The sequence below is a fragment of the Pempheris klunzingeri genome, chromosome 2, assembly GCF_042242105.1.
Source record: "Pempheris klunzingeri isolate RE-2024b chromosome 2, fPemKlu1.hap1, whole genome shotgun sequence".
NCBI classification, from domain to species: Eukaryota; Metazoa; Chordata; class Actinopteri; order Acropomatiformes; family Pempheridae; genus Pempheris; species Pempheris klunzingeri.
Genome location: NC_092013.1, coordinates 14,129,409 through 14,408,876, shown reverse-complemented (window position 1 = coordinate 14,408,876; position 279,468 = coordinate 14,129,409). Strand labels below are relative to the sequence as shown.

General features: G+C 41.2%; 19 protein-coding genes and 1 non-coding gene across 27 annotated transcripts; 15 read left to right on the top strand and 5 right to left on the bottom strand.

Annotated features, from left to right (window-relative positions):
* The first annotated feature begins 36,870 nt into the window (after window positions 1-36,870).
* On the top strand, window positions 36,871-100,670 carry kaznb (kazrin, periplakin interacting protein b). 3 transcript variants are annotated; one of them, XM_070850296.1, is made up of 15 exons: window positions 36,871-37,202; window positions 72,837-72,944; window positions 87,519-87,710; window positions 90,405-90,541; window positions 91,404-91,574; window positions 92,990-93,170; window positions 93,345-93,478; window positions 94,166-94,289; window positions 96,804-96,994; window positions 97,115-97,233; window positions 97,680-97,911; window positions 98,175-98,276; window positions 98,627-98,793; window positions 98,998-99,094; window positions 99,888-100,670. In XM_070850296.1, exons 1-15 carry the CDS (start codon window positions 37,013-37,015, stop codon window positions 100,047-100,049), a joined length of 2,307 nt encoding a protein of 768 aa, XP_070706397.1. In that variant the 5' UTR covers window positions 36,871-37,012; the 3' UTR covers window positions 100,050-100,670. The 3 variants fall into 3 exon arrangements, with proteins under 3 accessions (XP_070706397.1, XP_070706405.1, XP_070706414.1); XM_070850304.1 differs by lacking the exons at window positions 96,804-96,994; window positions 97,115-97,233; window positions 97,680-97,911; ... (2 more) ...; window positions 98,998-99,094; window positions 99,888-100,670 and having other exon boundaries at window positions 94,166-95,066; XM_070850313.1 differs by lacking the exons at window positions 96,804-96,994; window positions 97,115-97,233; window positions 97,680-97,911; ... (2 more) ...; window positions 98,998-99,094; window positions 99,888-100,670 and having other exon boundaries at window positions 93,345-93,506; window positions 94,166-94,326.
* Window positions 100,671-102,811: 2,141 nt separating this feature from the next.
* Window positions 102,812-109,561, top strand: tmem51b (transmembrane protein 51b). The gene is made up of 3 exons (XM_070844079.1): window positions 102,812-102,938; window positions 106,692-107,130; window positions 108,308-109,561. The coding sequence occupies exons 2-3, from the start codon at window positions 106,706-106,708 to the stop codon at window positions 108,756-108,758; spliced, it is 876 nt and encodes a 291-aa protein (XP_070700180.1). The 5' UTR covers window positions 102,812-102,938; window positions 106,692-106,705; the 3' UTR covers window positions 108,759-109,561.
* Window positions 109,562-111,560: 1,999 nt separating this feature from the next.
* Window positions 111,561-142,373, top strand: skib (v-ski avian sarcoma viral oncogene homolog b). The gene is made up of 7 exons (XM_070843493.1): window positions 111,561-112,787; window positions 138,368-138,481; window positions 138,728-138,831; window positions 138,936-139,180; window positions 139,975-140,249; window positions 140,347-140,577; window positions 140,704-142,373. The coding sequence occupies exons 1-7, from the start codon at window positions 111,894-111,896 to the stop codon at window positions 140,923-140,925; spliced, it is 2,085 nt and encodes a 694-aa protein (XP_070699594.1). The 5' UTR covers window positions 111,561-111,893; the 3' UTR covers window positions 140,926-142,373.
* A 3,723-nt stretch (window positions 142,374-146,096) lies between these two features.
* plch2b (phospholipase C, eta 2b) lies at window positions 146,097-155,337 on the top strand. Its single transcript, XM_070837195.1, has 22 exons — window positions 146,097-146,448; window positions 147,420-147,566; window positions 147,958-148,201; window positions 148,324-148,453; window positions 149,699-149,869; window positions 150,405-150,498; window positions 150,634-150,837; window positions 150,951-151,071; window positions 151,184-151,355; window positions 151,442-151,558; window positions 151,645-151,728; window positions 151,851-151,951; window positions 152,051-152,139; window positions 152,254-152,439; window positions 152,559-152,666; window positions 152,752-152,876; window positions 152,971-153,055; window positions 153,171-153,317; window positions 153,758-153,837; window positions 153,923-154,527; window positions 154,744-155,222; window positions 155,333-155,337. Exons 1-22 carry the CDS (start codon window positions 146,097-146,099, stop codon window positions 155,335-155,337), a joined length of 3,846 nt encoding a protein of 1,281 aa, XP_070693296.1.
* Window positions 155,338-156,028: 691 nt separating this feature from the next.
* On the bottom strand, window positions 156,029-160,960 carry LOC139207457 (glutamate receptor U1). The gene is given in 12 exon segments (XM_070837185.1): window positions 156,029-156,133; window positions 156,531-156,775; window positions 156,857-157,076; window positions 157,150-157,367; window positions 157,508-157,605; window positions 157,801-158,024; window positions 158,231-158,410; window positions 158,493-158,524; window positions 159,728-159,813; window positions 159,982-160,115; window positions 160,118-160,189; window positions 160,913-160,960. Coding segments are annotated over 12 exon segments (1,662 nt in total).
* Window positions 160,961-163,441: 2,481 nt separating this feature from the next.
* Window positions 163,442-174,328, top strand: brpf3a (bromodomain and PHD finger containing, 3a). Of its 2 annotated transcripts, none has more exons than XM_070838093.1 (13): window positions 163,442-163,697; window positions 164,992-166,509; window positions 166,752-166,908; window positions 168,318-168,449; window positions 168,624-168,752; window positions 168,865-169,177; window positions 169,287-169,634; window positions 170,063-170,617; window positions 170,702-170,759; window positions 171,526-171,614; window positions 171,830-171,903; window positions 172,035-172,189; window positions 172,274-174,328. In XM_070838093.1, the coding sequence occupies exons 2-13, from the start codon at window positions 165,011-165,013 to the stop codon at window positions 172,455-172,457; spliced, it is 3,693 nt and encodes a 1,230-aa protein (XP_070694194.1). In that variant the 5' UTR covers window positions 163,442-163,697; window positions 164,992-165,010; the 3' UTR covers window positions 172,458-174,328. The 2 variants fall into 2 exon arrangements, with proteins under 2 accessions (XP_070694194.1, XP_070694186.1); XM_070838085.1 differs by having other exon boundaries at window positions 171,806-171,903.
* An 827-nt stretch (window positions 174,329-175,155) lies between these two features.
* mon1bb (MON1 secretory trafficking family member Bb) lies at window positions 175,156-181,043 on the bottom strand. Of its 2 annotated transcripts, none has more exons than XM_070838106.1 (6): window positions 180,958-181,043; window positions 180,277-180,371; window positions 179,581-180,177; window positions 178,329-179,121; window positions 177,386-177,533; window positions 175,156-176,912 (listed from the first exon to the last, which is right to left on the bottom strand). In XM_070838106.1, exons 2-6 carry the CDS (start codon window positions 180,353-180,355, stop codon window positions 176,685-176,687), a joined length of 1,845 nt encoding a protein of 614 aa, XP_070694207.1. In that variant the 5' UTR covers window positions 180,356-180,371; window positions 180,958-181,043; the 3' UTR covers window positions 175,156-176,684. The 2 variants fall into 2 exon arrangements, with proteins under 2 accessions (XP_070694207.1, XP_070694215.1); XM_070838114.1 differs by having other exon boundaries at window positions 180,968-181,035.
* Window positions 181,044-182,003: 960 nt separating this feature from the next.
* On the top strand, window positions 182,004-184,426 carry tcta (T cell leukemia translocation altered). Its single transcript, XM_070844488.1, has 3 exons — window positions 182,004-182,330; window positions 182,419-182,470; window positions 182,857-184,426. Exons 1-3 carry the CDS (start codon window positions 182,120-182,122, stop codon window positions 182,897-182,899), a joined length of 306 nt encoding a protein of 101 aa, XP_070700589.1. The 5' UTR covers window positions 182,004-182,119; the 3' UTR covers window positions 182,900-184,426.
* A 1,807-nt stretch (window positions 184,427-186,233) lies between these two features.
* On the bottom strand, window positions 186,234-190,437 carry glyctk (glycerate kinase). Of its 2 annotated transcripts, XM_070843236.1 has the most exons (6): window positions 190,354-190,437; window positions 190,111-190,200; window positions 187,782-188,168; window positions 187,538-187,689; window positions 187,278-187,453; window positions 186,234-187,182 (listed from the first exon to the last, which is right to left on the bottom strand). In XM_070843236.1, the coding sequence occupies exons 3-6, from the start codon at window positions 188,135-188,137 to the stop codon at window positions 186,292-186,294; spliced, it is 1,575 nt and encodes a 524-aa protein (XP_070699337.1). In that variant the 5' UTR covers window positions 188,138-188,168; window positions 190,111-190,200; window positions 190,354-190,437; the 3' UTR covers window positions 186,234-186,291. The 2 variants fall into 2 exon arrangements, with proteins under 2 accessions (XP_070699337.1, XP_070699346.1); XM_070843245.1 differs by lacking the exons at window positions 190,111-190,200; window positions 190,354-190,437 and adding an exon at window positions 188,924-189,480.
* Window positions 190,438-190,534: 97 nt separating this feature from the next.
* Window positions 190,535-194,787, top strand: wdr82 (WD repeat domain 82). Its single transcript, XM_070840716.1, has 9 exons — window positions 190,535-190,900; window positions 191,846-191,943; window positions 192,585-192,651; window positions 192,755-192,854; window positions 192,938-193,054; window positions 193,154-193,309; window positions 193,603-193,672; window positions 193,896-194,038; window positions 194,544-194,787. The coding sequence occupies exons 1-9, from the start codon at window positions 190,740-190,742 to the stop codon at window positions 194,571-194,573; spliced, it is 942 nt and encodes a 313-aa protein (XP_070696817.1). The 5' UTR covers window positions 190,535-190,739; the 3' UTR covers window positions 194,574-194,787.
* A 1,000-nt stretch (window positions 194,788-195,787) lies between these two features.
* On the top strand, window positions 195,788-203,594 carry twf2 (twinfilin-2). Of its 2 annotated transcripts, XM_070840695.1 has the most exons (9): window positions 195,788-196,152; window positions 199,277-199,455; window positions 200,535-200,630; window positions 200,769-200,873; window positions 201,184-201,198; window positions 201,429-201,554; window positions 201,722-201,872; window positions 202,313-202,434; window positions 202,878-203,594. In XM_070840695.1, the coding sequence occupies exons 1-9, from the start codon at window positions 196,056-196,058 to the stop codon at window positions 203,043-203,045; spliced, it is 1,059 nt and encodes a 352-aa protein (XP_070696796.1). In that variant the 5' UTR covers window positions 195,788-196,055; the 3' UTR covers window positions 203,046-203,594. The 2 variants fall into 2 exon arrangements, with proteins under 2 accessions (XP_070696796.1, XP_070696805.1); XM_070840704.1 differs by lacking the exon at window positions 201,184-201,198.
* A 5,497-nt stretch (window positions 203,595-209,091) lies between these two features.
* On the top strand, window positions 209,092-211,712 carry cisha (cytokine inducible SH2-containing protein a). Its single transcript, XM_070843291.1, has 3 exons — window positions 209,092-209,779; window positions 210,370-210,533; window positions 210,740-211,712. The coding sequence occupies exons 1-3, from the start codon at window positions 209,760-209,762 to the stop codon at window positions 211,234-211,236; spliced, it is 681 nt and encodes a 226-aa protein (XP_070699392.1). The 5' UTR covers window positions 209,092-209,759; the 3' UTR covers window positions 211,237-211,712.
* On the bottom strand, window positions 211,647-219,497 carry hemk1 (HemK methyltransferase family member 1). Of its 2 annotated transcripts, none has more exons than XM_070843270.1 (11): window positions 219,249-219,497; window positions 218,245-218,418; window positions 218,063-218,154; window positions 217,858-217,951; window positions 217,626-217,763; window positions 214,614-214,678; window positions 214,419-214,468; window positions 214,215-214,320; window positions 213,152-213,247; window positions 212,754-212,864; window positions 211,647-212,509 (listed from the first exon to the last, which is right to left on the bottom strand). In XM_070843270.1, exons 1-11 carry the CDS (start codon window positions 219,321-219,323, stop codon window positions 212,446-212,448), a joined length of 1,065 nt encoding a protein of 354 aa, XP_070699371.1. In that variant the 5' UTR covers window positions 219,324-219,497; the 3' UTR covers window positions 211,647-212,445. The 2 variants fall into 2 exon arrangements, with proteins under 2 accessions (XP_070699371.1, XP_070699379.1); XM_070843278.1 differs by having other exon boundaries at window positions 214,215-214,314.
* Window positions 219,498-219,940: 443 nt separating this feature from the next.
* On the top strand, window positions 219,941-224,891 carry nprl2 (NPR2 like, GATOR1 complex subunit). The gene is made up of 11 exons (XM_070844693.1): window positions 219,941-220,340; window positions 221,366-221,457; window positions 221,580-221,748; window positions 221,854-221,962; window positions 222,512-222,648; window positions 223,190-223,287; window positions 223,497-223,533; window positions 223,928-224,021; window positions 224,103-224,220; window positions 224,320-224,462; window positions 224,556-224,891. The coding sequence occupies exons 1-11, from the start codon at window positions 220,260-220,262 to the stop codon at window positions 224,621-224,623; spliced, it is 1,146 nt and encodes a 381-aa protein (XP_070700794.1). The 5' UTR covers window positions 219,941-220,259; the 3' UTR covers window positions 224,624-224,891.
* Window positions 224,892-225,627: 736 nt separating this feature from the next.
* On the top strand, window positions 225,628-232,148 carry zmynd10 (zinc finger, MYND-type containing 10). Its single transcript, XM_070837143.1, has 12 exons — window positions 225,628-225,716; window positions 227,898-228,006; window positions 228,159-228,275; window positions 228,366-228,419; window positions 228,776-228,928; window positions 229,045-229,133; window positions 229,490-229,584; window positions 229,707-229,879; window positions 230,311-230,436; window positions 230,518-230,639; window positions 230,749-230,874; window positions 231,796-232,148. Exons 1-12 carry the CDS (start codon window positions 225,628-225,630, stop codon window positions 231,896-231,898), a joined length of 1,356 nt encoding a protein of 451 aa, XP_070693244.1. The 3' UTR covers window positions 231,899-232,148.
* trnan-guu (transfer RNA asparagine (anticodon GUU)) lies at window positions 226,689-226,762 on the bottom strand. Its single transcript has one exon. It is a non-coding gene; the product is annotated as a tRNA-Asn (tRNA).
* Window positions 232,149-232,673: 525 nt separating the features above from the next.
* LOC139217722 (ras association domain-containing protein 1-like) lies at window positions 232,674-242,725 on the top strand. The gene is made up of 7 exons (XM_070849135.1): window positions 232,674-232,934; window positions 233,925-234,277; window positions 235,053-235,177; window positions 241,359-241,463; window positions 241,551-241,836; window positions 241,964-242,079; window positions 242,186-242,725. Exons 2-7 carry the CDS (start codon window positions 233,959-233,961, stop codon window positions 242,330-242,332), a joined length of 1,098 nt encoding a protein of 365 aa, XP_070705236.1. The 5' UTR covers window positions 232,674-232,934; window positions 233,925-233,958; the 3' UTR covers window positions 242,333-242,725.
* A 770-nt stretch (window positions 242,726-243,495) lies between these two features.
* Window positions 243,496-247,818, top strand: tusc2a (tumor suppressor 2, mitochondrial calcium regulator a). The gene is made up of 4 exons (XM_070842918.1): window positions 243,496-243,809; window positions 244,434-244,659; window positions 246,595-246,715; window positions 246,806-247,818. The coding sequence occupies exons 2-4, from the start codon at window positions 244,511-244,513 to the stop codon at window positions 246,869-246,871; spliced, it is 336 nt and encodes a 111-aa protein (XP_070699019.1). The 5' UTR covers window positions 243,496-243,809; window positions 244,434-244,510; the 3' UTR covers window positions 246,872-247,818.
* A 4,205-nt stretch (window positions 247,819-252,023) lies between these two features.
* On the top strand, window positions 252,024-256,790 carry hyal2a (hyaluronidase 2a). Its single transcript, XM_070843606.1, has 4 exons — window positions 252,024-252,090; window positions 252,722-253,700; window positions 254,283-254,372; window positions 255,665-256,790. The coding sequence occupies exons 2-4, from the start codon at window positions 252,765-252,767 to the stop codon at window positions 256,055-256,057; spliced, it is 1,419 nt and encodes a 472-aa protein (XP_070699707.1). The 5' UTR covers window positions 252,024-252,090; window positions 252,722-252,764; the 3' UTR covers window positions 256,058-256,790.
* Window positions 256,791-257,453: 663 nt separating this feature from the next.
* hyal1 (hyaluronidase 1) lies at window positions 257,454-262,015 on the top strand. Its single transcript, XM_070842480.1, has 4 exons — window positions 257,454-257,547; window positions 257,873-258,777; window positions 259,314-259,403; window positions 260,079-262,015. Exons 2-4 carry the CDS (start codon window positions 257,875-257,877, stop codon window positions 260,403-260,405), a joined length of 1,320 nt encoding a protein of 439 aa, XP_070698581.1. The 5' UTR covers window positions 257,454-257,547; window positions 257,873-257,874; the 3' UTR covers window positions 260,406-262,015.
* Window positions 262,016-279,468: the final 17,453 nt, after the last annotated feature.

The following is a 279,468-nucleotide window of genomic DNA, read 5'->3' as shown; positions in this document are numbered from 1 at the left end:
TTTGTTATACAGCTCAGCATGACTGTAAACACTACCCCACTCCATCTTACATCCTATTTCTTATCTGCACTATAGCACTGTGATGCAAAAAGCAGTCCTAAGGAGAATCTGGTGTGCTCCGAGTCTGTATAAATTTGCATCAGTACTTAGTGCAGACGCTCCTGTGGTGATGAAATACAGCCTTTTCTCCCGGGTGCTTCTCTTTAACATGCAGGGCACGGATGGGAGTGACAGTGCACACTGCATGTACGTCAGTGTTACAATGAGAGAACGAGAGTTTCAGTTGGATTGACTCACTGTATGTGACCAGAAAATGTTAACAACTATTGAAGCTGCTATTTTTAGCTCAAAAGATGCCATTTGTTTCCATCAATAACGTCAGTTTTAAGAAATATAGACGTTGCATATGTGGATTTTAATGGTTATCTCTAAAAGTTATTGCTAAGAAAGAGCAGGAGCTCACTTTTTTTTTTTGCCAAAGTACATAAAGTTCAGTGATGTTTTGACAGTGTAAAAACTAATGAGCAGAGCTATGTTTGAGCCTACGCACTGTAAATCAGATACGCTTGCAAGTTGAGAACTTTGACTGTTCGTGCGCTTTGCTACCAATTTACAGGGAAGAATAAAAGGAAGGAACTTAATGCCAAGAGTTTCATAAGATGTACACAGAGTGGGGATGTCAGAGAGGAGATGAAATTAATTTAAGTCTCTAGATCACAAGAAAAATGAATTGACCAGAGCTCATGATAAACCACTCTTCATTAGAAAAGACTCATTGTGGAGCACACTGAAAAGACTCCATCACTCTGTAGGAGCTTACAAGGAGGTTGTGAAATGAGTGTGTGTATGTCCATATGCGTGTTCCCACCATACTGATACCAAGCTCATTGCCCGCTTTGTCCTCATACCCCTTGGTAACATGTCTTAAAGAGCACATGCACATAGAGTCCCTAGTTTATCATATAACATTACATTTGCTCCACACATGTCACTGAGGTCCCATCTCAAACACTTAATGACAGACTGATGCAAAGCTTTCAGAATCACTGGTGTGAAAGATGGACCGTACTCATTATGATTATGAATCCCCTCCTAATGCATTAAAGCAACTGTTGGGCACAGCATCACTGCTCCTCTGTTTTCACTTTTACCCTTTTAGTAACCAGAATGTAATACCAGGCTAAAAGCATCCTCCACTCACCAACTTAAACACACCTAAATGCAAAAAGGGATGTCTCCCTCATTACTGGGAATATGCAGTGCAGTAAAACAGAAGGGCAGGATAATTTGACTTTGTTTTTAAAATATATTCTAAATATTGTGCTAACAAAGCCAGTCTACACAAACCACATTGCAGAAATAAAGCAAAATATTTCCAGTGGAGCGAGGCTTAATATAGTAGCTGGAAAAAATAAGGTAAACATTTCATGTAAAAGGACTTTAATAGTGAAATAATTAGAATTACCATCTTAATAACTGAGATTTCAGAAGCTGCATAAGATAACCAGCTGAGCATCATCTGGCCCCAAATTGCTGGAGCATCATTCCCAAAAAATAAAGCTTAGCATAAGTTCACGCATAATCTTTCACATCGGCTGACTGAGGGCATTCACACCTTTTACTTCCGCCAGTTAGATTTTGTCACGACCTCTTTGAGCCAATCATCTTGTTGTCATCAAACTAATTCTGTCCAATCACAATGTGACCCACCCCACACCTCCACCTCAAGACAACATACAACAATGTGATCTGACAAATTGGCAAACAAGAACTGTTCACTTTTCCTGTTGTCATCAGAAGTTGCCCCCCCCTCCCCAGTCTGAGACCTTGAACATAGACTGTGGATCAGAGTTACAGGTTCCGTCACGGTTCACAGCCACATCAGTCCGGCAATTATGTCAAGTGGGTTTTGCATCACAACTCTGATGTCATCTGGGTGGGAGTTGTCCCCCACAGACGTGCTCGGCATCATTAAACAGCGCTCAGCTCTCTCCTCTCCAGCACAGTCTGGCGTGTTTGATGTGAGAGGGAAGTGAAAAAATCCAAACGAAATATGGTGGTAATAGTTTTCTCTGCACAGGACTGTCCAACTTGCTAATATGTTAAGTTGATGTGCCTTTGAACTCACAGAGTTGTTTACCTGCACAGAAATGTGTTAATGAATGATAGTGGTAATACTGAACTCAGAGTTGCTCATCTGCTATTTGAAACCTGCTCTGAAATTGAATTTTGAGCATCAAAGTGGCTGATAATGATAATGGATTCAGAACCGTCACCCCATATTAGAGCAAATTTGAAGTTCAGCTATTTAATCCCCATCTCTCATTTCAAGTTTGTGAGTTGTGTGCTACCTGCCATTGTGCTCTGATACAAAGATCTGCTGTGGCTCTGACCCACTTTCATCCACTGTGAAAGACAGGCACAGACACTTGCTCACAAACAGTCCTAATTGGCTGCAGCCTTGTCACCGGTGCTGCCTGTAGCCTTGGCTCTCGAAAGACACTCCAGCGTGCAGCCTCTGGGTTTTGAAATGTCATGTTTGAGCTCACACAGGTCTGCCCTAACAAGCAGTGTTTACCCCGGCTTTGTGAAAAGACGAGAAGGATCCTCATTTCCCCTCCTTATCTCGGCTGATGCAGAGAGATTTCGTCTCCTCTGTCTGCCTGTTGAATCTTCAAAGTTTATCCTTAAGCTCATTTTCATGCTTTGTGGTTGACGCTGAAAACAGCTCCTAGCGATGCACCTTGCCTTCCTGGGTCCATTTTGTGCTGAATATTTCACATTGCCTTGGTTAACCAGCCAAATGGTGACATTGTGTTGAGATATTTGCAGCACAGCTACAACACAGCCACTGGTAACTTTTTTTTTTTTTTTTTTAGCTATCTGCTAGCAGTGAGGTTTAGATTGAGAATTATTGTACAAGAGGAAAAAGTATCAGTTGCCCAAACAATAGTCTTGAACACAATGCAAATGCAGAGACATGTTTTGTTTAAAGTAAGCTTTTGTCTCTGCTGCTGTCGCTGACGCTGTCACTAATGCTACTTTTCTGCACCTACACATATTACCCACAGCTCAATGCGATATGCTCACACCCATTCTTATCAAAAATGATTTGATTTGAAGTTACTGATGTAGGAGTAGATGAGGTAGTTTGCAGTTCAGTGGGTACACCAGTGAAACAAATTAAAAACACAGTCACTCCTAGAGTGCACCGAACAACAACAACAAAGGATTGTTATGCAAGACGACCCGAAGGGAGATTTTTTCCGTTAACTTATACACAGCTGTTACAGGATTTCAATGCTCTCTGTGCTTCCTTTTCCAGCTCCTGCTCTGTAATTGAATTAAGCTGTTATAAAAGACTTATCATGGATGCTAGCATTAATTAACCTCCAACCCTGACAATCAATTTAAGTCATTCAAACAGTACATCTCCTGACCCCTGACCTTTTGTAAAAGCAGACAGCCACTTGCTCTTTATGCCATTACGCGCACCATTACTCCTGATATAAGCGAAAGCTGCTCCTTATCTGTAATTTAATTACCTGTGTGCCAACCTGCCTGTGTGTGTCTTGTCTGAGTGGAGGAATTTTAGCGATAGTCACAATCCCCCTCCAAGTGGTTTCATTAGGTGTTGAAGAGGATGCCTCAGGCAGATTATCAAAGGGCCATCGGAGGCTTTTATGTTCAGCCGATGGTTCAGCTCTCCCCCTGAGAGTTGGTTTTTTAAAGTCTTTGACTCAAAGGAAGACAGAGAAACCTGGATCGCTCTCTGCTGATCTCTTGTACTTCTCACTAGGTGGCACACTGATCAAAGATATGCAAAATCAGTGGAGGGCACATTACCCTACCTTTCTCTGGACTGTTAGGCTCCATATTTTAATTCCACATCACTAACAGGTTTCGGTGAGATCGGAAATGACCTTTTCCTTGTGATTAATCCTGCTATTCTTTGGAGATAATTACATTTTTATTGTTGAAAGTGCAATTTGTGGAGTTGTTATACAAATGAAAGGTTAATATGAATGAAATTCATTTATTCACAGGCTGGAATCAATTGTTTTTAGCACAACTTGACTGTTAAATGTGTGATGTTTTGGATTTATTTCTCTGTAATAGCTTACTAATGTTACTCAGTGGAGGCAGTGACAGATGTTTTGACGAGTCAAACATGTTTATGTAGGTATGTCTTTGTCGCTTGCAGCTGTTCAGGCCACTGTCAGTGAGACGGCTACAGTACGAGAGCTACATTTTCCATTTCATGCGATTGCAGCATGTGTCAAAGCTACCAGGTGGTGGCAATGTTGCTGTGGGCAAAATTAAATCCCTCCTGCAGTTTCTGCCTCCACAGTGGATCTTCAAGCTCTAATGCAGAGCTGGTTTACACAGAGAGAGGCAGCTTTCTCTATCTTGGAGGGTGGTAAAGAGTTTGACCCCAGCTGAATGTTTATGTTTTCTTGAACAGGTCAGGTGCTAATTGTAGGTGTTAGGTGTTAATTGTAAATTTGTACATGAAAGATACACAAAGATATCTTGAGAGATATTGTGGCAGACTATTGAGGGAGAAACCTTCAGAATTAATGTCCTGGGTTGAGAGAAGTGTTTGATCTGTTATTAGCCAGTAGCTGGTATTTTCAGATGTGCAAATCACAAATTGCATCACAATATGAAAATGTTATGTTCATATGAAAGAGAGCCTGTGCTGATATGGCCTTAAGCATGTGACTGCATGCTTAAATCTTTTTGGTCAGTTTGTTTTTCTTGGTTTAGGGTAGGCCCTCTACTTCCTGATAATGGGAATATTAAAGGGGCACTCTTTTACACAAGGAGATCAGATTACTTGTCATGATTAGTACTACTCAGTCTGTGAAAACCGTTGTGTAATGTCCTCTCTGACTCTGGAAAAGCTCTCTGCAGGCAGAGAAAATAACCCTAAGTATGTCTTCTCAGTTTTGGCTTGAGGACTTGCGCTGCTTGCAGGGCAGAAAGGGTCTAATAAATATGCTGAATATGTTGAATTATGGGAAATGCGGGGTTCAGTGTTTTCAGAGCTTGACCCACACCCGGGATGAAAAGTCAGTATGGCCCTGACCCCATCCAGTACCTCTGGGATGAAATGAGCCAGACCTCATTGCCCAACACCAGTGACTGACCTCATGAATGCTCCTGTGGCTGAATGGGAGGAGAATCCCTGCAGGAAGCTTTCACAGAGGAGTGATGGCTGTTATAACAGCAGATCAATGCCCATGTTTTGAAAGAAGATATTCAACAGCTACATAGGGGTGTAATTTGAGGTGTCCTTATACTTGTGATCATATAGTCCTTCCTAACATTTTAGAGAAGAGACTTATCATCTGTCATCACATCACACAGTCACACAGTTTCCTGTAGGAGCAACCTTTTGCACTTAAATGGTCAGTGCTGTTCCTATTAGATGTTCCAATTCACATTTAGGTCTGTGTTGGATTTAATTAATATAGCCAATTGCAATCATTGTATGTTGATATGTGAACAGTTGTGAAACAGCAAAGTTAACTGAATTCTTCAGTTGGCCAACAATAACAGAGTGTGAGAGAAAACTCTTATAAAAATGTGAATTACCAGGAGGAAGGATTTATCCCTCTTGTTCTATAATAAATTTTGATTTGGTGCTTTCTGATGAAAGTGCAGTGAAGAGAATCTGCGGGGAAAGCTGAAAACTTTCCCTGCCCTGCAGGCCTCTTTGTGAAGATGTTTGCCTCCAGGCTGCCCTTAAGGTCTTTACTGTCTTACCTTTAACAGCTTTCATGGGTTAAATAAACTGAATAGCAGACAGAAAATTAAGATCATTTAGCTAGCAGCTGTATCCCGAATCAAGTCCTCACACTCGTCCAAATACCCCAGTATTAACTTCCTCATGGCTTGAATTAGGCTGATTAAGAGTTGTTTGATTAATGCTCATTAATCAAAAATGCATATATCACACAATAACTGTTTAATATTATCATGGGAACCACCATAGAAATGCTGTAATATTACACAGGGAATATAGATTATGTTTTATCAATTGTTGACATGAATTTTAAGAAGCTAAACATATTCCAGTGTTTTCACTTTGCAGTTGCAGATATGCTCATTTCCCACTTAGTAATAGATATTTTCTTGTACAACATCTGGATGGAGGTGTAACATGTACAAAAACATGGCAATATGCAAATATAGGTGCAGCTGTATATGCGCAGTTAAAACATCTGTACAGATAATGATTCATGCACAGTAGTGAAGTGCAGGGTATGCACAAGTATATCACAGAAGTACCCAAACAATTCTAAACAATTATAAGCCAAGAATTTATAACCACAGATGCTAACCAAGATGGACCTCAACTACAAGTAAATTTGAAGAAAAACTAAACTCAGCTCCTCACATGATATGGCAGAGTTGGCTCCAGGATTTAAGAGTCCTCAGCCCTCAGCTCCTCCTTTTGCTCCAAAAGGAAGCTCCCCCAACAACCATGATAACTCAAAGACAAAGACACAAATCATTAATGTAGCAAAAACTGGCGATATAAACCCTACAGTGTAAAAACACGTGCACTTCATGTAAAAACAATGCAAGTCTAAAAGCAAATAAACAATCAAACAAACAAAATGTGTGATGTTAAGTGTTTGGGGCATGGTTGACAGCAAATGAAATAAACCTGTTTAACTAGCAAACTAAAGAGGTGAGAGAGCATTAGAGAAATATTACCATGTGTTGCTGAGGCCATCTCAATAACAAAAATGCAACCAAACGTCTGATTTACGTAAATCATTATTTCACATATATTACTCATCAAAGTAAAGCAGGATATAAAGTGTAAACACATGTTGTATTTCTTTGTGGTACTGGCTGAATCGAGTTAAGTATCTGGATGCACATCAGATCAGATTCAGTTTAGTGTCTAAACAAGCTAAACCATGCCTGTTGCATTGTGGGAACTGTGAAAATGAGAATGCAATACGGACTCGAGGGATCCTCTCGCTCGCTGTGGACAGAGAGGAGACGCCTGGCAGTCTGCCTCAACACTCGTCTGTCGGATTGTTTTGGACAGATGTTTGGGGCTTTCGTTCTGGGGTAGCACAACCACATAAAGAAACCCAGAGCCCATGCGTAGTAGTTTGCCTGCCATGGAGGTCAATTTCTCAAATCCACTGTCACAGTTATTCCCTCCATGTTCACATGCTCCCAGCTTTGCCCATGAAGGTAGACAAAGCTCTGCACATAGAAAAAGCCTCCATCTGCTCCGCATCATGAGTGGACATTAGCCAGAGGGATAGGATCAGGATCAGAAGTGTTGAAGCTTGACATAGAAGTGAAGTGTAAAGTGTCGGCCATTTATAGAATGACCATGTGTACCAGATCATAGAGCATGCTGTAACATGTTAGCAGTAGACTGAGGTTTTAGACAATTCCTTAAGATGAATGCTGTTCTGATCGGCCTATGTTTCAGAGGCACTGTATCCTGACATGAGGTGTTTTCAGAGTATAGCTTTGGGTAAAAAGTGTCCAATCTCTCTGAGTAATTGCAAACCCAAACTATCAGTGGGTGCACAATCCTGCAGATATTGATGCAGAACAATGAGGCAGACAATAAAATTACAGGTTTGTGTTGCTGTCAGTTACAGGGGTGTGGGGGTGTGGGGGGGTTCAGTTATTTCTATGCAAAGCAAGCTTTACTGAGCTACAACTGCTCTGCCCAAATCCCTTCATTTGAACTGACTTGCAGTTAGCTTTACAGTGGCATGTTTTCCAAAACCTCAAAGTAAACATCCGCTAGCTTCCACTCTGAATGTGTGAGATGGTGTTATACCCCCAGTTTAGGTTCACTGCAGGTTTTTGTCTCCCAACAAGATTGTGTTTTGTATTTATCTGGCATTGGTGTAATTGAAATGAAGCCGAGCTCTTTCTCTTGGGATTGCCTCACATTCTCACAGACTCTCCCATCCTTTCATCCGACTCTGGGTCTTTTGGGCTCAGAGAGTGGAGTTCTTGGAGCTTCCTCAAATTGCCTTGGCAGAGGCTGATTGGCTACTGTGGCTGCAACCATTGCCCCCCCCCCCAAAAAAAAATTTGAGCAGAAGCAAAAGAGTCATTTTAATATTTTTCTCATTACACTTCCTGGTGGGACAGCTGAGTGAACTCATCTGAATATGTTTTACTGTATTACACACATCTGCATTAAACCTTTCCCTTGAGCATATATGATATATGATTTCACAAATTAACAGCGATCATATACAGAAACTGGAAGTGACATTTTTCCTGGAGGAGAAATTACATTTTATGTCTGAACATTTGCTTTTTTTTCTCTTTTTTTTCATCATGCACATTTATATTCTCCTTCCACAAGGAGATGTACGGGCTGACAAAACACCAGCATGCCTCATTAGAGTTCATTGTTGATGTTGTTTTGCTCCTGTGGGTGGCTACAAAGATTGTAATGAGCTGTCCAAATCTTGCAGTCACCGGCAGCACTAGGGCACCTGTGTGTGGGAGGGGGGCCTCACAAAAGATACAATATACCCTTTGATTGAAATAATTGTACATATTATATTTTACATAAAAAATGCAGATGTGAAGAATATACCAACCTGATGGGGCACCCTTGTAAGCACACATTTAAAAATGCTGCAGATTAAATTAAAACTAGTCAAAAGTTTGGACACACCTTCTCATTCAATGTTTTGTCTTTATTTTTTTATTATTTTCTACTTTATAGATTCATATTAAAACTATGAAGGAACACATATGGAATTATGTAGTAAACAAAAAAGTGTTTAACAAACCAGAATATATTTTATATTTTTGATTCTTCTAAGTAGCCTCCTTTTGCTTTGATGACAGCTTTGCACACTCTTGCCATTCAGTCAGCTTCACGAGGTCGTCACCTGGATGGTTTCTAATCAACACGTGCCTTGTCAAGAGTTAATTTGTGGAATTTCTTGCCTTCTTGATGTGTTTGAGACCATCAGTTATGTTATGCAGAGGTAGAGTTGGTACACAGTTCTATACAGTGAACAGCCCTATTCAACTACTGTACTGATCCATATTATGACAAGAACCACTCAACTAAGTAAAGAGAAACGACAGTCCATCATTACTGTTTGTGATTTATTCATCATTCAAGGCAAACTGAACCAGCACGGCTACCACAGTATTCTGCAGCAACATGCCATCCCATCTGGTTTGTGCTTAGTGGGACCATCATTTGCATTTCAACAGGACAATGAGCCCAAACACACCTCCAGGTTACGTAAGGGCTTATCACCTGACCTAAACCCAATGAGATGGTTTGGGATGAGTTGGACCACAGAGTGAAGGAAAAGCAGCAAACAAGTGCTCAGCACCTCTGGGAACTCCTTCAAGACTGTTGGAAAACCAAGAGTGTGCAAAGCTGTCATCAAAGCAAAAGGTGCTACTTTGAGGAGTCTAAAATAGAAAACATCTTCTGGTTTAACACTTTTTTGTTTACTACTGAGTTTTGATGTCTTCAATATGAATCTACAATGGAGAGAATAATAAAAATAAAGAAAAAACATTGAATGAGAAGGTGTATACAAACCTTTGATTGGTACTGTGCATTAATCTGTCTATAGGTGTATGAATACACTGAGCATGTACTTATCTAAAGTAACATCACTTTTTAATACACCATGTAGAGTAGAGATGAGCTAATAAAGTTTCACACTTTTAAAATGTTGAATTATTAATATTTCCAGTAATTTAAAGGCATACATAGACTTGACGTTGACGAAAAAGGCACAAAAACAAGTTGATAATATCACTTTACATGTAAATGTACTGTATTTGTCTGTAGAGATTGCAAAACAATATGTTTTCAACCTTGAACTGTTCTACAATAACATTTTGAGTCTTTATCACAAAAAATGTGTAAACTTTTATAGGTGCTTGTGTAACTGCTTTCAGTTGCTGGCAGCTTTATACTTTATTAGATTGACAAAATGATGAGGCAGACTTAGTTTGTGCTGAAAAAAATGATAAAAAACAGATACCATACATGTGGGGTGAGGACACTTAAAAAGGTACCAAAGACAAAAATGAGTGCGTAGAAAGTCGTCAGAAACTAACCAAAATGTACCTAGATGATATTTTCTCATCAAGAAAAAATTTTCTCATCTCTTCTGACTTCTCTGTATTAGTAAAATGCTCCAGTTCACAATCGGTCAGCTTCACCAAGCCATCCTGAATTATTACACTCGCTATTGTATCTGATCAGCGATGTGAAAACATGGTTTGACATTTCCTCACTTACATATTCTCAGCAGAGAACGGGCATGTGCGATCATCCCCATACTGCTGCCTCGACTGGTTTGCTCCCACCAAAAGAATATTAAATGTGGTGGAGATGTCAGCAGCCCGGAGAAGAGATTCAACATTTGTTGTAATTTCACGAGCGAGAAGAAATCAGTCATCACAACCAATTCAAAATTCAGCATCATCAGTTTCTGTCATCCCTTTCTGATGCCTTTTGGCTTTGGCCAGGAGCTGTGACATGTTGATTGTGGTGTGGTATGTTGATGAATTCAGGGTGGTCAAAGTAATATTGCTTTTATAGAACGCCACCTGTCTTCTCCATCCTGTATCACAATGTGTGACAGTATGAATGAAGACTGAAAGTGGAGCAGAGAGAAGAAGGTGTGTCTGCTCTCAGAGTTTGACAGCGTGTCATTTTCAGCAGCAGTGTGCCATTACAAGGCGTGTATGGCCGTCTTTGGGCCAGAGAGGTACACCTTGTAAATGTTGAATGTGAAATTAGAATCCAATCGTCAGCCTCTGTCATAAACATTTTATTCCCACACCCTGCACTGATTTGATGTATGCCGTGCTGCTTGCAGGGCTGCTGTGTGCTCGTAAACATGCCTGTTTTTGCCACACTACTGCAGTTCAAGAGAGGGCTGAAAGGTGTGGCCGTAAATCTTTGATCATTCTGCTGAAAAGCCGACCTTGGCTGTCGCCAGTGAGTCACACGTTGCCACAGTCACTCTGTCACTCTCTCCCCAAACTGACCTCCTAGCTCCTTTGTGGGTGTGTGTGTGTGTATGTGTGTGTGTGAGAAAGTGATGCTTGACTTGGAGCAAGTGTCCTGACCTTCTTCAAACTGCTCTCTCTGTGATGACTAATGTTGCAATTGGTTGATGGACAGAATATGAATCAACAATTTGCTCAGTTTGTATTTGTCTTGTTATTTATCTCTGCTTTTTTTTTTTTTTTTTTTACAATAGGTAGATCCCAAGAGTTTTTTTTTTTACAATAGGTAGATCCCAAGAGTTTTTTTTTTTATCAGAAATATAGTTCGTTCTTTTGGCTGTTGGTCAGAGTAAGAAGGTATTTGAACGCGTCATCTCTCTCTATAAAGTTGTGATGGGTATTTTCACTCTTCTCTGACATTTCATAGCCTAAACAATTAAAACTTAACATACAGTCAGTAGTTTTAATGTTGGAAAAATGTTCAAATCTGGGACTTCTAGAAATATTCTAGATGTCATTTTATACACATCCCCCCAAAAATTCAACTTGCCATATTTGTTGTCTCTGGAAACTTGGCACACTCATAAAGTGTCTCACAGTTTGCCTCAATCATCGACAGTTGAATGTGAATGTTTTAGTTAATATCTTTGTCCTTGTTATCATTTTTTTTAACCCTTAAAGCTATTTTTGTTTTTATTTCTAACTCGTAGTAATGATGTGTTTTATCATGTAACTGCTTGCAACTACGACTCTTCACACTTGTTATGTGTCTAATTTGTGAGCATGCTCTTGGCAAATTCTCACTGTTTAGATAAAGAGTCATATCAATCATACAAACATGCAATTGTTGATCTCAAGATAGAAGTCTGTGGGTTTGAAGAAGTGTTAGACTCCATGTGTTGAGTATTTTAATTCATGAGCATCGCAGCATGAATGCTCTTCAATCTTCCTGCTGTCTTGGTTTGAATCTCGAATACTTCAGTAAAGTGTTTCAATATTGATTAGACGTTTCTACACGGCCTACCACAGACTCTGACCCATGGAGCTTAATGGAGACCTCTGAGAAAACCTTGGACAAGCTCTAAGAAACAAAGAAATTTCTGAACTCCATAATTGTGTTGGTGTAGCCTCTCACTGAATTGAATAGACATTATTACTGGGACCGTCTCCATAAAAAAATGGATTATATAAATGGTTGAATGTGTGTCTCTGTGTCTTGGTAATGGATTTAGCCTAATGATGCCCCTCTTGTCCAAAAGAAGGATTATTCTGAAGAGCAGAACAATGGAAACTGCTCGATTATGGCCGTGGATGAAGGAAGTCACACAAGTCTGATCCAGAAAAAAAGAGGAAACAAACTTTGGAGCTCCTTGGCCTACATGGCAGCAGAAGAGAGCATAAATCAGTAATGCTTGTGTTTCTGTGTCTAAGCGTGTGTTTTCCTGTGGTTCTACTTTTCACTGAGTCTCTTTTGGCCCTTTTGCAGCGGTCCAGTCTCTCAACAGCCTGAATGACCAGATTGCTCAGTTCATGGTGACCAGACCTTGTAGCATGGCCAACGAGGATGCGTCCTTCATCCCGGGAGAGAGGGACACCTTGAGGAAGTCCATGACCCTGATGAGACACCTGCTCATGGATGCTCAGGTACGACCTCTTACAAGGGTCAGAGGTCACTCAGCGCGTGCTTGTCGCTGTGCGCAAGATCATTTTTAGAGAAAAACTACACAGCAGGACAAATCAGTATTACAAGAGGAATTTCCCCCAATTATCTCTACCTCAGACTTAAACATTTAGCTTACAGAAGAAAGATGGTGTCACACAGATAGCTCAGTGTGGTCTGTCTGAGGCTTAAGAGGGACTGACTGGTTTACGTTCATAGGTTACTATGTTAACCTTTAGACAACAGACAGATGAATGAAGGAATGAATCAATTAATTAATTAATTAAATTTTTATTATGTCACGCAGGCCTACAAGACACCATAAATTCTAGTTGAATATTAGTAATAGATATTTTCCCTGTTTTCTTGCCTTTGAGACAAAGCTAGTAAATTTTTTCGAGCTATTTGATTGAACTTTCTGAAATGATCATAATTTGTAAAATACAAAAGAAAGTGGGACTAACCCTAGAAACATCCATTTAATGTGAACAGTCGTTCCAGAAATAATCCATGTAATTTCCAACAAGGTTTAATTTTACGTGGTTTGGAAGTTGATATATAAGTGATTGTTTAAGCCAGTCCTCAATCCTTTTCTTTTCTTTTCGTTTTGTTTCTGTCCAATGATCTTGGCTGTGGTTTCTTTAGAGTTACCCACAGAGCACTCTTTTATTCCTTAGGGTAAAACAGAAAAACATGGGTTTTAGCAGGCTTTTCCTCTCTCTTCGGCATCAAATGAGGTGATAATTCGTTATCGTTATAGTGTTGCTGCTATTTGTCCTTTTATTTATATCCCTTCTACATTTTGATGAATGTCTGATGAATCTTGACACAGTGATGCATTTGGGTCATCCATTAGCGCCATCGCAGACTTGCATGATGGATAAGGAGTCCCCCCGCCATTCTCCTGGAGATATTTTCTCTGACACAGTGTCATTGATTAAAAGGAAGGTAATTCAGCAAAAGGCCATTGCCTTCACCTCATCTCAGTGGTATGCAAGCTAGGAGTGAAAGATTGTTAGCCCGCGGTCAGTTTTTTTTTTTTTTTTTGTTAGTCAGGTCTATAGCATTGGTACGTGATGGATGAGTGGGAACCTCAGCTTCGGATGGAGTGCCGATTATCTCCCCAAGAAGTTGTACTTGACAAAAAAGTTTGCTGGTAGTTCAATGTTAAGTGAAGCTCTCAGACAGCAGTCAGCATGACAGATTTCTCTGCCTGTTGGCCTTGTTTGTGTCAGACTTTAGTCCCACAACCTTTACATGTTCTGCAGTTTTTTCTTTGAGGCAGTGTCAGATGGAGGCCTCTGTCAGTTGGAGGATTGTTCTTCTGAACTGTCAGAGGATATATGATACAATACTATATGTTTGTTTACTCTGAAGCTTTAGCCAATTCCAAAAGAGAGATTTTCTGCCCCAAAATGGGAGTCTCTGTCCGGGTCGGGTTCTGATTGTCTGCTTCTGTGTGGATCTGGTTTGTGTTGAAGTCCTTTCCCACCTTGAATGCTGTTTCCCAGTACCAGAAAACGCTTCTATGTGTTGTTCCAGAGGGCGCGAGAAAACAACATATTTTATCATTTAATATGGAATACTTGTTGTTCCTGGTATCTCACAACAAAAGCTGATACTCTTATCAGCTTTTGTTGGTTTAGTTATTCATTAATGTTGAAAGCTAAACCTACTTAGACTCAATAAGGGACTTGTAAGGATCCCGATTCAAGGATCGGATTAGACACTGGATTCAGATTCGGTACTCTACCCTAGACTCTGTAATTCACCTTATCTGAGCAGCTGGATTGAACTTTCAGGCTTCCTATCATCACTCAGGCTAAAATAGACAGCTAAAATAATTGTGGCCAGATGATGCATCAGATCAAGTCAAGTGTGATCTCATTCCACACAGAGGAGCTCAGCTCATCCAGTGGCTTTTACATTCATGGAGAGTAGTGTTTCCTCTATCAGATGGAATATGAAATTAGTCCAGCCCTCCTTCTCTTCTACTCTTTTAATGTCGGGTCTCCTATTTCAAAGTGCCTCCTATTCTCTGTGCAGTTCAGGCAAGGCAACATACTGACGCTCTGATGTCCAGTATTTAGTGCTGCCAGTGGTGAGACTTTTACTGCTGATCTGGAAGAATAAAAAGCTCTCCAGTGCCTACTGTCGCTCAGAAACCCTTTTGTTTTGTATATTATCTATACAGTATTTGTGATGCCAAATGTTTTAGTTTGTAGAAGTCCAGATAAAAGCATCATGCGATGATTTCAGCATTAAAATTTCAAGTCCACGGCTACTAAAAGGCAGAAAATTAATTTAGAGGGTATTTGAATAGTTTCTCTTTGAATGCTGTCCCAGAATTGATTGCCTCATTTGTCACTTGCACAGATGAATTATGTATGTTGCCGTTGCTGTGCTGGGGTGACTAATCAAATGCATTTCAGTGGGTGTGGAAGCTGTGAATTGATGTAGTGGAACGTTGCACTGCATTAGCCACTTTGGTCGAGGAGTCAGCAGGGCTACAACAGCGGCCTGATGATGGTGTGACAGACAAGACATTGTCCACCATATTTCTCTAAAAATGCCCAGAAATAACTGTCTATTTATCTGACTCACCCTGGAAAAATGTATTAGTGCAGAGCAAATAGTCCGCTTTTCACGTCAGTAACCACAAACTAAACTCAGAAACTTAATCTAAGCCTGTATAAACAGAGGTGCTTTTCCTGAGCGCCTACTGGAGATTTCCTTAGCAGAGAATAACTGATTGGTTCATTGTGTGCCTTAGATATCATTGTATTACCTTAGATCCAACAACATTAAATTACAGTCTCCACTTAAGAGTTGGTAATGAATCTGCAGATCCTGTTAACCTCTGTTCCTCATGTTTTTATCAGCTTTTACTCTTTTTTTTTATCCTTCTAGCAGCATGGCTTGAAGGAAGGCAGTAGCGGTCTGTTGCAGACTAAACTATCTCAACAGCTATTGGATGAATGCCCTTAAATTTGAATACAGACATTTATGGTACCCAGAGGATGTATCTTACTGACTTGGTGATCCCTTGGCATTGTCTCTAGTGCCACCATTAGGTGGACTTTTCTGTTTTTTTCAGCAAAATATCTTTTGCTGATCTGCATGGTGATGTTTAGCATTCAGTACAAGGCACCGTTGTGTCTAACTTCAGCCTTACAGAGCTGCTAGCACGGCTGGAGACTTGTTATCATCTTATACCAGAAACCTCTGTTCTCACAGTTTAAGTCAAGTGAAAACCAAGGCCTACCTTGTTTTTATATTACAACAATTATAATTCATACAGCACGCTTCATAGTCAGCATTACAATGTTCATTTCAACTAGTTTATCTTTTTTGCAGCCTCACTGTCTGAAAGAGGCATCTTTGCACAGAGTTGCTGGTTTCAAAGGAAAGTTTAGCAACTTATGAGGGAATGAAACTAAAAAGTTTTATATGAGCCAGGAATCATAGCAGACCAGTAAGATGCCAGTTTAATCATTTCAATTACAATGTTGGAAGATCTACCTAATTTGTTATTGACCACAGAAGAATTAAAGGAGCAATATGAGCCTATGCCCAAAATAAATTAGATCGAGATGCTAGATTAATGGTCTAGTGAGGTTTGGGGTTTCCTGCAGTTATTAGTGAGAATATGGATCAGTTCAGATCTGGTACATAATGAACAAACTAACTATCTGACACAGACAAAGAGATATAGCCAGGAAAAAAATATAGGTGGTCTAGGGATTGAGGCAAAAATGTTGCTCCATCCATCCATCCATCCATCCATCCATCCATCCATCCATCCATCCGGTGCCACCGTTAACAGGTTGCCAGTCAATCACAGGCCTGACGCATAGAGACAGATGAAATCAGTCCATGATTTCTGTTATGCAGTTTTGAGTCTCAATGCCTGCAGGAAAGTTATGTTATGTTTAATGAGATCTTCTTTACGTGCAGCTGCCTTTGTTCTGTAAGTATGTTTGGATGTTTGAACACAAAGGATCTGCTATTACCTGAATGTGTTGGAGGAAACCACACCTTTCATCTCATGCCTCATTTTGAGACATTTTTCATCTTACACTATTGTATGGAAATCAGTCCACCGCTAATCCTTTGCATCTATTCCAGTGTTACATCCTTTGTGTTACACTGTGAGCTGAAGTGGGCTGGACTTCAAAGAGCTGGGGTTGCTCTTTTTTAACAACTGCAGTTTCAGCCAGTAGTGGTCTCTCACCAGTTTCCACATTTCTCCCCACTCAGAAACACCAGGGGAACAAAAAAGATTAATGAGTACACATAAAAATTACAATATTGGAGCTGACTGCAGAGAAGATTTTAAAACGCGTCCGTCACAGTTGATGATTAGGCAAACCTGAGTGCAGGGATAAAATGACAGTGTAGATTTATATTTCCTGAAATGGCTTGACAGATGAGATTGTTTTTCAAATACCACGAGGCAGACACATTCATTTTTGTGTTGTTCCCGGACCCCGTCACATTATTATACACCGGCAGTAATCTCTCATCCAATCAAACAAATGCTATTCTTGTACATAAAGGATGTAACTTTCACGCTGGATATTTTTAAGATGACAATATGGCCTCCGTCAGATTAAATGATGCATGCCAGATTGTGAGATTTCATCATCCTTCAGCCTCTCCAGGAACCATCTGTTGATGCGGTTCAGGATGTTTAAGTCTGGTGTGTTCAGCATGTTTCTATGGAAACCACGAGCACTGTCACAAAGCTGATCTGGATCAGTACACGCATCTCTCTGCAGATCAAAGGTGTTCACCTCAATTTCAGTGAGAGTTTGGGTGATATGAAAGGGCCCCTCTCCCTGTCAAACTGCTCTTGAGTGACAGACAGTGTTTGTACTCTTTGCAGCCCTTTTGTTGTGGGGTTGTTTGTGTCTGGCTGATGTGGATAAGTGTCTTGGATGCTTGCAGGAATCGGCACAGGGGTGGCCACGCGTCCTCCTGTGACTTTCTCTGTCAACCACAGAAAGCATAAAGTTACTGGAAAGATTTCCACAGAAGCTATGTGAGCCCTCCTTCGAGCTTATTCTGTTTTGACTCATTAGGAGAAAAGAATGCGCAAACTGATCTATTAGTTCATTATTTAGTATTCAGCCTTAGGTGAGCTTCCATGTGGTGCTGCTGCTGGAGTCGCCTCCACAAGACTAAAGCCTGAATAATTCATGAGAAAACATCAGCTTCTGTGTACAGAGCAGACTGGAGTGGGGACACTAATGTGACGTGGAGCGACATTGGTTATGCCTTTTGTTTCCCTTATCTCGACTTTTGCCACATGTCAGCTCTGCCTCTTAAACACAGTTATTCACCGTTGTCCACCTCGTGTTATTTACTTTAAAACCTTCTTTCACAAGCCCTCATCAGAGTCAGAATTTCTGCAAAGACGAGAAGAGTATGGAATCAAAGATGGGATACTTGTTATCAAAGCCATTGAGTTCCCTGTTGACCTTAGACGAGATTTAAATGCTCCCTGCCTCCACAGCTTGTGGGGTGGTGCAGGAAATATAAATGACTCTCCCTTCTATCTGATTCCCTGCCAGAAGCAATCGCTCTGAGGAGTCAGGCCAGGCGGGCATCTGGCCCAGAGCTGCTTCACACACCTTGTTTTTTTTTTTAACCAACACACACACTTCCAGGTTTTTTTATTTGACTGCTGCACGTTCAGTCGGCCTCTGATGATTTGACTGTTTTGGATGTCTGTTAGTTCTCATATTTCTTTGAAAATTTCCCCTTTTACTCCTGTGAAATACTTTTCACTCATCCTAGTGCGATGCCCCTTAATACAGATAGTAGAATTTGTAGTTGACTGTTTTGTGATTAAGTGGATTCAGTGTTAAAGTCTTTATGTTCATTCAGTTCAGTCTTTCAAAAAAAATTCAACAGGAATTGCAAACAAAACTTGAAAATGAAGGAAGAATGTAAAAATATCACATTGTTTTGAATTCAAATCATGTGAGTGATCCATTGTTAGGTTACAGTTCTGTAACATCATATGGATCACAAGGCTTGTTCCCTCTGATAGTAAATCATACGGTGCTCATGGTCTCCCGCCAACCAATCTTATAATCTGGTTATGTAATCTGGAGTAATGCAATTAAACAAAGAGGCAATCTGGTTGTAATCCCACCATGTAAATCAGGCTCAGGAGGTGCAGGGTGTTATAGACGACCAGACTTCAGCACTAGTGCTCAGAATTAGCCCCTTTTACCCATCATTACCCCCATCTCATGGGTTCAGACACAGTGATTCACCGCTCTGCTGCCCTGTGAAGACTACGCCACCAGGTGGTCATTACAAAAACACACTCAGTCTTCCCTCAGGTTCGAACAAACTATGAAATCTACCAGACAGGACCAAGTTTTATTTTGGTTTGTTATAATTATTCAATATATTTCCTTTTTTCTGGGGTTCCTGTCTGCTGCTTTTCCTACTTGCTCCACTAATTCTCAGCAGTCAACAGTCCCATATTCTGATGCTTGTCTTTCTTTTTTTGAAACAATATTTTTATTGAATTTTACATACATTACAAAAAATAAATAGACAATAGCAACAATAACAATGACTATTAAACAATAAATTATGTAATAGTGGATTTTACTATCAAAAGGAAAATAAACAAAATATTTTGCACTGACATCACACACATACAAAAATAACAGAAGCACTCAGTAACCCAGAAAGGTTTCCACACTTCTTCAAATTCTCCTGCCCTTCCTCTGGTTATGTTGGTCAGTCTCTCCAACACAGTACAAGATGCTGTGTCCTTTTCCCATATATGTACCAGGGGTACCAGGGGTACATCCATTTTTCACCAAGATAAGGCGATCATTGTCCTGCAGGAGTACAAAGTCACTTATAGCTGACTGTTTTGAACTAACAACAGAGATGTGTACCTAGTACACACAATTTTGCTTGGTGAGGCACCTGTACTCTAACAATCTCAGATAGAGTCTGAACAACTGTTTTCCAGTTGTATTTTGATTATATGAAAGGTCTCGGTTGCATTAAAAAAATGCATTTAGAAATATAGTATTATTGACACATCTAAGCAAATATAAGAAGTTTGCCACTCCTATAAATGTCCTCTATTTTCTGCACACCTTTATTTGCCCAAATTCTGAAACCACCATCTGCACTTCCTGTCTTAAAATATGTATTGCCCCATATGGGGGAGAAACAAGAAGTGAGAGGAGTATCCTGAATATGTTTGTGTGCTTTATACCAAATGTCAATAGTATTTTTGACAAATGCGTCCTCTGTTGTTTTTCTCAGATGTTTTGGTGTCTGCTGAGTATACAAAAAGTTTTTATGAGAGGTTTGGTAATGATGTCTGTTCAAAAGCCGCCCAGGCTGGAAGAACCTCCACTGAGAAATAAGTCACTGCATAATGTAACTGAGCAGACTTGTAACATCATTTCAGGTTTTGTAACTGTAGCCCTCCCCTTTCATAGAGCAACAGCTTAAGTCTCAGTCTAGATTTTTTGTTCTAAATTAATTCACTAAAAAAAATCTATTAATCTCATCAAAAATGATTTTGGTAAAAGCAGAGGGAGTGATTAAAAGAGATATAGATATTTTGGTAATATATTCATTTTGTTCATGTTTACATGGCCAGTCACTGATATGGGCATTGCCATGCATTGACCCATGTCTTGTTTACTTTTATGAAAAACAGTATTGATGATTTTGATGTATTAATGTTATAACTAGAGAACTGCCCAAACAGTTCAACCTGCTGCATTAAATCTGGGATACTGACGGATAAATTTGTCAAAAAGGGAATCACGTCATCTGCATGTATGGATATTCTGTGTTACTGTTCCGTTTGTGTTCTTATTGCCATAGCCGGCTGGGAACTATCCTATTGCCCTTGCTATTGGATTTGTATATAAAATCTGAATCCTTTGAGGAATTAAGTCCAAATCTTGGGAAGACATTATATGGCCAAAGACAAAATATGTGAAGACAAAATATAGCCATTCTAATCCAGCAAACACCTCATCATACATATTTAAGATTGGAACTAGTAATTTTTCTTTAAATGTTTTATAAAACTCAATTGGTTGGTACTTTTGACATTTTGGATAGCCTGTGATATCTCTTCAATTGTTAGACCATTATTCAGCTCCTTTTTTACATTCCATGTCAGTGTCTAAAATTGAAACTGATCATCCTTCTGAGGCTTGGGGGCACTCCGATTTACAAAGATTTTCATAAAATTCAATAATATAACATTTTTCCAGCTGTTTCGGCTTGATTGTAATAGGATTACATCAGCCACATTATGCGTTTTGCAGCTTTATCAAAAGATAATTTGTTATATTTTGTATAACTTTCATTCAGCCTCATCTCTAAAAATTTTATATTTTTTTTCCCAAAGATTCCATCTGTAGTTTTTGCTGTTTGTAGCTCGTATAACAGATGATTTTTTTTATCTAATGAATGCTTTAAATGACTCCCATTTCACGCTGGCACTAGTTTGATCTGTATTCAACTCAAAGTAACTATCTATTCTAGTTTCCATATATAAAATCTGGTTTTGTCACCATCTCACCAGAAATTGCCGGTGAATAAATTTGTTTTGATGGTAGATGGTAGCTGAAGGGCAGGATAGATCAGAATTCAAGATAAACAATTTCACTGGGTATAAATGCCATTTTTAACATTAAAAATACAGGAAAGTTTTGTACAAGTTTTGTAATTTTGTTGTGACTTATGAATTGATGAGCTAACTGATTAACAAAATAAGATTTTCATCTCACTGTGAATTTAACTTTACTGTCCCTATGGAAATGCAGACAGCACTCAGACCAGCATGTGCACTACATCTTAAGCCTGATCTATTTCCTAATTGTGTGAAAGCGTCATGATTGACTGATTGATTGATAACGTGGACCACAGCATGGCTTTAGTGCCCCTTTTTCAAAATTGTACATGGGCATTAATGCAGACACAACAAGAAGGATGAATGCGTTTGCTTGAGATGATTGATTTGCTTGTATTTTCTTGTATGTGTTTCCAGTGCTGATATTGGATATTGATGTTTGCTGATTGTGAAGACAACAGTCATCTTAATAAGACATTTAGTCTAGGAGTTTTATGGTAATGAGTGTAAGTCTTGTGAAACAAGACAGTAGGACAGACTGACTATGACAGAATTAGGAGAATCTTTACATTGATTCAAGAAAGATGTTGGGCTACAATATCAGATTAACATTATTGGTTAACATGCAGATGTTTTGCATTGAAGGAATGTGGGTATTATTTTCCTCTTAAATGCAAGACAAATCAGCCTCATCTACCAAACTATAATATAATTTAATTGTATCATTTATTTTTACTCTGCATCACAGAGTGAACATAACAGCGGGACATAAGTGTAGATAAAGATGTTACTTTGGGTACACAATGAATTCAGCAGTCAGCTGGCAAAGCTGACACATAATTGGAAATGATTCCCTCTGTGTGGAGACCTTACAGTAACACCTTAAACTATAAATGCAGACTTTAAAGCTTGAATCTGCGGGGATTCTCCTTCAGGGTCTCATATTTAGTTCATTTAAATTTGTTTACTTTGTACTGAGGATGAATGGTACTGTATCATGCTAAGCCATAATCCTCATGGTTCTCACTCAGTTCATCATATTGCTCATATATTAACACTCCCCTCCTTCATCTCATCACTTCTTGGGTATAAGAGGGAATGCTAAATGTATAAAGAGGCCACAAATATTAAAACAGAAATGCAATAAATAGGATCAGAAATGTCAAACACTAATGCTAACAATGAAAACCCATTTTCAGTATGTTTGTATAAGCCTATTATTAAAAATGGAAGCAGTTGGTTTGATTGTGCTGTGTACGTCTTCTTGTGTAATAAATCATGTTCTGTGATATTCTGCTCTTTCCCAGCCTTGTTAGTATTCATGAGTATGATTTCGATTGCTGTCCTCGACTCCTACTCTGAATCCTCTTACGCTCTCCTGTGGTTCTTCATGTATGAATTTGTTAGTGTGTGGTGACGTCTGGTTGCAGCGCTTTGCACTGCCTGGATGCTCCACTTATTGCAGTTTGACTGCTTCAGTGAGGACGTGTTCCCAGAGATCTCAGCTGAAAACCTATCAGCATGCATAATCATGCATCACCTAATACCACTGTTGCCAGATTACTGAATCTTAATTCTTTTTTACAATTCCCTGAAGAGCAGTTCTGCTCTGTCATGAATCTTTGTAATTTTTTTGGTGAACAGATGGTATTTTAATGAACTCCACAGAAGATATTTTAATGTGATGCTTGTCCTCTTGCAACCCTGATATAAACTGCCAGGCAGGTGCTTTTGAAGAGAGCTGTAATTGTTATTCGTTGGAGGCAAAATGAGGCTTAATATTTCTGATATGCCTGTAAGTCACCCACTGAGTCACATTTGAGGTCCATTTTATCGTTTGAAGATGAATGAAAATGTAACAAACAACTTCAGGATCTACATTGTGAGAAATGTTTCCATGTCTGTGTTGCAGCAATCAATGATAGTCATAAAACATAAATGCATATTTCTTTATTTTGAGCTCCCAGGATGCTACTTGATGTACTGTGTAAGACACGACTATTTCTATTTTACATCAAAGGTTTAATATATTCTACTCTTTGATTCAGTGTTGTCATCTTTAAGTCTACATAGTCAAATATTTCTTTTCAAAAACCTTCCCTCGATCCTGCAAAATGAGGCTCAGCAGGTTTCCAGTGAAACCAGTCAAATGCTACCTGTTTACCATGCAAGATAGCACACTAAAGCCATGGTTGATCTGCAGCAGAACTATTTTAAAAATGGACCTCCAGCAGAACAATTTGAGAAGTTGCTCCGAATGGCTAAAATCCCTCCAACCTGCTGCTGGATTTTAATGATTTTGTCACTTTAACCTATTTACAATAATATTTTAGCTTTGTAAGTTCAGGGGTCATAACAGGGCTGCAACTAAGGATCATTTTCATTATCATTTCATCAGCCAATTATTTTCTTGATTAATCATTTTGTCTCTGCTATGACAGTTATAAATACCAGCAGTCCAAAGTGATGCTTTCACATGCCTTTTTTTTCTCCAAAATTCAAGAATATTATCAAATATGTTTGGCATCATTGTTTAAAATTTAACTAAAACGATTAATTTTCTGATGATCAACTGAATGGATAACTGTTGCAGCTCTAGTCCAGAGCGCAGTTTCAACCCTGTCCCCTAAAAAATACGTTTATAATTCGACTATGGCTCTGGCTGTCAGTCAGCCTACCACTTGAGTTTAGACAGAAAATCTCAACAATTATGGATGCCTTGACATTCTCCACAGACCTCTGAGGATGAATCCAAATGACTTTGGTGATACCCTGATGTGTCCTTTAGTGCCGCAGTGACGTTGATGTTTCATTTGGTAAAAAACTGTTTCATGACCGAATACCTGCAAAACTAATGAAGTGCCTACACGCCTCAGCTACACCTTGATTTTAGTGCTAATTAACAATTGTCAGCATGCTAAAATGCTGAATTATGATGGTGAAAATTGTAAACATTATACTTGTATGTACGTTACAAGATGTTTTGTTATTTGTTTTTCTGCAATATTCGCTTCTCATAATGTTAGCATGATTGTTTTATGTATGCTTTTTCAATATTTAAGCAAAACCAGGATTATTTCAGAACTTGAACCCAATCTCAATCTTTTGCTGACCTAATGATTGTATTAGTTGCTGTCCCAGTGTTTCAGTAGCCTAAACCCGACAACATACGAGACTCCAGATGCTGAACCAACCGACTGTGTCCCCTCTGTGCAGTACTAGAAGGTAACACTTGGACTGGAAAAATATTTGTGCTGAACATAAACCATGTAACAATAACATTTCTTTCAAAACACATTTGGCAAAATAATTTAGTAGTATAGTTTGAGAAGTATAATGCAGAGGGATTAGGCAAGGTAGAAGATATCACTCACAGTGGGGCAGATCTTTATGGAAATAACAGGGAACAACAACCTAAACCTGAACAACAACTCAGCAATTTTCTGATTATAATGCAAGTTTTTACCATTAAATATACTTTAACGCATGTTCCATCACATTGTTTAGGTAATCAGTGAGATTAGAATGAGAGTTTACACATTTCAGCAGGGTATGGGGTGGAGAACATTTTGTATATTTATCTAAAGTGGTGTAATTTCAAACAGCATGTACCAACTGTGCAGCTGTGTATTTAAGTGTAAAAGCTCTTCACTGTGTTCTCCAGCCTCTCCACCTCATCTGTGGTTTATGTTTAGGCATGGGATGTCTCTTCAGGGAGTAGCAGTGCGGCCATTAAGCCTTCAGTGGCTTGTGTAGTGAAAGGTGATTTTTAGATCTTGAAGAATTGCAGTCCAATGTGATTGTTATCCTCTGTAAACAAATTCCCGTTGATTGTGGCCTTAAGCTGCAGCATGGTGATCAGCCACACTCTTTTTGTCCTCCTTCCTCACTCACTCCCTCTTTACATCATCTGACTGTGTGTTTATCTCCCTGACAGTCACTCATACAAACAGCAAGACAGCAGATGTATTTACCCAAGCACACGTGCGCACGAAACACACTCAAACCAAGTCGTATTAGATGCACAAACAAATTACAAATAGAAACACTTAGAACACCAAGGACAATAAACACTCAGGGACATGTCTGTAAGGAAACTGCTTGGGTACATACAGGGAACACATTTTATCTATTCAGCATGGCTGTAAAATGATACTATGGTAATTAGTTTGCCCACATGCAAAATTTTTAGAAACAGAAAATAGCATTGCATTGTTTTGCTTTCCATGGATCTTAGTATTAATACCCTGTTATAATCCCTTACAAGAGCTCAACTCCCTGAGCCAGACAAGTTTTGGATTCAGACAAACTAATTTAGCATGCAGATTAATGCAATTCCCAGCTCCTGCAGGAGCCAGCTTATTAAACACATTTAAATCACATACATTTACAATTAGAATAAGTTGGACCTATTAAATAAAAGACATAATACAAAAGTATCTCATCAGCACAGTTTGTCTCTCTAAACACATTTGCATAAGAGCTTTGCCCTTTTGCACTAAAGCATATGTAAAGCAGTCGCACCCTCTAAGTGAAGGCACAGTCTAAAACAGGTTTTCAGTCTGGAAAATGATCCTCCTTTTCCCTCAATTATATTCATGGATGAGTCAGCCATATTGCTCTAATTAAAATAATCAAAGTCCTACTGTCAGGTTGGCACTTCTTCAGCTCTGTTGTGGCTTGCGTTTAATTGCTTTTGCATTTTAATGTTTGAGCTATCTCTGTGTGAGCATATGCATGTGAGCCCAGGTGTGTGTGTGTGTGTGTGAGTGTAGTGCATATATGTGCATGAAAGACTTACCATGCAGAACAGTATGCTAAGCCTGGAATACTGAGAGAGTTTGTGCCGGTCTGGTCGTCAGTGTTCCTTTTACTGACTCTCTACTGCACGCTTGAATGTCTTTCAATTTAGTCCCTCAGATAACTCGGCTCTCTCTCGCAGAGATAAATGTTGAAATATAATAAACGACTTCGCAACTTCACATGTTTTGGCTGCAACCTTGTCTCTCTCACAATGTCTCCACTCCCTTCCATTTCCCTGTCTTATTTATCTTTCTCTCCGCTTCCCTTGTTGCTCATTTTTCAACTTGTTCCAACAAGTTTCATATCTTGTAGTATTAGCTTTAACAAATGAAGAAAGTAATTCCCAGTACGAACCGACTTGTGGGTCTTGGGACCAATTTCGAATTTTCTCTGAGCCACAGGACTCATATTGTAACTTTAACAATGAAACAAGAACTTCACTCTATTATGTTATCATTTTTTAGGATATTTTGATGCTTTTCTTGAGCAAAAATGTAGACCTTAAAGACATGGCTGAGACAGTAATTGGACAGGAAAAGCATTTTTCTGCTTGCGGTATGAATCTTTGATACAAAATGGCCTGAGAATGTCACTTGAACCTGAAGAAATTGGGAAAAAATGTGCAGTGTATTGGCATGCATACAAAGTAGCTGCATGAGGACAGCGATAAAGAGGTGATGGAGTGATTATTGTCTCTAGCGTTACTATTCATTGGAACTGTCCTCTAGAGTGGGAACACATGATAGCGAGATGAGTCTCTTAATCAATAGGCTCTGCAGATGTGCCTTTACACACAGCGACAAGGGGATAAGCTCCTTATCAATACACTGTGCCGAAACAGCTCTTCGTCAGATATGGATTAATCTGTCCTCAGTACTGCACAGCTTTTCTCCCCCTAAACCTGTCAGTTATTTGCCTGCAGTGCTACAGTATACCTGGGAGTGGTCTACTTTGGTGCAGAAAATTCCTGTTTGGTATCAGCTGAAATGCAGAGTGTTTCCACTGCAGACTGCAGTATACATGACCTGTATGGGATCTGTTACTGTATTCTCTTCACCAGCTTTTGTCACTTATTGCAAGATATTAAGTGTTTATTTGTTAGTGTTAGAGGTGCTGGCATTGGATTTTGGACAGAGCTGTTTCCCCATGTTTCTAGCCTTTGTGCTAAGCTATGCTAACAGGCTGCTGGCTGTACCTTCTGTACAGACTTGAATAGTCTTCTTACCTAACTTTTAGAAAGGGAGCAAATAAACGTATCTCCCAAAATGTTCTACTATTTCTTCAAATTATCTTCCTTTTTCCCATTAATTTGAGATGAATTATATAGCCTCAAAAACAAGCAACTCCCAAACTCTCCTTTATTCTCAGGAAATGCTCAACAGCAGCCCTGCTCCTTCATCGCTTTATTCGAGGTTGTCTTGGGAGTGTACTCTAACCTGCTCTCAGCAGCCCGCCATGATTAGCCAATAAATAACTAAACGTATATCATAAATCAACAGGGAGAGCTCTGTCAGGGTGATTTCCACTGCAGTTTCCCTCTGAAATTCACTCTGTTGCTCTGAGAAAAGAAAGAGAGATAGATGGATGGAGAAAGTGTTGGCAGTGACTAAGGTTCTCCGTGGGTTGCAGAAAATGTTTTACCTTGAGAGACATTCTCTTGTACCATTACCCAGACACAGCTCCCTTGCTCACCAGAACAGCTCATCAATAGTTATAACCTGTAGTTGTGTTTTTTCCTTCTAGGATCAGTTCTAGGATCTGTGATGAAGCTGCCAATAGCTACTCCAATGATTACATGTTTCTTGGATTCATTCCAATGACACTTTAATTATGTTGATGATTATAACACTGTCAGCTATCTTTCTTATCTCCCCCATAAGCTAAAGGCACATCTCTCATTCTCTCAACATCACTGTGTAATTGTGCCTTCTGCAGAAGAGAGCGGAGTACAATGACAGGGTTGAAGAACTCAATTAGACGGCAGCAAAGTAGCTGAGTGTGTAACGCTACATGCAAAACATACACCTTTTGTATCAATGTTGGCTCCACTTGTAATCTCACCATCATCTACATATCATCAGAGATGACTGCAACATGCAGCTCTGCATGTCTACATGTTCAAATCTGAAGCCAAAAGCATGCCTGGGGCTGAGTGGGAATGAGCAGACGTGATGGGCTGAGGCCTGGCACAGGGATTCTGGGGACCACAGGGAGAAGAAGCAATGACAGAAAACAGCCAGCAGGGAGCACATGTGAGATCGAGGGGAAATGAGTCAAGAAGCAAAATGGGTCTCGGTGGAGGGAAAGTATGCAAAACACTGGAGCAATGCTACTTTTTCAGTTTTATTCTCATTCATCAGACATATACTTCCCATCCCGCAGGTCTTGAAGTTCATCATAGCCAACTCCCCCTCCGCATCCCTGCAACCTCTCCCCCCCTCCCTCCTCCATTCCCCCAGAGTCCTGCAGACAAGCCTTTATCTTGATGCTCATCAAGGCCTCTGGCACCGCATTTCATCCGCAACCCTGTCGACCGTTATCTCCAAGAGGAGAGGCTGTCAAGCTGTTTATTATTACTAGACTATCAGTCTTGAGAGTTCAGAGAAGGACATGGTAGCAAGGCATTGAAGTGGAACTTGGGGAGGACTTTTGGTGACAGACATGCTGAGTTTGACAACAGATAATAGTTGCGTCTCTCCAGGTCTTATCTCAGCCTCTACTGGCCAGCCTAAGTTTATTCCTCTGTCAGAGGTCAAGACACAAAGTGGAGCTGCTGCTTTTCACTGTTCAGCAACCTGTTGATAACACGCTGCTGAAGGTTTGAATGAGCATTGAGTGATTAAAGACCACAGTGCATACAACGATGTCTGAAGCTGACTGGACTGTAGACACGTGGATTTGATAGCTCTGCTTAAAAGGACAATCATTATCATCAAGTGTCTTATTTCAGATGTTATGACTTAACACCTGTTAAAGTCAGTTTCTTCTGTAAAATTTTAGGGAAGCCCTAAATGCAGCTAAGAGAGAATGAATTAAATACAAAGACCAAAGCTATTCATATTATTGATGATCATTTGCACTCATTGCACCCTGAGCTTTTACTTTCAGGGGGCGTTATAGACAAATGAGAGCCAGCAAATCTTTTGTGTCTCTTCCTTCCATCAACAAAATTTTGCAACCATCAATCCCAGTGCATTTTTTAAATTACTTTTTTAAAACTACATCTTCTGAACGTCTTTCAGATTAATGCTTTTTTGTTGATATTTTGTTCTTTATAACTATCATCAGTTAATTATCTTGTTTTGTTTATTAAAACAAGGGGCGGCAAAAACAAGTAGTGAATACAGCATTGACATATGATCAATCTGACCTTATTATTAGATTCCTATTTACTAGTTTCGAATTTACATAACCAACAAACAATTAGCATTCATTTAGGGTCTTTCAAGTGAGCAATATTCACTCCCCTTTTAGCTCTGCTTTGGTCTCTACCGACTTCTAAAAAAAGTTGCAAATTGTTCTGCTATATTCATACATTTTTTGTCTGTTGTTTGGTGCTGGGCAGGTTTTTACTGTAACCAGCTGCATGCTGTGGCTGAAAACAAAACCCATGAGAGCAGTGAAAGTGAACCAAAAGAGAGAATTGTAGACAATAAAACCACATAATGAGTTGCTCAGTTGAGCTGAGGGGAACTGCAGAGTCAGGTGATAATTCTCTGTGGGTTCACCAACACTGTTCACAATGCAAGCAATCATATGATCTATTGTTAATAAGATATACTGAGTATAGATAATTTATGCTTTGTGGTGAAACCAAATGGGTTAAAATGCTGATTTTTAAAGCTGGAAACCCACATGAAGTAAATAACTACAGACCAATAAGTATTTTACTGGTTGTAATGAGGCAACTAACTGCACATCTAAATACTAGCTATCCTTCATCCTATGCAGTTTGACTTTAAACCAACGACTTAACAGAGACCCTTGCTGCTACCTCTTAGAAACCATAAAGTCCAAGGTAGACCAAGGGAGGATTTTGGGTACAGTCTTTCTTTCTTTGATCTTCTTGAAGCATTTGACATTGTCAATCATAATTTTATACTCTACAAACTTTCTTACATTCTGCTTCAAAAGCCTCTAAGTGGACAGAGTCATACTTAGAGGCCAATTTAATAATGTTCTGGGTGATGGGTGTGCGGGAGGCATCAATCTTTACATCAGTGACCTAACCTCTGTGTGTCATACTGTAAATACAAATGTAAAACAATACAAATGTATGCTGACGACACTATTATTTACATTCATGGAAAACGTGAAGAGGAGGTGACAAATGAAGTTACATCAGCAATAGAGAAAGTAGCAGAAGGGCTTAATCACTCCTGCCTCACCCTCACGTTTCCATATTTTTTCCCTATCTAGATGTCTACAATTAAGGCAAACATTTGAAATCATCAATATATTCAAATACTTGGGGGTTACTTTAGATCCAACTTAACGTATTATCTTCTCTCATTTAGTGTTTTGCACCACAAGCTGGTCCCAGACCCTCTCTTACTTATATTTTCGGACAAGAAAACACAACACCACCACATCTGTAATATGCTTGCCACATTCAATCCCTTGAGCCTCAAAGATTTCATATTTTTCTCTGACGTAAGGTTAGTTCATAAAATCACCCACAGCTCTTTGTGCCACCACCTTTAAAGCACTTCATTAAGCTCTGCTTTGAGACCAATTGCAGAATTACTAGAACCTCAACTAGGGGCAACTGTGTCATCCCCTTAAGAGCTACAGTCAGTGATGCTATCAAGAAAATCAAGAATGAATGAATTAATTTTAATCTCATGAATTGTTATCAACTAATTAAACAATCAAAACTATTCTGTAAACACCACATGCATCCTCTGACTATGTATATAGTAGTAAGTTTTTTATAATTCTTGTTGTATGTAATGTGCATGCTGTATGTACTTTTGTTCACCTACACAAGCTCTGGGGATGATAATTAGGGTCTACCTATATCTCTGTATAATTAATCAGATTTCGAGAACTAAAAATTCTATTTATTATGAATAGTTCCTGTCAAGTAACTTATAAATAAATGAGATACATTTCCAGATCATCTAATTTCCTAACTAACAAATTAACTAAAGAAGCCATTGGACTAGAGAGTTAGGAAGAGATAGAACAGAGAAGGAGAGAGAGAAGCGCACAGACAAAGAGACAGAGTAGAGTTTCCGCTCTCTGCTATTCAGTTTACTCCATCAATGAGCCTCTGTCTCTGTATCTCACCACTCGGGGCAAAAGGCTTTCTTTCCCCGTCAGTTGCACAGACATAAATACCCATTTTTTCCCCTCCAACTGTGACATTTGCATTTGATAAATCTGCATTCTTTGTGAACATTAAAAGCAGTGAAGTGTATGTGACAGAAGCTTTCTATACTTTTTAAGTGTCTTTTCTTCTGTTAACTCACTGACAAGTAATTCATGCTAGACGATCTTTTTTGCATTGCATCAGCACATATTCTTTCCACCATGTTTGCACATTCACAAATGTGCCAGTGCTGCCTTATTGCTGTGGCAAAGTGGTGCTATATTCGATTCGACTAACAAAGGCCAATTTTGTCTGAAGTGTCTTGTTTGTCACGAATATTGGCAAAAGAAAGCAAGCGGTGGTGTAGTAGCCGACAAAACACTTGTTGTAATTTGTACTTTGATAAGGACACTCTCACTCAAACTCTCACTGTCATCTGTTTCATGCGGCACTTTTCTTCTGTTCTTTACTCTGTTTCCCACACACAAACACTCGCTGCATTGATGGCGCACAGACAAAAGTAAAAACCAATTGCTGTGCCAATTAACCTGCGTACAAGTAAAGTATCAAAACTCTAGTGCTCTTTGATGTTAGCAGACAGTTGGCTGTGTACCCAGACAGCCTTTAGACAGCCTTTATTTCCAGAAAAAACATCCTGAAACCATCTTTTTTGTTTTAGTCCCCAGCAGACTGAATACTTTCACACACCTAGATTTAGAGATTCAGAACTGCACTCTGTGAAGGTTTAGATTCAGAACAGCTCTTCTGTACATAGAGGTACATACTCTCTAAAGTAACTATCTGGAATATATAAACAGCCATATTGTTAGCAGTTAGCTGTTATAAAGCCCTTTTTATCAGCTAAAGGGGCAGCATTCCTAGTGGAAACATTTCTGTCATTGCCCGTGCAAAGACACATGATATAACTTTACTATGAAATTAAACCCCAAATAGTTCAATTTCAGATCTGCCCTGATTACAAAAAGGTGGTTTAATGTAGAAATCAAAAGTATTTATTGTACAAGAGCTTTTGCAGGAAAAAAAAATGCTGTTTTTGTGACATCCAAGGCTTCATGAAGTAATTGTCACGGTTTGCTAACATTTTAACTTTTGAAGAAAAGTAATACAGCCATGTTTTGTTTACAGCTTTTTGGACTGCCCCCAAGCATCCAAAAAAAAATAATAATACAGGTTATAGGGATTGCTACATCTGTATGAACAGTATGCAAAGCATTTAAGCACACTGTAATGTAGTGGCATCAGATATGAGGACATTTTAAGTGTTTGCCAACAATTATTACTTCTTCAATGAAGACACACTTTATGTTATTACAACTGCCTTTTATTATTTTGTCAATCATTATCTGTTAAGACAAAGGAGGACTTACAGTTGTTGACAAATATATTACCCATCAACCTGTTTATAATGACATTATAGTGTATAATTAATTGTTTATATACTGCCTGTAAATGCTAAATAGAGGTTGAGAAAATCTTGGAGTGCAGTAATGGCATGGTGGCATGTTGTGTCAGCTACAGCCACAACGTGAGATGTTACTGTGACCTTGCTGTATGGGCTCAATGAGTACTCATGAGACTTTGCCCTCAGTCCAGTTACAAAAACCTTGCGATTGTACCACAAGTCTTGTTTTCAAGCAATTTATTTTCTTCTCACTCCTCACCGAATGTCCTCGTCTGGATGTGAAAGCCTTAATCCTGCAACTGTGTGCCACCAGGCAGCTGCGTAGAAAGGGTCCTCGACCAACACATTGCTGAGGTCTGAAAGCTATGTGTTCCCTCACACTCTAATGGATCTCCCTGCTCTCACATCATCACCCAGATGGAAATTATTCAGTGACACATGGTTTCTGTGTCAGAAAAGTGCGGCATGAAAAGGATTTCTTTGCGACTCACAAGCAATAAATACGTCATTCAGATGACATGACACACCTCCCAAAACACCTTTAAAAAAAGATTTCCTCTAGTTTTGCATTTTATGCCTTTCCTGGTGAAGTATGGTAAAGTACCCATACTCATACACCCTGACAGCTACTATAGTTTTCTTTTTCTAGTAGTATTTGATGGACACGGGTAAATGTAGTAGAGTGGATATTTTCCCCAGGTCCCCTGATAAGACATGTATAAATAGTTGAGCAGGGCATTATATCACTTTGCAATTGAAAAAAAAGGAAAGCATTCTAGTGTGCGGAGAATTAGTCGATATTCAATTAACCCAGGCAGACAGTCGTGGTGACTGTTTATCAATACCTCGTTTTAACTGCGCACCCTCGGCACACTTAATTAAACTTCCCATTAATAGCATCAAACAAGTGAGCAAACTAACACCACAAACACTGAGCCAAGTTTGGAAAAGTGAACCATATCCATAGAAGCACTAGTGGGAGATATGGCTCTTTAAGGGAGTCAGCCAAATTCCTGCACTAGTCTAAGGTCTCTGCCATGGACATACTGTACATGCTTTCAGTTCGCTGTTGGAGACAGAAGGGGACTTTGTGTGTTTTGGTCATGCCATAATTATGTATCTTCAAAGAACTTGTTTGGCTATTGATGTGTATCTGGGACATGTCCCGACACTTGACCCCAAAATCATTCATTTCCTCGCATTCCACAGTGGAGCGAATGAAAGCCTTGCCTCCAAGCCGACTGTGGTTTCATATGAGCGAAGACTTAGCTGTCATGCTGTTTAAGAAAGCCGGGTCTGTTGAAATAACTGGACTCTTTCTTTGTAAAGCAAGAACTGGAGATGACCCTCACGCCTGCCCTGTGCTACAGACCGTGCTACATTTGTCCCGTGCTAATCAGCTACAAATCAGGGCCAGTGCACTAATCGGGGACAGTGATGTGACTGTCTAGACGATGATAATGATCTGCTAACATGTGATGTGATCAAACATGCCAGTGCTGGTGTAAGTCTTCTCTAGTAACTGTAGTAATTGTCCTGTTTGTGTATCATTGGTTGAACTGTAGACACTCCGGTAGATGTTATAGAATGATTATACTGTATGATAAAGTGGGACTAAAGATGGAAAGATGACAGATGGAAAAAGCAGGAGACACAAACATAGGCATGCAACAAGAGAAGCACTGTTAAAGTACTGTATTAGTGTATCGGTGGTGCAGAAATCTTTCCTGCTGCATCGAAGGATTTTCAGCCATGGTAACTGTGTGGCTTTTAGAGCTGCAATGTCACTCAGTCGGTCGGTCCACCACTTTGGTCCAGTCTGAAATATCGGTCCAACTAATGAATAGATTGCTATGACATTTTATACAATTATGTTCTCCAGAAGATGAATTCTACATACTTTAGTGATCCCCTTACTTTTCATGTTGCATCAGGTAAAAAATTCAGTTTGTCCAATACTAATGGCACTGCCCAAAATCCAAAGGTATTTAATTTGCTCAGTGTTATGTGTTATTGTACCTGGTCGACAATGGGAACACAGCTTCACTTTCATTCCTTCAACCATGTTCTTGAAAAGGTTGCTGTTGCAATATTTGCTTATTTCCAAGAAACTGTTGTTGCATTACATTTATACTGTGTGTGCATTCAGAATAAAGCCTAATTTGCAATATTCAAACAGAATGTGCTGTTTACATGACCTGTATCAAATTCAAAATATTGTCACATTCAGAGTAAAAGTGTTGTGTTAGTGAGTATGTATGCATTGTCACTGTGCTTTAGTAAATGAAATGATTGAAATAGGATGCCAGAAAAATCAAGGTCCTTCATCTCAATAAGAAAAAAATCCTGTGGAATCAAAAATCGCCGTAAAGTAGTCCTGCTCATACACGTACCTGCAATGGTCTTTGGTCTAATTTAATACAACCAGCAATTTTAAAGTTATAGATACCTCAGTATAAATCTCTATCAGTACAAAAATCTCTTAATTCTTGCTGCAAACGCTTTTATATTGCTGTACTGTACAGAGTACAGGAGCTGATAGGTAGCACCAATGGGTGCCTGTCTGATATAGACGCGTCATAGACGTGATCTGACCTGTAACACTGTAACTGCATCATAAAGCTGCGCACAATGGACAAACTACCTGTCTAGCCCCGCAACTTGTGTGTCTCATTCGGTCGTCAGTCTTGCACGCTTACAGTCTCATCTTTGTTTGTCTCTCTGTCATTGTGTGAATACCAATGAGCATTGAGCCGTTATCACCAGAGCCTCGGATGACAGCAGCTGAGTGATGTATCACTCATCTGCCTCAGTTTCTTGCCAGAGACAGGATGTTTTCTTACTTGGGAAATGAAATGTCAAATGCAGATTCAAAGTTGTGATGGCTCAGCAACATCCGGGATTGTTTTAAGTTAAGATGAACGGTCTATGCCACCCCCCCTCCCCAATTTCTAACCTTTTGTGTGTGTGTGGTGGAATTTTACGGCTGTACAGATAAAAATTGATGGTGGTGGTGTTTGTTTGCTGGCCCATGGATAAGCTGAAAAATAATCTTTCCAACTGTTTTTGATCAAAGAGGTAAAGCTCCAGTATGTTCTTGCCACAGCTCAATTGTAATTCTCTGGGCCTCTCCTCTTGTTGTGTTTAGCCCATTAGAGGGCTGTGCCTCTGTCCTCTGCTAAGTTTGCTCTCAGAGTTGAAATGTTTTCCCCTTGGGCGACTTGAGCCAGCCCCCTTCCCCTTCCACCAATGTGGGGGTGAGCTTTCCCAGGACAAAGAGATGAATATATAATGGAATGAAAAAAGAGGGGGTGGGAGAGACAAAAAGACAGCGGGTGTGTGAGAGAGACGGAGGAAGGGAACGTGGGAGCAGGAGTGAAAAGATATAGAGGGCTTGACAAGTGCTTGTCAGAGACTTCAATACTGCTGCCAAGCTGTAAATGCAGGGACACGGAGAGAGGAAGAAGTAAAGAGAAAAAATCTGTTTATTTTCCCCTATTACAGACCCGATTGCCAACTCATTACAGACTCCATAGGGTGTGGGTCACACAACACACTCTGTAGTTGGAGAGTAGCTGGAGAGCAGCTCAGTCCAACTGCGTCCCCCCTCTCCCCTGGTCCTGCAGCACATGGTACAATCCATTTAAAAGACTGCATGTCATCTCAGAGTGTGCTGGGTCCTCTCTGAGAGCAGCTGCTCACAGCACATTCTCCTCGGCGGGAGCACTCACTTTCCCCTCCGCCTGCTGAGCTGCATCTCTTTTTCTCTTCTGTCTATTTTCTCTCTCTCTTCTCTCTTTGCATTCTCTCTCAGTCTGTCTCACTTTCTCTTTCACCGGCGCTCACTCTCTTTCTCCTTTGCCCTGCACACACACACGTTTTCCCTGAGTGTGTAGTGCTTGGCCACACAGACGTTATTCTTTATGCGGTAACAGGTAGACATTGCTCAGCGGAGAACAGAAGAGTGACCGGTGTTTTGGCTTCTTTCTTTTTTTTATGTGCGAAGTAAACTGTAAGAGAAGAAGCACAGGTGGAGGAGGAGAAAGAGAAGAGGGAGATAAGACAAGGAGGAGGAAAGGGGTCTTAGCTTCACCCCTCTAATGCTCCACTTGACAACATGCTGCTCTGTGTGGATTTGGTCCTCAGGGGAAAATCCTTAAAATGATGGAGGACAACAAACAGCTGGCACAGAGGATTGATGGAGCCATCCAGTCTGCCAGTCAGGAAGTGACCAACCTCCGCTCTGAGCTCTCTGCCACCAGCCGCAGACTGGCAGAACTGGGTGCCAGCAGCCCCCCTGCTTTGGAGAACCACCACCAGCACAACCACGATGACAGCCTCCACTACCGGGGTGAGTGTCACAGCATGTGCATGTATGTGAACGTGTGTGAGTGTTTTGAAATCAACAGTGTGAAGTATTCTGGGAATGTGCAGTGGGGTAACTATTCCATCGTTCTTCCGCTGACTTATTTTTCCCTAAAGTCCACACCAGAATGACAGTGGAAAAGGCAGCAGATTGAAAAGAACGAGAACAAGAGACAGACGGAGTGTTGTTATTAGACGGGAGGGGTTGGGGTTAGAGAGCGTGGGCCAGAGCCGGTCCGGGTTTGGTTTCCCAGGCAGCAGCTGGGCTCCTCTGGGGCTACACTCCCTCCAGCTCTGGCTCCTTCCCTGTTCTCTCCCCGAGTCTGGCAAGGAGTCTCAAACTTAGCTTTAGGCCCAGAAACTGTATGCCAGCATCTCTGACGGGTGCTGGCGACACCAAGGCACCGTCACTTAGCTGGGAAAGAGATTTGATGAATGAGGAATGAGTTTTAAACTCATGTTTTAATGGGACTGCTCATTCTGGCTTCATTAGCTTAAAATGTTGAGTAGTGTGTATGTAGTCTTGGCTTCATGTCATCAAATAACATTTTTTCTGTAAGTAATAACCGAATGACTATTACTAATGAATACCATTTTATATTTAGTTGTTTTATGCCTACATACCCTACCTTGCAATTTTTATCTCTATAGCTCCTTTGTGTTTGCTTCAGCTTGTTTAAGATGATGGCCTGTGTCTAATTAAACCTTCTTACTGATTCTGTTAAGTTACTTTTATATAGCTGACATCTTGGATTCATTAATGATAAGATCTTTTTTATATTAATTGGAACAACAGTGGTAGGGGGGTCCCTGTGATCAGGTTTTCCTGTTGCCCTGATGTGTGAATTGAACATTAAATACCACTGTTCATCTTTGTTCAAATCCATTTATTGAGCTACTAATCATCCACAACAAACTTAAATCTTACAAGAGAATATAGGATGGCATGACAGATTCATGTTTTCATCGCTCGCATGTATAGAAAGTTTAGCTTGCTGAAACTGTGAAAACGCCACTGCAAAAAAGACCTTACATTGCAGGTCTTTGGCCCTGGGGAGTCTGTGCTCTGCATATGCATGACTTGAATACGTTTAGAAGCCTGGGGTTATTGAGATCATCAAGCAGCTCACTGTCAGTGCCCATTAAATGGCTGCCTGTGTTGAGCATATGTGGTTCAGCAGCAGGTGATTCCTCAAATCCGCTGGTGGGCTGCAAGGCTAACGGCTGATCTGTGTGAAATGTAGTTTTTATAGCACGATTGTACTTGTTTTAAACTATGTCTTAGCATGTGAATCAATGCAATGCGTCCTCAAGAGGCATTCACTGATTTTACAGACAATATTCAGTTGTTTAGGGTCTGCATAAACCGCACTGATGTCATAGTGATGTCATGTTGGAGACACATTTTGCGGTCAAATTTCATTATGGGAGATGTAGTTTTTGTTGCTTTGGTTTTGGATACTCTTTTTTAAATTGTGTCATCCAAGTTTAAAGTGAAATACTAAATAGCTGTAATACCCCATGAACAGTGGGGGGCAGTTAATCAGGATGTGATGTAAGGTCAACAGCACACAGTGAAGAAATCACAACAGCAAAGGCTGAAAGTTGTTTTGATTGTTGCTGCTGCTTCTTCTACTGTGATCTCATTAAAAATAAAGTCACCTCCACGAATGTTTAGTTGTGCTTATGTCGTTCCCAAAGAAGACATTCAAGTATCGACCAGGGCCGATTGGCCCTCATCTGCTGCCCAGTGGAGATACTTAGTCCCTCATGTACACACAAAGTACGTAGAGAAGGCAGCTTACATGACAGTCACTTGTGTCACTGCTTGTGTGCTGTTAAAAGTATGTCACAAAGCAGCTTTTCTTGGCTTGTGAGACAGGTGAAGTAACAGCAGCATTTTAACAGGTACAGTATGGCAGATGTGTCACATTCTTTGCTCTTGGTGGCATCCAGTAGCTGAAAATATTGCTGTTTTCAGGAGTTTATGATATTATGAGGAGGGATGTCATATCGGCAGTTATTCAATCTTTTGTTGTGGGGTCAATTCATCGCCCTGCATTGAGCTGCGGCAAAATTTGAGCCAGGGCAAACTAATTTGCTGGATAACACTGCGTCAAGGGATTGGCCTCATTCAGATGAGGGGTAACGTTTTTCCCCTCACAGGGCTGGAGTTGGTCTAAAAACGGCCTTAGCGCTTAGTTTTTGGGGTTAGACTAGCCCAGCTGCACTGACTTATCTGCTGTGTCCATCTTGCTTGCTCTCTGTCTCAGTTTCGTTCCAGTGGTGTGAACAGGCAGCCTGACATTCCCACATTCCTGAATGTCAGAGCGGTGATGTCATACTTCCTGTTCCCAGAGGCCAGGCCAGCAGTCAGGTGACTGATCAAACCAAACACAGCCACACAGTCCTCCACCACCCTCTTTTCCTTTAAAAGTTACACAGCAGAGCCCTCACCTCGCCCGCATAAAGAGGGATGAGCCCGAGAACCGCTTAGCTTAAGAATGTTTTTTTTAAGATTTTAAGTTTAAGATGATTCCTCTGAGAGATCCCTTGGGTTAGGCAGTTTGGTGTGTGATGAGCCGCGTCAGCGTCCAGTGGCTTAGAGAGATTAAATGTTCTTTAGGTGTGTATCCCTCTCAAGGCCAGGCTGTTTGTTAGTGCATTTGTTGGTTCTGCCCTGTGCAGGATGAAAGCAGCCGCACAGAAAAGGTTTTTTAATATGCATGAACTGACTTCATGTAAATATATTACACAGTGCGAGAATGTCAGAAATTTTGTAGTTTCCCCGTGGAACTTCAATAACATCTCTGACAGATGTCCAATAAGGCCATAAACACAGCACTTCGTCCTGCTGTTCCTGTCAGCCTTGGAGTGCGTCACTTTCGCAGAACTAATCATGAGGAGCAAGAGATTAAATCACCCGAAACTTTCAGTCTCTACAGCCTGCATCAGGGTTAACTTCATTTTGCACATTTTATGTAATTTTTCTCAGCATATCTCTGTTTACAAGAGATTGCTTTTGTTTGTCTAATCTTCATTTTGGAGTACAGTGGAGTCGGTGGAAAGGTCTTGGGTTGTTACAAACAGGCTGCCTCCTCTTATTCAAGCCATTGACAGTAACGTATTCATTGGCAGGGTGATGACACCCCTTTGCTATTGGCTCTCCATCACATTGAGGCTAAGGCCTTGTTTAACATTCCTAAATGATGCTGATGTTTCAGCACCAATCAACTGCATTGCAGCCATACTTAATGTCCATCTGACTTGTGAAAAAAAAAACGCATGTCCATCTTGCACTCAATTTGTCTGAGAGAACAGAGGCTGTATGAAAATATTTTGTCCTCTAAAATCAATGTGAGCTAACCTTATGGGATATTACATTATTTAAAGTCTTGGTAGATCAGTGCCCTGCTGTCAGTCTGTGAGAAAGTGCTCATCACAGGCTCATGGGAGTCTGCCAATACTAATCCATAACCTTCTCTAAAACACAACCATAAGGCAGCTGTTGGTGACTCATACAGCAGTGGGAGTGGGGATAACACAAGGGAACAATGTGCCAAACACAAAGGGAGAAAGCAGTGGTGTATATATGTATTGTCAATTTCACTTGTTCCAGCGCATCATAGTAAGTCACAGTCAAGGTAGAATAACAGGCTCAAAGTTAGGACCATTACTTTTACATAGTGAGAGGAGTTGTTTCCTCCCCTTCAAGGTTATAGAAGTAAAAGTATTTTTTTGTGTGGACGACATTTGGTGACTTGCAGTTGGAGCTCTTATAGGAATTGGATGAGGATGAAATTCTCCAGACTGAGCAAAAGATGAACAACTGTGTTGTAAAATAACTGGTTCAATGATAGGAAGCTAAAGGTAAAAGACATAAATCCTACAACTCTCAAAGAGAATTTTCGAAAGACAATTCAGAACTTCACAGTTCTGCCAGAAGGATGAGTGGAGCGTTTGTGGTGTAAAAGCGTGAAGAAACATTCAGCAGTTTAAATCACTCACTTTCAGATTTGGGATCAATTTTGTGTGAAAATGTGCACGTGTAGCTGTGTTTGGCTCCTTCTTGCTTTGACAAAGTGTTCTGACTTTGCTACAGATCTGCTTGTTACCTGTAAATGGCTTCTTCTCCGCAGTGAATGTGACAGAGGGTCATTTTATTTTAGTACCAACAACACCCACCATACCACAGAAAAAAACACGGTTTCTGATAAACAGACTTAAACAATTGACACTGATGAGGAGTACAGTGAAACTCCAGTGTTTCTATAACATCAAGCTTTAGTGTCAGCCAGTGAATATTAAAGGCTTTTTTCATTATACTCAGGACTAAGAGTGCCTTAGACTTTATCTTCTTCCTTCTTGCAATAGTCATGGTCCTTGACTCCAAATAGCATTGTTTTATTGATTGTAACGAAAAAAACTTGTACGTTTTGTTTACATAGCTTAAATGTTTCTTCACTATGTCGAGGAACATTGAAAATATCTTTTACAATAAACTTTGAAATGGATTTGTAAGAAACACTTCCAGAACAATTGGCTCTCCCAACCTTGCAACTATTCCATTGAGAAATGGCTACGTACTCGGACACTGTATTCAGACATAGAAGAATATAACACGGGTGAAACCTTTAAGAACATCCTCCAAACTGTGCAGTGTTGATTAAGTATTTTCCTGAAAGTCCCAATGATTATCTTTTCTCTGTAGAGCAGAAGCTGCACTGGCTCTAATGCTCTCTGCTGCAGAGTAATTGTGGAGAAGAATCCTCTCCCCATCTGGCCTGAGTTTGTCAGAGGCCCCGGGTCTCTCATTACTTCATCGAGCACATGAACAGGGCTGGGAACAGAGCGCCAAACTACAGGAGCAAAATCCCACTCTCTCCAGGTCTTTCTCTCTCTGTAACGCTCTCGAGGGACCACCCGCCATCCTGTTCGCTGTCCACGTGCAGAGAAAGTATGCAATGTGCTCTAACCTTCCCCCTGTATCCATCACCACCCGAATACCACCACCCCCTCCCTCGCTCCCCTCCTATTGCCTCCCTGGCCTCCCTCAGCCACGCCTTGTCTGTGGTCAATGCAGCGTGAGAGGAACTGTGTCCAAACAATGGCTAGAGAGAGGCAGCCCCTCACTCCTCTAACATTTCTCAATCTCTCTTCCTCTTCCTCACTAGACTTCCTCCAGTAAAAGGACTAATCATGGCATAGCAAGGACTCCTGGGCTTCCAAAACCAGATGAAAAAAGTGGCTCCGGGGTGGGAGGATTTGCTCTTACATTCAGAGAGGATGCATACTACAGGGATGAGAGACAGGGATCTAACAGTTCCTCATTATTGTATCAAATGATGGTAAACTAATGAACTATGGTGCTCATTTTCAAAGATTTTTATTTCATTACTTTCTTGGAGCACAGTTAAGATTAAATGTAGATTAATTCAGAACAATTAAACATGATATTGAGAGCACAACTAGATTAATAAATCAAGGAAAGTGATAAAGCATATGCAAATTACTGCCACAACAACAAACGAAATCTAAGACCAAACCAAAAGAGATAAAAAAAAGAGATATGATATGCATACTGTATAAGGAGCAAACAAATCCTGCTAATTGGCGTGCAACCTTAAGTAATATGACCTATCTTTATTGCAGTGTTTGCAGTTTAGTTACTTCATAGTTTAAGTGCCTTTTCGGTGTTTAATTTATTCTGCCTTCTGTATTTTTTCAATTTTAGTTGAGTGTCTCTGCATTTAATAGCTTAACACAGCTTAGAAGTACTTACTAGCACACTGGCAGCCTTTGTTCTACAATGGTTGGTAATGGCCTTAAATAAATAATGATTCTGTGGTTATTTGTTTTGCTTTGTAATGGAATGCAAGCCTCTGTAATGAACTGACAGAGCCGCAGAGGCTGTCAGTGGGATCAGGATCCCCGTAGACTTTGACTTGTGAAAAAGTTTCCACTCCTGAATCTGGCTGATGAGAGTGCTGGGAGGACAGCTGGGCAGCACACATCCACTTTCATGTCCATACAGGGGCAGAGGAAGCTGGCCTGTATTGTTTAAATCACTGTGAAATCTTTCCAAGTTTGTGGTTCACCAGGAGGGCATTGTGCGTGCTACTGATTTCATGTTGCAGCATTCATTAAGGGTCAGAGCTGACAGATGACAGCTGACCCCTGTGTGTCTTAGGTCTATTAGCAGAGGTGACAGAAGTACTGCCATGGATGGCAGCTGGTGATGATATTCCTTTGGTTTGGGTGGCAGATGGCTGCAGTGGCATCACAATGCAGCCTCCAATGTAAACTGCCACCTAAGAGAGAATGACCGGCAAAAAGGCAGGCAGACAAGCAGGTCTATGGGCAGACAGGCAGTGGAGCAGAACCAGAGAAGAGAGCAGCAAGAAAGATGCCAACTCTGAGACAGGATACATTTCAAACAGACGTTCCTCTGCACTTAGATTTTTCAGGCGAGCTTTATCTGAATGAAACTTCACAGAGCAAGTCAGTGAAAGCCAATTCAAGGAGAACTGAGGAGTACTTTAACTGTGACACTAAGTATTGAATTGCTTTCCGGCGTGACACTCTGCCTCCGAGATAATATTATTCCTATCAGAGAGACTGATATGTCTCCATATGCTAATTAGACTCACCAGAACCAAAGTGATCATTTAACTATTTCCCTCCCACTGGCTCGGTGTTTGGTTCCCAGATGATTTTTGATGAAGGCTGTCTTCATCATTCGCTTAATGTGGATTTCCTGTGTCTCAGTCATGGCTTGGGTTAAGAGCACATTATGAGAATGACTTTTATTGGCTTGGGAGTAGAGAGAGGAATTGACTAATGAGGATATTTCTCACCATTATTACTCCCTCTTATAGTCTTTTTCTCCCCTATTTCCCTCACATTGGCCTCTCATCATAACTTTGCATTCAGCAAACTACTCTATTGTTTTTTTTCATCGGAAAAGGAAATGGACTATGAAGGAAATAAGACCTTAAGAACTTGGTGGGAATCTTGTATTTATCACCACCATATGTCAGAGTAGAGAGTTCATGTTATGGATTGAGTGAAGTATTGCTTCCTGGTTGTGTGTTATGAACCATCTGCATCATGTGCATCTGGAGAGGATCAGACTATAGGTTCAGAATTGAGAAACTTGCAACAAGCACCACTTCAGAGGATTTCCTTGACTCTGGATAAGGTAGTAAAAGACACAGTGAGCTGGAATGGAGTTATGTTGATGTCTGGTGATAGCACAGTATGTCTGACTACAGTCTGACACAGCAGACTCTCATGTGATGAAGGATATATGTCTCCATTAATGAGACACACTGGACTAATAACTGAGGGATCCAGTGTATGCCTGCGATGAGACAAAAAAAGACATCTGACAGTGTTTAGTATAATTCTCCCAAGTGGGGTGTTTCAAGGCTGCTGCCTAGGTGTTATTGTGCTCGCTTCGCAACAGGAGGCGCAGATAATGATCACACTTTTAAGAACCCAGTTCCCCCATCTCCCCCATGCCTACACATTTTACACATCTAACCCTTCATTTCCACCTAAAATCATTCAAATCCCTGTTGAGTCCAAACTTCAAACAATTGCAACTCTCAGAAAGAGAGGAAGAGGCAGACAGTGAGGGAGAGGAAGCCCAGTTGCCTTCTCAACAGTCGCAACTCATCCTATTAAAATGCCTCATTGCTTTAGCAGTGGTGACTTTTTATTGCTGCTGGTACATATTGTTGCCTTGGCTGCAGTATAAATCCATTCTTAGAAGAGAATGGAGTAGGCCTGGAGGAAAATGAGTTTTGAGGAAGTGCAGAACACCCCCCTGTATCTAGAGGACGCAAAGCTTGACATTCCAGCTGAGCGGAGGATAAGCAGAGCACTTCTCTGAATCATCTGGTTCACACGGGCCTCTTATGAGGTTGATGGGCTGGAGACATCCTGAACATCGGGACAATGCAGTGCACTTTTAAACACCCACACACTCCATAAAAGGAAACTACTTTGCATTGCCCTTTGATGTTATGGCTCCACACACCATTGAACTACTGCATCTATCATTTAACTAAAGATGAAGTCATTTCTCAGACTATTCTGGATGACTTATGATCAGACATATTCCATATACATAGTATGTCAACTCAGGATGTTATCTGGTCTGACGGCTGATTTATCTGCAGCTGTTGAGTCATCACACAAAGATCTGTCAGAATTAGAGCTGCAATTATGAAGTGATTCATTGATCAGCAACTGAAAATTAATGAGCAACGGTTTTGATAACTAGTGAACTGATTTAGTCTTTTTTTTTCTGTTCTAGCTTTTAACATTTACTTTTATGTTTTTTTGGTCTTTTATGACAGCTAACTGTGGACTGAGTTCAAAATACGAACGAGTAATTAATCAAAAAAATTATTATGTGATATTGAAAATGATTGTGAAATGCAACACAAGTTAATTAACATTCATTAACTTTATAACTATTGTAATAATCAGATATGTACCTTGTCAAACAAAACATTCTCTAATTTTCAGCCTCTTACATGTAAAAAGTTGGTAAATGTGATACACATATTTCACTATTCACTACATATGTTGTTGAGTAAACAACTACAGATCGTAATAACAGCAACACAAAAAAACGTACATTAATCAATAGTAAAAAACAATCATTAGTTGCTACCTTAGAATATATATCTGCATGTAGTAGTTGACTTTCCTTATATCTTTGGTATATCTCCACAATGCTTCTCCTATATGATGACAGATGGCTCTAACTGCGACACTCATCCCTGTTTACTTTCTAGAGGCATTGCACTGAGCCTCGCTGCTCAGGTTATTTCCAATTACCAGTAAAATGAATCAGTTCAGTGTTTAAATTCATCATTAGGGAGAACATGGCTTTCACAAATGAGATGACACCTGACAAAGCACATCATTAAAGTTTGAGAGGATGTGACTAAATTTTGTCTCGTTGTGATGGATTAAAGCTACTTATTATGAATCCACTGTCAACTCAAACCAGCGATATCACCAGAATCACTTTTTATCTTGACTCTACTATTGTTTTCATTTCATTTCTTTTTAGTAAATCTCTCTCTTTTAGTTATGTGATTTATTTCATCATTTTTAGGTAAAAAACCATAGCCAGTTATTACACAAGAGCACAACATTACATTTTAATGTTTCTGTTGAAGCATCATCATCATCATCATCTCCCCAGGCCTCCTGAAATGTTGACATGAAGCATGTAAGTGGGCTCCATCCCTGAATTATTTTTGGTCTGCAGCCTGAAGGCATTAGTGTTGAAAGCATGCCTTTCTGTTTTCTCCTGCTGAGGAGGTTCTACACAAATATTTATCAGGTCGCCAATTACTGTGCCCTGTGTGCTCAGGCATATCACAAACACACTGTGGCTCTGTCGTGTATATGCATTCCAGTAAATTTGTTTATTGTTTGCAATAAGTGTCTAGCTAAATTTTACCTCAAACCATGCATGCTCCACCAATATTACAGAAGAGAGGGCGGTGTTTGTCAAAGCTTATGGGTATTGTTGAAAGCGTGTTTGTGCATTCCTGCTTTAGAGGAGGCGATTTAAAAAGGCATCTTTATCATCAGGCCCCTTAAAATTGCTCACTGCTAGCGGGCAGTTAGATCAATGGCCAGAGAGATTGCTTTCTTTTTCTAAAAAGCATCTATTTTCAACCCCAATTTTCCACATAAAAGGATCTGATTACCAACCACATGTTAATCTCCAGTATGCATGGATTAATTGCATTGATTGTTCCTATTTAAAATTAGGATACATTTGTATCCTCAATAAAAACAAACACACCAAAAATAAACCTGCTAATCTATATAAGCTGATTGAACTATTGCATAATACCAAAATTACTATACATCTATGCATAGGCTGCTCAATGAAACTGCTACGGGCCATTTGATCCAGAATTATGCAAAGTACAATGAAAATAAGAGTGAAGCAATCAGCACTTTCTGTTCTATTCAGCATTTCTTTTTTTTCAGTATCTGGCCCCCATTATGACTAATAGGGTAAACCAAGAATTTAGAAAGCTGTGTTAATATTCCCAGCAGGCTACTGCTGAGTTAGACGCATCATTTGTATCAACATTATTTCAGTTTTCATGCATATCAATAAGACAAATTAATCTGTATGGCTTCACGCTGCAGTGATTCACTGTATTGATTGAACGGTATGTAATTTTCTGATGGGTCACTTTCAAATTGGATGTTTCGATTAAAAATTTTATGTAGTCTTTCTTTCATTATTTAAAAATACTGGTTCAATGTGTGTCATCAGAGTATCAACTGTATGTCTTTGGTGAATCTGCAGTGACAGCAGACGTCACTAATAGCTCTTTGTGTGACACATGAGTATTTTACTGTATATGTTTTGGTCAAGAAAGTTTAGTCATCAATACCAGCTTGCCTTGTACATTGATTGCAATCCCTCCCTCTTGTTACAACTGCTTTATATCTCAGACTGAGTTACTATTTTTCTCCACTCAAAACATCTTATCTTCTGACTTGACATGCTGTGTGATGACTAATATGTGTACTGTACAGTCAAAACTTCAAATCCATGTCGAGGCTTAAACAGGTTTTTAAATATTTTCATTCATGTTTGGAAAAATGGCTCAGTATTGCTTGATTCAACAGAGGCTGAAATATGTGGACCCATAATACAACTTGATTGCATTATGGACCCGACCCTCCCTGCCCGGTAAACACATATGCAAAGCTGGTTTATAATGGCGCTGTCTTATTGAGGTGCGTGTACATTTGATCAGTGCATGTTACATCCAAAATGTAATCTATTACATACTAGTTATCTTCATTTGAAAGTAATAAGTTGCTTTACGTTGTTACTGTGTTGATTAATAAGTTACTGATTTGATTACTGTTGTGTTACTTTCACCAATTGAGCCCAGCACTGAATCCCCATCCGATAGGCAGGTTTGGGAGAGTACAGTTCAGCTAAACTAATTTAGTCTAATAAAACTGCCCTGCAATAAATCCCTCCTTCAAGAGGGTTATATATAGATGTCTTGTATCACGTACGGGCATTTTGGAGGCTGCAGTTTTTGTATTGGGTTCTACTAAGAGGTGTTTCTATTATTCAGTCTTCCATTATTGACATAAATGTGTTTGACAAACTATTAGAAACACTTACCAATAGGGTCCCACAGCTCTTTCTTGCCTTTAGCGTCTTTTGGCATGTTAATCCAGCCCTGCACCCATCTCTTTCAAACTTGTGCCCACTGTTTTATAATGCAGTCTTTCCATAAGAAAATCTGTAGTCTCCAAAAACAAGCCGAGATAATCCTACTGATGCATCATCGTTGTTTTCTCAGACTTGTGATGAAGCTAAAGAAGACACGTGTGTGACCACTTTGATGTATAAAATTGGTGGATTGCCCCTTTAACCTCTATCACCCTTCTATTTTTCCCTCCTCTGTCGTCTTGTATTATCACTGCAGCCACCCTCTGGTTTTGGCCCTCTCATAGTTAGCATGACAGCTCATACGACTGGACGTAAGAGATGGAATCTTCCCTTCTGGCCACAGAACAATGAGTTCCATTCAACATGGCTGCCATCACTTGAAGTGGTGTGGTTTTTTTGGAAGGGGGTTTCAGATTCAGGGGTTTCCCACAGACTCCCCTAATTAACCACGGCAAGAGACTCAGCTACTCTCTCTGTCCAGGAATGTGCTCCCAAACCCCCAAGTATGCCTCTGTTCCATCCCTCCCACAAACCCTCCTGACGTCCACATCATGTGCACTAGAGACCGCAATGAAAGCAAAACTAAAGTAGTTTGTTTCATGGTATGACATTGTTGCACTATCAAATGTATCTGATGTGGAGGGATAGACGTCACCTGCCATACCTGTGTATTTTACTGGGTTGAGTTTACCTGTGGGTGTAGTGTAAGGGAGGTACAGGCGTCGTGATACATTTTTTCATGGCCATTGTGTGTCAGCTGAGACAGGCTCTATTACTTTTCCTTCATGAGGTTAATGTGTGCCACAGGGCTGCAGAGCGTCAGCTGCTTTGTCAATGTACTGGTCTGAATGAGAAGAGCTGGGTGTGTGCAATTTACTGTCCATGGTAAGGTCCTGAAGCAAAAACTAGAAAGGTATGAGGGGGGGGGGGGGGGGGGGGGGGGGGAGAGGAGAGGAGAGGAGAGGAGAGGAGAGGAGAGGAGAGGAGAGGAGGAGTTTCAGATCTAGCTCCATTAATAGACCCTGTGTGCTGCTGAATTGATTTTGAGGTCAGTCCGTAAAGCACACTGCCTCAGCACTGTACTAACAGTGGCATCATTATGGTGTTATTAGTACAGAGGGGGAAGATCTGCAGAAAGGGGAGGCTGGCAGAGCCATGGGAGTAATTCACAGGTGCGTTAAACACGACTGCTGCTCTAGATAGAGAGAAAAGAGCTGAGATGGTGTCATGCTCCTGTTAGCCAATTAGCTGCAGGGAGTACCTGAATAGTGTGCCTCTTTGTTGTCTCTTATATGTCTTTTTACTGCATCCATATGCTCCTTTTGCTGTTATATGAGCCCAAATGAGAGAGTCATGAATGTGAAACTATACTTGTAATTGACTGCATAATTTAAAACTAAATATTCAGACAAATTACTGTGGTTTTTAGTAACAGCAGCAATTTCGCAATATGAAAACACAGAAGAAAGCACAGAAATATTGGCAACATGTGCTTACAGTAGCGAAAGTTAAAGTACTCATTATGCACAACGGTTATTTTCAGTGTTATTACATTGTTGGATAATTTTTATGGGCATCAACATGTAATAAGTGTTATTAGTTGGATGAGATGACATGTTAAGGGATTATTATACTTTGGGGTATTTTAATCTATAACAGGATTATGTTTTATATGTAAACTGAAGGATAACTAATATATATATAGCTTTGGAATAACTGCCATTGAGTAAAAAGTAGTAGAGTAGAAGACGGGAGTAAGATTATACATTAGGACTAAAGCACATGTGTACTCAGGTACTTAAGTACTCATCAGTAAATGTGCTTGGTTTTTTCCACCACTGTTCACCAGGTCTGACAGATTCGCACAGACTTCACATCATCCTTGTGAAGGAGAAGCAAGCAGACAAAAGAGGTTTTATCTGTCACTGGCTCACATCTCATGGGTACAATATGGCGCTAGTAGTTCAGCAAAGTAAACGAAACAAGTACAAATTCAATTCAATGAAAATAAGATACAAATGCAAGTAATTCTCAACACCTCCGCCAGCAGGACCTATGAGGCCCTCTACAGGTTTTGCTGAGTGATCAGTGGCTGCTCCATCTGGACTCAATTAGAGGTCCTAGTATTCACCGTTGAGCTATAGTAACCATTAATTCCTGTTAATCAATGCAACTTGTCCTCATTAGTCGTGTTTTGACCTTTCAACAAGTTAACACAAACCCAGTTGGGATTTAAACTGGCACTACTCACACTGCGCTGCCTTTATGAATAAATTAAAAGGTATGTGAATACCTGAAGCACGAGCTGTACAGTAATTATTAGAGTTGGTTTCATGTCATAGATCTACAGCAGAATGTAGGTGATTATGAGACATATTCTGAAACGGAAATGATCATAAGTTCCTCTTGTGAAAGTTGTGAAACTGTTTTTTGTTGCACACTCGCCTGTTCTTACGCTGTCGTCGTGGAATAATGTCTCTTTCTTCGCTTATTTCCAGCACAGCTACAGTCATGGGGGGAATTCCAACCATCTCAGTGCTGAGTCAAAATGTGCTCTGAAATTACAGCTCATTTCTGAGAGGTTTATGGTTTGCAGCATGTTTTGCAAGAGGGAATGTGGGAATTTGAATCGTTCCAGATATGTCATCCATCTCGCACGAATAAACTGTTTGGAGAGCTTGAGCAAGCCCATGTCCACACCCCGCCTGTGACATGAGTCCAGCCCTTTGTACCCCAACATCTGAGTGTTTTGTTTTATGGTTTTGTGTGCCAACAGAAAAGGGAAATGTTGAAAAGCAGGCCTTTTGTCAGTGCCTGTGCATTTATGAATGTTTTGATGTCTCTGTGTTGTTTTCTTTTTGTGCTGTAGGGCAATTTCATATTTTTGATATTCAGTTCACAAACACGCTTTTTTCTCTTGCGTTTGTTCATACTATATCTTAAACTGTAACATATGTCCAAATTGATTTTTATAACTCACAGGCAAGAATGTTTTTCTCTGTAGGTCTGTTGAGGAGAATATTTTGTCAGTTTCCTGTATTTCCATCACTAACAGAGGGAGAAAAAAAAGAGACAAATAGATAGAGGAAGGCACGCAGAGCACAACTGAGAAAACTAGAAAGAGAGATGACATGGAGACTTTCAGCAGACCAATGAGCTGTGATGTGAAGAGCACCAGAGCACTGTGGGAGACAGGTAATGAGTGTGTGGTAATACACCTCCAGACCTTAATTGGTTTGAATGAGCAAGCTGGAGAGGCTCTTCCATCAAGCTGTGGATGAGCAGACTGTCAGGTGACAAGCCGTGGAGAGAGGACTAATTGGCTCTCTGCTCCAGACACGGCTCCTGTCTCTCCTCGTGTAGCTAACAGAAACCTTGGCTACGTGGTTGCCTGAATGGGCTGCTACAAACCTAAAGCCTCGTTGCTTAGATCTCTACCTGCCTGTTTAGCAAATATGCCTCCATTCATAAACCAGGCCTAACTGAGCTCTATGTATGCTCAAAATGCTGCTTCTTTTTCTTATTTGAACCCATGTCTGTATCAGCTACAAAAGGCTACATTTACAAGTGCTCACTGCTAAAAATACACAATTGACATGTTATTGAAGTACTGAATAAGGTTAACGTTGAAGTGGCAGTTGAATACAGTTGCTGAAAGAAAGCAGTTAAAATAGAAGTTTCAATTTGAGTGATAGCACTGAATGGAGTTCAAGTGGCAATTCTAGTGTGATTCCTGGATGAAGTAGAAGCAACAAACCCTCCAAGTTAAATGACAAAATACGTTGTTTGTCCGTGCCCTCTAGGACGACACAAAGAAGTGTCTTCTGATATGACGACCCCCTCAGCAGAACAACATTAATAATCTGTGATTTCCAAAACTAGAATAAATTACTACTGAATAATAAGTTGTTGATCACTATTAGGGTTAAAGTTGGGGACTTTTGTAGTCATAATTACAGTCACAGATAGACTTAGACAGTCTCAAGTATCACTTGAACTGAATTTGCTGAAAGGAGTTGAAGTGTTTGTTGAAGTATAGATAACCTGTGTTGGACGTTTCTGGTGAAGTGCCTGGTGGAGTGCCTGGTGGAGTGCCAGCCCAAATGTATAAACTAATAAGAGGTGTCAGTGGAAGATCTAAAAGCAGTTGAAATAAATTGTGCATGAACAGTGGAAGTTGGGGGCTAAAGATTCTTTGTTGTTGTTTTCAAGTGAAGGCACTGAAAGGAGATGAAATGTCAGATCAAAAGAAAAATAAACACGAATACAGCTGAAATGTCAGTAAAAGTCTAAGTGGCGAAAGAAGTTGAATTGTCATTTTCAAAATTGTCAACAGGAGTTGAAGCTTTTCCAGAAAAAATGTCCAGAAGAATAATGAAGACATAGATATGAAAACATGGCAATCTTTTTTTTTTTTATCACTGCGTGCCTGTACTGTTAACACAGAGATAGCATCTCTCACGGTCCTTCACAGTATTTCAGCTCACATTATGTTGACTTATCTGATTGCTGCACCTGTACAACACCAGTTAAGTGCTCCTGGGGGAGACAGAATATTGACGTCATTTAATTTCTCGGGCAGGGGTGTAAAATACGGAAGTGGCTGCTGAATGCTACAAGAGTGTCTCACTTTCATGTTCACATGTGCCGCTGGTGTTAGAGGCAGTGAAGACATTGTTGCTGCCATGCTGTATGTTCCAAGTGGATGCAATCCTTTAATACTGCCGATATCAAAGGATTACACCAAGATTGTCTCAGGCCTTACATATGGCTCTGTGTCACTATCAGGTATTAGCTTTCTAATACAGTCTACTTCAGCTGTCTGATTACACAGCTGGAGGGTGAGGGTCTCGGTTTAGGAATGACTGTAAGCCAGCAGTGTATCACTGTCTGTGGCCTTTTACGGGGATGTCCCATCTGCCATGCTGGGATTGCTGGTAGTAGTGTGATCAGGGGCTGGGCAAGACCATCGCATAGACCATAGCTGCTAAGGCGAATAGGTGGGGGATGGAAATAATGGGAGGGCGTAGGCTGATCCCCATGTTAATCTGTGTCCCATCCCTCATCTGGGATCCTCAGAGCAGTAAGCTGATGCTGCAGCAATAAGGAGAAGGCTGAGAGCGAAACAGAGGAAGCAAAGGGAGAAGGACAGATATGGATCTTTCCGTCATGCTGAGAGCTGAGAAGGTGTTGCGGCCAAGCTGTATACCATGGGAACTGCGTGGACCTGAGATGAATGAAGGTACAGCAGCAATGCATTATGTTTCATACCAGGGTCAGAAATGCAGCGGTGCCCATCATGCACCAGCTGCTATCTACCTCTGACCTATGAGTGTCATGCAGCTGCAGTGCAGTAACTTTTGATTTAGGAGGTTGTGTTTCTACAGGCATGTAATGAGATAGGTATGGATATGCACATAGCGTGCTATCATTTAACCTTGTCATCAGCAATATGTGGACATCTAATACTGAAAGCCTCTTTTCCAATGCCTGGATGTGCATGTGTGTGTTTGTGCATGGGCGAATGCACATGATTCATTTAAGATTAATTAAGTTTGTGTCGCAGAGGGTAAAGGCACATCATGAAACAGGAAGTTGCTGAGTGTGAGTCATTATGGCGTTCTGCTCAGTGTACTGATACAGCAGTCTGACATAATAAATGAGGAGTCTTCTGAGGCTTTGGTTCCTTTTTTGTCCGTCTAATATCTGTGAATCCAACAGCTTGATAATGATAATGCAATCCAGCAATTAACTTACAGGATGTTACACTATGAATTATTTTGATCCTGTCAGCTCTATTGAGCTGTTATAATGAACTTGTTAAATCTGTTTAAATATTTCTTTATGTGTTCAGTAGCTTTGCCATTTCCTGACACTCTTAAGCATTAAATTAGCCTGTTTAGCTCGAGTCCTGCTGATCAAGCCAGCTGCGGTGACATTTCTAGGCCAGGATCAGGTATGGAGATGAAGGATGGTTAATTTAAGAAAGGCCAACCACCCACTGACTTCGTCATTTCAGAGCACTTAGGTGTTGGAGGGACTCATTTGAGGGGCTTAAGCAGCATCAGTTTTATCTTTTTTTAAATTACTTTTTCAAATTGACTGTAGATTTGGCTATGTGTATGTCTTTTCCCCTTTTATCTAGTTCTTCTATTGTAAAGCAAGAGCAGCTTGACTACACAGTCTACAGGACTCATCTGAGAGGCTTAATCAGTTCCATTTAAACACTTACAACACGCTATTTTGCTTACATTTTTGTGCGGGCTTCCTCTTAACCAAACTCTCAGACAATTCACTAAGTCTACTAGCAAAGTCAGGACTGTTTACTTTTGTTTTAGCGTACCCAAGAGAAAATAGTTTAGCTGAGATGGTAAGCCACCTGGACCTTGACACATCTTATATAGTGATCGATGGGGTTAGTTTATCATGGCCTAAACAATAGTCACATAAATATAAGGCATTTACTATGTGAAATAACACCTTTGTTCTTATTCCCTGAGGGTTATATATTGGTGAGGTCCTTGTTTCAAGCAAGCTGGCCCACATCCACTATGAAAAACTGCTGTGATCCATTAAATATGCTTCATATTCTATAAAACATTCTGTACAATAACATAAAAGTGTTGTCTCTTGGCCAGCTGGTTATGAAACCTCGTTTTTGGACATGAAAGCAGATCAACTGATGCAGAGAATGTTGCAAAAATGCAATATTCAGTGAGTGAGCCTTTACCACAGAGTGGCACTACATGACATATGAAAACATCTTTTAAATATGCTTGAAAATGTATCAACTGTCTCTGGTAAAGTTAAAAGAGTAAATGTGTAATCTTAGCGGGCTAGTTTTGAAAGCTTCAGTTTAGAAATGAGGCAGCAGTTGAGAGCTTGTGTTGTTTAATGAGAGCTGGGAGTCGTGTGTGGTGACCGTGAGGTTTCTGAGCCACACTTATCAAGACTTTTTGACTTTTAATGCTTCACTTCAATCGTTTGGTGGCTTCCCATCACATCCGGCTCATCAGCTGGGTTAATCGTGATATATTATTCAGAGACTTTACTTTCTCTGACGTTCCTCAACATTTTCTTTGCAGGCAGAATTAAAGTTTAAGCCAAAGATTGCCGGCACAACTGTTACTTAGCAACCCTGGTAGGACGAAATGCCGAAAAACAGCAATGGATGCTAGTCAAGTTTTCTCTGCTTGTTTTGAAGTTTCCGGTTGCTTTGAATCTAACAGAACAAATGTCAGCGTTTTGTTTGGTTCACGGCTCACACTAAAGTGTTGACCTGAGATAAACTCTGACTTAAACTTGACATAAAAGAGCTCCAGGCATCCACAGAGCCATATGTTGGGCTTCTGCCCACTACAGCTGAAACTATTAATCACGTGAAAGAAAATGAACAGTTTTATCACCAATTAATCAGTTGTGAAAATGCAAAGTTTTCACTCTACACTGAATATTTTTGGTTTCTCAACTATCAAAAGACATTTAAAATTGACTTGTGATGTCAACTGGGCAATTCTTAGACTAAATTAATCAACTGGCATTCCTGGCTAATTTGTTGACTTGCTCAGATTTTATTGAATTATTAGATTACATTCCTCCTGTATGAATGATGTGTGAATGGGTGAATGAGGATGTCATGTAAAGCGCTTTGAGTAGTTGAAATAACTAGAAAGGCGCTAAACAAATACAGACCATTTACCATTTATCATTTACCATTGATTTGGTCATTTTACTGTGATTTATGTGCTTCTAGTGTGTCCAAACAAGCTACGCTGTGTAGTTTGTTTGTTTCAAATGTGTTTCTTGCGTGTATTTACTGCTTTGCTGTGTTGTAGCCTACAAACAGCTGCTTAAGTGAAAGTGATTGGTTAATGTCTGGCCTGGTGCCACCGAGCTTCATTTGCTCTGTGCTGCTTGACGCGGTTAGGCTGCGGCGAACGTTGGATATATAACAGGCACGTGTCTTCAGCAGAGCGGAGCACCAAACAGCTTCTGGGACACTGGGTGGAGCAATCAGGTGCCCCCAGTGGGTTTTAGCCTTTAGTAAGGTTTGTTTTTAGGCTAATATTATAATGTTATAATATGTTTTTTTCTATGTAATGTCGAAGTAAAGCAGTTGTTTATCACTTGTGGTCCCTACTGGCCAGTTAAGAGGAGTGAGGAGCAGCAGTCACAGAGGTAATAAAACAATCAATAAAATGTTTCTTTAAACAAATCACAGCAACCATGACAGGTGGTTCAGCACACAGACATAAATGTGAACAGAAAATGTTAGGTCCAGTCTTTTCTGTGATTAGCCGTGGACAAACACACACACACACACGCACACGTGCACACACAACTAAACACATGATCCCCTCCAGGTTTATGCCTCGCAGACATAATAATAATTGTTAGTTGCAGCTCCAATACATGCATACAACTGCACACTGCCAAATGTGTGCTGACCCTCTATCTACATAGATCTTGTTTATTGACAAAGGTCTTCCAAAGAAACTACCTTTGTATTTATCTTTACCTCTCACAAGGCGATTTAGAGCTGATTTAAGTCGTTCTGCAGACTGACTTCAGCTACAGGTCTCAACGGTAAACATTGTCAGGTTTGCTTTCAGATTTGCTGTTCCATCCACCTGGAATAATTTGCAGCCAGGGTCAGAGCTATGATTGTGGGCACCAGGGACCAATACCCTCGGTATCGTCTCTGGCAATTTACAGGCTTTGATGACCTGAGAAGTTTACATTAAACAATTACACATAAATTGATGATTTTTAAGGCAGATCTGGTACTTTTTTAGAGTCAATATTCTTGAATGTCACAACATTAAAACCAAACAATATGTTTAAAATAAAGGGATTTTGAATATTTCTCATAAACTGAATTTCGTCCTGGCATCGAAACAGAATTTAGATCATTTTGTGGAGATCAATTTAGAGAAAATAGAATCTAACACTTTCGTGAATGAGAAAAGAAAAGATGACAACGATGATGTTGATGATGATGATGATGATGATGACGATGATTATGATTATGCTTCTCTTTCCTCACATCCTTGTGCTTTGATGCACTCGTTTATTTTTTCATCTTTCACTTCGATTTTTCTCTTTTTGTGTGAATGCGAGTTTTTGCAGTGGCTTTTTTTAAAATTCTAAACTCGGTACACTTGTAATAGAGGGCTCTTGTTTCTCAGTGTTTCTTACTGAGGGTAAATAAGGGCTGAAATGAATCTGGGAATACTTATGAAGTTGGTGAGTATTTTATCATAACCAATAGGATTAATGGCCAAAACTGCAAAATACAACCCACACATTGTAACAAAATGTGTCCTTAAACAGAGATACATTTAACTTGCAGTGAGACAGCGCCAGCACTGACCCATAAAATTACATGTAATATTTTTCAGTGGGATATAAGTTACACTATTTCCTTTAAGCAGTTCAGACACACTTTCCTGTCTGTGAATTCTAAAGTAATCTCCAGCTCCACACAAGAGTAAGCATACTTTCCCCCAGACGAATCTCACACACTAACTTTCATGGTAAATTGATCTCCGGTGTTGAAATAGCAGCTTTCTCTGGCTTTTCAAAATGAAAAAATTGTTATTTTACGAGGTTGGCCAGATGCTCAGGAGTGTCTTGGGAGAATTGTGGTGCAAATAGGAAACAAAATGGTGCCTCAAGTGTCGGAGCTGACTATTCGTTAATTAACCAGACAACACTGTGGAGGAAGAGGGAACCGGTGAAGGTCTTCAGTCAATCCAACTCTGTCCCTTGAGAGTGCACTGCCTCAGGGAAACACAAGGACAGAGCACTCCTGTTGTTTCAGTGTTTCTGATCTGATGTCGATGACTCTGCCATACTGATACTCTGCAGTGATCTCACTCAGCAACTGCTGGTGTCATAATAATTTGTGGAATGAATGGTTATGGATCTAGTTGTTTATTGCTATTCTTGTTGACTTTCTCATTTTCTTTCTGCTCTTCAACTTTGTTTAAGTGTTCCTGACTCTGTTCCTGACATGGCTCTCTGTTACAGGCAGCCCTGCAGGGCGCCTGCAGTATACATCCCAGAGCCTCTCTGCTCTTATTACTGCAGTTACTCTCCTGGGAAGAAGCCTCAGTGGATCGAACGAATGGTGATCAGTGACGCAGAACCAACCGGGGGGAAGTAGCAGAGGGAAATTAAAGACCAAGGGAGAAACAGTGGCAGACATACAGAGAGAGAAAGGGAGAATATCTTTCACTGCAGCAGTTACAGTACGCGGACAGGAGAGGAATCTTAATAATCATGAGGAACAAAATCCTAAGAGAGAAAGAACTAGATGAGTTGAGGGATTTGGGGTTTTAAAACTTCAAGAAGAGGTTGATTGATGAAGGAAGAGAGGGCAGAGGGAGGGAGAGGAGAGGCTGTTGGACTCTCTGCACAATTGCAGCGTTGGCGGTGACATACGAAAGGGCAGGGAGGAAGAGTGTACACAATGACATACGGAGAAAGAGTGCTTGCATTGCTCTCAGCAGTTTCAGCTCCTATTGTTAATGAGGTGACATCAATCACTCAGTGGACCACTAAGGCAGTGGGCTATTGTCTGCACTTTTGATCTACAGTATCATACAAAAGGTCAGATTTCTGGACAGATGGAGGATCTTTTTGGACCACTGCCTACCTATCTTGCTTTCCATGAATAATTATCATTACAGCCTGCAGCAGGGGTGCATGGAAACAAACAGTATGTAAACTAGCATACTACTATGAAAGTCATCAGGGTACTGTTCAACAACACACACTATATTTTCCATGTCTTATAGATGTTAAATAATGAAATTCTTTAGCATTTTTCCCCCCTAAAAATTGATTTATCTGGAGTTTGAACAGAAATCTTCAACACCAGCTTGCATCAGACCGTTGTCCTGACAGCTGCCGGGGTAGTTGTGCTGTCTCCCACTGAGACATAGTTTCATCAGGCAAGAGTACTTTCAACTTGGACATAAAAGTTTCACATTAGACTATTTCAGTTTTCTCTCACAAAATACCTGTGCTGTGCTGTGCTGTGTTTAAATTGCTTTCCTCCATGCAATCCTCTAAATTTGGCGAAATGTAGCTTCATTTCCCAGGATGGTCTTTTCACAGTGTTTTTCGATAAATTATATTAGCTAATATGAAACTGGTTTTTCCTCCCTTGTAGAGGACATTCAATCCCATTGATGATGTGATAAATCCTTTACAACAAGACACAAATTATAGTATAGTTTAAACTAATGAATGTGTGAGGAAGAAGTCAGGAACTAATGGATAGTTTATTTACTTATTTCCAGTGATGCAAGGATATGGTTTTGATTAAGTGAAAGTAGCAACACCACAGTGTATATATAGCCAAGTGGAACCTCTGTATTAAAAATGTTATTTAAGAAAAGCTTAAGTATTAAGTAAGTAAGAGAATGGCCCTTTTCAGAGCAGTTATATGTTATATTATTGGATCAAAATTTTTGTGCATTTAAGTTTTCATCACTTTAATGTTGCGGCTGGTAAATGTGGGGCTAATTTTATTTAGAACAAATTACTATACAACTAATTAGATACAACAAACTACAACTCAATTACAGTAAATATCAAGATGACATTTAGACAACAGATTTAAAGGCAACAAAAGCAAAGCAGGGAGCTAATCATGCACAGACTGCTACAATCACTAATTTATAGACGTGAAACAATTTTTTAAAAATGCATTTGGATAATCTGCGTTTGGATAACAGATGAAAAAAATGTTTAGATTTTTTCCCCCTCACATTTGCAGAAATCTCTGTGTGACTGAATAACAAATGTAAAACAAAAATGCATGTACTCTCTCTACATCCTTGGTTCAGTCAGGTATGTTTATAGAAGTGTAAATTAGTCAGGAGTATTCAGCACCAAATTTCACAAGGTCTTGTTCTAACTTGTAACTATGCACAGATAGCCAAATACTGGCAAACATGTTAACAGCTGAGCAGAACATTTAGCATTAAACTAAATCCACATTGGGCAACTTCTCTAAAGCCAAGGGTTTAAGTGAGTGAAGGGCAAGCAGGAAGAGGGAGTTGACAACTGAGCTAACTTGCCGAGTTAATGTTGACTTGACTTGATAAAGGCAGACCATTGATGTTTAAAGACAACTGGATACAGCGTTGGAGGCGGGGCTCTGTCCATTTCTATGAAAGGTGCTCAGTGTCGCATGAAGTCTAAAAAAATCTGACTTCATGGGTATAAAAGTACTTCTGCATTGTTGGGCCAATGGAGCATGCGCACCTGCGTCTCAGGTCTGCCAAGCTGGCTAACTTCCTGTTAGCTTTCCGCTATAATTAATGAGAATGAAATCATCTAATCATGCGTCTCTTCTACACTTCCCAAATGTTATTGGGCCGGATGGATTAAATTCTGAAGCGTGAAGCGAGTCATTTAGTGGGCATTGTGAAAATGTATCCACTGATTTACAGGCGTCTCAAAAAAAGTGTTTTTTTTGTGACATCATGTGACGGACGCCATTGTTGTAATTAAAAATGCTGCACTTCCTGGGGGCTTGAGGCAGACATAGTCAATACTCGATTGTTCCCTCTAAATCTCCACTGTCACTGGTCACTGTCATTTTAGTCATCAGCTCCCCATACTCTGTTTTCATCCAGCCTGGCATCTCTGTGCTGTTTTCTTTTCACCAAAACTCCCGATATCAGCCTTCCTTTGCTGCTTGCTAAGTCTTTCTAACACATGGTAGCTAATGACACAAGTTAGCTTGCTGGAGAATGAGCTAGCTAACTTAGCTGTGATATGTGGGATGACTGTCCTGCCAGTAGCTAGCTGAGTGATTTACAGGTATTCAGGGTAAATTAAAGTTATTTAATGGAGGGAGAATACAAACCCACATGAGGACAGGTGAACTTTGTGGCAACACTTTGCATAGAACTCACAGCTAACATAACAAAAAAGACAAATGTGGTGTGTATAAATACCATATAATATCTTCCTTGATCACCAGTTCCAGCATTGCTCTGCTGTATTGAGCTCAGTGCCGCCAATAGTGGTTGGAAACTATGCTGCAATAATAGGGATGTATTGCATCTAGTCCTTGGTTAAGAGCCGTTTTGGAAGCACTTAGCTGTTCATCAGTGAGCACATACTCTGATCTAAAAGCATATGGTGTATTGTTAATGAGAAAAAGCTCCCAATCTGAAATCCTCTCTTATCAGCCACTAATGTCTAATACGCTCACTTCAGCCATAGCGGTAAAAGATATAAAAGGTATAGATGCCTGAGAACAGTCGTTGTGCAATAACAAAGCATTACCATTTCACATTTTGTTCCACACATTAGTTGCAGCCATCATTATGAATAAGCTGCTTCAGTCTGTGTTTTTTTAAAAGTTAGGATAATTGCATCAAGCAGGACCTCTGCCATATTAACTTTTATCTAAAATGAAGGGGGAGATGTTAGTAGAGAAAATTATTTCTTTCAGCAAACTCTACGACCCTGAATAGAGGTCACCATTCAAAATAACTACATGTCAAATCTGTAGCTGCAGGTAGGACAGTATGTGTAATCTTCAGTAATTGGTAGATTTGTGAAGTGCACTTAGAGGAGACCTAGTTTGTGGTGTGTGTATGACATGTGCATGAAGCACTGTGGTTAAGTTAAAACTTAGCTGAGATGCTAATTAGCACTTCCACTGCCATCCCACTAATTACAGTCTCATGTAGGCTGAAGCATTGACAGAGAGGATGATTAGATTTTAAATATGGATCCTCTGCTACACAGGAACCCGTCTCTTTGGTGCTCTCTGATGCAGTAGGAAAGGAGTAAGCGGTCAACTCCTTTCACGAGATTGGGCCTGCGCTGAGACATTAGTCATTCTGAACGGTGCACACTGCTGAGCGAAAAGCTGATTCAGGTTCTTATAGAATTGTAAGGTATTGCGAGAGGAAGGCAATGACCTTAAAAACGTTAGCATCTATTGTAACAGTAGCTGCAAGTCGGAGTCATGGCGTGGATAGCTTACTGGGTCATTTTTCATTTGCAGAATTTTTCACCATTACTGTAAAACTCACCACCACAATGGGTAATTCATCACCTCACTAGAGGGATGTAATTCTATGTGATATATTTCTCCCTCCAAGGATAACACAGTGACTTTACTACCTGTATTCCTTACACTCATATGTCCCCTCTCTATCAAAGCTTATTATGTATATCAATTGTAGTAATATGAGTGATGACCTGTGGTGTGAAGGACTCCTGGAATAAACTCAGTGTTTTTAAAGCATACTCCTTTCTCTCGCCAGGTTCAATACACTGCAGTGCTAAATTGGTTGCCAACGCTACTGACATAGTGTGTAGAAATACAAGTAATTTATTATGATTATTATTGTGGATATACAGTATGTATATTATTTTTGTGTATCAGCAAGTGTGGCAATCAGATGCTTTAACCTTTTTGACGCGTAAACCAGCTCATGCTCTTTACCATGGTTTCAGACCAAGAATGCAAGAGTTAATAGTTTGAAGGAGGTGGTGCACAGAATGAAGCAACACAAACCGGATGAACTGGGATGCTACAGAATAATTCTCCTCTTAGTTGTTGTCATGGCCACAATCTCATTGATGGATATTGTTCAATTCAATTGAACTTTGGCTTTGTGTGGACAGCTATGGCTCGTGCAGCTGCCTGAAATAGCACAGCAGCACTCCATAGGAAATATTTGGCATTTCTCTGCACAATGTTGATTTTGCACTTTTTGTCTGAAAGCCCTGTTTCGCTAGCCTTTATACCATCATGTGGAAGACTTAAGGTTCTGCGTGTCGGCAAAATGGCTATAAACATTAAATTATTCCCATAGCAGTCAGGGTACTTAACATGGAGATAACACGTCATTGCCCGCGTTGTGCAAGGTGTCTTCAATGCCACTTGAGAAAGCACTTGAGTGCTAAGAGTTTAATGATAAGATTTCTTTCTTGTCTGTTTGTGTGTGTGTGTGTTATGCATCAGCTTATGTACTTAATAATTTATTATGTATGTGGTTTCCTTGTGCTATGTATTTATTGATATGACTTTTTACAATTGGGGATAATCTACAGTGAATTAAAGCCAGAGACAAGTTTTCCCTCAGGGAAAATCAGACATTCATGTATTCATTACCCCTGCTGGTATAAAAATACAAGCTGGGGAGTTTTAATACCAAATAAGCTCATTTAATTAATTGTATGTATTTAATTTAAAGTGGTTAAGTTGAAAAAATGTTATCTCACAAGATAATTGTGTCACCAAGACTGCAGACCTACTAGTAAATGTGTTTATTATAAATGCATTTTTTCACACTCCTCAGACTCCCAGATTCGTGGTGTGCCTGCCAGTTTGCAGATCATTATGGCAAGAGAACAAATTTTGACTAATAGCTCTAGACTTTGTTGTTGGTTCCAAGACAGCAGAGGAGCACTTGTGGCTTTTTTTTGTTATTATACTTGATGCCAGCAGCACAGCATGGCTTTTGTGTTGTCTCCGTTTTTCTCCTGCAATTAGCAACTGTAATAGACAGTCATGGCAACTCGAGCAGGCAAGTGCTATTTATAACAAAAGCCAGATATGTCACACCACAATAGCATCTTTTAAAATCAATAAAACATGTTGCTGTCTGATTTGGCTGCTCATTTTGCTCCAGCAGGAATATAGCTCGCTGGGTTTGAGTTCAGCTTTGCTGTATTGAGTTGTTGTACATTGCAAATGATATTCAATTCTGTTTGAAGACAGTATGTTAGCTGGTAAAGCTGACAGTGCGGGTTCCTGCGTGGGTGCCTCCCATCCTTCCATCAGTAGCTGGCTTGTCAAGGTCCAGTGAATATGGTAGTCTTAGTTCTATTATTCACACCTTTACCCGACTTCTCTATTGGTCAGCATTTGAAACTATGCCTCACATACTACTATAGCCATTATACTGTGGCTGGTTTGTTACGCCCACCACTGACTCCAAGGGATGCATTACTGTGTTGTATTATTCAGCTTGATGAGTAGTGACGGTTTCCCCTGGAGAAGAGCCTCTGCTTACCCACTGGAGCCCTTCAATTTCATTTCATTACAGCAGTGTTTTTTAAGCTGTTATTTCTCTTCCCTTACAAACTCTTCTTTACCTCACAAACTATTAATGCACCTTTTGGCTGTGAAGTGGAAGTGAGTGGGAAAAGATCTGCCAGTTTTAAAAGAATAGCTAAGTCTATTCAACCTTTTGCAACCAAGCCTCTCCCTCTAGCTGTCTTTTAGAGCAGATGATGTCCAGCTCGTCCTCTGTCCCAGTCCTGCTGTCCAGAGAGAAGGGAGTCCCTTTTGGATCCTGCAGAGGCAGCTGGGATGGGTGTGGCAGGGCTGACATGTGTGAAAAGACCGTTTATCAATTCCCAGGCCGAAGGAGATAGAGGTCAGCAAAACATCTCACATTTTCCAAATGTTCCAAATATTAAAGAGCAGAGCCGATCCTTGCAATTCTTACCAAAGGCAGGAATGGCAATGGCACAAGGAGCTGGATAAATTTTTTTTAGTTGTGTCAGTGTTGGATTTCTTCCAGGCTGATTTTTCTGCTTAATCTTCACTTTAAATCCGCCCTCATCTGGCCTTCCTGGTCCGGCAAAGCCTTTGGGTCCTGGCAGGGCAGATGATGCCCTGCAATGACCAGCTGTGACCCACAGTATCAACCAGATGAGCCACAAAGTCTGTGTGTACAGTATGTGAGCGTGTGTGTGTGAGTAAGAGAGGGATTTTTGTGTGTAGCTTTGTGTCCATTTGGCATAAATTGTAATTGTGAGGATATTGCAGCATTCATGACATTTTAGAGATGGTATAGAAATACTTTCATCATCACCTTTAAATTATTTCCTTTAATGCATTTTAAGGTTAGTACCATGGCAACACTGTAGTGCAGTCTTCTTTGCTTATTCATTTATATATCTGTATGTGTCTGCTATAGTATGAAAACATTTCTTGTATTTGCTTTAAGAGCTTTTCTGCCTGGTGTCCCTGTTGGACTGTGTCAAATCTAACTTGAAGTTATGAATTTGTTGTCCACCCCTGTGGCAGAGGGCAGGTGCATGGCTACTCCAACTGAACCTTGAGCTCACCATGGTGCTCTTCGATGAGACTGTGTCAGATTAACCAGTGTACCACTGACAGGAGCTAATCCTCCAGGGTTACAGAAACATTTATTATCTAGGTCATAATGGATTCCACATTTTTCACTGGTTGATCCACGAAGATAATGATTAAAAATGCTTCATGGACTGTCCTACATCAGTCATATGCCTACATGTATAGTATGTAGCCAGCATGAAGGATGATGTGATGTTTTTGTATTTATAGTTGTACACACATTTCTTATCTTCTAACTCTAGTCCCTTCCTATTCCAGTTTGACACTGTGATCATTCATCAGCCAACATAGATCATAGTAGCAGCCATATGGGATGATGCATGACTACATCTCCCTAAAGTGACTCCAAGGTTAGGTATCATCTCAAAACCTTGTTTTCCTGATGTTATTGTTATGAATAACCACCTGAGGTAGTTTCTGCTCTCTTGAGCCCTTCAGCTGTTTTGGTTGAAGCATAACAACATAACACAGTTTAATCACAGGGCTGAGCACTGCAGTGCTGGTATTGCTATGAGCAGGTGTGGCATGTGACACTGAATTAGTGATTCAAGGGATACTTATTCAAAAATACCTCAGCCTACTTAAACTGAATACTGAACAAAAATGATACGCCTAGTAAAATGTAGCATCGTTCACAAATTTCTCTTTTCAGTTAATTAGCAGTTTAATTGCACTGACCTGTTAGAAGCATCTCATATAAACAAAAGCCTCTATTGTCATGTGCATAGTTTTATATCAATGTGAATTGTGACATTTTCTGCAAAATCAATTATTTTTAGAATTTTCTATAAAAATGACTGGAGAAAGAGCGTCACAAAAGGGGGAGGATGTGTAGGGTATTTCATGTTTTTTTTTTTCTCCTCATCCTAAATTTATGTTTCATTTCAGCCATCCTTTGCCATATTGTTAATAGTTATATTATTTTTTCTAACCCATTGAATTAAAAAACGGTCAAATCACTAAATTCTAGCATCTTGATGCAAAAATATACAATTGCCATAAATCTGTGCCACTCAGTACATAACAGAATAGAAAAATTCATGTTCTCACAGACTGTATTTTCCTATCGCCCACCACCAAGTGATGTAGTGAAAATATTGCATTTACAGACTTCCTAAGGTGTGCGCGGCCCTACTCCACCTCTCTACGTGTGTCTTTTTAAAATCCCTCCTTCAATTTGTCCTTTCACACAGAAATCATTAGAGCGAGAGAGATGCAGCGGTTGCTGTGGTTCTCGCAGATTGCTGTGCTGAACAACACCAACCATAACCATAACACTGGTAACCCTGGACGCTCGTCTTCCTCAAGCAATTTCTCCTCATTGATGTAATGAATGTGTCCCTGAAGGGGCTTTTTTTTTGCACATGTCCTCAGGGCAGGCCACTGTTGTGCTCTTAATGGGAGCACACAGCCTCCAGAGGCCATGGATCACAGCAGCCTTCGAGCAGCCTTTCAGGTCTAATGTTCTGTGAGCACTGGGAGTATTGATTCACTGTGTCACGTATGATTATAAACACAGATTAATAGACAGTAAGTTTTCAGCTCCAGGCAAAGTAAAATGCTAGAGGAATGACATTTTGCTGCAGTGTTTTGGCTCCATGTTTGGGTTGTATAATAGAGATGTGACAGCTCAACCTTCGATATATAGCATATAGTTTCACTTTCAATCTGTCCCAGTGGAGAAATTTATCTGCTGCCTCTCTTATGGTGTAAAGAGTGTGTTGAATACCAAGTCGGCTCTCCCTCGAAGTATTTCACTGCTGTTGTCAATAATTACTTGACATGTTTACAGCCTGTGTTTATGGAGGCTTCAATTTGTCATTTTCTGGTTTTACACAATATTTTTGTTGGAGTTTCTGATTTCATATCTGTCTCCATCGTGGAGGAGATTTATTTCTAATTCATCATTTCCATCTGTGTCAGAGGCTGTTAATGATACCTACCAGTGGAGAGGCAAAGTGCTGTGGGACTGCCGTGTCAGCATTCACGTTCGCTGTGATTTGAAGAGCCCCATGTGTCTGAGCCTGATAATACCAGAAGCGACCTTTGAGTGTTGGGGTCAGGGATGAGCAGTCTCCCTTGTGAAATATTCAAACACTAAATATCTCAACTGAACTCAATCCCATTGTCTTATATAACCAGATGAGGTTTTCTGGCTCAGTCTTGTGCCAAAGGTTAGAAACCCAATAGGCATTACATCATTTAGCTTTGTTAATTTATTCACTGTCTGCATGGCTGTGAAATTCCATTTAGATAGTGTTTCAAATTCCTCTCACATTATGTTGTGTCAATTCAAATGCATGAGAGGAAATAATAGAAATTTGAACACTATGGTTATTGTCATACCAATGGGGAGCAATTACTGTGCACCACAGAAAATGGTTAAATTCTTCAGGGCTTTACATTTCAGGATTATAACATTTTTCTCTGTAAGACATCTTAGCTCCTATTCTTTTGTCCCAGTGTTACTTAAGCTTATCACCTGCTTTTGTTCTAATGCTGTTTTTTATCATCTCTCTCTCTCTGCTAAATAAAGTACATAAAATAAGCAGTTAACAAAAAAAATTCCCTTAGTATCCATTGCTGAAGCTTTGAATAGCTGTATTTTAATCTGCACCACAAGCCCCAATCAACACAATAGCCTTCCTCCCCAAACAAAGACCAAAAGCGTTTCAGGGGTGGAGAATATGTAGAAATGATGAACACAGTGACCTTTTGTTCTCTAAAGATTACTCTGATAGCCAATCACCTCTTAAAGCTAGCCTGCTAGTTTACACACACTTCATGCCCTGGTAGGTCTAATTACAGCATGTTTCCAGCCCTTGTGAATTACTGTGAGTGGTACCCATACAGGTTTGTCTCAGTCGCTTGGAATGATAAAACCCATGTTATTGCACTCAGCAGGACTGTGTTTCAGGGCGGCGTGACTCCACAGTAGCACGGTGATGATGGCTTCCTTTCTGGTGCAATGACTGATACAGGAATGAATGCAGCTGCTGCCTGCATGATGGACTGAATGCCAGTGTAATTAAAGGTTGGCTGAGGGTGGGCAATGATGAGCTGTCTGCACACCAATGATAGTTGAATCTTTTTTCTTGAATAAACACTGTGACTTCTACTGAGTGTTTGTCTCCCCTTTCCATCATGTCCTGTACATGCAGTCTGCGTCCCTCAGCTGGATGTCAGGAGGGGAAGCTGTGTCAGATGTTTGAGATGTCTCTCTGACTTCCTCCCAGACCTGGGCGTATTTCTGCACTCAAATACTCTCAGCAGATTCTCATTACTAACTAGTGGGTGTTTTCCCTTGTGATGCTGTCAGAGCTGTGTTTTTCCACTGTTGCTTGCAAGGAAGTCACTTTAATTTCCCAAAGATTTATAATAGCAGTTCCGGTCCGAATGAAATAAAAATGCACATTTCTTTGTGTTTTCTTTGGCAGAAAATAACAATAACCAAAGAGGAGAAATTTACATTTAATAATTTTCATCTTACCAAGGTCCCCCCTGTGTGTGCACTTGAAGGTGCATCATTGAGAATCCATCTCTGTAGATGATCTATTTAGATGGAGGCGTCATTTGCATACAGCAATTTAAAAAAAAAAATTTTAAATCGTATTTGAATCACACGGTGCTGTCACTGTCCTTTCATCAGCTTGACGGTGACACTGAGTGATAGCCAGGCTCACAAGCTACAGTTACAAGTAACAAGTTTGCTCTCACACAGTCTCTCTAACAAATGTGCAGAAAAATCACATAGATCACTTTGTCACATGAGGTGGATTATTCTGCCTGGAGCACTCGTTGACTTTACAGCCCATACTGTCAGGTAGAAAAAGTGGTGGTCACATCACAGTGACATTCGCTCCTCCAAACTGGTGGGGGAAGAAATTTGGTGACTCGAGGGGCTTGTGGTGAACTGAATTTGGCAAAACAACCGTTAACCCACCAACCATCTCAGTCAGGCTAGTACTGGTCAGTGACTTTAGCTCTGGGCCTCTTTCTATTTTCTGTCTATGGCTCTGTTTACTTTGCCCTGGAATTTTGTTCATCATTGCACCATTTTGTTTTGAGGATTAAATATAAAGCTGTTTGAGCTAATAAGCTTCCTGACAGTCACTTAGAAACCCAATCACCAACAGGACAATATGTTCATAGTTTATTCAAAAGATGTATTTGTACCATTGACCCCTGTCTCATCACTGTATGTAAACCTTTCCTAGAGAAGTTTTTTACCCCAACAGAGGAAGTTAAATCAAAGTGAATGCTGCAGCACAGATGATAAGCCAACAATACCTTCCTCTATTTCGGATTCTCCGGCTCTTTGTCCCTTCATGTGTGAGCACTGTACTCACTGTACTTACTATTGGTCAATGGATTCAAATTCTACGTTGAACTCTATGTGAAACCTTCTTGAGTGAATCCTCTGATAGTAGCAATTCCATCGTAATTAAATGATTTTACCAAGAAATTTTCAAATTCTAGCCTCAGGATTACTGAATAACCAACCAGGTAGTGGGAGAAGCATCCGATCCCCGTGACCACACAGACTCCTTTGGAGCATGCACATAAATCGGGCAGGAGTCTGCGGCAGTCATAACAATCATTCTTATTGGTTACTTAAGTTTGAAGACCTCATGTCATTTCATTACAGCTCCAGCCAAGTGAAAACACCTGTTTAGTGTCCGGGGTTTTAAACAGACCTTAAATAGGAAGGCACAGGTGGAATTAATAATGTTAATGACAGATCGTTTCCATTAAGTGTTTTAGTAAGTTTTTCCAGTGAAGCAGCATGCGCAATACCAGAACCTCGCCAAAGTGAAACGCAGGCCTCATTAATGTTATTCAATAAACCGCTGCTATTCCTGCTGTGATGTGTCAAAATGTCTGCTGCAAAAAATATTTGTTAAAGTAAGTCTTTATCTTTGATGGAGTTAAACATCAGAAGAGACAACATACTGTAAATTTAGAAAACCAAGGTGGTCCACCTCCCGTTTAGGGTCGTCCACTTTGATAGATATATCCGTCTGACAGGTTGGGACACTTCAATTTAAAAGGCACCTATTTCACTCGTAGCTCATCCTCAGAGAGCAGCTCACAATATCAGACCACCGGCTCATCTGTCAGTCACACACGCCTAAAAGCACGTCCCTCCAGAGGCTTCTGGGATAAAGTGGCACTTCAGGATAATTGCAAACAATATATTTTTTTCATGTGAACTTGGCTTTTGATTGTGAAAGGGTAAGATGATAATGATAAGATATGAAATAACTGTGAAAGGGATTTTCTATCCTGGAGATTGTTCTGGCATTGGTTTAGGCATTAGCCTGTTGTTTGTGTTCCGGTCCTGCCTGGTTTGTTTAGGTAGTCAAAGCGGCACAGCTTGGCCTCATCATTTCCATAACATTCAACCCCTCACAGCAGTGGTTCAAGCAGGTAGAGGTGGCAGACATACCGCCCACTCCTCAGGATATACCTCTCCAGAGTACATTCACATACGTTACAGCTCTGACATACATAAAATGAAGGGGAGTCTCTCCCTTTGAATACAATGGGCACTGGCTAATCAAAAACCTCTTGGGAATGGAAGGTCAATTAAACCAATGAAAAGTTCAGATGCCTGAAATAAGTTGAAGTACCAAGGTGAGGCGTGTTTGTTTTATGAAGCACATGCACGGAGAAAGCACAATTATCTAAATACATCGTAATAATTTAGATACTTTTCTCATTTGACAGGCTGCTCATTAAAGACATTGTCAAACAATGGCTCCCTAAACCACTGTGTTACGGCAGTGGATTTATATACTGTCATCTTTATTTTTATTAAGAGTACAAAGCGCAGACACCTTCAACTAAGTGCAGGAATACATTGTCTGTGAATTTGTCTCCCTGCCAGGAGCTTCATCCTCTCTCTCTCTCATTATTGTTGGTGCTAAGTAAAGCAACCTTGGAGCGGACGAGCATGAGCCTGCCCGCTGTCCAATCTCCATATTAGACAGAGGAAAAGGTCAGTTTAGCAACTCCTAACCAGATATCGACAGGTCAGGAGGACAGAGGAGGGGAGAAGGGAGGGGAAGGTCAGTGATCTAGATAAATACCATACGGTCATGAAATTAAAACTGTCAAAATATGCAGATTAGGAAGGAAGCTGAGATCATTGTTGAGGAAGAGTGGTTGTGCAGATGGTACTACTCAGAAGGCTCCTGAGGGTAGATGCCAGTTGCTGTACTCATGAACGAGGTTCATGCTGAAACTACAAAACAAGTTTGATTTAAACACTGCATTTGTACGTACACAGGAAGTACGGTCACGCCTTTATCTGCCATGAAATCCATAAATTTTTGCTTCTGAAGAATGTATAAGATCAGAAGAATTTCTTTCAGTTTGAAGATTTTCAGATCAATAGCGGGATCTGAAGCCCTCTTCTAGAGGAAATCGTTTCTGTTGTAAAGCTTTGGTTGGAGCTTTGGTGCTCTACAAAACCACTCTGCTACAGAGAGTATATTGCCACCTCGAACAATCAATGCCATTTTTTCATGCTTTACACATTGTTGTGAACTATTTAGAAGAGGAGGTGGAGGAAAAGCAGTAGACAGGGGGTGGGCTTAATGATTTTAAAGGAGATGTATGAGCCCGTACTCAAATTTATTCTCCAACTCCAACGAGAAAATGTGGAGCAGATGAGCCTCAGTCACTGCAGCTCACAGAAGTCCTTGATCAGTGTCATTAGCTGAATGTATGGAGGAGAAAAGTAGGTCAGTGGAATATAGTGGAATCACATAAATGGATGGATTTTAATTGGAGATGGAAGAAAAAGGGAAAATGTGTGAAAGATGAAAAACAATTGATCTAAAATAATGATAATATGAGGTTAAACAAGAACTATAAAATAATGGAAGGAGCGTGCATTATTACTAATACAATGTGCATTGTTATTGCTTTGAAAATTATTTGTAGTACAGATTCATATTTGCAATATGTCTGTGTCTGCTGATTTGACAGCCTGATTTAACAGGCCTACTATAGCTACCCTTATGAGCCCATATCTGTGTATATATATATATATGTGTGTGTGTGTGTGTATATATATATATATATATATATATATATATATATATATATACGATGTTTTGATGAGAGAATAAATGTTTGATTCATGGGATGCTGTTTTGTGATTTATTTTGTTATTTCTTTATTCATTTATTGTTAATGTTTTTCTGCCATAGATCCATCGGTGCATCACAGACAGAAGACGGTGGTGACAGACATGTGCTACCCCACAGAGATATCCAGCCTGATGGACTTTGGCACTCCAGACTGCTCGCTAGGCAAAGGTACAATGTTGCTCGAAAATACAAGGTGTTGCCTTGGTGACAGCAGGAAGTGTGCACAGTGATTTATCCTGGCAGTTAAAAGACACAGAGCTGTCAGCTTGACTGGGAGGTTAACACTGGAGCAAAGGCCTGCACAGGCTAAGAGTGTGAGAACAATCAGATAACAGCTCTTGGTACCAGTCCACAAAGGCCTTATAGTTCACTGCAGGCTTTAATTCATTGCAGCTAAATATCATGTTTTGTCACCCAATACGGATCACAGAGGCCCTGGACTGAGACTTGATTCACTTCTTGCCAGAGAAAAGCATTTTACTTTGCAAACTGCGTTAATCTGAATGGGCTTTATTGCACTAGTGTTGTATTGTAATTATTGCATCAAGCAAGCCACTTATTTTCTCCAATCACTGTCATCAGTTTGAGAAATTAAATGTTTTACAGAGAGGCCTGTGTGGCTCAGATAATAGTCTCTCTCAATCTTTAGTGTGTGTTAATTAACTGTCCAGTCTGTAATAATACTTACCACAAAAGGTATTGATCATAAAATCCATTGACTGCATGTGTATTGTTGCTTTATCTATAATCCCTGTGTCCATTTCTTTTTCTCATAATAATGACTGCTATTTTTCTCTATTCTTCTCATACTGATACCAAACTATGGAGTCTGTTCTGTGATTGTAGTTCCAATCTTTTCACCCAATCTAGCCTCTTAAAGCTGGTAGAGCGTGCTCAGCGGCTATTAGACAAGCCTCATGTCATTTCCATCAACAATGGGCAGCGACAGTGGTGACCTCAGTCAGTCATTCTCCTTCTTCTCCCAGTGCCCATCACTGCGTTCTCTTTTTTTTTCACCTCCTCTTCTCTCTCAAGGCTAGCTAATATTTTAATGCTGCTCCGTCGCGGCTCTCTATCAACGCTCTCCAGCACTGATAATGCAGACTGACAGGTCAACCGAGTGCAGCTGAGAGAAGGGAGAGCAATACAGTGGAGGAGAGCGGAGGGTAGAAAAAGAAGGCTTTTAGGATTTCTTCTGGCTTTAATGTGAGCAAAGCAAATGAATGACATAGTGAAACAGGGAGTTAAGCCAAAGAATAAGGACACTGAGGGGTGGAAAATTTCAAACTGAAGAACTGTCATGATAAAAGCAATGCCGTGAATAAGATTCAGTGTAGCTGAGAGGCAGGCTACAGCATGACCTTGGAATTATGAAGTGCGACATTATGTCAAAATTTTCTTATTCATAAAAGTAAAAAGCAGCTAGACAGGTTTAAATTTGAATCTAAGTGGGTAAAATTAGCATATGTAAAAGTTCTAAGACTTTGGCTCAATGAGATTGTAGAGCTGTAATATTACATGTGAATAAAACCATGCACTTCCAATAAACACATTACCTTCTAATGAGGTTAATTATAGCCACTATAGAAGAGTCATCATTTCAATCTTTTTTCTCGGCTCTAATCTGTCAGAGAGAAATGAGCCTGGCAGTAATCCCTGAGGTGTCAGTGTGTGATTGACAGATCCATTGCCTCATGTGACAAGTATCTGGTTAGAGCACATCTGATCTTTGGACAGAGCTAAAGCTCTGAGTGTCAACCTCTGACTGGCAGGATAAATGGCATGCTTGCTCTGAACTGCTGTCACATCTTAAAATGCAAAAAGTTTTAGCTCCTCTTTCTTTTGGCACACACGCTCACACAGAACATGCTGTCATATGCTTGTTAAGTTACTCAAGTGCTCATTAAACCAAAAAGTCCATTTTAAGTTTATATCCAGTCAGGATCTGCTGTCTGAATTAATTCACCATCTTATTTTCCTCATACTACCTGTGCCTGCCTTGGGGTTTCAGGCTTAAAGAGCTCTGCCAGACAAACTGGACCAACCTTAAACTTATTTACATCCGAGTTCCCATCTGACATGACACAGACTGTCCTTATTCATCACCAGGCAGAGAAGAAGTTGATGGACAAATCCCTAGAGGGTTAAAGATAACACGGGAGGGCTCGTATTAATAATCCAATCTCAGTATGCAGAGCTAAGGCGGTTTGGTTAGAAGCATGAACTTCATATCACTTCACCGCTGTCATGATTCATTTTTTGAGGCATTTATATTGAAGTTTACACTCGCAGCATTTTCATTCAGAGTTTACATTCCTACCTCTTCTGGCCATAACTTTCACATCACATTCACATTCAGGAAGTGAGTTATGTAAACTTGTGTAGACTACAAAGGCACTGTGGGCTCAGATGGAGTGTATAGCTTTCATACAGAGGGGTGTATTGTTCTCTGTTCAGTGTAATTGCATACCCCAGTCCTCTGCTAGCTCTCGGCCATCAGGTGGAGTGAGAGCTCCACTGACTCACCTGGCTCATTACCTGAGGCCTGAGGTGCAGTTTGTATTCCCCTCCCCCCTCCTCCTCGTCTGTACACAAGGGGGGAAAAGATGAAAAGCAGGAGTGGGCGTGGGGTGAAAGTTGTCCGAACTGCCACAGGGCGTGCCACTAAACAGGTACACACAGTAGAAGGTGGGAGAGAAAGAGGCACATACAGGGGAAAGACAGAAAGACTGAAAGACAGAAAGAAAAGGAGCAGGAAATGCAGCTGAGTGGCTCTCAGGGGATGACTTCCCAGTAACCTGTCTGGGTGGAGCCTCAGCGAGCAGGGCTGGGAGCGGCCGGCTGTATGCTGCATTGTGTGTGTTGGTTTGAACGGTGTGCTCACTGGTCTGTAGGTATACGTGTGTGTGTTTTCTTTTTTTTTTCACCTGCTATGAGAGCTCACACCACAGTTGACAGTGGAGTCGAGTGGAGCCTGTGCCAAGGAGGACAGGAGGTCCGAGAGGGAGGAGGGGAAGGCCGGTGAGTGACAGATAGGAAAGGAGATTAAAGGAGAGGAAAGAGATTGCTTGTGTGTGTGCTTGAAGATTAGCGTAGGCCATAGAAGTGGCTTGAGTCAGTATGCGAGTGGTTTCGAGTCCTTGTGCACATGTGTGTGTGCCTGTAAATGCCTGACTGTATGAGAGGAATTTGTGAGTGTTGTGACTAAAATGCTATTGAAGCTCTCTATGTTTGTCCCAATCATTTGTGACATGTTTGCAGTGGTAGAAAGTACATTTATTTATTTCACTTTACATACAAAGCCCACGCTGATATCTTTAAACTGTCCTGTTTTCTCAGACAAACAGCCCAAAACCCAAATACATTAAATTTACTATCTTAGCTGACTAAGACAGAAATTATTACAAACATTTGAAAAGCTAGAAACCTATAACTTTTGCCATTTGACTTAAACAGTCACATAAAGATACCACTTTCCAATTTCAAAATAGCTCCCAATTAGGTTTCTGAAAATAAGCTAATATATTCAACTCTAATGTGAAATAGTCCAAATAAACCCAATCACCACCAGCTGTATCACTATAATGCTGCTTTCTGTACATGATGATACATCACTAACAACAATAATAATATGGTGTAATATAGATACAGCATGAATAATCTTAATAATAATTTTTACTTTTGATGCTTAAATTCTATGTTGAGGAAAATACTGTGGCTGTACTTAAGTTAAATAATGACCACAGGACTTTTAATGTAGTATTATTACATTATGTTATCATTACATCACCGTGACATAGTAAGGGCCACGTTTACAACAATATACTGTGGTCTTACACAGGGTTATTACCTCCACCAATGAGGTTGTGGTTTCGCTGCCATTTGTTTGTTTGTTTGTCTATTTGACAGCAGGATTATGGAAAAAGCAGAAGCAGATCCAGATCTGACTCAAGAAGAAGCATTGATATTGATTGTAACAGCTGTGTTCATGGCAAAGTGAATGGTGTGGTGCGAATAAACCAAAAAAAAAAAGACGGATAAGCGGTATAGACGATGGGTGGATGGATGATTCTTTGGTACAGCCCTTTAAGTGCTGATTTCCATATTCCAGTCTTAGCCCACATACGACCAACTTATGTGGCTGTATGTACCATTCAAAGATCGCTCCTCACAGTAATCAGAAATGCCAACGTAGACGCAAACATTAGTATACAAATACTCAGAGACACAATTTCATATCCCAGTCTTATTTATTGTTTTACTTGAGATAAGAATTGAACGCTGACCTAGATATGTTCATAATGATAATCTGTTAATCTTCTCTGAGCATTGTACATGGATGGATGGTATTTGGTCAGACTGTTCAGTATTACAGACTTTAGTGGCTCAGTAGACATACTAAAGCTTGCATAATCTGAGAGAAAATAGCACTGAGGGACAATAATATCGACATTAGCTCTTGTGTTTGGACTAATGTGGGAACCAGTCACATTATCCAGTATGTGGAGAAGCATTATGGTTGGCAGAAGATGTTTTCAGAAGCTGTATTTGAAGTCTATTCAATCCCATGGGAGGGGCCTCCATCTTTGAGAAGTTATCTTTATTTTTCACCTGGGTGTCACAAACACATTTACTGACGTTTGGCTGAGTCCGTGTGTGTGTGTGTATCTACACATTCATATGCACTCGTGTATGTCGAGGAGTTTTATGAATAAATAGTGGTGGGTTTGATCCCACTAGGCTGCATGACTCCTACTGCAGCTGATGCTCCCTGAGGTCGCCACTCAAAATTGCAGGAGATAATGAGTTTGACAAATTGCACTGCAACAGACAGACGGTAGCATCACGAGAACACAGTCACGGTTCTGTTGTAAAGTCCTTCGCCAAGACCATAAGAAACAGCACGTTGCACATCATCTTTGTTTTCTTTTGTTTTCTAGTATCATTTCTCCTCGGCCTCTGCAGCTATAGTTACTGCGAGCTAATCAAGGACCATTATTACTTTCATTATCTCCACAAGTGTAAGACTAAGAATATTAATTAGCTAAGAACAGGCATTTATTGCCATATTTCTTATGATTTAAACTCCTCAGTAAGGCTTCCTTCAGTAGCTGCTCCAGATGCAGACCAGGTGCCTCATGCAGCTCATGGGATTGTTCTACCTTGTCCCGGGACATGAGGGAGGTCGTGTATCAAATCATGTAGATTTGCAGTTCTCCTTAGACCAGATCCTGCTGTTTTTGACAGATGTGTAGTCAGATTCAAAACAGGGACAATAGGCCCGGTAGCATTTTCTAGTCTATTCAAGCACTCCAGTTCATTAAAGGAATAGTTCAACATTGTTGGAAATGTGCTTATGCAGTTTCTTGCTGAGAGTTAGATGAGAACATTGATACCACTCTCCTGCCTGTGTGGGAAATATGAATCTACAGACAGCAGGTTAGCTTGGCATAAAGACAACTGATTAAAATGTTACATCTCTAAATTTGTGTAATCAAAGTGTTAAGCAGAGACTCTTGACCAAGACATAATCCAGCACATAACCCCCATATCACCATAACTTCACATTTCTACTCAGTTATGGTTGGATTAAACAAATTAATTAATTAATGAGCTATAGATGTGCTTGTCAGTTTTTTATTTCCTTTCCTCAAAAAATACAATTACTGTCCAAAATCACCTAATTATCATGTATTTGCTGACATAATTCAAAGCATTTTTTGTTTCCTGTTCAGCTCCACCATGTCAGCCAGGTTAATTTGCTTTAATTCACTTCATTTAAACCAAACTCATGCACAGTGAATGATGTTGGTGTCAAGTGACAGTGAGGGTATGTTTTTCAAATGCAGCTCCTGACAGCTGTATTTGAAATCTAAATAGCCTTTTCCAAGTTGTCAGAGCTCCTCCAGTGGCACATCCTTGGCAGCAAGCCTAATCTCCACATAATAAACGTGTGAATCAATTACAGCTATCTGCACTTGGCATCCTTGCTCTGACCTCTGTTGTAATGTAAACCCACAGGCAATTAATTAATGGGAGCTGCTCCCAATAGATACTGTATACTCACACAGAAATGCGGTGCACAAGTACATTTGCAAACATGCATAGGTACTGTATGCAGACACATCAATAACAATACAGACTATGTGCAGGACACTTATGTTTAGCTTTTTTTTTTCATTTATTAGAATATTATATTATATATGAGAATGTTATAGATGTACTGCACTAGAGAGTGATGTTTTGTCTGCAGACCACGATGAATTACCATTAAGTGGTGAATACTCTGGTCAGGTAGGTTTGAGAGCCAGCAACATGCATTATTGATGCCCATATGCATTATAGAGAGGTAGTGTAAAACCCAGAGTAGGAAATGGACCTGACCCTTACATGCAGGGGCTTTTCAGGATGCAGGGAATACAGTGCTTGGAGTCTCAGCATGTCGAGGCATCAGGGATTCGGTGTTTGCTCCATGTTCTTTTCGATCTCCTGGAATACGAGACGGAGGCTTCTCACTGCTTTTATGCTATTTGTAGCTTAAGCGTGTCGAATCCAAAACTGTACGACCCACACAGGTCTATACAACCACTGCACAACCGTTATCATACAAGTTCCTCCTGTGACTATAGTACAAATTTACAATAAAGATGCTAAATATAGTCGTGCTGATGATTGAAAAAAAGCCCCCTGTTGCTGCAGCCTACTACCTCTGCCACCCACCCACCTGACCACCTTGTGATTTGAGACTCGGCAGGGAGTCGCTGACAGAATGATCGTGCTTCTTTGTGAAGTCTCTCAGTCTCTGTCCTCCTTTCTCTCTCTTTCCATCCTTTCTGTCTTTCTGTCAGATTTGGGTTTTGCGCTGATTTGATGCTATTCTTTCACAAATCCTTAAAGACTGTTTGTGCTGTTCTTTTGTCTCGAGTTGTAAACAGGAGCGCTCCAGAATCGCAGGATGTTTCTGTTAGCGCCATCTCCAAACAAATATATTCTGAATATGAGGACTTGTAAGAAAACTTATCAGTTTCACAAAATTTGACCTAGTTGGACAGTTGTGACAGTTCTGATTTTGTAACAAGGCCACATTCACACTGTTGTAGTTCTTAATTCAAATTTATTGGTCAGATTCAATTTAGGCTGTTTGCATTATGTTTTTAATTTGGCCAATATCAGATTCCAGTGTGAACTGACCTGCATGAGCAGTCATGCAGAAAACACGGAGGCCAGTGAAGTCAGAGTTTAGAGTTACATTTATAGGTTTCTGTGCAGTGGAAACCAGTAAATTTGTGAGTGGATGATAATGAAGATGAGCATGTGTGTGGATGTGGAGTTGGAGCCAGGTGTGATGGGATCGTGACATGAATTACTTCACACAAACAGATTTCATCCACATTTTTAGGATGTAAATGGAAACTTTTAACTACATCTGTCAGCACCTCTCCACAAGACTGTCGCATTAAGACACTCAGGTCAGGTAATTGTATTGTCTTGCAAAAGAGGTGACGTAAAAGTTGCATTAAATTCCGATGTGACTCTGATGTAGGACCAGCCAAATCAGAATTTCACCACCTGTGATTTGTGCTGTTCACACTGTCATGAACAAACAGATCTGAGTGATATATGTGCTAAATAATCTGATTTGGGCCACTTATACCAGCAGTCTGAACAGAGCGTAACAGACTACAGCCATGCCAGCAGGCCTGTACAAGGCACAGCTCTGCTTTAAGCTAAATGCTAACTCTAACATGGCAATGGCTGGTTCAGGTTCTTACTTTGACGATGCTAACATGCTGATGTCCAGCAGGTGTAATGTTGTTCATCATCTAAGGTCAGTGTGTTAGCATGTTAAAATGTCCTTATTAGCACTGAAGACAAAGTGCAGCTGAGACTGATGGGAAAGTCTGTTACTGTCATCAACCAAATTCTGACCTGATAGCGGCCTGGTTCTTGAATGTCACATGAGTGTCTATACCAAATTTCATGACAATACATCCAACAGTTATTGAGACATTTCAAATAAAACTGCACTGTGGTGGTTCTGGAAAAGTTAGGTCATCGTCAGAGTCAGGATTTATTCTCAAGGCACCATGAATGTCTGCGCTAAAGTTTATGCAAATCCTTCAGTGATGAGATAATTAAATCACACCCAGTGTGGAGCCGTGTAGATTGTGTAGCTCAAAACAAAATATAAAATGGGAGACATAAGGGCATACCTTGAAATAGATGGTTTGTGTTGACAAGTGCCATCCATACTACGGTAAACATATTCACTCCTGCACAGCGTAATTCTCTTGAGACAGACGAAGTGTCGTGTAAGAAAGTGCTCTAAAGCAACACAGATTATTAATAAGATGAGGCTTATCGCAGACTTGACGTTGATACATGAGTTTCAGGGTTTATTTCAGTCCATCCATGCTCCATTTTTCCCGCCTGTCAAGGCTACGGTGTTACCTGTGTGATGACTTTAATCACGAGCTGAAGCAGACTGCTGTCTTCTCCCACAGTAATTTCAACTGATCTTTATACTGTAATTAGTGGAGGCCAGAGCTCAGCAGACATATGCTACTCTCATAATACAGTGCAGAAACAGCAAGCTGTGAGCAGATGCGCACATGCACGTACACACACACACTCACAAACACACACACACATACACATGCACACGCACGCCTATACAAGCACAAAGTAGTCCAACATCAACAGGGGATGACACTTCAGTGCACAGACTATAATATAATGATGAGTACATGTTTAGAACTGATTAGATAATGTTACATATATGATGCCAAAGCTGCTATTTGCCTTCTGGTGTTCATTATCTAAACTGCACAGTCGTGTACTGTAGTAGCGGCTTTTCATCATCTGCTCAATTTTATCAAGCCTTGTCTTTATTTGATGAATTAGAAAATGTTTAACCTTAACCTTGATTAGTTTTTATCACTTAATTAGCTGATAGACGTTTAACCCAACGGCTAATAGAGTGAAAGACCTGCAGCTGTAAGAGTAATTAACTATGCAATATACAGTGTGGATTAAACATGGAGATAGAAGATCTTTTTTGTCTGTTGATCCACTGTTGCTTACAGTCATTCAACCAAATTGAGTGAATTTTATTTGCAAATGTTATAAAGGAATTTAGAGATTAAACTTTTATGTGCTTTTATTGCATTTTTATAGGGTTGTTTTGTCCAGCCATAATCTTTAATTCCTCTGCAAGACTCAACTTTAAAAAAAGGCTTACATTAATGTAGTATCCCAGGAATGATTAAAAAAAAATACTGGTCACGACTTGATAATTCATTTTACTATAGAGAAGGAATTTCATGAACAACCATTTTCAAGAAGAAATTAGTCAGCGAGATGTGAACATTAGAAAGATGTGACTATTATGTAATTTAGGTAAACATAAGCAGGAGCAAATTTTCTCCGGTGGTCATCATATCGTTTAGCTCATTAGCTCACGTCATTACACAGACGTGGTGTTAGCTCACTTCACCTCAGGGAGGCTGACAGTTTGACTCAACACAATCAGCTGCATTGCAGGTACACACTTATGTAATGTTTCCCCATTTCAGAGAAGCCTCTGATCAGGGCGCTTTCCTGGGAACTGAATTTTTGTTGTTTTGTTTTTATTGGCTCATTCTGGTGAACGTTTATCTATAAGGAGAGCTTGTGAAAGAATAGTTTATTAGGAGGCTTTGATGAAGCATTTTGAAGATTTTCCTTGTTGTTTTAACCAGCTCTGCTCATATCAGCTAGTTACAGAAAAGCTTTTGTTGTACTGCTGTTTTATACATCCTCAGAGAAGATTTGTCATAATGCTTGTAATTTTGTTTAAAGAAAACTTTAATATAGGTGTTGTAGTGTTTACTGATTTAATTATTTGCTGCATCGTAATTTGTGTGAGAAAAGCACCATTACATGGCGTTGCTTTGATGTCCTGCTGTATTAGCTGCAATGCTACAGCAGAAAATCTCTTAGCATTTCTGCAGAGAGCCATTACTGTTTTCATCCTTTAGCTCCACTGAACAACTTCCACACATACACACAACTCCTCTGCACCTTATAGATAGCAATATTATAGCAGTGCAGCAACACCACAGGAGGCAGCAGGGAAGAAGAAAACAGTGGAAATTCTGCATGATCAAACAACACTTTTCCAGGCTCTATTTCCATAATATTTGTGGAAACTAGCAATTAAAGACCAGTCCCAATACTGCAGTATATTCAAACATGTTTACTGGTTGTGATTACGTCCAGCACTAATCTTCCAGAAGGAAGTCTTTCTGTGTTTTGCTGTTTTTATGGTGCGCGGCACATGTGATATGGTTTAATGGGAGCTTGTGGAGATCGTACAGGATCGAACATAATGAAGCTTTTATGTCTTCTGCACAAGGCAGCAGACTGACAGCAGTTTTCACCGCATCGTATCTTGACAGCACCTTTGTTCTACAGAAGGTAAAGCTGTGAAACCAGCCCGAGCAGCCTTCCTGACCCACCTTGACCTCTCTGTCACACAGCTGCATGTGTATGTTGATGAGAATGTGTGTGTATGAGTTTGTATGTAGTTGCTCGCAAGGTCAGTGCTGCTGCAGTAAAAATGAGACCTGTTATGAAACAACAATGACAGGAATGAGTTAAAACACCTGTAAAAAGGCCATGATTTGATCATTTGTTAAAGTTTTATGAAGGTTCAGCCGGTATTTCTGTGTGTCTTTTTTATGCCCTTGACTCCATCAGTGTCCAACAAGACAGCATTAGTGTCATGGCGTTGTTCACGGGAGTCTTCTATTAAAGATATTGTTTTGAGAGGACAGTGATGACAGTGTTGTGAGTGTACAGGCAGTGGTAAAGTTGTAAAACTGTGTATGACCTTGTTATCCTACTATCGCACACTGTACCTGGGATTAGAGGGAAAAGCAGTATGATCGCCTCTGGCTTTGTCTTGGACAGGAATAGCTGAGCAGAACCACTGTACTAACTAAATTTACACAGATTTGAATTGTCAGGGAGACTGAGGTGGAGAAGTGACAGCCTTGCACATCGTACATCATAACTCCTCAGGGCAGAACAGTTGGCTGCTGTCACTGCTGAGATTTTGACACCCTTCTCATTTGTCCCATATTATTGTTGTGATTTTGCTTTCAAATAGACTGATGTCCATTGAACCAATGTTTTTGGTTTATGTATACAGTAAAGCGCAGTAATGGTAGATAAACTGTACTTGTAAAGCGCTATAGCACTGCATTCACATTCAACGATTCACATACCGTTATACATTGATGGTAAGGGCTACTATGCAAGGTGCCAACTTGCTCATCAGGGGGAGACTAAGGATCAAACCGCCAATCTTTATTAGCTCTGGGCCACAGCTGCCCAGTAAGAAAATATATTACTTGAACACATTTTTTTTATTTGGGTGAACTGACCCTTTAAGCTTTTCAACGCTGAATTAATGTGAGGCTGATGGCGTCACAGTTATAAAAGCTTACTATAATCTAAATGTAGGAAGCACTGTAACTGGTTCAGATCAGGCAAACCTACTTAGCAATGCTTTCCAAGAGATTGTCAATTCACTCTCTGTAAAATTGCCTTGTTGGAAAGTTATTGTTTAACGATGAGAACCAGTCAAAACCAAGTCCAATTTGAATGCCCTGAGAATATTTATTCTGATAGTACTTTTGAAATCGAATGGGTTTTTACAACGAGAGCAGTAACTTTTAATTCAACGTCCCATCCAAACTCAATATTCCAACACAGCTCACTTAAAGCATCTTTGATCATGCATGAATATAAATGGGACCACTTTAATCCTGCATACGGTTCACAGGAGACTAATTCAGGTCTTTGACCACCAAACCAAACATTTCCAGCCCCGACTACACCTTTCCAAGCAGGGAAAGATGCCTCTGCTTCCTCTAAAGCCTAAAGAGCCAGCAGCCACTACACGCCGTGCATGTGTGTGTGAGCGTGTGTGTGTGTGTGCGTGTGTGTGTGCGTGTGTGTGCGCGTGCGTGTGTGTGTGTGTGTGTGTGTGTGTGTGCGCGTGTGTGTGTGTGCGTGTGTGTGTGTGTGTGTGTGTGTGTGTGTGAGGAAAAAGGTACAGGAAGTGATGGCCTGGTCCTGACTGGCTTTGATGGACACTCTAATGGGAGGCTTGGATGAAAAGTTAATTGAATGGGCCACTGCTGAATACGAAGAAGAAGAGTGGGCTTCTCGTTTCTGTGGGAGGACTAATAGCTTGGCCAAGCTCACTGCACAGCCACTCAAGGGTCAGAGCTGAGAGAGCCCAGATGATAACAGCATATGGACTGCACTATGTGGTTCTTATGACTCTTGTCCATTTAAATTGCTTTTTAGATCACATGAAACAGTGTATGTGGAGGTAAATTATTTGTAGGTGGATGGTTTGTGTCAATGCCATTAATGCAGCTTTAACCAAAGCCAGTGTGCAGCAAAGCAGCCTCTCTGCGTATTGGGTGAGGGGATGATGCTGGGAATTAATGCAAAATTGGATTTTGGAGAATTATGTCACTGGTTTCTCTGTAAATTATACAGCCTGTTTAGAGATGAAGATTAAGCCGAATACAACAAAGAACCTAAAAAAAAATGCACATTTCTGTCCAGTGGCATCAAAAGCAGCAGCTGGGCACTCCGCGACAAATATAGGAATGCCTGTAGGTAAACAGATGAATAAGCGGATTTATGCTGCAAGAAGGCCGTGAAAGATTGCTCTCTCAGGGAAACAAACTCTTTTTGTCACATGCAGCACAGAGCTGCCCGGTGTGTTTCTGCAGTCCTGAGTTGACAGAGACCGATGTACTGTCCCTTCCTCTCTTATCGGAGCTTCTGCAGCCCCACAACGTCTGGCTGCAGGCCTGCTGAGACCTTCTCTGTTTTTTTTCGAAGTCACACGAACATGCGCGCAAACACACACACATACATACTTCATTGCACACACAGTTGCTCTTGAATTTTACATAGTTTTACATGAAGTCTTATAGGGATCTGCATGAAATTAAAGGCACACTCTACTTTTTTATTCATTATATTTTTCAGCCAAGCCAGCAGCCTGAAGCCTGACTCAAGGGATGGCAATGCCTGTCAGTCGTTCGGTCCACCTCTTTGGTGTAGATGGAAATATCTCAGTAACTATTGGATGGATTGATTGCCATAAAATAAAGAATGGATATGTCTTTGTAGACTTCCTCAAGACAAGAAGTACGCAGACCTTTATGTGCCACTTTAAAATTCTGACACTACCCTCTGGACAGTTCTCAAATTTAATTCGCCACAACTGCTGAAGATCAAAAACAAATCTCAACTTTGATCAATCTGATATTTTTTTTGTAAAATCCCAAACCCCAAAATATTGCATTTGAGAAGAAAATCCACATCTTGTTGGGAAATGACATCATTGTTTATATAATCAATTATATATGGTGTAGTTGTCCATTCATTTTCCACTGATCCACGTCTTGGTTCATTAATTAGCTGATCTTCTCTGTATTTTCCAAGATCCTACCTTTCTTTGCTGAACTCCTCCATCTTGTGTGATATTGAGGTAACAAATTTGTCATATGGGGCTGCAGATTTTACACTGCTGTTAAATGTTTTGGCTTCTTGTGTGTGTCATTTGTCTCTGTTCTTATGAAAAGTGAGCATCCCTCTGTAACAGACCTACCCTTATGTGTACAGTATAAATCATTATGGCACATTGCTCCTCACTTAGTAGTACATATTTCCCTCACTGGACTAAAATTCAGCCCATGAATGACCTCTTCATTTCATCTTTCCTGTCCTCTTGCTTGTCCACCAGGTCCTGTCCATTTGTTCACCCCTCAGTCTGTTGTATCCTCTCCTTAGTTTCCTGCTCCTGTTTGCTTGTCTGTTTTCCCCGAGGGTTGGGAGGCACTTCACAGCGGATGGAAAACACAACGTTGATGAGCACAGCTCATGCGTGTGTCGCTGATATTTTATTAAGTCTTATAAGACCGCTGTCTCTCACTTACCCACTACCCTCACCGGAGTCTGTCACTCAGCATTTATCTGAATTTCTTGAACACCTCCGGCCACAGCTGAGGATGAGTCGTGTGTCTGGAGAGGGTTTTATGTGTAGATTGGAGCCTACATTTTATCATTTGCTGCATAATCACAACCTCTCTGTTTAGGTACAGAAGTTTTATGTTACTTCCATTTCTTTGTGCTTGTACATTTAGCTTCTTTTTTAATGTCTCTTGTGTCTTTTTCTCCTCCATTTCCCCCCCTTTTTGTTTTTCTACACTGCCTCAGTCGTCAGTCTGCTTCTTCCTTCTCTCATCTACTTATCCATCATCACTCTTCTGATTTCATATTCCTCATATACAAACTGTCTGTAATGCTGTAATTCTGATTGTACATACTGGAATTTTATGATGTTGGTCTATTCTGTACACACATCTCTTGCATGTGTGTTCACCCTGAGAAAGAGATCCCTCCTCAGTTGCTCTTCCTGAGGCATTTTTTCCCGTAAAAGGGAAAGAGTTTTTCCTTATCCGAATTGAGGGTTTGAGGATAGAGGGTGTCTTATACTGTGAAGATTGTGAAGCCCCTTGAGGTGAATTTGTGATTTGTGACATTGGACTATATAGATAAAACTGCCTTGACTTGACTATTCTCCCTCAGTCCTGCATGCTCAGGTACCCTCATTTCTTTTCTGCATACTCCAAATTCTCATACTCTCTCTCTCCCTTTCTCCCTCAGTGTTGTTGCGTGAGGAGGTGGCCCAGCTTCAAGAGGAGGTCCACCTGCTCAGGCAAATGAAGGACATGTTGAGTAAGGACCTGGAGGAGACCCAGGGAGGCTGTTCTGCCAATCTGCTCTCAGCCACCGAGGTCCGTGTGCAGCTGGGTGACAAGGAACAGGAGCTGGACCGTGCCAAGGAGGCCTTACAAGGTTAGGGGCTTCTTGTCATCTCACCTAACCCACCAGAGTCCCTGCTTTCCAACAACTGCCTTGAATATACAGCAAATACAGCTGTCCAGCTGCGTGTAGCCTATTAGTGAAAGTTTCACCCTTTCAAGTTAGATCAAGCACAAGTATGTTGTAACTACATGAAATCCACTTCATCTCACCAAAGAAAATAATGCATTAGTCAAGATCAGTCAGGATTTCTGTCTGTGCCATACTAAACATTTTCCACATGGGACTGCAAGACACAGCCAAATATAAAACATCAAAACAAGACTACTTCTGGTAACACATAATAAGTACAAACTGTACATTGTCAAATCTCATATGTTTACACACAGACTTTCAAATAAATTCTGAACAGTAAAGAAAAGAAAATCCCCTCAACTCCCAGGCTCTTCAAAAGCAACTGCCTAATCTAAATGTTATTATGTATTGAATTCTTACAACAATATATTCATTAGTTGCCTTATTCATTACTTTTTTTAAACCAATATATTGCCATTGCGATTTTTTTTTTCAAAGTTGTTTGTCAGCCTACTTGGCACAGTGGTAGTCAGGTTTTCAGCCATACAATCATCATACTCAGCCTAGTGATACTTTTGTTAATGAAACCAATTGTAATGTTGCCACATGTTGCTGCAGTAACAAGTCGCGTCATGCACAGTACCGACCATCTTCCTGTCTAAACCCAAAACAGGTCTAGCTAACTCTAGTTCCTCTTTGAATAACCTCTTGCTCTTTAGTATTCATCTCAGTTAAGACACAGTGGCACGGACAACATCAAAGCATCAAATTTAATCACAGCTTTTGCAATTCAAAAATTGCGTTTTGTTACATTGCAATGCTGGTTTTAATTTGATTAATCATTCAGCCCTACTTCAAATGTCCAGTCCCATTTCTAGCTATTCCTTCCTTGGTTTTTCTGCATTCAGCGAGCGTAGTGCATCTCCAAAAGCTAATAATGGCAGATCCTCGGTATCGAAATTGGACCAGCATATGTTTGTTTGGTACATCAGAATGTTCTTTGATTGATGTACAACAAACAAGAATGAATCATTTAATGAACATAAACGCAGCAAACAGAACAAATTTGATACTAACATACTGTGTTTCTGTTTCGCAAATCAGGGTGTGTGTGAGCAGCCAACTGAGTTTTTGGCAAAAAAAAATAAATCTTTTTTAGTTTGTTTATTATTCAAAACACTAATACATGGTTTCCAGTAAAAAGCACAGCAGAAAACAGAATTAGATCCATTTTCAAATTTGTTGTAATACTTTACTATACTAAAACCTGCTTTTCCTCTTTCAACTTCAACTGTCAATAGTGATTGAAATGGCTTATGTAGGCACATATATATCTTTGCTTCTAAGATAGCATACTTCTCTATAACTTATCCATAATTCATCGCCCTAAATTTATGTAGTTGTGGTTTAGTCCATATGACATCAGCGCTATAGACTGTGCTTTACTGTCAGCAAGCATTAAGAAAAGTTGTGCCAATAAAAACATACTGTGGGTTTCATCTCTTACCAGCAGATTTAACCCAGTTTTGTTTTGTATGTGCAAAGATGAGACATGTGTGCACAGCGTACATTTTTCAGAGAAACCTGATGTTATAAGTTTAGATCTTGTTCTTGTGTGGGTAAACATGCAATACTGTATATGTGCGTGTGTGTGTGTCAACATTGTTCAGTCAGGGAACTGGGTGCCGCCCCTGATGAGCAGCCAAGTAGACTCCAGGTTCAGCTCATTTTAATTAACATCCATCAATCATGGCATAAAAGTTTTACTCTGAAATATTAATGTGGTATTGATGTAGACTGGAATATGGTGCTAATTATGTACTATTGGATTGTTTTTTTTTCTTGTATGAAAACAAATCCAGCCATTATACAACCCAACAGTTCCCATCTTTGGGAGAGGGGTAAAAATAAGTCAGTCTGGCCATCTAGACATTAAGGATAATTGCATGCAACAAAAAATAGGCGGGAACACTGAAAAAGCAATAGTGGATTTAGTTTAGTTAAACATGAATGCATGGTTCTCCGCTCTGAGAGTCACAGGTGCTAAACTGCAAGCTTGTAAACTGTGTTGTGTAACTGCTGCAAAACAGGTTTTAATGTTGAGTGTAAAATACCAAGAGGCTGAGCGTTGACAGGAGGAATGCTTCCTGAGTGATACGTGTGTGCAGTTATGAAAAGTGCAAGTTCCAGTCTTGCCTCTGGTGTGCAGAGACTCTTGGGAGAGAATTATTATTAGTTTTGCGAGCAAAGAGCTCTACCAGTTGCATCATGGCTGTTAAGTTGTCTCTGTAAGAGAATGAAGTTGAAAGAAATTTGATCCAAATGGACTTCTCGGGGATGAGCCAACGCGGTCTCTATATGCCAGTCAAAACAGTGCCATGTATGAATGAATAAGTGCCACTGTGCCTCCCAACTTTTGAGGTGATTACATCATTTTCTCTGAAAAACACAAGCAGCAGCCCCTCATAGGCAGACGACGGAGTGCCACCTAGTGGCTTTATGCTGCCACTGCAGAGCTTTGTTTCTAATTTGGAGGCAGCCAAATCTCACTGACATGTTGTATTTGTTTTGTTCTTGACAGTAGAACTGGCTCTTTGTTTTACACATGTGTGTGATGCTCAGTGTGTGAATGTGTTTGTCTGTGTGTTGCAGCCATGAAAGCTGACCGTAAGCGTCTAAAAGTGGAGAAGGCAGACTTGGTGAGTCAGATGCAGCAGCTGTACACAACACTGGAGAGCAGAGAAGAGCAGCTGCGAGAATTCATACGCAACTACGACCAGCACCGAAAGGTAACACCAGCCCAGATGATTTATCAGTGTTAGCTTATTGCTGATATAGCTTTATTAGTGTATATGTCAGCCGATATGAAATGTCAGTGCAGATAAGTATCTTGCCACCAGAGACACAGACAAATTTATTTTTCAACTAAAAAATGTCACCCAGTGAGGTAGCACTTTAAGTCCCCCTTTATAAGCAGTATATAACCATTAAATAAATAGTTTATAATACAGTGTAATGTAGATGTAAGTAGATGTACATGTAATGTGTTAGTCAATAACTGTAATTCCTCCTGTAACTCAAGGGTGCTGTATAAACAGTTAATGACTGACAATGTAGTAAATCACCAGTTGTCATGCTAGAAAACATGTGTTCATATGATAATGGGAGATTCGTTAATAAATGCTTTAAAATGCCCTGATGTTCGTGCACAAACACATATAGTGTGCTATCAACCCAAATGTTTATATGCTGCACATAAATGCAAAGTAGCTGGATTTAAAGTAGAACATGGGTATATTTCTTGGTCAGGATAAAAACAAAAATGTGAGGGACACCTGTCACAAGTGTTTATTTATGTGATGTCGGTAAAGGACTGTCTGATAAGACGATACAACGTTATTGGATTTTTAGAATATCGACATCGGTGTCTGCTTCAAAAACCCTCTATTACTCAGACTGTACCATCAAATTTACACCTAACACTGCCGTAACAGTTTGTTTCCTCCATCACTTAAATCGCATCTCATAGTGACTCCATCTATGCACCCTTTTAAGAGATAAAGGTTTTGAAATCGATAATAACACAGAATGTAGCTGTGAAAATACCTCTTGACTCTTGTCTAACCAGGTGTTTGTGTGTACGTTCTTCAGGAGAGTGAGGATGCAGTGAAAGCCCTGGCAAAAGAAAAAGACATGCTGGAGAGGGAGAAGTGGGACCTGAGGAGGCAGACCAAAGAAGCCACTGAACAGGCCAACATCCTGCGATCACAGATGGACATGAAGGAGAACAGAGTCAAAGAACTGGAGGCCGAGCTCACCATGGTGAGTCACCAACTTTGTTGTCTTAGCTCAGCCACCACGGTGTCACCTCAGCATCATTATCTGGCACGTACGGCATAAATGCAAACAAGGTGTGGGTGTACAATCCTTCCACCGTATTGATATCAGTTCAAATGCATGCAGTAAACAGCTCTGCAATATATCCTCATCCCTTCCCTCTCTCAAAGCATTAATTCTTTCTCTGGGCTGAGGAAGACATTCATGGCTTTTTTCTGTGTTGCTGTGTTGGTCCCTTGGAGGTACAGTTGTCAGTCTATGTGTCATTAATCTCTCTCCTCCCTCGGCAAGTCACAGCCACCCACAGATCCTCACATCAAGCTGCATCACAGATCAGATTTGTTGGTACATCAGTGCCAGAGCTGCATCTCTGTCAGGCAACCAAGCCACACAAAATATTATTCTACCTTCTTTTTCTTCTGTTCTCTCCTGTTCTGTTGTTTTCTCTTTCCTCCTCTTCTCAGTTTAAATCTAAATCTTTCTGACTCTTTTCTCTTCCTCTAAACGAATGTCTACTGAAAGCTCTTTCAAATGCCCCCAATAAAACAAACCTGTGGAAAACATTGAATATGTATAGGTTTGGCACAGAAACAGACAATTTTTTAAGATGCTGTGTAAAAATAGTGTCTGTTGGCTAGCTTCAAAAGGCAAAAGGTAAAGCTGTTGTTATTTAGTATATATTTCTGTTGTCAACAATCCGACGAAAAGACCAAAACCAATAATGTGCTTATTCATCTATGAATACTCTCTGAATCCCCTACCTTTACCCACCCCTATCTATGGCAGGCAGGGTAAAATACATATTTGTTGTTTCTTAAAGGCTGAATAGTTTCATGAAACAACTCGTGGCACTGTAGTTTATAGCAAACATTTCTCATCCAGGAGTAAATACTGTATTTGTAGGGAACTATTTTCAGTGGCAGATTAATACACATGTGACACGTACACGTAAGTATTTATAGCAACAGGACAGTTTATGTGTGACTGACTCAAAATGAACTACGGTGTCCATAATAAGGGGACATGTCACCGAGTACAACTTTGTGAATCTGTGATGTCTTCTTAATAGTTCTTTGGACAATAATGGAGGTTTATGGCACAGAGGGGAAGATATATCGACTTTTGGCCACACAGACAGGACTGATAAAGTTGATGTTAGTTTTAGTCTTTTCATTGGTTAACTATACGTTTAGTGTATATCCATGCATTCATACATTGCTTATGTTAGTTTATGAAAGACAAGATACATTTATTTAGTGTTTCACAGAAAGCAGACATTAGGACATGCATAATAGTTATTCAAATCAATTAGAAATATAAAAATCATATGCGCATCTGTGTGAGTGTGTGTGTTTTACTTTGGGCTTGTGCTCAGTTTCTATTCCCTGTGTGATTCCCAGGCGAAGCAGTCTCTGGCCACCCTGACAAAAGACGTACCGAAGCGGCACTCCTTGGCCATGCCTACTGAGCCTGTGGTGAACGGCAGTCAGGAGTGGGTGATGCAGGCCGACCTGCCGCTCACCGCCGCCATCCGTCAGAGCCAACAGACCCTGTACCACGGACACACCACGGACAGACAGGGTAGGTGGTCTTATCTGCTCCGCGTCTCAGTCTCTGCGCTGCTTGGTGTTGCTTTCACAGGCTCAACATACTAACAGAGGGTTTCCTGAAAGTTTCTCATACTAACTTTGGGAATTTTTCAACGTGTGTGAATATATGTGTGTGTGTGCGTATGGTTGTGTGTGGCACATCCAGCTGTGGTCAGGATCAGCCCCTGCCACTCTCGCCAGCCCTCTGTTATCTCAGATGCCTCGGCGGCCGACGGGGACCGCTCGTCCACTCCCAGTGACATCAACTCGCCTCGTCACCGGACCCACTCCCTCTGCAATGTAAGAGCTGCCTGGCCCCCTCGACCAAGTAATCACACCTCCACACTTTTCTATATATAAGTACCTCCCTCCTCTTTGTCTTCTGCTGTTTGTGTCTGTCCCTCTGTTCTGTCGGCCTGCTGGGTGTCAGCCTGCCTGCTTGATGGTGGTTGTGATGTTATTTTGTATTTAACTCACTCTAAAGCAATAGTTGCACATTTTGGAAAATAGAAAAATAGATTACAACAGAAATAGAGAAAGGGTAACAAAATCTGCATACCAGCACCTCTGATGCTCATTAACACGTTGAATCTTGGTTGTTAAAGGAAAATCAGACGTGTAAAAACTTCAAGTTTCAGTGTTACACAGTTGTACGTGCTGGAGTAATTCTTCACAAGCAGTAAATTCCTGAAATCTTGTTCTCACCATGAGATTGCCAGGCAGCCAACTGTGTCACCAGGAAGTTGCTGTGCCAGACCAGGAAGTAGTTTTTTTACATTTTGAATAAATGAGTTATAACATGTAAATTAAGGGCGGAGCTGGAGAGGTGGCACTGGCCCCCCTTGGTCATATTAACTGTACAGACATGAGAGTATAAATCTGATGAACTCTTTAAGCAAATAAGCGTATTTCCCAGAATGACTATTGCTTTAACTGATCTGTATGAGAGGACAAACCCAAGCATCCCATGTCCTCTGCCCTGTTCAGTCTATGGAGGACCTGGAGGACCAGAAGCGTAAAAAGAAGAAGGAGAAGATGACGCTGGGGTCCCTGTCAAGGGTGTTCGCTCGGGGCAAGCAGCGCAAGTCAATGGACCCCGGCCTGTTTGATGGTACAGCCACCCCTGATTATTACATAGAGGAGGATGCCGACTGGTGATGCTGAGAGTGTGAGCGTGTGTGTGTGTGTGTGTGTGTGTGTTGAATTTGTGTGGATATCCACCACCTGGCTTTAAGTGTGTATAAAGAGTGTTTTGTGAGTGGGTTTGTCTGGAGCGGGGAGGGGGTGGATATTAAAAGAAAAGCCTAAAAGAGACTGCTATTCCCATAAATGTACAGTATATTACCCTTAAATTGTATGTTTGTAAATTAGATATATATTTATAGATGTACATGTATGCATATGTATATATGTTTACATGCATATAAATATATACATGGGGTTATTATTCTGTGTAGACATGTTTATGCTGTATTATCTTCCAAATGTCTTAATGTTTTATGTTTTTTTTATAACTGGAGACTTGAAGGACTGCTGTTCATATGTAAATAGGAGTTATTGTGAAACTAGTGTTTTTATTGTAAATGTCATTCGGCTTTTGTTACTTTGCAGTTGATTTTATCATGCTTTGCAACATTGATTTCAAGTTTCTTATTCCCAATCTTACTTGACCCATTTCTTATTATGAAAGAGGAGATATTACCTGATTGGCTTAAAAAATCTCTTTGAGTTGGTTCAAATGGCTTTTGTTTGAGAGGCATTGTTGTTGGTCACACGATTATCGTCGTGCTCATTTTATAAATGCTCACAGTATCAGCTGAAAACATATCACAATGTGAGTAGCAGGGAATTGGGCAGTCGAGGCTTCCTCATCCATTTTATGCTAAAAGATATTCTCAGTGACAATAACAAACAAGTGGCCAACAAGGGTTTTATAGTCAGTCTTTGGTCAAGAATGTTATTGCACAGACCTGAATACACAAGCAAAAAATTCAGGCACACCTCTCACCTGCTGCCGAAACTATGTGCAAGTGCCAAAGGTTAAACACTCATCTTTAGAAAACCTGCGTATCATTCTGTCGCTGTTCGCACTAGCCTCGTAACATTGTTTATGTCTGACTCATTTCTTACTGAGAGCTAACGTGCCAATATGTGACGAAGGAATGTGCATTAAACACATGCATGATCCCTCTGTGTTGCTTTGATTAGATGTCCATTCATTGCCAATCAAATTAATAATCTCCACAATCCCGTGTTGCTCCCGTGTTTCCTTTTCCCTTTACCAAGTTATCTTTCCTTGCATTATGAATGCACGGCCCCTTTTTATTTTTAATTTCTTGCTGTTTCTGTTTTGCTTTGTGTAGAATCCCTCCTCATTTCTCACAAATGTGGCTCTAATAATTCTATGTTAAATGCTTTGTAATTAAGGAGATGTTCCATAAAAGATTAAATCTATCAAAGTATTTTATTTAAGCAAAAAAAAGTCAAACAAGAGGTAACTTCAAATATTTATCTGCTGCAGCTGTTGCAGCCAGATGTTGAGGAGGTTTTAGCATTTTCAAAATGAAATGAAATCTTATTTTAAAAATAAAACTAGTCACTGAATACATCCTATGTGGCAGTTTTCTGTTCCATGAGTAATCTTGTTCTTGTGTCCCAGTCTAACGTGTCTCTCCCTCTCCTCCTGCCATTTCTAATGGCAACTCTCCTGCCAGTGAGTAACTCCTCATCTGTGATTACCAACTGTCTGTTTCTGCTCTCTGGGGATTATTCATATCACTCAGGTCCATTGGAGAAATTCAAGTTTTGTCTGTTTTTGTTTTTTTGAAAACTCTTTTCAAAGATATGGTGGACTTGGTGCATGTAGCATTTTTGTCAGCATGTGGAGACGAATCAGGTAAACACACAGAGTTCATCCTGGATTCGTTGGTTCAGTATGAATCAGTGTTTCCCTGTTGATGAGATGGACGTTTAATGGGCAGGAGCATGATGTTTTATGAATAATCCCTGTGTCTCTAATACATTAACCAAATGGACTTAAGTCCCTCATAATCATTAGATAGTTACTGAAGTATTTCAATAACTTTACTAATCACGGTCCTGGACAACTACACGTTCATGAAAGAGATAAAAAAGTTGTGTTTCTTCTGAACACCATTTCAGGTTTAGATGCACTCAAACAAGTTGGGTTTTCTTTATAAATGTGGTTAGCTTTCTCCGTGTACAGTACAGTTCATCCAAAGCACAGGGAGTGTAGCGCCAGGGAATTATTCTGGCTCCATCCAGTGGCCATATGGTGCAATTTAAAAATATTTTACATCAATGTTGGACAAAAGAAAGGGCTGAAACTATTTTCATCCAGTCGACTCATAACTCTGTCTTAGTAAACACAAGTAGAAGCCAAAATGGTTTATTTCCTGTCGGTGATCCAAGAAGAAATTCAGATATTTTAGTGTGGCATCCAATGTGTTGCTACATATTGTTGCACACCGGGAATTTTTGGATGCAAATACCCTCTGATTCTGATGTTAATCTGTCTCCAGATAAGTCACTTTTTCATTTCCATATCCCTCTGACCCTGAACCCCTCCTGTATGCCACACCATAACCTCTCCTGACCAATCCAGACTCTGACAGCCTCACACAACAGAGCCTGTCTGACGGAGAGGAGCAGCTGGACCGCCTCCAGCAGGCGGAGCTCACTCGAAACACATGCATGTCCCTGTGGAGGGCAGGTGCAGTCCAGGCCTGGCTGGAAGTTGTCATGGGAATGCCCATGTACATCCGAGCCTGCGCTGAAAACATCAAAAGTGGCAAGGTACACTTTTGGTACAAGTGGTTCTACTACTGTTTGTTTGATAGTTGGGTATGATTCAAGCAGATGGGCATATTTATATGCTGTCCTTGTTTGATAAAGAGCTGGATTTCTGTTCTTTAGGTGCTGCTAGGCCTGACGGATGAGGATTTAGAGCTGGGACTGGGTGTCAGTAACCCCATTCATCGCAGGAAACTAAGACTGGCCATTGAGGATTACAGGAGAGCTGAAGGAGACCAAGGGTGAGCAGTGGCTACCAAAACACTGAAGACTTGTTGGTTTTTTAATATAAAGTTAATCGTTTTCAAAGTAAGTTCAAATGACACTCTACTATAAAAAAATATTCTACTTTTCACTCCACTACAGTTATTTTCTAACCAGTAGCATCTAAAACTTAAATAGAAAACAGAAAATAAGATGTATTGTTACACATTAAACTACGTAACACTATATAACAATTAAGTGCAACAGAAACATTTTAAGCATTATGAGTCATTTTACATTTTACACTGCAAAAATATTGTGCTGATAACACTTAAGAACTTGCATTGATAAAATGTATTTTTCAGAAATAAAAGAAGTCATATTTTTAATGCAGGATTTCAACTTGTAGTGCTGTGATTTTGCTGCTTTTACTTAAGTACAAGATCTGAAACCTTTTTCTGTCTGGTGTCTGATCATCTCCTAGACTGTCAAAAGCATCTGAGATGGACCATCACTGGGTTGCCACATCATGGCTGAGTGACGTTGGGTTGCCTCAGTACTCTCAAACCTTCCAGACTCATTTAGTGGACGGGCGAGTGCTGAACTCTCTGAGCCGCAGAGACCTGGAAAGATTCCTCAACATCACCGACCAGTACCACCAGACCAGTCTGCTCCTGGCAATCCAGCTCTTACAGATGCTCAGTTTTGATAAAGAGGTCAGATTATAGATGAACAGTTACGTTAAATTAAGAGAACAGGTACTGATAGTGAGTGAGGTCTATTCAGCTGTCGCTTTTGCATAAAGTTTTACTCGATCTGCCACTTTACTGTTATTACCCACCGTATCTTGAGGCACACAGAGGCCCTCACTGCTGCATTATCTCAGCAGGCCTCATCCTTCCTTGACCTATCTCTGTGCTTCCATCGGTCCTAGCCACGTAAGGGCTTCTGCAGTTATCTGTGTGTTGTGTTTTTGCAGGCCCTGCAGGCACGACGGGCAAAATGTGAGCACCAAGACTGGGACCCCATTGTTTGGACGTGTCACAGAGTAATGAAGTGGATCAGAGACATAGACCTCAAGGTGGGTGGGAGGTCAGTGACAGTATTCGCCTTGGCTTGGGAAATTTCAAAGATTACAACCAGACATCACCACCATTAGTTTCCAGGACTCCCCTTAAAATAATAATAGCTGCTTTGGTGCGTCGCCATTGCTGAAAGAATACAAAAGAAAAACACTCGTGTGTACACACAAACGAAAATACCACCAATTAATTTGGCTCTCCCTCTCCCACCAGAGACAGAAATGAATTTGTTTTTGTTTTTTTAAAGCCTCAGCCCTGCTGTGCCTTTAATTGCTATTAAATTTGACTTTTGTATCAATATATAAAATTCTCTCAGCTGCTTATGTGTTATGTATTATGTGCTCCTCAGGAGTTTGCAGACAATCTTCAGGGTCAAGGTATCCATGGAGCTGTGATGGCTCTGGACCCGTCCTTCGACACAGATGCCATGGCCAAAGTTCTGGGGATCCCCAGCAACAAACACATGTTGCATCGGCACCTGTATGAAGAGATGAAATCACTTGCTGTCCCTCACAGGTAGATTAAAAAACCTTTGACTGTTGTTGCACACTTTACTATTCCTTCCTGCCCTTAAAGCAACAAGTGATTTTATTCTGTGATATTTGAAATATTTCCTCTCTGACTGTTTTTTGTCTTAAAATATGACCATTCTTGTGAAAACTGTGAACTTAAACAAAGCTCACATAAGTGAATATATCTTGCACTGCCTTGTATTCACAGCAGCACAGAGCAGGGCAGTGAGGTTATCAGCTCCTCCTCACCTGTGGCTGTTAACCGCTTTGCTGAGGAGAGGATGTCTATGAGGAGATCGGCAAAGGTATAATTTCATTTCCCACTCATATCATACTATTGGAAAAGTTTCAGTGACTTGTGGGCAGTGGAATTGACTGTTGCAGTCATTTACCAGCGTCATGCAGTGATTGAATAATTATGGACATAATGATTTGATCATCAACATCACCACACTTTGATTGGAAAAACATTACATAGATATTATACACATATTTTCCTGTGGGTTTCCTCGTGGTTTAGTGATATAAAGCATGTGAGTGTAGCGGCCCTGGTTAGATTCAGACTGGGTATCTTTGTTGTACAACCACCCTCTCCCGACATTTCTTGACTGTCTTTGCTTTTACCTAAAATACAAAACAAAGATCACTTTAGATTATTCAAGGACAGCTGCAGAGCATTTCCATGCAGAACGTGTTTCCCTAATTATTTTGATAACATCTAGTTTCTTATTATTCTAAGTAACAAAACCAGGAGACGTGAAGCCTAAACAATTAATCTGTTCTACAACTGAATCAAAGGCATCTCTCATTTTTGAGAGAAAGTTGCTTCCTTAATGTGACTTATTTATTTGTGTAAACAGATGTTGAGGTGGGACTTTGACTCAGGGAGCACGATGGGGAGAGAAAGTTTAACTTAGTGGAAGGTTTGGTTGTTGCAACGTGATGCTACAAGTCTGGCGCTGCTTCCTTTCATCTAGAGTGGAGTCCTGCAGATGATAGTTTTCACTGGACAGTTTAATTTTAATGTCAGCTGATGATATTTAATGGGAGAAGTCACCTTTTTTTAAGTAACTTCCTATTCTGTTTTCATTTCCCCAGAGTCCGCTGAGGTTGCGTGCAAACAGCCACTCTGTAGAGCGAAGTCTGGGCTTCCACAGCAGCTGCGGCTCTCTGCCCAGAGAGGCAAGAGTTCAGGCCGTTCCCCGGGCCAAAGGCAGCCCGATGCACACGTTCAAGAGTGTTGAAATCACCAACGTCTGAACCAGCCGCAGCCACTGGCATCGCTCGCCTCCTTACTACTGTTTACACTGTTACTGTATTATAGTCGTTCACCACTAAGAGTGACCTACACTCAGCATCGCAGGACTTTTAAGGGAAAGTTGTCTTAAAGGGTTGTACCACTTAATTTAACGATTCAAACATATTATTACCTTGGCTAATAAAAGAATAACACATACTCTAAACCTGATAGAGCCATTGTAAATATAATGGAGGAAGGTCGATATTTCTTTTTTTCCAATTTTATTTTATGAGTGTTGTTCTCCTCTGATGCCTTATGTGAAAAAGGTCTCACAGCACTGTTGTTTACTGCTTTACACTCTCAGCTATTGCTGACGTGTCAATTTAATTTAGTCCTTGTTGCACATGACAGTAAATGAAAAAACACTCATTATATCATGCTTTCACTGGTGTGATACATATCTGCTGTTAATCCTGTGAGGAGACCTGAACTGTATCATGTCAGCAGCTTTACATCCATGGGTGAGATATAAGTTTGTCATCACAATTATTATTATCACTGTAATAAACAGTAGACCTTAGTTTAAAACAACAAAATACATAACTTTTGGACATGGTTGAAAGCTAATTTTGTCCACAACTTTTTTGAGACTGCACATTGTAGCATACAAAACCATCTTTCACATCGATCCTGTACTCTTGAAAACGGGTAAAATCCCTTTTCTCAGCACTGTTACACAATATATTCATTTAATCATAATACTGAAGTTGCTTTGGTTATCATTTGGCTATAAATGTTGATAGGACTTCATTAACAGAAATCATCCGATGTAGGTGATATGTACATAAAACATACGGTTTGAATGTTGAGTTTTGAAAATGATAATGTGTAAAATTCAAGCCAATGGCCTCCCATGTTTATACTGTAGGAGCACAGAAAAAGAGCCAACACTGTTACTTACAACATGAACCCAATGGAGAGAATGCAGTGGTATATTTTGTATAGTTAAATAGCAGTTTATAAAACACAGTTGTATTAAGTTTGCTGTTCTTGAGCATGAAAACTCACATACAAAATGTCACAGGGCCACAGTGTGTGAACAGCGTAAAGCCTGAGGTTAATAGTAGAAAACTGGTTTGTCTGGATGCTTTCTGGGCGTCTCCCACAGTCACCACAAGCAAAGCTGTTTGAGCGGGATGATTAAACCAGTTCAAACCTGTACAGAAACAGAAGTGAAAGACTTCAAATGGTGTTTGTGTTAATATGACATTCATTGTCTCTCTTCATCCAGCTGTCAGAGCTTTTCTTGTATGCCAACATTAAAGGTGTAATTATTGTCCACTGTTGTGTGCAGTACAGGCCTGTTATTGTTATTTTTTTAAGACAAATGCTTTAAAATCTCAGTTTGCTGTGACTTAAGTTATTATTCTATGAAGATTTTGACGTGTATTTTCAGCCCAGTGTGCAGCTTAATGATGGCTCACTTTCGCCAACTGTCGCATTAGCTCGTTTACTATTTCATTATAATTTGTTTTATAATGAATAATTCACACAAATTCCTGTTTGCATTGGATTCTCCTTATTTTAAATGATATTTGTGTTCTTTAATCTTTACATGTATAAGATAAGTCAGAGACACATTTATACTTTAGAGCTTCCCAGTATGAACAATTAAACTGGCAAGTAAATAGCGATATTACTCAAGATAATCACTCACTGGCCTCTGAGCAGACCAGGTGGGGGTTTACGGTCTTGTGGGGCCTCTCAGAGGTATCAATAAGGAGAGATTACTGCTCCTTCACCAGATTGATTATGCACGCCTGGGGATCGAACCGATAACCATTTGCTTTTCTAACCTTTAGGCCACCAGTGCCCCTGTAGTGGTGCTGTGGCTTCATATCAGAAACAGGACTGGCCTCTGCTAAGTGACATTTTAACACTGTGATTGATCAAAGGGTGAGTTATTGAACTTGGAAACGGCAGCTGACAAAATCCACTCAGAGCTTTTGATCATATCACACGATCTTCGGCAGTCAAGTTGTCATGGAAATGTACTCTATGTTCCAACTTCTATACATGTTGTTTTATAAGTGGACGAAAACTATTGCATAGGAATTTGAATCTGCTGATGAAGATCGACAGGTCCAGAAAAGCCTGCTAAGAGATTTAAGCTGCAAACTTTGGACCAAAACAATTAGTTTCCTCTTCTACACAACACAATCAATGATAGCTGAACTATTAGCTGATCTGTATAACTATTAATTAAGTAACTACTGTTACTAATAGAGTGGCAAGTTCAAGTAAACTGTCTGACTGGGGGCTTCTGAAAATATTTAAAAGAAGATTTTGACATTTTTCTGATATTCCACAGACTAGTCAATGATTGTTAGAGGTAGAGGTAATAATTTCTAATAAAATAAATTCTAATAAAATTAATATAAATTGATTATACTTGATAACTTCATTTTATTATCCAGTCTTTTGCTAACTACAACCTTAAACACGATTTACTGTAATATATGATTCAACTTCATTTCACTTTATCAGCCTGGTGCGTCTCTGTCGCTCTGACTCGTCCCCAGAGGAAGCCAACCTGGGCAGCGCTAGGACCAAGAGGAGAGCAGGTTACACACACACACACACTTTACACCCCGGACAGAGGAGCCTTCATCGCGGCTGGAATCTGAACAAAGTTCCTGTCAACATTATTGTTATCTGTAGCTCTAAACAGTGAAGGGACAAATACGCTGTGTGATTTTTAAAAACACTAATCTGGGTTGAACCGGGGCGTCCCTTGTCGCGTCTATGTCCTCTTCCTCCTTTTCCCTGCGGTCTTCCTGAAAACACCTGCGTGATTCAGGTAACTCGCCGATGAGGAGGGAAGTCCTTTGGCACTGAGCGCTGAAAAGGTAAGGCCTCTTCCAGATCACCTTCACCACCGCAGACCCAGACCAGGCTGTCAGTTTAAGCAGAGGTTTGCAAGGTGCCCCAGTGTGAGGTTTTTAATGGTTAATGAGCTGAGTGTGGTTCCTGAGGGGGGTCAGGTCCTCCCTCCAAGGTGTCTTCCTACTTTACTAGCTGACGGTCGGACTTGTATCCTGCGCCAATAATGCTCCCCAGATTTAGTGGTTAATGTTGCGCACACAGTGGGGTAATAGTAATGCCAAGTTTAGGCCAGGAGACGCTGCGTCTTATATCTTCTTTCTTTCTTTAATGCTGATGTTGAACAGGACACACCCATGCACTCCGTCCTGCAGGCCTGCTACATGCACTAAAGCTCAACATGTGTGTCTTAACGCACAGGAAGAGAAGCAGCCATTAGAAGTGGCACAGAAGGTCAGCACTTGGTGCCATGGTGTCTGTCAAACGCTCTGATGCCACACAGTCACCAAGTTTTGGTCTTTATAATGATGGTAATACGGCACATACATGTGTTTCTGTTTGCCAGGCAGTCATCTACAGTACATGTACATGTGTATGTGTGATTTGAAGGACAACAGAGACCAGAGACCAGACTATGTGTACCAAAGTAGGGACCCACTGTACTTGATCCTCATCAAGGGGAATCTATCAATACTGACCTGATAGCATTTTTCCCTTTTTCATGTAAGATCAGTGGAATACGTTTTATGTAAGGTAACCTGAAGCCCTGGAAAACTGTGCTGGTGGACTTAATGAATAAGAGTTTTGTAATGACACTGACAAAGACAGAGTTTTTAATGTGGGTCAGTCATGTCAGAGCTGATCTTAATCCGATTCATAGTGTCAGAACTGAGGCCAGTGAGCGTCTGACCGATACATCCCTCTATCAAAGTGCACAGAATGTGTGTCTTACTTTTTTACTGTCTGGTAATGAGGCTGAAATCAACATCAAAACCATAAGTCAGTAAAACAGCCAACTTCACTTTCTCAGGGTTCATATCAGACTCAACTTTAAAAAACAACAGCAGGAAGGAGTTAAAATTACTTTGAAGCAAGTGTACATGAGTAAGATGTTACACACAAACAATAATACTATTTAAAGTTCAAGGAAATCATAATGAAACTATCAGGTTTGGAGTAATATCAAGAAACCCAGTGTCTGAAACACGAGACATGGAAACAGTTCTGAGCATCTCTAAAAGATTATTTTGTCAAGTAATGTTTCCAATGTCAAGAATGAACTATCAGGCTGAAAAACCTCAATACATTTTCCCTTTCAGTTTGCTTGAAATCATTCATTTAAATGACATAATTTTGTCAAACACCAATAGGATATGACCGAATTGTCAAAATATGTTTCCACTGAATGTTGATAGACAATAATATTGAATTACTGCATAGCACAACTGTATCAGTGATTGAGGTTTAGCAGTGCTCGGTTCCATCGTTTCAATGTCAAAGAGCCATTTAGTAGCGGAAAGCAGAAGCGTTAAATGTCTGCAGGAGAGAAGGAAACACTTGCTTCAGTATCACAAGGAAACACGCTGTGATGCGGGTGCCAGTGTATCAATTACACCCACAGACTAAATCATGAGATTTGACTGTTTGACCGTACCAGCCTCTTTGATTCATGTTCATTCAGGACCTCTATATTAACATTAACATCACTCTGCCCGTCCCATCATCTCTCTGTCAAAATGTGTGTATAGAAGCTAAATTGCAGGGTGCGCTGTGTTTATAAAATATTTGAAATATTATATCACTTCATGAATCGACACCGTTCATCTGTGTTTCCATTCTGTGCTGAGAGGAGAGCAGGTTGATGGATGCATGGATGGAGGTTTTAACTAGTTTACTAAGTTGGTTTGATGATGTATATACAGTAAATCAACCTTATTATTTATTTGGGATGTTGTTATGTTTTATGAATTTCCACTGACATAGAATTTCTTAAGTTATTATGACCCACCAGTGCAGTTCAAAGCCCACTGGAATAAGTTATATTATATGATGGCATTTTTAAACGCTTAAGAGCAGAAGTATAAAAAGACTCAACTCAAAAGTTTCAATTTTGTTCAAACGGCAGATTTCTTGTATTTCCATATAACATTCTGTGTCAAAGTCAAAGGTTAAGCCTTTTATCAGCCATGTCATCTCAAATATTTGCCCTAAAGGGGACATTCACACACTATTCTGTCCAGCCATAAAAAGAGGTGACTGAGAAAAAGTTTTCCAATGATATTAATAATGATAATAATAATAATTCATAACCTGTTTTCTCATCACATTCTCACATTTATTAAAACTTTCATATATTATTATTTGACCATATATACCTGCTGGTGCAGCTCAAACACACGCAGTTATGCTGCCAAATACTATCATCAGTGGTGCTCTCATTCTTTGAGAGTGAGTCACTCCTGTCAGTGATTCTGTCTCTCAGGTTCGTGTTTGTCATGTTAAGACATGTTTGCATGTTTCACTGCACGTGTTGTTGTCTTATAACCAGTTTTCTCACCACACTCCATGTTTTTCTTGTAAACCTGTTTTATTGCTCTCTCACTGCTGTTGCTCCAAGGTGTAGCAGTCTCATTCCTCATTTTTTTTTTAAGTGTACTCAAACCATAAAGGAGCTAATTTATTTACAGATATGACAAGATTACAGTATAGGATAGAAAAAACATGATGCACAAAGTCCATCAGACACTCAAATAGAGGATTTAAATGTTTGTTTTAGCAAAAAATGCTTTGTGTGGTTAAATTGGCAAAGCAGGTGGTGGTGTGGCTGCAAGGGTGTCGTCTGTTGTACAGATTGAAAAAGTCTTGGAGAGAAATGTGTGTTTTAGGGCTTGATATGTATATGTATATTCATTTATATGGACTGTGTACTGTTAGAGTGTCTTGATTAGTCTATGATTGATGGTGTATGAACCGTGTGACTAATCAGCAAATACTGTGTAATATCATATAACAAAATGATCAATATTCTATTTGATTAATGTTTTAGCCTTTCTTAAGCAAAAACTGCAAACATTTCCTTGTTCCCACTCCTCTAATGTAAGGATTTTCCTTTTTTCTCTGTTTTAATCAATGCCAACTTGATTGGAGATAACAAAACATTTGAAGATGTCGCCTTGGGCTTTAATGGGCTCTTTTTTTTTTTTTCATACAGACAAAACAATTAATTGATCATGAAAATAATCGGTAGTTGCAGCCCTACATGTGACTGTGAGTCTACCTATGTGCCTGCCTAAACATCCATGAAGCTCCACTGAGGCATTTGTATTTGGTATATTAAACCCAAAAGATCAATATAAATACCTCTTAATTCCCTTATTCTTGGACGCACCATTCAGTCTTTCCCCAGTGGTTTTTTATTGTCCTCATATAGTATTTACTGTATTTGACAGGTTTTTACATTGATGCACCTTTTACCCTCTGCTACTCCACCTTTTTATAACAGTAAATGCCACTCTCGAAGGTGTTTTTCTTTCACAGTTGTAAGCTGGCGTACTGAACAAAAAACTTTTGCCAGAGAGGTATAAATCAGGAGAAAAAAGCTCCCCATTCAACACCAGAGTTGGCATAGCAACCAGTAAAGTGCGACGAGTGTGCTGAATGGTACCACAGCATGGCTACAATGCATCTTTGTCCAGTCACTTGAATAATTTCAGATTCCAATATGACAGATTTCCAGTTAGATGAATGTCTCCTAATCTCCCGTCTCTTCTCTGTTGCAGTTTGTCCTGCAGGGATGTGTTCCAGTCGGGGTATATGCGGTAGCAACGACCGCCCCAACAGATCCTCCCGCTCAGAGAGCACCGGTTCAGGCGCTCACTATGCCCTCTGCGCCCTGGGAGTGGGACTCATCGCCCTGGGTATTGTCATGATTGTGTGGACTGTGATACCAATGGACGGAGAGGATCCAGGAGACTCCTCCACTATGACAGGCAACTCCACCATGGTGCCTGGGAGCGATGATAATGATGATGATGATGGAGAAGGCAGAGACAGCACAAGGTCTTCAACAGTGGCCATGGTGCTGGTTGGAGTTGGAGCAGCCATGTTGCTTTTATCCATTTGCCTCGGTGTCAGGAGCAAGAGAAGGGCACAGAACAGCAGTAACCAGCCAGCAGCAGTAGGAGTCCCCTTCATGGACCATGTGACAGGAGAGCAGGAGTAATGACCTTTTGTCCCTGTTTTATACTCTGGTTGCTCTTAGATGTTTTCAATTTCCAGTGTAACTCCGATATGAAATATTTTGAAAAGTATGATACACAAAGTTATTGCACTTTCCGGTTTGTGTGGAGTTTGCATGTTCTCTTCATGCTTACGTGGGTTCTCTCCGGGTACTCCGGCTTCCTCCCGCAGTCCAAAGACATGCGGGTTAAGTTAATTGGAGAGTCTAAATTGCCCGTAAGTGTGAGTGTGAATGGTTTTCTGTCTATGTGTCGGCCCTGTGACTGACTGGCAACCGGCCCACGGTGTACCTCGCCTCTCACCCAATGGCAGCTGGGATTGGCTCCAGCCCCAACATGACCCTTAAGGATAAGCGTTCTAGACAATGGATGTGTGGATAGATGGAAATTCCTTACTTTGGCGCCATCTGGTTGTAGCATTTCCACCCGAAATTGACATAGAAACAAATGAATGTGCTAAAAGCGGCACACAGACTTCAGCAGTTATCAATGGGATTGTTTTATTTTTGTAGAAACAAAAATGTATGCTATCCAAATAATTTAATAGATATTATAATCACATGTACTCTACAGACTTTTGGGTAAAAAACCTCTGCATATTTCTAGCATAGACTGATGTAAACTGAGCCATTCTGGATTTTAGTCTATACAGTGATCCAGCAAAATAAGACATCCTCCTTCATGAGACAGCACCAATTCTTGTCACAAAATTTCATAATTCTTTTTTCTTAACACAATTCTTATATAATCATCTAAAAAAAAAACAAGTCTGACTAAGAAACTCACATCCGGAGATATTATGAAAGACTTCATGCAGAGTGAAATTATTAAAGAGATAATATCTATATTTTTATCATAATAGTGGATCAAAGGAGCGTGTGTAATGTAAAAGATGTTGCTGATAGTGACAAATTATCACCACTCACTTTAGCCTCACCAGCTCATTGTTTCCATCTGTGAGTCACATCTAGTTCTGGACTTTTGAGTATTAGTGTAAAAAGTGATAATACGTCAATGTCGTAGCCTAATCACAGCATGTTTCCACTGTCCATGTGTGGCGAACAAATGTGTAATCGCAGGTTTAAAGTATGAATATTTTGTAACGTGTGTTGTTTTAAAATGTCTCACTGAGATTCTTCTCTTGCCTCCTTATACAGAAGGAGTCCGACCACATTCAACGTGCCGAGCTACGAGGAGGTTGTTGGCAGCAGCGACTACCCCGTCCGCCAGAGCAACCTCCGCCAAAGCACCTCCCAGCTGCCGTCCTACGAGGACATCATAGCTGCTGTGGAGAATGAGGGAACAGAGCCCACTAACAACCCCACCGAGGACACCCATCTTAATGACCCCACACCAGCTGCTGCCCAACCTGCTGCTGAGCCCCAGGCTGACCATCCCGGCCTTACGTCAAACCCTAGTCTGCCCACCCGCAGCAGCAGCCGGGCCAGCCGTTTACTGCGGCCCCTCCGAGTGAGGAGGATCAAGTCGGACAAACTGCACCTGAAGGACTTCCGCCTCCAAATCCGCAGCCCCACACACAATCCAGTGACCATTGAACCCATCACTCCGCCGCCACAGTATGACAATAAGATGCCTGAATTAGGGTAGTGCCTCTCACTCATCGCCTGTTCCCGATGAATAAAAATATCTGCGTTAAATGGACTAATGATAACATTTCTGAAAACCCACTTTCAAGGCTGAGGTTAAGTAGGTTAAAAGTGGCTGCGAGCAGCATGATGGAGGCCGTGGAGACTCACTAATGAAATGAGAATATTTCAAGTGAGTCTCTTGTTCTTTCGTGCTGAAGCTCGTGATCGGTGTATTTATTCTGTTGTAACGCATAATTAAGTCTGTGTGAAAGGATCAGCTGTCTGATTTTGTTTTTAAACATCATGTCAATCTTTCACTTTGCCAGAATTTATTATTGTTGCTTTATGTTGATTCTGATCGGTTATGAATTGTTGAAAATTTTAAACCATATGTTGTGATTCAAAGGGGCAAAAGGGGAAAGTAATTACCGTAGAGATTTTAAAGTGGTATTAAATATCATGAGCGTTAGATGTGACGTGTGACTCCAAAGAAAATGCACTGAAGCCAAAAATGTATGAGCTGTTTGTTCCTGAATGCTTTTGTAAGTTGTTTTAAAATCTGTTGTCCGAAACAAACAAACTGGGTTTTTTAAATGAAAATGCCGCCTGGATGAGGTCAAACTGTCAAACACTGGAAACACTGGGAAAAATGATAATCTCTGACAGTCAAACCAGAAGTAAACGGTTGGATATCCAGCTATGGGATGTGATATTAACAATAAACATGCATTGCTTCATAAGACTTTTTCAGGTTTTTAGATGTTTAAACGATGCTGTAACACTTGTAAAAAGTGGCGAATAAATGTTTTTCTATTTCATTTAGGATCATGTCAAGATCTTATATTTTTGTTGCAAATTGTCACTGAAAACACTTATTTCCCCAAACATCATCTCACTTAGATACCAAGATCAGTAAAAGCAAGTAGATCTACTAAATACAAACTAAAGCAACCACTAAACTAAACTCCCTGCTGGTGCAATTCAAACAACACAAAAGTTATAGATGAGTTTTCTGATAGTTTATCTTGATTGTGCGCTGTAAGTTTTTAAATAGATAAATAATGTCTTTGTGCTTGCAGTTATTAAAATCTAACTGTAGATGTTTGTTTTGTTCCTTTATTGTTTTACTATGACAAACTCCCTATCTGACTTTCTGCTTTTGCATCAATTTCCATGTCTTAATATTCATTGGTTGATATTTAGCGCCATCCTGTGGTCAGAAAAGATAAAAGGGCCAAAGAAGGTTAATTCAAAGCTGTTGAAAGATTTTAACATTGCAGGAAAAGCACAGGTGAAACTACTAACATGACTATTTATCTTTTTTACTAGTATTTTTTTCAGATCTATGTATGGGCTACTTGCTTAATGTACCAAAACCAAACTTTATCCCCCTGCCATCTTGACTTTGGTCCAGATTATACATGTTGCTTAGGCAAAATAAGTGTTGTCAGGAAAATATGAATTTGGTAAAATTCTGTCCACTAGATTTTAAGGTGTATATATATATATATATATATATATATATATATATATATGTGTGTGTGTGTGTGTGTGTGTGTGTGTGTGTGTGTGTATATATGTATGTATATATATATATATATATATATGTGTGTGTGTGTGTGTGTGTGTGTGTACACACACACACATATATACATATATGTATGATACATACATGATCCCACACGTTTTGAAAAGACATTTTGATTGATGACGGCCATGTTTTTGACTGTTCTTGTTCATGTATTGTAGAAATGTGTGTCTCAGTTCTACCATTCTACCAAATGTGGTGTTGATATGGTGAAAGTCTAAAACAGTCTATTAATATTACTGTTTTCACATTATGTAAATTAGCAACATAATGGGGGGCTCTTGCGGTCGACGGGCTTTTTTGTAGAGCACATGAAACCAAACTTGTGCGTCAAGTTTCAAGCCAATCAGATTCACAATGAGAGGGGCGTGACCTTTCCATATCTGGGCCTTAAACACAGCGCCACCTTGTGGCCGGTTGTGTTCATGGTTCTTGCGCCAAGTTTCATGCTTTTAGCTCATCCCAGTTCACGGAACAACAACCAATAATAATAATAATAATAATAATAATAATCACGGAACAATCTCAATGGGGATCAAACACAGAAAGGTTAGAATTAATTATTAGATTATCAACGTTGATGCGCCAGTAACACTGTTGTAGTTGACTGATATATGACGGGTTTCATAAACTGATTATTCGTTTTTTCTGTAAATTGACTTGTAACTAAAGTTGTCAAATTAATGTAAAGTGTAGTGGAGTAGATGTATGAAGTCTCATAAAATGGAAGTACTCAAGTAAAGTAGACTTCAAGTACCTCATGTACATGTATAGTAGGCCTACTTGACTGGTGCTTACTTGTCTCATGTGTGTCTCCGTTTCAGGCTGACCTCCATTAACAAATATGCGAATATTCTCGATTTTCTCATTAAAAATGTCCAAAAAAGTTTCTAAAGTAAGATAAAATGTCGATCAGCAGGGCTTAAATACTTATAGTCCTGGAGTTTATCTGTATATTTCCTATGTCAACCATATTTTCCTAAGCTCCACCCTCCCCTCGGTTCAGAGGGATTTTTTTTTTTCTTTTTTTAATGTGCAGCTGCCATGTAGCAGAGGGAGGAACAGCTGGCTGAGGGAAGAGCCAGCCCGGGGAGTCAGTCACATTCCTGGCTGGGATTCAATGACTGAACCAGACACAAACAAACAGAGAGGGCGAGAGAGAGGGAGAGAGAGAGAGAGAGAGAGGGAGAGAGAGAGACTCACACATTGAGTGAGTGGGGAGACGCTGAGTACGCGAGACAGAACAGACGAGGCATATTTCGAGTGCGCATTAGGAGTGCGTAAAACCGCAGGAGCGCATAGAAACAAAGTACCAGGCGATTGTGCGTTGGATAACACGAGTTTTGAGTCTCGGACTTGTCGACTTTAATTGCGTCTGCTTACAGGAAGAGCCCCCGTGAATTCAGCAGCCTTCAGTTTTCTGAATGGACGCGCTGGGAAGCTTCTCCGGTGACATGGAAATGCGAGTTATTGAGCGTGTAGCCGGATGCTGAGGACGCCCGACAAGATAAGTCAATTTCAGCGTTCATTCTGAGTTTTGAAATCTCATCTGTAACTGGCAACAACATGGAGAGCACGAGCTTTCAGCCTCATCCCGGACTTCAGCAAACTCTGAAGCAGTTTCATCTGAGTTCCATGCGCTCTCTCGGCGGACCGGCGGCGTTCTCCGCTCGGTGGCACCAGGACTCACTCTTCGGTAAAGAGGGAAAATCCGCGGAGATGATGCTCACCCTGCCGGCTCAGACACCGCCAGTAATGTCCGGTCCACTTTTCATCCCGTCCGACCGCTCCACGGAAAGGTGCGAGACGGTCCTGGAGAGGGAGCCGATCTCCTGCTTCGTGGTCGGCGGGGAGAAGCGGCTGTGCCTGCCGCAGATCCTCAACAGCGTCCTGAGAGATTTTTCCCTCCAGCAGATCAACTCGGTGTGCGACGACCTGCACATCTACTGCTCCAGGTGCACGGCGGACCAGCTGGAGATCCTCAAAGTGGTGGGTATCCTGCCCTTCTCTGCTCCGTCCTGCGGGCTGATCACTCAGACGGATGCTGAGCGCCTCTGCAACGCTCTCATCTACGGCGGTACTTACCCTCCTCACTGCAACAAGGAGTTGGGCTCCCTGGAGTTGGAGCGAACCGAGAGGAGCTTCAAAGTCTATCATGAATGTTTCGGTCGGTGTAAAGGCTTGTTTGTCCCGGAACTGTACACCGGCCCGAGTGCCGCCTGCATCCAGTGCATGGACTGCAGACTCATGTTCCCACCTCACAAGTTTGTGGTCCACAGTCACAAGAGACTGGAGAACCGGACAGTCCACTGGGGCTTCGACTCTGCCAACTGGCGGGCTTATGTGCTCTTAGACCCGGACTACACCGGAAAGGAGGAGAAGAGTCACCTGGAGCAGCTGCTTAAAGAGTTAAAAGGAAAATATGATCTGACGGGCAAGCGGTCCAGTATATCCTGCAGAGTAAGTCTGTTCTGCTTCACCTTGTTATTAACTATCATTTAATGATGTTTTGTTTTTGTGGATATTTCAACAGCCTCAGGCCAACTACAACATCTGCATTAATTAAAGTTTTGAGGAGGTTTTCCTCTCATTAGACCAGCCACTGTCTTCTTTGATTGATTGTTTGTATGTTTTCCAAGTGTTACCAGTCTTATATGAGGCACCTCCAACAGAGTTTTAATGCAAATCACAATCAGTCAGATCGCATCTTTCTGTCAGTCCCCTCCACTCCTGCACTGTGGTACACCTCATATAAAGCCTCACTCACCTCATATATGTGTGACAGTGAAGAATCTAAGCATCAGCTGACACCCCTGAGCATCCCCCCATCATCTAAAACTCCCTGGTCCACCCCCCAGGGTTACCCAAGGGCATCTGCATTATGATAAATGGAGACCCAATGATATATTTTATGAGTGTGAGGGGGTCGAGGGGGGCAGGGGAGCCTATTACGGTGCTACAAAGTGGGGAAGGGGATAAGAGTTTAATGAGGTTTGGGATATGGAAATGTGTGCATGTGACAGAGAGAGAAGGGGTTGTGGCGGGCTGGAATAGGATAGGATCTGTGTGTGTGTGTGTGTGTGTGTGTTTGTGTTGCTGTCCAGCCTCACTGCGTGGGTCAGAGATGTTAAGTATGGACAAAGGGGCCACGAGACGAGGTGGCTGTTCCTTCGTCACAGAGCAGCTGTTGTGTGGGACTCTGCTAATGAGTGGACGTCTCTGTATGCATCACCATGGTGCTGCTCCAGTCCGAGCAGGAGCCAGGAGATGCCTCACAGGGAAACCTCTGTAGGCTACTGAAGAAAAGGTTGTTGACTTTTAGAAATGTGTCTGAAATAACGACAGGAGGAAGGTTGTCAGTGATAGAAAAGACGAGGCTATGCTGATTACATCTTTTCTGTTTTGGGTTTTCAAAGTAGAAATGTTCACACTGAGGTCCTGAATGCAGCACACGTGCATTCACCTCTGATTTATACCATGTCGTCCAACAAATTGGACACAGGCGCTTGACAAAACCTTAGCACAGTCAAGATATGTCTGTCTTTACAAAAAAACAAAAGTCCTCCACCTGTGGCTAATTTCTTCCTAATCCGAGTCAGCAGGTCTTGATGTATTACCTGTGAGTTATACATCTTCTCAGGATGGTAAGTTGCGCACTGACAGTCTTTCAGTGTGTGTGATATACTCAGGGGCTGAGCATCATGGAGGGAGCGTGGCGGAGGGGGCAGTGCGTGTTTGCTGTGGTTGACTGTCAGTCGTGTCCCAGTTAGCAGACAGGCCTGGTCCTCGGGGAGCTGCACACCAGCGTTCTCCCATACATCAGCCTGACAGGCCAAGCTGCTGAAAGGCCGGACAGGGGCTCGCAGACCACGCTTGGCTCAGCTTACCCACGAAACAAAAACTCAATGTTATCGGTCTGCCTCAGCCTCCCTCTGATGTCAGAGTGTTTTATTAATAAGAGAAAGCCTCGAAGGTTACCTCCTCTGCCTGTATCATCTGTCTAGACTCCCACCTCCTCTACTGTACGTGGTGGTTGGTGCAGATAACTGCTGAGAAGATAATCACTGATGAATGTATGTGCTTTTTTTGTGGAATAGTTCTGAGGTGCAGTTTGCTGGAGAGATTTAGGATTATTCCACATGTTATTGATAGTCTGTGAATGTAAAAAGGGGAAACACAGCCAGTCACTTGGTAAAAAAAACAGGAAAAAAGGAGCCTCCTTACAAAAGCAGAAGCCGGATCAGAGGGAATGATACCGGTGAACTATTGTGTCTGTTTTGCATCAAATCCAGCATTTGGTCATTTAGCCCTTTTCCTAATGTGCAGATGAGGGCAGATGGCTGAGAGGAGGCTGCAGACTCTCATTCAGAAGATGCAGGGTGTGTGTGAGCCAGGCCTTGACATGCGTTATCAAAGGGCCATAACCCCTGACCTTTCTCCAGAGACACTGACCCAGCCTACCCCCATTCTTTTCACACCATCCAATCACATGCCCTTGTGTCCAGTCCACTGACCAGATGGCTGTCTGATAAAGGATGGAGGGATATACAGTGGACAGATAACAAGCATTACTCTCAGCTGCAGCTTCCACTAAAACATCAGCATTTTGTGATGCTCACCCTACTCTTTATTTCAGATCCTGGGCGATTGTTTTGCTGACACACTGACAAAAAATGTAAATTTCAAGGAAACTTGAATTTTTAGTCCAACTCAAATGGCTCGTTTCATTGTGTTGAACCTTGCGTGTAATAATTTAAATGTTAACTTGTCTGATTAGCATGAAAATCTTCAGGAAAGGGGATTGGAATTGCAAAAACTTTTTTTCCCCCCTCGAAGTCAAATACTTCTGAGCATTAAATGTAAAAAAAAAAAATCCCCTAAGAAGTGAAGGCAATGCGATCAATCATGACTGAGTGGATAGTAAATGCAGGTTCTGGAGAACTGTGTGGACCCTCCTTAATGGATTGAATATTAAAGCCATTCAACTGAGGCCAATTTATGCCATTTCTCATCCCATTGTTCTCCTCGCTCAATGAAATTAGCCTCAAACCTGGAGCTAACCAATCAAGTATGTCAAAGGGTAAAGGGTTGTGTGTTTTCAGTTATTAGCCGTTATTAAAAGTAAATGCAAGAATGCAAAATACCTCTTTCTCTATCAGGTAGCTGGGTGCTGTATGTGGGTGCCTTTATGTATAGCGAGCATGCGAGTGTGTTGCATGTAAACAGGCTAGTGTAATGACTGGATCAGCTGTGCAGGCCAGATTAAAATGAGCTCTCTGCCGGCTCATTTCCATTCCCATCTGTCTGCTGACCTCTGGGAAGCCCTGAGAGCTGACATGGTGCATCTCTTTGGTCCTTGATGGGCCTGTCTGCCCAGTGTTGACCCAGCCAGCTAAGACCCAGCCTACCCACATCACCCAGATACACGTGTGAGTCTGTCGCATGTGGTTCAGATTTAGCACATCTTTAAATCTCACTCCTAATGCAGCAAATTCATGTTTCTGGTAGTTTGTTGCCTGTGTTTATTCTGTCCTTTCTTATTTATCCTTGGAAACGTCATTGTTTTGAGAGCAGTCGCCTGACTTCCAAACCCCCCCCCCCCTCAGCGCCCAACTCCCACTGACCAGCCCCTCCTCCCCCAGAAGACCATCACCTCGTCTTTGCAGTGACTGCTGGACGGAGTGTTTTGGCCAAAGCAGGGGCGGCGTGTCAAGGCAAAGGGGTGTCAGGAGCTCCCAGGGGTTGTGGCCTCTATTCTGGCTGGAGTGACCCCATGTTAAAAGGGTGTCAGCTGGGGTTCTGTCATGGGTGATGTGTGCTAAAGACCTGCCGCGTCTTTTGTGAGAGGGCCGGGCTTTCAGAGGCTGTGAAGTGCAGCCATTTCTCTTTGTTAGTGCCTTGTTTCTTTAGGTGCTCTGTGGATAGGTCTGTAACCTCCAGCCTCTCCAAGGGTGGGAAATCCACGGTTGTGAGTTTGTCATGTCCCTGATTTCCTGGTTATGTGCTCAAAGACAGATTGGAGCCTGTGGTGGTGTCTGCATGTCTGACAGGAATAGGACTGGGTGATAGTTGATTCATTTTTATTGTTTGGCGATCATTTTGCAATTATATGATGGAATGATACTGTCCTAAGGATATCTGTTGTTCAAATTAATGTTTCTGATAAAAAAACAAAATCAGTTATTAAAATTTGTTCTCAATCAAATTTATTATTTCATATGTAATGGATAGTGATTTAATAGGTTTGCAATCCAGCTCTAAATACTATGTATCAATATTGAAAAATACCCTTATTAATATTAATATACCCCTTTTGCCCAGATATGTTTATGTGTAATTGCAGTGGAGTAGGACAGCACAATATTTCCCTGTAAATGTAGTGGAGTATAATGGCAATACTCAAAATGCACGTCAAAGCTGTGCTCAAGTAGAGTACTTACTTTAGTAAATTACTCAGTTACATTCCACTGCTACATATTTGGAAGATATTTAAACATATTTAGACATTTATGAGAGGAGTCATAAGTAACACCTACGAGGTTTCCAATCAGGTCGATGCATTTATAGTCAATTTTGAATATGTTGAAAAGATGATAATAATAATAACATGTAGCACTTTTAAAAATCAGTGGTTAGTGGTGGGCTGAATTAGATACTGATTCTGGGTCTGTTTTAGAGAAGACATGTTGTGATTTTATTTCATGAAACCATTTAAACCAGAAAAAGAGGCGTTTCAGGGAATATCAGTATTATGCCCAGCTCTATTTCTGATTATCTCATATGGACAGTGTTTCTCCATTCCTCCCTAAACCTCGATGACACAGCAGAGTGCTAATGTGTGAAAGACTTCTTGTGTAACTAGTGGAGTGAAGGAGGAGGATGATTAGTGTTCATCAGTGATGATGAGATGAGGGAGGAGATGAGCTCTGGCTGTGACTACAGTCAACAAGCCAGTCAGTCAGTCGGTCCGTTTGTGGCAGAACAGATGCCTGTATTGGGTTAGTGTTATTCCACAATCATCATCAATTCCTCCTCGATCACCTCCTGATTTCCAGCTCTGTGATTAAGAGTCAGGCCCATCTGGTACAGAGACAGGAAATCCTGGAGTCTGCATCTGCTGCTGGCTGAGCTTCTAAGCTGCTGTAGTCATGAGGGGGGGGTTAAACTCTTATAATCCTACATAACCCCTGGAATGCAGAGACCACAGTGCACATCAAAACCGTCATCTTCTCTGGCCAGCGTCTTCAGCAACACATATAGACTCATACACATTGAATGTCAGCAATGGACTCTCCTCCATCTCTGGCCCACTCAAAGCATCCTCACAATTTATAACCAGTCCCTCTGGAATTTTGTAATTAGAGCATGAATTAGATATACTTCAGAGAATAAGAAACCAACAGTGCAGATGCACATATCAATTCAAGTGCTTTTCTGATGAGACTTCAGAGGCCAGATACATAAGGAGGACTGCAACATTTATCTCCTCAAAAATTATCTGTTTGTCCTTAATGACCTGCAGTTCTAAGCTACATAACTGTTAGACCACATTGGAGATGTGCTAATGGAGCTCCAGCCAGAGCAGAAGTAGGCCCTGCTGGTGCCATATGACAAATCGGCATGCTGCTCTCGCCTACAATCCGCCCACCGACCACCTCCAAAGCTATCATAAGGATTAGCTCACGCAGCTAAACCAAACAGACTGTTCAGTGTTCAGACAGCATTTGGTCCAAATCTTGTTCGTGCCGCCTGTTTTGATGGCTAGCAGATCACAATCGGGGCCGCTATCTGGTTCACTTGCAACTGGTGCGGTGCCAAGTTGCTGCACAGTGTTATGTGTGGCTGCGGGAAAAGGAGAATGAATGTTTCAGGGATTTACACGACTGCCTTGCTCTTTGGGATATGCATAATTAAAATTTTGGATTAGGATGGTTTAGATTAACTTTGAATTCTCGGCTGAGTTCAGAAGACAGCGAAGCGGTGGAGACATAGAAGGGTGTGAATGTATTTGTGTCTTCGTCTGCTGGTGACATAAACGATCGGAGCTCAATTCCGGGGAAATACTTTGTATTATAGACCTGTTTTATGTACGTGCGTGCATGTGGGCAGGCGTGTACCTCAACATTTAGAGGCCTCTGTCAGATTCCACACACGCTCAGAAAGGACTCGTCCTCAGTTGGAGTCTGCTCCGTACGCTTGTGATTGGAGGGCGGCTGTGGTTGCTAAGCAGAGCTGCTCTTCCTGTGCTAAATAAGAACTTCGTGCTCTCTGGCTGGTGGGCTCAAAGAAGCGCACCAGAACACACACGCACATACACAGACACACACAGACACACATATATATGTACGCACAGACCTCACAGTGCATAGACCTCTTACAGTACAGAGACCTCACCCTCCTCCATTCACTGCCCATCCTCTTTTCATTGTGACCTCCACGCTGTGACTCGATGAGTCTCTCCTCCTCCTCCCACTGCTGCTGCTTTCCTTCCTCCAACTCCTCCTCCTCCACTCTGCATCACACACTCTTCTCCCACAGGTCAGCACTGTATAAAGCTCCCCTCTCCATCACTGAGACCTCCTTGTCTGACACCTCCTCTGCCCCGCCACCATCACTCACCTCCTCCATTTGACACCTCCTCGACCCTGTAGGACACACGCACACACACACACACAGAGACAGGCTCTCCTCCACTGAGATCTCCCACTGCACTCCCCCTCACACTGCATTATACTTAGATCTCCACCTCCACTGTAGTGAGCACATGCTGTATCAGTCTGTATTCAGACTGGCCTACATACGCTGCACATGTATCACTGTACTGTTCCAGGAGTGTGAGGGCTGATTGTCTCGTTTTGAAGAGATAGAACCTCTATATGTATTTCTGTGATTTTAGATAGATAGATAGATAGATAGATAGATAGATAGATAGATAGATAGATAGATAGATAGATAGATAGATAGATAGATAGATAGATAGATAGATAGATAGATAGATAGAGAGGTAGTGCTACTTTGTCAGGATGACCTCATAACCATCCTCTATCTCCTCCAGGCTCATTTCAAGAGCCCGCTAAATGAACAAATGAGTGGGATCCACATTTTCGGCTCTCTCCTGTTTTTCTGTGTGCCATTACAGATGCCTATCATCTCATGTATCTGCTGTACCGCCAGGACATTGCATCTCAAAATCTGATCTAAGAGTGTTCTCTCACCGGCACTGCGTCCTCTCTGTGACAATCTGCACGTACTGTAGAGCTCTAACCAGACCCTCCAAACCCGGTTTATTTCTCTTAGCTTATTTTCACCGGGGTCACAGCTTTGGGTTGTATAGCAGAACTATCATTCAGCACCGGTGAAAAGCTGCAAGCCCCTGTGTGCTCTTCAGACCAGCTCGACATGCTTCCTTGCAGAGACGGAGTAATGCAGCATTGTCAGCAGGCACCCGTATCAAATGAATTCAGCACAGCTGTCCTAGCAGACTCTATTGCAGAGGGGGGAAAGTTATTTATTCAGTATTACAGTCGCTCCAGGATCAGTCATGGTCACTCTTTGCCCCGGCATCATCTGGTCAGGTGGACATTTTTCCTTCTTTGACCTTGTTAGTCAACAATGTGTTACCTCATTGAAGACCAGAATGTACTGTATCTCTGCAAATGCAACCTGCGTTTGCTTTTCCAAGTGTTAGCCGCCTGCACCACCTCACTCTCACTTTGTGCTCTATCGCACTGCATCAGTATAGCAGGGTCTACATTTATAAAGACAGGCGTACAGATTGGCCACGATTGCTCACATGCTGAGGACACCTCTTCCCTCACCCGCCCACTCCCCCTTTTTGCAGGTGTCTAATAGTTGCAGGGTTGCCCCGCACTGTGCTGACTGTGCTGGCTGCCCAGCAGGGCCGCCTGCCTCCTGTGTGCTTGTGGCGTTGACAAGCGTCTGGCTTTATTTCCAGCCAGTCGACGAGCGCAGACACAGACAGCCATGGCCTGAAATAGAGCAGGTCCACCCTTTATCCTATAATGAGGGGACTATTATAAGCCTTGTGTCTTAAGCAGTGTATAGCTGGTGTCAAGAGAAGTGCTAGGACACACATCATCTTAAAAAACGTCAAGCTGCTTTTAAGATTATCATCAAAAACGAAGTAATCACCTCTCCTTTTGGCGCCAACAGCCAAGAGGCTTTTCTAAGCCAGGAGAGGCTTAGAAAAAATATGATGATTACATGACAGTTTTGAACTAGAAAATGTGGCTCTAACTCAAAACAAACAGACTTTTTGGAGATAATAAATTCACTTGTGACCTTGTATCAATTGAACGTGTTAAATCAAATGCAGAGATGATACTGTCGTTGGGGCATCTGTCCCATATGGAATGTATGAATTATTCCAGAGGTAATAGCAGAGCATTGTTGGTGCACTCATCTTCCACAAAGACGCCCATCTCTGCATGTCCATATTTAATTCACTCCTTTCAGCTGCCGAACTCTACAGGCAGCTCATATAATGAGTCCCTCCAAAGAGATTAGTCGCCCTATCATCAACGCAGCTCCCTAATTTCTCTGCCTTTGTTGTGGCGCAGGCTGTACTAAATGGGATAAAGGGGCTTGGCCGGACGCAGTGGGAGGAAGTGGCTTTTGTGTTGCTAGCAGGTGCAGTGGAATGACAGTTTTGGGATGTATGCGTGTATGCGTACATGCATGACTGCATGTATGTGTGTGTGCATGCAGTTCTGTGTCTGTCCAGACCAGGAGCGTACGTGCTCCCCAAGTGTGACTGAGATACACCAGGAACCTCTGGAGCTCGACTTGAACCCTCAATCACAGGGTTCCTCAGGGGTTTGCAGTAAATTCTTCAGGCGAATGGTTTTCTCTCCCCTTCCTCCTCCTCCTCCTCTTTTTCTCTCTCTCTCTCTCTTTTTCTGCTCACATCTGGTGAACAGCGCTAGCACCCCTGTCATCTTTTACTGCGTTGAGGTCATTTCCACCCTATCGGTAAAGTGGAAACACATGATGTGCAGGGTTCTGCCTTAATGGGGTGGGGCTGGCATGGACCAGCACTGACACAGCTTTACAGGCAAGAGCTGCCAAAACAGCCTCTCTGTGGAATGCCTCTGACTTCAAAATTAAAGAGATTTGGGGTAAATAATGTTAGAATACATATATTTACCCTTCAGATGCGTAACTACTATAATTAGTTACTTTTTTGAACGTGTAGGATGTTTCCTGTAATGCATGGTTTTAGATGTTTTCTGTAATAGAGCGGAGCAGCGAAGCGGAGCTGACCACGTCATTCATGACACTTTGAAATGGCAAAAAATGACCATGCATTGTTTGGGCTGACAGAAGAATATTAAGTGGATAATGAAAACCAACTGCGGAAAAGACATGTTTCTTGTTTTGGAGTTTTTCTATCTCTGTTCCAAGTTTTATTTTTGCTGTAAAATTCCTTCCTTCACACGCTCTCCCCCTCTTCATCGCATTATTGATTCCAACTGGTGAGCTTGGGAGTCGGGTATAGGCTTTGGCAGTGGGTAAAGGGTGTGTCCTCAAGTTTAATTGGGATTCTCCTTTAGCAGTAATGTGGATTTCCTCAAATCTGTGCCCTGCTGCGACATTCTTCTTCAAATACTTCACACCACAGCTCGCAGTGTTTGTCATTCTCAGGAATCTGAGCTTGTGTTATTTGTGAAACTCAGCTCTGCCATCTGACACATTTTCTTGACAGTGCATTATTAGTATCCGCTTTGTATGAATTAATTGCTCTGTCGCATTGACTACTTTTTATCATAACATTTTTTTATATATATTTTTATTTACATTTGTATTCCTTTCTAGCCATATACTAGTCTTTTTTTTTTTCCTGTAATCTAATCTAATGTCTTAAATAGTTAAACACGTTTTCACACTCATAGATATTTCATTGCTAAAGTATATAAACAGTTTTAATGGAGTTTTACTGTCTTGCTACATGGATCTCAATGTGTCTCCAAGCAAATTCCAGTCACACTGTGGTTTCCATTTTGTGGTAGACAGAGCTGCAGTGTAAAAAGGGGTGGGCTGCAGTCAGTCAGTAACTGTCTGTGGGTAGACTACAGGCAGAGTGGCTGCTAGCAGCAGCTGCATGGATTTTTACTCCTGCTGTCCAACAGGACTCCATCATAGACTGCAGCGGCTTTCTTTATTGAGGGCACACACTCCTGTGCTGCATGCCTCTGTCCTCATTACCTCTGCAGCAGCTTAGCTCTCTGCCTTTGTTCTCTCTCTTGGCTTGAAACTGGAGAATATGGAGAGAAGTGCTGAGGCTGCAGTTAGCTTGGCTGCCCACAACTTCTGCCGCACAGGAAAAAACATAGCACAGACAACCACCACCCCCCTAAGCCCTCTTGTCTACATATTTTCGCAAAGCCAACGCGCAGGGGATGCTCTAGTTTGATTCATCATCCTAACTTGGATGTAGGCTGGTTTACTCAGTGCCTCTTACATTCTGTTTATTGTCCTTTATTCCCCTATGTCTCTTGTCTGACTTGAAGATTTCACTCTTAAGTGTGTCTGTGTGCTGGCCTACTGACCAAATGCCCTCATGGCCAATCTGCTGCGTGAAAGGTACCACAGACTTGTTCCTCAGAGGCGTTAAACAGCAGCCGTGTAGAGTGGCTGGAGGGACTGTAAACTTTTATCACACTAATAACCCACAGTCACAGTTACCTTAATGGCTTAGGCAGCCATGGCAGGGGTTGCCTGGAGGTCAGGTTGAATTGCAGGACATAAATGGTAGATTCCAACCGGTAGAACAAATAAAGGAAGACGAAAAAGAAGGGACATCTGAGGTGAGCAGAGGGGGAACAAAGTTGTTATTGGAAGAGCAGATAATCACTTAGATTGATTTGCAGTAAAAGGAAGCCATTGATTGGACCACTCTTTTATAACAAGGCGATCTTTGGCCTTTTAACCCTCTTTCCCACCCAACCCTGCACGCTCACAAACCTTGGACTAGATCCAAGCATGCCGTCAAAGGGCACAACTCCTACACAAGTGACAAGTGAGTGAAAAGATTTGAGTTTGCCCAGCACTTGGTGAAAACATCATTCAGAGAAGTAGTAGAAGAAATAGTGTGAAGGGGGGGTGGGGGGTTGTTAATGGAGTTCAAATCTAAACTTTTTCTCAGATTCCTCTCTCTCTGGCTGAGGTGGACGGGTCTTGAGAGTGTTTGTTTTAGGTGAAGTCAGAGCTGGAACAGTATGTTGTGAACCGCAGGCCAGACTGTGGTTCTGTGGTTCAGCTTCGACCTGAATGCAGACTTGCTCTGTTTGTTTTGCTTCTCCGTTTCTCAGGGAGAAATTTAGACACTGCCAAATCCTGCGCTCACACCCAAGGCACGCAAATAAAATCCCTTCACACAGAAAAAAGAATGTACCTGGGTGTAGTCGCTACATCTGGACCTCACCAACACCCCAGTGCAGGGGTACACATCTATTGGTGTCTCTGCTGTCCCACTTTCATCTTGTAAAAGGGCTCTTTGGGAGATGAGATGGCATTTGATTGTTTCAGTGGCAGGATGTTTGTGTGTTTTGTTCCAAGCCTTTTCATAAATAGCAGTTTTTATGTTGCTGAGGTCAACTGGTTTTACTAGACTGGAGAGGCAAGTCCAGAGGCAAGGAGGCCTCCCCGCCATCTGGCAGCCATAAAAGGGGTAGCAGGAGGTTTTTAGTGGGGGTTTATGGGATGGTAGGGTGAGACATTGAGAGGAGGAGAGACAGAGTGGATGGTGGACTCTGGTTGCCCCCGAGCTGCAAAGCTTCCTCTGCAGTCTGAATGACAGGTCAGAAGTTCATTGCCTTCTTTTTCATCCTGCATCTGCCTTGTAAGGTGAAGGAGGTGACGGTTGGTTCAGAGTTCGAGGGCAAAGGAGAGGACGTCACAGTGAAGCTGTTATCACTGCTGAGAATAAAGATATATTCTGGGCAAGAGGTCTTTGTTTTGATTTAATGAGCTCGCTGTTTTTTAAAAGCGTTTCAGAAGACGATAGCTCAGTGAGTGTGTCCCCTTGTTGTTGCATTGCCGTCAGCTTGTTATGCTATGCAAAAGATCAGACCTCAGTCCTACAGATGGTGCAGAATTATGTGGCTGCGTAAACACTGGTGATTCAATGGCTTGGTGTTGTTTGGGTATGCGTCACCCTCTCAAAGTGCCCTGCACACCACAGAGTAACGAACAGTAAGTTGTTTTGTACGACTACAGATTCGGGCTCTCCTTGTGTCCAGAAACAGCCTTACAGTCAGGTGGTGGCTTTATTTTGTTTGTACATTTGACTTAAGTGGGAATAACAACATTGTTAAGCCATGAAAATACTGGAACTTGAGGCCAGTGAGACTCTCATGGAGATTCCAGGGATGAAGACACTCCTGAGAGTTTCAGTTATGTTCTCCTGGAAGATTTCTTTCCCAATTTTAAGAGCCTGAGCTGGAGCTGTCTGGTCCATCTGAAGCTGGATCCTCAGCCTTATAGGTTTTCCAGAGTGGTTATCATTGCAGAGGACTGTGTTGCTTTGCTGACTCTGGCACTGATACCTCCCATAGAGATTTCATCTTTTGTTATGCTGCAGCTGAGATGTGTTAACCCTTTACCCCCTTCAAGATATTTAGGTAATAGATGATTATGGAGTTATGGAGTTTACCCACTTAAACCCTGTGAAACGCTTCCACGCCCCTGTATGCACACATATTTGTTGTGTAATATGTATCTTCTCATTTAAAGGAAGAGTGAAAGCCAATGTTTTTGTTATATAAATTAGTTATTTTGACCTCTTTCTCTCAGCAGTCTGGGGTTGGGTTTTAGACCCTCCGCCGCTTTGCACAGTTTGTATATGAAAAGAGGAAAAATGCTGACAGCAAAAGAATGAGAGCTTGTTTGGCAGGCACGCCCTTGTAGGTTTCTGTGTCACTCAACTGTAATAAATTTTTAATCGTTTCTTTGCTGTGGCATAGTGCTCAACGTGGCCCTGCTCAGTCACACGTTATTTAGGGAGCTCATACTCTATTCAGCACATGAAATATGAGGAATAGAAAGTGTAAGGTATGTATTTTCACTCATTAAGACCAAATGGCAGTAACAAAGCGAAGTTCTGATTTGTAATGTAGAATATTTATCAGCAACATTTTGTACACGGACGACAACTTCTTAGTGTAGGTTGACCAATACAAATAAAGCCAGCAGGATCAAACGTTGAATTAAAACTGATATCATGTGTCCCTATTAGAGCTGCAAAGATTAGCAGAATAATCGATTAGTTGCACAACAGTTTTTTTTCTGTTTTGAGAATATATTGTTTTTTTCAGTTTTCTGATGTTTTATAGCCAAAATTAATAATCATTTAAATGAAAATATAATCTGCAGATAAAGGGAGGATTAAAATGATTGTTACTTGGGTTCCTGGTTACTATGATGCCCTCTGAGGCGGACACTAGAGTGTAAACTAGTGTAACACCAGAGGCAATTTAGCAGCAACCTCAGTGGTCGCAGTGTCATTTCAAAGTCCTTATTATTGGGTTTATTGGAGTGTCTCCAAAAATTATCATGACAAAGGTATTAAATATACTTCCATTGCCAAGAACATTGATTGCACTTGACAAACTTTAAAGAAAGCATCAAAGGCACCTTCAAAGACAGCCACAAAGAAAGACTCCAGGCAGAGATTCACTGAGAGCCTCTCCACATACTTCAGCCTGTTTATTCACTCACGTTTTGCGTCATGTCAGAGTCTCGAGCTTTAAGAGAAGGAGTGAAATAAAGCACAGGCCCTTGATTGAGAGGCTGGAAATGAGGGACTCTGCTCTTGCTTTAGTGGTTCCGTCCACTGCAGTGATTCAGGGGATAAAAATGTGGCCTGTGTCTCTTTAAGAGCGCTGGCCTGTCTGCAGAATGCATCAGTCCTGTGGAGCAGACACAGGCCAGCAGGAGGAGGGGGGTGAAGGGAGGAGCGTGGGGCTGTGCGGAGGGAGGAACAAGGACAAGAGGGAACAGCCGCAGTCTGGGCTTCCAGCCTTCTGGCTAGACTGCTGAAAGTTATTATTGAGTTCCTGTGTAGGGCCTCCCCTCCCTGCGGCATACTCTTCTGTGCTCACTACGAGGTGGACGGGGAGTGCGGGAGAGGCAAAGAGAAAAGTTGGCAGCCTCCCATGCCCCTTTGCAATGACCTTATATGCAACAAATAAAGGATAATTTTGTTTGATTCTGTGTTTTTGCAAGGGTGAAGCCTCTGAAAGCCTTGTAAGATCGAGAGCAACCACACATGCTAACAGCCTTACAGCTGCTCGACAGCAGCTGAAACTGCGGCCTAGCTCGCTGTTGTCTTAAGTTACAGTTTAGCAGACGTCCTGTTTTCTTAGGAATGGCCTTAACTAGTCAAGACAAGAAGGTTGACAGTGACCAATGAGAAAGCTGCAAACTAAATCCTCTCCTGGCGTGCTAAGTGATGAGTATGATTCAAGGACATGTGGTGGGAGGACGACTACTCCTTCTGTCTCCTTCAAATAACTTTGTCTTTACAGAATGAATGACAGTCATGAATTTAAAAAATGTGGCTTCTTAAAGCACGAATATAGAGATTGACAGATTATCAACAGCTTTTTCAGAGGTTTAATCTCATTTTCAGCACAAACTAGGTTGTATTTTTTTGCAGTGCTCAGTGTAATTAGTCTGTTGTAGGTTATCTTGTCAGCATTCAACCTGCAGGTCTCAGAGATTTGCTGCGAAAGGCCACGGAGATTACATAGTTACACACATCATGTCCTCCTCTCAGGCCTGTGCCTGCCTGCAACACTAATCCCTGGTCTGCCTTCCCCTTTAGCGGCTACATTAGAGCTGCAAAGCGCCTGCGTGCTTCCAGCTCAGCCCACCAAGAGAGAGACAGACTTTTATGTAATGCTCTGTCCGGTGTGTTTGTTCTCAACCTGCTGTTGCTTTAAGCGACGCTCCCTCAGGTTAACAGTACCCAGCTGCTGCCTGTCCTACTGTACCGAACTATGGCCATGGACGCGGCTTGCAAAAAAGCCTGAACCCATGCAGCACCTGAGGCTTGTCAGGTTTTCCTGCACATATCTTTTGCAGCATGTCACATATGTGCCCTGATTAATCCCAGCATGCGTCTTCATTCATGGTCAGTGCGATCATTCGGTCTCTGCTTTAAAGCCGTCTCAGGCAGGGTTTTGCAGGAAAGCTGGGCGAGGGGGGGAAAACCCTGGCGCTGAAATGGGTATTTTGTGGAGTTCTGTTTGTTGAGTCAGAGCTTAGTTGGGCTCTACTGTTATGTGGTTGCCATGGAGAAAAACACAGGCTCTTGTGCAATAAAATCATCCAGGAAAAGACATTTCCAAGAATTTTTCAGAGTCAAGAAACAGACGGCAAATTGCAGAATTCATGAGGTGCTGTGGTCCACCACCCGCCCCTCTCAGTCCTCCATTTTAGAGCGCTCGTATTCATTTTATGGAAGCTGCGAGGCTCGAGCCCTCTCACCTAATTACTTCTGTAAGCAGATATGTTTTCCTATGAACGGAGGAGGGAAACAAAACCAGTGTTTAAGGATGGAATGTGTGATCTTAGGAACGGATGTTGTGGGTGTTTTATCCCCCATTTCCCTTACAGACAATTCCTTGAACAAGTGGAAACAAGTGAAATGCTATTTGATCTCTGTCAAATATTACTGTATACACACACTCGCACTGTGAGGCCCTTGCACATTTGAGTCAGATTGTTACTCTGCCAGAGAGGGGGGAAAATTTTCAGAGGCAATAACTCCTCGTGCAGTTTTCAAAATGTGTTGACAGTTAATTGGTTGAACACTTATAAAACCCACTTGCTTTCTTGTATTTTTTTTCTCTTGGAACTGTAATTCTCTTTAGTTACGTCGTGGCTCTGCTCTTTAATGTGAGGTCTTTTATTCTTACTGTTTCCTGTCTATCTGAATGGACCCATTGGCACTTTTCAAATAGTATTTATCTTTGGCTGTGCTTTCTAGCATTAGAAAAATACTTCTTACAGTGTGTAGTGGTGCCGTGTGAAAAGCTATGATTCTAGGCTTTCAAGCATATAAGCTAAATTTGAAGCTCAAAGCTTTTCAAACAAGACTAATGTCTTTAAAAGCCACATCAGAGAATCATAGAATTAACTTATTTAACTAAGTGATTGTATGTCATTGTTTCAGTGGCTTAAGAAACAACAGCGGTGTAGCAGAGATTAGGTTTTCTAACCTGCTGACCAGGAAGGCAGCATTTCAACAGAATAACCAGAATGGCATCAGCAGAATTTATTACCTTGGTTCAACCAATTAGCTCCTGAGCTGTTCTCAGGACGTATACTGTGTTGGTGAAATGACATCACATGGGACCCTGAGTGAGCAGTGACCCTAACTTCACCTCGCCTTCTCACAGCTTTTATGACCTCCTCCTCTAAATTCCCCTCTGCCCTCGTCCTGTCCCCTCACACCTCCTAACCTTTGGTATTCATCCCATTTTCATCTTTCCAAATAAACCTGCCACCTGCCCTCCTCTCTACTAGCTACTCAGGGGGGGGCATGTGGTCATGTGGCTCAGCTTACCGTGAGGGCACGGCGTCACAAACCAGAACTCAGCTGACTGGCTGCTTTACCTTTTTAAAAAATGTCCAGCCCTCGATGACTGATTGGCTACATGGTTGTTGCTGATTTGTTAATGGCTGAAATTAGCTGTGTGTTACTGTGCTGATGGATATTGTTACTCAAATTGAATTATTTAAAGCACTAGGTCTGCTGAAACAGTTTTATATATTTAGTTAGCAATAAATGCTGAAATGGAAAGAGGGTCTAGTTCGGAGCTATATGGAAAATCAATTAATCAAAGAGCCATTTGATGATGGTATCTTCTGCTTTAGGAAACTGGAATCAGCGTTTTTCATAATTTTGTGTCATTTTATGGACAATAAAACATAAAATGAGACAGTGGACTATAAAAGAAAATATTTATCATGAAAAGAATCTTTCAGCCCAGTCTAGTTACCAATTCTAATTGTACGAGAAGACAGCAACATGATGGCCAGATAAATCCCTTGAGAGGATGTTTACGGAAAATTAATTCTCTCATTTAACCTAGCAGGGATTTCCTATCACATAGACTTACATAGACTTTAGAAATATAATTCAAAGACCAGTAGGAAAGAGTCAAGTATCATAAGACATATTTCTTATTGTCATTTCTACTGAAATGAAATGCTCTTGGGTGGAGTGTCATCAGGAAAGACAGTGGTCTGTTTTATCCCCCGTTGTTGAAGATCTGTCCATCTGGCCTGTCAATCTCTCTCAGACACTAGAGGTCTAGACCCTTGCTGATCCCAGACTGCCATAACTAGCAGTCACCATACAGTTGTCCTCCCTTCCCTCCATCAGTCTCCCAGACCTCCTCATGTCCAGACTCCCTCACCGTCTCTGCCCTGTGAAGGAGGTGCAGAGGAGTGGTCCAGTACCAGGTACTGCAAGTGATATAATGGTCTGTGTATTTGGAGCTGTTACTGTTTGGGTTGTGTAGAGGTTATCCAGTGACATTTTAATCGTCTTTCTGCCTTCTTTGCCGTGGCATTAGTATTAATCTGTAGGATTAAAACCCAGCCAGTTGAACTCTGGACTTGCTGTCTTGTTGCAGAGCAGAGGGGGAGCATGCTAACAGCGAGAATGGCATCGCACACTTCCCTGCACACAGGCAGGGATGTGCTTATCAGTGACAAACCAAGGTTTTCAGTCTGGAGACATCAGACCTCTGATGAGATGATGGTTTGTTAACACACCCAACTGTCTCAGAAGGAACAGAGTTGGTTTTTATCAGCGAGAAACTGCAGATTTTGAGGAGCTTCCTAAAGACTGAAAAAACAACCCTGATGATGAGAATTCACTATTTGACAGGAAAACTAAACCATTTAGAGTTTGGAAGATGACGGCGGGAAGGGAGGGAAGCTCCACTGAAAGTTGCTATTGAATTACATTATGTGAAATGCAGGATTTAGTGTTTTTGAAGCTTCTGATTCTATTTTAGTCTTGTGCATGTCCCCGAATTTATGAATGTCTTATAATAAGTTGTTTGAATGCCCCTTTAAAAGAAAGCCCTAAATAGGTCAAAATATGCCATTGCTGTATCCTGAAACTCAGGTTGCTCGTCATCATGAAAAAGAAAAAACGTCCCTCGCTGAAATTTAACAATGGTGATACAAGTGGAAGCGTATCTGGGGAGAAAAAAAAACATTTTTAGGACAACATGAAGTTTCAGCCATTTCTTTTTGTCATAAAATAGGTCGGTTTATTCTAAAATCCCTTTTTTGTGTTACAAGAATTATTATACAAATCAAGCCAAATTTAATGAATGTCTCTTTGTTAGTTAATACTAATAATTTCATCAAAGCAATTTCAGCAGTGTTCATTTTATTTTCAGAGATCAATTTCTTGTTCCTCTATGACAGCAAATAAACTGGCGCTGATTTCCAAAATACGAACCACTGAATCAGAGTTGTGTTGTTTACATTGTAGTCAAGAGGTTTAAATGTTGACATTACTCATCTCGGTTTGTGCGGAAGCCGTTTACCTGGTTTTTACAACCTTAGATGATAGAATATCACAAAGCATTTGAATTTTAGTCCTGTCCCATTTTATAGATTCAAGTAAAGGTAAGTTACGGGTCATTTAAATGCACAGAGATGCACTGCCGGCAGAGAATCAGATGAGTGCCAGTATAATGCCAAGGGATTAAGCTTGCATGGCAAAGATGGCGTTGGCACTGCTGCACTACAGAGATCAAGTTCTGTGAAGGCACGCACACATGTATAAAAGTCAGGATGCGGCCGCATAAAGGCTTTCAAATGGTCTGCACCACTGCCGCATGATACCGTATGAAATTAGAACAATATCGACTGGTTTGTAATTTTGGAACAACTGAAAAAACAGCTGGAATGCATCTAGAATTTCTCTATTTTAGGTTTGTTGCCTATCTGGAAACCATTTTAGTCACCCCGACAAAGAGTTTCTCTCAGCTTTCCTTTAATTCAATTCAAGGATACAGACACTCTAAATTACCACTGTGTGTTTCAGCGGTGTTGCCGCTGAAACGGCCTGGTCAGGGCTGTTTCTTTAATCAATGGATTATGTTGAATAGCAGATGTAAAGAAAAGAAGAACAGTAGTATTTACATGACTAAATATTTAATTTGTTTGGCTTTAAGCCTGAAAAACATCACTCCACTTCATTACACTGAGATGTCTTGTACCCAGAATCAACTAAAACTAAAGTAATTGGCTTACAAATCTAATTTCCTCACAAATTCGCAGAGACTCTTTCTTCTTTTATTCATGATGTTCCTCAATGTTGCATGAATACGTTTTGAGAAAGAATTGGTTTTACCCCTCAGGAACACTAAATTAAATTCCATAAACGTAGGTCAGCTAGAGTCTGTCTTTGCTCTTTCTCTCTTTCACTGTCTTTCTTGTTAACCTTCATCCCCTCTGGCCTCCTGGTTAGCACTGCAGCTGCTCCTACATTATAAGTGTGCTAAATGTGAATAGAAGCATAAAAGCATTGTGTGTGTGTGTGTGTGTGTGTGTGTGTGCGTGGGTGGGTGGTATGTCCCAGTGAATGTGCAGGAGAGTTTTTATGTATGTCTGCCTTTATTGGTTTGCAGACGCAGTCGTGTGACTTCCCTCGGGTCATGTGGTGTGATGTTTAATTCTCTTATTCTCTTATTCCAATAGTGCAGCAGGGGGGCTCAGACAACTATCTGCTGAATTTGCCACTATGTGCACCTATAAATACACCAGTCACAGGGCACGTTTCATTTCCAATCGTAACTTTGCCTCACAACCATACCAAACATGCTCATGCTAATAATATATAATCTGCTGTCATATCTGTTTCGTGTCTTTTGGTCTAGGGTTTCCATGTCTGTTGAAATAACTTATGAGCCCTTTGTACTGTGAGGTCATCCTCTGAGGGGAAAGAGTGATTTGGACTCCACTTTCAACGTACTGTAAGAAAGGCAGACGGGCATGTTCGTGTTATTATGGTTGCCATGTTTGGACCTGAATTGGAATTCATTTCTTGCCGTGTAAGAGTACAGTAATCTTTCTTTTTGTTTGTCCTCACCAGCGAGGTGATCTTTTCATGCACACGCAGAGAATTCACTTCATCCAGGAACAAGTTTCTTCACGATGCAGAAAACAGAAAGAAAATATGTCATTAAAAGATTATAGAGAGTTTAGTGTGTCTTAGTAGTTGGACATGTTGTATTATTGCACTGAATGAAGTGAACACAAAAGAATACTTGTACAGTTTGTCTTCACTGCAGAAAATCTCCATCCTATCAAGTCAAGCAGTCTATATTTTTACCCTAAAAATCTTAAGTTTTCAAACAAGTGTCAAAAAAAATCTGCTGGTGCGATAATATGATGTAATTAATACAATGGAAAATACCAATTTTTCAAACATTACCCAGAAATGACCATCTTGGGCAAATAAGCATTAAAATCAAGCAAGTTAAACTTAATTCAAGAAAATACTTGAAACAATGTGATTTGCATTGGAAGTAGGTAAAACACTCCTCACTCAATTTAAAGCTAGAGGTGGAATCCAACCAAGCAGATTTTACTGCACTTAAAAAGCTATTTGAGGTGCTGTCACTTAACTTGAGTATTTTCATTCTAGTTCACTTGCAGTGATACACCTTCTCTGCTACAATTCAGAGTGAAATACAATCACTCCACTACATTCATTTGACAGCCATAGTCGCTTGTTACGACACAAATTAAGATTTTACACACAATACACACGATGAACTTGTGCTGCATGTTGTTTTTGCACAGATTAACAAACTAATATAATTGCTCAAATTATCTCCACTTTGGCCAAAAGGAAGTCATTTTTCTACTTTTACTTGAGTAAAGGACCAGAATATTTCCTCCACATCTGCTCAAACGACCCAGTTAGAGATGAAATGATTTGATAAGGAGTTTTTTGCAGTGTTAAAGTCAAAAGTCAGTTTTATTTATGTAGCTCAAAATCACAAATTCCCCTCAGAAAGCCTTCACAGTCAACAAACGTAACCAGATAGGGACCCTTGATTCACATAAAGGAAAAAAAAAATGACATGGAAATAAAAAAGCAGGGGGAAACTTCAGGAGGAGTAACAGCGGAGAGACGACATGTGTGCAATAGATGCATATGAAGAGTAGACAGAAATGGCAGTGGTAAAAAAACAAAGTGGAGAAACAGGGACATGACCCTAACTGGTTCCACTGGAGCGACTAGATGTTGTGTAGCGTTATTTTCCCCCACACAGCTCCCTCTGTGAATGGTTGAGGCACGCCGAGCGCTGATTTAACGCTCCGTTCTACTGCCTTGAAGCTATATGTGTCAAGCTGTGTGGAGATATTTAGGAACAGGAGCTCATCCTGCATCCACCTCAGACCTCATCAAGTCTCAATCCCAAAGACAATTAGGACAATCCAATAAGCTTTACAGTAATGCCGACCTTATGCCAAGCCCTGCAGCTCTCTTTGTATGTCCATACTGTCATGGCTCAGTTCAGCTACATAAACAATATATCCTCAAACTGGACACAACAGAGACAGAATAAATTGATAAATTAAGCTGAGATTTACCGAGGGGAAATGGGAGCTTGTGCTGTATCTGTGTGGTGTAAGGATGAAGTTGCAGGGATATTCTGGGCAGACACCAATAATTTTCCCCCAGCTGTTACAAGGTGACCACAGGGCTTTATATAAATCAAGGGAGTGACGTACAATTTATACAGCGAGAGTTGAATAGAAAGCTCAAGGCATCCCTGTGAGCATCCAGACCAAACTACAGGGATCAGATTACTAAAACTAGTATTCTCTCACTTCCAACTAAGGCCGTTACCCAAGTGAGCCGTGCCAGTTGGTGTGCCCTTGAGTGAGACAGCGCCCCACTAAGCACATGTCGATCTGGGGATTACATTCAGGGGTTTAGGACGGGAAAGGAGGCCGTAATCTGAAACTGTTGTGTCTTGTTGCTGTGCACTTTTCTTAATGCCATGCTATCATGCAGCATGCGTTGGTATTGTATGACTGTTGCCTGAGGAAGTTCAGCTGGGGGAACTATTTTTGTCCCACCAGAAGAGTGCTGCCCCATGTTTTATTCCTCAATAATTTCATCTGTAAAGTTTTTTTTTTTTTTTTTTAGTGCTGCAAAAGATGCTGGGGGTTTCAATCTAATTATTGACTTCCTTGTGTGAAAAACATGAAAAATGTAAAGACTTGTAAACATGTCAAAATGATATAAAGTGAAGTTAGAGGAGGAACTTGTTGCGGAATACATGTATTTGATTTCTTGCTGACAGGGAGATGAGAGGATTGATATAACTCTCATGCTTGTACAGTAAATATGAGGTAAGAGCCAGCAGCCAGTTAGCTTAGCTTAGCACAAAGACTGGAAACAGGGGGAAACAGCTAGCCTGGCTCTGTTTAACTATTCCTATAAGTTAAAGGATAGTTTTAGTTTATCACAACAATGAGTGAAGTTTACTTCCTGCTAACAAAGTTCACCATATCATAGTAAAACTAAACCTATATATGAGCAGCTTTATCGGGGTTCAATAAATATTCAAGTGAAATAACAGTTCAGTCCCCATCATGCTCCAGTTAGCACTATTCTTCAAGCAGGTCAAATGCTCTGCTCTTAGAACAGATATTGATATGTTTGTGATGTGTTGTGTTTCTCTGTGATTATCCGCCATGGCAGCATGGAAATAGCTGGGGCTTATCCTGGTATTACCATGCCATTATATGGGACTAATTAAAAAATAAAGCATTTCTGCTCTTGCCCAGCTGCTATTAGACTCTGTTTAGCCTACAGGTTTGCTTTGAAATGCTCCCTCATTACAGCGCCTCAAAGAAATATCATACAATAGCGAGTTGAAAAGGGCAATGCTTGAATGGAGTCTTAAAGGAGAGGCTGTACTTGGCCTTCAAGTATACATTCCTTCAGCTCAGTGCTTCCTCTGTGGTCCCGCTCCCCTGGCCCACCCCCCTCCCACTCAAGACTCAGTTCCCACAAGGGACTCGGCCAAAGCAAACTCCTCAGAGGAAGTCTCCCTCTCTTACCAGTGAGAGAGGGACAGAGGAAGGGAGAGGGCGAGAGAGAGAGGGAGGAAGAGAGAGAGAGACAGAAAGAGGGATGTCCTATCATCTGGCTCAGTGGGATCTGCTAGGCAGTAGGATGTGCATGGAGGGTGTTATGACTCCGTGGCCATGCTATGTCTATGATGTGGTGGTGAGTTAAGCTCGTGCGGCTGCTCTCCTGTGAGGTCAGTGTCAGATTTAGCCAGCAGGTCCCTTGTGGTGTCTGGGAGTGTCTGTTTTCTGACTCTATTATGTCTAGCACTCATAGCCTTCCTGGAGCTGCAAACCTCAGGGTAGAAATAGTACCAGACAGGCAGACATCCTTTGTCGGGAAAACAACAGTCATGTCAGTAATTACAGAGTCTGATTACAGCAGGGCAGCAGTTCTTAGAAAACCACTGGCCTTGAGTCAGGCAGGTGAGGGGTCGAGTCACCATTGCTGGGCAGGACGCAGTCAGCAGGAGGTCTGGGTTAAAAGAATTAACCTGCAGTAGCAAAACCAAACAGTGCGCTCTGTGTGTGTGTGTGTGTGTGTGTGAAACGGTGTGTGTGTAATGTGGTTACTGGTTAGACAGGTAGGCATTTGTGAGTCAGGGAGACTCGAGGGGAGTGTCCAGACAAACATGTCATGTACATTTCATGAAGCAAAATCACCAACATGAAGAGACAGACAAGAAATGAGATGATAAACTTTATTACAGTTATGCATTAATTGGTAACACTTATTTAGTATTATGAGCATCATAAAAAATGCAGTGAATAGTTTATATTATACTCTGCAATGATGCTGTATAAAGACATATTTTAGTTTTTACATTAATAAATTTAGTTTAGTATATTAATGTACAGTATTTATGAGCTCTCTTATGAAAATGTTTTATATTGTTGGGACTGTATTTTAATACATTGGTATTCATTATCTGTTTATACACACCTTTTGACAATAAATGCTCATATCGGCTTACAACTACTTTATAATGTATCTTTATTTAATCTTTATATACTTTAATCTTTATATAATCTTTTTACTGACTATAACTGCTGTATATGGGGGTTAAAGTGAAGTGTTACCTCTTAATCTGTACATATTTTTGAGTAATCGTTAAGCCAAGTTAAATTAACTTATTAATAAAAGCATAAAACCGCAGAGAGAAGACTTTGTTTAACTGGAAGTGTTAAGTAAAGAGCACTGATTGGTCAGCAGATGTAAGGTAGCCATCATATAGTTTAGTCTTTGAAATGCAAGAAAATAGTGAAAAATGCTAAGCACAATTTTCCAGGGTCCACAGTTAAGTCTTAATATCGGTTGTTTTGTCTCATTCAACAGTCAAAAAAATATCCAATTTTACAGTGAATAAAAACAGAGAAAAACAACAAATCCTCACATTTCCAAACCTTGAACCAGAGAACAGGTATTATATCTGTTTGATAAATGCCCTAAACAGTTAAATGATTAATGAAACTTTTCTGTCAGCCAACCTGTTAGCTAAGTTTGTTTCAGCTCTCCAGCAAACTTTGGTATTTGTAATTCAGGTTTACAGTGCCAGACTTGACTAACACCCCCATCGATGAGCACACACCCCTACACTCATACACATATGCATGTCTACACCCGCACCCACCCACCTCCCCACGTGTCCAGACACCCACTCATAGCTGCATGCACACACATGCACGCACGCACGCACGCACGCACACACACACACACACACACACACACACTCATACAACGTCTGGCTTCGGGTAGAAAAGCTGTGAGACGTGATTCATTACCAGCCGGGCTTCTTGCTTAATGCAAAATGAGGTTTGTCATTAATTTCCATCTTGAGGTACAGCGAGCAGCGATTAGCAGCGATTAAGGTTTCACAACTACACGCAACCATGCGGGAGTGTTTTCCATTGAGGATTTTGAAGGTAGACAGAGTAATCGCTTGAATCGCACACACAGACTAGGGGATGGGAGTGTTTGCCATTCCTGGAGGCGAAATGTCATAGTAGTGAGTAAGAGAGTAGCAGGCAGGTCTGTGCTGGTCTCTGCGCCTGCTCAGGTAAACTTATCCTCTGTCTGACAAGTGTAGACCTGAGGGCCGATGAGGTTAGCTATCTCAACACATGCTCCTGCAGCTTACCACACACACAGACATACAACATATACAATCAGAGGCTCTGGAGATCCAGTATTTTATGGCACTTAACAAGGCAGATGCTTCCCTCCTCAAGTTTTCTAGACGCAGTCAGACATTTTCATGACTGTGTCGCCGTGCGTTAATATGCAACTTCCCCTGAACACTGCAACTCAATCGTCTGTCAGATCAGAGTGCAATTACTTTAATTCGTCTGCCTCTCTGTTTCTCTGTCTCTATATTGCAATATTTCTGTGGTTCGGGGAGTCGATCTTCTCCACCTGATGGCGCCTCTTCTGCCTGGCTGGGAGCAATGTAGCCCGACTGGCTGCCAGCCAGACCAGCTTGAGTGTCTGCTCAGCTCAAAGCTCTGCTCACACACACACATACACACACACACACACACACACACACACACACACACACACACACAAACATGCAGACATGCCAAGCCCAGAGACTGAACGCTTACACAGACACATCTTTTATCCTCCTTGTCTCTCTCTTTTCTGTTTGTGTAATTTGCTTCCTTTCTGTGACTCTCTGCTCTTTTACTTTAAGACCAAACTGTAAAAAGTCACGTCATGTTCTGACAAATCTGTGTTGCTTATGAATAATGCCATTTACAGTCATAGAGGAGCATTTTTAGAAGTTGTGGGCTCTTGAAATATCCGCTGTACTCCGTGATGTAATATCTGCGTTTTATCAGAGCAAAGACCACGATGATTAACCGTCTCTTCTCTCCTCTGTCCTCAGTCTCCCAGCCCACTCCCAGCCAAGAGGTCCAAAATCGACAAATCGCAATCCCCGTCAGCTGACAAAGACAAGAAACCTGATTGGTTACAATCACTGTCAAAGTCTGCACACAAGGTTTGTACGCTGTGTGTCAATGTTGCTAGTGTGAAACTGGATTTGCTGCTTAGCTCAAAGGTCAAAAGGATGACATAAAAGCCGCTGTCCTTTTGAATCATCACTTTATCATCTATGTCCGACCTCTCGTCATTCAACCTTGTTAAATAAAGGGGCCTTTGAGTGTGTTCGTCATGGCTGATTTAATGTTCTAGTGGTAGTTTACTGTGAGTTTATCCAAGCTTGTTGTTTTGTTTGCTGTTCCAGGATCTGAAACAGGTCCAACTGAAACAGAGGCCCTCTGCTTTCCGCCCCTGGTCTCCCAAAGCAGCAGAAAAAGAGAAACCAGCTACTCAGAATGAGGTGGAGAGGTGAGTCATCTGAGGAAGGCTGTGATAGTTTCAGTTTTAAAGAGTTTTAAAATGCATTTAATCAACCAATGAAATGCTATAAATTACCTGTATTCCCTCCACAGGTCCCACTCAAAGAGTCACGAGACTCTGGCGGCTCCCAATCTCACACTAGCTCCTGTGGCCCCTCCAGTCCATCTCAGGGACAGCCATGCTCCTGGCAGGGGGCCCACAGTTATTTCCAGGCCACTGCAGGAACTGCACAATGGAGACGCACAACCTGCAGAAAAACCAGCCCACTCCAGTTCTGACGACCGACCTGACGACATGGACACAGATGGAGAGATTGATGTGGATGACTGTGATGATCGTGAGTACCGACCATCAACTGGAGTTAGCAATAATCCAGAGGAACAGAAAAACTGAACACTACAAGAGTCAGTTGATATAAGCCCCAGATTTTACAGCTAAAAGTTGTATCAACATTAAGCCTCACTGGATAAAAGGCATAGTATGGCTGGTTCAGGGAGATTCCTGTACAATCCTGCCACCTGCTGTTTGATGGAGGAAATACAAGAGAGATGCAAGTTGTGTACATTTTGCTGTTATGTAGCCACAAAAAACATGTAATTCTTCAGTTTATTTGTAGCGTGTATATATTTTTGAAGCTGTGGAAATGAAGTTTTGCTGTCACGTTTAGTTTTGTTGCTGATACATGCAGCAATGAAAAATTATAAAATGGAAACTTTATCACAGTGAGTATGAATATATAGAAAGATTGTGGAGTGGCTCAACCAGTTTGAAAAAAATTTAAATTAAGATTTAAAAAAAAGTTACTACTAGTATAATACTACAATTGTAAACTTGAAACGGACCAAATCACTGAGGGTCCAGATGAATGAAAAATGATCCCACTTCCACATAGCTGATAGTGTTAGATATCATCCACTTTAAAAACGGAGTTCCTATGACGGGGCTGTGGGGGTACATCAGCCAGCAAAGTGTGGGGGAAAATGAGGTGAATGTACATAATCTTTTAATTTTCATTATTTCTCTGGCAGAGCCGCCACCTTTGTCAAAATAACAATATTCTTTAAGAATTAACACGATAACAGTATTCCTGCAATTGCTCTCTTAATAATCTATAACCTCTCTGTGCATCAGGTCCAGTGCCAGCTTCCTCCCTGGCTTCTCCTCCGTCAGCCTGCACCAGTGTATCTCAGACTCTGACCCCTCAGAGTATTGCTCGACCTCAGGAGGGACCCGTCTGGCTGTCAGGGACCATTTACCCAGAGATGGACACCCTGAGACAGATGCTGTACGGAGGCATGGACACCAAAGAGGCCCGGGAAAAACTTCTGCAGGAGATTGTGAGGATGAGAGTGAAGCAGGAGGAGAAGCTGGCAGCAGCTGTGCAAGCAAAACGCAGCCTTCAGCAGGTATCACGTCCTGAAATACTATGATGACAATGAAATGACAGTAATCTCTGAATGAATATCATGGTTTTAAACATGAAATGATTGTGATGTTTTTCAGGAACTGGAGTTTGTGAGAGTGGCAAAGAAAGGCCGTCTTCGTGAGGCCATCGAAGCCAAGCGCAACCTGCGAAAGGAGATCGAACGCCTTCACGTGGATTGGGAGAAGAAGATGAGGGACACGGAGGAGTCTTGTGGGCGGCTGAAGAGAGAGTTGGAAAGGGAGAGACAGCTGCGAGTTTGTGACAAAGGCTGCGAGGCCGAACGTCTCAGAGTCAAGTACTCCACTCAGGTAAGATGTCTGCAAGATGCACATAATCGCCAATAACCAGCAGTTTATTTGCGATTTTCTAACCATGTCACTCACTTGTGTTTTATTTATACTGACTGCTGCCTGTGTTTGGCTGTTTTTGTGCAGATTGAAGAGTTGCATGTGCAGCTACAGCAGGCAGAAGCTGATCGTGAGCAGCTGAGACAGGAGCTTCAGCAGGAGAGAGAAGCTCGGCAGAGCCTAGAGAGTGTCGTTAAAGACCTTCAAGCCCAGCTGGCCCTTCAAGCTGACAGCAGCCACCCTGGAGACTTCAAGGACGCTAACACAGACGCACACAGACAGAATACACAGCACAGCAATGGATCCTAAAGTTGCACATTCAAACTGGAGAAAAAGACTCAATAATAAGGAGCATGGTTAAGGACTTTGTTGCACCTCCTGTTAGGGAAAAAGAAACTCAGCAAAACACAAAGTCAGTTTTGTAGAGGAAAAATCTGTCATATATAATATGAAATGATATAAATCAATATTATTATGACAATATATGAATTTTATGAGATGAACTGGAAAGTAGCATGATGTCTGAGCATGTTGTAGAGCGTGAAATTAAGAAAGACTTCTTCAGTGATGAACACAACTCTCCAGTGACGTCAGAGACACCTGACGCTGTCCAAGGATTTTTTTTTTTTTCTTGGTATAAGCTATTCTAAGATGTGCAAATATAGCCACATAACACTACTTGAATATGAAGGGAAGAAACATGTTGCGCCTGGTGAAACATGAGCAGATGATGAAACTCTTGGTGCCACAAAATATTGGTACACTCAAAGGTGTCATTGCAGACCACTGGAAACAAGAGACACCAGTTTACCACTATTTACTTTTAATATCAGCTTGCTTTTTATAACTGTGTAGAGGATGTACTTTTTAAGAAATATTGCTTGCGCAGCACTGTTATTCCACAGGCAAGAAAAAAAACATCCATATTCATAAACATGTACGCATGTATACCAGCTTGTCTACCTTTTGTATTTTATAAACCTGAAGTATTGGAGGTTATGTGGGCTGCCTTCAGGTCCACCACTGTTTTATGCTTAGATATTTTATGGAAGTGTTACTTTTTAATATGATGATGCAACTTTATTTGTTGTTTGAACATTGTTTTCCAGTAATGTTTTTGCAACCAAACCATGTGATAAATGGCAAATATTCTCTCCCACGTTAGTGCAGATAAGTCTACAAATGCCCTCCAAAAGAAAAAAAAATTCAGTAGCTGTCTGTTTTTGTTGAAATGCGGTACTTCTGATTTTCTATTGAGTATTGTAAAATAATTTATATTCTATAATAATTTGCTGCCTATCAAAAGAAAGCATTCATTTTTAGTCACTGGTTTTAGGGCTCTTAAATCAACAAATGCTGTTTATATGAACAACATTTCTACATATATACAAAATATGGATATATATTTTTTTACTTTAAGAAAAGGAATTGCACTTTTTAAAGAAAAGAACCTTGCATTGTGCATTGTACTCCCTGTTACATTTTTCGAAACACAAGTTAACATGAACTTTGAATTTAACCACACTTTCCCTCAGTTCCCTCTGATGTAAATACAGTGATATTGTAAATAAGATATTTGTTGGTATGTTTGCTTGCTCCAGACTTAAATTGATTATGAATATTATTTTTTGCTCTTACTTGAAACCAAAAAGACAGTATATTTGGATTTGCAGAACTGCAATTTCATTGTTGTATCCCTGGTTATCATTACAATCACAGGGCATTTACACGAATGGATGGATGTTGGTTTAAACAAGGAGAATGAAATCATCAGTGGTCGTGAACTTGACCTATCAGTAGTTTTTCTAGGTTTGATACGCCCACAGAATATTCTAATTTGTCCCTTGATTTGTTTATTTGAGAAGATCTTTATTATTTGATGAATTATAGAGTATATATTACACCACAGACCAAAAACTGAAAAATGGATTTGAAATCTCTCCACCTCCAGCTCCCTCGTCAGATAGAGTAGAGGCGACACCTTCTTATGGTTTCAACCTTAGGTGCTCTCATATATTTTAGACAAGAAACACTTTTATGTCTTATCATTATGATACCCTCGCTCAGTATTTGTTGGGTACAGTGTAATAGCAATATCCATTTTGTTAGCTGATGCTGTTGTAGTTTTGGTTTGGAAGTGGGGGTTCACTTGCCTCTTGTTTCAATGTTTTCTTTTCCTTCGGAAAACTTGTATAATACCCATTAAAATCTAAATCAATCCTACGAGAAGAAGTGTTTTTGGTTTTTTTTTTAAACCACAATGGAGACATTGTTTGTGCATGTTCATTTTTTTAATTTGTATTTCTTGGGATGACAATGTCAGTCATGTTGGTGTCCACAAAGATATCTCAACAACCATTGGACCATGAAATCTGGTGCAGACATTAATGGTTCCAACACAATGTATCCTAATAACTTCAGTGGTCGCCTGACTTTTCATCTAGCGCTACCATCAGGTCAACATTTTAAATTGTCCAATACTTCAAAATTAATCACATTCCCATCAGACTCAGCTGTACTTAGTGTTTAATGTTTATTAGCAAATGTTAGCATGCTAACATGCTAAACTAAAATTAAAACTTTATGCTAAACATCAGCGTGTTAGTCTTGTCATTGTTTGGCTTGGCTTGTTAGCATGCTGACAGTAGCATCACTGAAGACAGCCTCTCAGAGACACTAACAAGGCTGGAGACTGGTTACGTTTTGGAAAAGAACATATAGGCCTGCTGAATGATTTCATATGGGATATAAGAATACAGCTACTTCAGAAACAACAGAGACAAACAGGAAACAACAACTCATAAGTGCCAGCTGGTGGCTCAGTTGCATCAATTAGGGATGTGGCTTAAATGCTTCTATGGGAGTGAAGTTGTTTATGTTATGCTGAGAGCATTGGTTCTTGATTTGTCTTTGATTTTTTCACAGAAGACATTTTGACTTGTTGTAGTAGAAAGAACTCAATAACATTTCTGACAGTGTGGCAATGAGCTAGCATGCACAACACCAGGAGCCTGAAACTGAAGCAACCAATTTAATCATATCCAACTTCATTATTTAAACCCGTGCATTTGTTCTCTAACAAGTCATAACGTCTTCTGTGAAAAATGAAAACTTACTAACAATTTAGGCCAAACTGATGCAGAAACAGGTGTTTTCTCTTATATTGGCGGATTGGATCTCTGCTAATACAGTTTGAAATTATGTTATGCTGGGTAGGATGCCACCAGACTGATACAAACTTTTGATGAATGTGTAAATTGTCTCACCTCATAAATAGCAAAATGAGGTTAAATAAATTCAACCATCCATTCATACTTTTAAAAGATACAACCAAAAGCTTGAAATCATAAATATACATCTATCTTTTTGGAGCAACTCAACTTTATTTCAGTGTATTTCAAATGTCAGTGGATCCTCAAGTATGTTGTAACATGATATACATGCATATGTATAGATGCACGTCACACTCATACCTCTAGGGGGAAATCATTGCCCACAGTTGAATAATTCAAGCTTGTCAATAGCCAAATGTACCAGTGTGACCATAACCTTAAATGAGCAGTGTTTAAGATGAAGTCAGAGTTTTGGTTTAAAATATTCAAAAATAACTAAAAGTATCTCCAGAATGTGTAGAAATATCAGTTCTTTTTACAGATATATTTCAGATATAACATGCTAACTTCAGAAGATATAACTGCAATACAGTTCACAGATGTCAACATGCTAAACAGCTAGCCCTGGCCTGTGCTTTTGCGTAATACCACTTTGTAACTTTCAGCCAACACCAAGACGAAACGCCACAGTGGGCAGTGCAGGAGGTGAGCTGAAGGTACATCAGGATAAGAGCTCAACTAACCCGGCTTGGACGTGGCTGCAGTTGGAAGAGCTGGAGTGGACGAAATGGGACTTAAGGCTGGCCAAGCAATCACAGACTGTCTGCGTCTTCTCAGTGACCTAGCTTTATCTCAGCAGCCCCGTTCAAGCTACTGCTTCAGATCCTAGATTATATAAAAGAAGTGAACTTAGCCACCATGACATCTCCCATTGGTTTGTGGACTGCTGTTTTGAAGCCACGAATTTAGCACGTTCAAAATCATCATCTTGGTTTTAACGGCCATCGTCACCTTGATTTTGGAGCCAGAAATGACACGTGAGTTTTATTCCATCATCTCTGATTGGTCAGGTTACACATGATCCACTGCTGAATGGTTAGTCACAACATACTCCCGCCCTAAAGCATACCGTGCTGGTGATTGAGACATTGTCATCATTAGGAAAGTGTTTTCTGAGGTTATAAATCAAGTGAGAAGGTAATTTTCTCACAGACTTTCACACATCAGACTTTTTTAGTCACCCCCTGCTGGCCATTAGAAAGATTGCAGGTTTGTGGCACTTCCGTATTGGTTTCACTTTTCACACCCAGAAGCTACGTCCACTTTTATGCAGTTTATGCTCTCGATGGACGGAAGACTCAGATAAGAAGGAGTGGCAGACCGTGTGTTTAAATCAAGAATGCTTTGTGTTCAAAATTGATGGACAATGTTTCCCAAATGTCAAACTTTTACTGTGAAGATGAAGACCATATTATCATTATTATCCTGTTGGTGCTGTTTTTATTTCCCCAGATGTAAATTCAAAAGATGCATTACAGCATTATTTCCTGGGTGTATATGGATGTGTAAATTTATATAGATAACTATATTCTGTTTTTTTTTATTTTATATTATATCCTCTTCTATTCTAAATGTAATTTTCTGCACAATATGTTCTATGTTTGTGTAGCATGATGGGACAACAACTTTCATTTCAAAGTACAACTTTGTGTTAAACAAATGGACGTTGAATGAGATGAGGGAATGAGTATAGTTTTTTTTTGCATTGCAAGGTGTATTGCAAGGTTTATAAGGAGAGAAGGGTGGAGGAGGGGGTGAAATGCTGCCCCCTACTTTTTTTAAGCGGGTGGCTAATTTCTACACGTTGCACCTTTAAATCATAATGCTGTCTGTCCTAAAAGCAGTCTCTTAAACCTTCACTGATTTCTACATTCTTTAAGTAAGATGAGTGCCAAAAGTGTACCTGAATGAATATTTGCGCCCTTCCTATGCCGCTCTTTTTCCTCTGAGGTAACCAGAGGCTTACTGGTTGTGTGAAAATCCCTCCATGAAAGCAAGGCTGAAGCCTCACTACAGGATTACAGCTTGAGGAAGATTTAGTGACTGACACATGTTGCACACTCTTTCTCTGCCAGCCGTCTCTCAGCGCAAAAAAATAAATACAAAGGAATCTATGGCCGCTACTCTGGATCACTGGACACAAGATGACGAGGAATGAACCTACAGGATGGGAATATTGTTCCCTGATCCCGTGTGGGGAGTCTGTAACTGGAGGAAGAGGATATTCTGACACTTCTGCATGAGAGAAACTCAAACTTTGCTGAAGAGCCCAGCGGAGTGAGGGAGAGGTGGGTTCATGTGGTGTGAATGGGACAGGAGAGTTGGACTCCAATGCACAGTTCAGGGATGAACAGCACTCCAGCGATGGCACCTCTGTCTCCAGGGCGGAGTGGCAGCCCACCGCTGTCCTCTCTGTCACCCAAGAAGACCACCTTTCAGTCTTTAGGATCTCTGTCATCAGGAATGTTCTCCCCCTCGCTTGCTAAGAGCTCCTTCCATCAGGCGAAACAGTCCTCGAGCCCCATGAATTCGCCCACCCCGTCCATTATGAGCTCCCCAAAACTCTGGCAGAAAGCATCCATCTCCAGACTCGCAGAGGAGTTTTTCTGGATTGGTGGCAGTGTGGTGGCACAGCCAAAATGGAGACTGGGTCAGATAGGTAAGATTCACTAATGGCTACAAGCTGCTGAGTTTTTCAAACATGTTTCCTTACTAGACACAAATGATATTACTATAATGTTTTAAAGCCAGGATGTATGAATTTGAAACTTGAATGATATTTTCCTGCAACCTGCCTCTAAAATGTTTTAATTTCCCAGACAGTATAATAGACCTGCAGGGAAGCCTGTGAGTAGATAACGGGCATATGGACAGTAGACAATCCTTAAGGATTAGCCTGAATGATGTGCCAGGTTACGTCACATGCATCTGAGCTTCAGATTACAAACAAAGGTTAAATGCTCTCAGCACACAAAACAATCACACCACTTAACCGTGACCTGAATGCTACAAGAAATGTTGGATCTGACATGTTATTTTAGCACACGCACCATTCAAAGGTTGGAAGAAATGTCAGCAATAGAAAGTCCAGAGAGATAATTTGAATCACTGCGAGACAACTGATAACAGGTGGATTAGTTTGTTAGTCAAAGAGTCTTTTATGGTTGTGTATCTTTTCCTTCTTTTGCCTCATGTCATGAACGCATATACAGCTACTTAAATCCCTGTGTGACGCAGCCTATAATCTCATAAACAAGTGCTTGTTGGTGAACCTTTACTAGTCTGCTGCTTCAGGGATTTCCTTAGAGTGGTCTTAATGTCTTCCTGCACACAATCACAACACATGTTTATATTTTGCACATTTTCTCAGCAAAATAAACATTAATAACAATAATGATAATAAAAAATGAACCTACTCAGGCACTAGCATGCTACATTTCACATATGGTACACTGAATATTTGATTTGCACAACCTCACTCTGATGTAGGCAGTAAATAAATTGACCAATAGGGAGGGACTGCCACTTGAGTCTATTTGTATTCTGGCAAAATAATTTCCTTCGGGATGAATAAAGTTGATCTTATCTTATCTTACATGAATAAATATGTCTCCCTGTGCTTTCCTGTAGTGGAGAGGTGTATGTGCAACATGCAGACCGGCACTCAGATGACCAAACTGAAGGGGAAGAAGAAAGGACTGGTTCGATTCTTTTACCTGGACGAGCACAAGTCCTGCATCCGGTGGCGACCTTCCAGAAAACATGACAAGGCCAAAAGTGAGACAACACCTCCGAATTTTCAGTAATTGTTTTTGCACATAAACCTGTTGGTGTATCTCGCTATCAATCAACATATCAATAGCTCAGATACTTCTGATAACACTACATGTGCGCATTTTGTTTGTGTCCCAATATGCTTAATAGGGCAATTGATTATGATGTTTTTGTAAGCTGGACACATCGTAAGTGCTCATCTTTGACTTCTTGAGTCAGAAAGGTTGTTTTAACTGAGTAGAAATTGAGCAAAAGTTACTACAGAGTTGTTCAAACTTGTTCAGCACCAATAGAGTCTGTATACAATCATTGGAACCACTGATTCAAACAAGCAGTTTATTTAAAATGATTTCTCTAAATGACCTCCAGGGCATTTCTTGATTGTCTGTTTCAGTCACTATTGATTCCATCCATGAGGTTTTTGAGGGGAAAAAGTCAGAGATCTTCAGGAGGTACGCAGACAACCGCTTCGACCCAAACTGCTGCTTCAGTATTTACTACGGGGAGCGTGTGAAGTCCCTGGACCTGGTCTCCACCAACGCAGAGGAGGCCCGCACCTGGGTCACTGGACTGAAATACCTCATGGCTGGTATCAGTGATGAGGACAGTTTGGCCCGAAGGCAGCGGACCCGTGATCAATATCCTTTTTCTCTTAATTACTACAAGTACATCACTACATATTCAGATAATCAAGTGTGTAAGAGGAATATGATACCACATGCCAATACGAATGAGCTTTCCTCCTTAACTGCAGCCTCACATGGTTACAGCAGACTTTCTCTGAGGCAGACAAAAACGGAGATGGCACCTTAAGCATTGGAGAGGTTCACCAGCTGCTCCACAAACTCAATGTGAATTTACCCAAGCAGAAAGTCAGGCAGATGTTTCAAGTAAGATAAATATCCACACAGGCTAATAATACAAGCTGCCATAGATTTGCCTTGTGTCATCTGCTCGAAAGCTACCTGAATAGTTTTGTGCATTCAGTAATCTAGTATCATTATCCTATCAGGGGATGTTGCTTCATTCAGATGTGGCTACATGGCTACTAAACATGACATTGTGTTCTGATACAACGTTTAACTGGTGACTCGATTGATGGTTCTACTTTCTAGATATATAGATTGATAGTTGACAAATAATCAGTCATGCTAGCATCTCTGTCAAGCTTTAGCTAGTGACAGTTGTACTATGTGCTAAATGCACTGTGACTGCTAACATGCTGGAGTTTAGCACGTGTCATGTTAATGATGGTCTCCAACCTTGCTAAGCATGTTAGCATGCTCACATTTGCTTATTAGCATAAAGCCTGGTAAGTACAGCTAAGGGCTGATGGGCGTGTCTTTGGTTTTGATGTGATGATGGCCCCTATAGAAAAGTCAGAGATCACCACAGTTATAACATTTCATCCTGAAGGGAACATAAATGAGTACCCCAAATTCAATGACAATACACCCAGGAATTTATGAGACATTTCACTCTCTCTAGAGGACATCCACATTGTTAGAGTTCATCCTCTGAGCAAAATGAATGTCTGGACTAAAATCCATGACGATCCATCTAACACTGTATTTCAGTCTGGAACTAAAAGCAGACAAACATTTAGCTCCATATAACCACACTGGCACTAGCATGGCTAAAAATAAATAAGTAGGTTTGAAAAAAAAAAAGACTGAAAAACAATTAAATGTTTTGTGATTTCATCGGTGTTGTGGAATCAGACAGAAAACAGGCTAGAAGAAGAATTTAAGAAATAAAGATCACATTAAGAGGCCTATTCTTAATGTGACATGATTTCAGTCAAAGAAGCAGTAGGACAAAAGGATGAAGATGGAGCCAGCTGACGAATATATGTACATACACGTATATACAGTATTTTGGCAGCACAGTACAGGAGAGTGCCACAGGAAGGCCATATGGCCACTGCTGAACAGATGGCTTTAGTTGCACTGAAATATTGCTTTAGTCCACTGTCCTCCCCTCGAGCTCCATCATGGTTGATGATGATAGAGATAAAGGCTATCTTTCAGATGGCTCTATGGTTGTACATGTTTTCTTTTCCAGGGTTGTTTATCTCGAATCACACACTCTGAGAGGGTTATTTCTTGCTAAGATACTTTTGTCGTTATCTGTAGGATGCAGACACAGACGAGAACCAGGGCTCCCTGGGCTTTGAAGAGTTCTGTTCATTCTATAAGATGATTTCCACACGCAGAGACCTCTACCTGATAATGATCTCCTACAGCAATCAGAAAGAAGTCATGGATCTTCAGGACCTCGCACGCTTTCTGGAATATGAACAGAAGGTACAAGAAAATGTACAAAGATTCATTCATACCAGTCTTTCAAGTTAGGTGGAAAGATTGCCCTATTCTGTGTATTTGTTTTTAAGTTATTAGGCAACACTTAAGATTTTCAATCAATTAAAGGTCACTTTGCATAATCAGCATTTTTCAACAATTGCCATTTAATTAATTTGCATTCTGAAGTTAAATTTTTTATAGTATTTTTTGATGTTGGTGGCGGAGTCCCACGCAGGATTCAAATTGCCCTCACATGCATAATGGATTCACAGGATGCATGCATGTGCCTCACTGTTTACAAGGACTTTAAAATAATACAAGAAAAAAGAAGCTTAAAACAAATTTAACAGTAGAATAAAAGATAGCATGCAGCAACAGTGCAGTGCAAGATACAAATTTAATTTAATACACGGCATACATTAAACAGATACATTTCAAGCCTCAATATAAAAGAACTTGAAACGTCTACACAATAAAATCATTCAGCTTTGGATCAGTTGAACCCAAAATTGCATCCCTGATATTGTTTTATTTACAGATGCGAGGTCTGGCCAAAGAGCATCTAATTGACATAGTGTCAAAGTTTGAGCCGTGTCCTGAGAACCTGCAGCGTATGGTACTGGGCATTGATGGTATGGGGAACTTCACAACTTATTTAACAACACATTTGAATACTGTGAAGCATCATTAACGTCACATATGTCAGTTGGACCAGACATGACGTCAACATACAATGACACTCCTGGTCTGAAATGCTCTTCCTTCAGGTTTTACCAACTACATGAGGAGTCCTGCAGGGGATATCTTCAACCCCGAGCACAATCAGGTGAGCCAGGACATGACGCAGCCTCTGTGTAACTACTTCATCGCCACCTCACACAACACCTACCTGACAGGAGACCAGCTGCTCTCTCAGTCTAGAGTGGAAATGTACGCCTATGTTCTCCAGGCAGGCTGTCGCTGTGTGGAGGGTAAGAGACTTCTGAACCAGAATTTCAGCTCCCTCCACTGTGGTTTCATGACATTACAGACAAGGTGACTCACTCAGCCTTCGCTGTTTTGGTCTGTCTTCCTCATTTCTCAGTGGACTGCTGGGACGGGCCCGACGGGGAGCCAATTATTCATCATGGCTACACCTTGACGTCCAAAATTCTGTTCAAAGACGTCATCGAAACAATTAACAAATATGCCTTCACAAAATCACAGTAAGTGCTTCTGGGTCCTGATACTGGTGTGTTTTGTCTGGCTTTCATAAATCCATCATGTTGGCTCATTAGCTCGGGTATCATCACTCCCCATCCTCCCATACCCCTTCAGGTACCCAGTGATCTTGTCCATAGAGAACCACTGCACTGTGCCTCAGCAGAAGAAGATGGCAATGTATCTGAAAGAAGTGCTACAGGACAAACTGGATCTATCCACTGTCAACGTACATGAATGCAAGAAGCTGCCCTCCCCTGAGGTCCTGAAAGGAAAAGTTTTAGTCAAGGTAAGGTTGTTTTTAATAACATGCGCTGCCATATGCTGTCCACTTCTGATTATGAACGGGCACTCAAACAGAGGGCTTCTTTCCAGGGGAAAAAACTTCCAGCAAACCTTGATCCTGATGCAGAGGAGGGTGATGTTTCTGATGAAGACACTGGTAATGAGGAAGAGGATGACGATGACGATGATGATGACGATATTCTTCAGGTGAAACCTTTAGATAGATAGATAGATAGATAGATAGATAGATAGATAGATAGAGCTTAATTATGCAATATTTTTTACTGTTTTAGGAGGGAAATATTATAACGTCTGCTAATCAAACCAAAAAGAAGAGGCGATTTGGCAGATCGATCATGAGAAGCTTCAAAAGAAAGGTCAGCCCTTTATTTTCACAACCTATTTTTATATGGCCCTTCTACTTGTTGTACCCCTTCCCACTCTCATTTTTCTGAAAAAAATGTCAGGGACAGGGAGGTAAATACGTTTTTTTTTGCAGAGGAAAAAGAGAATCCGAGTGAAAAACAAGGCAGCGTCTGATGGCGAGTCAGACTGCAACAGCAGCAGCAGGGAGAGGACACAAATCGTGTACCACCCCAAGTAAGGATAGTCAGTGAATTAAGTAGTTTTAGCTATTTAGTGCTCTTGGTATCGGCAGTTACACTTAAACTTACTGTACATCTACAATTGTCCCCTCAGGAAAAGAAAAACAATGAGATTGTCCCGAGCTCTGTCTGACCTGGTCAAGTACACAAAATCTGTCCGAGTGCATGACATAGAAACACAAGGTAAATGGTCGTCAAAGTGATCGTCAAACCTGCATGTTTGTATCATGCATAATCTTTCAGTTGATTATATATTTAAGGAATACATGTTTGATGCTGTTTTTTTCTGTCTGATAGCACTTGCAAACAGTTGGCAGGTATCATCCCTTAACGAGACCGTTATGAACCAGATCCTACAGCTGAAGCCAGTCGAGTTGGTCCGCTTCAACCAACGCCAGCTTCTAAGAGTTTACCCATCCAACTACAGAGTGGACTCAAGCAACTTCAGCCCACAACCATACTGGAATGCAGGATGCCATATGGGTAAGACTGTCACTGAGACTTCAATACTGCCTTCTTTTATAAAACTACCATGAGAAATATGTTTGGTGTTGTAGCAGATTTTCATTCATGTGTGTTCATTCATGCATGTTTCATTTTAGTTGCGATGAATTATCAAACAGAGGGCCGTATGCTTGAGCTGAACCAAGCCAAGTTCTTAAGCAACGGAAACTGTGGATATGTTCTGAAGCCTAAGTACATGTGTAAAGGTATGTGTAAAGGTACAGTACGCAGACTGTGCAGAGTTAATTGTCTCTTTGTGAGGGGGTTGTTAATTTTCTTGGTTTTTCTCAGGTGCCTTTAACCCCATGTTGGAGGATCCTCTACTAGGGCACAGAAAGGCTCAACTAGTACTGAAGATCATCAGTGGACAGCAGCTTCCTAAACCCAAAGACTCCATGTTTGGGGACAGAGGAGAGGTGAGGCCAATATACTAAGTAATCTTTTAAAAAGACAAAACTTTGTCGTAACTAAAATGCTATTTTTGTATTTTTCATGTTTTTCCACTTCCAGATTATTGATCCCTTTGTTGAGGTGGAGATAATCGGTCTACCTGTTGACTGTTCCAAGCAGCAGACAAGGGTGGTGGATGACAATGGTATGAGCTCAAAACACACCTTATGTATACATATACAAATATACAAATATCATAGCAGCCAGTCGACTGTTATATTTTTCAGTCTGTGCAACTTTTCCCTCCTACTGTCTTTCAGGTTTCAACCCAATGTGGGAGGAGACCCTTGTCTTCAATATTAAAATGCCGCAGATTGCCCTGGTGCGTTTCCAAGTGTGGGATCATGATCCTATTGGACGAGATTTTATTGGACAGAGGACGGTTGCTTTCAACAGTATGATGCCAGGTGGATAACATGATTAAATTACATGATTTGATGCATGCTTATTCATTTTTTGTTTAAAGTTAGGTGAGAAGATTGATACCATTCTCATGTCTGTCAGATCAATAAGGCTACAGTCAGCAGCCAGTTGACTTAGCATAAACACTGGAAACACAGTGAAACAGCTTGCCTGGCAGCAAAAGTACCAGCACCTCGAAAACTCAATAGTTATATCACTAGTAATATAATTAAGTTAAATCTTGTTGTAGTAGTTGCACCTGCCCAACAAATAGTCCCCCACATAACCCTTTATAAAACCACAAGTCTTCACTTCAGTTTTTTACAGATCAGATAAATGAGAAATAAGATATAAATTGTCTCCCAGCAAGAAAGCAAAATGGTGAAAAATGTATCTAATATGAATGAAATTGAGGTTAACATGATTTTTAATGCAAAATTCATAGGTTATCGGCATGTCTATCTTGAGGGAATGGCGGAGTCATCCATTTTTGTTCATGTTGCTATCATTGATACAACAGGAAAGGTAAGATACACCCAATAAACTGGCAAATCTAATTTAATTTTCACACAAGTCTACATTAAAACCTTTGGTGTCTTTTGTAAAACAGATCAAACCCACAAATGCGGTTCAAGTGGCCCGAAAACACATCCAAAAAGCAGCCCAGAAGCACATGAAGGGTCATCACAGACAGCCATCTCTAGATTTCTCTGTCCTGTCCTCAGAGGATGGACGTGCACTGTACTTCCGCAAGGATCTGGATACCATCTCTCAGGACAGCAGGAATGGGGAAATGTCTCCTCTGGTACAAGGGCCGGCAGCCAAGGCAGCCCTCCACAAAGGGGCCATGAGTGAGCCAGTGAGGCGAGCTCACCGAGTTAAAATTCATGAATCATCAGACGCAAGGAGAGGATTCTTCAGTCGGATGTCGTCCACTGACTCCCACCACACGGGGGTTGCTCCCTGCGTGGTAGCGGATAACTTTGACCTTGAAACCTCTTCCCAGGGTTCTTGTCATGATAGTCCTCCTCTTGGCAGCCAAAATCCTATTTATGAAGAGCTGGAGAATGAACATGATGAATCGCCAGAGTTGAACTGTGCTGAACAAAAGACACTTCAGACTTTTGAACCAGAGCCGCCTGGACAATCTGAGGAATTTCCAAAAGAACCTCAGCCAGACAAAGACATTGCCACTGAACCTGAGCGATCGCCAGAAACTCAGAGTCAGACTGATTCGCTCCCTCAGCCTCAGCCCCAGCCTCAGCCTCAGCTGCAGCCCCGGCCCCGGCCCCAGCCCCAGCCCCAGCTGCAGCCCCAGCCTCAGTTCCAGCCCATGCCACAGCCTCAGTTCCAGCCCATGCCACAGCCTCTGTTCCAGCCCATGCCACAGCCTCTGTTCCAGCCCATGCCACAGCCTCAGTTGCAGCCCATGCCACAGCCTCAGTTGCAGCCCATGCCACAGTCTCTGTTCCAGCAAGAAGCCAAATCCTCTCCACTCATCCCTCCTTCGTCCCCTGCCAGGGTGAGACGGACCTTGGAAGCTCCAGCGGTCCCCCGACCATCCACACCAATGCGAACAAAAGCGCGCTCACGCAGTTGCCCTCGAAAACACATCACTTCCCCTCAGACACCGATGGTGAACCGCAAGCCTGCCGCCCACTGGCAGTCACAGCAAACACAAAACTACGGCAGCTACAGCACCCAGGTGAGGCCCATACCCAACGGCCTGTGCCTGTCTGACAGCACATCCAACAGCAGCGATGGCAGCACTGACAGCCTGGAGTTCGGAGTGCCCTCCTGTGTGCCAGACGGGGCAGAGCAACGAGAGGGCACTCTGCAGAGGGAGATGAAGGCTCTTTTTGACCAGAAGATGCGAGAGATCCGCTGTAAATCCCCACTTTTTCTAAATGGTGAGTCATAGATGTTGCATGATTCACTTTTGCAAAAATAAGACAAAGCAACTGCACATACAAAAGTGAAGTGGTTGTATTAAATTGTGGATTTTTAACTTTTCTTTTAGAGTAGACCACAGCTTAGATTTGTGACTCCAAAGAGAAGAATGCCCTTCAGAAGATGAAGAAGAGTAGCTTGACTACAAAAAGGAGGTGTGGGAGGATGATGAGGGGGCCTGAGTCATGAAGCAGCTTTGATTTTCTTTCTAGATTAATGGGAGACACCATGCAGAATTATACAATTAGACAGTTTATTATTTTAGACCTGCTGTAATGTTTACATCAGCACAGTTTTTATGCATGAAATAGTTGTTTTTAAATGTTGAAATCATGTGAAGCCCTTGCCAACTGTACAAAACAGCATAATGCAGTCATAAAACGTGACAATTAACTTAAAAAAGTACATTAGCACTATTTGTTAGACAATAGTTAACAGCAGTTTTTAATTGTAAACATTGATCATTTTAATAACTATTTTTATAATGTTTAAACTATAATGTTTGCTTTTTCATTGAAATTGTAGCATTCATACTTGAAAATCAATCGACTGTTTTAATAAAATGTGTTTTTGTAAATGTGTAAATTAGTGTTTTATTTCAAACTTAATATTTTTTCTTTTTTATCTGATATATCTTTACAAGTAAGAAAGCTCAAAACCTACAATTATGTATTAGAAATATTAGAATTAGAAACCAACTATCATAACCAACAAACAAGAATCACAGTTTTCAGGCTTGTTAAAATGACATTTGTCTATGATGTTTCTATGCTTTTTCTTTGTCTTTGTCTTCATTTTCCTGGGCTCTGTTTGCATCGCTGGCCCTAAAGCGCAGACTCAGTTCTTCAGTCAGCACAGTGCAGCAGGATTTCTGTGGGAAGGATATATAAATATAAACAGTGCTGAATCAAATCAGTTCTTCAGTATGTGGATGGATTCAATGTAAACACAGTTATGTGAATGAGTGAGCATGACTGTCTGAGTCTGTTTGTGTCTTCTACAATTTGATGTTTTTCAGCTGATGTGAAAACCAATTGGTGAATGACAGTGTTGCTTTAAACTGTAACAAATCACATCATCAGCAAACATTACAGCCTTAAGGCTCATGAAACCATTTAAATTCCTATCAAATTATCACAAATAAACACTGGAACAAAAAGCAAGGCTGTTTAGTTTAGAGTCTGAAAAGTTAAAGCTTTAGAAATGGATGGGTGTTTTTTTGCCTGACAGAAGTGATGAGATTTGTGGATGCATTTGCACACACACACCCTGTGCTCAGCTGCACTTCTGCGGCTCTTGGAGGTGAGCTCCAGGACAGCCAGCAGTGCTCCCAGCCCCAGGCCCAGGGAAAGAACCAGAAACATCCCCTTGAGGCTGTGCGGCTGCACAGCTGAAGACTTGGCCTTGTCTGCTATGCAGCTGCTGGCCCACCACTTGCTTCGCAGGTAAGCCAGCTCCCCTGCCTCGCTCAGTTGCAGGATTGCCACACTGAGGTTCTTTAGGATGGGCGAGTCTTAAGGAAAATGATAGGTTCAGTGTTAGTTGCATCATTTTAATACTTTATGCCATTGTTAAAAGAAATGAGTAGCCTCACCAAGGTTAGCAGCAATGCTGTATCCCCTCATGCCAATGACCTCATGTGCTCTGACCAGTTCACAATGACGTGCTACAGCCAAGTCCAAAGAAACAGACTCTCCAATAAAAGCAAAGTTTTCCTCTTTTGCACGCCGAACGCCTTCATCCATTGATGACACAAAACTCGTAGTTCTCTCCATGTGTTCGTAGATTCTGCGGTACAGTGGATTGTTTGAGTTCTGGATGAAGGAAAAATCTAATTAGAGAAACAGCAGTGAGATAGTGGATCTAAAAGTGATCCAATGTCTGTACCTTGAAGAAGGCAAGGGTAGAAGAGCCAGCCAAACAGCCGTACTGAATCGTGTCCTGATTGGCCAAGTCCTCAAACCCTTTCACCGTCAGGTGAGTGGACTCGGAGGTCTTAGAGGAGCTGAGGTTGGAGAAATAACAAGCCAGGAGAACAATGGTAAACAACCACCAGCTGCAGCAGATGACACGTCCTGAAAGTGCTTTGGGGTGAGGACCGGCACCTGACAACATAAAAGAGTGCAATTTAATGGAAAAATGCCACAAGCCACGAGGGAGAGAAAAGAGACAAATCAGCAAATTCATTAAGCCCAGAGATTGTCTTGTCTATTTGGTGGCATACAAAGTGTCAGGTTTTGCTAACCTTGTAAAGTCAGAGCTCCAGCTGTGTACCACAGACTGTGGAGGAGGCTGAATCTGTTCTGCTCACTCTGAGGCTGACTCCACTCACATGGGCTAAGTCTGCATTTGCATAGAAATATGAAATATTAATGTGACCACACTCAAAGGGATTCCACTTCCAGCAGAAATGTCAAAGAATCCACTGACAAGATGTAAAAAGTCATATTTGAATTCATAGCACATCAATAACTATCAATAAATAAACCATAAATTATCACTTATTTAAAAAAAAAATAAAGTACTTGCATCACCAACCTGGCAGCTATAAAGATGCAAGCAGCAGTGCCCAGGTAGGCAATGAGTATGCCGACCCACGTCTCAGCTGAAAACGGGGTCAGGAAATCAAAGAAGCCCGTTCCCTCTGAGATGTCCTTCCTCAGCAGGATGCTGATTCCTGTCTGCATGAACGGCTTGGTCATCCCCACCACTTTCTCTCGAGCTGCAGTGAGAGTCAGCGGAGCTATTGCAAGATCTGCCTCCTGCAGGGAGGACATAAATACTTACTTTAGGAGAATTTAAGACGTTTTAATTGCATCAAAAATCCTGCTGTCATTGTTCACACCACATAGTCATTTACTGTGAATGTATCAATCGTGAGTCACAGATGCCAGCTGGGTAATTCCAGCTTCTGCAGGGTGGTTTGCTGCCCTTCGACCCCTCTAAATGTCAGTTTTCATGTACTCACGCCTCTCACCACCTCTCCAATCATCCCATTCCAGTTCCCGCTCTCATCCTGTCTGCCGTATGAGGTGTCTTTCACCAGCTGCACTCTGTACTTGAAGCCCACTTTTTTGGCAACCTCAGACAGCAGGTCCATGCAAAAGCCCTCCAGTTGTGAGCCTTTGGACATTGTATATGGCTCTTGCTAAATGAAAATACATCAGAAGGTAATCAGTGAAATGTGTGTTTACCTTTAATACAGGCTTAATAGAAAAAAAATCATCTACCTTTATTGTTGTGATTCTCAGCTCTGATGGCACTGATGTGGAGGGGTAAAGTAAGGAACATGTTAGTATGATAGCTTTTAGATAAAAGCACCGTTCATTGTGTCTATAAAAACTGGGAGGTCAGGAAGATATGAGGGAAAATAAATCAGTAGTCCCAAATGTCTTTTTTTCTGTCTTTTCTCAAATGTGTGAAATACAAGCTGCCTCAGTACCCACTTTGGAAACCACTGTTTTGAAAAGTTAAAATTATGAGGGAGCAACAAATAATAAGGATACATTAGAGTCAGAGAGCAACTCACCACTGATTCACTGATTTATTTTGACTGACTGGAGTTTTTCACAGCTGATGTCCACCCTAAATTTAGCAGAATCAAAGACTCCTTTGTGCACTGGCCATCTTTTGACTTTACTCTGACAGATAGAGATGTCTGAGGTGAATTTCGGGACGCATTTATTGACCTTCCAGTCACAACTGGTTTCCGGTATCCTAGAGATCTGGCCGCTCTCCTCGCCTACTTGAAAACAGTTTGCACACCACAATCTATTTGGCGCAGTGTCTTAATTCAAAGAGTCTCAATGCCATGGCACTGTGAGATGGGAGGGAAGTCAAAGAGTATCAAAAGCCTCAATTCAGGCCAAGGCCTTGGGGATCCTTCACCACAGGGTGATCCTGACAACCGTCAGATCCTCCTTTTCAAAAGATGACACGTATACAAGCTCTTCAAACCCCTGTCACTTTTTGGCCACTCTGAATCACAGGGCCTTTGTTTGCTCCATACAGTTGATTTATTACCGTTTTTTTGTGAGAGTGTCAACTGGCTTGCTTCCTCTTTTGATTTTCTACAAGAGTTGGACAGGATGTGGCCATACACTTTGATATTGATCCGAGCTGACTGTTTTTGTATTTATGTCTCATCAAGCCTGAGAAATTTCTACCAAATCCAGCAGTGAAAACACGAGGAATTTGCCAAAGAAAAACAGCAAGCTGCCAGCTCACTGAATTACAAATGCAGTGACCGGGTCAAACTTTGGAATAACGAGTAAAGAGAAAAAACTGCTTTTAAATGGTGTCAATCAGGACAACTTCTACATCAATGCAGTCACTTTCAACGTGGTTTTTAGGTTAAAAAAAAGTTGTGTTCGTTAACAAGCCTGGTTTAATCTGTTACATTGACCTGGTGTGTTAGTATTATTTCTGATTAAGTACAAACTTGTAATAAAAAACAGTTTTTTACCTGCAGTGCACACTCCAACATCCAGGAAAACCCCAGCAGACAATACAAACGTGGCAAACAGCATCCTGATTCTCCTGATTTGCATCCTACAAGTTATAAAAAAGACAATAAGTGGTTGGCTGTGCATCCAGTGAATTACATGGACAAACTTGAATAAATATTATGATATATTAACACTTTCTGACACACCTATACATATCAAATCAACCCATTAAATAGTGACACTGAGTACATATGATGGATGTCCTTACTACCTGACAAGAGTCCAAGATGTGACTGCTGGTTTGGCTTGTCAGCCTTCAGACAGACCCCAGTGAGCTGGACTGTGATGCAGTGTGATCTGAAGGTTTTCAAATTCAAAAGCATTAAAACAGCCAACAAAGTTTTTTTGTGGGTGGAGAAAGTGGAAGAATCGTCAAGGGGTGGGGAGAAGCAGCATGTAGTACGAACATATAGCCTCCACTGTGGAACACAATGTGGTTATTTACACTAAAAATTACTGTGAGGAACGTTTTAATAACATGGATAAACTAAAAAAAAACACCTTGGTCACATCATCTTGATATAAAACAGTGAGATTATACTTATATTGTGGTCAAGCTGAGTATCACAGGCTTTATGATATTGATATATTAAATCGCACTGCACACACTTATTTCAAACTCACCACATACTCTTATTTTAACATTATTATTTCACTTCTACTTTCTTCTTTTAACACCAGTAGTTTAGCAGGCAAATTGATGGATTGTTCCAGCAGGTCAGTGTAGGCAAAATGACCACTTGCACAGGCTCCCCACAGGAATGTGGTTGTATGTTTAGAAATCATCAAATCATTTTATCAGTGGGGATCCGGTACAATTATTTTGGCATTGTGCTCGGCAGTAATCTTAAATGGGACTGTGGACTGAACTCATAAGCACGAAGACACAACAAAAACAAGAAATTGCTGCCTTTCAATGTCCACAACAAAATGTTCAAAATGTTTGACTGTGCTTTTGTTGAAAGTGTTTTAACCCTCTGCATCATCTGGTTTGGCAATGCTGCTGAAAAAGACTGTTAAAAAACCTGTAACAATGGCCGGTAAAATGCTGGGGATTGCCTTACCAAGTATGACAAGCATCTACACAAACAGAATTACAAAGAAGGCAAACAATATTATGAGTGACCAGAGGCCCCCCTTACCTCGTCATTTGAACTGTTGCCATGTGGCCATTTGTTCCACAAAACCATTGTGTTTTTAAACAGGTAATGCAGTGTAGCCAGGTCACAAAGGATGTCCAGCTGGTCTGGCCCATCCTAACTCCTTTTCCCCCTTACGTCTCTGTTTTGCTGCAAACAAGGAGTTACATCTATGTGTACAAGTATGTCTAGTGGTGACTTCTGTAATGTGAAGAAATGCTTTGAGATCGTGCTGCAACCATTTCCCCACAGGATCAAACACTTTTTAAAGCTCCTGAAGCTGGAAGCAGCTGCCATGCAATTGCACTTCATAGAAAGATATGCAAAAAGTTTATTTTCAAAAAGTCATTCTGTGCGTAGAAGTGTTGAAACTAGCGTATCACTATGGATTATGTACATAAATAACTTATATAGATTAAAGCATCTAACAGAAATATTAATACTTTTTGTGCATTAAATTCTTTTGGAGATGCTTGTGCTCAGTATAAGAAGGTTAACAAGCTGTATCATCAGCTTTTGCAGCATTACAGTACTCTCTGCTCTTCACCAACATTATAAAAAGGAAAAATTCAACAACCAGAATTAACTGACTGGATAAAATTTTGCGAGGCCCTGAAGAATCAAAATGTTGGTACAGAGAGAAAAAAAACATACTGAGCAAACATATTCAGGCAGAGAATCAAAGATGTTATCTTTGCTAGTGAACAGCTCAAAGATAACCTTGGAAAGATTTTGGAGGTTCAGTAAAGTGTTGAATGAGTGAGAGTCTTTTGTTATGGCGTTGGCACAGATAAAAACTGTTTAAAGTTAGCAGAGAGCAGGGAGGTGTCTCTTCTGTGTAGCACCAAAATCAACATTTATTTCAGTCCTTTTTGTGAGATTGACACTCTGGATGAGTCATGTCCACATGAAAATGTATTTTAACATTGGCATCTGAAACAGTAGCCTACATGGTTTCCCCTGGTTACCGTTATTTTAGGGCGAGAACTAACATATAACAATGAAATCACAAATTATTAAAAGCTGAAAAACTTGATATAAATCAATTTGAGTGTCAAAGCAACAGGAATAGTCTCTATAGAGACTGAATTAGTCACCGTGAGCTCCTGTAGTGAAACTAGTGATCTTAAGAACTGAGTCAGTGATCAGCTCATCAGTCTATGTTCTGCAGTTTAAGCTAATTTGGGCCAACTGTAAAATGAGAAGTAAAATAGTACAACAGTGGCATCTCATCCCGACATATGATCATCCTGTAGTTTGAAGGAAGTTCACCAACTCCTGCCAGTAGAGGAGCACAGTTTAGTTTAGGTGGTTTGTCAAATCTATTATTAACAAAACCATAAGGTCAGAAAATTAGCTTCACATATTCTAATGGTGAAATTTTTTGTCAACTCAGCTGATGGAAGTACAAAGGCTTTGTGTAGTTAATAAGTAATACTGTGTTAATGATTCCACATTTTTTACACAAATTTTATTTCCCCACATTGTCGTCTAAATAGTGTTCCAATGGATTCTTTGGACTTACAGGAATATTGGCTACAATAAATCATATGGCTGAATATTATTTTGAGTCATTATTGCTGTATTATTTTCTAGAAAAAGGACGGGCCAACACGTGCTGCGGATTAAATCCTAGCAGTGCCTGAATATTTGCATCTCAGCAAGCATGAAAGTTCGTTCTTGACATTTGGAAACAGAAGTTTGACAAAACAATCCAAACTCAAGGTCCACTTGCTTGTTTTTTGGAGGTTTCCATGAAATAATGAACGTTCGTGTATGAACTTCGGCTATTGCGGATTTTAAAAAAAAGCCCAAAAAATACAATTGTAGCAGCTACAGAGTTTACATGTTAACAGACCCATCTCCATGACAACTGAGCAGACTGTGTGATTTGCTTGACAGCTCTCCAAAAATTAGTAAGGGGACTTTGAGTTTGGATTGTTTTGTTAAATTAGGCCACTAGTTCCAGGGAAATGGTGAACCTGCATAGTATTTACAGACATAATTGAACGGTTAATTGATTAAATAAAATATCACTTATCATTTTATCGTATGCTAATGCATCATCAGAACTGCAAACCACACAAGTAAAACTAAAAATGTGTGTATGAACATATTATTTTCTTTTTATTATGTAGCTATTACAATTGAATTAAAGATTGTTAAAATCTAAATAAATTTGATTTAATGAAATTACATGAAAGTTTTAGAAAACAATGTTCCCTAAAACTGGCAGGTGTGTGACAGGTACAATATGGGGTATAAGGAAAATGATGAGGAGACCATAAGGCGCGCAATATACGTCTCGTTGTTTTTGTCATCTGTTGTGTCTGTGATGAGCTCCAGGTTGAGTTCGGTGAACTCGTTGTATCGCCCCGACCAATCAGAACGTGGTGCGCGTTGAATGCGAAGCGAAGCGGAGACCTGCAATTGGCTGAGGTGGTTTTTTCCAAAGGGGCGTATTTTTCAAGCCATCTTGACTGAATATTTAGCTTCATCCAAGGAACATTAATTTGATATCTTCGGGATTTAGCTGCCTCCAAGTTGCCAACCAGCCTCGTTTGAAAGGTTAAACCCGTGGCCATGAGTCCGGGTCGTGTTTGTGTGTCTGACCGGAGTCTCGGCGGTAAACCGAGGTGCTGAAGATGACGCTGTCGCTCCAGAAATTACCGGCTAGCTAAGCTAACGGCTAGCATGTCCGCCTTGGCTGTGGTCTGTCACTAGCTGACATTTAGCTAGGAGCAGCTACTCTGTCTGGCTCTCGCACTGCAGAGGACGGTTTTTCAAGGTAAATCACTCTGGTATGTTCAGCTTTTTCGGCGCTGCTCGGGAAATCTGCCGTTTAGTTACACTTCTGTACGTCCTGTCCGACAGAGTATCGTTAACGTTATCACATCAGCAACAGACAGTCTTTTTGCAGGGGTCTGGACCACAAAGCAATGCCCAAAAACGCTGCATATTTGCAGTGTCGTGATCTAATGTATACATGCAATTAATTTATGCATTTAGGCACGGTGCATACAGTGCGTCTGCTTTCTGGTTGCTGTTGGCATGTGTAATTGGGCTGCTAATCAACTCGCAGTCCAAATGTTGTCTCTGCTGTTGTGCGCTTAAAATGGCTGACAGATGTTAGATACTCGGGTTGGTATTTAGCGCTCCTCAACCTAACTATGCACAGCAACAAGGGGGAAAAATACAGGATACTGGCATTTGATTGGTGTGAGAGAAATGTTGCAACGTTACAGACTCCTGATTGGACCAATGGAAAGAGATGCATGCAAGCAGTCCAACTTACTGTAGTTGTGTTTGTGCAGCAGGAGTACTTGAGGTAACGTGCTGTGTTTTTATTACAGCAGCACCACAGCTGACCCCGTTTACATAGTAACTGTTGTGTCCAGCATTAAAAAGAAACGAAAGAACAAAATTGACCAAAACTGCAAATTAAGACGGCACTCTATATATTGGCAGAAATAAGGGAATATGATTTATCTGGTTGACATGAAATTCATTATACACTGAGCTCTGATTTCAGAATATAACAAAATTTGATAACCAGTTTGTTAATTATCATTATAAAAAGGCATCATTTCATAATTAAGTGTTTACAACATATTAACCACAGGTCTTGCCCCAGTAGCATTTTTTAATCTAGAAAATTTACAGCATGGAGGTAAAAATTAAAGTAATGTGCAGCATTGGTGTGATTTTGTCCAAATTACTGTACACACATCGACACACACACAAACACACTTTGGCAGTCCTACAATGGTTCATCAGCTGGAAATCAGATCATACTTTTGACCACTAATGATCACTACAATTACTCACCAGTCCATTTTTGCACAATAAAACCACCAACATAGGCACTTAATTCAAGAGTCAACTTCTGCTGCTATTAATATGATAATAACCTAATATCAAAATATTTTTTTCCCAGTAAGGTCAGATACAGATTTCAGATTTTATAGACTCAACAGCTATTGTAACTCTTCATAGATGATTACAAAAAGAGGAAAGTGTTGACACACAATCCCAAGTCATTCCATTGTTAAATGTTTAATTTCTTTCTTTGTATCTGTCAGGAAGCTGGTGTAAATTCCCATGCGGAAGGTGGGGAGGCGGGAATGTGACACAGCTGTTGGCAGACTCAACATGGGAAGGGGTCGAGGAAGAGGTAGAGGAAGGGGCAGGGGATCGTCGCGGCCCCCCTCGCCCTACAGATTGCAGCTCTCACCATCCAGGGAGACACTGACATACGCTCAGGCACAGAAAATAGTGGAAGTGGACCTAGATGGAAGGCTCCATCGGATTAACATCACAGATCTTCTGCCGGTTATTACCGAGGATGAGATGATGGCCCAGGACATTGTTGAGTGCAACAGCAACAAGGAGAACAGTGAACAAACACAGAGTAAAGCCAGATCGTGGAGGAAACCCTCGAACAATAAAAGCAGGAGGAGCGGTAAAAATACATCTCACCAGAACCAGCGGTCTGGCTCTCAGCAACACACAGGACCCGCTAACTCCCTCCAGCATCCGTCCCACCAAAACCCTCTGCCTGAACCCACCTTTCGTACGCTGAGCTCAGTCTGCCCCTCAGAGGCGCCTCCTCTGCCAGCAGCCTACTATCGTTACATAGAAAAGTCACTAGAGGAACAGGACAGTGTGGCTGAGTACGACATGGACGAGGAGGACCTGGCCTGGCTGGAGATGGTGAACCAAAAGAGAGTGTGTGACGGCCATGCTTCTGTGCCTCCAGACACTTTTGAACTGCTGATCGACCGCCTGGAAAGGGAATCCATCCTGGAGTCCCGTAGCCAGGCTCTGTCCCAGAGCGCTGTCGACGAGGACGCTTTCTGCTGCGTCTGTCTGGATGACGAATGTCTGAACAGTAATGTCATCCTGTTCTGTGACATCTGCAATCTGGCCGTCCACCAGGAGTGTTACGGTGTGCCCTACGTACCTGAGGGTCAGTGGCTGTGCCGCTGCTGCCTGCAGTCCCCTTCCCGTCCTGTAGACTGTGTGCTCTGTCCCAACCGAGGAGGTGCCTTCAAACAGACAACTGATGGACGTTGGGCCCATGTTGTCTGTGCCATATGGATCCCGGAGGTGTGCTTTGCCAACACGGTGTTTCTTGAGCCCGTTGAGGGAGTGAAGAACATCCCTCCCGCTCGCTGGAAGCTCACATGCTACCTGTGTAAGCAGAAAGGCAGGGGAGCATCTATTCAGTGCCACAAGGCCAACTGTTACAGGGCTTTTCACGTCACCTGTGCCCAGAAGGCTGGCCTGTTCATGAAGATAGACCCGGTCCGGGAGACGGGAGTCAACGGCACCACCTTCTCTGTGAAGAAGACTGCTTTCTGTGAGCATCATTCTCCAGTGGGGTCACGCCGGGACGGGTCTGGAGATGAGTCGATTGAAGGAAGACTAGTGGGGGGAAGAGGTAATCGGGGTCAAAGGTCCTACACTCAGAGCCCCCCCTCACCACCAAGCAAGAAGGCTACCAAGGGCCAGAAGAAGAAGAATACAAAGGGGTCTGGTGGGTCGACGCGTCGCTCAACTGTGCCTGTGCTGCTCGTGCCTCAGATTCCCTCTCACAGGTGTGATCTTTGCACACTGTCAGAATTTACATACCTTATTAATTTGCTCTTGTGTCTTTCTCCAGGAATATTAATTATAATTATTATAATTTGAAACATTTTTTCTATCTCTAATATAATTCGGTTCTAGTTCATCAAGAGTATTTTTCTGAAATGTACTGATGCCTTACATGATTTGTGTGTTATTGCGACCATCAGCAATACAACGCAGGCTGTCATGTATGATTGTTACATCCTCGCAGGCTGAACAAGATCTGCACAGGAGTTGATGTCCAGAGGAAGAATCAGTTCATGCAGAGGCTTCATAACTACTGGTTACTGAAACGACAGTCACGAAATGGGATGCCTTTAATACGCCGGCTTCATTCCCATCTGCAGACCCACAGGACGACAGAGCAGGTGTGGAGAGAGATGATGTACAGTGTGTGGGTTAAAATGAAAATTAGAGAATTAAACAAATCCACCGCAAATGTAGCACAGTAGTCAGTAGATTGTTATGTGGTGTCTTTGCTTGATCGTGATTTTGTGATAATGAGATGTTTCACAGGAGTGTTTTTAAATGACAAAGGGCCGAACTACTTGACTGTCAGCACTTTTAGCATTTGTTGCATTTTAATACTTGACTACAAGCTAAGCACCGGTGGTTTTACCATCATTCACACATGTGACTCATATTTTAGACTTGTTTTAAACTGGTATCCACATCGATTTTTGTCTTGAAGCATCAGACATGATTAAACCTAATACATCTACAGTGCTTTACATTAATAGAGCATCGGGCCCTCACAGAACCAATTAAGTATGATTGGCAGAGAGCCGGCCAAGTCACTGGAATCAAACCACTTCACACCATGCTTGTATTCTCACACACTCAAATCAAAACATAAGCCCAGACATCACGCTTTGCAGTGACTGATTCAGGAAGATGGCAGGCCTCCACACAGCACTTCACAGCTCTGTCATCTTTCCTGTATATCTCGCACAACCCCAGAGCGTGATAGCGTGGAAAAGGTTATGGATATCAGTTTGAATTTATTGCCCACTTGTTTATAATGTCAGGAGATGCGTTAAGCTGAGTTAAGGTGTTCAAACCATAAAATGTGGGTTTAAAAAAATCACTGTGGATTATTAGATTTATCCACAGTGGTTAGGATTGTAAAAGACATATTTATGACAGCATTTTGGCAGTAATGTGCTTATGGAGCTTTTAATGCCAACTTGAATTTCCATCCATCTATTGTTTGTCTATACCGTTTATGCGTAAGTGTCGCGGGGGGGCTGGAGCCAAACCCAGCCGACACTGGGAGAGAGGTGGGGTACACCCTGGACTGGTCGCCAGTCAACCACAGGGCCAGCGCATACACAAAGAGAACCGTTCACATTCACACCACAGTGCTGCCCAACTTGAATTTGATTACATTAAAAATAAAAGATTATTTCATTGCAAATGTGTATTAATAGCCACAATAATATTGCATAATAATACATTGTTGCTGTTCTTTAAACTCTTTGAAACACATTGAAAACATAGAACAGACATTAATTACACATTAAAAGCAGTTTGTACTCATTTAACCAAAAGTCTGGCCTTGATCGTTAGGATTTTCTTTTTGCTGGTAAACTTTGTGACCAATAAATAAGCTTTCCAATAAGAGCTGGAACCTGCCATTGTATACGAGAGCATACTTGAGACGCCAGAATATATCTCCCCACATCTCAAAAAAAAAAAAAAAAAAAGCTGTTATGTCTTTTTTATGGATTATGAATTAGAAGATTAATTAATTTTGCTGTGTCCTTTTTATGTTCAGAAGGAGCCTGACGAGAAGCTGTGTGCTGCAAGAGAGGAGCTACGATACTGGCAAAAGCTGAGGCAAGACCTGGAAAGAGCCAGACTTTTGGTGGAACTCATCCGCAAGAGAGAAAGGCTAAAGAGAGAACAGGTGCGTTACAGGGGACGTGTGAGTCACGAGACGAGCTCTATTTATTTAGCGTGCTTTTATGCTCCTTTCAGCATCGTCATTTGTCTCCTCACAACATGTTATTCATTTGAACCAATAAGAGTAACCTTGAATTTCCTCTACTCTCCCCTGTGTCTTTGTGTCATCATTCTTCAGATGAAAATTCAGCAGGCTGCTCTTGAATTGAAGTTGACCCCTGCGTTGGTGCTGCTGCGATCCACCTTGGACCAACTGCAAGAGAAGGACACAGCAAAAATCTTCTCGCAGCCGGTCAACCTATCAGAGGTTGGTGCAGTTAGAAAACAATAGGTTTAAATACACACTTTTCATCCAGCAGCATATTTGCTTTGGCTTTACTTTGCCTCGGCTAACAGTCTTATTTTCATGATTCACTGAGGTCCCAGATTACCTGGAGTTTATTTCCCAACCCATGGATTTCTCCACCATGCGCACCAAACTGGAGGGACACGCCTACTGTTCCATCGCAGACCTAGAGAAGGACTTTGACCTCATGATCTCCAACTGCCTCAAGTACAACTCCAAGGACACCATGTTTCACAAGGCAGCTTTACAGCTGCGGGAGGTGGGTGGAGCCATTCTCCGTCACAGCCACAGGCAGTCTCAGAGCATTGGCCTGGACCCCAGCACCGGGATGCACCTCCCCGAAGCTCTAAACAAGCATGGCTTCTACCACTGTACATGGGAGGACGGTGAGTAGAGAGTGTGAACTAGCTATTTCTTCTTGAACATAACCCTTATGCCTCATCTGTTCATCTGCCTTCATCTCCTCTCCTGTTTCTCTTCATATACTCCCTGCAGTCGACTCTCTCTTGGACCCGGAGAACAGACTGCACTTAAACACAGACGAACAGCTAAAGGCCTTACTGGACAAACTGGACATGGTTACCTCCATGCGTACCAGTGGTGGTCGAACCAAACGCATTAGGCTGCTGCGCCGGGAGATCAACACTCTAAGACAGAAGATGAACCAGCAGCAGCAAAACTCTCAGTCTGTGAATGGCAATGACAAGGAGGACGAAGGAAAAGAAGAGGGAGAGGAGGAAGAGGAGGAGGAAGAGGAAGAGGACGAAGAGGAAGAGAAGAAAAAGAAAAAGAAGGCAAATGTTGATAATGGACCCTTGACAACAGTGTCTAACTCTGCAACAGGTAAAAAGTATCTTTACTTTATTATTTGAATACTTTTCTTCAATTTATGCATTAATGTAATTAACGTAACGTAACAGCAGTAACTGCATTTTTATGATTAGAGCTGCAACTGCCGTTTTCATGATCAATTAATTGCTATGAATGAATTAATGATAATGTCTGTACCATGTCAAATTAAAAAAAAAAGAAAAAACATTGTCGAATGTGGTGTCTTCAGATGTCTTGTTTTGTACTATCAACAGCTCAAAATCCAAAGAGATTCAGTTTACAATGACAAATAAAAGAAAAGCATTAAATCCTGACACTGAAGAAGCTGCAACCAATGAGTGGTTGGAATTTCAATTAATAAATGACCTGAAAATTAAGATCAATCGACTGATCCTTTCAGTTGAATTCATGATCCTGACATAAATGTGTCTTTGATGCAGATGACTCTCCACCTGTGCTCGAACTTACCTGCCCAGTATCATCGCCGCTACCAGGAGATGCTCCTCTCGAGCCCCCTGTCCTGGGTATCGTAACTGGAGGGCGAAGATCACCCGGACGCTCCTACAAGCGTCAGAGGTCATCCCGCAGTGGAAGCAAAAGCCAAGGTGAAGATGAGGCTGAAGTTGGTGAGACGCCATCGTCACAACCGGAGGCTGTTCACGAGGTTACTCCGCTGGGAACGCCCCCGACCCTGCCTTTGGTTGGAGTTGGACGTCGCACATCTGTTCTGTTTAAGAAAGCTAAAAATGGCATGCGAATGGCGAAAAACAAGTCTCCACCACAACAAAATGGGAAAACCAATGATGATAAATCAAACGGGTTGGACAGCACTCCTAACAGCCCAAAGTCACCCAGTGTGACCAACATCACCGCCTTACCTCCTACTCCAAACGCCTCCCCTACACCTCCCTCTCCTTCCTCACACCACCTGAGGTCCAGAGGCCACAGCTCAGAAAGTGAAGCAGACAAACTCCCTCCACCACCCAGAGAAGGAGGTATGGACCAAAAGGATCACCGTGTTACAGAGAGAGATTCTAGACAGACCATGTTTGTCACTGTTTCATTTGTGTTTTTGCTAGGCCTGACAAATGGAAAGCACACCTTTGCAGACCATGAGGATGATGACCAAAAACTTAAGTGAGTATGGAGTCACTGTGGCAATGGGCCTCTACTGAGAACTTTGAGTGAGAATTTATGGAACAAATGGTCAGCATTCGTTAGTATATTATATATTGCCAATTTATGGATTTTATTGGCATATTTCAGAACAGCAAGTCTTACATTTTAGTAGTTGCTTCAAAACTTCTCCAACAGCTGCCTCAAGGACTTTATACAGGTTATTGTCCAATATCATGCTGTAGGTAGTAATATTTTTGGACATTAGGGGAATGTCTGTGATAACATCCTTGGGGATTAGGAGATTAGATTCCATCTCCTCGATGGCCTCTTGTGTTAGTCCTTGTCCACTTTGCTTTTGAAAGACGATCGTTAGCACCTAACATCATGCAGCCTAAAGTATTCCCTCTTTATGTCTGTGACTGTCACAGTACAGCGCTGCTCATTGGCAGCTGTTCTATTTTCTAATTGTTATAAAATATTCTAAACTACATAGTGGTCCTCTAATGCCAGAGTTATGGATTATGCTAATGAGGACATCTCACAAACATGCACCTTGTGTTCATCTGGCTGAAACGAGCCATTTACGACAAGTTCGTGCGATTAATGGAGCTTGGTGAATCCAACTTAAACACAGAAAAGTTTAGGATAAGATTACAAAAATGCTTTTGCTTGAGACCTGTTGTCTTTTTTTTAGGAATTGAATTGTAGTTATAAGTCTCACCACTTTAAGGTAAAAAAAAAAAAAAAGCACTCACCTGGTTTCTTTCTCTCCTCTTGTTTACAGCTGTAGTGTCTCCCCACCCAAACGAAGTCGCGGTAAACCTGCATTGGCTAAAGTTCCCAACAGTGAGAACGGAGACATCTGTGGGTCTGGTGTGTATGATGAGAGGGCAATCAAAATACAGCGAAGTGCCTCAGGTTTTGTGAGAGATTTAGCACACAAAAACCAAAAGTTTGTGATTTTCATGAGCAATAAAAGTCATGAGTAATTAATTCTCACTTTGGGCTCAGGGGCTGTCATGAACACAAATTAATTTGGATATATTGGAATATCCTGTTCACAGGAAAGTCTACGCTTCTGTCTTTAGATAGTGAGACCGAGCTCGCACCTCTGGACCTTGTTTGGGCCAAATGCAGAGGATATCCATCATACCCAGCTATGGTGAGGATGTATTTGATCTCTAGTTTAGTAGTATTTCTGTGGCTCATAGTGCCAAGTCTGAAAGGCTGACTAGACAAAGGCCTCATTGCGTCCATCCGTAGTCAACTGGCTGACATAATTGATTGTTGCAGATTGTTGACCCAGAAATGCCCCAGGAAGGGCTTCTTCACAATGGCATCCCCATTCCAGTGCCTCCTGTGGAGGTGCTCAAACTGGGCGAGTGGAGGCAGACGGAAGAGGGGGAAAAGCTCTTCTTAGTGCTCTTCTTTGACACCAAAAGAACTTGGTAAGATTCAGACGGGCAGGCTAAGGCTCATGCTGAATTAGATTTTTCTCAGTCACTTTGAAAACTGTCCCTCTTGGTTTTCAGGCAGTGGCTCCCTCGGGACAAACTACTGTCGCTGGGGATGGATGACACTGTAGACAAACTGCGCTTAATGGAAGGCAAGAAACCCAGCGTTCGCAAGTCTGTACACGCCGCATACGACCGGGCCATGGTACATTTAAACCACGTCAGAGGAAATCTGAACTTCACTCCCTCCAATTTTATATAAATTTTTTAGTTTCAAGATTTTATCATCTTAAACAGGCTGCTTGGTTGTATGTGTAGAAGCTTCATCAATGCTCTTGAAAAGGTGGGAAAGTAAAACAAACGATTACGTTGTATTTGAAGGATTTCCTGCATAAAACTGCTCTGATTTTCAAAAATGGAGAGAAAAGGTGCTTGAAGACATTTTCCTAGATGAATTTGTTCATGTATTCATGTAATTTTTAAAAAGATTTTACACAACCACAGTTGCTATGAGTCCATGTAAAGTTTTTATTTTTGGCCAAAGTGAGTCCTGGCTTAAAGGCAGAATGAGTAGGATTTGTTGGTTGCGGTTTGTAAACACACCGTTCAAAGATGACCTGCCCTCTCCTGTTCACCAGTAGCTTCCTCTTGCACCTCGTCGCTACGTTTTTAGAGTCCCACCCAAAGGTTTAAATGTCCAACACAGCAAACTTAAGAAAATCCCAGCAGAGAGGGTAGGGTCTCTGCAGCCCCCCCGCCACACACCTCATAAGTGATGATTGAGAGAGACATTTTTTGTATGAGTCTATACATCGTTTGTTTTTTAGGAAAATGCTACTCATTCTGCCTATAAAAAGTGTAAATATTTAATCGTCATAGGGATCGTCTTGAGTCAAAACATATTTAGATTGTATTTGCCATTGAAATGTCACTGTGTTTAATGAAGTGTGAAAGTCCCACTTAATGTTCACGTCATATCTGGACTCGAGGATGATGATTATTTTCCTCCCATAAATGCTTTTCCCAATTCTAAGTGGTATTGGTAATATTCTATAAACCATTTTTTCCCCAAATGTGAAATGCACCAAACTCTCTCCTGTGAATCCTGTGGGATCCAGCCTTTTAGTTACCACTGATATTCAAAAAGAAATACATCAAACCTGCCCAAGCTGGGATTTACATTAAATTTAAAGCTAAGCCTGAAGTGGAGAATAACTGGTTCTACATTTGAATATGGTTTTTATTCAACAATTCTGAGAATTGCTTTGTAGATATAACGATCTAGATGTCACAGTAATGAATAGAAATGCTGATAGGTCTCAGCCACTGGGCTGCCAGTGTGAACATTCTTGAACTGTGAGTCCGGTTATGACGTGTTTAGGTGGCACTTCAGAGGTCTTTACTTATTTTTCCATATTGTGAAACTGTATTATGATACTAGAATGTCGGAGTACCCGGTGCAGCTAATCGGTTAGTAAGATGTGAAGCCACTATAGAGGTGAAGCTGATTATTTTGGGGTTATGACAAAGTCTACTGCGATCACTCACTGAAGAACTTGCAGTTTGCAAATGAAATGACTTGAAAAGCACAATCGGTCTGTTTAGAAAAAAAAAACCTACTAGGATTGGTGACTCCTGGAGCCATATATGTGGCAAAAACGTGTGTGCGTGTGTGTGTGTGTGTGTGTGTACAGTATATACATATATGAATACAACCTCAGTGTAGTAAAGGTGCATGTGTATAGTTCTGTAAATATGTAAATCTATGTTTATATTGGCTTACATGAAGTAATTTAAGGAATGCAAAAATCAAATTTAGATTTTAATTTATAATCTGTGGCAGTCGAGAGTGTTATTTAAAAAGTAAAATATTGAAAAGATTTATGTATGATGCTAAGTAGCTCTTTGTAATAGTGATGGTGTTCACCAACATGTCAGAACATATAATCTAGAAGTGAGGTGGCACAAGACCTGAGCTCTGTAGGCCGCAGTGAGCGCACTAGTCTACAAGAGTTTTTTTCTTTGTCTTGGGTGGCACAGATTTTTGATCTTGTCATTTGAATAGTACCGCAGGATCTATAATCTGCCTGAGACAATATTTTCTCACACAAGAATAAATGCTGTTTGAAACAACTACATGTGTAACGTCATCTTTTCACCGGCTGAACTCTTTGCGTCAAAAATATTTCAGAACAGAATCTGTAGTGTAGTATAGAAGAAAACACTAAGGTTTTACATCTCCACATAATTAAGAAAAGGAGAGGCACTCTGCAAAGCTTCAAAAAAACATTTCAAATCGTCTCTGACGGACCAGACAGGTTATTGAAATGCTGCAACATTAAATTTGTTTAATGCTGCTTTTGTCCTGCACCTGTAAACAGCTGGGGCTGGATGTGCACACTTTACTTGACCTGAACAATAACCTGAACAACTGGCCCATTTCAGTGGCCAAGAACTACAGCCTACTGCTGCCTTTTGGAACAAGTGTTTGCATAATCATATTTCAGTTGCTATGTCAGGAAATATCAAGTACCCATATCATATAATAGGTTTTATATTGTATATAGGTGTTGTAGTGAGGGCATCAGCCAATTAACTTGTACTATATTATACTTGTTATTATCTGTACATTATAATGCTGTAATGTAAAAATGTAAATAAAAAGCCAGGCATGAACTCTTAAGTTCTTGTTAGACCTTGAATATGTTGTGAGTTAAAGGAAAAAAATAACTGTGACTTTGACATATTTACCATTAAACTAAAACAATATCTGCCAGGTCTCCACAATGAATTTGTCACATGCCACAGTGCACGTAGTTATCAGTTTACCTCTGGTGTTAACACTTTGTTGACCGTTTAAAGGACATACTTGGTGGTAAAATAGTAACGCTGCCCAAACACGACATTAGAGTTGGTTTATTCTGAGGCTGAAGTGGAGAGGAGGCTCAGGTGAGGTCTCAATTAAATGTTAGTGATGCTTGATTTGAAGGGCTCCTTAATTCCTGATAATGTTCTTGGATGTTTCATGGAAAGAACTATGTAATATGGTACTAATTATAACAGCTAGAAATGGAAAGAATGGCTCTATTGAAACCCAAGTAAACATTCAATTCATTCAATTATTATTCATCATTGGAAACTTTATTGTCAATGTTTATAGAGCTGAATTCTCCCCTGTAGTAAGTGCATGTTCAGCTTACCTGCCATGCAATGACTAAAAGACTCAAGGTTACACCAGTTTTTTCTATTATTAGTAAAGCATAGTTCTTGCCACGAAACTCCAATAATCACTAAAGACCCAAATTAAATTACAGACCCAGAAAATCATTTGCCACTTTCAGGTGGATAAGACAATGCATCTCATTCACGTCACCTCTACTTAATTAGGACAAGTGTAGATTTGTGCAACCTGGGATTTATTTCATAATACTATAGACATACTCTTAAGACTTCAACTGACAGGAAATTCCTCAAAAGGACACAAGGATGAGGCTACTAGTTATAGACCATCTTTACAAAATTATTATTATCCAAAAAGATAAGTTGTCCGAAGTCACTACAATAAATGTCAACGGATCATCGTACTAGAAGTATCTGCAGAGAAACATTGTGTGAGCTTAGTGGCTTCTTAGCTTAACAGCTGATCTCCAGACTAACGAGGTTCGACTCCTAGCAATGAAAATACTGACAGTGACACTGATGACCATGGAAAGTGATCAGGTGTAATAGCCTGGGATTTCATTGTTGTTTCCTACACAAAATGTATCATGAATGAGACCTGATCGTTTTGACTTCGGTGGGATATGAAACAACACTGTTTGAAAGTTCTGTCATAGGGAAGTGCAACCAAAGTCATACTGGGCAATTTGTTTGTTCATGGCCCTGCATGACATTTGGTGGCCCATCCCTGCTCTGGCAGCTCCAGTTGCTGTTATTCCAGTTTATGTTGAGCCCAAACACAACATACTTTCATTTCTTTCATATCCTGTTTGGTAACATTGGGTGTTTTGGAGTCGTGGAAAAAAAAAAATCTAGTCTGAGAAAGTTCATTTTCCTCCTCAGCTTACACAAGAATGAAGCGATGGAAAGTTATCGCATATGAGTGAACTGTCATATGTGAGGTACATTCACTGTCCGTGAGGAAAATTTCTCTCTTGTTGCAGTAATAAAACAATATAAAAACACATAAATATCATTGCAATTATTGTCTACCACAGTTCAATTTAAAACATACTAATGCTGTTTTGCCCTGACTCCTTCAGATCGAAAGCAGTGATGCACTGACATGCTCTCTTGTTCAGGTAAAGAAATAATACTAGTTTGAAAGAGATCATTCCTTCTTAAATAGTGTAAAACGTAGTGTTTGATTCCAGTAGTCAATGTCTGTCAAGTCCAACAAGTGTCAAAAGAGGGTTCAAAAATATCGCGGAATCAGTGTACAAACTATTGTTGAATGAGGCAGAGCAACTATGGTAGTGCTAAGAGAGTCCTATAGAAGAGATAAGAAGCCGTTATCTGTGGGGTCTTGCTGGTCAGATTTGCCACCTCGAGAGCTCTTGCTGGGGTTTGGGGTGGTTGAATACTTCGGGGGGTATCTGATGAAGAGGCGGTCCTCCTCCTTTTTAATCCACCTTAGAAGCTTAGTGATAGCAGTGATGGCACAGGCCTTTGTCACCAGAGGACTGAAGCAGGTGTACAGCTCAAACTTACTCGTAACCTACAGCAGAGAGGGAAAAATGGCATTTTAGATGGGGGACATCAAATTATGAACACTGACTGCATGATAAGAACGTAGCTTAGCACAACGATTGGAAACAGTAGAAAACAGCTACCCTGTCTTGATCCATCTACCAGCATCTCTACGGCTTCCAAGTTAACAGGTTATGTACAGTATATATAGTCACAGTCACAGCAAAGAAATAGTCCAGCTTAACCCTAACCCATAACTCCCCGTAAAACCACAACTTGTCACAAGTTTTTCTCCGGGTTCAACCTTTGAACAGTAACCCTAGTTTCCAGTATTTATGCTAAGTTAACCGTCTCCTGTTTCATAATGAACAGACAGATATGAGAGAGATACTCATCTTCTCATCTAGCTCTCTGCAAAAACACTCTCACACAAAGACAGTATTTAGCGGTTGTGCATACTGAGGGAGCAGTGAGAACGTATCGGTAAACACAGCTACATACCCAGGCGAGCAGAGTTTCCCTCTCAGCGACGTGGTAGATGAGCTTGAGGGGTCGTGAGGTGCTGTGGATGCGACTGTGCATATAACGATAAAGGTCCAGCAGTCTCATTTTCTCCTCTTCACTGCTGTACGGTGCCTCCATCTCTGGGCTACACACAGCAACAAATGGTAAAAGATTTTTTTTTTTTTAAAAGATACAGAAATATATTAAAACATAAAGTTTATATTGTCCATTAAAACTACTGATTTTGATATTTATGAAACTAAGTTGACACAGCTTTTAAAGAAAAGAAATGTTTTCCTCTTATCTGTTCTGAACAGTGATATGTAAATAAAATTATCAATATTATTTTAAGTGTACTGTTTGCGATTTGTTATTATTATTTGTAATTTCGCATTAATTTTCAAGGTTTTTATTGGCTGCTGGTTTATGTAATAGGACACCTAATGCTTTCAGTTCAGCTCAGTGAGAGATCAGCGAAGGGAATTGACAGGATTAGTGGAAGAAGATTTAAGTTTCATAGAATCTTTATTTCTCTGTGCCTTTGTAACTGGAAGCTCCATTTCAGTAACACTTTCATTCTGAACTACCCAATATAAAAACAGAACACTTTTCTTTGTAAATACCAACCTCACTAAGCTGTAATTTTTCTTAAGAATAAATGGGCTTTCACAATTTCTCTTACACAAGGTATTTATACTGCTGTGGCCTTCATGTAAAATATTTCTCTCTTTTCTTTAGACTACGAACATGTTACATCACAAACTAATATTTAAAAACAAAAAGAGGTCTTATGCAAGACAAATGTCTCGCCAAGTTTTCTACATGCAGTGCAACTAATGTTGAGATATTATACAAAAGCCCCTTTTTTAACATAAAGTTTAAGCTCATGTGTCCCTGCTGTAGTTGCAAAGTGCAGACAGACACACAAACACACACACACCTGGTGAACTGAGTGAGTTGGCGGTAGTTGTCTGGTACGTCAAAGGGCTTGTACATGAAGTGTCTGAGGTCTGAGACGCCCACTTGGCTCACACTGTACGACTGAACTTTGGCAATGAGGCTCAGGGAGTTCTGAGCTGCCATGGCCTCCTCTATCTTCCTCTTGCACTCAGCTACAGCGTAGAAAGCCTCCTTGTCTGTCGAGAGCAGCAGCAGACAAACAGTGCATTCTGGAGGGTCCAGGTAAGAAATGTATGCATAAAAGTAACAGTCAGGATTAAAGAGGGGGAGGCAGATGGGAGTCCAGATCTCCCCAGCCTGAAAGGCAGAGGAGGCTCCAATGAGGTTGAGCAGGAGGTGGACATCAGCGGGCTCCAGCCTGGTGTCCTCGATAACTGTCTTTTCTTGGACAATGGTGAGCAGCTGGTTGTTGGCAATGAGGATGGAGAAAACCAGATTTGGGGTGATCGCTTTCTGTAGGATCTGGCTGAGAGAGTCCCTGAGAGAGGAGGCTAAAGGCAGGCAGTGTACCGCTGCTAGCAGGAAGCTGGGGTCAGAATCCACCAGGTTGAGAAGACCGTCCAGGATCTTCTCCGAGCCCGCCAGGAGTCTCCTCAGGTCGTAGTTTTTCTTGTGTTCAAAGATGCGGGATATGCTGGCCTGGGTGAGCATGCTGATGATCTGATAGTACACGTAGAGGAGCTCTCCACGCAGCTGCCGCTCGGACTGACGACTGCTAGAGACACACACCAGCACTAGGGGCCCTTTCTGTAAGAACACCACGGTGTGCTCCTCTGATGGAAGGGAGAAAATAGTTATCAGTAAGTAATGAGCATAATGCAGGAGGCAACAGTGGATGTCTACTAACAGTGATTGACAACTCTGCACTCGGAAATATCGCACAAGTTGTGGACTTGGAAATTAGCAGACTTCTGCTTGTGTTTAGTATTACAGACGCTATTCTTTTATCTGCTTTTATGTTGTTTTTTAGGCTGCGTCCTTAAATGCTGTTGCTTTTTAAATGTCTTGTGTTTTTTAATTGTTGCACTTTGAGATTTGTACCTCCAAATGTAAAGTGCATTATAAATAAAATGTATTATTATTACTATCATTATTCTCTATGGTGCAGCACTTTTTGTTGATTGGTGATAATTAGTTTCTCCACTCTATTCTTGAATCCTTCATTTATGTAAATAGAAAATGACATCGACAATTACGTTACAAAAGTTAAAAAAAAAAGAAAATGCTCTCACCTGAATAGACTGAGCGGATGATATTATCTCCACTTTGAACAAAGGAAACCAGTGCCATCATGACTCCCATTGTAGATGAAAGGGCCTCTTCACTGCCATATCGGGAATAGATGGGTTTGCCTGCTTCACTTAACACAAAAACATGCTTCCGGTGCTGCCGCCAGCTGTCTGCTGTCACATCCTCATCACGGTGAGACATGAATGCAGGAGATTCCTGGGTGCCTGCCTCCAACAAGGGAGATGACCTTCCCTTCACACCTATACCTTGCTCCTCCAGCTTGGCCTTGGCCAGCATTGTAACGACAAACTCCCCAGAGTCGCTCTGATTACTGTCAATGGCAGCATCCTCGTTTCCTCTGTCAGACGACTGGGTGGACATGTGGTCCTGACACTCTGAGCTCTCTGTCTCCTCAGTCTCTAGCTTTGTTACCTGGTTAGATGGGGGCTCTGCATCCAGACTCTGCTCCTCTGCTGTAACATCTAACTGGAGTGAATCTGCAGGCTCCTCTTGATTAGCAGTGCTGCTGTCATTTCTCTCCACCGGGTCAGGAAACATGTGATTCCCCAAGAGGGAGAGAGAAGTCGCCAAGGTGTCAGCTAAGACGAAAACAAAGTTAAATTATTAACAACATCATAAAAACGAAGACATGTGAGCAGAAATTTGGACTAGCTTTAATGAGAGATTAAATTATTTACCAGCTGGATTGCTCTCAGAGGGTGGATCACAAATCTTTACTCCCTGTGCCTCTCCTTCTTGATGATTGTCTCTCTCCATGATACCATCCCAGTCACTGGAGATAGATTAAAAAGTTAAATACTATTACCAAGCAATTCCGAATAAACTGCTTAATAACTAATGTACTCCGCTGGTTGTGGCTGAACCCTTGAGACAGCGTGCATCTCAATCTCTGATGAATAGGAGCACTTATACTCGACCAGTGGGCAGGTCACATGATAACAGAGGATAACTGGTTACATAGGAGAATTTCAACTCCAAGATACCAAACAGACTCTGGAACCAAAGCCTGATTACAACTTCGAGCAGCCAGGCTAATGTTACACTACAGATAAACGGAAAGTATTTGACCGCCAGAGCTACAGAGCTAACGTTTGTTTAATACTAGCTTAAGTTACTTATAAAGCCAGTGTTAGCTTGTCTGCTAACGTGCTCAACGTCGAGGAGTCTTACTTTTCTGAGCTGATAAATGTTTAGCTGTGAATTCCGATGCAACCAGGTGGATGTAGTTTCAAGGCTAACATTACCTGCTAGCAAGCGACACATACAGATCAATTTCATGGCCTTGGCTCAACAGTGAGCATGCAAAGCAATCGTGGTCAAGTATAACTAGACAGACGAAGACAAAGAATGAAACTTACGATTTCGTACCGTCGAAACGTTGCGTTAAATATCTAAATCGCTACATTAACTTTCAGCAGCAGCCGGGTCGCAAACAAGCTGTCAAGAATGAGAAGCAGAAAACAAATTTTCCTCTTACCACAGCAGACATCCGGAATCTCTGATGACAAGATGAGCTGACCAATCAGGCTGCTCGGTGCCCACCACTAGTCCCGCCCCCTCAGGCTACGCTCTACGCAGCGCTGCGTGAGACAGTAACGTAAATTGTAGCTAGGAAACCCAAACCTCCAGTAATTTTTTGGGATGTTTTGATGGTTTGGCCAAATTCATTGAACACCGTCGGGAATTAAACATAAACTAAATGTATCGCTTTACATAATAAAGGTTGCAAACTAGGGATTGTTACTTGCTTTTTAGTGAAGATACGTAGCTACATCCGTGCCCTCTTTGCGCTCTCATACTGCTCCCTACAAAACTTTAGGGAGAAAAAACACCAGTTATTTTTTAACCACTTATTCCGGAGCTGGTTGGATCTTTAGCTGCAATTTCTTCATCTGAAATAGGTTTGCTGTGAGTCCGTTTGACCTGTGAAATGTTTGACCGGCCCAACACTCATGTTTAAAACCGATGTTTCACTCTGCACAGGCTTGCTAAAGCTAGCGTGGAAATGCTGCGTTTTTAACGATAGTTTCGCTCTGGACTCAAATTGTGTGATTCCTGACATACAATAAACATGTGTGGGGTAACATGAGCACAGCTGAAGATGGAGCCCGCTGCTGGAGACAGGTTATTCATGAATGTTTACATTTTCCCCCGAGGTTTGTGAAGTGAACGCTTAAGGTGACAAATGTGGCATGTAGCAGCATTAGTTTTGTACTGCAAAACGTAATGCATTATGGGATATATTGCGCAAACATAAACACTTTTGAAAGCAATAATCGAAAGTGTAGTTTAGTAACAAGAAATGTTACACTGATGTTTGTTGCTGACAGCTAACGCGGCTGCGCGACGTAAGTTACGTCAGCTCGGATTCTTCACTTCTCTGCGCTGATAACAAACACCGTAACGGTAAAAATGGCGCCCAGGATGTCATACGTTACCTAGCCGATGCGATGTTTTTGAAAGAATCTACCGGATAAATACTTCACACTTGATCTCATATAAGCTGAATAAACGGACGCTATGGAGGAACCCTGGGATTTTGAGTTTCTGTCCCGCATCGCTGACGGCTGCTTGTCCTTCCTCTCTGAGTTTGTTGACGACTGGATCGCCAACGACATGAGAGTCTCCATATTCAAAATACTACTCAGCTGGTTGATTTTCAGTCTAATCGCAATTCACTTCGCGTGGAAAGTCTACGGGAACACGGTGAACGATATGTATTATCGACAAGGTGAGCCTTCACACACTTCCTCTGCATCATTGCTAAACCAGTGGCAGCCACGTTGGCTTCATGTCTGTGTGTTGGTGTTGATGTTCAGGGGCCGGACAGAACGGAGGCACACCTGAGACAGCGCCTCACCTGAGCGGATGGTAGGTGTCCGAGCACCCATGTACCTTCAAACAGGTAGAAAACCCTCCGCGCACGGTCTGGTGCGCTGAGGCCTCATCTGGGATGGGTCACCATCAGTGCGGAATGAGTGTCCAGGGTTTTTACTACAGTCTGTAGTAAAAACTATATCTGCCTCCTGGTTGACTGAGCGTCTGATTGTTAAGGGAGACTGCCTTTACTTGTAAAGTTGAATGAATACAGTGTAATTATGCCCTTTTAACTGAAGCTGTAGCATTTATTGTCAATATATCACTGATGATGGTGTGGTTATGGATAGCATTATAGACATTTTATCATACTTGGATTGCATTACCATGACTGATTCTTGAGTTGTTTTGATTGTAATGACATTCTGTTATTCTTACAGGCAAAGCAAAGCAGGAGAGACCCTGAAGACTCATCGAGATTAACAGGACGACATTGTTGGACTTTATTCAAGAGACAGCGGGCCAGTTTACATCTCCCAGAGACATTGGGTCCACAACACTGGGTTGCTGATAATAAAGCATCTTTAGTGTAAGATGCATTCACCTTCAGGTGACGCGTCAGAGAAACATCTCTTATTGTTTACCCTGCGTACCAACTGTCACACTGATATCCACTTAATTATATAGTGCTGTGAGATGTTTATTTTGGCCTGTCAATATTGGTCGTGAAGCAGAACCCCTCTGCATAAAAGCCTAAATTGATCTTGCTGGCTTAATGGACAACTCATGAGGTTTCTGTACAAATGTAAAAATATTTATGGGTTTGCGTGTTTCTTCAAGAACCCCAGTTCTGATAGCTGATGTGATTTTTTTTTAAATTTAATTTTATTTTGACCATTAACAAGTAAAATAATTTAACTTGATTTGAATGATGTATGAAAGAAAAAAATACAGTGGGACACACAGGATCATGTGTTTTTTTAATGGTCATCCTGAATTGCATCAACAGGAGTAAGTGAATGATGTGCGTGTGCCTAGTGACGAATAGCTAGATTCAGCGGTGCACAGGGTTATTTCTATTAATGCTATTTTCCAAGCTCATACACATGGTCCGGAATACTCTCATAACATGGATTGAGCATTTTGTGCACTTAATGAGCAGGATAGAGTGCCTATCTAAAGTATTTAACCCCTCCCCCAGATCCCTACAAATCAAAATTAGTTACAAATGTAAAATACAAAATAATTGATTGCACACTCTCCCTGTTTGACTCATCTGAAGTGCACAATTTGAATGAAAATCATCGATGTGTGACATGATTTTGCCATATTTATCTGAACTACATAATGCGGACAAAGAGACTTCCATAAGAAATGTTTAACAAAAGAATTCAGGAAAGGATACAACACAATCCAGAAGGCACTGAATATTGATGAGAACGGCACCATGGTGCAGTAAGGACACGCCACACTTACATCTTTTTGCCTGAATGCTTCACCAGTTGTAACTTAACCAGAGCTACCAGAGGGGAAACTTGCAGAAGATGTAGGCTGTCCCACATATCACCAGTACAGCAGGCCCCAGTGGCTTTTGATGATGGAGTGTAAAATGAACACTTAAAGGAAAACCTGCTGCACTTTGCAAGAAAACGAAGCCAAAATGGTTTAAAAACAAGTGTGTCAATGTCCTGTGTGGTCAAATCAATACTTACACCTCAATCCAACTCAGTCTAAGCTGGATGTGAACATTTCTATTCATTCCAAACCCATGTCACTCAAAGGTGCTTTTGAGCAGTTTTGCAAAGAATGGGTAAAACACTGCAACGTTCAGATATGCAAAGCTGAAACCAACCTACCCATATTTGGTAAAATAAAGGCTGTTCAGTGCTACCAAAGTGCCTCTTTGCTTCATATCTTTATGCTCAGTACATACAAACTCATTTCATTTTTCCAATGTGTCAAAAAGGTTAAACTGATTTAATGTGAAATAATAAAACATGAGAAAGTCAAGCTTTCATGTGCCCTTTATGACCCATGTTATAGTCAGCTATTATAACTGAGAAGTTATAATTCAGTTATAATGGTGAAGTCTGTAGTACATGACAGTGTACTGCAGTGTGTATTTACAGAAATGTTCAGTTATAGTCTTTGTCAAAGGAACTGAACGATAAAATCATTAGCATATTTTAAATATATTTAAGTTTATTTACAGTGGTGTGAAAAAGTATTTGCCCCCTTACAGATTTCTTCTGTTTTTGCTTTATTGTCACACTTACATGTTTCAGATCATCAAACCAATTTTAATATCAGACATAGATGACTTGAGTAAACACAAAAAGCAGTTTTTAAATGATGATTTCATTTATTAAGGGAAAAAAGCTATCCAAACCAACCTGGCCCTATGTGAAAAAGTAATTGCCCCCTCCTTGTTAAATCATGAATTAACTGTGATTAACCACATTTTTGAAAGCTGAGTTCAATTTCACTTGCCACACCCAGGCCTGATTACTGCCAGAGCTGTAGAATCAAGAAATCACTTAAATAGACAACATGAAGTAGGCTGAAAGATCTCAAAATGCAACTCATCATGCCCCGATCTAAAGCAATTCAAGAACAGACAAGAAACAAAGTTATTGACATCTATCAGTCTGGAAAGGGTTACAAAGCCATTTCTAAGGCTTTGGGACTCCAGAGAACAACAGTGAGAGCCATTATCCCCGAACGGAGAAAACATGGAGCAGTGGTGAACCTTCCCAGGACTACCGGCCTACCAAAATGACTCCAAGAGTGCATCAACGTCTCATGCAGGAGGTCACAAAAGAACCCCAAACAACATCTAAAGCACTGCAGGCCTCACTTGCCTCAGTTAAGGTCAGTGTCCATGATTCAACAATAAGAAAGACACTGGGCAAAAATGGCCTCCATGGGAGAGTTCCAAGGTGAAACAAAATGAAGGTTTTGGAGTGACCTAGTCAAAGTCCGGACTTAAATCCGATTGAGATGCTGTAGCATGACTTTAAACAGGCCGTTCATCCTCGAAAACCCTCCAATGTGGCTGAATTAAGACAATTCTGCAAAGAAGAGTGGGCCAAAATTCCCCCACAGCGATGTGAAAGACTCATCGCCAGTTATTGCAAATGCTTGATTGCAGTTGTTGCCGCCAAGGGTGACACAACCAGTTATTAGGTTTAGGGGGCAATTACTTTTTCACATAGGGCCAGGTTGGTTTGGATAGCTTTCGTCCCTTAATATATAAAATCATCATTTAAAAACTGCTTTTTGTGTTTACTCAGGTCATCTATGTCTGATATTAAAATTTGATCTGAAACATGTAAGTGTGACAAAAAAGCAAAAACAGAAGAAATCTGTAAGGGGGCAAATACTTTTTCACAGCACTGTAAATGTATCTTAATATTTAGTGTATTTAAGAGACCAGGAGCAAAGCTGGACGAAAACACAACTGTGGAAGTTTGGTGCAAATAGCTTGATTGATATTAAATTTGTTGTGTATGAAAACACTGATGTCATTGTTGTTTGTAGATGCTAGAGAGATGGCGCTGCAGTGATTTAAAAAAGGATAATCAGCAAGTCCACTATTTATAAGCTTTTTGTTCCCTGTGGAAACCTCAATGCTGATAACAAAACTGGTGACTTTTTTTAAGTCGACTCTTATCTTATACTGTGTGGTTGTTATAATTTAATATAACAATACTAGTCTTTCTTTAATATAGATTTACAAAGAATTTCACAGATAAAGGCCAAAAATGATGAGAGAGTTAAATAAACAAGTACTACAATACCAAGTCAGATAGACAGAATACTTTATTTATCCAGATTCACTAGACTTTAATAATTTTCTTTATTGTGCTTCGGAATCAATGTATGTTAATGGGAATTGGTGGAATAAGAAGCATATGCACATCCATCACATTGGTGCAGGTTAGACCAGGCACAAGTAAGCGCTGCCCAGCAGAAAGCTGTGTGAAAAAAGTGTAAGAATCATTGTTGGTAAGGAAGTTGTCTATGTCCAGTCCTTGTGCCTGTGCCTCTTCATACAGCCCCCCATCAGTGATGGCCCCTGCCGCCTCAGTGGGCCCATCCTGACCATCAGTTCCACCACTCAGGAACACAGGACCATTAGGCGGGAGCTTCATGCCTCTCATCTCCAGTCCCACTCGCAAAGCCAGCTCCTGGTTTCGACCACCTCTACCTTTACCTGTCAGCTCCACAGTGGGCTCCCCTCCAGCTAACAGACACGTGGAGCCCCATCCTTCTGTACGCCCCTCACCCAAGACCTGCATGGTACGGCAGAGGTCCCAGCTCTCCACACCTACTTCAGGCCCCAGCCTCAGCACCTCAGCGGCAATCTCTGGAGGAGGTTCCTCTCGAGCACAGGCGAAGCGAGCCAGGAGGCCATAGAGTCTGGATACTGACCTTACATCACCACACACTCCTGGTGCCAGCACGACAGGGCGGAAACCTAGCTCTCGAGCACGGAGACCTGCGCTCTTCAGGGCGACGCTGTTGGAGCCGATCACAACGTTGAGAACACGTCCTGACGTATCGGATTTATCCATATTCTCACTCCCACGGGGATGTGGTCTCCCAAGGACATCCTTTACTGAGGCTGGTAGAGACTCCAACAGCTTGTAACGTTCAAGGATTGACAAAACTTCCTCAGGCCACACCTCACTATTCACTGTGGGGCCACTGGCGATCAAGTCTAGAGGGTCCCCAATTACATCGGACAATATCAGCCCAGCCACCTGTGAAGTAGTGAATAGAGGAGTGATATTGGAGGTACAACGCAGGAATGAGTTCTCCCCCATAATAAAATGTTGAATAAAGAAAAGGATATTACCTGGGCAGGGTGAGCAAACTGTGCAAGCCCTCCGCCCTTCAAGAATGACAGGGCGCGTCGCACGGTGTTCAGTTCCTGAATAGTGGCACCAGCAGCCGCAAGTTTGCGGGTAACCTCCAGTTTCTCTTGCAAGGAGATTGGTGCAATAGGCGCAGGTAATAGCGCGGAGCCTCCACCTAGACAAAATTTCGCCACCTTGTATTGAAGATTTACATTTCAAGGTATGATTTTGTAAAGAAAAAGAAAATAAGGATGTCTACCTGAAATCAGTACAAGTAGCAGGTCTTTCTCCGTCAGGCTACTGGCTAACTGCTTGATCTCTTCAGCTGCCTTCTGGGCATCATCATCAGGCAAGTTGTGTTTAGCTCCCTCCATTACTTTGATGCAACTGTTTTCTTTTAATAACAGATGGCTGTGATGGAGGAGAAAAACATATATTATGCTACATGATCTTATTTTTAGTGTAATACTTAAACATGTTAACATCCTAGGACTTTTGCTTACACTTTCCCATGCTGCTGTAATGTCTGCTGAATCCCATGTGGCACGCTTATTATTCCTTTCACTAAGTGATCCCCCACAATCCTCTCTGCCTCGGCAGCCATACCCAGCACAGCTTTTCCAAAGCCCACCAAGTGCAGGTTGTGTTTAAGTGTGAATTTGTGACCATCGATAGTGACTGAGTCCTCCTTGCGCACTATACTCTGCCGGACCACGGCGTCTGGCTGCACAGCTCCCACTGCAGCTGCAAACACCTCTCGTGCCCGTGAGTCCATTGACATTTTGCACAATGTAGGTTTTCTCCTGCCCGCGAGGGCCAGAAAGGGCTGAGGCCGGAACAGGGAAAGAACACGGGCCATGGACAGTTCAGTAGGTCTGAGCAGAAATTGTCTGAGGGATTAAGAATTCAAACCACAGTTTATAAAGCCAGTTACCACAAAAACCTCGATCTTTTAAAAACACCACACACACAGAATATGACAATATGCAGAGAGGAAAAGGTCAGATACTCTACAGTAATTCACAAATCTTTTTTGTTGTTTGACGGACACTTTTACCTCTCAAATACATTTTGAAGAATCAGAAGGTTAGCTGTATATTCAGTTATTCATCATTGTGCACACTAATCTTCTCCAAAGAACTGACATTTCTGCAATTCTAACTGGCAGCATGGACTCAATATATCAAAATTCATTATATTATGGCATTGATTGTGTTGGTGTCAGGTCATTACTGTTGAAAAGGAAATTTATGTCAAGGTGAGGGACTGGCACAACTTTACTTACTATAATGGTGCTTTGAAAGAGGAATCAGTTTGAAGATTAAAATGCCAGTGACATTTGTAGCATATAAGATGTATGCTTAAATAGTAATATTATACTTCAGGTTAATAAGTTGTACAGTCTTTTCACAGATTGGTAGCTCTGCCGACCTGTGGGTAAATCTGAAGACTTTGGGAGTGTGTGGTATACCTATTCTACTCACATAAATGTATCGTGTGTCAGCTTACTTTTAAAGGCTGAGAAGAAAACATTGGCTACTTTCTGTCCTTAGATTAAACCAAATTTTTATAGATTTCTGATTATCCTAAGCCAGTTACACATTCCCCTGTAAAACCTCTTTAGAAGACTCATAAGGCTGCCTACCTGTGAATGTTGCAAATGGGATGTAAAGCCTGTGGATTCCTGCAGAAGCCTGTTATGTGCACTCCGGCTCAGTAGTCAGGCAGTGTAGCAAAATGTGACCAGGGGTCGACTGGAACTGTGTACCATGTGTGTAATGATTGACTTGAGTGCACCACAGGACACATCAAACAAGTGACCAGCCAACTGCGCATTTGTCTCTGTGTAGTCCCTTGGTCATCAAAACAAGAGTTCTGTGACACAAGAAGTTAATGATGTTCTGGTATGACGGTGAACACGGCTTATGAGCATTGTACCTGGCAGACTTTGGAGCTTTTGATGGTGCATAGTTCAAAGGGTACACAACCTGGTGCGTGTTTACTCTGAATTCATATGCACACTGGTTGCAGGTCTTGCTTTCTTTGACTGGTGAAGACACCTATAAACCCTGAGATACCCTAAGAAATAGTACTTCTGCAAATTGGTCAATCATCAGTGTCTTATCCTTTCATATCTCTGGTTGTATGAGGCTATTGTGGACATTCAGAATTCAATGAGCAGGACTACTAAATAGCAATGTTTCATTTCAATATGACTTTTGGACCAATATTAAACAAGTATTAGATGAGCCAAAACAGACAGCCTCATATGCTTATTTTATCTATTGAACATTTCTCAATTTTAATTTTCCAGAAAATGTATTAATCACGACATGCAGTAAACTTATACAAATAATCAAATAAAACTACAAGTACCGTGATAGAGGATTGTATCCACACCTAGTATCCTTACAGTACATAATTTATAAAATCTAAAATAAACATAACATCAACATTTGTTTGCTATTACCATCACCTACTTTTAGTGTATGTCATTGTCATGACAAACCTTTCATCTCACAAAACGTATCCTTTTTATGCAGGGAAGACCAGACTGGACATGACCACACACCCCTCAGCAAGTAGCAGCTGTCAGGTTTGCACACAGGTTTTTGAACATACCACTCGTTATCTTAACATTTGCTGATTGAATTTAAAATACAGAGAATGTTAAGGTTAAAGATGAATCGAACGTTCCCACGAACTGATGGATTCTATTTTTACTGACACGAGCCTGAACAGTTGTGACGTTTCATGGCCGTTGCCGTGGTTACCGTCGATCTTCTACACCAAACGTGCGCGCTCTTGATATTTAATAAAGTTGGTTCATACCTTCCCTTTCTGTGAGGTAGAAGCTCCTGCTGTTATTTTCTTCTTCACGTCTCCTGCGTCCATTTCGCTGCGTGGAGCAAAACCTGGAAGCTGACAGAAGACAGAACAGGCTGACTAACACAAAAGTGCCAAATGTGTCAGAAAGTGCTGGACCAAACACTTTTCAGAAGGACAAATGCAGCTGTAAATTGCTCAAACGGGCGCAGGTGGCAGTCAAGAGCAAAATATCAACTTAGTCTCAACTTGCCTCTGTGAGCGGTGTTTTTCTTTGTAATTCACCGTAACGCTATCGCCTATTTATCCCGTGTTGTTTCTGTTGCTGTCTGCTCATGGGACCATGGCTGATTTCCCAACTATCGCGATAACCCATGTGGTTTCCGGTCAGTGCGCGTGCCTGATGATGAATTTGCGCGTCACCGTCGTGGTGAAGGCGGTGCTTTTCCCCTCACTCCCGTGGACCAGAAGTACCACAGGCGGGCTTTCGTCGTTGTTTTTGAACTATACGCCTATAAAACAAAACTGTTCGCACCATCGCAGTCCATGTATTTATACGAGTTGCCATAAGTGACACTTGTAGGTGGATTTAAAGTAAACCGAGGGCCTGCTTCCCCTCAGACACAGAGGCCATCATGAAGCTGACGGACAATGTGCTGCGGAGCTTCAGAGTTGCTAAGGTGTTTCGAGAAAACTCAGACAAAATTAATTGCTTCGACTTCAGTTCAAACGGAGAAACAATTATTTCCAGCAGCGACGACGATTCCTTGGTCTTGTACGACTGCCAGGAGGGAAAGTAAGAGCCGTTTTGTCCGTTTTCCTCTCTTGTTTTTGACGTTAGCTCCTTGCTATGTTAGCTAGCGAGGCCTGCTGCACTGCGATAATACTCTGCAGCGACTGTATGAGATGAAACCTTTCTGTGTGCATCAGTCTGAAAACACATGCAACATCCAAATTTATGTTTGTTAGTAGCTTGATATACTGTTAGAAGTAGGTCTTAATCTGTTAGAATTACTCGACAAAGTTGCACAATTAAAATCCCAACACTGGTGGAGTAATGAAAGTAAGTAATGTAATCGTCAGTATTTTTGATTGAGAGGCCAAGATTGCGATTAGTGTTGAATTGATAGGTTGATTCACATGCGATGAATCACCAACAATTTTGATATTGTGGTAACTGATTAATCCAAATAGTAATTTAGTTTATTTGGTGGTTCCAGCCTCTCAAATGTGAACTAATCTGCATTTTTCTGTCTTATATCTTTGCAAATTGAATATCATGGTGTTGTAGAGCATTGGGTAGACAAAACAAGCTATTTGAAATTGTGCCAGGCATTTATTTACAGTTTTCTGACATTTTGTGGAACAAATAGCTGATCTATTAAAAGATAAAGTAACTAACAATGAGCATAATTGCTACTTGCTTCCTCTCCGTGATCAGTATTTATTTCTTTTATGGGTTAAAACAATACATGCTCATAATTAAATGTCAGAGCTCAATGCAGTGTCTCCAATTTGCTGACCATTGTAGCCAAAAACATCTCTCAGTATTTGGTACATAAGGATTTAAATCAAAGAGTATCTAAGGCTTTAACTTTTGACGTCTTGGTATTTTCTTTAAAAGTAAATAAATGTCATGATTAGGGACTAGGTTATTTGCCAGCACAATTTGATATCTTTTATTGATTAAAGTGGTTACTCACTAATTTCCTTTCCCCTTACATTATGTGATTTATGGCAGACCCAAGAGGACCCTCTACAGTAAAAAGTATGGAGTGGATCTGATCCGGTACACACATGCTGCAAACACTGTGGTCTACAGTTCCAACAAAATTGATGGTATGTTGATGCACAAATAGTTGTTGGTAGTTTTTGTTTGGTAACGTAGCATGAACAAGTTTCAGTTTGTGCTCAAGGAGATAATGTTGGTGTAGCCTATTAGATTCATCAAGGAATGATATTTTTGCCTCGATGCATGTGTAATATGCATGATGATGAGAAATATGTGGTCACTAATTATGGCAATATAGGGCCAGTTATTTAATGTGCATTTCACTCAGCTAGGACTATTGTGTACGTTCACAGGATTAAAGTGCTTCACTGTAGTACAGGCAGAAACAACATTTATATCTCAATCAATCTAATAAAATAAATCCAAACATCTTGACATGATGTATTCGTCAGTATTATATGTGTTATGACAGTGGTTGATGTTTACTGGACGCCATACCCCTGCGGACCACCGCTGGATCACGGTGGACACACTACTCACTTTGGTCTGAGGTAGTTGTTTGTACAGTTTGAGGGTCTGTGATTCTGCCCCATACAGGAGCTAACTGTACAAGTGACTGCCTTGCCCACGGTTGAGTCAGCTCATCAGACCCGCCTATAAACACTTCATTTTTGGATGCCAGCTTGGTCCTTGCTGTTGCTGGACGTTTTTGATGTGTGACATTGTTATTGTGTTATTATTTTTAAAGATACTATCCGGTACCTGTCTCTTCATGACAACAAATACATCCGCTACTTTCCCGGACATAACAAAAGGTGAGAACTGCATTTATGCTGGTCTGTCTGTGCCTGGATTTGATGTTAAGTGTTGAGATGAAAGTTCTCTTGTTCTCATTTTTCCTTGTTTTGTTGTGACCAGAGTGACGTCTCTCTCCATGTCTCCTGTGGATGACACATTTATTTCTGGCTCGTTAGATAAAACAATCAGGCTGTGGGATTTGCGGTCCCCAAACTGCCAGGTGGGTCCTGTTTGTTGTGATTTGGTGAGCATCAGGAATAAGGAATAAAACCGATACTGACTGTCTCTTTTCGTCAATCTTAGGGTCTGATGCACCTGCAGGGGAAGCCAGTGTGCTCCTTTGATCCAGAGGGCCTCATTTTTGCTGCTGGAATAAATTCAGAGATGGTGAAACTTTATGATCTGCGGTCGTTTGACAAGGTAAGAATTGTTTTGTGTGTGAGAGAGACCACTCACGATGCCTATTTGTCTAATATTTTAAGGAAATAGCTTTATATTCACGATCCCTCATGTCAACAGGGTCCCTTTGCAACCTTCAAGCTTCAGTATGACCGGACATGCGAGTGGACTGGACTCAAGTTTAGCAATGACGGAAAACTCATTCTTCTTTCTACTAATGGTGGAGCCCTTCGCGTCTTAGATGCTTTTAAGGGGGCTGTGCTACATTCCTTTGGGGTAAGAGACCTCTCGTCGTCACGCATGATGTGTGGAAACATTTATATCCTGAAAAGAACACCGAGACAAATTTACATCTAAATCACACTGTAAGCACAGTGTCAGAGAAAATTACCAAAGTTTGGAAAACCCCTCGTACTGGTGATTAAATCAATTACTTAATTCCACATATTAAAACAGTGAAGGCATTTTTGAGCTCTCATTCTGGTTTTTAAAAGTTGGCGAGCATCAGTTGGCAGTCCCAATGTGCAGAAAATACTTGCTCATGGACGCTCCTGTTCCTTTACCCACAGGGCTACAACAACAGTAAAGGTGTAACACTGGAGGCGTCATTCACTCCGGATTCTCAGTTTGTTATGATCGGTAAGTTATGATCACCATTTCTCTCTTGTTGTTGTCTTCAGTTTTGGAAACACATTCACACATTATGTTATGGAAGGAATAACACCAACATTTTGACTTAATCTGTACAACTTAAAATCATCTATAATATCATTAATTTGACAAATAAAGGCATTCTTTAAAGAATGCAGGAGTTGGCCGTCATGTTTTCATCAAATGTCCATATATCATTGTTATATTTCAGGCTCTGAGGACGGAAAGATCCACGTGTGGAATGCAGAGAGCGGTATGAAGGTGGCTTTATTAGACGGGAAGCACACAGGGCCGATTACGTGCCTGCAGTTCAACCCCAAGTTCATGACGTTTGCAAGTGCCTGCTCCAACATGGTGAGTGTGGACTAAAGCTTACTGAAGTATGAATCCTTAATGATGAGTTCTGAAGCTGCATTAGGTAGTTTAACACATTTTTTAAAAAAGGAATTTAGCACCAATAACATGTTTATGTAATGTGATGTAACTAAAAAGAGCATTTCATGGATTTAATCTACTTCTTACTGTGTCATTCATAACACCCTTGATGCCCACAATGTGAAACCATACATACTTGATACAACTGTTAACCGTGCGTGTGAGTGACTGTGAGCTTGTCACGGCACTGAGTTTAGAGTTAAATTCATTTTCTCCTGTCAGCAGACGCAGGTGAAAATAGAAAGCAACACAGCATGACAGTAAATCTGATACGTTTCTTTTGGTTCAAGTAAAAAGGGAAAGAAACTAGGGCACCTCACCTTTACAGACTACACACACACACACACACACACACAGAAAAACACCAGCAAATTAAAATGTTTGTAATGTGACTCAAGATTTTGAATGCTTGCTGACCTTCCAGGCATTTTGGCTCCCCACCATCGATGACTGATGACGGCAAAGTGAGGACGTGAAGGCGAAGCGTCTGTTGGAGTCCAAAGCCGGAGTGACCAGCAGGGGTCAGCACAGCCAGCTCTGTGAGAATTTCACAGGATGTGTGGCCTATTAAATTCAAATTGTAAATAAGTAGTTTGCAGAAATAGATCATTTCGTCTATTCTTTTTTTTATATTTCTATTTAACATTAAACCATTTCTTTGTACAATGCTGGTTTTGTCAGCTTTCTTATTGTGTTGCAGTGTTTATTCAGGCATATTGCACAAGTCAATGAGGTCCAATGTTGCAAGAAATATTTACCTGATTCAACTACTGATTTATTTTATTTTGTACTGATTGAATCCATCCAAACCCACTGAAATCCATTTTTAATTTCGGACCTGATTCACTTTTAATATTAGCTGCGAAAGTAAATTTAAAATGGCCGAAACCCCACGATGATTACAATGTTCTTTATATTGCATCATTGCTATTTGAATCGCGTTTTATAGCACTTTGAAATAATAAATAGGTCAGTTTGTTGTTAAATCTTTCTTCAGATGGAGTTTTAGTTAGTGTAACATAAATTTCAGGTTTAATTTGCAATTGAAATTATTCAATAATATAAAACAGGAGTCATTAAAGAGTCAAAAAAGATTATATATGCGGATCTGAGAAAAGTGTTGTCAGCACGACCCGGGGATTTATCACAGCAAAAACATCTTACTCAACCTGTTGATCGTCACATGTGGCGTTAGTTGAGCAGTGTGAGATTAATGGGTAAACTTAATGGGTAAACTGTCCAAAGCAATATGCTCCTTTTGATCAAATCTGGCTCCTCCTCATGAAACCATTGAGATTTTTAATTTAGTAAAATATTGATGTTTTTTTGTTCAAACCGTACAGGGTAAAGTTCAAAAGAGAAGGTGAGCACACTTCACTTCTGTGTTGATGGTAAAACAATAGTACAGAGTGCTGGTCTGACAGCCTCCAGGTACCACCCTACTAATAATGTGTCTGTGATGATAAATTGTTCTTGGTTCAGAAGTCATTAATTAGGATTGCAGGTCACAGTCTCCTCCCTCCCCCCCGTGGGTGCTGGTGTGCGGTGGGGGTTTCACAGGCCAGTGCTCAGGCCTGGACAGTCAGCCAGTGGGAGCTAAATTTGGGAGAGAAGTGATCAGGTTCCCTCACTGTGTGCACATGATACTGTCCTACTTTCATGAGCGATGTCCAGCCTCAGACAGTCACACACTCTCAACGAGTCCAGACACACTCTGCGATCCTCTCCTTCAGCCGTCAGAACAGTATTTAGTCACCTCATTTGAATTAACGGAAAGTTTTACAACAGCCTCCTTCGGTTGAACTTCAGCGTCTCCAGACTGGACTGAATATTTGGGCCTGGTGCTGTGGAGCTCCTGTCCTGTCTGCTGCTGCTTCTCTGTCTCTCAACACCCCTGCTACAGCACTTGGCGGGAGGAAGAGACCGCTCACCCGCCATGTTTCTCGCACTAGTGGTGACGACAGAGCTGAGGGAGTTCCTGGCCAGGGCAAGAGGTGGAGCAGTGCGCCTCATCAAGGTGCGCATCCAAGATGGTGAGTGATCCAGGACGGTGCACGCAGGAGCAGTCAAAAACTGGGATGTGAATCATAAAGTATCTCTGATATTAGTCATTAGTGCGTAAACTTTGATCACTTAATTTATAGCATAAGGCTGGTAAGTGCATTAGATATTGTAAATCCGAGCAATAACATCTTATATTATCTGTTTGGAGGCTGTGCAGACAGTAGTTCCTAATGTTTTTGGGTTGTAAGATGAAACAGTGTCTACATGTGAGCACTGATAACACGTCTGTCTGGACTCTTTCATTTGACGGATTTAAGAGGCCTGAAGAGGTGAAAGTAGCTGGTGTTCACAAGAAAACAGCAAAAATAGAAAGAAAGAAAAATAAGCATAGGTTTGTGTTAATGAAATGCCTTTCCTTTCCCTTTAATCATTTGGTCAGCGTTTTCCTTTAGATACTTGAGGGGTCCTTGAGGGGAAACCACACTGTTTTAACATAATGTATCTAAAACATAGCTGTTGTAGCTTCAAGGAGTTCAAAACATTTTCAAACCAGTCATGTTTTTTCATGAGACGTGCTTGACTCAAATCGTTTTCTTGTGAAATACTTCAGTCCCATTTTCGATTTAATTCTTCAAACCTCTGAAACTTCTTCACCTGAAACTGTGGAGAATCACTTCAGTTTATCCTCCATGTTGTGCCTCTCTTGTATCACCATTACATTTGAGTCACAGAGCTCAGCATCTGTTTTTGAAAAAGAAATATTGGTAATCTTTGAAAAACTCTCCTAATGAATGTAATATATTCTGTTTACTGCACTGCGACAGACACAGGGAGCTTGAAATTGTACCAAAAAAAGATGAAATAAAATATTACAATGTAACAACAGTATAGACAAGTGCCACTGATTGTACAACTTTTTAAATTTTGTTTTACATCAAGAACACACGTTATTTTTGGCTACCGTCTTTGTTTGAATTAGAAAATAATATGAAATCTTTATTATTGTGTGGCATACAGTATTTGTTTTGTTCTAGTTAGAAGAGTCTTTAGTGAGTGTTGCTAAATGACTGGATTCTTTCAAAGATAACTGAGTACCCATTGTTTTTTTTTTTTTTTGCAAAAAACAGATGTTTGGCTCAACATTCAGGCACAAACAGGGGCTTCACTGAAGAATCATTTAGGTTGTTTCTCGTGCCGAGGCATCACAAGTAGACATGGCTTCATGTTAAGGGGTCATCAACAAAACAAAAGGTGGCAGACCACTGGGACAGACTGTCTAACTTCTAGGAAAAGAGGATTGCGTCAGCTGTGTGAGAGGAGACATTCAGTGTGTCAGCTGAGCAGAAAAACGGTCAGTGAGGCAACAGGTTTGTAGGCAGCAGATCATGAGGTGTTTATATCTTGTTTTGGTAACTGACCAACGGCTCGCTGTAATCTGATTCATGATGGATGCATTCTGGGACTTTTTGGGGCTATCTTTGTGGACTGTGTCTATCATGTGAAATATCTGAAGCATTGATGTCAATAGATACGAGCTCAGTGCTGCAGAGACAGACATTCTCACAGGGAGAGGGTGTCAGGTCTGTTTTACTTCCTTAGTCAAGCACTGTGATCTTCCCGGGCGTCACTTGGCTATTTTGAGCCACATGTGACTTGACATGGTTGCTTGCTGCTGCCCCAGTGACAGTCATGTTCGTTTCAATGTCAAAAGAGAAACAAGATCACTCTGGCCGGTTTCATCACCGCTGGCTTGATATGTCACTTGGTTTCCTATCAGTCAACAGTCCCCTCATAGCACGCGTGTCGTGATTTTATTGCTTTGTTTTAAACTAGAGGGACAACTGACAGCACTGAAAGTGATCCATTTACATATGATTTACTAATGCTAACGTGGGCCTATAAAGACAGGGACCGAGAGAGAATGGCTGATGGAAAGTATGTGTCTGTGCAGAGCTGGAATGTGTTGTGCCTCAGAATAGAAACTTGCCCCAAGAGACAGTCAGGAAATCCCCCAGCACCCCACAAGGACATCAGACTTTAGGTGTCTGTGTATGTTTTGTGTGTTTCATTAAGCCAAGCTGTCAGGGTTTTGTTAGCTCCACTGAGAGTCAGTCAGAGTCACAGTCTGGTAATGTTTTTAATCCCCGAGATTGGTCTTTGCCTCGTTTTACCAAAGAACATGGAGCAAACACAGAGAGCAAACAGTGAGAGCTCATGGACTCTCAGTTGAGGTTTCCAAGTGAGCCAAGTGAGTTTACACATGATGAGTCAGTTAGTCAGCCGGCAAATATTTTCATTATTAACCAAAAACACTTGTCAAACAGCAAGATTCGCTGCTTTTCTCTGTTTTATAATAGTGTAAGTTAAATTCTGTAAACTTGGGCAGTGTATTTGAAGGTGTCACTTTGGAAAAGAGCATGTTTTTCCTCACTATGTTCTGACATTTTATACACTAACCAATTAATCTATTAGGTAATAAAATAATCAGCAGTTTAATCAATCATGACAATAATTGGTAGTTGCAGCCCCGATTGACCAAAATATAAAGATGTGAGGGCTTCTAACAATGTTTTCTTCTATTTTACAATGAGGAGCAGGTTGGGAGTTTGTATTTGTGTTTCTTTCTGTTTATACTTAATATTGTCCAAAGTGATTTGGAATATTCATGTTCAAAAAACAAAGGCTCAGGACAAATGAAAAACATAATTGTCCTTCAGTTGAAGGAGTGGAAATATGTTGAATATTTGTGCTCTACAAAGTAAAGTAAGTAAAGTAAAAGTTAAAAACAAGTTCAGGTAATAGATAAAAAACGTGATAGTGCTGGGAATATGGGTAGAGTAAAATTGTATGTGATGTTCCTTTTTAACATCACATATGTCATGTTTTCTACTGTACTGGTTTGTATTTGTTTGCTTTTTCTTTCATGCTAAAGTGTTTGTGCAATTAATTAGAGATCAAAATATATTTTAACTTCATAAATTAATGTGAATACGCACATTAGGCATAAGGCACAATTTCACTGTAGCATGTTTAAGCAATCTAATATGTAACTAACCTGTAGACCTGAGTAACTCCTGCTGCATGTGTGCTCTGCAAAGGGCATGCTACATATAGAGGGTGAAGGTATGTGATGAGTAGTGGTCTGAGTTTCAGAGCAGCTGGTGCTGGGGGCCTACAGAGAGCCGGAAAAGAGCTGGGACCAGGATTATGATCACTTCCTGCTTCCTCTCCTCGACGACCAGGAGCCCTGCTACATCCTATACCGCCTCGACTCCCAGAATGCACAGGGCTACGAGTGGATCTTCATATCATGGTCTCCTGATCAGTCTCCAGTATGCCAAACCACATTTCTCCTCATTCTGACTTGCAAGAGTCAGATTAAAAACTAAAGAATAATCAAAATCAAAACAGCAGCTTTGAATTTTAGTAACTAGTCCAACGATTTTTTGGGGGGGGGGGGAAATCCTTCAAACTGTCCACTACTTCAACTCACTTTATTAATAATGTATTGGTCATCAGACATTCATCAGGAAAATCATACAGGCAAGCAGCAGTGCTACTATATGTATGTAAACGTAGCCAGGAGAAAAATCAACAAGTACCAGCAGCAAACCCCAGGATCCAGACAAATTAAGGTCAACAGGTGCTCTGACTGTACACAAAACCATACTGAGCTCTTCCAGTTGTAAGCAGTAATAGTATGTTTACAAATAATCAAAAGGTAAACTACATAGATATGTATCATCCAATAGAATAATTGTTTATACATGGCTAAATCTGGTAGATACAAAACCACAGAAAAGCACAGTGTCAAAGAGGAAATATAAATGTCCAACCAATAGAAAATTATGAGAAACTTGTATAAGGCCTACTGAAAAGAACAAAAGAAGCTGAGTTCAATAATAATAAGAAGAAGAATATAGTTGCTATATATGTGCATGTTAAAAAATAAGAAGAATGTAGAATATGTCAAAAAATCTGTTTGTGAAAAACAAGAACAAGCCAAGTACATAGTAATCATAATAGTCACAAAGTCACTTCTCACAGAAATGTCCCCAAAAAAATATTATTATTATTATATACTGTATATCTCTAACCTCCATCTACCTCCATAGGCCAAAGTTAATGGTCAAACTGTTATAAAGGCCACACTCATCATCATTTAACAAGAAAAAAGGCTGTTTTAGTCGATCCATGAGTCTTGCGCCAAAAATGCTGGATCCTACGTTTCTCATTATGCAACTTAGTTGCATCTGTCGCAAGATGCTTCCTGCCTGGTGAATGTCCACATGTTTCAAACCCCACACGGCCAGTTTGTATCATACAGGCTTTTAAGTACTCACAGACTCATGCACAATCCTGAAAACAGCATCATACTGTACCTAAATATTTCCCCCATACCTGGTTGCAGATAAAACAGAAGATGTTGTACGCTGCCACTCGTGCCACAGTGAAGAAAGAGTTTGGTGGTGGTCATGTGAAGTATGAGATATTTGGCACAGCTGAGGTAAGAAACATTTAAATTAATTATTTATTGTTGCACATCTGTTGTTTTTTTCTCTTTTTTTTGGCGTCATGATGTGTTTTAGAGGCATTTGTCCTGTTCTTCCTGTTAAGGGGCCTCTTGTTTTGCTTGCAACACTAGGAGGACATCTGTTTGCTGGGATACCAGCATCATGTGTCATCCTGCTCAGGTCCTGCCCCGCTCACACTAGCTGAGCAGGAGCTCCAGAGGATCAAAATCACCGAGGTGAGAGGTCAGCATGCCCTCGGGAGTGTTGTCATCACTGCATGTGCCAAGGTGTGCATGTGTCCACCCACCCACCCATCCATCCATTATATATACCACTTAACCTTTGAGGGTCACCGGGCAGCAGGGATGGGGGGGTTGGAGCTGGTCTCAGCTGACATTGGGTGAGACTGGACTGGTTGCCGGTCAATCACAGGCCTGACACATAGAGACAGACTACCATTCACACCTATGGGCAGCTCTCTGCTCGTGCCTTTAATGCAACTTCCTCTATTTGAATTACAACTTTTTGTTGTGTTTGCTTTTTCAGGGCCGAGTTAAACAGGTATGTTGTTACATTATTTACCATATTTGTATACTTAATGTTTAGGTTTGATGTGGGTAGAGAAAGACACAGAGAGAACCTCTGTCTCTTGGTTGTAATAAGAGGTCATTTTTGTAAATATAGTTATGCTACAGTATAGAAAATGTAAAGCTATGTTATCCTGTTCAACACTTTCTGATTGGTTCTGCAGAGGCTTGAAAAGGTTTGTATTTGCATGGTGCCCCCTGCAGGTGAAGACAGAGATCAGTGTGGAGAGCAAGCACCAGACACTTCAGGGCCTCGCTTTCCCACTGCAGGAGACGGCCAGAAGAGCCCTGCAGCAACTTGCCCAAAAACGTATCAACTACATACAACTGGTGAGCCTGAGGGGTTCATGTAAGAGAAATCTTACTGCATTGTTCCAGTTTCCAGATTTAAAACCCATCACCAGGAGCTGTTTGGTGACAGGAGTGTTTGACCTCTGATATATTGCATTTATGAGAGCTCTGCATTGTGCATACTGCGCGTTATTATTGTGTTTTAGAGGTTGGATGTAGAGAAGGAGACAATCGAGCTGGTTCACGCTAACCCGACAGACACTCGAGATTTACCCCGGAGAGTTCCAAAAGACACTCCCAGATACCACTTCTTCCTTTACAAACACTCCCATGAAGGAGACTACCTGGAATCTGTCGGTAAGTCACTGATGAACACTGGTAATCCTTCTCTTTTCACATCGCTACAAGGTGATGAGCAAGCAACAGTTCATCCCCTATCATCTACGTCAGTGGTTCGTTTGGCTAGAAATTAAGCATCAATTTTGTCATCACAGAAAAAGGGCGCTGTTGTGGACAGGAGTTCAACCAAATATGGACTTTCTGTCTCTCATTGTTTCATTTGAAGAGTTTGTATTGGCCTGAAGGGGTTGAAAGTATTCCATACTTGACAAGAAAAAATGCAAAGTGTCTAGAATTACATAACAGAAATATTTTCTTTCCCTTTTCACCCCTTTGATCTTCTTGTAGACGTCAGCAGCGGGTGGGGTTTGTCCCCAAGTTTTGAATGACTGATCTCCATCAACATAAGACTAATGAAAATGTACTTGTATATTTTCTTCTTCTCTCCCTTTCTGCAGTGTTCATATACTCCATGCCTGGATACAGCTGTAGCATTAAGGAGCGGATGTTGTACTCCAGCTGCAAGAGTCGGCTACTGGAGGAGGTGGAGAAAGATTATCATCTGGAAATTGCTAAAAAGGTAACAGATGGATAGATGGATGAATATGTCAGCATGCTAACATGCTTTTTCAGTCGTGGGTATTTTAGAGTTTGGTTCCTGTGCTATTAGACTCAATATACTTACATTTTAGACATACAATAAATCAGTCTCCACCAGAATTGTATTCTTAGCAGTTTGGAAATGCTTTGACACAACATTCAGACCTTCATGTTGGAATTTACAGGGAATATAACTGAACTAAATATGAAATAAAGTATGAAAAATCTAAAAAAATTCAAGGTTTCTAAGATTCTAGTTGTGGCTCTGGAGAAACACCGTTGCAAATTTGCGCAGCCCTAAACTGACTAATAAATGTCAAAGGTATTTGTGTTCAGCTGTGTCTAATAGGTTTCAGGGCATATAACCTAAATTCTTTTTTGTCCACCTGCATGCTTATTTTCATTTCTTGCTTCTGTTTGTAGTTGGAAATTGATGACGGAGATGAACTGACAGAGGACTTTCTGTACGATGAGGTCCATCCCAAGCAGCATGCCCACAAACAGGCCTTTGCTAAGCCCCGCGGTCCAGCAGGGAAAAGGGGACACAAGCGCCTCATTAAGGGGACAGGAGAGACCAGACAGGACAGCTAGAGGCGGAAACATTTCTCCTTTAGTCCTACAGCCCCTTCCAGTTTCACCAGACCCACTCACACACCACGTCAGGCCCACAGGAGTAGGCACACTAATGGATTTCCTCTGCTGTTTGTGTACTAAAACTCTTGTGCTGTAAAACAAAAATGTGTTTGATGAAAATATGCTGATAAATTGACTTTAATCTGTCTCTTACACAGACAAATCAAGTCCCACAAACAAATCAGATGCACAACATATCTAAGAAAACATAATTATGACAAAAAAAAATCATTCATGTTTATTGTTTATTGATGATTTCCTCCATTATAAGAATTGGACTGAAACCCCATCAGACCCTGATTATTGTGAAGCTAATCTGTCTGGTTCTTCCATGTTTATAAAAAAATTTAACAGTTAACAGTATAACAGACTTTCACTGAATTGTTTATGCATATTCAGATGTTTCAGTCCTCATGTCAAGCCTCAAATACAACTTTTGTATCAACAATGTTTGTAAGAAATAAACAATATGAAGAACGTTCTGAATAAAACCTTGTTTATACTGTGGTATTAGGCCTTTTATTATTATTAGATGTGTATCAGATGTGTGTATTTTTATCCTGTGTGCCATGTTTATCAGAAATGTTTTCTGTCACATGTCTGTAAATATTCTATATGGTTAGGATGGATATGGGATAATAAAATCTCATATTAAAGAGGTTTTAAATTAGACCAACAGCTGCACATTCTGGCAGCCACTTCAGTCAACAGCACCCTTTCATCACGTCAGTCACTTTGACAACTGTGTTGATTTAACTGCATGGGCATAAATTCAGAGGAAGCTCTGGGCGGTGTATTCTGAGTGCACAGTACAAATGTGCAATCACAGCATCACCAAATAAATCTCTTAGTTACAAGATCACAGGACAGCTAGCGGCTCTTTTAAAGGTCCCATATTATGCAAAATCCACTTTTTAATGTCTTTTCAACATTAGCGTGTGTCCCCGGTGTGCCTACAGACCGCCAAGCTATGACAAAAGACCGTCCTTTCTCTGTTACTCCTGCTCCACCTTTCAGTAAATGTGTGTGAAAATGCTCTGTTTAGATGTGATTACCCTTATGATGTCATAAGGGGATTTGTTGAGCATGTGACCTCCTCCAGCCCCTCAGCAGGCCGTCAGTCCCCGCTCACTGAAAATCTCCTGAATCCGCTATTGTTTTTTCCTCACTTACGCCAGCTCCCAGTAACACAAAGATGTAAAAGACAAGAGCGAATTACGCAGACTGTTCAGCTCCTCTAAAACTGTGCATTCAGACATGTCTGCTGTGAGAAAAATAATGTGTTTTTTAGACATTAAACCATGTAAACCTGTTCTAGTCGGACGTCCAAATACACGTATGAGCAGAATATGGGACCTTTAATGCAGAGATTATCTCAGTCTGTGTAGATATTGTGAAACATAACGTAACCCACATAAAATCTATAATTTTGTTTGGTTGAGTTTGGAAGTGTGTGGAATGTGCTTTGCTGCTTAAGTCTGGAAAATAAGTGGTAAGACAGTTCAGAGGCTACTATCTAAAGTTGTTCACAGAGCAGAGCAGCGGCTAATCAATGTGTTTCCTGCATTTGGCACCAAATTTATTGAAATATGTATTGAAAATTTTTGATAAAGGATGCAAATCTTCCACACCAGACTCCACAAGTCAAAACCTTCACAAATAATAATAATCACAAATCAGCTTTTAAAAATAACTCAATTTGGCCGCTGCCATAACACTTTTGGTACTCAACCCTATTCTAGAGGTCGACGCAGTAGGTAACCTTCTGGTCTGTCACTGATCGGTTGACTTAAGAGTCAGACACAATAGAAAAGAACCTTTTCCTGAAGCTCCTCAACGAAGCACAAACTAATGGCTGTGATGAACTTGCCACATGCCTGGTCATTGCTATTTGTTGTGCTGAGGTCCAGGTTGTTTGTGTGATGAAGGGCCTCCAGCTTGGGGAACATTGTGAAGGTAGCAATGAAGTAGGTTATGCTGAAGAGTTTAACCATCTTTTCTTGTATTGCCACAACCATTCAATCAAAAGCTGACACTAGTGCTCCTCTTTCTAAGCTCTTGCTTGTAAGGCTTCTTAAGCTGATTTGTGTGTAGTTATGCTGCTTGCTCTTTGATACTCCTCACTCTTACTGTCTCTCCAGTTCCCACGTGGAACAGGCTGCTCCCCATGGCCTGAGTTGGACAGCTTCAGCATGTTATGCAAAACACGAGTTCTGCTTCTTCATCGTATTTAATGAAAGAGTAGCACTTCTTCCATTCAGGAAGTATAAAATTGATTGATCTGATTTGGTCGGAAAGGCTACCAGTGTGAAAGAAAAAAGTCACTTAGCTACAGACACTTTATAATCAAAGCACGGATACCTGAGCAGTGCACTTCAGCACAGAACTGGGGTAAATGTGGTTACTGGTTAAATCAGTGGCAGAGGTTTGGTATAAAGCAAACACTGATTCACTCACTAAAGTGAGTTTGTAACTCCAAACTCAAAGTACTTTTACTCCAAACTGTCCTAAGCTGAAGCACTTCAGCACATGTATTTACTGTAAACTTGTTGTGTTATCACATTAAACTGCAGTTCTCTGTTTTAACGCTTCCTCTGAGCAGAAACTCTCAGTCCTGCTGTGTGTTAAGATCTGTCAGCTATAACCTCTAATTATATTGTTATCTGTAAGCTCCATTAGCCCCAATAGTTGTTAGCTCTGCTAACCACCAGCTGCTAACTCTCTATTGCATGGTGCTGCCATATGGCAACAATTACTTTATCTCAATTCTACTAAAAGACAGTAATACAGTAATTTATTGCGTTTGGTGTTGTAGGCTTTATTTTTAAGCCATGGAGGTTTAACCTTTGCAAAACGTTTCCAAAGCCCAGAAAAGTAATTTTTTGCTGAAAAGAGGGTCATTCAGCATGTTCCTTACTCCTCCCTGCTGTCAGTGAGGCTTGCTTTGGGACTGTTAAGCTTCACTGAAATCTCATAATACACACTACCTGGTTAGAATACAGTGGATGAAAGAGCTGAACCATATTACACCAAAGAATTATATTGAACTGTGGTTGCTGCCAGTGCAAGTTTTAGTGAACAACATACGGCTGCAGAGGACTCTTTTTTATTTATTTTTGATTGATTTTTGTTATATGGTGTTTACAATTAATGTCTATGTTTTATGCAAAGTACATAGTACACAGCCTGAGAAGAGCAGGACTAGCAGTAATGTTTTGCACAGAGAGTAGAAAGGCTACACTCTCTGAGTCTGTTTGTTAACTAATTGGTCATAAGGCTTGACTAAGAAAACTTAAGCTGATTAGTTGCATTTATGGTCTGTTTTATGGTTTTAACGGTCTGTCCATGAATAGTATTGCTCAGTCACCAACGACACAAGACTACAGCCATGCTAGCAGCTCTGTGAGGCTGCACAGTGGTGCTTTGTGCTACTGTAAATACTAATGTCAGCATGCTAACATGCTCAAAATTAAAGTCAATGTGATTCATCCTCAAGGGGCTATAAACGTCTGTGTTAACTTTCATGGCAATCGATCCAATGGTTAAAATATTTAAGTCTGATCTAAAGCAGCGGACCATCTGCAATTGCTGTCAACTAGAGCCATGCTGCTAGTATGGCTAAACATTATTGTCTCATTTTAACAGTAAAATATATACAAATGTGCTTTGGTGGTTAATCACTGAAATCCAAGATTTTTAGTCCCTCCGCATGACCATATTTATCTGCAAAAAGGCAATAACCAACAGGGTTAGGATTTATGTTTCTGATTCCAGGCAATCAAAGCTAAGAATATTCTGCAAACACCAGGACAATGGATATTCATTGTGTCCCAAACATCAGTCCATTCCCCAGTTCTTAGTAAACCCTGGTTATGTGGTGTGTTCACACAAGAAAAAGTCTTTTGTAGCGTGTGGGTGCTGACTGTCACTATTGTCCTGCAATTTAAGGCATAAATGAGGGAGTTACTGCTGGAAATAATAAAAATATATTTGTGCATTGAGGTGGTCAGACATCCTCAGGAAGATCTTAGAAAACAAAAAGTGAATTAGAAATTGTTTTAATATTTCATCAACAGTCATGTTCCAGTGTCCAGTGTTACAGTTGGGTTGACTCATAATTTTCTGTTACAAATAAACATATACAACAAAGCGTTACAAATATAATACAATAAAATATCACAAAGCACACAGGCAAGCATTCACCAAACAGTGGCTCGGCTATACTCATATAAGATGCCATTGATGGTTAATAATAAACTAGATTTTCCAAACAAGTTACACTAATAACATGTTAGAAAATGGATTCCATATTTTCTATTTTATCTGCTTTACAACTTGTGGTGTTTTGAGCTAAAAGAGATTTCCAGTTGTTATAAGTGGCCACATTGGAAGAAGACCTACAAAATAATATTTGTTACACTGCCCAAGTGCAACATGTACAATTGTTGCCATACCTGAAGACCAAGGACATGAGGCTTTTTCAACAAAATAACCATTAGTTACAGCCTTAGTCTCCACAGATGCAACAGAACTAACCATGGCTTGGATTTCCTTTCTCCACATATCATCTTTTTTGGCCTTCTTATCATTGAGGGCAAAGACCGTCTTAAAAGTAGTCATTCAAAAACCATAAAATTATACTCACTTATTAAAATAATGCACCTCAGTGGGAACACAGAGCTAGAGAGGTTCATACACTATGTGCCTTTTCATCCTCAAATTCTTGGTAATTCCCTGCCTACCTCGAACAATGTTGTCCACTTATCACATTAAATCATCCAGATGGATAATCTTTAATGTCCCTGGAGTCTCTGCTGAACTTGGCAAAGCTGCCTTTATATATCAAACGCAGCAGGATTGAAATAAACGACAAGACAACCTTCATTTGGAAACCACTGAATCGGGAGTACAAACACGAACATTAAAAAAATGCTTTATGAGCACTGAGCTTTCTTTAAATAGGAAAGGCTATGTATTCTCCCAAGTCTGTCTGGTCCTGTTTTAATGTGCTACATGTGATTGTTGTAAATAGACTGTGTGTTGTGCCAGTCTGGTCAGGTTTAGCAGAAAAGATAATGTGGTTACAGAATAAATGATAAAGTACATTGTCACAAAAATGATGAAAAAAGAAACAATAATTGTGGGGTTATTTTTTTTCTCCCTGAGTTAAAAAACTGTATTTGTTCAACCACATCCAGCAGGGATAGATAAAGTCCACAAGACTTCTTCGAAAAAAAGCTTCAGGATTTCTTGGAAAAATTGAGATTCAGCTATTCGGGATCAGCAGGCTCTCGTGGATATGGCTGTGATTATGATACAGCATAGTTTCATGTGTAGCTTTGTTTCCAGTCTACTGTCTGTGTCTGTGTGTGGGTGCGATGGCTCAGACAATTGCTGGAATAAATATTTAGGATTTTGCCCAGAACAAGATGTTCCTCAGATTTATAATAATATGGTGATAATCCAGCATCAGTATTATACCCTCATTTGGCCTGATTCTAGTCACATAAAGTCAAACTTATTGAGCCGGTGTGGAAGCTGGGATTTCCTGGATAGACTGGAAATAAATGTCAGGGGAGATAAATGAGGAGAAATATAATTTTAAATTCACTATCTTAACCATTGACAAAACTATTGGAAACACATGCTTTAACAAATCTACCATAATCCAATATTAAGAAATTGGAACAAACCTAGAGCACAAGGCCATTACTTGTAGCCTGACAGTAGAGTTAGCCCATTTTTTAGTTTATTGTCACAATAACAACTTGTTTTTATGGAGCGTAATTACTTCGCCGAGTCTCTGAGAAAACCTCTCGCCGTGTTTTTCCACCAGGATTGAGGGAAATCTATATTACTGGAAACAGCCTGTGCGCATTCCTATTATCTTTAATGTTGAGGCGGTGAATTCCCAGAATGAAGGCTGTGTCAGGGCCGCCCGGCGGGGCGGAGTCAGCCCCGCGATTATTCCTGGAAAGCGGATAGGGAGAAGCTGCCGAGCGATTCCTGGGAGCGAGCGCCGGTTCAGCGAAGACAGGAGCTGCCGGGCGACCCGGAGGGTGAGATGAGCCACAAGGCGGGCGGCCGAGAGGAGGAAGAGGAGACCGGGACTCGGCGCGGCCATCCCGGGGAAGTGACCGTTTCAAACAGAACGCTCTAACGACAAAAAGAACCCGCTCCGACCGTTCGAGCCGTCTGTCATCACAAAGCGAAACGAGCGACGGCGGTTGGTGCGGCCGATGTGACGTCAGAGCCGCCGGTGCTGTGCAGAGTTCTCAGAATAGACTTCTAGGAAACGGTAAATTGTAAAAGCCAAGCCTTTTACACTCCGTCCTTCACACATTTGGGTCCCGTTCTGGTGACAACACACTCCAGACCGCTGCTAACTGAGTGTTTTACGTTTTGGATTAAATGTTTAATGCTTCTTTTTTTTTTTTACTCTATGTTTTACATCCTGTGTTCTTATATAAACTACAGGACCAGACCCTATTTGGGTACGCGGAGCTCTTCGCCTCTTTTATAACGCGTTTATTAGGGTTTTTCTCTCCTTCCCTATTAAAACCGATGGTAAGGGTCGTGGAGGTGTTTCTTCTTTAAACAAAGCTCGTTCTTGATTTTATGAAGAGCAAAACCTGACTGGATTTAAGCCACTCAGCGGATTCAAGAAATAGCATGATTCTTTGTGTACCAGGGTGAGTTCACTTTTCTTTGTTTCTCCGTGTTCTCCTTTGTTGACCGTGTTGAGGACATTTCATTCTACTTGTAAATGTTATATGTTATATGTAAGGTTTGTAAATAATACATTGACTTATTCTCAATGCCAAATGCAAAGGCCTGTTACACTCAGAGATATACACAAATGTATGTGGTTAGACTAATCGAAAACACTAGAAATGGTCCTCATCAGAAACTATTTACTTACTAAAAGTAGTAATTATACAGTGCTTTTTTTCTTTGGCTTTTATTTAGCCAGGAAAACTTGACTGAGAATCACATGTTATTTTAAAGTGAGACAAACAACAAAACACATCACACAAAATTCACCACAAAATGAGAATTAAGCAAAAATGTGATTTTAATATAATTAACTGGACAAAACATTTACATTTTGTTGTTCTCAAGTTCAAACGGGAAAGTTAGTCATTCTTTTATTCTACTTCTTCCTTGTCCTTTTTGTTCTTATCCAGCAATTTTTTTAAAAAAAGGAGCCGTAAATATTACATGATGTGGATTCCTGTGTTAACATGGAAAAGTAAAACCATATTTTCCACCTTGTTTCCAGTCCTAGAGCCTCTCTGCCCGTTGCTCCGTCCACTGAAGCCCCACGGGGCATGCGGGCAGGAACGGTACCTCCAACCCCTTGCCTTCAAAGCACCCCTCCGCTATGGGACCCCACAAAAGACCTGCGGGCAATCGCCAGCAACTTCTGCTATCTAGAAAATTCAGGTACAGTATGAAAAGTGTTTCACATTCTCGAACTGTTCCAGGCTCTGTTTGGCACATTTCATTTTCTGTTGTAAAAGGTGTCATTAAATTACATAACTGTGGGCTGTTAACTCTTAAAATCAGGATCAAACTGAAGCTCAACATGAAGGACACTGAAAAGTACTCAGTGTTCAGAGTGACTAATATTCAGGAATCTGTGTGTGTAGGATGGTACTGGGGAGCTGTAACTGCGGCTCAAGCCCACGCTGCACTTCAAGAGGCATCTGAAGGAGCCTTCTTGGTACGGGACAGCAGCCACCCTCTGTACATGCTGACCCTCTCGGTCAGGACCGCACGCGGCCCCACCAGTATACGGATCCAGTACAGCGGCGCCCAGTTCTTGCTCGACTCCAGCTCCCCGGCCCGGCCCAGCCTGTCGTCCTTCCCCAACGTGCCCAGCCTGGTGCAGCACTACATGGGACCAAAGACAAAAGCAGAGGAGGGGAAGGTGGAGGAGGACGCTCTCACGAAACCCTCTCAGCAGACAATACAGGAGTCGTCTGTGGTGTTAAAACTGAAGCGGGCCGTGTACAAGCCCCAGGGTCTCCCGTCCTTACAGCACCTCACACGTCTCGTCATTAACAGACACTCTGACTGCCCTGACCAGCTACCACTCCCGAGGCCTCTGCTGCGTTACATACAGGACTATCCCTTCAAGGTATGAGGGGTCCCTCAAGTCCATTACTCTATTGGCTGAAACTCAGCTGGCTGAAAAGAAACAAACTGTCAAACAGGTACTTTGTGCCTGTTAATGACATTGCTGCTCCAGCAGTTGGAGGCCAGTCACGAAAATACTGGACACAAGGTCACGTTTTTGCTGACGAAATATGTACAAATTCAGTTTATACTGACGTGCCTGGTTTCAGACTTAGTTTGTCAAGGACTAGGTGATGAAGTACCCTGGAGAAAAGACAACTTGTGAGCTACCCTCAGTACTGTAATCTACAAACATTTTATAATGAATGTGGAAACTGTCCATATCCATTTTGCCCTCATCAGTTCTGGATGTACATTCTGTTCCCAAGAAGTACACTGATTCCATTAGACATCTTTTAAGACATTTTATTTTTCTCAGTAAGACATTTTTTCTACCTTTTACATGTGTACATTTTTCTATTAAAATAACCACTTGGAGTCTAACTTTCTGTCCTTTACATCCTTTTCTCTCGTGTTGCTTAAAATGCCGGTGTTACTCACAGGGTAAAAACAGAAATACTGATAGGACTATGCACGCACATCCAAACCAAAGAGGGCAGGTGCTGAGCCGAAAGTAAGCAAAAAGAGAAATACTGTCGTCGTCATCGTCATCATCGTTATTATTAACCACCACATGATCACTGCTGTTGTGACACTCGTTTCGAAATATTTTCGCCCTCAATCACCTTTGAAACACAAAGACTGTGTGGCCTTTGAGCTTTTAAGTGTGCGACACAAGCAGATTGTGTGAGGAAGTAAAGGCCACATTGTGTGTGTTTTTGCTCAACAATGCTTACAGCCTGCATCTGAGTCAGCGAGCGGACAAGCGAAGGGGAGGACCGTTCATCAGCGGATTCACAGAACTACTGAATGCTTCCTGGGAGGAGGGTGAGATTCTGAGAGGCAGGGTTCTAAGAAAAGCCTCGGTAATTACCTTCAGCTTTGAGCCTTGCTTTTGTGCCATCTAGCACACATTTTTATTGTGGCGCAGGTTGTGATCACAACTGTTACCAGATTAAAAGTGCAACAGTGACGTGAAAAATCATTTGAGCCTCTGTAAATTGTGAATTTTGAGTGATCAAATCAGTGTGAGCGTGTGCTTGGCGGCTCAGTGGGGGTAGGGGAGCTGAGGCTGTGGCGACCTGGGCTAAAGCCAGCGTAATAGGATCTCAGTTTCTCAATCCAGATCCAGCTTGTGGTCCTTGTTTGACTTCCCTTTCTGAAGGATGCAGAATCGCGGCCTAGGAAACAAAAACAAATTAGTGTAATGGACTTGTAATTTGGACTTGCAATGTAAGCTTAATTTTGTAATTAAGTTAAGATTTTGTCCATGTGGCCTTTTACTTAAACAGTGATGGATACATCACATTCATTCACAACATGAATACAACTTTAGCATGAAATCACAGGAGGTTAAATGATGCCAGAATGATTTAATGACACCCGGGTGACAGACATGATGGCCGAGAGGTTCTCCGGACAGACCTGCCGGTGATGTCGTGCCGTGTCTCGACATAATGCAGCTCTTCCACATTTGCCTCTACCCATCGTCGAATGAGCGGAGGGTGTCTGGGATCCACCTCCAAGTAAACACGACTGTTATTCACCGGAAAAAGAACTCTATTAAATACATTAAAATTTAATTCTCAACAGGACAGGATTATCGGAAGTAACTTTGAGGTGAGAGCAGTGGCACATGTCTGGAACTGTATTCACTGGAAGTCTTTTAAAAAGCTTAACTCATTAATGAGGCAACATGATACATGTGTTTTTCAGAACATGCTGTGACAAGCCGCTGCCGCTGCTGAGAATTAAACCCAGGTGTGTGTGTGTGTGTGTGTGTGTGTGTGTGTGTGCTTATGTCGAGCAGAGGAGTTCCTTACCCTTTATTTGATAGAATCTGCGGAGCCAGAGTCAAAATCTGTTTGATCACTTTTAGGCCATCTTTACCTCCATCTAAAGCAGCGTGGTCTTCAAACCTGGCCAAACAGTATCCATATTATATCACCTACATACATTTGATGTCACATATTTACAAAAAAATATTTTTTATAAAGGACACCTAAAGCTCTGATGCCCACTCATTTTATAGATTTGTTACATTATCAAGGGTTTGATCTTTCAGCTACTCTGAAAGTAAATTATTCAAATTATTACATTAAATTTAATTTTTTGTCAAGAATCATACAATTATTTATATGACCTTATTTTAAGCCCCTGCATTTATAAACAGTATATACGCAGTTAATTAAATGGTTTATTACCCACATTATAACACACTGAACTATCTACAAAGCCAAAACGTAGTAATTACAGAAAGTGAAAATTTTTTGAGTGAACAGAATCTGACTTGAAAATGTATTTATGTCAGAAAATTGTGTTATGTAAAATTTGCAGTTATTATAAAATCTCAGCTAAAAACCAAATGGTCAGCTACACACAGATAACGTTAAAGCAAGAGATCCATTTAGCTAAAGCTAACTAATAAGATAGCAACAGCTTTGACTAGAGCTAAATGTATTTTCTGCTTGTTGCCGTTGCCTGTAATTGAAATATTTGAAAATTGATTAACTGACATTTTGGTACTTCAATATATTATCCAACATGACAGTATACTAAACAAGACTGCGGTTTATTAATGCTTATTAGTGGATTTGTCAACAATTACACATGCTATGAAGTATCCATAACTGGTGTACATACATCTAATGAATGATTGATAGCACGGTATAAAACATAGTTGTTATAATTAGATAATGATATAATATTATACAAATGAACAAATCCTTACAGTGTGCTATGAAGAATTTATTAACTGTGCAATATCATACCTATTAACTGTCTATACTGTAATCAATTATTAAGTGTTTATACTGCTTATAAATGCTAACTACGGGGAGGCTGAATAAAAAGTAAATTGAGAGAGGCTGAATGTGTATCAGTCACCTGATAACTTCAGGTTCCAGTAACAACATGTCGTCTGAGAACAGGTACGGAGGGTTACTGACCAAAGTCGAAACTGGGCTGCAGAGGCTCAGCAACTTTTCTGCATCTGACAAAACACAAATTAATTTCTTTTTTTTTTTTTTTTTTTTATTATCCACAGTGTTTTCAGGTGTGTTGTTTAACAACTGCACTGTTTTCACTTACCTTTCATAACATCTAGATGATAAACCTGTAACCTGTCCTGAAGCCCCAACCTGCACACAATAAGTCTTTATTAGACTTTATGCATTACTCAGCACACCTCAATTCATAAAACATTAACCGAAAGTCCATGAGCAGGATAAAATGAAATCAATGATGACATTCATGACTTGTTTTCATGTGCTATGCTACAATTACCATAACGCATTCTCTGCTGTTAAATCCACAGCATCCTGGCTTTGATCCACTGCCACGGCTATAAGCTGGTGAAAGAGAAACAAACACGGCAATTAAAAGCTGTTCAGAGACCTCAGGGAAAAACTTGATGTGCCCGTATTCCTGTATTTGTCTACATGAGGAAGTCAAGGCACATTTACAACTTTACAATCTCTTAACGGCAGAAACATAAGCAGACATGACGATGGGATAGGGGAAGGTATGTTTAGGTCAGCAGTGAGAGGACAGTACGGACTGTGCTTTGCAATGAGCAGCCAACACTGATATATCCTATCACGAAGCCTTTTCATCTACCCATATGCATCTATTCTAGAGCTGCAACTAATGATTTTTTTCATTATCAACTGACTTAATTAATTAACTTCTATTCAACACTAAATCATCAAAAACTTTAAAACATCAACATTGACAAACGGCCATCAACTGTTATCAGAACACACATTGGTATCTGAAAATTGTGTAATTAGTCAACCCAGCAGCCAAAAATACCCCCAGTGGACTGAACTTACATGGATGATGGGCCACTCACAAACAATTCACATTGTTGAAACTGAGGCTAGTATTTGGTTTTTTACTTGATTATATAACTGCAATAAATTCCTTCTCAACAAGAGCTGCAGTTAACTAGAAAGTGCAATTTCTGAAGAAATTGCAGTGTGAATGCTGTCTGCTGCCGCCACCATGCTGCTCCGCCACTGTCACGCTGAGATGCTGCTCTAATGTTGTGCTGCTCCTTTCACGCAGCTCTGCTGCCACCTGGTGGCTCAAACGTCAGTAATATGCTGCTGCTCAGCTCGTGCTCCCTTACTGATGGTACTGTTTTCATTGAGATGACACACCTCTGAAAATGCAGGTTTTACTTTATATCTAGTATCTACACAGCTCTATGTTCTGAATGTGTGATTTCCATATCAGTTATCACGTCAGTAATTACTTAATTAACAGTCTAAAACACACACAGTTTGTGTTTATCTGTTTAAAAACTGAGCACACAGTGAGGAGACACTTTTACCGAGAAAGCTGGAAAATCCGACTGTCCCTGAACGCCCCTTGTCGGAGCTTCGACAGTCAGCTGAGCTCCTCTTACAGAGATTCACACAGCTCTGAAAATGCAGGTTTTACTAAAAACAGTCCATGTCACAGCCATAAAGTGCAGACCAGTGGACATAAGAGAGTCTCCTGAACACGTAGATGTAAGCGAAGGTCTCTATCTGGTGAAATGAGCGCTTGCTAGCAGGTAAGAGAAGTGTTTCTCTCTCCCTCCCTCCTCTGTCATTTTAACATGGCAGTCAATGAGCCGTTCGGTTGGCGCTCCTGTCCCTCCGAGGCTCGTGGGACGCGCTGCGTGCGTTTCTGTGTGTTGTGAGCCACGTGACTGCGTGTCCAAAGACTTAAGCTACATTTTGAGTCATAAACTGTGACTGTGGGTGAAACGGTTCGGCCAAAGCAGCGAGTTAAAGACAAAAGCTTCATGTGATTTTTCCGCTCCTCCACGCTCTAGCGATGACGTCACCGCTCTAGCGCGGCCACATACACACTCATGTAAAATGAGAAAAAGGAGGGAGAAACTTTTTTTTTTTAAAAGACGACTGTGATGAAGTGGTGAATGGCACAAAGGAGGTAGAGGTATGTGCTGAAAGAGGGAGAGATGATGAACGTTTTACAACTTGAATGGAGTTTCTAGCTAAAAGCATGAAGGAGCTGTGAGGGCTAGAAGTCGGGTGAAGAAATTTCACCTTGTGAAACTTTCCTCCATTCATTCCTATGGGGAAATTCCTATGGGGAAAATTTGAAAAATTGAGTTAATATTGAATATTATGGAAACTGTAAATGTCAGAGATGTGAAAAGTGATTCCGATCGATTCCCGATTGAGCTGCATGTTTTCCAGTTGGAATGAAGTTTCTACCTTGAGCGGTTTGGGAGTAGTAGCGATGACAAAAATGCGGCGGAAGAATAAGAACAAGACCAGAAGAACATATGTTGTGAATATGAATAGTCAACTATTTTGAGTAATCGATCAATCAGTTTGAGTAATTTTTTAAGAAGTAAAAAATCTCTGATTCTGGCTTCTTGAATGTGTATAATATATATATATTGAATGTATATATTGAATAATAATTTTTGGTTTCTTCCTGAATATCTTTGGGTTTGACTTCATCTTGGGCTTTAGGAAACACTGATTGTCATTTTCACCATTTGCTGACATTTTATAGACCAAACAACTGATTGATTAATTTGGAAATACTAGACAGATTAATTAGCAATTAAAATAATGGTTAGTTGCAGCCCTACTCCCAACCTGCCAATCAATGGACTAAGAGAGAAACCCTCTCAACAATGTTATAGAAGTGGTGGAGTTCTCATTTAATGTCAGCCATTCAAAATGCTCACAACGACTATGTTAACATGCTTATTATGAGCAGGTGTCACATTTACAATGTTCAACATTTTACTTCAGCTCGTTAGCTTGCTAATATTTGCTAATTATAAACTAAGCACAAAGTGCAGCTGAGGCTGTTGGGAAAGTCCTTAGTATTGGAGGTATTTGGTGCTACATGAAAAGCTAATTTATCCTGAGGGGGACATGAATGTCCGCACCAAATTTCATGACAGTCCATCCAATAGTTGTTGAGGGACTTCACCCAAAACCACACATTTGAAGCTCATGGTGGCACTAGAAGAAAAGACAGGAACACCAAACTCATTAGGATACGTCATCTGGGGACCATGAACGTCTGTGCAAACTTTGGTGTCAATCCATCCCTATGATGTTGAGATATTTCACTGAATATGTGAAACCCACTGCTGGTGGTACCACATAAAATGTCAGTAGGATACATCCAGTGGTGGCGACGAACGTCTGCAACAAATTACATGGTAATCCATCTAATAGCTGTTGAGATGTTTTAGTCTGAACCAAATGGATGGAAAGTAGCTAAAAATCAGATTCCTTCACCAAGCACAAATCACACCTCAGGAAGACTCTTCAGCAGACTAAGAGAAATGGCACCAGAGCCACATCCCACTTCCATACATGTCTGCTGGGCATCTGCACCCACTCCAGTCCCCGGCTTCATCTCCAGATCAGTGAGCACGAGTTCAACCAACTCCTGCACCAACACACAGAGGAATCACTGCTCTGGTTATGTGCCACTGATCACTTTACATTGTGCATATGCGTGGCCCGTGTTCCCCCTGTCCAACCTCAGTTTCAGGTCTTGGTATGAACACAGGAGGTCTCATCTTCAGCGTCAGACCTCTGAAGTCCCACTCTTCAATTACATACTGCACAGGCATTCTACACCAGACACAGAAATATTTATGAGTATTCTCAGTATATTAAAAAAAAAAGCCCCACACATATGAATACATATGTACATGTAGGGTAGTGTATAGATAAACTTTATACCTGGATAGGCGTCGAGTGCAGAGCTTCCACATCTGCTCTGTCTTTTCTCGGCTGAGGAGCTCTGTCAACTTTGCCTGCTCAAGGCTTTCAATCTGGATGAATAAATACGAAAGGAAGTGACGCTGTCGAATATGAAGGACAGAAATTACATCCGGCGATGAGCTCAGCAAATTTCAACTTACAGTTTTACCCCCGAGCAGATGAGCCATGATGTAGTGGCTAGAGTGGTCAGGCTCCGTCACACCACTCTCCCAGAAGTGTGTCTTCCATAAGTCCACCGCCTGAAGTGCTGTGATCCTGCCCGCAGGTAAGGCCGGGGCGCTGCATCTGCGCACTGCATGGGAGCCCCAAAATCCCTAAAAGCATTTTAATTTGAGAGAGTTTCTAAATCAATCCAAACCTACAACCATTGTGCATTCCAACTATGTGCTAACAAGCACTTGTTCATTTGAGGGAACCTCCATCACCATGTACGAGACACTGAGGAGTCAAATATGAAAACTAAATTTCAGATCAAACCTCAGACACACTGACTGACACTCAAGGTCCATGCATTTAGGTACACCTACACAATCCAGCACAAGGCTGCATAATATTGAGAGGTGCTTCTAATGACCTGTCTGTATGTAAATGGCCTTTCTGTCACTGACAACGTATTTTAAGTACTTTTTTTGTCCAGCCTATTAAATATTTGTTGCTCAGAGCTTCTTAAATGTTAGTATCTCCTGTTTCTCTTGACATGAGTAAAATTGTAATAAATAATCTATAATCTATTAATAAAATAGGATTTATAGATTAATCAAAGTCTTAGTTGCACTTCTGATGGTGTATTTTTGGATACACAGAGAGCCTTGACCTCTTTGACATTAACATGGGGACAATGAATCAGTCTTTCTTCAGCAATTTGTTCTCTTAAATGTTGAAATCATGTTTTAAATTAAGCACTACCTCACTGCATTTTGCATTAATAAGCTTGTATTCCACTATGACTCATACATGCGTGCCTATTTCCCCTTTATATTTTTACCCTGGTGATGAGGTCTACTGCTGGGTATGTCAGTGTGATTAGTTACCCAGATTTGATCCAGTTGATCCAGTAACACAACTTGCAAAATAGGCCACTCTGAAACCCACTCAAATGTAAATGTAAAAAATGAGTGAGTGAGTGAGTTAGTTAGTTAGTTACCTTGGGTCCAAAGCATCTGTAGCCTGCACTCAAAGATCTTCTCCACATGATCAATATAAACAGACCCCCGTGCATGCACCATCAGCTGTATACTCGCCGCATACTGACACACTTTCTTGGTCACATCTATCGTCCTATGCGGACATTAAACATAATTTTCTGTAGTCGGACTGTGTGCTATAGGACACTGTTAATAGTATTTCCTCCACATGGCGCAGAAAACCTCTCTGGCTGTTGACCTGACGCAAAACGTCTCCGTATGCGCCGCTTTTTGCGCAGCACTGACGCTGGTGAGCCGTGTTGCCTTTAGTAACTGTCGAATATATGAAGTTCCGAGCATGAAGCACCCAAAAACCACAGCAAAGTGCAGATTATCACCAAAATACCAACGTTTTGTGTTTTCTTTCTACGAGGTAATGTAAGTCGTGTGAACATTTGATGGTAAAATTGATGTACACAGCTGCTAGCTAATGTATCAACCTCAAACTGAAAATCTGAAATACGCTATTTCTATAAAATAATGCAACAGCAGATCGAAAAAGATGTAAAATGTAAAAATACTTTACAACAGGCATTGTCTTATTGTTAGTTTTAATAAACAAAAAAGACACATTTTCCACTATTTACAACGTCTGCTGTTATGCTCAGTAATTTACGGGCAGCCCTTGAAGGCATCGATATTGTTGTTCCCAGTCTGGTTTGGATGAATGTGTCGACTATTGGAGAGTTGTTGGATAGTTTGCCATCAGGTTTACAGCTTTTTTCCTTCAAAGGACAGTGGTAACACATTTGTTCGGACCTTGTCCAGACGTCTGACCTGCTAGATGTATTTCACAGGAGGTCACCGGCTCGTCTTCCAACGATAAAACTGGGAGCTAGCAGCTAGCTCCAGCTGCTAAATAGCAGTAGATGCAGGCACACAGAGGAGACTGTCTGCTGTTACTGAGCCGGTTTGGTTAAAGTTTGGTAAACTAAATCCCCTGGGGTAAGGTTGCCCTGACAGGAAGGTATATGATTGGCATGGCCAATCGAATAGAGTGTATATTTTTTAGTGAGTTTCATCCCACCCTGGGTCCAAAGATAACATATCAGGTAAGTGGGCAAATACTAAATGTGGTGTTGGTTTAGCATCACAGCTCCACTGATTGAACAAGGGAAGTGATGATAAAATGATCACATATTTCTCATTAATTGCCACAGTCACTACCAGCATGGCGTAATTATTATGATATTTAAGTTCATGTACTTTTATGATTTGGCTTCAGAAACTTAAAGCACAAGGACATTGAAGTGTAATTATAAGCTATGTTTTTCATTTTACAAGGTCAAGTATGTGGAAAAGGTTTACGAAACAGTATCAGAATTAGTGAGTCTTTCCAGAGTTTCTGTCAAGTGTAGGAGGTCAAGTACTGGGAATGAGGTTAATCTCAGTTGTGTTAACAGTGGCCCAGTCAAAACACAACAACATTTCTTTAAAAAAGCAAAACAATGACAGGTCAGATTATGGAAAAAGTGGGACAGCACTCCTTGTTTGTGTTTGGACAAATCTCTTCCATCCTCTCAAACTCAGTTTAAAGTCCATGAAAGGACACTGCAGACAGCAGCACACAGGAAACAGGAAATGACACAACTGTCACAGAGGACCGGGCTCTGTCCAGTCACAAACAAACGTCCCAAATGTCAGCATGTTTTCTCAAATGTTGTCGTGCTTTCTGAAATTTTATTGTGTTTTCTGACCCCTGATCAAGCTGAGGTGGAGTTTAATTTTCTACATAAAGGCGCATGCTTGAGATGATGCATAGTGACTGAAATGTCCTCAGGTGCTGCATGAATTCACTGCCAAAAGTGTTTCAGTTTATCAGATTAGATGAAAACGTGTTGTAACCGTAAAAAAAACCTGAGCAGTGGCAGGTATTGCCCTGGATAGTGTCTGCATCCTTGTGTGTGACTGTGTGTATAATGGTATTATCATTATAGTAATTGATCTTATTAATGGTAAACAGGTATTTAATTCCTTTACATACATTGACCTTGGAAGTGAGAAGTACATAATCTTCTTAGTGTATCTTATAGAATGCATTTTGTCATTCAGTGTCCCCTATGTCCTCCCCTGACAGGTCCCAGAGGAATACATTTCACGGGAGCTCTTTGACACAGTTCAGGTTTATATTATCACCAAGCCAGAACTACAAAACAAATTAATAACAGTGTATGTAATCCAACACTCCTCTTCTGTCTCTTTGCTATAATTCATTGATTTTCATTCACGTTTATGAGGGGCTGGTATGTTGCTCTTTTTCAGTATCAAACTGTGCTCTATACATCTTTTAGCACTGCCATGGGAAAGAAATTAATCGGCTGTCCAGTGTGCATCGAACATAAAAAGTACAGACGAAATGCCCTGCTGTTTAACCTCGGGCTTGTTTGCGACGCCCAGACAAACACGTGTGCCCTGGAGCCGATTGTGAAGAAGCTGTCTGGGTACCTCACAACACTGGAGGTAGTGGATGACGCATTTCACTTCTGCTCTCGTCGCATGTGATTACTTTGATATTTGTACAGACATGTCACAGATGGTTTTAGATGTGTTTGCCTTGTGTTGCAGCTGGAGAGCGGTTTTATATCCAATGAGGAGAGCAAACAGAAACTTTTACCCATCATGTCGACCTTGTTGGAAGAACTTAATGCCACAGGAGCCTGCACCTTACCCATAGGTATTATATTATATTATATTCCAGTTTTGCGCCCTGATTTAGTGAGACTGTAGAAGTGTGTTAGTACAACTCGTTGCACCAAAAGACGACCAATTCAAGTTCGGTTATACTTTGGCTTCATGACAGACAAATAAGGCCCTGAGACACAGCAGCACCACTCTGGAAGCTGTTGTGTAAAGTGTGTGCTGCAAAGAGAGGAAAAAACACACATGCTGGATTAACGTGAATGATGATGGGCTGAAGATGGGTGGATAAAGTTTGCTTACTATTTTCAGATGTATTTGAACAGGCGAGGAATGAAAGTCATCGCTTAAAAACATTTCTAATTATATTGATCCCCTTCAAACACAATAATTAACCAGGGCATTCATTTATTTTTGACTTTGACTTTTAAGGGGAAAACCACAGTCTTGACTATGTGGAAAAGTAATGAGTACTAAAGTTCATGGTTTGGCACTTGGACACCACACTCTGATATAGTGGCAACAAAACTGTTTTTTATAAAAAAATGTATCTTGTTTATTTTTCTGATCTGTGTCCGTTTTCTAGACGAGTCCAACACGATCCACCTAAAGCTGATCCAGCTGCGAAAGGACCCCCCGATTGTCCAGGAGTACGATGTGCCTGTCTTCACCCAGTGCAAAGACCATTTTATCAAATCTCAGTGGGACCTCACCACCCAACAGGTAGACTCCGTGGCCGACATCAAGGGGCGTGGTGATAAGACATGTGCCACAGTTCTTAGAGGCACGAGGAGGTAGATTAGTGATTAAAGGCCTGTTATCTCTCCCCCCTTCTCTCTCTCTCTCACCCAACACGACCCCAGACAAAAGGCCGCCCACCTCTGAGCTGAGGTCTGTGTGAGGTTTCTTCCTGTTAAAGGGGAGTTGTTTCTCACCAACGTCGTCTAGTTCTTGCTCATGTGGGGATTCTTAAATCCTCAATTCTTGAATCGTTGGGTCTCCCTTAAGTGTCTTGAAGTAAGGTTTGTTTATGAATTGGAGCTATATGAATAAAGGTTGCTTGATTATCAGCTGCGCAGATAGTGAAATATCACATCCATCAATATATGGTGGAGAAGGAGATGCCAGTACTATAATGTGGTTTTGCTGCAGTAATGAACAGATTTACAGCTTTCTGTTACATAGTCGTGTATATAGGTCTCAGCAAGTTCAAATGTAGCTCAGTAAAAGCCAATAATGTTCTGTTGTGCATCGTTTATCGCAGATCCTGCCCTATATTGATGGATTTAGGCACATCCAGAAAATCTCTGCTGAAGCGGACGTAGAGCTGAATCTGGTTCGCATTGCTGTACAGAATCTCCTGTGAGTACATGTCGGTGAATAAAGGGCAACACATCAGGATAAGCCACTATCCCGTTTGTCACTGCTGATGCCCGTTGGCATCATTTGTTCTCTTCAAATAACGCAGTGCTTCATGACCCAGCCTGTGTGTGGTGCATTTCAGCGCAGTCAGACTGTAATTTCCAAAATAAACCGAAGAGAGACACTCAAATTCTTCTTTTTCTTCACAGGTATTATGGTGTTGTGACCTTGGTGTCAATATTTCAGGTAAAAAACTAAACTCAAACAACACGTTGGACTAATTCCTCTGTGACTGTGTGCCTATGTAATAAAATCTTAATTTTATGAGAAAGGTTATTGGTGAAACCTGTAACTTTCAGGTCATCTACATCTTTTATTTGACACGTCAAAGCTGCTTTCATCTTTCAACTAAGATTATTAGAATCTCAAAATACTATGACTTTTTTTCTGGGAATATTATAACTTTCTTTCTTATACATTTACTACTTTATTTTCCAAACATTCTGACTTTATTCTAAAAATATTACCACTTTTTTCCCATGATATCACTATTTTACTACATTGTGGCCCTAATTCTCTCTAACTAATTGAGGTTCTATTTAGTTTGGTGATTGTCTCGTGTCTTTTTGCCTCCATCCAGTACTCTAATGTGTATTGCACCACCCCGAAAGTCCAGAGCCTCATAGACGACAAATCCATTCAGGAGGAGTGCCTCAGCTACGTCACCAAGCAGGGTAAATAAGGGTCATGATTGTGGAGCTTTATTTTGGCCTTCTCTTTTGTGACATTCATTACTTTGTGTTACTGTCTGTCAGGTCAGAAGCGAGCCAGCCTGAGAGATGTGTTCCAGTTGTACTGTGGTCTGAGTCCAGGAACCACAGTCCGAGACCTTTGTTCACGTCACGCGCAGCAGCTTCAAAGAGTTGATGAGAGGTCGGCATCAATCACCTCGTCGGTTCCCGAAAAGACTTCACGACTCCCAAAAAGTCAGGACATTTACTCATGGGTGTCATGTCATGTGTCGCCTTTCAGGAGGCTGATCCAGTTCGGCCTGATGAAGTCTCTCATCCGACGGCTGCAGAAATACCCGGTGAAGGTGATCCGCGATGAGAGGAGCAGGCTGCCACGACTCTATACCGGCTGTCATAGTTATGATGAGATCTGCTGCAAAACAGGCAGGTTTTAAAGCTCTCTCTGGTTGTTTAGTGTAACTGTTACCGTGACTAACGGTAGAAAACAAGTGTGTTTACAGTGTCATCATTTTACAGGGATCAGTTACCAGGAGCTGGATGAGCGTTTGGAAAATGATCCCAATATCGTTGTGTGCTGGAAGTGATGTGACGTGAACTGAAAACAGAGCAACAGCCGTCAGACTGAAAGTTACAGAAATGCCTCAACCAAAGATGCCTCCAGTGAGAGGAATAACAGAGAAAAGTGAAGTAGTGTTTTGTAATTTTTATGCTAGGTTTGTGTGTGTGTTTTTATAATAACCTTCTCTTCATTAAGAATTGGCATACACTTCTGTTTAGATCAAGCGAGGAAGGTGATATTTATAAATATTGTACAGAGGAAAATCTGTGATTAATAAAAGAGATTGTGCCACAGTGTGATAGTTTGAAATCAGAGTGCAAATAATGCAAAAAAAACAAAACAAAAGACATGTAGAATTTGCCATTTGATGTAATTTGCCTCAGATTGATGCACTGCGACACGCAGATACAGAAGATCTCACATTATGCGACTGGAAAAAAATATTTAACTAACTTTTAAACTGCAATAACAGACTGTCGAACATTAATTTTTATATATTATATACATGAAGGTACTTGTACTTGTGTATGTCATTGTCTTCATTTCACTGCACTTGTGTATTTGACAGCTTTTGTTACTAGTTACTTTACAAATCAAGAGTTTACGCACAAAATACACGGTGAGCTTAAAAATTATGATCCATTGTTACAGATTGAACTTCCCAGCTGTATATTAAATGCGCCATCACGTCAACGTACAACAGTAAAATGGGTCTTACACGTAAATACATCAGTACTTCGACTTTTGACACTGGAAGTACACTCTGCTAGTACTACTTCTTTGTCATTTTTTTAGACCTTTTCATACTCAGCCAGGTGCTGGTTTTACCTGAGGAAGCATCACCCTCCTCCGGCTGCAGGCAGGAACTACGCTTGGTTTACTGTAACCATGACGACCACAGGAAGCGACAGTAACCGTGACAACCACAGGAGACGAGGGTAACCGCTAACACAAGTTTAGCTAACTTCAGAAACAACTTGAATGAAGAGATAGTGAAATTAAATTCGGGCAATTTTCTTTTTTATCGAAATGGACACGTCGGTAATTCTGCCTGTGGAAGCAGAGGGGTTTGTTCAAAGTCTGGAAACTTTCTCTGTCAAAGAAGTGGGCTCTGCGAGGTAAGAAGGCCCAGCTAGCTACAGCTAACGTTAGCAAGACTTCAGTCAGTTTACACAGATATAAGCCCGGTAAACTAGCCTGGGTGTAACAATATACTGTGTCTCAGGTGTTGACACACTTATGTAGTGGTGGAGTAAGTATTCAGATTCTAAAGTATAAGTACTAATACCATACTGTAAAATACTCAAGTACAAGTAAAAGTCCTGCATTGAGAATGGCATTTAAGTAAAAGTGTGTAAGTGTAAGCAGAAAATGTCCCCTGTGGCGTATTACTCATGCATGAAGGAAAAAGCAAGATTTTAACTGTTGTAGTTGGTGCGGGTGGGGCTCATTTTAACCATTTAGCATAGGACTTCAATTGATGCTTATTTTCTTTATGTATTAATCTGGCGATTATTTTATTCATCATTGTTTGGGTTGTAAAAATCAGAAAATAGTAACAAATGCAGAAATTAATTTTAATGATTAAATAATATCCGTGATGAATACTAATATACTAACCAGTTTCTACTCCTCTGTGAACTGTAATACGGACGTTGCAGCTAATCAGGACCAAACATAAAAACCTGATCCGCAGCCTTCATCATTCTGTCAGTGGGAGGATGATCTGCTGTGTGTTAATATTGCACACAAACTAAGTGCATGTATGTTCCCGTGACAAAGCGATACTACACTTCGCGTTAGACCAGCATACTGCCCATCAACAGTGTCCCTCGGCTGAGAGTATACGTCGCTCATAAAGAGACTTGTCAAGGCCGAAACTCTAAACACAGCCTCCTCCGGACCACGTTTAGTTTGAGTCCCCGTGCTGATCTAGCGAGGGAAGAGGAGAGCAAGCCTTCAGGCTTAAGGCTCAGCATATCTCGCTATCCCACTAAACTCGCTCCGTAGCACGCCACTCAAGTCTTGTGTCACATATGCGCTGCCGTAATCGCCCAACCTGCATTAATAAAGGATAAAAAAAAACAGTACGTCCCTGGGTGGGCTCGAACCACCAACCTTTCGGTTAACAGCCGAACGCGCTAACCGATTGCGCCACAGAGACGGTCATGCTAGCCCTAATTTAGCTCACATTAGACTGGGCGTGGGTTCTCCATCTGGAACATGGGGCTAATGCTGTCTTGTTTTGTCATGTCTTAAGCCAGCGTTCATTCTGTGACCAGCAGGGCGACTCTTCTGGTTTCAACAGATTGTTTGAAGGTCTAAAAAATTCATTGATTTATGACCTCAGTACCAATTGGCTGATTATGGTCACATTTAGACTAAAATAGACCATAAAGCAGGGTATAGACAACTTCGGCACATCCGGGAACTTCAGCCTGCAACACGTCCCCGCTTCTCTCTGGGGGATAAACAAACGAAACTCGCTGTACATTTTAATGTAAAATAGCGGTACAAAACATCGTCAATAGAGAACCAACTGAATGAAATTGCTTTATAAATTATCTGAAGGCACCACGTCAGGTAAATATACATCCACTCTACACGACCTAGAAAGCACAAGATACACAGAAAAGATTCATTTGATCCACTTTCAGTCATGTCCCTCCAGTCTGCAGCATCAGGCTGGTGTATTCAGGTCCGTCAGTAACTCACTCCGTGGCCAGAGGTGTTCTTACCTCATAGAGTCTTCAGGTTAGCAAATTAAATGTTTTTAAATATGTTAAGTCCTGTTGCAACCAACTCCACAGCATCTCTCTAGCAGAATGTTATCAATTTGAATTGGCTTGTGTGGACGCTGTTACTGTCAATATGTGGGATATGGCATTGTTTTCCCCTTAAGAGAGCTGTGGTGATGAGAGCTACGCCAGATGACATGTTGATGATCTAATCTATGCTTTAAAGTTTGTGACTAACCAATCAGATGCAGTTTGCGTGGAATGAAAGTCACTTCTGGCTCCAAAAAAAAACCAAGATGGCGACACATATAAGGCCAAACTCAAGTCTTCAAAACGGCGGTTCACAAATGAGTAGGTGACGTCACAGTGGTTACTTCCACTTCCTATAGACTGTCTGTGGCTGGATCACAGTCTATGGCTGGACACTGTTGTCTCTCTGGAGTTTGTATCTTGTACAAATTAATGTCTGGATAACCGGACAGGTGTGGATGTTCATTAAGTAGCAGCTCATAAAGCCCAACCCTGCCCTGTGTCATGATTTTTCTCTTTGTGTGTTGACAGGTGGTTCAGACAGCATGAGCACATTGAGAAACTCAACATGCAGGCAATACTGAATGCTTCTGCCACACATGATGAATTTGTTAAGGAGCTCTTGGTATCATACAGAAAGGTGACCTCACTACTTCACTATAAATCATGTCAAAATGCCAGTGGCAAAAGACTTCCCTGGTCGTTTCTATTGCCTGGAAAAATATATAATAGCGTGATGAACTCATTTAAACAAGCTTTTATCTACTTTTCCTCCCTCCCCCTCCTCTCTAGATACCTGTTCTGGTCCATGAAATGATCCTTGTTGAAGTGTGGAAGCAAAACGTGTTCCCCATCTTGTGTCAGCTGCAGGACTTTAATCCCAAGAACACATTTCATCTTTACATGGTGGTGGGTGTAAAATGAGACATAAAATGATCACCGGCTAGCAGCTCTTACACTGTAACTGACTTTGTGTCCTCTTTAATGTCTCTTTCTTAGATCCACCACGAAGCCACGATCATAAACCTGCTTGAAACGATAATGTTTCATAAGGTCAGTGTGCTCACAAACCCCTATATTATACGAATCTGTAGCTTATTTTAACCCTTGTATGGTGCTCGGGTCTGTGGGACCCGTTTTCATTTTTTTATCAAGAGCAAAATTATACGATTAATTATTTTTTCAAACTCAGACTCATTGGCCTTGGCTCATATTGATGAGTCTGAGTTTGAAAAAATGATTAATCGTATAATTTTTCTTTTGATAAAGAACATGAAAACGGATGAAATCGGGTCCACAAACCCGAACACCATACAAGGGTTAAAAGTGTCACTATAGATTCTTTCTCTGTATGAACATTGGTGTAAATTAAGCTTTATGTGTTTTTAAGAGTTTTGTGTGTTGTGTAGGATTCATGTGAGGCGGCTGATGACTCTGTTCTTGACTTGGTGGATTACTGCCACCGCAAACTCACCCTACTGGCCAGCAAAGCGATCAGGGAGGGCGTAACAACTCACAGCCAACACAACCTGACAGGGCAGGCAGCTGCGTCCTCTATGGAGGTAAAGACGTCTCAGAGTGATGCTGCTTCTGATGGGTTTCATTGTTCAGACTGCTGCAGAAGAGCCTTTCTTTCACTTAAATCGATCTGTCACATCACTGTTTTCTGTTGCTGCAGGAGTTGCAGGTGCAGAGTCTTGCGCTGGAGTTTGAAATCTCTCTGAAGGCCGTCTCTGTGCTGCGCTACATCACGGACCACACAGAGAGGTACGGCAGTGTCTGGGTCGCCTGAAAGGTTCAGTGATTAGAGGCATCACAGGACAGAATCCCAGAGCTTGTGTCACACTTGTAGGCCTTTCCACTTCAAGCTAAACCATCACATTATGTCCTTTTAGATACTAAGAGTGCTGCTGGCTGATACTAACACTAACATCAGTTATTTTTTTACAACATGTTTTGTTTTTTAAAACACAGTGGCCAACAATACCTGGCACAATTTCATAGAAACTGATTAAAATGAATGTTAGATTGATTGTTTTGTCCAAACAGCAGTCCAAACCCCTAAGATGAGCAGCCAGTTTACTTGAAAATGAATAAGCGATTTATCAATTTTTCCTTCACAGTATCAGTGTGATCAATCGTATGCTGTGCACCCATAACCTGCCTTGTGTGCTGGTTCAGCTAATTGACTGCTGCCCTTGGAGTTGCTGTAGAGGAGGTATATCACACCTCTTGCATATCAAATGTGTCCTCACATTTTTGCATCTTATAATGTAAATGTGCTTTTTGCCTAATAAATGACCCTTCGTACAATTTCCTTCTCCATGTCTGCACCTGAAGGGCAGGTAGAAAAGTACATGAATGGCAGATGGCAGAAGATTCCTGTGGAGGACCATTTAAAGATGACAAAACTGGATGGTCAGGTTTGGATTTCCCTTTACAACCTGCTGCTGAAGGAAGACTGCCAAAGGAAATATGACTTCAACAGCTTCAATAAGAACCAGCTTCTAAAGGTATTCTGTGGACGACACTTTGCATCAGTCAGTGATTTTCAGCATTACTTTCTTTATCTTCAGGGCGTCATGCTGAGCTGCTCGAATTATTTTAGTTAATCAAGGTGTATCTATCACCTCCTCCTCCTCCGTGGCTGCTGTATATTAGCAGTAAACTGAAGCTCAAGGAAGTGTGTGAGTGCCAGATCATTGTCCTCCAACTTGTTAAAACACAGATTCAGATTCCAGGGGTTGTTTTGACCAACATGTTTCCTCCTATTATTTGCTCTCTCATCCTCTTCCTGTTGCATTAATTATATAACCGGAGAGCCTGGTGCATCCTCCTGTAATCACATTGTTCTTACACTGTCTGCGTAAATCTTTTTTTTTTTTATTCTGAAGTTCACTTTGTCATTCTTGCTGCTCTATTATTTGTCGTTGATGTGCCGCAGCTCCGCGGTTTCTTGACGGAGGTGCTGATTGATCAGCTGCCCAACCTGGTGGAGCTGCAGCGCTTCCTGGCTCACCTTGCTGTTTCAGACCCCGCCCCTCCAAAAAAAGAGCTTATTTTGGAGCAGGTAGACACCAACACCTGCACACGTGTCTCTATACCCACCCACGCCCCTGTGCATTTACCCATAGCTTTGCTTTATGTACAGATCCCTGAAATGTGGAACCACATTGTGAGGGAGAATTCTGGGAAGTGGAAGGCAACAGCAAAATATCAAGTCAAAGAAACCTTCAACCCATCTGAAAGTGACCTGAGGCTACAGGCGCAGAGGTGAGAGTGAAAACACCTGTCTGAGCACTGCAGGCACAGAGTCACAGAGGCACTCAATCCAGTTGCATTGCGTTTATTAAGTATTATTATTTTTATTCTTTATAACCAGCTTGGCCCAGACGTACAACCTGGATGTGATGGAGAGTTTACTTCCTGAGAAGCCAAAGTGTGGATCCTGTGGGAAAGAGGCTGCAAAGAGATGCTCTCGATGTCAGGGAGAGTGGTACTGTCACAGGTAAGACTTAAACAGAAACAAGTCCAGCAGTGATGGAGACACTGTACCAGACTGTTGTGGTGAAGAGGGAGCTGAACCTAAGGGCAAAGCACCTACATTTACTAGCTGATCTACTTTTGCCAACCCTCACCTAGTGATGTTATGGCAGGTGGAGGAGCTGCTGCAGGTCAGGCTTAGGCAAAGTATTTCTCTTCTGTTCTGTTTTCAGTTCTGTTGCAACTTTAGCTTTGGTTTGTTGTTGTGTTTAATAATTTTGTTTAATGATACTTGTGATGAACGCTGGAAAAGGAAGTTAATTGTCTCAGCATTTCTCTTATTGGATCCAAACCACCGAGTAAATGAGGTGCAGCTAAACCCAAAAGAGAAATCCCTAAAGCATGTGGGTGTAAACCTGAGCTACTAAACTACTCTAACAGTGTTAAATGTGATATCACAAAAGTGCCTTTTTTGAATGCCTGTATTTGTTTTATTCTTTGTTTGCTTTATTTTTGTGGTATTCTTGTTTTTTAAATGCACAATACTTTTTCATCAGTCTCCTGAGTCTCTCTTAGGCATTTCCCCTTTTGTCGCTGCTCTTCCTTCTTCCATATTTAGAATCCTCTGGTTGTTATTCTAGTTACATTAAACAACCAAACCTATTACGTATACAAACTGTAAGGGTATGCTGCACATGCTGGGGGGACTACATATCCCAGATGGCTGGAGGACATGGCTAGGTAATGTGACCAGTGGACTACCTTGCTTAGCCTGCTGCCACGACAACCGTTCGGAGAATGGCTTGGACGGATGGATATATGTCTGTGTTTCTACATCAGACACACTCCTCTGTAATACTGAAAATCATACATAAATGTTTTTGTTATGTTGATATGATGCACCAATGTATGTAAAGTCTCACTCATCTTGTGTTTTGTTTTTCAGAGAATGTCAGGTGAAGCACTGGCCTAAACACAAGAAAGCCTGCCAGCTCATGGCCGAGGCCACAGAGAAGATCCAGAGGGAGCTGCACATCAGCAGCAGCTGAGAGACAGACTGTAGAAGCACATGGGCGAACAGGAGATCAGCACAGTCACATGACAGGAGGAGAACAGATCTGCTTTTGGATTCTTGTACATTTTAAATCTTCTTTCTTTGAGTGCTGGAAAAGGTCAAAATCTTGTAGTTTCTGACTGTAATGTTTGTTCCTATGACTGTTTTAATCATTGGTCTCTTTAATGAAGGAGTGTGGGGGGCTCTCTCCACTTCCCTCTCTGTCAAGAGATTTTATACTTCGACAGAGGTAGAAAATAAAAATAGTGCTTTACCGAATGCTTTTCTACCTCGTCCTCTCGCTCAGCGCTCATAAAAACAAAAGCATGTGCGTGTTTTTCAATGACTATAACAGAGAGAAACATAAACTCTCTGGATTCATGTGGAGTCACTGATGACTGGTGAGCTTAAAGTAGTTCTGAATTTGTGGTCCTTCCTCTTGGTTAATATTCCTGTAGGTTATGTTCAGACTTTACCCCCCTGAATGTTTGTGCAGAGGATCAGCAGGCTTGGCCACAGGGTTAAATATTTGTAGTTCAAGGTTTTTTGCAGCTTATTCTTATATATTTGAGGTTTTCCATCCATCCATCACTGTTTGGGGCAGAGGTTTGATGGGGTGGGGGACTTTGCACGCCTCCTCAGCTGTGCTCCGGGCTCAGAGGCACCCCCTATGTGAAAGCATTCCGGATGTCGGCTCAACTCAAGTCTCATCTCACTCTCTCTTTCTCATGATATGCTGCTTCCTCCCTCAGCTCAGTCTGCCACAGTCACAAGTGGGTTAATGTCCCACTTCTGATCAGACTGATGTTACCGGACAAACTAACCTACGGCCTCCGTCTGTCGCTGTGAACAGCCGGTGATGATCGATTATTTCCAGAGATGTAGCCGAGGCTGCACACACACACACACACATACACTCACACACCTCCGCTACTTGGAAACAGACATTTCTGCGGAAACTTTTTCTCCTCGGATGGAAGAAAGTTTTGAGACAAAGCGGCTGCCACGGGGCCGTTTTCTCCCCTGTTCTGGTGAGTCGGGCTGAAGATAACTGAGGATTTATTCCTACTTTGTACTTTCAGAGATGATCCGTTTCATTTACAAGGCTGGTGGGTTTATGACCAAACATTTGAGTTTTCAGCCTCTTTATTAACAGAGGATTTAGGAAGGAAGGGTCATGTTTCGTAAAACGTACAATTGGGACATTTTGCACATGAACATGTTACAGTCATGTGTTTTACATCAGGCTGTTGTTGCTACTTTCATACTTTACTTGTGCAGGGTTTGCAGACTGTCAATTGTTATGTAATAACTTCAACAGAGTAACTAATGTCTGACAAACCAACATGTCATACAACACAAACCACCACATACCAAAAATACAGTAAGCCTGTGTGTTAAAATGGCCAATAGCAAGCAAACATTACATAATACCTATATATAATCAATGTGACTCTAGAGCTGTACAGTTTAGGTAGGTTTCCATTTTATGCTGCTATACTTACGCTTCACTACATTTCAGTGTGAAATATTGTACTTTTTACATGATTGTATTTATTTGACAGCTACAATATGATTTTACCCATAAAACGTGATCAGTTTATAAAAAAGTGATGCATTGTTACAATTGAAACTGTCAAACAGTGTGTAAATTAAATGAAAATAAGTAAAATAAAATAAATATATTAGGTGAAATTAAACTAAACTCCACCTAAACTGGCTGTGTAATCATTATAAATTATGTAAAGAGATTATTCTGAAGTGCAGTGGGTACTTTCACTTTTGATGCTTTTAGCTGTTAATGTGTCTGTGCTGAGCGACTGAACGCAGGATGTTGACTTATAATGACGTTTCTTTAAACTGTGGTATTGCTTCTTTACATAAGTACAGCTTCTGAATACTCCTGTCACCGATGTGTATAGTTCTTATAGTTAGTACAGTACAGGAGTACAGTATAGTACAGGAGCCAAACAGTCTTTGGCAGGTGCCAGTGTGTCATTCTGTGTTTTTCTGTCTGTCAGTGAAAATGGAGGAAGCCAAGCTCTGAGCGGCACTATGTCTTTGGGGGAGCTCATCGAGCTCCGCGACCTGAGGCCAGGCAGAGAGCAGATAGAGCTGACCGGCACGCGTTCGCCCTGCTCACCTCCACGCCTGGAGAGGGCCAATGCCCTGAGGATCAGCCCGGGGAAGGTCCCAGACCTGCTGAGCCGGGTGGGCATCATCAGAGTCCTGAGCAGCACTGAGGACCACCAGCTCACTGAGGAGAAGGGAGAGGGACACAACTTCCAGCCGTGCAGCCACGCTCAGCCCACGTGGTGTGACCTGTGTGGGGACTTCATCTGGGGCCTGTACAAGCAGAGCCTGCGGTGTGTCAGTGAGTGGGCTTACGTAGGCTGTCTGTGTGTCTGATTGCTTCTGTGCATATGCATGATCAGAAATGAGAGGAAGACGTAGCTACCAATGTAGGTGGAGGCCCAAGTATCCACGTGCTCAGCCTGTTGAAACGCAGACATCATAACTTTTACTGCTTGATTTGAGCGTTTTTGAAGGAACCGGAACCCAACATGCAAGCAGTTGTTTTAGTGGTTCTGGTGGTTTGATCATTATCGAGGACCAGAGTTGGCTGCACAGACCTGCATGCTGTTTTTGCTTAAGACTTGTCGTGGAGTCGCAATAGTCTCGAACTTCCTTTTCAACAACTGAAACCCACTAAAATGGAGCTGTGGTTTATGAAAAGCATTTAGTGTGCTTCTCAACAGCAATCTGAATATGAAACCGCAGTCACATTAATGAAACACTGATAACTGTTAAGACTTTGATCAAAGAGAAGTTTGATTTATACAGAATGACAAACTCTACATACACATGATATTTAGTGTCTCACCTGTTTTATTTCACAGCTGCACTCCACAGCAGGTTGAGCTGCCATTTGAAGACATGTTGACCATTTATTTTAGTTTTTATTGATATTGTGACACAAAAGGGAGAGGATGGTAAATGCAGCTGAGAGCCAACTCAGAATAACTGCAGTGACCATTAATGGCCAGAGGAGGACATCACTCATTTAGAATCGCTCTCTACAGTAATGTTGCATGTATTCATACATTTTGCAGTGTCTGTCTAAACTCTGTGACTTTCTGCACTTACAGACTGTAAGTTCACATGCCACTACCGCTGTCGTGCCCTGATTCGGCTGGACTGCAGCTGGGACCGCGGCTCTGTGGCCGACCACACCTGTGTTGTGGAGTACACCATAGAGACTGACACAAATGTGGTAAGGACCTTTGTATGCGGCAGTGTGAAGGGCTTCAATAGTTCAATAGTTTATAAGCAGCCTTGCTCACAGTCAGAAGTGGTAGAAGTCACTGTTTACTTTTTATGGCATTTTAAACAGCAAGAAATTATTTCCATATCGTTCCACTATATTTACCATTATATATAACACAATGGGTGAGAAAACTGGTGGCCTCTTCGGGTCTCTATACTTGGCATGTGACCTTGTGTGCTGCCTGGTTTGATTACATAGTAATTCTACTGGGTCGCTTTAGTCAACAAAGGAACTATTTCATGGCCAAAATCAGGAACCACTTTTCCACTGCAATAAATACACAGCTTCAATTGCACTAACTGCACGGCCACATAATTAAAGCTTACCTGACCATGCCAGAGGTTACCGTATGTTTGCTGTGAACAATCATGCAGGGCAGTACGAGGTAGGCCATCACATTTTAAAGAGAAGTAAAGGGATTTGAAGGGGAAGTTTGTAATTGTAACTGAAAATTACAGGTAATAATAAGCAAGAGTCCTCCGACAGCCGAGTGTACTGACGTGGGTGTACATATACAGTATATATATATATATATATATATATATATGACAGCAAGGAGTTCTGTGTTTTAGGGCATTTTATTACACTTATCCAGAGAGAATCTTATAATCTTCAATTAATGCATTTTCAGAAGAGAAGATGCACTAATTAATTAATGTCAAATCCTGGCGGCTTTACATCTAAAATCTTATAGAAGAGGATTCCTCACAATGTTTCTCTGTACCATAGTTTTTATAAACAGGTTAGTCGAGGCTAGCAGCTGTTCATGACAGCAGGGTTTGGTCTCTGGGTAACAGGTTTTATTTCCTCTGTATCAACCCTGGTTGCTTATCAAAGCACGACTGGAATGTAAAAACTTCAGCTAGCTGTAGTATGAACAGTAAGACGCAGTTAGATATGGTGTTGGTGTGACATGAACACGACCTGTTACAAAAGACAGCAAAGGTTGCACACGTAGAAAGACCAACAGAACAAAGAATGCAAGACAGGTTCATTTTGCTCTGTGTCAGCAAAAAAAAAAAGCAGAATCGTATCGTTTTTAATGTATTATTTACTTTTGTAAGGTTTGTGCCACTGAAATGTTTTTCCTTTGGTTCGGTGTAAGAACAGCTGGAGGGTTTCTGGGTGTAGCAGCCCACATGTGTTCACGCTAGGAGGCTCCAAAGTATTTCCTGCCAACATGTATCAGCCAACGTGTGTGTGCTGACAGCCAATATTGTAATGCAAAAAGATGTGACCTACACCTCAGCAGAGAGAAATAGTTATTTCAAAATGTTCTCACCAGTTGGACGCGTGCCCTTGTTTTTATGTCCTCCTCAGTGTTTTTACTTGAATCAATTAAGAGGGTACGATGTGGGTGAACAAAAGAGAAAAAAAAGGAGATTGTTTATCCGTCTCAGAATCATAGAAACTGAAAAAAAGCCTCTCATCTCAGTTTTAAATGCTGGTCATTTTCTAGCAGAAATTAAAGACAATCGTATCAACACACCTGATTATAGTTTTCAGTGGAGCGATTCACAGCACAAACGCTATGATCCCGAAACTGAGTCTTCATCTGTGGTCACATCTTAGCATCAGTCCCCCAGATGGTTTAAAAAGTGTTTACAGCATACTGAAAATTGTTTTTATACTCAGTCAGCTTATTCAGGTCAAGATCTGCACTGATACCAATTAGGCATGTTGGATTGGTACATTCATGTTATTTTCATTTGCTGTTCAGCTGTATTTTCTACAAAATGAAAATCCTGACAGTTGTCTTTCATAGTTTCCCAGGGTGACAGTCATGGTGCTCGTTTTGTGTCTTAACAATGTTTGATTTAATATTATTTTTTTAAAAAGAAACGCTCATCTTTAAGAAGCAGGTGACAGGAAATGTCAGGCAATTTGCTGGAGAAGAGACTCAGACTGTTAAATAATTTATTAATGAAAATGGTGATTGATTAAAGGAGCACTCGACTGATTTTACACATGAAGGTCAGCTTACTTGTTTGCCTTTAGGAAAATCGTAATCACGACCTTGAAGTTGTTGTAAACCCTTCACAAGTTGTCGTTTTACAGTCTTGCAGGGATGACATACTTTTGTAGGCCAACCCGAAACTTAACATCGCCGTGGTTCTCTCAACAAACAGCCAGCAGGATTTCTCAAATGGGTTTTGGGTTATTGCAGAAAATCAAAAAGCTCTGTGGCGAACAAAAGTCTGTGATACTTGAAGGTTTTTTTCAGTGAGATAATCTTCAGAAATAAACATTATTTGAAGCATAAATGCAACTGCCAGTAAAAAGCTAACAGTAGGATATAAACAAACTACACTATGGTCACTTGACTGCAGCATCACCATGATGGCGCTTACAATAGTTTGTATAAAGACAACGAGAGGCTGTAAAATCTTTTCATCTAGAAAAGATTTTCAAGAGTAGATGAGTTTCTGTGTGTGTGTCATGATGCCGCCGACAACCATCTCATTTAACCACTTGTTAGCAGCAGCAGCCTTTTGTGGGGTATTTGCTGACATATTTTATGTTCTTTGAACAAAACGTGAAGCTTTATTTTGTGTTAACTGGAAACCTTATTTCAGGCATCTTACCAAAAGCTCATCAAAAAACGTGCAAAAATGCTAACTCATCCTTCAGCGCTCTGTTAAGTAGTAAGTCACCATATAGGAGCTTTCAGAAAAAAAATCCAGTCGTGATTATAACCTGGGAGTTGTTGTGAACTCTTCACAAGATGGAAAATCGTTTTCTGATAACGTTAGGATCTCTCTACCTCTGCTGCTCCCCTTGGGCAGTGCTTCCTGATCCTGGTGCTGAAGGCCCACACATGGTGTGCAGCATATTGATATGGTTGTTGAGTAAGGTGAAATGAAAAATAAATAAATAATTATTGCACATGAAAAATGAGTTGCACAGACATAAATGTACAGTATGGACGAGGTATTTGAAATTATGAGTGAAAAACAGTGCAAATTAGCTACCATGTAGTGACTATGTACTATTTCTCTGTGTATTTAGGAGGGTTTGGTGTATTTCCCTCCTTTTTTTCCCACCACGCACTCTTAAACTTTTGAATACAGAAAAGGAAAAACTTAAGCAGTCTAAAGTTTTAGAGCTGAGCTATAATTGTGTGCAGCTCATCAGTTGACTAATAACTCCCATGTGCTCTCTGGCTGTGTGACCAGTCCGTCCAGTTATCACATGACCGGGGACAGGGTCAGCGGGGGGGAGAGGGAGCAGCATCCGTGGGAGGAAGAGGAGGGGGAGGGGGAGGGGGAGGATGAGAGAGACGGGGTGATGGGAGGGGTGAGGCATGTGGTATTTCCCCTCGGCGTCCAATCGCACCCGGCTGCGGTAGTTTTGTGTATTTTCCAAACCCAAGCCAACGGACCAGGGTGGGGCCTCGGCGGGGGGAAGGAAGCGAAGCAGCAGGGGCGGGGGCCCTGAACACATCCTGTTTCACACAGCCTGTAGTGGAAACGTGGCCGGCAGATTATAACTCTGAGAGAGAAAATCAATAACATTTTGGCGATTTGTCTGTTGTTATCGCGGCGCGGAAGATATTTGGTCGTCTGTGAGAGAAGTTAGCCGTCAAAGTTAGCTAGCATAGCCGTTAATTGACGTTAAAGGCTCCAGTTAAACCAGGTTTTAGTGTAAATTTAGCTAAAAGTGTTTTTTTTCTTTTAGCACTTTTAGTCGTGGTGAGTTAAGTTCCCGTAGTTGACTCTAGTGCTAAAGGTGTTGTCAGCATGACAAACGCGGCTAGCAGCTCGGACAAAACGCCCTCCTTCGAGATGACCTGGGGCAGCTCCACCAGCAGCGGCTACTGCAGCGAGGAGGACTCCGACACCGAGTTCGAGCAGTACTTCACCGCCCGGACATCCTTCTTCCCCAAAACCCACAAGGCTAAGGTTAATGCTAACATACAGAAGGTGAGAGGTAGACGTAAACGTAAATAAAAGTTTGTTAAAAGTCATGTCAGCTATGTAAAACAGGAAGTGAGACCATAGAGGTGGACGCAGAGCGGTTCCTCACAGCTACTCTCGCGTTATTTGATATTTCTCCTCTCTTCCTGAGGAGTTAAATTAGGTAGTTTTCTCATACTTTTTTTTTTAGGGGTTAAATGTCAGGGTGTGTTACTCAGCTGCACCCCTTGTCTGGAGCTGCTATCTGTCCCCAGCTGAGGAGATGCTTCCCAGCTGGGCCTGCAGGCTGAGGGTGGAGTTCCTGTTAATCTAGTTTTGAGCAAACAGGCCTGAGTGTGTGAACTTAACTTTAAAGTGCATAATCATCAGCTCTGGGGGGGGAGCAGACACCGGCCTTTGGTTCAGAGTTGTATTGTAACAAGCACAGACCCACAGATGAACTCGTGGTGAGACCAAACCCAAAAGTCATGTTTTGTGACGCACACCAGCCTCTCGAGTTTCCAGTCTAACACCCACTGTACATCGACTGCTCCTTCAGGTTTCTCACAGTGATATCGCAATCACACATGACTCATGGGTTGTTTTGGATTTGTTCGTTTTCTGTTCCTTTTGTCACCCACACCCACTCACGAATCAAATGTCTTTATTGAGAAACAGTTGCAGTTTACTGTAACATTCGCCTATTTCTGTCTCCGTGCACAAAGCAGTTTTTTTGGTTGTCGACACTTTCCGCACTGTATATTTTGGTATTGCACTCGTTTTGACTGCACGTAGAGACACGGTTGTTTCATATGTTTGTCCTCCCACTGTCACCACATTGGAAGTCTTGAGATGGATCTCATATTGATTTATTGAGTTGTAAACAGCAGCGCATTAACTCTACAGTCTTTCAATCTTCCCCAAGATTGTGGCTATTGATGTTGCTCCTGCTTGACGTCCATTTATCACCCTCCTAGGCTTTTGGATGCCTGCAGCTATGCCTGGTTTGTTTCTCTTTAGATAATCTGGGCCATGAAAACAGATGACTGCTAGATATTTAGAGACAATTTGAACATTTGTGCACAAATGCTCGTTTATGATAAGGGAGAAATCTGCTTAAGTAGCAGTTTAGATGTTAGCTGCATTCCCAGGACCTTGAGGGTAGTGATAATTGGACTTTACTCCTTAGGAAACCCCCTTCCCCAGCCTCAGGGAATTAGCTGCAGTACAGTATAAATTTGTGCCGCCTCAGAGTTGTGTGAAATTTGCCTTTTTTATACAGGAAATACCAACCGGCTGGTAGACACAGGAAAAACACTTATTGAGGTAACGAGCATGCAGATGCTGGAGGCCAAATGTGCATGACTGAAACATGACTGGGAGTGAGCGGTTGATGAGGCAGCTGACTTCACAGGATGTGCCTGAAAAACAAGGGAGGGCATTGTCTCTCCCGCTTGGGAGAGTCTGAGAGGGGAGGCTATTTTTATATGAATACCAAGTTGAGGAATGCGATGCAGGACCGTTGGTCTGCAGTCATTGCTAACAGCTGCAAGTTGCCCATAACCCCCCCCCTTCTCAGCCTCTTCCTCCCTCCTCCCTGCCTTTTCCCCTCCTACCCCGTGGGATCAGAGCAGTCAAACAGGATTGGGCTGAGCTGACGACATCTCTGCTACGTTGTCAGGAAGTTGAGAGTCTGATGCAACTGGTGCTCATTGTTAGAAATAACCGAACCTAACAAATTTAATGAACAACATCTTAACTAGTGTGGCTGTTTGTGATCCTCCTCTAAACAACAGTAATCAGCACTGGCGGAGGAGGAACTTGTTGAAATCAAATTTGGATGACACCACTGTTGCTTTGACATGAGAGCCTCACAACTCCTTCCAACTTTGTACTAAACACCCTCGTCATTTCCCTTATTTTGGCTCACACAGTGTTTTCATAGAACACCAGCATGTTGTAAAGAGATTTTTACTTGTGTAAAAGTCTTACTCAAGAAGGTCAACAATTCTGTCGTGTGTTTGTGATTTTACAAAAACTGTAAGATATCCACAAGGTCTGCAACTATTACAGAACATGACATTTTTAATGTCACAACCCAAGGCCGTATCCGGTGTCCATTCTCGTACTGGTGTGTGTAGTGCAGTGGTTTTTCTTGTTCCTGTGGTGGTTTGGAGGTGAGCACTGACACCTGGTGGTTTAACACTGTAACTCCTCACTGTCCCCTGTAGGATGAACAAACTGAGTGGGGAAAGCAGGAGCTGACAACTGCAGATATCCAGCAGAAGGTGAAGGAATACAACGCTCAAATCAACAGCAATCTGTTCATGAACATGGTGAGCAGTGACGACTCGCAACAAGTCCATGCATTTTAATGTGAAGCTGCTCTTCCTTCAGTGTAAAATGTTAATTCTCCTCAACAGAACAAGGATGGTTCCTACACCGGCTTCATAAAGGTGCAGTTCAAGCTGGCGCGACCTGTGTCGGTTACACATCCAAAGAAAGGAGGCCACGATGCCGGAGGGAGGAAGGCTAGCGGAGTGAAGCGCCGCACCTCTTTCTACCTGCCGAAGGACGCATCCAAGCACCTGCACATAAGCTCACGCACTCCTGCCCGCGAGGTCATCGAGGCTTTGTTGAAAAAGTTTACTGTGGTGGACAATCCTGGAAAGTTTGCTCTGTTTGAACGCAGCGAGCGTCATGACCAAGGTATTGCTCCCCACTTTTTTTTTTTTTCAGTATGTTTACACATTGAACTCTGACAACTTCATTCCTTTTTGAAATCAATATTTTTATGCTGTACACTCAACTGAGTCTCTTTATCTGCCTCCCTCAGTTTATGTCCGCAAGCTGTCAGATGATGAGCGTCCCCTCCGCCTGCGTCTGGGTGCTGGGCCCAATGAGAAAGTCCTCAGTTTTGTTCTGAAAGAGAATGAAACTGGAGAAGTCAATGTGAGTGCATAAAAATAATAGATGCAAAACAATGTGGTGGATCCCACAAACATGGTTAGTTTACATTCTGCATGCACACACTAAAAAGATTGTTCTCTCCTTACAGTGGCATGCCTTCTCCATGCCCGAGTTAAAGAACTTCATGCGCATTCTGCAGCGTGAAGAAGAGGAACACGTCAAGCAGATAGTGCAGCGGTACGCTCTGGCCCGCACTAAGATGCAGGAGGCTCTGGCTGGCTCGACCCCTGGCTGAGACAACACCATGCTGGGGGTTAAACGTGCACCTCTTGGCTGGACGATCGCCTGAAGGTGACCAGCCATCACTGCATCCAAAGATCCCTGAGAACACAATGCAAAACACCTCTTCGGTGAACGAGAGAGTGAGACAGGGCGCAAGACAATGAGAGAGAGAGAGCTAGCGCGAATGTGCGTGTGAAATGATGCGAGAGATGAGAAGTGCCTTACACCCGGAGAGTCTGATGTGCCTGAGAGAATGAGTTGAGAGAAGCGAAGACTGGCAGACAAGACAGCGGTTGTATCCAGTAATGTTTTTTTTTATGTTATTGGGTACCATCTGATTATCCTGTGATACCTCAGTTGTGTTTAAAGAAAAAGTCAGTGATGGTTTTGACATTTCTTGTATAAGTATTCTTGTATTCTTATATAAAATAATAATCCACAACCCCGTGCTGTAGTAGCAGATAATCACATGTCTGCAAGTTAAATTCGGCAAAGTTTAAATAAACTCAATCTGGTCTTTGAACAACCCACCATCAAAACCATACTGTTACTGAAAGGTATCTGGATTTTCATTTGACCCTGACTCAGAAATCTGCCACGTCCCCTCGACACCCCTGATGGGTGCAACTCTACTTTTTTTTATTTTGCTGTCAGTTTGTGAGCTTGACTGATGTGTGGACATTAGTCTGCAATTATGAATGTCAGAGAGAGCAGTGTCGAAGTCACTCTGATTGACTGGAATCCTGAATGAATATTGGTATACATGTGTTTTCACTGGAAGCTGTCATTCCTTTTATATCTGTGTTTTTTTCTGTCCTTTTAAAAGAAAATGTTCGTCTGCTGTTTCTAAGTTCACTTTCCTTGTATTCGTCTATGCACAAACCTATATGTAGCAACCTTCAAAATGTTGTGACAAATGTGCACTGCCTTCAGTAAAGAATTTCCCAGTTCTATCAAGTTTTTGTATTCGTTCAGATTTATTAATATTAAAATATCATACAGGACTAGAATAAAGTTCTAACCCTATTTAACAGAGTAAAATACACATTAATACCCTGTAAACACTCAAAGCAATTAAAACCAGACCTATAGATTTAAATGCATTTTTATGCCACCATTATTCAGATTAACATCGCTGAGATGATGATGGTGTCGGATCGTATAGAGTTTGGCTTTAAACTGGCCCCGAGCCTCCAGTAGGTCACATCAGCTGATCGCCTCGTCCTGCAGACCAAAACAGCTACCGCTAGCTTAACGTAGCCGCAGACAAAAGTTATGACAGGACACGACCATTTAGCCGTGTGTGATCAGGTAGGACGCTGACCAGAGGCGCGGTCGAAGGTGTCGTTTTGGGCGGTGTGGGCCAGAGATAATCCGCTGTTTGTCTCGGGAGACGTAGCTCTGCTTTGTCTGGTTGACCGTCGTTGAGCTGCTGAAGCTAACCTGCGTCAGCGGCAGAAGCTAACAGGCTAACTCACCTCAACATGCAGGTACCGTTAGCGAGTCATTATTAGCCACATTAGCCGAATATCAAGCGGTAGTTTCTAATAACATCGACTCCGTGCGTTAGGTACACAACCACGGGTGTGTTTATAAGTGAATGCTGCAGAGTAATTATCGTTATGAATCAGATTTAGATCGGTTTAGTGTTCAGTAGTTGTTTGGCCCAGTTTGTTAGCTTCCCATCAAGCTAGCACAGCGTAACGTTACAGTTAGCATTACAGACAGCTAAAGCAGACCGCTTCGACATTGATATTTATATATTTTTATATTGATATTTAGTACTTTCATCTCAGTTAAGTTTGGGAAGCTTGACAGCAGGTTTTACTTCAGCACCTTTGATGCAGTTGCGTGTCTGTATTGGAGAAGCTCATTTAAATGTGGCATTATGACTTTGATAACAACGTCAATTGCGCGTTTAATAGTCATCAGGAATGTTTTATACATCCATTCATCAAAAAAAGCATTAGCTCCAACTGGTGAACAGCCACTCACTAAACAAATATTAGTGTACTTCACAGTTGGCAGCAGAGTTACACATGTATTCAAACAACTAAACCAATGCAGAGAAAGTCAAGTCTGACTGAAATGTGTTTTCTCTGTGTGCACTTCAGCTTCACAGGTCCAGGCCTTGGTAAGGACTTGTGATTGAAAGTGTTGACTGGAGACTAACTATGCCTTATCTCTGAGGATGGGAGGAAGTGGATCCAAAGCCAAAGGTGTCTGGCCTTTCTCAGGCAGCGGAGCTGGCAGTGACTCAGCCAGTGATGGGAACGAGCAGTCTTTGGCCCGTCTCAAAGGTTCCAGAAACGCAACACCATTTGTTTTTACCAGGAGGAGGTAAGTAGCACCTGATGGGGAAATAATGAAGGTTTGGCGAATCCGAATCAGAAAACATTTCCTTATGCTTATCTAGTGGAGGTAGTTCCGGTTTCATCCAGGGAGCTTTTTGAGATATCAATATCTTGGATTTCTGGCATTCAAATACAAGGAAATGTGAACATATCAGAACCATTTTATGCTTCAAATACAGATATTTTACGCTTCTATTATGCAGTTTAAAGTAGATCAAAAATAGAGCGATGACACGAAGCAAAGGGGGCGTGGGATGGCGAATGATATTCAACTAAAGCCGGATGGAGGCAGGGATGCTGCGTTTCATGGTCAACGCCCTCACCTCACCAAAATATAGTCTGTTATGTTTTACAACTCTCAACTGTGTGTTTCTAGAGATCTTGTCCCAATGAAAACTGTGGATTTCAATTCAATTATTTAATTCATCTACAATAGGGCAGTTTAAAATAGTAGATACCAGAGCACATATGCAACTCAATAAAATGCACTAAAAATAAAGAAATAGTACAGTTAAAGCTATCTAGCAGAGTTACGGGAGCAGGACCCTTCCTCAACTGTGCTACTTCCAGCATTACTATAAATACCCTCACTGAATCTGGAGTGTGGATGCCATCTAACCATCCCGATTGGATGACGAGCTGTTTGGATGAAATCATGACCACCACGTCTAAAATGTCCATCAGACCATGCCAGCAGACTCGGCAACAGAAGCCGAAAACTCCTCAGCTGCAACATCACTCATGCTCCAGCGAGTAATATTAATTACCAGCCTTCATCAAAAATTTCTGACTGGATTGTTAAGTCAGTCTTAAAAAACATACTAAAAGTTAAAGGAATTCCATTTCGTAGAATATACAACAAAGCAAAGCTCCCTCACCATCATCTCTTTCTGGGTGACTTCAACATACACATCCTAACAATATGTTGAGACATCAGTGCCCCTTTTAAAGGTACAGCAGGGACCCCCAGCTCAAAGACAGCAGAAAGATCAGCAACAAAAGCAAACATGGGGGTCATCCATTAGAACAAACAAACATGAGGGTTTAGGCAACCACCAATTTACTGCACCAGGAAATTTGCACCATATGCAGTAACTTTAATGATGCAGGATGCATCATGTCCGAGTGCTGCTTCCTTGATGCCTCCTCCTTCTGCAGCAGAGGCTACGCCCATCTGGCAAACCCAATAAAACCAGTTAATCTGGCCAGCTTTGTCTTTTCCTGCAAAGTACAGTCACTGCTGACCCTTGCAAACTCCTTGCAATACCATGAATACCAGAGCATAGCATGAACAGATCCGCTCTCCATCTCTGAGTCTGGACAAGTGGCTACTATATTCTGGTTTCACCACATACTCTCCCTGTCTGGCATTTCTCCCATCCATTAGTTCCATCAGTGCAAACACTCCTTCAGGATCCGAGCTGCTGCCTCGACATCCTACAATGGCATCCCAGATTACTTTATACAAATCATGGGTTTCTGGTCCTCCCAAGCGGATCACCTCTACATCCGTTCAGATCTCAAAGATCTCTGATCCGCTCAGTCTTATCTTAAGTAAGTGGAGGTTTTGGGGGTTTGTCGTGCCCAGATTCCCTAGCTAAGCTTCCCCACAATACAGACACCAAGGGAAAGAATCACGAGTGAGTTTCGATCCTTGCTCACCAATAATTTTTCTTTATATAAATCATTTAAAGACATCTTGTTGATGTATGGTCCTTGCTACTGAATAAATAGTTATAACACTAACTGTCACATGCTGTGTGATAATCTCTGCACATTAAACTGGCCTAGATGACACTGGGGATAAGTGAGAAAATATATGAATGTGTTTGTGTGTTTTTGGGTAAACTGACCATATACTACTACTCAATTTACCTGTGACATGTAGTTTTAGACTGATGTTTAATTACTGTGTTGGCAGTTCTTTGTACTATGACGAGGACGGGGACCTTGCCCATGAATTCTATGAAGAGACGGTGGTGACGAAAAATGGCAGAAAGAAGTCCAAGTTGAAGAGGATTCAGAAAAATCTGATTCCACAGGTGAGGAAAGGCCACATTTTGGCAATGCTGATATGGTTGAATGATTTTTTTTCTTCGAGTGATTTGATAATTGTTTATGTCATTTTTCAGGGAATTGTGAAGCTCGACCACCCCTGTATTCATGTAGATTTCCCCATCGTCCTCTGTGAAGTGTGAAAAGTTGCACAGGACTGATCTACTATGAAGTGCAGCCACAGGTACTCGTGTCGGAGCAAAGTCTTACTCCAGTTTCCAAGCGTTGCAGTCAAAACTGGAACTGTGGCCTGGAGAGAAAATGAAAAATGATGTTGTATTAAACTGGTATATCCAATGAAATGTTATACATTTGAATTCAACTGTGGTCAGAGGGTCCCCCGTTCTCAAAAATCCATATTTTGATATTCACTAAAGTAGTGACGGTACCGGTTGTGTGTCCACTTCCCAGCTGATATGTAAGCAGTCTTAGAGAATACATAAAATGAAGTTGTATTTCTCTTGTGAGTTTTTTGCAGGGAAAAACATCCTTGATGTGAAAAGGCTTTAACAGTTTATGCCTTCTGTGAGACGTAGAGTGAAACTGTATGTGTCTTCGTATGTGTACATGTGTGCACTTTGGATTGTTTGAGTGAATGTGTGTGGGCGGGATCGAAGATATGGTTACAGGGTAGAATAATGAAGGATTGTCAAATTTATTGTATATATGGTCATGTTCTGTGTTGTTACGTCTGAGTCTGTCTCAGTTACCGAAGCTCAGACCTGCACTAGTGAACATAATGTACTGTAAATAATTTCAGATTTCTTAGTTGGAAATACTTGAATAAATGGTTTACTGAGCTGGATATTTGAGTCAGGAAATGTTTCTGTTATGTTACACAAAACAACACCTGACTTTTTGGTCCCACACGCGTCTTACTTTGGATTTAAACTGATGAAAAGGTTCACGTTTAAAGGAATAACTCCACACTTGGTGTTTGACACCACTCTCATATCTGTCTTTGGTTTTGTGTGGATTAAACATACAGGATATATTGTATATATACTACATAGTATTGTGCGTTGGTGTGCTTTAGAGGTGCTGGTGGGTGGATTATTTTTATTTTATTTTTTAGGTTTTCTGGCTCCAGCTTCATATTGAATGCACGAAAATTATAGTGGTATTGATAATAAATGTATTTTCCCAAAATGTTGAACTATTCCTTTCAGTTACCAGAAATCTGGAAATAACCTCAGCTGTATAATGTGTGCACAGTAAAAGTAAATGGCCAAGTTGAAATTGCATTAATTCAAGCAGTCACTTTAAAAAATGTAGTCAGCAATTCCTGTACTTCCATGACGGCTGTAAGTCCACTTTATTTTTAGCTCTTCCTCATTGCCTTATTGAATTTCAGTCCGCCTTGCCGAGCTGTTCGACTGCTGTATGCAACAAGAGCCAGTTTTTTTTTCATCTCTTTTGAACAGTTGCCTCCTGGTCGTGCAAAAATGGAAATAATCCACAGACATTGTTTTGAAGCACAACTAATGAACGCTTCCATAACACATAAGGTGCATCACCTCTAGATGGCAGCAGAAATCTACACCTGTCCTAACTTAATGAGTTCATGAGTGATTATATGTGGTGTTTGTTGCATCACGTATGTTTACTCTCTTCCCTCTAATGATAATCCTGTGCAGTTAGACTGTCCAAAAATGCTGAAGATGTAATTAAATGTAGTCTGAGGTAAAACGCTCAAAGGCTCAAATCCAGACCAGTTGGGTCTGATGCTGCCAGCTGGCACAATATCAAACTTTAATGGCAATGTAAACATATTTCAGTGTGCATAGTTGACAAATCCCCACAATAAGTGGGTAGTGCTTCCTGTGCAGGCATTCTCTGGTGTCTGTAATTGTGTGGAATGTGGTTGGGAGTGTTTTTGGGCCAGAGGTCAGTCACTTTGATGTGTTTCCTCTCCACTGGTCTTTGATGTTTTGCTAAAAGTCCAGCCTGCATTATAAGGATGAACCCTTTCATGCAAAGCCATAAAAATGTATGAACTTCATGAATATGACACTGCATAGCCCTTTTTGTGATCTATACAATGTGTTTATAAAAGGGAAAATTTGTCCATGTGGCTGTGGTTGAGAGAGAGAGAGTCATAAATTATCAGCAGCCTTGAAAAGGAACTACAACATGCTTTGAATTATAAACAGTAAAAGAGAGATATTGTTTTCTGTGGGATCACATACTGTAGCTGTTTAAAGTAAGTCAGCAGTGTTCACAGTTGGATTATGTTACTTTATTCCTCTTTTTGAGGTATTGCTGGATTATACTCAGCACATGTAACTGATGAAACTAAATAACTGAACAAATTATACAAGGAAAATTGATGTCCAGTGTATCCAATCGATACATGAAAGTAGGTTTAAGTGCAAACTGCAGCAGTGGAATGTGTACACCAGTATATGTTTTGGGGCCTTATAGCACATTTAGGTGCGTCTCTGTCATATTTTAGTACTCATACACAGGTCGGGGTTTAAATCTTGTGTTGGCCAGTATCGTCAGAGCAAATGAGGCAGTAAACTTTTATTACGGTAAAATCCAATTGTTCTAATGAAATTCCACCCATCCCAGTTTACCAATTCACACGATTACCAAAACATATCGCAATTGGGACGCAAAGTGAAGGTGGCAGGGCGTGTTTCCAGTTTCCTTGTCATTGTTTTCGCTTCCTGAGGGTCCCTGACTTCTGCTGATGTAACGCTTGGGAGTCAGAGGTCAAAGGGAAGCCGAGGCTGGAGGGAAACCACGCCATTCCTTTGCCCCTTTCCCTCCCTCTTCAGTCACATGGGTTGCTCATGTTCTACATTTTCCTTAAACACACACAGAGGCAGATGGAGAGAGAGAGAAACTGATGACATGGTGAGGTGAGTCAGCAAAGCTCAGAAAATAAACAGCGGAACGGAGCCTGACACAGGAAAACATCTCACTTCCAGGTCCCCACCTAACCCCGATCATGTGCTCCAGCATCCTTCAGCTCACGTGTGTGTGTGTGTGTGTGTGTGTGTGTGCAAAGGAAAAAGTGCAACTCTCAGAGGAACACCTTTCATCAAAAGCCACTCCTGGACTTCTTTGACAGCTGTTCACGCTCAGATTTCTATCCTCCAGTTTACACAGTTGCTTAAAGTCTGAAAACAGGTTGTTAATTTGGTTAATTATGTGTCAGTGCATGGCCTCTGCCCTGCTCTTCCTTGGCCATTATCCATCATGCCTAACCCCGGCCCTGCACTGTCCTATCTGCTGTACTTGGCTACATGTCGACGTGCCGTACTTGGATACTTCACTGAGCCATTGCCAGTGGCTGTCATCACATGCCTCAGGCAGCAGTGACATCTGCATGCCAGATGCCCTGTGCCCACCGTCTGAAGTGTGTTCCAAGCTTTAGTGGAAAGAACATTAAAAACCTTCACTCAAGTAGCAACACGACAGATAACAACTAACAAAACCAGTGCTCAGGTTGTTTCTTTTGAATTAGCATTTTGAATAATTTCTCATGTACAGGTATAAATGGTACTTTAATGTTGTAGACTGTAACATGAGAACATTGAATTAGGTACATTTACAGGTGCCGTTTTGTGGTACTTTATACTTAAACCCTGTTGTGTCTTACTCTACATTTATCAGAAAACTATTATTATTTGGCAGATTTACATTTTCAGGATAATGACCAGCTTGATGCATTGATATAGAGATAAGCAACCAAATAGTATATAAAGTAGGTAAAACTTGATTTTCCTTGCTCAGCTACAAATCACAAATCACAATTTGCCCAAGGGGGCTTTAAAATCTGTCCCTGTGCAGCAGCAGCAACTGAATTTTCCCTCTGGGGATCAATAAAGTCTTATCTTATCTTATGTTATCTCTTACTTGTGATGGAATATTTGTGTGGTACTGCAACTTAAGTCCTGCTGCTGGGATAGTATCTCAAATAAAAGATCTCACTGCCTCTTCACAAGTGGTTGCTGTGTTGTTTTTTTAATCTGTGGTATTCTAACAGCTCCAACTCTTATAACAGATTGGTTGTTTTGCACCTTTAATATCTGATCAAATGGCACCCGCACAGTAGACACTGAGAGAATCAGTCTGCTAATTCATCACTAAGGATGTTTTTTCAGTTCTATGTTTGATAGTGTTTAAACATTTAATGCTGTAGAGGAATCCTTAACATTTGAACAAATGCTGAATACTCCACTTTCAGGTGTTTCAAGGACCTTATATTTCCAACCTAAGGTGATTTCTAAATTACATAGTATTTATAACCTTAACCCATAACAACCCACAGTGACACCGGTGTCACAGACCTTTTAAATATTCTGTAAATTTCCCTTTACAGCTATATCCTTCAATAAGTCCCCCAGAGACAGCTACTAAACATCCTGGTGCAGTCATTTGACCAAGTGTCAAATTGTCTGTCTGATTAAAACCTGTGATACAACTAGCTAATTTAAAATAGCTTGTTTTTGTTATTAAAAGGTAAGTTTCACACAGTTTAACAATTCCAGTACTGTCCTAGATTACAATTAACCTGTCCTGACCATATTTCATGAAAAAGTTGATAGATATGGACAGTAGGGGTAGTATCTCAAAAATAAGTTCAGAAATGTTTTCCTTGTGGTCCATTTAGTCTTAGTTTTAGTTCCATACCTCCTCCCATAATTTTACCTCAAGGAGAAATGGATCCTGGTTTTTATGGGCTAATCTGATTGTAATGTAGCTGAAAGGTCACAGGAGCACAGTAGTGATCATTTGTGGGCATGATCTTATTTTTAGGGATGTGGCACACTGGCCCGCCATGACCTCCTATGAATCCTAACATTGCTGGTTACAGTGTATCTGTTTCACGGCGGTCAGTGGCAAACTTCTTGGACTGATTCATTCAAGCGCTGTGCACAATTCATTAAAAAACACGATTAAATCAGTGCCTGGCTGCACTAAACTCACACCTTAAGTTGTGTGTGGGTTTGAGGTGAAGACACGCGTCGTTGTATTACATTAGAAACGCCGAGGGAGTCCTCGGGATGTCCGGTTTGTTTCGCCACTCCCCCCCTTTTCCCGACCTGAATGGAACATCCTGAAAGTGGTTTGGCTCTCTCAGTAGTCGAGCAGCGACTGACAACATCGCAGGGGGCAAGTTCACTTCTCTTTCTTCACTTTACAGCCCGCAGGGAGCCGGACAGCGGAGGATTGAAGATACTCACCAGCCACGCATGTCTTTGTAAATTTGCCCCGTCGTCATTTTCTGTCTCCTTTGCAATGCTCATTATGATTTTCTTCAATTTGTTTTGAGGCAACTCCAAAAAAAAAAAAAAAAAAAAACGCGGCTTCTGGTTTTTGGGAATGCTTCCTCAGTCTGCCTGTAAAGGTGAGTTTGTCCAGTTTGTCAGTCTTGGTGAATTAACTTTGCTGTTGACTTGACGTTTTGTTCATTCATTGCCATAAAACTGTGCTTTGAATGATGCCAGTTTATGTTAACAGTGAAGGTGAAGGTTTGATGTTGAAACTCAACTTTGGAGAGCTTTGGTAGTGTGCACATATAACTGTGGGAAGATGCTTTATGTAGATGTAGGCAAAAAAAAAATTTTCTTTAGGGAGTGTTTGTAGCATTGGTTATCTGCAGTACAACAAAACCTCGCTGCTTTTTAAGGCTCTGAATTCAAAATCATTATTGATAACTATGGATCTATGTACTGGAAAATAACAAAAAAAAACATTGAACTTCATGTCCCTCTGAATTACAGAGCAAAGAGTGATAAGTTTCAACAAATAAAGACAAAACACAACTAGAATTTGTTGTCATTATTACGCAACTTCTTAGTTTATGATTGTAGCATTCATCATGTGAAACAACATGACACTGGGCTCTAAATTTAAAGCATTACTATTATTTTTGAAGATGTTAAATAGCTTTTGCAATAACCAACTCCACTGGGGACTGCCACTTATTTGAAAAGTAAACTAACAAAGTACATTTTTATCTCCTCTGTGACTTGTAGAGCAGAGAGTGACAGTCCTATCTGTCGGTTCACATCTGAAGACATGTTGTACTGGACTCTGGCTGACTGGAAGGTACTGCTGCTCACTGTGCTGCTGTGGGACTGCCTCTGCGCTCTGGGAAACCCGCTGAAACCCACGAGATGGCCTCTCTATTCTCAAAAGCCTCTGCTACTCGCTTGGAATGCCCCGACTGAGGACTGTGCCCCGCGGCATGGTATTCGCTTTCAGCTGGACCATTTCCAGATCGTAGCCTCACCCAATGAGGGCTTTGTTAGACAGAACCTCACCATCTTCTACAAGGACCGCCTGGGCTTGTACCCCCACTTTGAGCAAGATGAGACGCCGGTGAACGGGGGGCTGCCGCAGGTGGCCAGTCTCACGCAGCACCTGGAGAAGATGCCGGAGGGCGTGCAGAAGTATATTCGGGAACCGGGGGCCAAGGGTCTGGCAGTTATTGACTGGGAGGAGTGGCGCCCACTCTGGATACGTAACTGGGAAAATAAAGATGTTTACCGCAAACATTCTCGGGAGCTGGTGCAGCAGAAGAACCCAACATGGCTCCCAGACCAGGTGGCAAAAGTAGCCCAACAAGAGTTTGAGATGTCTGCCAAGAAGTTCATGCTGGAGACGCTGAGGCACGCCAAGAACCTGAGGCCCAACCAGCTGTGGGGCTTCTACCTGTTCCCCGACTGCTACAATCACGACTACAGGCGCACTCTGGAGAACTACACAGGCCGCTGCCCTGATGTGGAGGTGGCCCGCAACGAGCAGCTGAAATGGTTGTGGACTGAGAGCACGGCCCTCTTCCCATCCATCTACATGGCCGCCGTGCTGCGTTCCTCAGCCTCCGGACGGCAGTTTGTCCGGAACCGAGTGAAGGAGGGGATGCGCTTGGCATCATCAGGCGATGGGTTGGCACGTCCTGTCTTTGTGTACACCCGGCCCACCTACGCCAACTCCCTGGAACAGCTGACGGAGGTGACGCTCTAACTGTAGAAACACTGCCGCTCCTGAATTTCTCCTCCTGAAACTTTGCTGTTCTTTTGTGCTGCTTTTTTCTTTACCATCCTGGTGAAGTCTAAAGTGACTAATGTGTTGCTACTTCACGTATGATAACACGCATTTTGGAAATGGAGGATATGGACTATTTTGTTCCAAGATTACCTCTCACTTCCCCCCTCTCTGTCTCTGTCTCCTTCTCTCTGATCTGTGCATGCTGTATGGAGCTATACCGCTATGCTTTTCCTTATCGGCAGCCACAGTTCTTTCCGCCTCTGGAAGCAGACAGACACCCTAAAATCTCTCATTTGTGTGGAGCGGGCAGGATGGGTGTTGGTCAAGTTGAAAAAATCGCTAACGCTCTAACGACCGTTTCCTTATGGGAGAATGAGCAGATAAGAGCTGGTGCTGTACCTCCCATACAGTAGCCTATGCCCCACTAACATTTTGACCCTGTTCTAGTGATACTCAGCAGTGTATTTTTCCTGTGCTGCGCCTGTAGCCATAGAAACTTAAAAGGTTAAATGTGATGGGGTTAACGTGCTGTATCGTATTTTACAGACTGACCTCGTCTCCACCATCGGGGAGAGCGTGGCTTTGGGAGCTGCTGGAATCATCATGTGGGGAGATGCAGCTTATGCAAGCAGCAGAGTAAGAAACTACACACTAATTATAATACTAATTTGACCATAGACATTATCATCTGGTAAGTTTTGACCTGCTGCTCATGTCAGTCATGTGTGCAGTCATTTGATCGCTAAAAATGAGTCCTCCGGGCCAGTTCGCATTTGAGTCACATGGACATCTTCAGATACACAGGAGATATTTGTTTGAAGTGTTTTTCAGTTACTTGTCATCTGTTAGGTACTCTGATTGTATTTTGTGCAATTCAGACCAAATCATAAAATCAGCCATGAACTGTGTTCCCCTCACGAGGAAAGTAGAAGAAGAAAATGAAAGAAAATGGTTTTGTTTGGTTTGGTTTTGGCTGAATGAACATGGCCGATACTTTAGTCTTTACATAGCTGGATTATAGTGTAAAAAATGTGATTATTTTGAACATCCACAGTAAATTACCGCACTTGTTTTTCCAGCATCGATACATCAGGCTAATTTAAACAACTAGATCTTTTTATATGAATGGAAATCCATCAGTTTTTTTTCCTTTAGTAGTACACAGAATAAATAGTGCATTTTAGAGTCATCTTTTCTTCCAGATATGATTCCAGTGAAAATACATTGTGTTCTTCCTATGTTTGTCTTTATCTTGGATTAATGAGCACATGGATGTGAACAGACGCCAAGTTACTGAAATGTGTTATTTTGATTCAGGATCATTTTATTCATTAGTGTCGTATTTGCATCACGTTTAGCATCAACACAGTTACTCTACATGTCCTGTTTAATAGAACTGTTGCTCATTTAGAGCAAACTTGACTGAGGAAAAGGTTAACTTGACAAAAAATAGTCTTAGGTACATTAATGCTTAATGTTACGCGGTGGAATGTACCTGCCTACATTTACTTCAGTACTTTTCTGTGTAAAATTATTAGAATAATCGTTACAGAACAAACTTCCTAACAGTACATTAAAGGGTTAAAACTCCAGTCAGCCTCTTACAGCATTAAAATACTGATTACACATTAATCCATTAGTAAAAGTAAAAGTTGGCACTGGGCACAGTGCCAACTTTTACTTTTGATACTTTCGATATATTTCGTTAATTTTACTGAATGCAGTAAGTTATATAGTTGTATTACTACTTTTACCCAAGTAACAGATCCAAATACTTCTTCCATAAGTGAACATAAAGTACTTTATATTAAAGTACTAGACTTGCTCCTCACACTAATGATTAATGGGATTTAATGTGGGGGCAGGTTTGGTGTTAAAGGCTGTAGAACAGACCTGATTTGTTGTGAACCTTTTTTTCCTCTCTCCAGACCAGCTGCTCCGACCTGGATGTGTATCTGAGGGGTACGCTGAGTCAATACCTCCTCAACGTCTCCACGGCAGCAGAGCTATGCAGCCAGACCCTGTGTGGTTCTCACGGCCGCTGTCTGCGCAAAAATCCAGACAGCGATGTTTACCTGCATCTGAACCCTCTCAACCACAGTGTCGTCTGGCAGAACGGAAAGCTGACAGTCACCGGTGAGCTTGACGAGGCAGAGGAGATGAGTTTCCAAGCAGATTTTCAGTGCCAGTGCTACAGCGGCTTCGAGGGAGCGAGCTGCAATCAAACAGACCCTCTACATCAGAGAGGGACGGCATCTCAAACCCTGGCATCAGCGCTGCCATGTGTGATTTTACTGATCAGTTCTCTGCTCCTCTGTTAATGCACCATAAACACCGTAGACATAGCTGCTTTTTATGTCTGAATACAGGAGCACGCTGAGAATCTTAAGGAGGGAGGAGTAACATGTTTTTTTTCTTTTAATTGCTGTAAATGGATGACACAAAGTGAAATGTTATAAGAAACACTGTGGAAATTGCAAAGTTATATTTGTTTATAACTTTTAACCTTTTTTTAAACAACAGAGAGCTCGCTGGAAATGACCATGTTTACATTTTGCTCTCAGTTTCCTCTCGGTCACTGTTTCCCAAAGTGTCAAATTCCATGTTTCTCACTGAGAAAAGAAATGTTTTGGGGGGTAAATGGTGAATGGGTTGATGTCTGTCAGTAGCTGCATGGTGAAAGTGGAATTGATGCACTTAAATCTGGTAATAGCACAATATATTTGAAGTGCCTGATCCTTTTTCTACATGACCTCTTTCATACACCTGATGTTTCTATAGGGGGGTCTACAGTGTTACTATTTATTTGAATGTATTTTTAGGTGTTTTGTATGATATTTTTCTTATTTTTATGTCCAAAATATGACTACTAATTTTCTCTTAAAACACTACATTACCCAATTTATTCTACCAATCAGTCTTTTCTGTATTTCAGCAGCTATTTTACATCAGGAGCACAATGTAAAAAGCCAATTCCTGACACTTTGTGTGTCCCACAATTTCACTTATGTGACTGCCTCTCTCTTTACACTGTTTTCTCAAATTTGACTTTTGCCTGAGTAAATAAACTCGTTTGTTGAGGTCCTTGTGTAATTTCTAAGATTTACAGAAAACAATAAGGAGTGGAGGGACGTCAAAGTAAACTTGAAGTTTGGCTTTCAGATAATACAGGTATGGCTGTGCTGTCAATAAGATTTAAGCTTCCAGGGGAAAAACATGCCATTATTGGCCACTAAGGGAAGCAAATACAGCTTGTCCTCAGGGAGGGACACATCTTGCAGGCTGCTGCCTCATATCCCCTCCTCATGTAATTGCAGGGTACCGTTAAGCCAAGAGTTATTTTTACTACTTTTAAGAGTTGAGCAAGGCATACATTTAAATGTGGAGGAGGAAGAGTTCATTATGGCTTGCGTGACAGCTATTTAGAGGTGAACTATACTACCTTTCCAGGTCAAGTCTCTTCAGCAAACTGTTTACCTTTAATTTTATTCACATTTTTTATTGAGGAACTGAAAACTGTGGACATGAGATTAAAGACTTGCCTGTGACTTTAAATCCTTCTGCTCCTTAACGTGATCTGCATGTCTGTTATGGTTGGCTGGTGTGGATTCTGTCCATACTTCTAATTGGTTGGTAGAAAACCTTTGCACACTTCTGATTGGTTGTTAGAAATCCCAGAGTTCACTTCTGTTTTTGTTCCTTCCTCTTTTCGTAACATGGGTCTTTCAGATCATGAGACTGCTGGTTACATTTCCCTGCACGCCTAGACCACAAAGTCCAAACCAAAAAATCTTATCCAGCTGTTAAATAGGTAAGTCCCTGTTTGTAAATTTGTTGTCCATAATCCATCTTTACTTTATTTCACAATGTGTTACATTATAGTCTAATACTTCCCATATAGCCACAACACTGTGGTTATCTGGAAAATCATGCATAGTTAATGAAAAAAGAAAAGAACAATTTGGTCAAAGGCTGAATTCTCTCTCTTTTACAGATTCTGAATATCAGACTAACAGACTAATCCACCCTGAATTTTGATCTTTCAGACTCACAACTTTGTTTGGAAAAGATTTTGCAACACAGTTGAGTTGATATCAGTCGTGATATCAGCAGTGCTGTCATTTCCTTCTTTGCAGGGATGAGTTCCTTTCATCTTCAGGTGCTGCTTTTCTTACGTCTGATCAGCGTTGTTTCAGGACTGCAGTTTGCAACATCACCCTTTTCCCAGGTCCCTTTCCTCACAGTGTGGAACGCCCCCACTGCCAGCTGTCTCTCTCAGTATGGCGTGGACCTCGACTTGGGCACGTTCAGCATCGTCCAGAATCAGAACCAAACCTTCATGGGTGAAAACATAACCATCTTTTACTCTGAAAAGCTCGGTCTGTATCCCAGGTACTCCGGCCAAGCACAGGCTATTAATGGCGGGGTGCCGCAGAACGCCAGTCTTGATGAACACCTCCGAGTTGCCTCTGAAGACATCCGCACCTACATCCCTGACAGGGGCTTCCAGGGCCTGGCTGTGGTGGACTGGGAGAGCTGGAGACCTGTATGGGAGAGAAACTGGGACAGTAAGCAGGTGTACTGGGAGGGCTCTAGAACGTTTGTGAGGTCCAGGCATCCAGACTGGAGCCCTGCTCAGGTAGACGCTGCAGCACGGGTGGAGTTTGAGGAAGCTGGGAGGAAATTCATGGAGGAAACCCTGAAACTGGGACAGGAGGAGAGACCGAATGGACTGTGGGGATATTATGGTTTCCCCAACTGCTACAACTATTATGGGAAACCAGCCTACACAGGGGAGTGTCCAGCTGTAGAGATGAAGAGGAATGACGAGCTGCTGTGGTTGTGGAACGTCTCCTCAGCTCTTTATCCTGACATCTACCTCAGCCTCGACCTGCGGAATCTGGGCAGAGAAGTGCTCCTCTACACTCACCACCGCATCATGGAGGCTATGAGAGCAGGGGCTCAGTCGACTCCATCAGCACCACCTGTGTTCCCATACGCTCGCATCGTCTACACGTACACGTTAGATTTCCTCTCTCAGGTAAGTAGCTTAAAGGTCCCATAATATATTCACCATTACACGGTTTAATGTGCAAAAATCACATTATTTTTCCTGTACCTGACAGGGCCGATGCAGCTTTTTTTCAGCCCCTTTCTGCACGCTCTGTTTTAGATGAACAGAACAAACTCCATGCTTTATTTTTGCCGTCATTATCTCCTTGTTGCTGTGAGTTGGTGTTCGTGGGGAAAAAACAATGGCAGACACCGAGGTGGACTCGTGGGTGGGGACAGTCCGCCTACTGAGGGGCTGGACGATGGTCAATAGATCCCCTTGTGACAACAAAAGGGGAGCCAAATCCAAATGAGACATTTTCACGCAGATTTACTAAAAGATGGAAGAAATGTGAGAGGACGGTGCTTTCACAGTGTTTAGAGGTCTCTAGGCACACCAGGGACACATATTAATGTTGAAAAGGAAGTGCATTTTTCATAATATGAGACCTTTAATGCACCTCTTGGGATTGTCATGATTTGACCAGAATATTCCTGCTCAGCTCTTGTGTTTTCCTCCTGCAGGAGCACCTAGTCTACACCATTGGAGAGGGCGCTGCTTTAGGGTCTGCAGGGGTTGTACTTTGGGGTGACCACGCACTTTCCAAATCTAAGGTACAGTAAGTGGCCTGTTAACATGTACATGAGCTGTCTGTCAATGAGAAATAATCTTTTCAGTTCTAATACTTAAACCATGCACACAGCATGTTTGGATCAATGCCTGACTGCAAGTTTTGTGTTTATTTCTCTTGTAAGTGTCTTTATCAAGACTATGGTGATAGCTGATAGCTTAGTATCCATGGTGATTTATATGTGACATGACTGACTGATGGATTGTAAATAAGGAAACGGGAAACAACATCAGACAAAAGCAGCCCAAAAAAGAAAGGTAACATAAACATAGAGCGTGGTGTAGTGTGGAAGAGCTGTGCAGCATGTTTTAATTTTGCAGGACTCCATTCGAGGCCCACGTTGGTCTGTACCTCGCTGTGTGAGCATCCAATTTAAAGTTTGAAAGCAGCAACCTGATACATTCAGTGAACTTTATTGAACCAATATATTTTGGAGATTTACCACATTTCGCAGAGATTGTTTTTGGAAACTTCTTGAATTGGGTTGTTACTTTCCTGTTCTTCAGTTCATGTCTTAGAAAATGTTTTTCTAAAAGAAGGCATAGCATTATTCTGTATCTGTTTTGTTCTTTCTGACGTCCCTATCGTGTAAATGCTTTATTGGTGACATTGCAGTGCTTCCCTACCTCACCGTCTCTTGTTCCTTTCCTACTCTTAGGCCACCTGTGAGGCTGTCAAATCCTACATTGACGATACTCTGGGCTTTTACCTGGTGAACGTAACGTCAGCGGCCACTATTTGCAGCCAGGTCTTGTGTTCCTCTCAGGGAAGATGCCAGAGGAAGAACCCGAACTCTGGGGCTTACCTCCACCTCGACCCTGCTGCGTGGAAGGTGACGTCTGAGAGGAAACCGCAGGGGGGGCAGAACTACAGAGTTTTAGGACAGATGAGAGCACACCAGGTAACGCTCATGAGGTCTGAGTTTCAGTGCAAGTGTTACCCAGGGTGGGGCGGTGAGAGCTGCTCCAAACCAATTCAGGGATGAAAGGCTGTTATTGAGGGAGGTCAGCGTTGGTCCAATAAATGTGGAAAAGTTTGTAAAAAGTGTGTAAATTAACTTCCTCTTAGGTAGAGTGGGCCTAATTTGGCTCAGGGTATCCTCTGAATTGAAATGTCCAAATCTTTGACCAATTCGTTTTCTTAATGAATTACTTTTCTAGATATAGGAGATTATATATATATATTTTTTAAATCTCCCGTTCAACAAAGTATGCAGACACATTTTTACATTCCAGTTATGTCTTAAAATAAATGAAAGTGTTGTTAAATGACATAAAATGTGTCAACTCTTTTTACCATTTGAGCTCCATAAATCAGCCTTAAACTCTTAAAGTCACCTTCCACTCAACAATGTGTTTGGCTTATTGTTTTTTCACTTGGATGTTTGATCTTCACGGTGCAGAAAGATGAACGTGCAGAGTTCGACAGTTTTCAGATTCAAGGTGGTCGTTTCTCTGTGCTCACCTGAAATCTGAGTTCAACATGTGTGTGAAGCCTCATTGTGGAATATAGCTGGTTCAAAAAGCAGCATACAGAAGTGAGGTGTGGAAACTTGAAATCTCCAGTGCACATAAACACTGTTAGTGGACTTTTCAGTGAAGTAGGACACATCTAAGGTCCAGCAGTTACAATATGTAAAGTGTCAGTATTACTGTCAATGTTTGCATATTCATAAATGATCAGGGAGCTGAAAAGTAGCTAAAAAAACATATCAAATACAAATAATTATTATAGTGCATTACTTTACAGATGTTTTACAGTTTTTCTATTTACTAAATAAAGTAGTTAAAAGTGGCTCCATGACTACAAACACCAAAAATGCTTAGAAATCTATTGATTACTAATAATGATCCTCTGATATAATATTCTATTCAAATTCAACTCTATCAACAAGGCTGTTCTGCATAATAAACACTTTTGATGAGTTGAGTACATTTGGCTTCCAATACCTTTGTACATTTACCTAAGTGAACTCTTCAATGCAAGTCCTTTAATGGAGTATTTCACTGTGTTTTATTGTTCTCTCACTAGTGTCTGGAGGGCCTCTTTAATGCTGATTGAAATAACATTTTTGGTAACATCAGTAATTTCCACCCCTGGGCTGTCATTTCACATATTTGTGTGAGGGTTTATGTCCAGCAGGTGGCGGTGTGGGGCAGCTAAGACAGGCATGAGAAGTCAAGGTCACAGCTTTGAGTGTTTGTAATCCCAAGAAGAGTCAAATAACTGTAGAGGGAAAAAAACATATTCAGCTCAGAGTGTCAGATTCTGATAACTTTATACGCCAACTCTGCAGCGGCTGAAGTGTACATGATGGATTAAACCGACTTTGACACACAACCAAAGAGAGTGACCTTGATTGATTTACGAGTGGCATGTACAATGTTGTCTTATCTGATTGCCACCGCTGCTCCAAACTGGTGTCGTAGATAGTAATTTCCCTCCTCTGTCCTCTGAGGATCAGCAGCCTTGAAGAACAGACTCCCATCAGGCCCCACTGTTTCCTGCTTCCGGCTTTATCATTACTGGCTGGATTTTGAGGAAATGAGGAGGAGATAGATACTTTTTTTTTAAAGCTGTGGAGAGATATCTACAGCCTGTGTGCTTTCTTAAAAATAAATTTGCTATTTGGAGTTGATTGCGCTGTTTCTGTGAACTATACAAAATGCTCTATTGGCTTTCAGAAACCAAGGACAAAATTTAATGTCCGTCCTAAACCACCACATTCACCTGTAGTTGCTTGATAATGGCAGGAAAAGACACAACAAGGCTCTCATACTGATTATCATTCAATGCTGCTTGTCATTCTGTTCATAATTACTGTTTTCTTCACCCTGGCAGCCTAAAATCAACTCTCTCTGTCCAAATACAGAGAAGGAATTATAATGCTGCGTTTTTAACAGGCTTGGATTTATTAAAGGTTTTTTTAGAATATAAAAACCATATTAAAAATGCAATCTTGAACTTTTCCACTTGCATTTGCAAATTTTGACCCTGAACATTTAAAAGAAATACTTGCAGTTGAAATTTTACAGCAGTCTGGAGCTCAGATTATTATTATTTGGTATAACACAGTAAATTTTACACATTATGAGCAGCCTTTTTTTAAATTATATGACAAACTTAAAAAACCTTCCACATCATAAGTGACTGTATATGAACGGAGGCCATTCTGATCTATTCATCTGGTTTGAGTGGTCCTCTCTTCTTCCTCCGTCCTCTGTCAGGTCTGGCAGGCCCTCTATTTCTCTATCCTCTCATCTCTGCATTTCTTCATTTTGGCGTCTCGCTCTGTCACCCCTCCATGGTCACGTCTCCCCTTTCCCTGCTGCTCGGTCTAGAGATCGTCTCGCTTGCTCTTGGTTTAATAACTGTTTTGTCACGCTCTGTGTCTTTGTCCTTCAGAGGAGTCGTGTCTCTGATCAGGTTTCTTAAAGATCTGATGCACACTTGTTTACATGATTTATGTGGGTATGTGTCACCAAAGCCATGCTGGCGTGCAATGAGCATGCAATTTAACGCAGGATACTTCCACTTAAAAGTCTGACTTAAAGGAATAGTTCAACATTTTGGGAAACACTTTTATTTGCTTTCTTACTGCTTGTTGGTACTGCTAGCCTGGCTCTGTCCAAAGGTAACAATACAGTAATTTTGTTACCATTGTTATCGTTGGACCTAAACAGAGGAGGAAGTTTGGGTGGATGGGTCAACAAAATGTTGCCACAGGACATCGCTTTTTGTTTCCTGTCAGTGTCTGCTAGTTTTTAAACATGACTGTGGTCCTTCTCTGACTGTAATCAAGTGGTTATTATTGTAACCACGACAACGAAGGTCATATTAACCCAAACCATGATCTTTCCCTAATCCTAACCAGGTGTTGTTTTTGTCTAAGCAAACCTAAAGCACAGCAGTGCAGGATCAGACAGTTGTTTTATGTATGAAACCACAGTGTCGTTGTCAAAAGGGGCATCAGCATGTTGTTCTGAATGGCATGAACCAGCGGATATATTGTCGTTTAATTTGGAGGATTTGCTGGTTTAATCTTTACAGAAACTATACTGTTTTTGTTGTTTTTACAGGAAGTGTGTGTGTGTGTGTGTGTGTGTGTGTGTGTGTGTGTGTGTGTGTGTGTGTGTGTGTGTGTGCGCGTGTGCGCGTGTGTGTGTGGTGTGTGTGTGTGTGGTGTGTGTGTGTGTGTGTGTGTGTGTGTGCCAGACGGTTTCTTGGTTGGGGGCAGTGACTTCTTGGAGTCACAGGAATTGTATTGAGTGGATGTATTTTACCTTTGGACAGAGCCAGGTCAGCTGTTTGCCCCTGTTTGTCAGTCTGTGTAGCAAAGTGCTGAACTGTACCATTAACGAAAACAGTTTTGTTAAATCAGAGGTATTCAGCTTTTTATCACAATAGTAAAAAAAAATAGCTCCACATCATCATTTATATGCATTTGGCAAATGGTAAACAGCACCTTTTGAACAGGCTGGAATTATATGCTACCGTTTTACACTAAAAGCGGCTGATGTGAGTGAGTGTGCCATAGAAACTGATGGAAAGGGGTCCCTTGAATCACCTTTCATCACATCTCCATGTAAGTAAATGAAATCAGAGCAGGGAAACTGGAGACATGGAATGAAAAGGCAAAAAGGCGGAGTGTGAGAGAGGTCACAGCGTCCTATTTCTTACGAGATGGAGCTCTGATATCTCTGCACTTAGAGGCTGTTTGTCGACTGGCAGAGTCACTGCCAGTGGCAGCCAGATCACATCCTGCAGAAGTGCGTCATGGCTGGATGCAGACAAGCTGACGGTGATCAGCGTATTTGCATATAAATCAGTGTAAAGTAAAAGATCATAGGGATGTGTAGCAAAATCTGCTCATGGTTTATCTTTTGTGCGCGTGTGTGAAGCGTAATGTGTGTGTGTGTTATTGCTGTTGAGGATTTGCTTTCTCTGCTGTGTGCCTCCTGATGAGAGGTGACCTGACAGACTGTCCCATGTGACTTATCCTACGACAGGCAGCACTGTGTTCAACCCCAACCCCCGCTGCTGCAAGACCCCATCAGAGCTCAGAGAATACCATTTAAGAGCACATTCACACACTTACTATACAAAGGTGGCTCCTGCCAAAGTCACACAATAACTGTGTGTGTGCCCGGGAGCCATTCAGGTGGAAAATTACACTGCCCAATCAATCTCTAATAGAAAGTCTTTCCTCTGGTAGCGGCCAATCAAAAGCTCACAATGTTGTGCCTTCTCCTTGAAACAACGGCCAATCAATTGCTCACAATGCTTGTCATTGTCATGTTGATCCTGATCAAATGTAATTATTCTCCTGTTTCATGGACATATATTCATGACATTGGGCAGTGAGCGATGATGAGAATAAATAAATTCGAAAAAAAAAAATAACTAAGGAAATGGAAAGAGAATAAGCATTTTTTCAACCCTGGCGCCCTTTCAGTTTGTAATTAATTCAAATTTAATTTTTTTTCCCCACAAGCATATAATCCATTTCAGCATTTTCTCATTCATTTTATAGGATTTGATCTTGGCTCATTTGAATAAACATTTTGCTCCATATTAGTCAGGGTAATGAAGTGGATCTCAGAAGAAAACTGCTTTTGTTATGAGAGTGGTGACTGCTGTGGCACCAAGGAGTGTCACACTGGTCACCTCAGCAGGGAAATAGCTGATTGGTTACCAGATTCAATCTAATGCAGAATAATTTGAAATGTTTTGACAAAGTTTGAATGCCAAGAGCAATGAGCAGCATGTCTTTTTTCTTTTTCTTTTTTTGGAAATGGGAGCTGGGGTTTTACACACAAGGCACCATAGATCACCATGTTGGATTGTGGAGTAAAAGCCTTAGAGTCTGTGTTGTGGTTGTTGAGGTTAGTAACACGATATAAATACATTATACAACATTTCATACACAGTTTATAACACACTATAATGTCACTGTATGCAGATATAAGTGCTTATTAATGTAAATGTCAGCAACAATAACTCTACCTGTGGGCGCTCATAAGGGGAGGCTGCTGTATAAACTGATAATGAACAATAATATATGCAATAATAAAGTGGCAATAATATAAGACATGTCTTCATAGGAGAAGGTATAATTGTTGAAAAATACTGCACATTAATCAATGTGGTAAAACGTCCTATCTGATCACAATTACATTGTAGTTTGTTATAAACTGGATGACCTCATAGGAAGTCTTCCCAGAAGAGTTGGAGCTGTTATAAATCGTACAACCACATGCAGGTGTAATGTGCTGGTCTCATACATGCATACTTTTCACCACGTAATGCGTCGCAGTAAGCTCTTTCTATTGTTTGCCTTCCATTGAACAAACCCTCTAAAATTATATCAACTAAACAGATAAAGTCATTAGCACCTTTTACAGCAAAATGCGTTGTTTAACCAAATCCTGACGAGTGTCTCCGGAGTCCTGATTTAGCATGCACTGATGCGCTCACGCTGTTGGAAAAAAACACACACCAAGAGTGCGCTCTTAGAAGCTCCTGTGGCAGAAAAAAACATGATTAAATGCCCTCCATGTTAGAAACCATAAATGCATCATGACTTTCTGCTTACTGGTGCCCCACCACATGCAGCTGGTGCCCTTTTTAATTCTTTTTGGCCTCTGTTTTGGCCTCAGACAGCCGGAGTCCGCCAATGCTGGCGAGGACACACACACACACACACACACGCACACAAAGAAGTCTGAGACAGTGAGAAAATTGATGTTTTTATTACCTATTTCTGAGTGAGTGAGATTCATTTTGAAAGAGCTCAGATGAAGCTGAAAAAAAGAACACTTTCCAGACACCTTAATCTTTTCTTCTTTTTTTTTTTTTAGATTCATGGTGTACAGAAGTAATTGAGTTCTTATCATGTTTCTGATTTCACTTTTGAAGACTCAACATGACGTGCATTCTTATTAATGCTCAGTTCCTTACAGGAAAGACTGTCTGAAAGTGAGCGAGGAACAAACAAAACAAGCCCAGATGTTCGTTTCACAGATGATTTCTGTTCTTTATAGTATCATACGTATGAATAAGGTCAACAAAGCGGTGCAACACTCATTTCCTGCTTCTGGAAAGTGTTCTGGTCTCTGGCGCAAATGTCTGAACCTGAAATGCATAAAGGCGCAGTATGATTTAATAGGATTCATGACTCCTATTTCACTATCTTAATCGACTGTCTGTTCCTACTGTTTTGATTTACCCACTTATATTATAAACAACTTGTATGGCGCCCCTGCACACACCCACACAGCAAGGAAACGCACACAAAAGCACGCACTTATATGAATTCAAGATTAGTCCGCAGGAATCAGGGATTGCTGGGTCTCAACACAAATGTCATGGTGAGTCGTAACCTTTACTGGAGCACGTTATCTGCTCTGATAGCGTGGCTGGCCCGGGCTGAGGACCAACGCGATGCGATTGGATTTGAAAGGTCCCCATCCAAGTCATGCCCACCGGCTATCTTGCCTCCACAGTTCAGCAACACCAGCACTATACAGCACGTCGCAAAGTTTCAAGGATCTGATCTGTCCCACCGTATCTGCGTCTCCCTGCCCTCAATTAATCAGCTGTGGCTGGAGAATAGGAGCTGGGTCGCTCTGCGTTGGAGAGGATGGAAGATGTGAAGAAACGTGACACACAATGGGACTGTAATGAAAAACATTTGACGTATCTCAGCTGCTCCTTTTTTTTTTTCTTTTTTTTTTTTTAGCTTAAATGGTGGTAGGATATGATAGAAAAGATGGATGTGGTAGGCGGTGTCGGAGGCAGATGTGTTTGCAGAAGTGCTGACATGTGTATCTGTCACTAGGGGTCATGAGTTATGAAACTGACAGTGCCAGCTCCTTGCTTAAACCACCGAGATCAGAAGATGTCCTTGATGTCAGCTTGGATAGACAAATGGAGATCAGCATTACATAAACCATGCTGTATTTTTTTTTTTTTTAAAGGAGGCCTGCGGGGATGTTTACCTCCATCTTAACTCCATCTTCATTTTGTTGAGCATGCTGGTGATTAGACAAAGTAAGAAAACCCAGCATTGGAAAAATGATTCATTTATATCCGTGCTCTGTTATCATTGTGACCTACTTTAACTTTATTGTCCTCAAGGGGAACTTTGTCTTGCAGCCAGGTGAAACACAGAGCACACTGAGGCTTGAACATCAGGCATAATAAAACACATAAAACATATAAGAATAAGAGTCAACGTTCACATCAGCAGCCCTGCGGGGCTGTTCTCAGGCACAGTGGTGCTCTGAGTGAAATTCTCTTCGCAAGATTTAATGACACGAGAGATAAAATACTCTGTTGGTGGGTTTGGTTCTCTAAACCTCAATCCAGAAGGAAAAAGCTCAAACTCTTTATATAGTGGGGACGCTCTAAAATGACTCCAGCCTGAAATTGCATCTCAGCAGATCAGGTAGTTTACGGCACAGATTATCTTCAAAAACATCAAATTACACATAATTACACAAGAACACAAGCTGAATATCTTTTTCTTGCACTTCCTTCTTTTACATAAAATTTTCCTCAAGACCAATTTTACCCAGCAATTCTGGAAAGTGAAGAATTATAAAGATTTGCTTTGCGTCCTTATTAAGAGAAGACGAACACCTCTTTTGAAGAGGAGGAGGTTTGGTCGTCAAGGAGAACTCAAGCAGAAAGAGAGAAATGACGCTCAGGCTGCCACATCCAACTCTTCAGTCTCCAGTGTGTGCCCATATGAGCTGCTGTTGTGCTTTTAATAGTTTTCCATGCAGTCTTACTTTTACTTCAGTATTAGTTAAGTGGAGTATAAGTGGGATATTTTAGTCATCGGTCTGCCTCTTAAAGGTGTTCAGTGTGAGACATTAGGGTCCAGGTTAGCATTTACATCACAGCAGGGGGCAGTAGTGAATAGAGTTTCTGCTGAGAGACACAGTGACTATGACCACACCAAGACACTCCTGTTCTGCCAGTATTTTGGGGCGAGTTCTTTAGTTTGTTTTTGTTTTTTCAGTGAATGTTGTGCCTCTTTTATAGAGTGTGATGATTGGGCTTATATACTACAGTGGGGCTAAAAAGTATTTAGTCAGCCACCAATTGTGCAGTTGTGGAGTTTGGAGTGTGACTGTTTGAGGTTGTGGACAGGTGTCTTTTATACTGATAACCAGTTCAAACAGGTGCCATTAATACAGGTAACGAGTGGAGGACAGAGGAGCCTCTTAAAGAAGAAGTTACAGGTCTGTGAGAGCCAGAAATCTTGCTTGTTTGTAGGTGACCAAATACTTATTTTACTGAGGAATTTACCAATTAATTCATTAAAAATCCTACAATGTTATTTCCTGGATTCTTTCCCCCCATTCTGTCTCTCATAGTTGAAGTGTACCTTTGATGAAAATTACAGGCCTCTCTCATCTTTTTAAGTGGGAGAACTTGCACAATTGGTGGCTGACTAATTACTTTTTTGCCCCACTGTATGTCTACAAATACAAACATATATTAGGCTGTGATAGTCAGAATTTAACATTCAAGAGCTGATGGCAAGGAATTCAACATTAATTATATTTTTCTCATCATTATTATTTCATCCTTTCATTAGAAGACATATCCATATAGAGTGATATAACTGCAGGAATATTTCATCATATGAACATGTGTGACAGTTCACTTGTTCATGCTTTGAGTCCCACACTTATTTTTCATGAATTATACTGAGGATGGGGATTACAGCATCAGGTGGTCTCTCCACTTTTTCATGGTCTTCTACCCCCCAGTCTGCTTCAATTGCAGCTTTCAGTGCTTCAGTGGAGCAGCGTGGCTCCACAGGGTGGCACGCTGTTGTTCTTGGGCGTTACTAAACGGTGGCTCCCGGGTCGCGCAGCCACCGTCCAATTCCTCCATTTCTGCACCTGTTTCCAAGACAACTGACATTTAAAGGGACGGCTCAGGTTATTGACTATTTGCCCTTGACCAGCACTCTGCTTGCACTTGAAAACTGTTCTGTTTAACTTGTGACTGTTTTTACTATTTTCTGCTGAAGCTCGCTCTTTACAAACTGACAGTGCCTTCACGGCAGATGATAGCTGATGTTGTAGGAGAGCAAACATTAGCTGCAAACTGCAGGTGAACTTTTTCTTTTTAGCGGAGCAACTGGGTGGTTGAATTAAGCAGAAGATGCTCCATTTTGCCTTTTGTCACGTGCATTTTCATTCAAGAAAAGATTTCCACTGAGGATTGGATTTGAATCATAGTTTATGCCTACTGTGCGGAATCAGCCTAAATGGGGCGAGCTGGCCGACCTAGACTCAGATGAGTAACTGAGTAACAGGTTTATGTAGACACTGGCACCCTACAGTGTAAACACCATGCCATCAAATTAAAATTAAACCACCAAAGATGAATGTAGTGGAGAATTTTCTCCCCTCCTCCTCCTTTGATATTCTCCGTTGGAGTCCTCCTTGAATGCTCTTTTATGTTATCAACACAGAGCCTGATGTCTCAATCTGGCAGCCCATCTCCTGTTTCCCTACTGATGATTATGGCAAAATTATTCACTAACAGGTGAAACCAGTCAAGCAAAAATAATGAGATTTTCACCTCAGAATAGCATCACAGGTTTTGTGTCTGGAGAAACCTGATATTTTACTTTAAAAGTGGCTTGTCATTTTGTTAGAAAACAGATAGAGGATGTTGTTATGCAGTAAAAATCTACTGCATGTTTTCAATAGGTACAATTTTAGGACGCAAATGTATAAATTTACAATTGCATTGTCTTAAAGGGAACATCAGAGACTTAGCAGTGCACCTCTATGAGGCTTACAATTGACTGAATATCACTGTGATTACAGTGTTTCATTCTTTGCGATAGAGAGAAGTGATCACAGTTTTGAAATGGAAAGCCTTTCTTCAACATGCTAAATGCTGCCTGCGCCGTCAACCACAGCTCTTACAGTCTCCACATGGTACCAAATACTTATTTTACCGAGGAATTTACTAATTAATTCATTAAAAATCCTACAATGTGATTTCCTGGATTCTTTCCCCCCCATTCTGTCTCTCATAGTTGAAGTGTACCTATGATGAAAATTACAGGCCTCTCTCATCTTTTTAAGTGGGAGAACTTGCACAATTGGTGGCTGACTAAATACTTTTTTGCTGTATATCTCCAGAGTGGAGGCATATATTATAGGTTGGTAAAAGTACATTGTTACAATAATGACCTTTCAGTTTCCAAACGCAATGGATCAGCAGTAAGCTTACATTTTATTTTTAAATTTACATTCACATTGAATGGTAGCAATGTAATCCTTCGCGGCAGTTCTGGCGGATCAGAGCATGTCCACTAGAAGTGGTTGTTTTTGCCACTTACAGGTTAGGTTATTTGAAGAGTCTGACAAGATCCTTGCAGAAACAGACATGTAAGATTGCTATTGTTTAACTAGAAACAGCTATTATCTGGCTTGGTTGAAAGTCGCCAGATTCCATTAATAAAAACAGTAACTTTGCATGTGAGTTGCTGGTCTACCACCATCTCGGTTAATTAGTGTGTTTGTTTAATTGACTTACTTTGGTGTTTTAAAGGGTAAGATTGGATCCAACAAAAGATTTGTGTAAGACATAATAGCATAAACTAACTAACTGATCGAAGCAGTGGTAGACCAGTCACCACTGTATTTTGTGAGGTAAAATTACTGTTTTTGTCAGTAGAGTCTGGTGGGTTTGACTAGCGTGGTACAACAGCTGTTTCTGATTAAATAAAAAGGATCTTACAGGCCTCTCTCTGTTTAGACCCTTTCTGTAATGTTGTCAGACACTTCGACTAACGATCTGATCCTATTTGTGGCAAAGACAAACACGGTCGGATGACCCTGAAGGACAGCATTGCACCCATTAGCTACAGCCTGTTCACTGGCCATTCTCAGCTGCCTGGTGAAGATGAGCTACTGGAACAAAGGTTTTTGTACCTACGAGTAATTTTGTACTGAAAATATGTAAAACTAGGGCCCAGGTCAGGAGTTATACTTTAAGCCTGTGATAACCCAGTTGACATTAACCAGGGTTTTTTCTCCAGCTTGATAAAGAGTCGCAGAAGAGATGATGTAACTGTTTTCACAAGGCTTAGAGGCACTCCAGGTGATGACTTGTGATCTTGATGTGTAAAATCAGTCTTGACGTGTTGGTGGATTTGACTAAGAAATGAATTCTTGTGCAGTGTTTTTGTAGCGTGAGAAGGTTTCAGGCCGCCACTTTTTGACCCTCATTATTCAGTGTCTGTGTTTACTGCGTTGTGTCTTCAGCCCCGTCCTGTATGGGGACACATGTATGTCTATGATTGCAATTTTACAATGTGCCTTTAAAATCTTCTCAGTGTGACAATTTACAAAGAGTCTCTTTGTTCTTATGTCCATTTTTAGATTGAATTTATTTAATAAGAAGTCAGTGAGTGGTAAATGACACCACTGATGTAGGTTAGATGATGTTAATCTTCAGTGCTGATGATACACAACTTTATTTACCAGTGGATCCAGTTCTGGCACAAGAAAAACAATCTATAGATTACCGATATATTTAATCTTTCTGACTTTGACTGGGAGATGCAATTTCATCGGTCCAGCCGAGATGGATTTAACCAGGATTACATAATTTCCATTTTTCTACTCTTTCACAGCCTCAAGCGAATCAAATACAGTGGTTATTCTCGTAAGAAGAACAAAGAGAAGAGACCACTTCTTTTTAATTTCAGTTCTTCCCATAGAGGCAAAGATGGCTTTAAAATGTCATTAAATAGATTGGATAGATACAGTCGACTGGACCCAATTTACTTTTTGAACTTTAAATTCCTGTGAAATGTCTGCAGGTAAAGGCATTTTAGCACTTCAAAACTCTGCATTAATTCAAACTTTGATCGGATGTTTCAGAGTTATATTTACTGTCTATTACACCATAAACCCTGTAGATTATTCTACCATGTTTTATGGAGAAATACCTTAGAAAAATGTTTATTGTCAGTAAAATTATATAGAGAACATACAGAATGAAAGACTAGTATTTTTATCCCTTTAGTATCCCTTTTTATCCAAAAATTACTGTCTATTATTTGTGCAAACTCATGGTTTTCAAAAATGGGAACAGCTTTCTCTGGAGATTTATTCACCGTTTTGGTTCACAGTCGGGGCATCAGGCAGCACACTGCTGTGTGGATCTCACTGTAACACGCCCAAAATAAACAGAAAGCATCAATTTACTGAGTCATAGCTGTTACAATTTACTCATTTACAAATTCCCAATTATAGCAAGCAAAAGTTCATTAGACTGAAGACTTACATCTGTATAAAAATTAGTGCCGGAGTTGTCACAAAGAGACGTTATTGGTTCAGTCAGTTAATTCTGTCTCAAGCCACATCAGCTTGTCAATTGCTGAGTTTAGTGGATGTTTTGTGAGTTGTTCCAACTAATGAGGCAGATACAATGTCAAAACCCAGAATAGCGAGATCAAACACATAGATGAAGATGATAGAACTAGATCACATAAGCAGCTTTCTGCATCTATTTACATTTTCATTGGTTTTGTGTCAGAAAGATATTCTTCTGTCTGAGTATTTTCTTTGTGATGAGTGCAGTCGTTGTATCCAAGATGTATCTGTGGGCTTTCTTTTCATATTATGCAAGGGGAAGAGTTTCCAGAAGTTTCATGTCAGAGGGATTTGTCCATTCAAGACGCTCCTTACAAAATGTCATGTGCTGTTACAATGCTCGAATTTCCTTTTGATGCCATATGACATGACTTTAAAGGTCAGGCATACAACATATAGTCATCTGGAAAATGGCCTGTGTGGATTTAAGGAAAGGCAGCCAAAAGGCAGACAGAGAGACACAAGACAGACAAATGGAGCAAAAGAAAGGACATTAAATGCATATTCACTCCAACATACATCCCCTAACAAGGGCTTTCAAGGTCACCAAGATGAAAAAGAGAAGCCACAATCTTGAAGTCCCACTTTTCGCTCTCCCAACTAACACCACCCTCCCTCTTCATCTCTTTGTTTTTTTTTCCCTCTGCCTCTTTCTGTCTCTTTCACTCTCCTCTCCCTGTGTCGTCTCCCTGATCGGGCGGTAGACAGCGTGTAAGTGCTCTAACCCAGAGAAGTCTCCAGGAGCTCTTGTGATTGGCTGTGCTCTGCAGCACAGTTCACAATCGATTAAGGCACGGTGAGCTCCCGTTAACAGCTTTTCTCTGCTGCTCCTGTGGCTTTGATACTGTCACATAGACTCCAACTTCGCCCTTAACCCTTCAACCACTGTCCTCTCCTCTTTTATTTTGTCTCTTTCACTCTCTCTCGCTACACTTTTCCTTTCATTTTCAAAGCCCCAGACTCTCCCTCACTCTGTTGCCACTCAAAGTTATTTCTTACAATTCTCACTCCGGGCTTGTGTTACTCTCTCTTTTATCATCTTTTTCTTGGAGTTCTTACTCTTAAGTGACTTAGAGCCTCTTCCCCCCCTCACTCACCTTGTCCTGTCATCTTAAATTTCAGTCAGTTTTATGTCCTCAGGGAGAAAGAGGAAAAGACGGAAAGAAACAGAGATAAAAGAGAGCAATGTCCTTTATAGCAATCCTGCAATAAGTTGGCAAACATAATGGATAATGTTTTGCATAATAGTGGATATCTAAGGCCTTTGTACGTAGGTGTGCCTGTTTATCTGTATGCAGGGGTGCTGTAGTCGGGGAACAGTGAAGCTAACCACTCACAGCCCCACAGCCCAGTTTCCCAGGAATTACTTTCATATTGGACAAATCCACACGTCACAGTTTGTGTCCAGCATAGGAAGTAGTGCGTTTTTATGTAGAAAAGCAGATAAAGGCGTGGCACTCCAGGTGATGGATGAGAGTGTTGTGTGTCCAATTTTAATACAAAAGACCAGAGATCCGTAATTAGTGTTTTGTAGTGAGTGGATCCCAATATGGGAACCTTCATCTAACATATTTAGTTGTGTTTTATTATGAAAGACTGTAACTCTCTCTCTTTAGACAGGGTATTCGCAAAATTAGTTTAATTTTTTCTAGCTTTGTCTTCCAGGGTAGAATAAAGACCTGAACGCTCACAAAGGAAATAATGTTCTAAATAATGTTCTGTAATGCTCTCTTTCTCTCTCTAAGCAAACCTTAAAAAACAAACAAACTATATACTAAAAAATGTGTGAACACTCTGGCTTTTGGTCTGGGCTGTTATTACAGTTTGGGGCAATTATTTCAAAATAAGTGATAAATATTAAAGCTACAACACAGATTCATATTTTAGACAATATTGCACATCCAGCTTTGTGGCAACAGTTTTGGGAAGGACCACAGCAAGGTCCATAAAGAAAAGATTTTCTGAGATTGAAGATCCTGATTGGCCCTCACAGAGCCCTGAACTCAGACTTTTTGTGATCTGTTGGGACAAACTGTGAGCGAGGCCTTATCACCCAACATCATTGGCCGACATCATTAATGCTCTTGTCACTGAATGGGAGCAAATAGCTGCAGCCAGGCACCGAAATCACATAGAATGACCTCCCTGAAGCACAGAGGCTGTTATAGTAGCGTGGTCACACCCCGGTTTTGAGAGATCAACGGTCACACATGGGCGTAAAGCTCATACAGTGCAGAGTACAGAGTGATGTTTACTTACAGGTCTAAACAGTCCTTTACCAATTTCGTTAATAACCACTACAGATGCTGCAGTGTTTAGTTAGTGTGCTTTATTAGTTAGTGTTGATTCAGTTATTTATACAAGTATTTATATTAGTATGGGAGGGGGCCACTGAGACTGATTATGCCCAAGGCCCAGCTACTTATTATTTTACGTGTTATTCATGTGTGTCTGCACGTGTGTGTGTGTGTGTGTGTGTGTGTGTGTGTGTGAGAGGTTAGGGCAAACATGTGTAAGTGACTGTGATTTCAGTGTGTACAAATATCTTGGCATTATACTTAAATGTGAGAAAATATTCATTCGCCTCACATGTGAATCCATGTTTGTGCGAAAAACAGGAGTAGAAATTGAAAGGTGTGACCTTCTCTTTGTGTTTTCAGTGATAGTTTTAGCCCTGTGTTTGGGGATAATTGCATTTGACAACAAGATAAATATCGTATAACAAAATCACTGCCTTTGCATTCTTTTTCTCCTTGCCAGCAATTAAATCATTACTCTGTCGCAGCCTTTCTGTTCCACCATGTCATCTCCGCCTCCTTTGGATGAAAGGAAAAAAAAAATCAGTAGGCTATGTTTATGTACGAGTAGAAATGCAATTCCAAGAAAACTGCGACCAAAATGCGAATTTCCATCTTTTTGTGAGGCTGCTCATGTGTCAGCTAGCAATGGAGGACAACATTGCCTGAAGAAAATTATGTGTTTTTTTTCCCCATGGTTTTTATTGTCAAAGGGCAGTGAACCATTCTCTCTGAAACACAAAAGATGTGCAGTGAGAGAGGCCAATGGCTTGATCTGCCCAGACAGAGTGTTCTTTTCTTCTCCCTTTTTTCTATTTTCTCTATTGTGGCTCACAGAAAAAGCTTTAAGTGGCATTTAACTCCTCTACTTGCTGCAGTCATGGCCTACAGCAGCTAAATTCTGCAATTTCTCTCCATGTATGCGTGAGCATAGCTGTGTTGCAGATATATTTCTATTCTGTTCTGTTCCTGAGCAATTCTACACGAGGAAATTCATTCTTGATCTTGGCAACACATTCCTATGATTAAATATTCTAAACTCGAGGTTCACTTGCAAGCTTTTGGAGCTTTTGAATAAAGCCTTCTTCAGCAAATGGACCTTTCTGGCAATAATAAGTTTTCCATCTGTTCTGTGTGTTTAGCCGTTTAGCCTCATGCTAGCACGAACACCAAGTCCAACAACTCGATGAACTGGTTATTCTGGACCCAAAACGACACTGAGGGTAATTTTAAACCCTCTCTGCTGGATACAGCAGCTATATTTTAGGTTGTTATCCAGTAGCTGCTCTCTAATCAGCCTGCAGTTGGATAAGGAAGCTGGCTAGCTAGCTAACCTGCTAGGCCATCATCAAGTAGGGAGGCTCATCGATGGATGGCTTTCATGCTTTAGGAACTCAGGGAAGGTCACATCCTCGACAACGTCAGGACCCAGAGGAGGAAAAGCTGCTAAAAAGTTGCTCAAATGCTGGTTTAGCAGCTAAACGGAGTGTTGTGCGGGAACGGGTTGGCTCATTGGTCGCAATTTAGCGCTAAACCAGCTCGCAGCGACGAGTTTTAGGTCGGGTGTGAAAGTAGAGAAAAGCCCCACACATCGCTGCCGTTAACGTTAGCTGCCACTAGCTTTCCCTCATTTGTAGCTAGCTAGCTCGACACTTACAACTTCGACTGAGCTGCAAAGAAATTGAAAGTAAAGGCCTGTACTCCGCAAAAACAGAGAAATTTGTTCTCTCTCTTGTTCTCTCTCATAAATGACATCATTATTTTCTTGCAGCCCTGGTTTGGGAGTTCTTGCAGCTTGTTCTTGACACATCATCTGGGCAGAACTTTTTTCTCATGTGGTGTCCGAGGACTATTGTGTGATTGGTCAGAAATCTGAAGTGGGTGTGGTTAATGTGTAAAAGTGGAAATGTTGTTGTGGGGGTGTGGGCTGGTCACATTGGACATTGGACTGTGAACCGTGTCCGGGCCTTGGTGTACGTGCTGGGAGAACCCACCAGAGACAGTCTCTTGTTACAGTTGTCATTCCCGTGCGTGACATGTGCTGCAGTAGGAGGGCCCTATGAAGACTTGCCAGGAGTTCTGCACTTGAGTTTCTTGTGAAGTATGAAATGTCCTGGCCAGAACGAACTTTGTTCTTGTTCTTGCCATCTCGAGAAAACGAACAAATTTCTCTGTTCTTGCGAAGTAGGCCTATATATAGACCTTTAGGCCTCACCTCGCTTCGCCCTGGGTGAGTTTTTCCTGCTCAGACTGCTGGCTCTTTCTTCCTGTAGTGCAGCTGTTATCTCAGGGTTTCGTTCCCAGTTCTCATCCTGCTAAATGTATGATATGAATGAAAGCTCCAGAACAGCTACTAAATGATGTAAGTGGTAAGTGGTTGATTTGCTCGCCGTTTCAAAGGTCAAGGATGAACCTTCAATTTCAATTTTTAAACCAACATGGATAAGAAATCCTTAAAGTGGTCAGAAAATTGAAATTTGAACATATGCAATTCAATGACAACTGGACAAAGATTATGTGATATGATCAAAAGCTCCAGAACTGCTACTAAATTAAACATGCGGCACGATTGTTTTGGCGACTATTCTATTCTATTCTATTTCGTTTCAGCCTCTTTGATGGTGATGGTTGCCGATGTGGTAGTTCCTTGTATTTAAATGTGTAAAATATGTTTTTAGCATCACATTACAGTTCTATATCAGTCATGCGTCCATATGTTTGTCTTGTGTCTTGTCTCGCCTCATTGTGTGTGTTATTCCTTGAATCATTATTGTGGAGAAAAGCTGACAGACTCGATGACACACTCACTGTCATCATTGCCAAGATTAGAATATTTTCTTCACTCTCCTGCTGCGTCTCCATGACTTGCACTTAACAGAATTGTCACACGCTTTCCCCAAAAGATGCAGACTGGAGAGGATTATAGCAAAGCAGCATGTGTGGTGTGTGACAGGTGATGAAGATCTCCAACACAGAATAACGCAGGACAATCAACCTGTCGGCGTCTGATGTGTGCCCAAAGCCCTCTGGGTGTTGTAGTCTGTACTTCTCTCTCCATTGGTATTGCAGCTAACTGCTGTGGATGGCAGCTGCCACGTGTAATGGAGGGATGAGGATGTCGGCCTCTCGGAGCAGACATGACCTCCAGGGCCCAGGCTCATCGTGTTTGTTTGGAGATGGATCTTGTTGGGACCTTGCCGGTGTATGGTGTCCCCTGCCTGGCTCCTCTCTCCTCAGAGCTGTAATCACAGCAGACTGCATGTCACAGCGCCCCGCTCTAATTGGCCTGTCACTCTCCATGCGCTGGGGGGAGGGGGGGCTGGCCTTTGTGGGGCTGCCATGGCGACTGGGCCATTTAATGAGAACGAGCACGCTGTGACTAATGACATCCCTGAGCCCATCGGATATACCGCAAATGGACAATTTGCTGCATCACTCACACACTTGCACAGCAATACACAAAAATAAAGGAACACACCTCGGCATGGTCAAACCTCATTGAATAGACGAACGTTTTTCTCTCTGCCTTTTTCACCATGAATCAATACATGTCAAGTGGACCTCAGCATTAATGCTAAGGCTCTCATCCATTCTCATACACTTCAAAGCATTAATAGTTTCATCTAATAAGGCTACTTAATGTTATGCGGAGATATTAACTACACTTAAGGTATACGTTAACTATTAGATGGGTCATTACTCAGGAGACCTTAATGGGAGATATAAGGCATGTCATCCATGATAGGAATATGGATTTGAAGCGAGGCGTGATAACACAGTCGACCATGTTCACAGGAGAGAGAGAAAGAGACATTTACTCGATCATCTTCCATCTCTTCACATCATCCTGTTTATTGGTCCATTAGTGACCAAGTGACAGCATGAAATGTGTGGATATCTGTCACGTATATCACTTCCTGAGCGGGACAGCAAACTGCCATAATTTTCTGATTTCTCAGACAGTAACGACGTGCCTAAAACAACAGCCATTCATGAGGTTTAAGGTCATGATGCAGCCACGTTTCCAAGGCTAACAGCCAGGGACTGGTATTGGCGGCTTCCTCTGTTAGATTTATTTGGTGGGGGCAGTTAAGGGCACCGTTTTTCTGAGTTAAAAATTATAGTATTCAGCTGTTTGATTGTGCTTGTAGATGGGACCCAAGTGCAGACAGAAGGCAGGCTGATGCAGAAACAGACAACAATTGAAAAATTCCAGGCAGAATAACAGAGTAACTTTACACCTCACATTTCAACCAACCCACAACACAGAAAGGAAACACAAAATGTCCACAAGTTCTACAAGCCTGCAAGGTTTAGTAAGACAGCC

What these genes read in the sequence shown, in the direction of transcription:
- kaznb (XM_070850296.1), top strand. Translation starts at nt 37,013, where the DNA reads ATGATGGAGGACAACAAACAGCTGGCACAGAGGATTGATGGAGCCATC. An exon ending in GGACCCACTCCCTCTGCAAT is followed by an intron (nt 93,479 to 94,165) that starts GTAAGAGCTGCC and finishes TGCCCTGTTCAG; the next exon opens with TCTATGGAGGACCTGGAGGA. An exon ending in TGCTCAGTTTTGATAAAGAG is followed by an intron (nt 97,912 to 98,174) that starts GTCAGATTATAG and finishes GTGTTTTTGCAG; the next exon opens with GCCCTGCAGGCACGACGGGC.
- tmem51b (XM_070844079.1), top strand. Translation starts at nt 106,706, where the DNA reads ATGTGTTCCAGTCGGGGTATATGCGGTAGCAACGACCGCCCCAACAGA. An exon ending in CATGTGACAGGAGAGCAGGA is followed by an intron (nt 107,131 to 108,307) that starts GTAATGACCTTT and finishes CTCCTTATACAG; the next exon opens with AAGGAGTCCGACCACATTCA.
- skib (XM_070843493.1), top strand. Translation starts at nt 111,894, where the DNA reads ATGGAGAGCACGAGCTTTCAGCCTCATCCCGGACTTCAGCAAACTCTG. An exon ending in GGTCCAGTATATCCTGCAGA is followed by an intron (nt 112,788 to 138,367) that starts GTAAGTCTGTTC and finishes CTCTGTCCTCAG; the next exon opens with TCTCCCAGCCCACTCCCAGC. An exon ending in TGTGGATGACTGTGATGATC is followed by an intron (nt 139,181 to 139,974) that starts GTGAGTACCGAC and finishes TCTGTGCATCAG; the next exon opens with GTCCAGTGCCAGCTTCCTCC.
- plch2b (XM_070837195.1), top strand. Translation starts at nt 146,097, where the DNA reads ATGGGACAGGAGAGTTGGACTCCAATGCACAGTTCAGGGATGAACAGC. An exon ending in AGGCTGTCGCTGTGTGGAGG is followed by an intron (nt 150,838 to 150,950) that starts GTAAGAGACTTC and finishes CTCATTTCTCAG; the next exon opens with TGGACTGCTGGGACGGGCCC. An exon ending in GAACCTGAGCGATCGCCAGA is followed by an intron (nt 154,528 to 154,743) that starts AACTCAGAGTCA and finishes GTTGCAGCCCAT; the next exon opens with GCCACAGCCTCAGTTGCAGC.
- brpf3a (XM_070838085.1), top strand. Translation starts at nt 165,011, where the DNA reads ATGCGGAAGGTGGGGAGGCGGGAATGTGACACAGCTGTTGGCAGACTC. An exon ending in GATGATGACCAAAAACTTAA is followed by an intron (nt 170,760 to 171,525) that starts GTGAGTATGGAG and finishes TCTTGTTTACAG; the next exon opens with CTGTAGTGTCTCCCCACCCA. An exon ending in ATCCATCATACCCAGCTATG is followed by an intron (nt 171,904 to 172,034) that starts GTGAGGATGTAT and finishes TGATTGTTGCAG; the next exon opens with ATTGTTGACCCAGAAATGCC.
- mon1bb (XM_070838106.1), bottom strand. Translation starts at nt 180,355, where the DNA reads ATGGAGAGAGACAATCATCAAGAAGGAGAGGCACAGGGAGTAAAGATT. An exon ending in CAACTCACTCAGTTCACCAG is followed by an intron (nt 177,534 to 178,328) that starts GTGTGTGTGTGT and finishes TGCTGTGTGTAG; the next exon opens with CCCAGAGATGGAGGCACCGT. An exon ending in GGGAAACTCTGCTCGCCTGG is followed by an intron (nt 176,913 to 177,385) that starts GTATGTAGCTGT and finishes TCTCTGCTGTAG; the next exon opens with GTTACGAGTAAGTTTGAGCT.
- tcta (XM_070844488.1), top strand. Translation starts at nt 182,120, where the DNA reads ATGGAGGAACCCTGGGATTTTGAGTTTCTGTCCCGCATCGCTGACGGC. An exon ending in CGATATGTATTATCGACAAG is followed by an intron (nt 182,331 to 182,418) that starts GTGAGCCTTCAC and finishes GTTGATGTTCAG; the next exon opens with GGGCCGGACAGAACGGAGGC. An exon ending in GCGCCTCACCTGAGCGGATG is followed by an intron (nt 182,471 to 182,856) that starts GTAGGTGTCCGA and finishes TTATTCTTACAG; the next exon opens with GCAAAGCAAAGCAGGAGAGA.
- glyctk (XM_070843236.1), bottom strand. Translation starts at nt 188,137, where the DNA reads ATGGCCCGTGTTCTTTCCCTGTTCCGGCCTCAGCCCTTTCTGGCCCTC. An exon ending in GCTACTTGTACTGATTTCAG is followed by an intron (nt 187,454 to 187,537) that starts GTAGACATCCTT and finishes AATTTTGTCTAG; the next exon opens with GTGGAGGCTCCGCGCTATTA. An exon ending in AGTTTGCTCACCCTGCCCAG is followed by an intron (nt 187,183 to 187,277) that starts GTAATATCCTTT and finishes ACTACTTCACAG; the next exon opens with GTGGCTGGGCTGATATTGTC.
- wdr82 (XM_070840716.1), top strand. Translation starts at nt 190,740, where the DNA reads ATGAAGCTGACGGACAATGTGCTGCGGAGCTTCAGAGTTGCTAAGGTG. An exon ending in TACGACTGCCAGGAGGGAAA is followed by an intron (nt 190,901 to 191,845) that starts GTAAGAGCCGTT and finishes GATTTATGGCAG; the next exon opens with ACCCAAGAGGACCCTCTACA. An exon ending in CAAGTGCCTGCTCCAACATG is followed by an intron (nt 194,039 to 194,543) that starts GTGAGTGTGGAC and finishes CTGACCTTCCAG; the next exon opens with GCATTTTGGCTCCCCACCAT.
- twf2 (XM_070840695.1), top strand. Translation starts at nt 196,056, where the DNA reads ATGTTTCTCGCACTAGTGGTGACGACAGAGCTGAGGGAGTTCCTGGCC. An exon ending in GTATCAACTACATACAACTG is followed by an intron (nt 201,555 to 201,721) that starts GTGAGCCTGAGG and finishes ATTGTGTTTTAG; the next exon opens with AGGTTGGATGTAGAGAAGGA. An exon ending in AGACTACCTGGAATCTGTCG is followed by an intron (nt 201,873 to 202,312) that starts GTAAGTCACTGA and finishes CCCTTTCTGCAG; the next exon opens with TGTTCATATACTCCATGCCT.
- cisha (XM_070843291.1), top strand. Translation starts at nt 209,760, where the DNA reads ATGATTCTTTGTGTACCAGG. An exon ending in ATGATTCTTTGTGTACCAGG is followed by an intron (nt 209,780 to 210,369) that starts GTGAGTTCACTT and finishes CCTTGTTTCCAG; the next exon opens with TCCTAGAGCCTCTCTGCCCG. An exon ending in CTGCTATCTAGAAAATTCAG is followed by an intron (nt 210,534 to 210,739) that starts GTACAGTATGAA and finishes CTGTGTGTGTAG; the next exon opens with GATGGTACTGGGGAGCTGTA.
- hemk1 (XM_070843270.1), bottom strand. Translation starts at nt 219,323, where the DNA reads ATGCACGGGGGTCTGTTTATATTGATCATGTGGAGAAGATCTTTGAGT. An exon ending in ATCTGCTCGGGGGTAAAACT is followed by an intron (nt 218,155 to 218,244) that starts GTAAGTTGAAAT and finishes TTATTCATCCAG; the next exon opens with ATTGAAAGCCTTGAGCAGGC. An exon ending in TGCACTCGACGCCTATCCAG is followed by an intron (nt 217,952 to 218,062) that starts GTATAAAGTTTA and finishes TGTCTGGTGTAG; the next exon opens with AATGCCTGTGCAGTATGTAA.
- nprl2 (XM_070844693.1), top strand. Translation starts at nt 220,260, where the DNA reads ATGATTGGCATGGCCAATCGAATAGAGTGTATATTTTTTAGTGAGTTT. An exon ending in CAAAACAAATTAATAACAGT is followed by an intron (nt 221,458 to 221,579) that starts GTATGTAATCCA and finishes TACATCTTTTAG; the next exon opens with CACTGCCATGGGAAAGAAAT. An exon ending in ATTGCTGTACAGAATCTCCT is followed by an intron (nt 223,288 to 223,496) that starts GTGAGTACATGT and finishes TTTTCTTCACAG; the next exon opens with GTATTATGGTGTTGTGACCT.
- zmynd10 (XM_070837143.1), top strand. Translation starts at nt 225,628, where the DNA reads ATGGACACGTCGGTAATTCTGCCTGTGGAAGCAGAGGGGTTTGTTCAA. An exon ending in CATTTCATCTTTACATGGTG is followed by an intron (nt 228,276 to 228,365) that starts GTGGGTGTAAAA and finishes TCTCTTTCTTAG; the next exon opens with ATCCACCACGAAGCCACGAT. An exon ending in GGAGAGTGGTACTGTCACAG is followed by an intron (nt 230,875 to 231,795) that starts GTAAGACTTAAA and finishes TTTGTTTTTCAG; the next exon opens with AGAATGTCAGGTGAAGCACT.
- LOC139217722 (XM_070849135.1), top strand. Translation starts at nt 233,959, where the DNA reads ATGTCTTTGGGGGAGCTCATCGAGCTCCGCGACCTGAGGCCAGGCAGA. An exon ending in GCAGAGCCTGCGGTGTGTCA is followed by an intron (nt 234,278 to 235,052) that starts GTGAGTGGGCTT and finishes CTGCACTTACAG; the next exon opens with ACTGTAAGTTCACATGCCAC. An exon ending in GCAATCTGTTCATGAACATG is followed by an intron (nt 241,464 to 241,550) that starts GTGAGCAGTGAC and finishes TCTCCTCAACAG; the next exon opens with AACAAGGATGGTTCCTACAC.
- tusc2a (XM_070842918.1), top strand. Translation starts at nt 244,511, where the DNA reads ATGGGAGGAAGTGGATCCAAAGCCAAAGGTGTCTGGCCTTTCTCAGGC. An exon ending in TTTGTTTTTACCAGGAGGAG is followed by an intron (nt 244,660 to 246,594) that starts GTAAGTAGCACC and finishes CTGTGTTGGCAG; the next exon opens with TTCTTTGTACTATGACGAGG. An exon ending in AGAAAAATCTGATTCCACAG is followed by an intron (nt 246,716 to 246,805) that starts GTGAGGAAAGGC and finishes GTCATTTTTCAG; the next exon opens with GGAATTGTGAAGCTCGACCA.
- hyal2a (XM_070843606.1), top strand. Translation starts at nt 252,765, where the DNA reads ATGTTGTACTGGACTCTGGCTGACTGGAAGGTACTGCTGCTCACTGTG. An exon ending in CCCTGGAACAGCTGACGGAG is followed by an intron (nt 253,701 to 254,282) that starts GTGACGCTCTAA and finishes CGTATTTTACAG; the next exon opens with ACTGACCTCGTCTCCACCAT. An exon ending in CAGCTTATGCAAGCAGCAGA is followed by an intron (nt 254,373 to 255,664) that starts GTAAGAAACTAC and finishes TCCTCTCTCCAG; the next exon opens with ACCAGCTGCTCCGACCTGGA.
- hyal1 (XM_070842480.1), top strand. Translation starts at nt 257,875, where the DNA reads ATGAGTTCCTTTCATCTTCAGGTGCTGCTTTTCTTACGTCTGATCAGC. An exon ending in CGTTAGATTTCCTCTCTCAG is followed by an intron (nt 258,778 to 259,313) that starts GTAAGTAGCTTA and finishes TTCCTCCTGCAG; the next exon opens with GAGCACCTAGTCTACACCAT. An exon ending in ACGCACTTTCCAAATCTAAG is followed by an intron (nt 259,404 to 260,078) that starts GTACAGTAAGTG and finishes TCCTACTCTTAG; the next exon opens with GCCACCTGTGAGGCTGTCAA.